Source organism: Myotis yumanensis, unplaced genomic scaffold (assembly GCF_028538775.1).
Source record: "Myotis yumanensis isolate MYYU_CA2020_CCGP unplaced genomic scaffold, mMyoYum1.0.hap1 SCAF_7, whole genome shotgun sequence".
Taxonomy (NCBI): Eukaryota; Metazoa; Chordata; class Mammalia; order Chiroptera; family Vespertilionidae; genus Myotis; species Myotis yumanensis.
Window position 1 is genome coordinate 91604272 of NW_027223758.1, and position 243793 is coordinate 91848064.

At 46.1% G+C, this 243793-nt stretch overlaps 1 protein-coding gene and 1 non-coding gene across 4 annotated transcripts; both read left to right on the forward strand.

Annotated features, from left to right (window-relative positions):
- Positions 1–59975: 59975 nt before the first annotated feature.
- LOC139014718 (U6 spliceosomal RNA) lies at positions 59976–60081 on the forward strand. The gene has a single exon (XR_011472282.1). It is a non-coding gene; the product is annotated as a U6 spliceosomal RNA (small nuclear RNA).
- Positions 60082–66480: 6399 nt separating this feature from the next.
- Positions 66481–234801, forward strand: CHST9 (carbohydrate sulfotransferase 9). Of its 3 annotated transcripts, none has more exons than XM_070421241.1 (6): positions 66481–66559; positions 99402–99604; positions 154448–154486; positions 167728–167769; positions 208217–208254; positions 231665–234801. In XM_070421241.1, the coding sequence occupies exons 2-6, from the start codon at positions 99505–99507 to the stop codon at positions 232754–232756; spliced, it is 1311 nt and encodes a 436-aa protein (XP_070277342.1). In that variant the 5' UTR covers positions 66481–66559; positions 99402–99504; the 3' UTR covers positions 232757–234801. The 3 variants fall into 3 exon arrangements, with proteins under 3 accessions (XP_070277342.1, XP_070277343.1, XP_070277344.1); XM_070421242.1 differs by lacking the exon at positions 66481–66559 and adding an exon at positions 66815–66876; XM_070421243.1 differs by lacking the exons at positions 66481–66559; positions 99402–99604; positions 154448–154486; positions 167728–167769 and adding an exon at positions 167785–167879.
- The last annotated feature ends 8992 nt before the right edge of the window (positions 234802–243793 follow it).

Here is a 243793-nt window from a genome sequence, read left to right on the forward strand (position 1 = left end):
GTTCACAGGACTCCGCGTGCCCACGGCCACTCCGATGGCCCCGCACAAGAGTGAGAGGCCCTGGGGCTCAATGTTATCAGCTTCGTGGTAAATGACAAATCTCTGACTCCTGCCCTGAGGAGAAAGGAAACATTATCAACATAAAAAAATGCAATCACTGAGCAGCACGTTTTTCTGAAGGATCATCTGAGAGATGCTCCGTGGTTAGTGCTGCCAATGCAGCCAGTGCCCCCTTAGCGGAGAAGAGAAATGTTGTCACTTATTTGCTAAAAAACAATTAAGAAACTGATGCCACCTGTACTCTTTCAATGTAGTCAGGAGACCTCACTTATTTCTTTAATAAATCTAGGAGGTGATTAGATTGATGAATCTGAAAAACAGAACAAGTTCGCAAGACATTTTTAAGAAATGCTTTAAAAAGCAAGAAATTCTAATAATGATAATGGATTTGAGTTTTAGAATTTTAACCAAATCCTAATTCAACAAACAAAGACCGATTGCTAAGTCTGCAAGCAAGGAGCGTGGCGTTCCCTCTGTGGACCGCCCGCATCGCCTGGGAAGGGCCTTGCTGAGAACGCCTTTCCCTGAAGGGTCCCTCCCCAGCGTCTACACTTGGCTCCTTGGTGCTCTGGGTGGAGCACTGAGCCCTCCACTCTCACTTGCTTCATCAGGACTGACTCACATCCCTGGGGGATGTGGGAGAGGCTTTCCTTAGGACGCCTTCTTGGTGCTCTTCAGAAATAACAGGGGCTCCAACTCCATACAAAATGGCTCCTCCTGTCCAAAAAGCCAGGTTACTGTGTCCTAATGACTTCACTCCCGAAGCAAATGGAGTCTCCTGGTCTCTGGTTTGTTAATAAACAAGCGTGTTGCTTAGATTACGTGGCTCAAGGACATTTCTTTAAAAGGTTAAAAAAAAAGACAATGGACAGCCAAGAGTGAAGTTGGCCAGCCTGTCTCATTGGCCTGTGCAGTGGTCATTGGCTTGCCCCTCTGGGTTCCAGCTTCATGCCATGGCTGCACGTCCCAGGAGCAATAATTTCCTGAGCTTTGGCAATGTTTTCCTTCCATCTTTCTTTCTTTTAAGTTATATTTGTTACCGACTCACTGACACATTGAGTATCCTGTAAATTCCCAGCGATGGGACAATGTGATTTGTTTCAAGGGACATTGATTTACCAAAAAAAAAAAAAAAAAAGCCAGAGTTCATGTCTCTTCACATTTTGTGTTAGCAGGCAAACTAACATTATAAAACACACAGATCTCTAAATTCAAAACAATAAAGACTCTAGCTAATGGCCCATTTTACTAGATAAAAGTAAAAGATCTTTAAAAAAGAATCCTGTGGCCACACTGTAAAGTAACCTAGTATTTATAGGACTAAAGGTAATTCTGAGTGCTTAGATTAATGTTATAGCCTTGTCTGTGTTTTGTGCAGGGAGAAGGACTTATCTCTGAAATGTCAAAGTGGGAAGTAAACTTTCCCGAGTGAATTTCTTGTGTGATTGAGGGGACAAGCCAGCGTCCCATGCAGTAAATGATAGTGGTGAGCACTGGGATTTACTCAGCTCGGCTATATAACATACACCAACACCCTTTTATAAAAAACAGAGCTGAGAGGCAGCAAAATAGCTGTAATCAGCGTGTTCGGCTCCCTAAAGTCAAATCGCCATGAGACTGAAAGAGAAGTTTCTCTCTTCCAGCTCTGAAAAGAGCCAGGTTTGCCCTAAGGATCTTCTAGGAGGCAATGAATTCAGCTGTGGAAGGTAATTCTTGGCTGAGGTCAACTGAAAAATACCTTTTAAGTAAATGTGTCATTACTATAAAAACTGCATGCTTTCCCTGCCCTTCATGGCATTGAAACTCCCCCTCTGTGCCCCTTATATCCCCCCACGCATGGTCATCTCATAGTCCTTGCACTCAGTATTATAGTCGCTTAGTTACCTGTTGGTCTCTTCCATAGAGAGAAAGGGAGATCATTAAAGGTAGGAAATGGGCTTTGTTCATCTTTATTTCACCAGTTCAGGGCCCCTGGAAGGTCCCTATCAAATATTTATTGGGTGGATGGATGGATGGATGGATGGGTACTTTCATAGCAGCAGGTTGTAATGCACAACCAAAAAAAAAAAAATCTTCCCATGTCTTGGAGAATTAGGTAACTACCTCAAGAGTAAGGACTTGAAAATACTTCCGGTTGAACTCAGACATGTTGGTGCAATTAAATATTTCACCTGCTTCAGGTAGCAACGCAAAATATAATTAGATAGAAATAGAAGTATACATAAATTACACATAAGAATTTAATTTTTAAAATTTATTATTTTAAATATGTAAACTGTTAGAAAACAAAAAATGAATAACAGCAGGAAAGGAAAGAAAAAGCAAACCAGAAAGTATGTGGTGGTTCTGACTAACAGCAAGGCCCTCAGAATCTTTCCGGAATCAGATTTGTTCGGTACAGTTGAAGGGATATGAAAAAAGCAGCGGAAGGTGTAAACTCTTTATACTTCCATTTCAAATGGAAGGAAAAACCACCTCACTATTTTCCCTGGTGAAACATTACAGATGCAAGTTTTTTCAGTGGCTGCAGAAGCGCTGAGGGAATGTTCGCTACATGAAAGATGCTTTGAGAGTCAGGGGAGGGGAGAATACTGGGAGGTCGTGAAAGTGCCTTTTCGTTTTGACCACCGCACCAAAGACTGGGGCGCTGCAGTGTGGCCTGTTCGGGGTGAGCGCCCAGGCCCTGGGCCCTGAGGGGAAGAAAGGTGCGTGCACTTTGTCTTGCTGCCGTGAGTGATAAGAAGCGGCAGGCCCCCGTAGCTGTCCTGGAATAATTACGAAAAAGCTGATTAAGTTCAAAGTGAGTATGGAAATCTGTTCTTTTAAAAGTCTCTCATAACCTCTCTCGGGAGAGAGATAATTCTATCAAATTTGAATTAATCCATAGAAAACGGCAAGGCTATTGCCCACTATTATGTTCTATAGGTGAGATATGAATATTGCACAATTCTCCGACTTCACAGAAAAATAACTCAGAGCCAGATTACAGACGGGATTAATTGTAAACAATTCAAGTTGTGACAATCACCCCCAGAGAGGGGTTAATCAACTTCAAACGCATAACTTGACCTAACAATGATAATCTCACCACAGATACGTCTTTGGGGAGTGGGTTTTTAAAATGCAGGTCACACAATGATCCCTTCATAAATCCCATAAAACATTTTTTTAAATTACCCTCGCTGGTATCATTATAAAGTATAATCAGGCCCCAGTATTACCATCACTACTGAAGCTTAGAGTAGAATTAACTGTTCTTCATTTCAAGTCCAAAACGGGCTCTTTATCAGAAAACCTTCACTAACGCATTCTGAAAGGCCCCCTTTTCCACAGTTAAGCGCAGTAGTGTAGTTGGGGTGGAGTCACTCATTTGTTTTTGAATCTTCAGTTTTGAAACCATATATGTACCATACACACAGCCACGCTGCCAAACAAATGGAGTTTTCTGCATATTGGGAAACATTGTTCAAAACATGTATGGAAAAATGATAATAAAATAGCTTTGTATTTAATCCTATATAATCAAAGGCTAATATGCAAATTGTCCCCTCAACTGGAAGTTCAACTAGGGGGTGGAGCTGGCTGGCCAACCACCCGCAGCCCCTCCCCCTGGCTGGCCCGGCCCTATGGGCCCCAATCAGGGCTGGCCAGCCAGACCCCACCCATGCACGAATTCGTACACCTGGCCTCTAGTATAAAAATAATTGAAAAGGTTTAAACGTGTGTTTTTTTGTGGATATATATGGTAACATTTACCATCTTAGCCATTTTTAAGTATTCAGTCCAAGATGTTAATTAAGTACAACCACAGTGCCCATCACCAGAACCCTTTTTGTCCTTCGAAATAGAAAGTCTGTGTCTGTTGACTAGCAGCTCCTCATTCTCACCTTCCCCGGACCCTGGCCACAACCCTTCCCTTCTGTGTCCATAGTCTGACTTCTCCGGTACCTCATGTCAGTGGAGTAGTGCAGTATGTGTCCTTTGTGACTGGCTTGTTCCAGTTAGCATAGTGTCCTCAGGGTTCATCCATGTGGTAGCATAGGTCAGAATTTCCTTCCTTTTTGAGGCTGAGTACTGTTTTAATGCATGCATACACTTCATTTCATTCATTCATGTCATCATTGATGGACACTGCGTGCCTCCTTCTCTTTGTTGTGTTCAGTGCTGAAATGAACATGGGAACACAAATCTTTCTTTGAGACACTTTTTCGTGTTGGGGGGTATGTACCCAGAAGTGTGATTTCTGGGTTCTATAGTAATTCAATTCTACTTTCAATTTTTTGAGGGACCATCATACTGATTTCCATAATGGCTGCACCATTTTGCATTCCTACCAATAGTACATAGTTTCCAATTTCTCTCCATCCTCATCAACTTGTTATTTTCTGATGTTGTTGTTGTTTAAATATGAATTAAGTTTTTAACTATCAACTTTAAAACTAATGCTTCTAACTTAGGAAATTCTCAGCTATGATTTTTCCATGTCTAATGATACCTGCTGGGGATGAAATATGAGCTTTGTTTCTTTCAATGGGAGAAGATTGTTAAAGCTGAAGTTGAAAAATAAAATAAAATTTTTCTAACAATGATGGGCAACAGCCAAGCTCCCCCAATACCTGGCAGGATTCTTTATAAAAAGTATATGCTTAGGAAATAATTTTTTTTAAATAATGAGATAAAATGTTTTAACTTCCCACAGAGTTTTAAAATTCAAGGTGAATTTTATATTCATCAGAGGGAAGGACACACTTTTCAGGTCATTACTCCACTCTTACTTATCTGTCTAATGAGCACTGCCTTCCATGGCCATCTCTTTGGTTGTTGTGAGGATTAAATAAATAATTCGTGTAAAGCATTCAGAACTGCCCATTACACATTTAATAAACGTGAGCTGGGATCACTTTTATAATTATTTAAATACTGTAAAGAGAAATAAGCCAGAATTACTAAATACCTAACATTGCCTTTAGCAATATATTAAGCAGAGTATTGAGCATTGTCAAGTAAAAATAATAATCCCTACCCTTACAATACAGAAATGCAGTTGAATTTGAAAGGAAAGCACAAAATATGTAGTAAAGAACAATGCAAGATGGGACTAAACTACTTCCTTTTAAACTCCCTTCCCTTAGCACAGTGGTCGGCAAACTGCGGCCCCTTGAGCGTGGCTCTTCCACAAAATACCACGTGTGGGCACGCACGTACAGTGCCATTGAAACTTCGTGGCCACACTCAAGGGGCCAAAGAGCCGCGTGTGGCTCGCGAGCCGCGGTTTGCCGACCACGGCTTTAGCATAATGACTCCGTGTAATTCTTGTTCTCTTAGTGCCGCTCCCTACATTTTCTTCCACTCACATGACTGCTCACTGCAGCCCTCCCTCCAGCCTCCTCCTTTACCTGTCCTCTGCGTGGCGGAGCCTAGCTGTTCTCATGTCACCATCACGGGGCTGATCACAACCTCAGGGTCTCTCTTTCAATGTTGCTGATCCAACTACCCCATGAACAGAGGTACCAGCACCAGTTTCAGGGCAGAGTGAAATCTCAAGTGTCTCTAGTTGTTGTTGCTGCTGCTACCGGATACAATGCTGCCAAAATCTTCCAATTGTTCTCCCTTATCTGCAGAACGAACTCTAGAAACCTCAGTTTCTGGTCAAAAACCATTCACAATATGGCTTACAATTCGTATTTCAGCTTTACCTTCCTTACAAATGCTCTAAACCAGTGGTTCTCAACCTTCTGGACCTTTAAATACAGTTCCTCATGTTGTGACCCAACCATAAAATTATTTTCGTTGCCACTTCATCACTGTAATGTTGCTACTGTTATGAATCGTCATGTAAATATCTGATATGCAGGATGGTCTTAGGCGACCCCTGTGAAAGGGTCGTTCGACCGCCAAAGGGGTCGCGACCCACAGGTTGAGAACCGCTGCAACTAATACAATTAAGATACATATGATTACCCTTAAACAATGTCCTTCTTTATGCCACGCGCAGTTATCTAGCCTCTGACTGCCCTCGTCTCCGTCCCCACCTGTTGGGATCCTCTTCAGGTACCAAGATCCAGCTCAGACTCGGAGTCCTGCGCTCCAAGGACAGAGGTGCCTCTCTGCTCCGGCTCCCCCTCTGCGCCCGATCTCCGTCTAGTCTGAGGGACCCCGTTTCTAGGAACACATAAACAGGCCCGAGACGGCCCGTCCCTGACAGTGGCTTCACTGCCTTTGAGTTTCCAAAATAAATGAGTAAATAAATGAATGGCTGAGTGAACGAATGGATAAATGAATAAAAGTAAATGATTTTTAAAAAAATAGAATATACGAGTATAGAATATAAGAGAGTCCAGATGCAGGGAGTCATTCTGGAGACTGTGATATCATTATAAATATAAAATCCAATTTAAAACTGCCCTAGCAGACTGAATAAGTAAGCGACTTAGACTACCAAAAATATATTATGTTTTTCATGTTGAAATAGATGCCTCCCATGGCACATTTATTATCCTCGGCTCTCTGCACATTGCATTTCAGAAGCTAACGATACAGTGGCACGTTAGTCTGCTTGGGCTGGCAGAACCACATGCCATACACCGGTGGCTGAAACAGTAACTTTCATCACAGCCCTGGAGGCCGGAAATTCCAAGATCAAAGCCCTACAGAGATGAATCCCTGCGAAGGGGCTCCTCCCAGCATGCAGGCGACCACCTCCTGCTATGCCCTTACTGGAGGACAGCAAGCTCTCTGGTCTCCTCTTATACGGCAGGAGTCCAATCATAACCCTAACCCCGCCCTCATGAACCCATCAAATCCTCATCGCCACTCAAAGACCCCTCCTCCAGATATCCTCACATTCGGATGCTAGGGCTTCAACGTGAATTTGCGGGGGACACAATTCCATGCGTAGCAGCGGGGGCGAGGAGGAGATGTTTTACCTTTCAAACATATCTGTCCCACATTATATTAGTCATAAAGTCATTTGGTATATTACTAGAAAAATTCCAGAGAATTCCCAAACAAGCCACACTGCTTAAGTCAGTGGTTCTCAACCTGTGGGTCGCGACCCCTTTGGCGGTCGAACGACCCTTTCACAGGGGTCGCCGAAGACCATCCTGCATATCAGAGATTTACATTACGATTCATAACAGTAGCAACATTACAGTTATGAAGTAGCAACGAAAATAATTTTATGGTTGGGGGTCACAACATGAGGAACTGTTTTAAAGGGCCAAAAGGTTGAGAACCACTGGCTTAAGTATTTAAATTTTCATGACTTAACCCATCTAGCAGCGAGGGGTTGGGGTGGGGTGAGGTGCTATATATGATGCTATTATAAACATAAAATTATATAATCTACATAAGAATAATTTTTAACTCATTTATTCTATGCCTATTCAAGGCCCCCCTGGACACAGTCCCATATAAATTTTCCAGTCCTGTATTCCCTTAGAGTATATGTTCTCACCAAACCAGGCTGCTCTTGCATATCTGAACTCAACTTGCAGCCATTGTTATGTCAACAATCATGGGAGAGATGAAAAATATGTTCTTTAATTCCCTCAAACAAACAAAACCTCAAGGTTAGATTATTTCACCTACTAATTCTTTTAAATTCTTAAGTAGCAGAAAACCCTTATATTTTATGAACAGTTAACATCATTAAAAATCTTTTAAAAGACCAATTAATTTACTGACGCTAGCAAAACCAGAGACAAAAATATGTCAAGACCTTCTTAAAGTAAAAACATACAAAGGAACATTCTAAAAAATAGGTTAATTTTACTCTTTACATTACTGAAACAATAATGAAAATTAGTGTAATGCAATAGTTCATTTAAACCATGGCTCTCAAAGTCTGGTCTGTGCATCACATGTGTTAGAATCATGGCGGTAAAGGGGGTAGCTCTAAAAAATCCAATTCTCGGCCTCACCCAAACCTCTTGAGTCAGAATCTCCAGAAGTATAGCCAGAGACTCTGCATTTTAGCATTTGTTCTAATGATTTGTGTACAAACCAAAGTAAAAATACTTCATTGACATTATCTGTCACAGCCGCATAGCATTTGTATCAAGCAGGAACGCAAGAAATGACCAAGACAACCTAGTGATGTAAAGATTTACCTCCATGAAGCCCAGAAGAAAAACACCTACAGGGTATAGGCTGGCAATACAATCAGCACATATCCCTGTTTGGGAAAAAAAAATAGGAGGATGCACCCTGAAAGTAATGAAGAAAAACACCTGAAAGCATCATTTTTAAACAGAAAAGAACTAACATAAAAACATAAGCAGGCTTCTTAACAGAGAAACATTAGCCTCATTCTTATTAAGGTGCGAAGCAAAAATTTCAGAAACCTCCTGTATCACTTCACACAGTCCTGAAGTTCTCGTGTAGACATAAATACATGAGATAAAAAACAAAAAGAAATTTCATTGTTGGACAAGGAAAATACAATTATGATTATTTTCAGAAACTATTATTCCATACACTGAAAAGTCAAGAGAATATGCCCCCCCAAAATCCCAATTAAAGCAAGAATGTAATGTAGCTTTCAACCATTAAAAAAAGTCTATATGCCAAAAATAACCAGTTAGAATATTCATTTATTAATTCAATAAACATTCCCAGACTAGCAACAAAACCATTGAACAATTGAAAAATCATTGAAGAATATCTATATATACAAAAGCCTAAGCAACCTTTACAATTGGTCAACCAAACAACCAGTCATTATGATGCGAACTGACCAGCAGGGGGCAGACGCTCAATGCAGGAACTGCACCCTGGTGTTCAGTGCATTCCCACAGTCATCCTCCTGTGGCCATCCAACCTCGTGTGGTCCCTCCGCTTGGCTGGCCCCGATCGTCCCTGATCGCTGGCCAGGCCGAGGGACCCCGCCCCCCAATGCACGAATTCGTGCACCAGGCCTCTAGTAGTGAATATAAAAACAAAACAAAATTGATAGAACTAACAAAGGAAACTTTGGAGGAGAATGAAGTACATAAATCCCAGGGAAATCAGAGGAAGAAGGAAGGAGATGATGGCTAAGAGCATGTGCTGTGGAGCAGAGAGATGTCAGCCCACATCTGGGCTGGTGACCTTGAACTGATGTTTAACCTCCCTCAGCCGAAGAGTGCCCTGCTCAGCAAATTCCTGCCCACACTGCAAACGCCGCTATATTGCTCCAACCTGTCCTCGGTCTTGGACCATTTGGGTTGTTTATGGTGTTTTTGACAAATAAAGCTTTTAAATTTTTAATTAGCCAGATCTCTAAATCTTTTTTTTATGTGTTTGCCTTTTGGCATTGCTTTCCAACTCTCCCCTTGGAATCTGCTTCTGGCTCCCTTCCTGGGTGATTCTCTTTTGTCTGGGGTTAGAAATCTTTATTTGTCCGTTCACTTCTTCTCAAGGGAGGCTTTTCACGACCTTCTCTTCCAGGAGAGCTGTGTGTGCATCTGTCAAATTAAAAGACCCGCTCTTTCATATCGTGATGCCTGTGCGGGGAAGGTTTAGATTGAATCAGAAACCGAAAGATAAAAAAAATCCTGCTTTTAAAGGTAGTTTTCAATCTCAAAGTCTCTCTCTCTCTCTCTCTCTCTCTCTCTCTCTCTCTCTCTCTCTCTCACACACACACACACACACACACACACACACACACACAGGCTCATTTTCCTGGGTTTATTTTCTCATCTATTTCTGCCCTATCGGTATAGACGATGAGTTTTGTGAGACAGCTAAAACCATTTCAGAAGAAGACCAAATACAAGTGAAGCACGGTATCAGAACTCTCCACCTGGAGAGAAGCAAGAACAGCGCCAGCTCTAGTCTCGAGGGAGAAGGGAAAAGCTTCTTTTCCACGTAGCTGAGCATCAAGAGACACAGGAGCGCGCCCTGGGGAGGCCGTGCGTCCAGGGCTGCCAGGTGACGGTGCCACGCGCCTGTGTTGGCACCTCCTCTGACTCCCCACCCGCACCCTCCCTTTCACCAGCTTTCCGTCTTCTGGAGTTTGAGACAGATCTGCACCAAGTCACTTGAGTTGAAGTCCTTTTTGAGACAAACTTCTATGGCCTGTTTGACATTCATATTCAGTTTCTTATGCAAAACCATCACTTATTCACAGTGATTTAGTTCTGCTCCCTGTGGTGGAATTCCAGTTCTTCAGTCGCTTGTAGTCATCATGGCGTCATCGTTAGCCACGGTTCCCGTGTGTCCTGGTTACGGTCGGAGCTCGTTTACTAGGGAAGCCTGGCCCCTGCCGTCCAGGAGGGCAGTTGTCCAGCCTTTTGGGTGAGTTGGAACCAGCGCTGGGAGGGGTGCGGTTAGTGAGTGTCCCTGTGCACCCTGTTAGCGAAGGGGCTGGTGATGGTATGTGTGGCAGCACGTGGTGGTGGGGACACAGGGCGCGTTGGGCCTGCTCAGACCCGCTCAGGCCCTCAGAGCAGCCTGACAACCTGCGTGTCTCCAGGGAACAGAGGGAGGGAGGCAGGGAGAGCTCTGCCAAGCCCGCAGTCTGTTCCGGCCCGAGGGTCAGCTCAGCTCAGCAAGCTCTGCGGCCACGTCCACATGCATGGGCCCAGAGCACAGTTCGCGACACTGGCCAAACCTTTGTTCTCCCTGCACAGACCCTCAACCCTCCCCCTTCCTCATGGCTGATCTCTCGCAGCCAGTAACTCCTAGGGAGACCATGGGGCTGGTGGACAAGACTCTCAACTCCCCAGCTCCCTGGGCGGGAGGCGGACAGCTCTAGTTCAAGTCCCAGCCCTGCCGCTTACCGGCTCTGTGGCCTTGGTCACCTCACCCAACCTCTCTGGGCTGGTGTCTCCTTCATGGTGAGACTTAGAAGTGGTAGCACGGGGCCAGAGCTTGGCACGGGGTCTGGCCCATGAGCCCGGCACAGGGTCTGGCTAATGCATTCATCACCAGCAGCAGCGCCTGTCCTCCTCACCTGCCCCTCGGTTCCCCCGTCTATGATCCAGAATCAGGAAGAACACTGGCCTCCTGTGGTGGTTGTGAGGCTGAAGGAACAATTACAGAGAAAGCGCTTCAAAGAGCTCCCTGCTCATCATACACAATGCTCCCCACTTTCATTGTCATGATGCTGTCCTCTCCTGGTGTGTCATTTCCAGAACAACCTCAACAAGTTGCCAGAAACTCCAAAATGCAGATCCCAGAGAATGCGACCACCCTTCAAAGGCTGGCGTTGCCTGAGGATGAGCTTGCGTGTGGAAGGCAATACAGAATCTAATGTTTAGATGCTTTTGCTCAAAAATATTACCTCTGTCTGGAATGACTCTCTCATTCCTGTCCACCTGGTCAAGTCCTGCCTCAATTTAAACTTCGCTCAGGCCCCTCCTCCTCCATGAAGCCTGCCTCCATCTGGGGCAAAACTTGGTGTGTTTTTTCTTATCGTCAAAGAGCACCCCCCTCCTCCCGTACAGCAGGAATCCCAGTGGTTTGTAGTGATTGCTGACGTGGACACACCTTTTACCAGTGAGTCACTTGAGGTCAGGGGTTGTGTCTATTCAAATGGGTGCATCCAGATTTTTAATATGTGCTCAATCAATATTTGCTAATTGAATGAACAACTGCTTACTGTCAACATCCACATATTGTATTTTAGTGGAATTATTCATATTCTATCTGGACCATTTCCCCCTTTTGTAATCGAGACAACACGTGACCACTTCAGGGTGGGGGGTGGAGCTGGGCCCGTGCAGACCGTGGGAACCTTCTGAAGAGTTCCTTCTCCTCTCAGCATTGGCACTTTCTTTCCTGCTTTTTGAAGCACCATTTCCCTCTCTCACTGTGCGTCTCTATGTTGAATTTTCATTTACTGTGTTGATCCTCCCTGGTTTCTTAGTCAGTTCTCCCTGCCCTCAGTGGGCCTCTGAGGAGAAAATGCCACTGGGGCCTCCATTCTCCTGCGGGGCCTGCTCCAGGCTGGGCGCCTCCTCGGCCCAGAGCCCAGCAGTGGGACGCAGTGGGACACAGTGGGACGCAGTGGGACACAGTGGGATACAGGCCTCTTTAGATGGTCTCCAGGCAAGCACTCATGCTGGAGTCTGGGAAGAGGTAACTGGAAAGTGCTCAGCTCTCAGATTAAATATCTTCATCAAAAATTATCCCTCTCCAAAGTTCATTTCTCACACATCACAGCCAATTCCCATGGTATTTCCTCCCATTAAACTAAGGTAGTGGGGCCTGGTTAAGTGCTTAGATCTTTTGGGTAGTGATGACATTTTTATTTCTATATATACTAGAGGCCCGGTGCACGAATTCATGCACCAGTGGAGTCCCTTGGCCTGGCCTGCAGGACCCGGATGGAACTGGCTTTCCGACATGCTCCGAGGGAAGGACCCCACTGGTGCACAGTTGGGGCAGGGGAGGGATGCGTGAGGTTGGCCAGCTGGAGAGGGACCACGGGAGGGCTCCAGGGCATGTCCAGCCCTTCTCGCTCAGTCCCAATCGGCCAGACCCCAGCAGCAAGCTAACCTACCGGTCAGAGCATCTTCTCCCTGGTAGTTTGCGCACATCATAGCAACTGGTTGACCTGTTGACTGTCTGCCCCCTGGTGGTCAGTGCATGTCATAGTGAGTGGTTGAGAGGCCTTAGCATATCATTAGCATATTACGTGTTGATTGGTTGAATGGCTGACTGGTCGACTGGAAACTTAGCATATTAGGCTTTTATTATATTGGATAACAAATTTATAACATTGTTGTACTATTTTAAATAAATTTGTTCTCTTTCTAAGTGTCCAAACTATTGCAACATCCTCTTTGCAGGACCCCCATCATCAAGCCTGATAAACGGTCCAAAAGCTAAGGAGAGAAAGCTCTCACTTTCTGCTCTAAAACTTCAATAAACAAGTGTCAGCCATTACTTTAAAGGTTAGTCTGTACTGAGGAATCATCTCTACCTTCAACTGTGCTGAACACTGCGGTGCTGCTAAAGAAAATTTTAATGAAATAACTCTATTATAACAATAACAACAGAAAGATACCCAGAGTCGAGGGGCTATTCAGCTTGTTATAAGAAAAAATTAGTGCGTGGAAGAATAGTCACATAATACAACACAACCTCATTCAAAAGGATCAGCATGCGTTTCCTTTGGCCAAGTCAAGGGGTATAATCTCCTTGCTTTGTGAGAGCGATATGAGTAAAAATTAGTGAGGGAGATTCTAAAGGGGCTATGTTTACATTTTTATCTTTTTCATTTGGAGCTACTTATTTCACTGTTTTTACTCATTTAAATCAAGGTCTGCTATGAAAGATAATTTAATAGGAAGCATTATTCTGATTAAACTAGTGGGAAAAACACAAACTTCCTATTGTGTGCGTTGACAATAGCGGATATAACAAAAACACCATGTCCCCTCTGTGGAGGAGAGCTCACCTGCGTGAAAACAAACTAACAGCGAGGGAAAGAAGAGGCCCCTTGAGTGCAGACTTAGAAATCCAACTACAAAGTGATAACACTCGGAGTGTTTATGTCCCAGACTTCCTTCACTTCCTCTGCTTTTTCTCATTCTCAGTGGCTTTCCCACAATGCTCTACAGGGTGAAGCAGCCCAGTAATGATCTCATTTGTCGAGCTCTATTGTTGCCGATCCTTTTGATCCATGTTCTCCTCTCCTGAATGCTCAGTGCATTATTTTCATCTCTTTACATTTTCAGGTTTTTTGATGTGCTGCTTTAGAATTTCCACTAATTATTGCTTTTTATTTTGATTTTGTTCACTTGATTATTTTTCTCCCAGAATTAGAGTTTTTATATTTAGAATACCCCGAGTTTAAGGCTTTTTTGCACACAAAGCACAAACAGGAACCCTTAGGAGAAAATCTGGTGAAATAATAAATGTGTCCATGCAATGAAGCAGACGTGGATATGAATCCTCTCTTCATCTTTTGCCAGCAGGACAACAGGTACTTAACCCCCTGAGCTTCAGGTTCCCTGTCTTTAAAATGTAGGCAATAACACCTACATTGCAGAACTATGATGAGGATTATTGTCCACTACTTAGCACACAATAAATACTACCACTATTATTGGCATCATCAATATTACTATTATTATTTCTACTACTATTTCCTACGGTTGTGATGAAAAGTCTATGCTGATCTAAATGTGGAAGGTAAATCGCCATTCTTCCAGAAGGAGACAAAGAAAAGTCTTTTCACGTCCAAGGGTAGGAAAACGCACAAGCACTAACTCAAAGGAAAGACTGACATGTTTGACTTCATTAAAATTAAAAACTTTTTTACTAAGAAATTGAACTGAAAAGGTAGGATTTACAACTCTTGGTTTCTTTTAACTCTAAGAATAAGACATACAAAGTAATGGGAAATTTTGCAAAAGCCTTCACAAAAGAGGGTTTCCAAACAGTCAGATAAGCATATGACAAAGTGGTCAACTTCCTCGGTTACTTGGGCAACGCAGACTAAGCCACAATGAGGTACCACCACGCAACCACCAGAACGACAGAAATTCCATGTCTAACAGGAACACGTGTGCAGGACGAGGAGCAGCTGACAGGAGTGCAGATCAGGGCAACCACACTGGGGACTGGCAGAGCTCTCACCACGGGACATGCACGTCCTTGCTGGTCCAGAGATCTCTCTTCCACATGGGCTAACGTCAACGAAAATGTTCACGGTTGTGTTCGTTATCAGAGCCCCAGACTAGACACTCTACATGTCCGTTATCTCTCGCATTGGGTGAAATGAAGTGTGGTATATTTATAGGACAGATACCACTCAGAAATGAACATCAGTGAATCACTGCACACACCCCAACATGAGCTTGCATGTGGGGATCACAGGCATAATATTGGGCAAAAGAAGCCAGACGCAAAAGACTATAAACTGTATGGTTCCTTTTATAAACAGTGCAAACGAAGGTAAAACGAAGCCTGGTGTTTGAAGTAGAACAGTGGTTACCTCTGGGCGGGGCGGGGATGGAGACGAAGGGACATAAAATATTCTATTGCTTGACCGGGTCATGGTCACACAGACAGGTTCGGTTTGTGGTAGTTCCAATGAACACCCTGGATGTGTGCGCTTTTTTATAAACTTGCTCTATTTCAATAAACAAGTTTACTATTTAAAAATAAGTCATTCCCTTATTGAAGAAAAACTGTTTTCAGTTTTGTTTTGTTTTGTTTTGTTTTGTCAAGCGGGTTGATTCATCAAGATTTCTTCTCAAAGATAGGTTATATTATATTTTGAGAGAAATGAGAGTAAATGCAATTGTGAAACTGAAAATTGAACTAACCTCCATCACTTTGTAAAAATAAACATTTCGTTGGTTGGTTTTACCAAATTCTTCAAGTCTCCGAGGAGCAGAGACACCTTGATGATGCAGCCCCAGCCCTGGGGAGACATGAATTTTTACCAACTAATCACCGTTCGAGGCAGCATCTCATTCCTTTAAAACATCAATAAACCGTTTGACACCTTCCGGAACACAGAATCAGTAGTGTAGGGTCTTTTAATGATGCATTTGACTCACTTGCATTTTAGAGGCATAAAGTCTTATTAATTAAGGGACGTGTAGGAACACATTAGAAAAGCCATTTAAAAACCCCTGCAGGGTGAGCTGCGGTCTGTTTTTGAGGATATTGCTCATTAATTTACCCAGGGTCCTCATAGACACATCTGGGATAGAAATTTATTTCGAAGATTAGTGCCCGGCCATTATTTGCTTTCTCTAAAAAGCTAATGTGTTTTCTTCCATGTAAATCAGGTGACTGCTTGCATCCTTCCTTCGACCATCAGAATAAGTGGAACCAAAAGGACTTGTTTTGTTTGCATTCCACTTGCTGAACTGTCCACTACTTTCTATTCATCTTCCTAATTTTAGATGCTTGACTTCATTTTTGTTTCATTGTTTATGTTTGTAAGTTACCTCCTATATGGAAACAAGAGGATAAGAAAACATAGTTCCAGACAAAATAAATATATAAACATTTTTGTTATTCACATTTGGTGCGAAAGATTTTTTTAAAAAATGTGTTGTTGTTTAATAGAAAATTCTGTGTAATAAGTACCCTCCTATACAAGACAATAACATGGCAAAGAGCAAATAAGTGAGACAGACTAAAATCCAGAAGTTCAGAAAATGGACCCTGCACAGTGCCCTGAAGTTGGTGAAGAAAAGGAGAAATTTGACCCAGGAGCTAAAGGGTTTCTATGAAGCAGATAAACAAGAAAGACTTAATGTGACACTTTTGCAAGAGATACTCACACTTTAAGCTCATCTCTGATTACTGAATGAAAAATATGAAATACTTTAGCCATGTTAACAAAATGTACGTTAAAATTTTAGGAAACAGCTTAGCATGTAGTAAAATGTAAATAACTGTTAGCTACTATTAAAACTATGATGGCCCTGGAGGGTAGCTCAGTTGGTTGGAGTGTTGTCCTGTACACCAAAGGGTTACAGGTTCCATTCCCAGGCACATACCTGGGTTTCGGTTTGATCCCTGATCAGGGACATGTACGAGAGACAACTGATCGATATTTCTCTTCCTTTCTCTCTCTCTCCTTCTCCCTTCCTCTCTCTCTCTAAAACTAATAAAAACATCCCCGGTAAGGATTTTTAAAGACTATGACAATTATAACTATTATCATCATCAATAATCCAATGGGAAACGTATTTTGTGTTAAGATAACCATCCTATTGCAACTAAATTCTCTGTGCATGTATAGTTACTTGTTCCCCCAATGGGTAAGCCCAGGCCGAAAATATGTTTTGTCTTTGTCTCTCACAACTGCAGTAGTTCAGAGCTGGCAATCGCAATATTATTGTTCAATACACTGGAGCTTAAGGTGGAAAAATGATTAAAAACCTTGAATCAAACCTATACCGATATAATCTAGTGATCTTGAGTAAGCACATCATCTAAAATTAGACCATTAACTTTAATCTGTAGGTTTGTACGATAATTACACATGATCACACAAACAAAAGATTTGTTCATGTATATTTAAGGTGTTAATGAAAGGATGGGAAGGCCATTGGCCAGCGCCTCGTCGTTAGGTGCCAAACAGTGCGTACATGCTTAGCCCAGGGAGATAAACTGTTGAACACGTGGAGAAGCTAATAACACGGTCCCAGGTGAGGCCCGATCTTTTCTGCAGAGTTTAATGATTCACCACTTGATGGCAACATTCCTGCTGCTGGAACTTTGGTAATTCCTGGCATGACTCGCCGATGGCTCTTACAAAGGCACCTTTCCTTTTGACCCATTCATGGATCCTGTCACCCTCAGTTTTGCTGCTTAGCCTGTGGACTTCACCAGTTGATGGCTTCCTGAAAGCTGACATAAGTCCTCTGGGCTTTATTCATTCAACAGACACTCACTGAGCACTTCATGTGCTTCTGCTGCCACTCTGCCCGAGACTGTGGCTCCATTGTTCTCAGCCAGAACCCCAGCTCCCCTCTCAGAAAGGACGGACTGAGGCAGGTTGAGCTGAGGGGATCCCAAAGGAAAGCCGCCCGAAGCAGCCCCCAGCGGAGGCCATGCTCCTAGCTGGCTCCCCTGCCCCCCTCCTCCCCTCTCCCTCGGAAAGCGCTCAGCAAGTAAGTCCTTGAGCGAGATTCCCCACTCAGGCTCTTCTTCCAGGACAAGCACAGCCCTCTCTTCAATGCCCTGCGTGCACGCACCTGGCTTAGACTGTTTGTTCTTGATGTCACAGATGAGGAAAGGGCCTCTGAGGAGGGGAGTTTGTCTAAAGTTACCCCCTACACATGGCGCAGCCGCTATTTGCATCCAGACTTGTAGGATTTCTAAGACCACGCTCTTAACCGATGCACCAGTCTCTCCTCATGTTAAAAAGTACTGAACACGTTTATAGTCTTCATCTTAGAAGAGCCGCTCCTTTCCTGGCTTGAGGGGCTCCGAGGTGAGTAAAAGACTGGGCTTCCTTTTTATGGCTCAGTTCACGCATGGTTAGAGTGGGAGACTCATTAACTGTTAGAGCCCCAGTCCTCCTGTGGGATGATATGCCCTCAGGCCCGAGGGTGTTCCTGAATCTCGGTTAGAGAGCTCATATACTCTCTGGCTCTCCAGGGAGGAGAGGGAACCTGACCTGAAGTATTAGCTTCCGTTTTGAGAAGTAGGAGGAGGATAACATGGGAGATCGCTTTCAAAAACCTCCCGCCGTGACCAAGCAAAGCAAACAAGCAGCAGTAATTGTGTCAGCATCTGACTCTACAATCAACTTCACTTAATTATTTTAATAAGAACTTGAAAGGGTAGCACACCGCACCTAGACCCCTGGCTGTGGAGATAGAGCCGCTCAGGTCGCAGCCTTTCTGATGAGTCCACGGGAATGAGCCCAGGCTGTCTAGGTGTTTGGGGTTGATGAATATATTCATTTTATCTAAAGAGAATTGCAGTCCACGTTTGTTTTAGTGAAAAGTTGTGTTTTATCTGTGCCTTTAAAGCAGAGATAGGCCTGTAAACATTCTCGTGTCTCCTTGGGGAGGCTTTGTTTTAATTGAAATGCCACCAAGAAATATAACTTCTTTAGATAGGAGGTTATTTCGTTGGTGGTGGTGTTATTTTTTTTATCATTTATGATTTGGTGAATATTTGTAGCGTTCTGTTTAATAGAATTGTTGAGGTATTGCGGAACAGAAAATAAAAATCAAGACCAATATGGAGATTCCCCATTTTTAAGGTCAATTTATTTTTTAGGAAAGTATTTTTTTAGCAGTAGTGATTTTCCAGAATTTTCTAGATATTTTAGATTTTCTTGATGGACAATTGATAGTTTTTCAATGAGCCATAGCACAAACCTATGAGACCAAACATGGATGTAGTGTATAGAGTCACAGTGGGGGAGAGGACAGCTTGATTTCAGGCAAAGGTAATATTAAAACAGCCAACTTGCCCAAACAGCTGGGAAATCCAGAGTCAGACTTTCTTATCTCCCTTCCCTCTACCTCCCAGTCCCACTACTCACTCCTGGAGTCACTGCCCCTGAGAGCCACAGCCCAGCACCAATGTCTTCCTTTCTCTGCTGGTTACGAGGCCTTCCAAACGCCCATCAGCGAAACCTAAAAACCCCAGCCACAGACAATAAGATGTGAAAATATCAAAACGTGACCTTTTTTTGGCTCAGAAATCCTGATGATTGAATGGAAAGGCAAAGAATCAAGTCAGAGCTGTGCACAACTTGGACTTGTGGACTCAGCGCCCCGTCATGCACACCGTGTGGGACGGTGGAGGAGGATAGATGGGGAAGGACACACACTGCACTGCCTGACCTGGGACGGCCCGTTGGGAGCTTACATGCCCGAGCAGACGCCTGCCTCACATTGGCCCTCGTAATTTTTTTCTTTTTTTTTTGAACAGCACCTCCCTTCTCCGGAAGCCGAATCCGTGTCAATTACTGGTAACTGACACCAACAAGCATCTCCCCCCAAATGACTTTTGAACCCGTTTGGCGTCTCAGGGGCCCCATCACTGACTGGCGGTGCTCTCTAGCCACGCTCCCCACACCCTGTGAACCCCAGGTTTCTCCTCCATCAGAAACCGCCGTAGAGACCCAAGTGAGAGAATAGGGCGAGCGAGCCCAGCACAGCGCTGGGCAGACCGCGCAGCTTCTGCGTGTCCTCTCTGCCTCACCCGAGTGTTTGCTTCCCGTCCTCACACCTCCGGGGTTAGTTTGATCAGAACGCCTTCTCCTTTCATGTCTGTCCTTACTGAACACGTCAGAGTTTGATGGAAGTGCGTGAGGGGAAGTTTACTGTGCCTCAGACAGCAAGCAAGCCCGGGCACCTGGTGGGGAGAGGGGAGGGGCCCTCGGAGGACATCTCATCCTTTATTTTAAACTTTTTGGGGGCTAGATAAAGAAAGGAAATGCATCCTTCCCAGTCCCTTCCTGCTAAACAAAAACAAAAACAGAACCTGCTCTCAGAATCTAACATCTGGGCCCTTCATTAATACCACTTCTCAGTGACACGTGGATTTTACGAGTTTCTCTGAGCAATCTGGTAAGGAGTCATCATTTGAAATGTCATCTTTCTTTCAGAATATCGGTCCTTCTAATTCACTTTAGATGCATAACCTGTTTATCCCTGGAGACTGGCTGCAATTGGACAGCCCCTGATTAAACTCTGTAACTCCGGCACTGACTCCATTCCCTGGCATGTCTTCGTTTCCCATGGTTTTTAGGTCAATTGTATTATAAAAGAGCACTTCTCTCAGATGATCACTTCTGAGATCTGGAGTCTCTAGAAAACCATGGATATGTGTAGTTACACTGAAGGGCCTCCATCCGGGTTCTGAAATTATTAATTCTTCCTTCAGAATCTGAGCCTCACACCGTGCTTTAAACGTGACCTCCAACATGGCTCCAGGAATATTACAGAAAGTTGGAGCAGGTCATTCTATTCCAAAACGGAATCAAAATAGCAAGTGTGACCCGTGTCCTTATAGCAGCTCTGGTTCTGGAGGAACACCTGCTCACTTCGCCCCGAGAGGCTGAGAAAGGGCTCGGTTTCTGCCCCACCGCCCCTCCTCCCATCACCATCCCCTGGGGAGCAAACCACTGCCCCTGTGATACAGCGTCAGATAAACTCAGCATTCGACAACTCATTTCAGCTTAGAAATGTCTTCTTCAAAACTCCTACCCCTTGGGAGGTTTGCTAAGTTGCTCCTTCTATCTTGCTTTCCAAGAACCCAGTTTTCTGCAGATTCTTTGACAGCACTCACATCATGTTGCAAATTCACTCAGTAACGTTCACATGTCATGGAGGAAGCGCCAGCAAAACAAGCAAAGTGCCGTCACTTACTGTCATTACAGTTAAACATCCATGGAGTGGAAGGGGGAAATCATTGTGTCCAGTCCAGGGGGACGCTGAGCTCAGAGAGACGCTGCAATAACGGGTCACAGTCAAGGTCAGGGGGAACAGTCTCTTCCCTTGGGAACAACTGCATGGACATAAATTGAGTGCTGTGTTTTTTTTTCAGCTAGAAAATGAACTTGAAGAAACCTGGGCATTTTATTGTTTCCTTACAGCGCTAATGACAGCATAAGGACCCTAGGAAATAAACATTGGGGGAGAATACAGCAGTTCTGACTTTTTTGAGGTTTAAAACATGTTATTTTGTGGGAGACTCTAAGTAGAGAATTATCTTGGGGTGGATGATGTTTTATTGTCAACAAGACCCTGAGTTAAACAGGGTGCCCGGGTCTTGGCCGCTGCCACCACCTGACAAAGTGGGACACCAAGTGGCACCCATGGGTGGGAACTTCCCTCGGTGCAGGGGAAGTGCCTCTCCAAAACGTAAGCCCTGGAAGTGCCACAGGGGAACGTGAGCAGAAAAATGAAAGGGTCCTCAGGGGGAAAAGATACTGAAATATTGGTCTAAACTCAAGGTAAACAGAATACCAAAGATCAGTTCAACCCTTGCGAGCAGTACCAGTAACACACAGTCTAACGTGGAGCAGAACTCTAACACAGAGTCTGCGTTGTTGCCTCTTAGCTCTATCTGCTCTGGCTACCAATAAGACAGCTCCGTTTGTTCACTCAGCCAGTCAGCGTGGATTTATGTCCAGCTTCACGCTAGGCATCACACATGCAGTAATAAACAAGAAAAAAATACCACAGTGACAGAAATAGAGACACGAGGCTGGCTGTGAATGCCACATTGGGGATAAATACAGAAGGCTGTGCTAGGTCAGAGGAGTACGAGCCTAGGTCTGGGAGGTCAGAATGTTTTCTCAAAGAAAAATCAGTGAAGACTCCAAGCCCATAGAAACACATGTAAAGGTCCAAGAGACCCAGAGAAGGAAAGAGAGACATCGGAGAGAAATATGCTAGAACCAGAACTTTGTGTTTGAGGAGAGAGAATGCAGAAGAAAAGGCAGGAGAAACAACAGTGGCAGAGTAGCTTGGAATTCTTTAATTGTAAGTCTCAGAAACCAAATTTTATATACACATGTATATACACACTTATAACTATATATATATATATATATATATATATATATATATATGTCTATGTGTATGTCTGTGCCTATGCTATACCTATATGAATATTTATATCTACGTCTACATCTATATCTATAAACCATATGATGCAGTTTGCACTGTGGCAGGAGCATGGCTGACTTTAGAAGCAAAAGGGGAGAAGGCAAAGACGAGCTGTCCGGTGATGGAGCCACCACACACGCCCTGCCTGGTAGCCATTAGTGTCAGCAACTCACCCTCAACTCAGGAGTTGTCAGCAGTGATGGGAGAGGGGTGTTAGATGAAATAAATATATATTGAACACCTACTACGTACTAAATCGTGCACATACTCTTCCCTACATGATTACGGGTAACTGAATTGAAAAAGTTCCTGCCCGCCACTGTTTTTAAACCACCTCCTCTCACTCAAAAACAAGAAAAAATAATAAACAGATCCCTTGCCAAACCCATGGATGCTGTCTCAGTCCCGAGGGCCTGTCAGGAAGGTTCCACACAGTCTGGCCTCTCTGCCCCATCCACCGAGGACATTTGTAATTCTGACAGGATGTCCGTCTTTCAGAACATCCACAGGAGGTTGTCAGCCTTAAAAAATGGTGCCCCGCATGGAAGGGGAGAGTCGTTAATGTGCTTGTTTCCATGGACCAAAGTTCAAGGAAAAGCTCTGGCCTCTTCCCCAAACACCATTGGCAACTGCGGTGATGTAATTCGTGCTGGCTCCTCTTGTCTTCAAGAACATTTCTCTTCCTTGGAAAGCTCTTTAGTGAACGCTCCCTGGATTGATTAATTCCTCTTTCTCCTGGCAATTGTGTTTGCATTGGTGTAATTCAACTAGATGACATATGTTAAGCATCTATATTCATGCTTATTACATAGTAGATGTTCAATTGACAAGAGCAAATGTTAAACTTGTGTAATTGGTATCACTTGTTTAGACACATCTTGGAGCTCATTGGGCTCTAAGATGTGTCATAAATGTTGGAGATTTATAATCTCTGCCAATGTCGAGTCTGTAGAGGTTAATCAGCATCCTTCCTCCCAAGCCTTTCCTGAAACAGTGCATGATGGGAACCTATATGCATCTATTTCGCAGGCATTGATCCCGGCGCTGGTTCAATGCCATACCAGTGATTGTGCTAAAATTTTCTTTTCACCTGGAAGGAGTCAGGAAAGGAATAGTTATTTCCCTAAATGATTTTGTAAACAGTTATTTGTTTTATCCTTATAATAAAAATATGATTTGAGCCCTAACTGGTTTGGCTCAGTGGATAGAGCATCAGCCTGTGGACTGAAGGGTCCGGCGTTCAATTCCGGTCAAGGGCACATGCCCAGATTGTGGGCTCAATCCCCAGTGTGGGGCATGCAGGAGGCAGCTGATCAATGATTCTCTCTCATCATCGATGTTTCTCTCTCTCTCTGTCCCTCTCCCTTCCTCTCTGAAATCAATAAAAATATATAAAAACAAAGAATAAAAAATATGGTATGATCATAGTTTAACATAAATCTTGTCATTTCCATTGACAGGAGCTTTTATCAATATAAAAATAATAGAATATTACCATTAAAAATATAGAAAACCTGAAACATTAAAATCTGGAAGTACAATTGCACCATATCTCTTCCCTTTGAGGCTTTAGCGCACGTCCGCCTCCCAGGCCCCGAGCTTAGGAGAGAAGAGTGGAGGCCCCGGGACACTTCGAGTCCTGCCTTTCCAGCAGAGCCTGAGAAGCGGACCTGTGAGGGTAGGTACCCTGCAGCCATTAACGCCGTGCGCGGGCCGGGTTCACAGTGGCTTCCTTCTGTTGTCACACAAGGCATTCGTTTGTGACTGGGAGCCCGCACCAACATTGAGTTCTGTTAAGTTTGGCTTAACAACGTGCAAACCTCATCAAAACTCCACAATACAGCCAACAGTAGTTAACCTGACGAAGAGGATGATTCTAATTTGCGGTGCAGCTTCTATAAAAATATATAAATAAAACATCCCTTTTAAAAATAGTAAGGAAATAATGAATGATATTTGTTTTAGCAAAACTCAGACATACAAAGAATTAACAGAGTACATGATATTCATAGCTCCAAAATAACAATTCTTTGCAGATATTAAATGGTAGATGATTTAAACATATTTTATTTTATTTTTTTCAAAGTTACATGTGTTTTATAAAAAAATGTTGAATTTATCTTTATTCTTGGAAGTATTTTAAAAGAATTTTTATGCTCCATTTGCACTTCTTCCTAGTTAAATGCATTTAATTTATGTGAATGTCATGCATCAAGACTTGTAGCAATTCTGCAAGTTATTAGCTTTTTACTTTAACATGTGTTACTATTTAGTGACACGTTTGTGAATTTGTCAACCTATAAACTCAGAAAGTTTCCTTCTGAGACATTTGAATGCCTGCTATTTGGCTTCTGTTACAGGGAGTGTGATAACATGAGCTCCTGGTTTTCTTAGATCATTGATGAGATGCCCTAGGATCTTAATTCTTGCTAATATCAACTAATCTCTGATACAACTGATTTCATTAAACCTCATTTTTGCTTAATGTCTCAGAACCTATGGATGACATTAGTAAGGACTTACAGTGTCCTCTTATTATAGACTAGAAGCCCATTGCACGAAGATTCGCACAATAGGCCTTCCTTCCCCTGGCTGCTGGCACCGGTTTTCCTCTGGCACCTGGGACCCAGGCCTTTGGTCCGGCCACAGCAAGGCTTGGCTTCTCCACTACGGCCACAGCAAAGCCAAGCCTCTTCAGTCTTCAGTCTTTGCTCCAAGCCTGCGATGCAAATTAACCGCCATCTTTGTTGGGTTAATTTGCATAGTCACTCTGATTGGCTTGTGGGCGTAATGGAGTGATACCAATTTGCATGTTTCTCTTTTATTAGTGTAGATATTCTATTATAATCCCATTTAAGATAATTGGCTTTCAAACATGTAAGTTTTCCCCGTCTGGGATACATCTACCTCACCACATGCTCTCTAGCACTGAGTAATATAGTGCTGTACCTAGATGTACTGACTTTGAAATTAGAGTTTGGGTCTAAATCCTGATTCTGCCACTTATTCTGTAGGACTTTAGACAATTTTCTAAAACTCTCTATTAATGTTTTTTTCATCTGTAAAATCCTATACTAGTATAATAAAAGCCTAATATGCTAAGTGTCCAGTCATCTGGTTGGCTGTTCAACCAATCAAAGCATTATATGCTAATGATATGCAAAGGCTGCTCAACTGCTCACTATGACGTGCACTGACCACCAGGGCGCAGATGCTCTGACCAGTAGGTTAGCTTGATGCTGGAGTCCGGCTGAACAGGACTGAGTGAGACAGGCCAGACATGCTATAGAGCCCTCCTGTAGTCTGTCCCCGGCTGGCCAACCTCTTGTGTCCCTCCCCAGCCCTGATTGTGCACCAGTAGGGTCCCTCAGCCTGGCTTGCACCTTCTAGCAATCCAGCACCCCTCGGGGGATGTCAGAGAGCTGTTTTCAGCCTGGTCCTTCAGGCCAGGCCGAGGGACCCCACTGGTGCACAAATTCATGCACTGGGCCTCTAGTGGGAATAATGATACTCCATACCTCACAGCACTGTTAGGGAGATGAAGTGATTAAGATATCAAAGGGTTTAGAACCACTTCAATAGATATTAAATGCTCAGTGATTGTCATCATTGTAGGAACTGAGTGCTTTTATAGACTAAAGGAATGAGTAAGAATTTTAATTTATATATAAGTAAAGGCCCAATGCATGAAATTTGTTCAAGAGTAGGCCTTCCTTTCCCTGGCTGTCAGCACTAGCTTCCCTCTGGCACCTGGGACCCGGGCTTCCCTCACAGCCCCAGCTTCGTCCAGAAGGTCATCCGGAAGGACAGAAGGACGGAAGGACATCGCTCTAATTAGCATATTATGCTTTTATCATTATAGATGCCTAGAAAAAAGGTTGCTGTTACAATACTTTTGGTAACATCTGGTCATCATTTTATGACAGTTTTACACTATAGCTCCCTGACTTTGTTAACGCAGTGGACATGCCTCATCTCCCCAGGTTGCTGCTGAGGGTGGAGTTCCTGCAAAATCCCGAGAAAAGGAATTTCCTGAGACTCACACGGGAGGAGGAGATGCAGTAGAAATCTTTATTTCCATGTAATCACACCCCTGGGTTTCCAAAGTCGCATTTCCCTCAGTCCCGTCATGGAAAAAGTGCAGCTGGGATTTCAGTGGGGCTAACACCAGAGCCAGCGTTCGCGTTTCCTCTCCAGGTTGGAGCTGGGTCCAGGCCAGCATCAGGCGAGCTGCAGCCCATCAGGCCATTGTGTGTAGGGTCCGCCTGGCCATGGGCCACACTAGCGAATGCGAGAGCCAAGAAAGTTCCCCTGAGTGACAAGAGTCCCAAGGGCGCGAGCTTGAGCTTCTTTGTTCAGGGGATCATGTATTCCAGATCTTTCCATGCTTGCAGTGACCACGCCCATTTTGGGCACCCATCCCTGTCCCCAGATGTGATTGACAGGCAGATACCTTTTCCATGTCACCCAGTTGTACTGAGCAGGTGTCTATCTTTTCTTTGTTGGACCCCTTCCCACCCCGGGGAGTGCCAAGTTGCAGGTTCCTGGTGAAGTTGCCCGAATGACCTGCCTAGAATGTCTGTTTTCCCCTTTATTTCTCTCTTGCTATTAAAAACTACTTAATTACAACAGTATCAACTTGACATTGCAGAACGTGATATTTTACTGATGACTTCTGCCTGTGGGTTTTAGAATTCTGAGATTAAAAGGGCCCTGCAGAAATTCATCCTTTGTATTACAAAGGTATTATTAGTAGAAAGGAAAAAGTCCCTGTGCTGGCATGCAATTAAAAATCCTTTAAGAGATGCATGGGTCAGACGGGTCACAACATAATTTCAGTGTCAGTTTCCGAGATCAGATTCAACCCGTCAATTTTATAAATGAGGAAACAGAACCAGAAAGATGAAATAGCTCACCCCACGTCACTCAGCTGGTTCCTGAGAGAAGTGGGCCATCGTTGATTAAGAACTTTTTATGACTCACAGGGTGACCTCCAGCAAATTATTCAACCTCCGAGCCCCATGGTCCTCCTTGGCATAATGAGGAAAACCTACCAATGTGGTTGTGGGAAAGATGAGAATAATATGCCGTATGGGCAACATACAGGCAAGATTTCATGTGGCCTTGTGCCCGCCCGAGGCCCAGGGAGAAGTGGAGGACCCCTCGGCAAAGAGAAGAAGTGAGTGTAGATGATCATCATGCAGAAAAGAAATGCTGCAAGCCGTCAGCAGAAGAGGGGGTGGCGGGGTACATCCTCAAGTTGGCACCCACCAGAAACGAGGCTCTCACATTTTTCAGCAGACATTGACTGAGCACTTGCTACTGATGCTGGGTACTGTTCTAGGTGCTGACAATACAGCAGAGAGCAAAGCAAAAATTCTCCCCTATGGAGCTTGCATTCTGCTGAGGGGGAGATGGACCAGAAGCGAGTAAATGAGAAAAGCAGACCGTGTTAAATTAAGTGTTCTGGGGAGCCCGGCCGGCGTGGCTCAGTGGTTGAGCATCGAACTATGAACCAGGAGGTCATGGTTCGATTCCCAGTCAGGGCACGTGCCTGGGTTGCAGTCTCGGTCCCCGGTGTGGAGTGTGCAGGAGGCAGTCAATCAATAATTCTCTCTCATGCCCTGACTGGTTTGGCTCAGTGGATGGAGTGTCGGCCTGTCAACTGAGGGGTCCCGGGTTCAATTCCGGTCAGGGGCATGTGCCTTGGTTGCGGGCACATCCCGGGTGGCGGGTGTGCGGGAGGCAAATGATCGATGTTTCTCTCTCATCGATGTTTCTGACTCTCTATTCCTCTCTCTTCCCCTCTGTAAAAAAATCAATAAAATATATTTTTAAAAAAATAATTCTCTCTCACCATTCATGTTTATATCTCTCTCTCCCTTTCTGTTCCTCACTGAAACATATATATAATTTTAAAAGTGTTCTGGGGAAAACAAGGCATAGAAAGGGAGCCAGGAGTTACTGTGTCTGGGAACGAGGGTGAGATGGATTTTAAACCAGATGGTCAAGGAAGACAAGGTTCCTTGAGCAAACCCCTTCAGCAGCCATTGTTTTGCTAGGGAGGGAAAACATCTCTTTCAGAAAGATGTACAAACTCCCTGCTTCCAGTGTATTTAGAGTTTTATCTACAGGATATTTATCACAGATTTATTTTATGACAGCAAGAACATAGAAATAAAATGAATTCCCAAATGCAGAGTTTGTTCATTAAAATCTGGATTGAGAAAAGTTACCAAACATTTTCAAATTGTGTGTTGCAGAAGAAAATTTAAAAACAGGAATATGTGCTGCCTCGTTTTAAAAACATACATGCCACATGTTCTTGATTTCTTCAGTATATTTTCCTCAAATCAGCAAAAAATGCAATGGCAGTCCATAGTTGATAGTATTACTATCAGAGAGATGTGATTTACTTTTTTAATCTTTTCTTATCTCCCTACATTTTATACTAAAAACAAATATTGCTTTTATAAAAATTAAAATAATTAAATTGAAAAGATCCAGAAAGTAGAATTCTTCCAGATGCCTTCCTGAGACAGAGAAGGGATGTTTATCCAAGGTAAGGATGACATAGTTTGAAGAGCGAACATGGTATACGAGGAACCAAAATTATTTTCACAGACCAGGACAAGGACCAAGGACATCAACATGAACTTTATTAAAAATAAATGTGAAGTCTCCACTTGGGCTTTTAATGAATCAATTAAAGTGTGACAGGGCTGGGGGCCGTGTGACAGGAGCTCGCGCAAAGAGGGACCCGAGAGGGTGGGTGACAGAAGCTCAGCATGAGCTCCTGGTGTGGCTCGGCTGCTTGGACGCTGATGAATTTTCCATCATTAATGTGCTCCCGGCGCCAGTGCAGGGAAAACACTGTCCCTCTGTGCTTTCCTTGGCCAGATAAGGTGGGGCCCAGACCATGCGAGCAACCTCCCTGCATCTTGCTTATCTCCTTCCCAGCACTCGTCACACTTGCAACTGGTGAACCTATGCACTCGCCTGCTTAGTCGCTGCTATCTCTGCGGTTCCATAAGCTCCCAGAAGGCAGCGATTGTGTTGTGTGGTTTACTATTTATCTCCAGTGTCTAATGCAGGCCTGCGCACAGACTCACACACACACACACACTCACACACACACACTCACACACACGCACACACATACACACATGCACACAAACACACTCACACACATACCCACACACTCACACTCATAATCACACACACAAACAGTCACACACACTCACACACATACACACACTCACACTCGCACACATACACACACATTCACACATTAACACACACTTACACTCACATACACACACTCACACTCACATACACAAATTGCAGCTTGCTACTTTGAATATTATCAGCTCCAGTAACCTCAGGTATTTATTCTTTTTAACAACACATATCATGGCTCTATGTGCCCAGCATGAGTCTAAATCCTTCGGAGAGATATTGATTCATCAATCTTCGTTACAACCATGGGAGGCAGGTAGATGAGAAGGCTGAGATGCAGAGAGGTTAAATGATCCGAGATGGTAGGTGGCAGATGGCAGAGCTGAACCCTGAACCCAGGCGTTCTGCCTTCTGCTGACATTCAAAAGGAAACTGAGCAGCTGCCCTGCGTGCAGGAGGTTGATGGGGAAAGGGGCCTCGGCAGCATCAGACTGAAGTGTGAGTCAGGCTGAAGTCAAACAAACAAAAACGGTTGATCAGATGGTTTTCCTTCCGATTCAGAAAAACGGGAAGCAGTGATGGAAATGAATGAAGTCCCCTGTGTTCAGTAGGACCCTGCATCCTGATTGACCAGGGCAGTGCCAGTTATGTCTGTTGTAGCGACACAGTCGCCCCTTGCAGCCTCCAGAAAGTAAATGCTGTCCCGCCGAACCTTGATTTTAGCCTGACAGTAACACGATTATTCACAGCGCCCTCTTTCTCAAAAATGTTCCAATCTGAACAATCAGCTACATGGTCACCAAGTTTATGACTTAAAAGATTTCACATTCTTAGCACATTTATTTTATAAAAGTCCTTTGTAGTTGCTAGTTATTATACTGTCCCCCTTTCTTTAGCCTAAAAAAAACAACAACATAGACTTGTTCTAAAACCCACAAGTGAGTGGCAGAGCTGCGACTTGAACCCAGATCACCTGATTCCAGCTCTGTCTGCTCTTCTCAGCCTACCCTGCTGGGTAATGCCACTTGCTCTGTATTGTTACAGAGCGAAGAGCTAGGACAAAGGTGTGGGACTCCCTAAAAATAGCATCACCCCCACATTCAGGGCCACATGTGATGTGCTTATATGTTTAAAAACAACCGGGACAAATGAGCTGAGCTGGCCTGGTCCATCAGAACTCTGACCACTAGGAACCGCCCAGGCCCAGGACTGAAGGGCATGGGCCCGGGTTGTATCAGGGGACCTCCTGCACCAGCAGGTACCTGAGCGCTTACCTGTGCGCCTCTCAGAACGTGGGACAGAGATTTCTGGTGGGAAATAGGCCAGACAATGGTTTCTGGCATGACATGGACAGCACATTCAAAATCACTGACCGCCTAATGAGACCTTCGGGTTCCCTTTTCAATTATAGTTGTAATCCTTCTATTACTGCCTACGGAAAAGCCTCCAAGTCGTGCTAATATCCCTTTAATACTATTCAAACACGCTAACCCCCCTTTCAACCCAGAGGGCAGTGGGTTTTGAATCTTCAGAGGCAGTAATATCCATTGAACTGGACCTGAACTGATCCCGACTTTGGATTTCCTGTTATAGCAATGGACATTTTTCTTTCAAACTAAATCTAAGTAAATGAGTGAGTCAACTGAAATAAAAATACACCCACTTACATTAAAAGGTAGAGGAGGAAGAAACACGGCCCCCAACGATGCCTATACACATCCTCCTCAGAACGTTTATGGCCTGGCCTGGTGAAAGAGGTCTTGCCGATGGGGGTAAGGTGAAAGAGCTTGAGAGGAGGGCATTACCCTGGATTGTCTGAGCGGGTCCAACCGAGTCACATGAGGCCTTAAAAGCAGAAACTTCGCTCAGCGTGGTCAGAAAGTGACAGGAGGACAGGAGCAGGGGCCAAGAGAGGCAGGATTGCTGCTTGGAAGGCGGAGAAAGGCAGGCCACGCGCCTAGGAGTGTGGGTGGCCCTGAAAGATGGAAAATGCAAGGCAATGGCGTGGCCCCTGGAGCCTCCAGAAAGTGAACACAGTCCTGCCCAACCTTGATGTTAGCCTATTAGACCATGTCCAACGTTCAACCTACAGAACTAAAGGACAACACATGTGTATTGTTTAAGCCACCAAGTGTATGGTAACTGTTCACAGCAAGAATAGAGAACTACTAAAGAAGGTCACGAGGACAGGCAAAAATTGTGAGAATGGTGGTTAAACGAATCAAGTTTAGAAGACAATTTTTCTAGATGACTTATACTGTCCCTTCCAATTCTGAGATGCTCTGATAACATTCCTTCACCTGTCAGATTTCTGTTCCTCCCAACAGCTAACTGGGTGCTTTAAAAAAACATTCCAAAAAGTAATTTAAGAACAGCTAGAATTATTCATGCTGAACGTGACCTTGATTGGGAAAACTAGTTTGTTTTTCAGGGATGCAGTGTTGGGAATGTATGTAGGACAGCCTTCCTTACAATCACATCATCTTCACGTGATTCCCTTGATGTCCAGAGTTATCCATTTATCCCAGATTAGTGAGTTTGATTATCCACATATCACAATATTTTTCTTAAAAAAAACACTGGATACTCGCAATTTATTGATTAATCTGAGGAATTTTCTACTACACTTGAGGTGAAAAGCAATCAAAGCATCCCCAAAATAAAGGTTGAATTCCATGGCATATGGTCAGCCACTGTTCTACTGCAGGAGAAAATGATTAGCTTTAACCAGCCTATTTGTTCCAGTTGTTTTGTTTTTGCCATTTTGAGAAGTCACAGCCTGCAAACTCCTGTGAGATGACATGAATACCTGACACATCTGGCTTGGGCAACTAGTGACCCCTCACCACTCATTATGTTCTCCTTGGCCTTGATTGCACAGGTTGAGGTACATGAAAATGTCTTCAGGAGAGAAATAAGGGTTAATCAAAGACAGAGGGAGATGTGTGGGCTCCATATGGTGAGATTGATTACACGTTCCACGTACTCTGTAGACCAATAAAGCTGGCCATGCCTGTAGCCAGTGAAGGCATAATCAGAACCATGACAAGACAGCTCGTCATCTCATAATGTTAGTCAAATGCTATTTGGCCAATCTGTTTCCAGCAACTAATGGGGCCAATCGATGTCAACTAATCTTAACTCTAAAGAAGGGCATAGTCTAGAATTGGGGGGAGGTGGTTGTTAAATGTGTCCCCTTCCTTAGGTTGAATTCATTTATCTTGAAGGAATTTGTTTTAATGCTAATGCCACTGAAACAGCCAGGAGCAGATTGGAAATGGCAGGCTGTAGTTTATTGTGTCTGTGGAGGAGTGAATGGCGTGGGGTCTCCAAACATGCCTGTCGTCAAACAGTCAGAAAAGTCTGACAGGACACCTCTCTGAGCCACGGCCTGCAGTGTATGAAAGTGCCTTAATGCACTCGCATGCCACAGATTGGAATAGCATGGAGATCTGACCTTTTCCCCTGAAAAACAAACCTTAATGTCATCAATTCCCCCTTAGTTTTAAGATACTCCTTTAGTCAAGAGTGATTTGACTATGGATGAGCCCTGATCCATATTATCAGGGAGAATATATTCAGGCTCTTTAACAACTGAACTGTTCATGTGAGATAAAGCTAAAATTTTGAGTTATTGTGCTTTCACCACTGAGAATATTATTTCTCTTATTTTTTAAATTGTGTTATTCCTGACATAAGAATTTCTTTGAAGACATTGGTTTTGTTTTAGTGTCAAGCTAATATTATTAGAATCCTGGGAACGAGTGAATCATTGATTAGTTGGTTAGTAATATGGATTAATTGCAGCAATATTATGGATTCATTTCTTCTGAACTCTTTTAAATAAATTGAACTTTGTAAAATACGTTTTATATCCATTGTTTCCTCCTATCATATCCCCAATTCTAGATAGAAATGAAAGAAACCTGATAACAATCACATAATACTGTCCCATTTTCACTCAGTTTAAGTGGTATCATAACATGAGACATTTCATTCCCTGGAATCTGAAGCTTACTGTCTAGACTGCCGTGGTCGGCAAACTGCGGCTCGCAAGCCACATGCGGCTCTTTGGCCCCTTGAGTGTGGCTCTTCCTAAGCCTTAGGAATACCCTAATGAAGTTAATAACAATGTACCTACCTATATAGTTTAAGTTTAAAAAATTTGGCTCTCAAAATAAATTTCAATTGTTGTACTGTTGATATTTGGCTCTGTTGACTAATGAGGTTGCCGACCACTGGTAGAGTTATAAGATAGCCTACACCTCACTTCTTCCCCCCCGCCCCCTCCGCCCGTCACCAAAACAACTGCTTCCACGAGGGAGACTGTACTAGCTGCCATGGGAAAAGCTTATCCAATTCTATTTTTTCTTTAAACATAATTGTTGAGGTACTGACTAGACTCAAGGAACCCTTTAGACTAATTTCTAATTACACAGATCATGTAGCTGCCTCAATCATCAAGTTTTTTTAATAGACAATACGTTAATACCCAAACACACATTATTATTTGACATTCTATTTACATCGTTTTGAAGTTTAATACTCAAAGCATTTTCCAGGAAAAAAAAAAATTAGAGTTCTCAGTAATAGAACCCAAAGGGATAGAGAGTTAGAAACATTGAAGAGAGAGAAACATCGATCAGCTGCCTCCTGCATACCCACTACTGGAGATGTGCCCGCAACCAAGGTACATGCCCTTGACTGGAATCGAACCTGGGATCCTTCAGTCCACAGGCTGAAGCTCTATCCACTAAGCCAAACCGGTTAGGGCTCTCGGTAATTTTTTTTTTGATGTTACTATATAATTCCTATCAGCCTTAGAAATATGTATTTACACTATTTTTTAGTAGAAAACAATAATTCTGTTTTCAGTGGAGATAAAATAATGGATACCGGTTACATTTGTAGCTATTAGCAATGTTCTAAAAAGGAAATAAATAAACTCACAGCTACCTCCAAGACAGCATATTATTAGTTCTTAATACTGTACTTAACTTAGTTTGCTCACCAACATTGATGTGTCGGTGCTGCTGTTATGACTGGTTCCAGGTGGCTGTCTGCCTTACAGAAATGTACAACTAAACTGGTTCAGACAAAGACAATACTTGCCAGGGAGCTTTCCGTGCCACTTGGAGACAATCCTTTCTTTCCCTCGTTGGCAGCTAATTTATGAGGGCGCGCAGAATATTTTGACTTTGGAGTTTCTGTGTTCTGTTGTAGAGTCCTTCCTGCATCTGTGTCATGGTCTTATTAGCACCACCTCCAGTGGACGGACCAGACATCCTCAAATGATTTAGACGTTAAAGGGACATTATTGCCTTACATTGGGTTCTGATAGAATTATTCCCCCAGAAACTATAATTTGTAAATCTTAATATATAAATTTCTGGTAATATTATTAGCCAGTTATACAATATAGACTTATTAATATTTACTGATTAGCAATAAAAATAAATGTATTCATCTAATTTTCTGAACATTTGCCTTATTTATTTTGTCTTGCACTCAGAACCTTTTTATATTACTATGTCGTTTTTCTATTTAACACAATCAATTAGAAAATACTAAGTGTAGTTATTTTTTAAAATATGTTTTTATTGATTTCAGAGAGGAAGGGAGAGGGAAAGAGAGAAACACTGATGAGAGAGAAACTTCAATAGGCTGCCTCCTGCGCGCCCCACACTGGGGACCGAGCCTACAATCTGGGCATGTGCCCTGACCTGGAATCAACCAGTGACCTCCTGGTGCATGGGACAATGCTTGACCACTGAGCCACACCGGCCCAGGCATTATAGTTATTTTTTTTCATGGAGTTACTCATTTTTGTATAATAGTACTTATATTTTTGAAAACTAATTTAGAGCTCACTTCTAAAGATTATTGTAGGTCGGGAGATGGCAAACATGGCCCCCGGGGCACATTCAGCTGCTGCCTGCTTTGTACATAATGTGTCACCGGAACACAGTCACAGCCATGTATCTGTGTGCGGTCTGTGTCTGTGCTGCCACGGAAGAGTTGAGTAACTGTGACACAGACCACATGGACCTAAAGCTAAAAGTATTTATTATCTGGTCTTTTGCAGAAAAAGTTTGCCAACTCCTGCTATAGACTATTAAAATTTCAGGAGTTTTGAAAAATCTTTAGTAACTCAGCAAATTATTTCCCTGGTTATCGAACAGTAACAGTTATACCTCCAGAGAAGGTAACTCATATTCAAATGTTTGCTTAATCCAACACGATGCCATAAAAATAAAATGTGGTAAACATCGAGGAATTTGGAAAATGCCACAATTATTTGTCAAACTTGGATTTTCTGAAAACCACTTTTTGATATCTCAGGCAGATTATTTGATAACTATAATTCTTTTTTCTTTTTCACAATGTGATTATGAAACTATCAGACAGCAGAGTATTGTAATTGACACTTAGGCAATCATGTGTGACCTAAACACATAACAATGATACATAAAATACAAAGAGAAAGTTGATTTACACAATCAGACTCAAAAAGAAGATAACATTGCCAAGGACTAGAAATAAAACAGAAACAAAAATGCAAGACTCGTTCATAATAAAACTGATTATCAAACTAATATCAAGGAAAAGCTATTTAATAAAATGAAGGTTAAACTTCAGAAGTATTCCATTAAGAATCAAGAAGAAAACTATTTCTCTTATATTCATTTCCATTAAACATTGTAATAGATTTCTGAAACAATAAAATAAATGAAGAAAAAGAAATAAATTAAAATATTGAAAAAAGGTACAGTTTGGTTTTCAAAAGGCAATTGTTTGCAAGGAAACCCCATAGAAATTAAAAAAATAAATAAATACTAATAGAATCTATAAGTTAATTCACCAAAATTGTTAGAAACAAAATCAGCATACAATAAAGTTCCTGTTCCATTAGAATACTTGACCAGTCAATCAATTATAGCAACAAAAACTTAAAAAACTTAGAAATAAACCTAATAATAAGGATACGAGAACTTTTTTGAGAAAATTACGAAACAGTAAAACAAAAGAAAATCTGGAAATATATTACATACTAAGGGATATGAGTTTTAAATATGTGATTTCATCCAAATTAATTTCTACTTTCAAGGCAATTTCAACCAAAATTTCCACATCGTCTTTTGCAAACTGGACAATCTATAATAAACTTAATAGGGAAGAGTACATGACCAAGAATAAAAATTTTAAAAAATGTCATGTTTTAAAAAGAAGACAGAGAGCAGGAGTGTGTGGTGTAAGAAGTGGGAGGGAGGCTTTCCCTTTAAATGGGAAAGGTATATTATACAGCTCGAGTAAACTGGATTGTGGGGTATTGACAGAGAAACGGATAAAGCAATGGGATGGACAGAGAGTCCACCCGTGCAAGGAGACTTAAAACATGAGAGAACCGGCATTACAGATCACTGAGGGGAGGGATAAGCTATTCAATAAACATTGGTGGCACAATTGTTGATCCACATGAAAAATATAATTAGATTTCTGCCTCACATTATGTGAAATATATGTATATTCAAGTTTATTAAAGCCCTAAATATGAAAAGTAAACTTTTAAACTTCAAAATTCACAAAAATGTTAACAAAAGAGAATATTTTATGATTTCAGGGTAAGAAAGAGTTTCTTAAGTAATTAGACAAAAAATCACAACCATAAAGAAAAAAAGATTGATAAATTTGACTAAATTATAGGGGGAAAAAGACTATTCAAAAAGTTACCATAAATGAAGTGAAAACAAAACAAAATCAAACAAGCAAGTCACAGATCTGAAAAGGGTATTTGTAAGACTCATACCAACAAACAATTGATCCCAAAATATATTAATCAAACCAAACAAAATTTTTACACACCACTCGAAAAAAAGACCAACAATCTAGTAAAAAATTCAACATAGAATATGAACAGAAAATTCTCAGAAATGGAAATCTAAGTACCTAGTAAACTTAGAAAAAGAGTTTCAATCTAATTAGAAACTAGAAACAGGCAAGCTAAAACAAGGGATTGTATCATACCAACCAAATTGGGAAAAATTTTAAAGTCTGATAATACCAAGGGTTGGTGAGGGTTAACGCAATGAAAATTCTTACCCACAACTAGTAGGGGCATAAGCGGGGACAATCACTTTGGAGAGCAATTTTGCAATGTCCATTCAACTGCTAAATACATAATCCAGAAAAATTCAGATAGAAGTAAACAAGATTTATACAATACTGTTCACTGAATCGAGAGTAAAAATGGCGGCAGAGTAAGTGGATGCTGCACAGATAGGATCCAAGGACCAAACTGGAACTACAACTAAAATACAGAAAAAAAATCCTGAATAATCAATGGAGGTCTCTCCAGAGAGGACCCTGATACCCGAGGACAGAAAGTGGAGACAGGTAGAAGGGGTGGAAGTGAGAAAGGGCTGGCCAGGCGCCCACAGACAGCAACTGAAGTCCCAGAGAGATATCTCAGCCATGGGGGGTTGCCCCTGAGAACTCTGGGTCTAATCCCCAAGCTGGGCCCCCCAGAAGAGAGCACCAAAACTGAGAAGAATACCCACATAACATCTGGCTGTGAAAAGGGGTTGCTGTCTGCCAGGGAGAGGCGGCTGGAAATTCAGGCACCCTCCTAAAGGGCCAACACACAAAATTCCCTGTTGAGCCACCTACCTTGTGCTCTGGCAGAGGGAGGGCAGAGTGGACTGGAGCTGTATGAGCAGAAGCCAGTGTTGGGGGCTCTGGGCTAAGAGCTCAGAAGGCAAACACCCCAGTTTCCAGTGCTGAGTCATTCCCTCATGCTGTGGAGGTCAGCTTTCTCACGCAGCATTAGCTATACAGGCAGCTTTGCCTGGGGGAAAGACAGCTGACCCATTGGAAAACACCTTGCTCTGTGGTGTGGAGTTTCTGAGGCCCAATAAGAGACTGAGAAAAACAATGAGCCTCCAGGCAGAAGCAATTATCCCACCTTGTTGAAAAAAACTTGCCACACCTGTTGGATGATTACCCTCAGACAATCCAAGAGGAATTCTATCAGTCTGTAGGCAGAGGCAGTACAGTGGGGCCTTGACTTACAAGTTTAATTCATTCTGAGACTGAGCTCGTTAAGGAGCTCGTTAAGGAGCTCGTTAGCTCAAATTACTCTATCAACTCATTGCAAAAAATTGGCCGAGAGACAGCTGGTATCTCAAAAAACTTGTTAGTTGGGACACTCGTAAGTCAAGGCCCCACTGTATCTGGAGGCTTTGAGTCTTTGCCTAATCTAATTAGTCGGAAACAGCATTTGACACTGTCCTGCACTAGAGTTTGAGAGGTGTAGCAGATCTGCCTAATACATAGTCACAAACCCAAACAGAAAGCCAAAATGAGGAGACAAAGAAATAACCCACAAATGAGAGAACAAGGGAATTCTCCAGAAAAGAGATAAATGAAGTGGAGATAAGAAATTTATCTGAATCATTGTTTATAAGAGCAAAAGAATTGAAAATGATCCAAATACTCCATCAACCAGAAAATAAGTAGTGGTACTCCCACAATGAAGTATTTATTATATAAATAAATTAATAAAAGCATGTCTAAATCTCAATAATGAGGAAAAAATGAGTTACATAACATAACAATATGTGCAGTGTAACATTAACATAAAGTTTGAAAAGTATAAAAAAGATAAATATTACTTACGGGCATTATTGAAAGTGTAGTAGTAATGACATGAAAGCATGCCTGGAAATGAAAAATACAAATGCAGAATGGCAGCTACTCTGAGGAGACAGGGAGTCCAGCAAGGGTTCTCAGGTAGCATCAATGACATTTCAAATGCTTATCATTTTTAATCTTCAAGAAATTATTATAATAAACATGAATTCAGTGTTTATTATATGCCAGGCACTTCCCTAAGTTCTTTACATGTATTAATATGTTTAACCTTGTAAATCTATTAGAGATATTATTATACTAATTTTACATTTGGGAAAATGGAAGCAAAGAGAGGTTAAGAAACTTACCCAAAACTATACAGCAAGGAGCTTACTAGGTAACAGAACAGGGACTGCATCTAAGGACTGTCACATGAAGTCTGTAGCCTTACCCCCCATTCTTACAGGCCTGCTAGCCTGTGAATATGGGAAGATGCTGATATTTCATAGAGCTGGAGGACATGATGCTTTTAAAGAATGATATTATACTGTATAACTTTATTACATCACTAGAGGCCCTGTGCACGGATTCATGCACCAGTGGGGTCCCTTGGCCTGGCCTGGGGGGATTGGGCCGAAACTGGCTCTCCAACATCCCCTGAGGGGTCCCGGATTGCAAGAGGGTGCAGGCCAGGCTGAGGGACCCTACCAGTGCACGATCAGGGCTGGGGAGGGACCTTGGGAGGGCTCCAGGGTGTCTCCGGCCCATCTCGCCCAGTCCCAATTGGCTGGACCTCAGCAGCAAGCTAACCTACAAGAGTGTGTGCCCCCTGGTGGTCAGTGTGCATCATAGCAACTGGTTGAAGAGTCAAAAGGTCAGACACTTAGCATATTAGGCTTTTATTATATAGGATATAGATTTTAGTTTGAAAAAAGTATATGAATACTTTAAAAGAATCGTATTTATAAGAATAAGGCTTTCCAATCATTCAATTCCAATAACTTTTATCTAATAATAACATCGTAATAATGACAATAAATGATTTTCAACCTTCCCTTGCTTCACAAGCCTTCTTTTACTTTTGTCTTCCAAGTATTCTTAAGCAGGATTCCTTAACAATGAGACTCTCAGCCCAACTATGAGAAACCAAACGTGGCTATTATTCCTTCCTAAAGGGAAGCCATCATGCTATTTAGTATTTATAGCAACTTAATCACAGCCATGGTGCCCGGAGTTCCCTGCAGGGATGTACAGAGCGGCTGTGAGGGGCTTCTGTGCTTGGGGAATTACAGACACACTCACTAACGGAAACAGCAAGAGAAGGAAGTTGCCCAGATAACTGGAGTTTGAAGAAGCGATCCTTCCCTAAATCAGAGTCTATTGCGCTGTACTCGTGGGCTCTGAAAACAACCAGGATGTGAATTCTGTCCTGTTGTCCTGCGATCTCTGTGGAGACAGACAGACAGTGCCCGCATTGTTGTCAGGAGTCTGAGCCTTGCAGCGTGGGAATGAGCTGGCCCGGAAAGGCATGGGAGAGGAGCAGCCGGTCCCTAAGGCTGGGGGGGCAGGGGGGGACCAGGCCCCCAAACAGGAATGAATCAAGTTTGCCTCCATGTCGGCCATGTCTTCTCCTCATAAGCCAAAGGTATCTTCTAGAACAAAGAACCTTTTTCTAGATTAACCATTGATGTTTTTTGTATCCAAGGAACATAGTTTTATTCTTGATCCCTAAAACCAATTCCATTGTCCGACATTCTAGCCTCAAACCCCAAAGAATAAAGCAGCTAAGTTGAGAAGTGGTAGTGCCAAGGTGGGGGAGGGGGGGGGAGGGGAGAAGGGGAGGCCCCAAGCGTTGCGGAGTCTGTTGGTTTTCTGCTGCCCGCAATTGTATGCACCAGGGTGATTTTTTAAAATATATTTTTTATTTTAAAATATATTTTTATTGATTTCAGAGAGGAAGAGAAAGGGAGAGAGAGACACACATTGATTGGCTGCCTCCTGCACGCCACACACTGGAGATTGAGCTGAAACCCGGGCATGTGCCCTGACCAGGAATCAAACCGTGACCTCCTGGTTCATAGGTTGACGCTCAACCACGGAGCCACACTGGCTGGGCCTACCAGAGTGACTTTGACCAGGAATTCTGTCCTCTGTGATTAGGGGACTTGACAGGGGAAATGACTGCAAAGCAAGTGCTGCAGCAGCTCTTCCTGCAAAGCTAACGAGAGGCAGGGCCCGAGGTGAACGGACCGTGGTGTCTGCTTCCTGCCGGGAGGAGAAGAGCCCCTTACCTTTCCCTCTGCTGGGCCTCCTGTGCTTGGGGAGCAGAATAAACGTGACCCGCTTTCAATCGATGCCATTGAACTAATGCCAAACTGAACAGCATGATTGTGAAGACCCGCATGGGCGGGCTACTGGGCGTGGTCACTGTTGTCTTGGTATTAATTAAGAATACTCGCTTCTTGAAATTTCTATGTAAAGTGCAAGTCAAAGCAACTTTAGAATGCCTTATGGTTTTTATCGGTATGTCAAATGCAATCTCCACAAAAATATGAAGACTTCACTGTAAATGCCAGAGGTCCAGCCTCGGTCCCCTCTTCCCACCAGCCTGCCATCCCTCTGGGCTGCTCAGCACATGTGAAACCACCACAGCATGTTTCCATATCCCACCCTCCATACAACACAGGCATTTTATTTATTTTTTAAAATATATTTTATTGATTTTTTACAGACAGGAAGGGAGAGGGATAGAGAGTTAGAAACATCAATGAGAGAGAAACATCGATCAGCTGCCTCCTGCACACCTCCTACTGGGGATGTGCCGGCAACCAACGTACATGTCCTTGACCGGAATCGAACCTGGGACCCTTCAGTCCTCAGGCTGACGCTCTATCCATTGAGCCAAACCAGTTAGGGCAACACAGGCATATTAAACAATCATCACTAAACACATGTATTTCTCACATGAACCAAAACATGGACTCACTAAACTAAAATGATCCACCTCGGTTTGTGTCATGCTCTCACTGTGGGACATGTCAGACCTGCAAGCTCACTTGGCATTGGGACGCCGCTGGCCCTGCTTCTGTGAATCCTCTCTGGGCGACCGAGTGTTCCGGGGCCGCTGTTTGAAGGCAGGCACATCTAGAGCAAAACGGGGAAGCGTCACAGGCTGGAGACGGGATGCTGAACTGCATGCAGCCCAGGGCCCGGCAGGGCACCCCCAGGACTGATTACTGGTCTGATAGAGACTGCTGGGGAGAGGAGTTTTTGTTTAAAATTGCTGCCATGTGGTGATGTTTAAAAAAAAAAAAAAAAAAAGCAAGCCAACTTTTGGTCAGTTTTATGATTAGTTTTAAACTGATTCACCTCCAGCCAATTCACCTCACTATCGCCAGCAGGTGGGTGTGCGGCTTGTGCGGCTTCCCCTGCCCCACCTCGGGAGCCTCCACCCTCCTGCAGAGAAAGCCTAGAGCCTGGAGGCCTGGGACCCTGGGCTGGAGCGGCCTGAGGCCCTGGGCTGGAGCGGCCTGAGGCCCTGGGCTGGGGCCCTGGGCTGGGGTGTCCTGGGGCCCTGGGCTGGGTGTCCTGGGGCCCTGGGCTGGAGCGGCCTGAGGCCCTGGGCTGGGGCCCTGGGCTGGGGTATCCTGAGGCCCTGGGCTGGGGCGCCCTGGGGCCCTGGGCTGAGGCTTCCTGAGACCCTGTGCTGGGGCGGCCTGGGGCCCTGGGCTGGAGCGGCCTGGGGCCCTGGGCTGAGGCTTCCTGAGACCCTGTGCTGGGGCAGCCTGGGGCCCTGTGCTGGGGCGGCCTGGGCCCTGGGCCTGGAGACTCCTGACTGGCCGAGTCTCCATCACCTCAGCCTCCACCCTCTCCTCACTCCCAACTTTCTACCGGAATCACTTGCCTTGTGGGGAAGTCACCCCCAAACTGACCCTTTGGGGGTGAAGAGGTAGAAACTGCGTTCATCATACCAAGCCAGGTGAGGAGAGAAACCCGTAATGAGGGTGGAAGGATTATGGGTAAGATCGTTGCTCTAGAAAATAAATGGCTAGGATTGAGGTCTTGTTAAAGAATATGCTTTTCGCCCGGCAGACATGGCTCAGTGGTATGAGCTAGAGCAGCGGTTCTCAACCTATGGGTCGCGACCCCTTTGGTGGTCGAATGACCCTTTCACAGGGGTCGCCTAAGACCATCCTGCATATCAGATATTTACATTACGATTCATAACAGTAGCAACATTACAGTTATGAAGTAGCAACGAAAATAATTTTATGGTTGGGTCACAACATGAGGAACTGTATTTAAAGGGCCAGAAGGTTCTAGGGGGTCATGGTTCGATTCCCAGTCAGGGCACATGCCCGGGTGCAGGCTCAATCCCCAGTGTGGGGCGTGCAGGAGGCAGCTGATCAAGGATTCTCTCTCATCATTGATGTTTCTATCTCTCTGCCTCTCCCTTCCTCTCTGAAATCAGTAAATATATATATATATATATATATATATTTTAAATAATATGCTTTTCTTCTCTCCAGGAATGACTGAAGTCATTGGAGAGTTTGACAATTTAAAGGAGATGGAAACAGTGCTGCATGGGAAAGGGACTCGCATGCACTGAGCATTCACTGCTATCACAGGACTCTACCTCCTTTAATCCTTTAGGCGTCATTTCTATTCTATAGCACAAATGGTTTCACATGGTGGGTGGTGATGGGCAGGCTAAATGGCCATCTCAGATGGTGATTACGGAAAATTGCATTTATTTAAGGGGAGTGGCTGGGAGACAGGATATCCCAGGAGAAGGGCTGCATGGCACTGCCAAGGGGTCACGGGGTCGAGGCTGACAGGCCCAGGATCTGGGGTTCCGTCCTTCTCTGCAGTCACTGCGGGAAACCTGTCTTCCGTGGGCCTGGGGCTGAGCTGGGCTTGGGAAGCGGGTGGAAGGCAGGCATGCGCTCAGGTGCCTCCAGGACAGTTTCCAGTCCTTGTGTGGCCTGCCTCCTGGTGTCCAGCGAGCTTCTCCTGGTCCCTGTCCTCCTGTGGCAGGAAGCTTACACGTGGCCGTGAAGGGTTGCATTGCCCTACAGACCTGACGGTTTTGAAGATGAGAAGAGGGCATTCCCACACAGAGCTGGGGTGAGCAGTATGGCAAGATCAGCTTCGGTTAAGGGTTTGTTGTGTGTTAGGCACTGAGAGACTTGCTTTGCAAAAAGCCTTGAAAACTATATATATAAAAGGCTAATATGCAAAGTGTCCCCTCAGGAGTCCGACCTGGAAACCGAGAGTTCGATCACTTTACTGACCACCAGGGGGAGGCATGGAACATGGCAGGCAACCAGTGGTGGAGGCGTGTGCTGAGGGAGCGAGGGAAGGAGGAGGCGGGGAATCGGATAGGCCCTGAGTGCTGCCAGGCCTTTAATATATTAGAATTGTCAGAGTCCAGAGGATGCAGCTCAGCTCGGAGTTGATAACACTCAAACTTCGCTCACCCACGTTCACATACAGTAAGCTAGTCAGATTCAAACCCCAGACTCTCTCCCTCCATAAAATCTGCCTAATTTACTGCCATATGTTTTTTTCCCGGTGGAAGTAACTACTGGCTGAAGGCACGAAAAATAAATCAGGCCAGACCTAAGGAAAGTCCGGTTGAGTCCGAAATACATTCCATAAACCCTGTGTCCTGATTCTAAGGACTGGTGTCCACGGGGAAGTGGGGTGCACGCTGGCTGCAGACCAATGCCCTTGCTGTGCTAGCTCGGCACACACAGGGGACAGGCAGGCCCGTTCAGAGGAGAAAGGATGACGTGGACAAATTGACAAGAACCCACGCAGTCACCACATCCGTGCTTCCGTTTGGCACTTCTTTAAACCGGTAAGGAAGGTGAGTCAACACTTCTAGAAAATAGCCTCAATCTGTAAAGTAGTCGGTGACATTTTGAAATTGTCAGTGGCATTTTTATGCTAAAGAAATGTCCAAAGAAAAGATTAAAATAATGTAGTTGCTGCTGTACATAAACAATTGATAAGATCCTCAGAGAAAACAATTCTATTTTTAGAGGATAAGTATAGAAATATTACTTAGAAACAACAGAAGCCCATTTGGGGCAGGTCTGTTCTGACAGATCATGTAATAGTTTTGCAGTAAGTCACCTATGAGAGTCCTAGCATTTTGGACACCACCAGTAAAAAATACTTCAGTTAGTAACGCTGGCAGATAAGGGAGATAGTCAATAATCTATAATAATAAAAGCATAATATGCTAATTAGATCGGACAGCCGAACACCCTTCCGGACATCCTTCCAGATGAACTTCTGGATGAAGCCAGGGCTGTGAGGGCCAAGCCCCTTGCACAGATTTCATGCATTGGGCCTCCAGTATTGTAATAACTGTGTATCGTGTCAAATGGGCACTAGATCATTGGGGTGATCACTTCATATAAGTGTCTAATCACTATGCTGTACACTTGAAACTGATGTACTACTGTATGTCAACTATAATTGAAAATTTTAAGAATATTTTTTAAAAACCTATTTCTTCATCAGTATCTGATTTTGAGTTGAACGGTAACAAAGAATCCTTCGCTATTTTGTCATTGCCAAAGAATTATTTTTCATAAACTTTTCAATTCCAGAGGTTTTTCTTTATGACACTGTTGACATCATTGTCAAAAATCTATCAAAAATCATGTGGCAAATGGAAATCATAACTGCATTTTCCTTAATTTAGACAAATCACCCTCACTATGCCCACTTTTGTTGGGAAAGGAAATTAATTTCTTATACTCTCCTCAGGCTAAAACGCTTGTCTATAGCACGCACATCAAAACCTTTCTCTTTCCACCTGCAAGATTGATTAATCTATGGGATAAAAAAATGTAAATCCTGGGGAATCTTGTCATGTTTATGGTCTGCAGAAGATGAATTCAAGCAGGATTTCAATATCGCTTGGGCCTCTGGCCCCGAAATAATATAACCATGTCGCCTGGGAAAGCCTGTGGGAACATGCTGTGCTGAATAGTTTACAGATTCATAAAAAGTATTGATCAAGCTTTGTCTCCTCTAGTTCTAAATAGAGTATTAGAGGATTTTATTTTGTAGACTATCTCGGCCCAATAATGCTAAGCATGGCAATGAACACACACATGAAAATCAAATACAAACAAGAAACACAAAAGCATCTGGCTTTGCCTTTAACTCAGCCATCATCAGGTTAATGGTGCAGTCATGTATAGCGTCTCCTTTTAATTAAATAATTCGCTCCTCTCTGATGCACAGCTTTCTGCTTGGCCACGCTGGCTGTTTGGAGAAGCTGAGCTGGTAGGCAATGCCACCAGGAAATAATTTGTCCAGCTTCAACAAGAATCTAAATAGCACCCACCCGCTTCCCTTCTGCTTATAATCTCCTGTCCATTTCCCTAAAATTTGCTGGTGCATTGGGTATTAAAATATTGACAGTTTCAACATGACAATGATAACCTGGACTACGTTTCTTTTCCTGTTAAATGTGAAAGGTAAGAGAGAGCTTTTTCAAGATTCCTCCGATTCCATAGTCTCATCGTAAGAACTTTCGCTGGTATTCGTATGGTGCAGACACCTGGCATTTGAACGTCCCATGGGAGGGCGTATAGTTGTATTTCTACTTCCCTTTCTGCCGACGTAGGCAAATTGGATCAGGTGTAGGTCAGACTGCCGAGTTACTCACAGAGTTCCGTGGCTGTTTGTGGCTTCCCTTAAAATGTAGCCACTAGCAGCGGACACACACACAAATTCCCATGGGTATTTCCAGCACTCCTAGAACACGTGCAACATGGAAAGAATGCCATCTCCTGCCTCCAGGAGGGGCTCTGAAGGGACAGTGGGAATGGGGCTCAAGGCCTAAAGCAGTGATGGCGAACCTTTTGAGCTCGGCGTGTCAGCATTTTGAAAAACCCTAACTTAACTCTGGTGCCGTGTCACATATAGAAATTTTTTGATATTTGCAACCATAGTAAAACAAAGACTTATATTTTTGATATTTATTTCATATATTTAAATGCCATTTAACAAAGAAAAATCAACCAAAAAAATGAGTTCGCGTGTCACCTCTGACACACGTGTCATAGGTTCGCCATCACTGGCCTAGTGGGTCCAACAACCTCCTTCAATCTGGTGGTCACTCTGGAACTTTGGTTTATTCTACCCACTTGTTTAAAATTTCTCTGGTTTAATAGTTAGGAGTTGTTTGTATTTAGTTATTAATATTATTAGTCAAGTTTCTGGGAAGTACAGACTCTTAAATTTGATTTAGAAGCCACAGGCTTTTCAACAGATTCGGATTTCTCTGGGACTTACTCAGAGATGGACAGTGACTTTTGTTTCATCCATCATATAACTTCATGACTAGGACATGCTAAGCCACTCATGGGGATGCACCTCACTCTGGTGTGATTGCCCACATCAGCTAAAGGGAAGGTGAAAAAGGGGACATGTTGTTACGGTATTTGGATGTCTTTTGGTGATTACAGTGATTTAATAGTAACTTTAATGCAAAGATTAACTTACATGTTTTTCTGGTATGTTTTCTTTTTATAGTTGAGTAATTCCACACTGCTACAAATAACCTCTACCTGACCAGTAGCTCCTCCTTTTACATCTGTAATAATAAAAGTGTACTATGCTAATTATACCAGCCATCCTTCCAGATGACCTTCCGGATGAAGCTCGGGCTGGGAGGGAAGCTGGTGCCAGCAGCTGGGGAAAGAAAGCCTACTCTTGCATGAATTTCATGCATCGGGCCTCTAGTATCCAAGTAAATCACTATTTTATTGCTTAAATTAGAAAATAGAGAAAATTGGTATTTGGTAGATAAAGCAGATAAATGAGAAAAATAAATTAATACATATGCATAAAAATTGAACCTTAAATATATAAATAAAATAATGAAAATTAGAATATAAAACCAAAATATTCATTTTAAACAGGATTTTGCAATTGATTATTCTACTTAATCACAAAAATAGCGATGTAAGCTATATAGGTGCATTTAAAATGCTGAATATACCACATTGAGAACAGTGTTTATTTCACCATATAAGGATATCTTATTCCCTCCTGAAAGTGGAAAAGAATTCTAATTTAAAACAGTTGCATTGGGTAAATTGGAAGATAAACAGTTAAGAATATTTCAGCTTCTATCTTCAGAGGAGAAAGATCTGTGGAATGCTGAAGAATTGGTCAATACCATTCAATGGATCATCAGAATCCAGAGGCATTTGTTCTGATGCTTTGTAGACACGCCAGCCTTTGTCGGTCAGCACACTTTTGTCAATAAATAGATTGCGATGAAAAGCAGAGGCAGAGTGAGTGAGGGCCGGAGCTGGTTCACTGTCTTTTTTCTGGCTTCACTCGGGCTTCACTTTCATTGTTCCGAAGGGCATGTCCTTCCCTGACCTTCCCCGGTTCAGCTGTTTCGTTCCTATAAGGCACATGGCCGCCTGTGACTTGTCTTACAATCCTGCAGTCGTTCTTTCAAGTTGGAGAGAGAGAGAGAGAGAGAGAGAGAGAGAGATTGATTTTCCAAGACACTACATGGGGATTATATAAACTAGTTCTATATATTTGGTATAGGGATCAATCTTTGGAAGCAATAGGTAAAATATTGAGTTAGGTATTTTGTGTTTTGTTTTGATTTCTATATCTTTTTACCTCTACATGTTTTTCTTCCTCTCTCCAAAACAGTTTCATTGAGTTGAGAAAACCTATAAGAGAAATTGGAGAAATAAGTTTTTCCTTGGAAATAGCCTCATGAGTCCTATTGAATATTAATAGTATAAAAGAATTTAGCTTCTTAAGGAAACAAACCATTCACTCCTACACTCTTAGGATTGGTGTGAGATTTCTTACTCATCGTGTAGAGAAACATGTTCCATTTTAGGAAGTAAAGGTGTTTTGGGGGTGTGCCGGGCTCTCAGAACACCTGAAGAATGTGGTAAGAATCAAGACACAGGGTCACTGATGAACTAGTATAGATATTTCCTGAATGCTTACTCTGTGCCCAGCCCATGTCTCTGACAGCTCTCTCTGAGACAGTCAGCCAAGTTCTCCTTTTCAGAGTACAGAGCTAAAGCTTTATCTAATAGCACTCTTTCTGTTAAACCAGGCTACTTTCCTAAAGAAGGAGAACTTCAGCATATGCAGGGGGGTGGACACAATACCGCAGACCCACCCAGGGACAACGCCTCCTTCAGGCGCCATTCTGCCACAAGGGCACTAGGATATCTGTCCTCTCTCTGCACCTCTGTCTGCCTTGCAAATGGTGGCTGGGCTCCCTGAGGCCAAACAGCACTGCCTTACAAGAGACATTTGCTGGAAACTTTATGAACACACGAAAAGGAATTGCTGTTAGAAATTCAGCTCACACTGAGGACCGCTTAATTCACTCTCCACTAAACTATGCAGAAAGCAGAGCCAGGGTTTGGAAGGCGGCAGCGAGATGCCTCCAGAACAGGGCACAGGTTCTCAATGGAGGGTGAGGACTGTGGGAACCAGTTTACCTCGTATCCACGGGGTACCCTTCATTCATGACGAGGATGAATCGGTAGCTTAATCAGTGATGTTAATCTGGACAAAAGATGAGTCTGTAAAAGAAAGTGGTATACATAGAATCCAGGGGGAAATTATAATGGTGACGGGTGAAGAGAGAGGAGAGAGGAGGTCTACAAATGTGCAGCCAAATCTTTCCTAAGGGACCAGGAAAGGGCCATCCTGCTAAGCCCAGGAGCGTGATTCAGGGGCTTTGTCGGGTGGATGTGTTTGTTCCAGATGGAGACGTCCAGCCCCCAGCACGGTCTGGCGTGGCCAGCCACAGGGAGAGTCAGGATGTAAACCAGCCACTTGCTTCTTCCCATAGTTACTGTCAACCCTCTGAAGACAGGACGCATTACCTTGTACGCGCTCCTAGCTGTCTTACTCTGAGCAGCTATATTTCTTATTGAAAATAAATACAGTGGCATTTGAGTTTTCATAAGTATATCATCTTACCCTTCTGGATGTACTAAAGAACATAGAATTTCAGTGTGCAAACTCAAGATTAGTACAACTCTCATGGTCATTGCAAATGATGCCATTCTGAAAGGTGCAGTGTGATTTTATATAGTGAGTTGATGTATTTTGTGTGTATATGTATATGTACATATATCACACATATTACGTATATTAAATTACAATGTTATAATATAATCAGAGGCCCGATGCACAAAATTCATGCAAGGGCCTTGGCCCTCGCAGCCGTAGCAGCTTTGTCTGAAAGGTCATCTGGAAGGATATCCGGAAGGACGTCCAGAAGGTCATTCAGCTGTCTGGTCTAATTAGCATATTGCACTTTTATTATTATAGATGAATATTATGTTATAATATGTATGCGATATATAATATATTCATATATATATGGAGAGAAAGAGAGAGCGAGAGACACCCTGTATGTCTGTCTTTCTTTGGTGCTGAGCCATCGGTCTGTACCTCACTCTGTGCCTCTCATCACTCCTCCTCCTGATCTGCCAGACACTCGGGGTTTTGCTCAAAGCCTTTCTTTCCACCACCCCTCCCGCCACAGCCTGCCGAAGTGCGCTTTCGATAAAAAGGAAGCAAAACTGATCGTCCCAGCCCAGTTTAAGGTTCAGAGAAACTTTGCCAGAAGAGCTAAGCAAGCAGTATGACAGCTGGAGGTCAGGGACATGGCTGAGGGGACCAGCCACCTGCGCAGAGAGAGGAACCTGCTGGATGGAGAGCTGCAGCCTTGATGTTGCTGGCATGGAAGCTGCAGATCTAAGGGAAGAACGAGTCCACGCTGGCATTGCACCAGTGAGGCTGTGCGGACTGAAGAGCCTAGTTCCCAGGCTGCCCACGGAGCGGCCGCCGGATGGCTTTTGCCGCTGCTCGAGATCAAAGTGACTCTGCTCAACATCCTCAATCATCTGAAGCGCTAACGTGTGGACGGGAAAGGTCCACATCTTAAACATCTGTGTTCCCATAGGCTCCAACTTTCTCCTGAGCATTCTCTGCTTCAAAGCCTGGACCTCGGGGAGGTCAGCTCCCGTCCAAAGCGTAGTCTACAGAGGCCTGCAGCATCTTAGGACTTCAGAGGCCGCCCTGAGCGCCGCCCTGAGTGCCCGCACCCCCGCAGAGAGAACCACTGTTGGTTTCCTGTTCTCTTCTCCACTCTTGCCCACTGCTTTGACGTCTGTGTTCTTTGGTCAGTGTTTTGATCATGTAAACTCTCAAAAACACAATCAGTCTGGAACAATTTAGGATGAAAAGGACAATCAACTACCTTCGCCATTCAAATATTTGCTGTCTGTGGATTTGCTGTCTGTGGGAAGCAGAATCCTCGGAGCTCACAGGATTCCCAGCCCCTGGTACACACACCATGCCTCAGTCATTCGGTGACACACTAGTGAGGTGCTGCTGGAAGAGGAGCTTGCACGTGGAGTTAGCTCCCAAACCAGGTGCTGGAGACAGAGGGGTCACAGACAAGGAATGTGTGTGGCCTCTAACATCCGAGTGGGGTCCCCAGTTGTCTCCCTCAAAGGAAATGGGGACTCGGTCCTAGAACCACAGGGAACGGGATTCTGCTTAGGGAAGAGGACTCTGAGCTCCAGTTGGGAATGTGGCCTGGACCACCCTCACATCAGCCTGTGGATGCTGAGCAGAGAACCAGGGAGGCCAGGCCAGGACTCTCACCTATAGAAGGTCAGCTAGGCAGGGGGTATTGCACTCTGCTGCTCAGTGTGTGGTGAGCTGTTACATGGTAATACAATATTATCCAACTACTTCTTATCTATTGATTTATGCTGCAGGTTCTATAGAGTTTGCCTTCCGGTTCACTTCCTAAAGCTATTGCCAGGAATATAAGTTCAGAATTGAATTCTACATACAAAGGAGGGTTTGGGGGTTAAAATATAAGAAGCATATATATCTGAGTCCAACGTATTTCCATAGAAGGCCTTATCGTACATATACTGATTTCTAAGGATAATTTTTAAAGGTCTTATCCAAATCATAACCTTATCTAGTCAGCAGATATAAAATATAAACCATTTTTTAATTTGTTAAATGTATAAAAGTCTTCTATCACTTTTTATTCCTTTTCCAGTTTCCTAAGATCATGTCCTAAATCAACTATTTTCACCATATATGGTCCATTGGGTCTATACTGGTATATTTGGTGTATATTTGAGAATTTTTAAGCTGTATGTTTTCTTTCCTAAAATATATAATATAATGTCTATAATTCTGTATTAAATGTATATTTGAGGTTGCAATTATCAACATAGAAAGAAGTCAGAGATACGTTAATTTGGTAATAACATTATTTATTGTTGAAACTACTAATTCAATGGGGAATATTTTCGATAATAATGTAGGTGAGAGCATACATACATAAGGGAAAATTGATATTACGAAGAATTAATACAATAGTGAGCTGGTACTCCCAAGATATAACTATTTAAGACATAAATATTCATGGATGAAACAGGAAAAAATAATGTCAAGAAAAATAAATGTTTTTTTTTCTACAAGTGCACAAAATAATAAATGTTCTCAACTGTGGATTGTGATAGTAAAAAAAATAGAAAGAATAATGTCATCAGGGACCCAAAATGTTATCCACTGATTAAACCTCTTTGGGGACCCAGGCGCACGCAAAGATGCCTGGGAATGAGCTTGAGGAAGAGAAAATGTGGACGAAAGGATGCTACTCGCCTGCAAACACTGGACATTAAACCTGAAAGGAAGCCATGCATCACTCCATGCCGCTACCACGGAAGTGATAACGGGCACTCACAGAGGCTCATTATAACTTCATCTTCCAGAACGCCCCCGGGAGACCATCTGCTCCCTTTGGGACCTAAGGCTGATCAATAACTTAATGAGGTAAATTTGTGTAGTCGAAATAAATGTATGACCCAGTCCAATTTAACTGGTTTTTAAAGGTCTTTACTGCTGTTCTGTCCTAAATATCTTTAAATATTTTATGTCCTTAAATACCTCTTTCTATCAAAAGTATTTGTGATGATATTTTGTGTTGCTAGTAACTCTTTTGAGTATTTTGGGAACTAGGGCAGTTTTTTGAAGTCATCTAGATTCACACTCTCAGTGATTTAGTAAATGCCATCCAAGGTCCTAAAAAGAAAACTCTTCGTGCTAAGCATAGCGTTTCACTGACCAAAATAATGTGATATCTTACTCATAGTTCAATGCACACTGAGCTGCCTAAAAAAAACAGAAAAAGGAAGCATTTAGGTGCTAAGGATCATAAAAATAGCACTTGCAAGAATTTTTAATTTGTAAAAAAGAACAGTTCATGGGGACCCTTTAAATCCATTACTGGAATACCATACCTGCCACAAGGAACTGTTATAAGTTACTTTTCTAAGTATTAAGTTATATGATTTTATTTTTGCTAAAGATTAGCATTTACCTGCATGATAAAGTGAAGTTGAAAAGCATATAATAGAACTATATTATCATTAAAGGTATATATATATATATATATATATATATATATATATATTTACACATACACACTGAGTGGCCAGATTATTATGACCACCCCATCAGTACAATGAAGTGAATTAGTTATGCAAATAATAATAATAATAAAACCTTGAGAGTATTTGCTTAGGAAGTTTTCAATATTCAGTATTTTTGGAAGTGTCAATGAAATATTGATAGGGTGGTCATAATAATCTGACCAGTTATAATAATCTGGCCACTCAGTGTAATATATATATGTACATATATATATATACTAGAGGCCTGGTGCACAAATTCCTGCACCAGTGGGGTCCCTCGGCCTGGCCTGCAGGATCGGCCCGAAACCAGCTCTCTGACATTCCCCAAGGGGTCCCGGATTGCGAGAGGGCACAGGCCAGGCTGAGGGACCCCACCGGTGCATGATTGGGATATGGGAGGGACGAGGGAGGGACGCAGGAGGGCTCCAGGGTGTGTCTGGCCAGTCTCACCCGATCAGCTGGACCCCAGCAGCAAGCTAACCTACTGGTCAGAGTGTCTGCCACCTGGTGGTCAGTGCACATCATAGCAAGCGGTTGAGCAGCCTTAGCATATCATTAGCATGTTATGCTTTGATTGGTTGAACGGATGACCAGACAATAGCATATTAGGCTTTCATTATGTAGGATTTAATCCTCACTCGAGGATATTTTTCCATTGATTTTTAGAGAGAGTAAGAGGGGGAAGAGACAGAGAGAGAAACATTGATGTGAGAGAGACACATCGATTGGTTGCCTTCTGCACGCATCCTGACCAGGGCCTGGGCTGGGAAGGAGCCTGCAACTGCAGTATGTGTCCTTGACTGGAATCGAACCTGGGATCCTTCAGTTGCAGGCCTACACTCTATCCACTGAGCCAAACTGGCTAGGGCCAGGTATATTATTTTTAAGAGGCAGCTGATTAATTGTCCAAGCAAATGTTTATTTTAGGCAAACATGGACAGACCTAGTCCAAATCATTATAATGTCTACAGCACTGGTCTTTCATGAAATCTCTAACAGTGACTATTTCAGCAATAATAAAAATGCTTGACTGAAATTTTTGAAGGGTTATAACAAGTTCAAAGTTCAACTGTGTGTTGATAAGCAGAGCTCTATACATTCTGAGGTTCGGTTTGATATATAACAGTACCTGAGTTGCCACTGGCGAGTTTCCCATAGATTACATCTCTCTATTCTGTACGCTTCTTGCCAGTCCTACGCTGAGGCATTTATTCAGGCCACGCTCGTCTTCTGCCTAGATTAATGCAACGGCCCCCCCTCTCTCTTCTCTGCCTCCAGCCCTGGGAACTTTCCACACTGCGGCCAGCGTGAACTCTCTGAATTGTTATTACTTGCTTACTCCCGCATTCTCCTCATTGCTTTTGGAATAAAGATTAGATCCCTTAAAGCAACATACAAGACCCCTAACATCTGCAACTTCACGTTACTCACGCCGCTGTATTTTATGCTCTTGCCACATTGAGCCACTTCCTGTTCTACAAACATGCCACGCTCTCTCCTACCCCTGGATCTCCTCAGATAAATGGAATTTTTTATGACAAAAAAATATCCCCTTTTCTCCTTTCCAATCTTCAAATTTGAATGTAACTGTCACTTCTAGAAGTTTTGTTTTTTCTGCCCAACCACGGTCCCAAGGTTAAGTGACTTGCCCGTCTCTTTCCCTAACGTTGCTTATGGCTGGACTCTGTTTTCTTTTCATTTATTTACTAGAGTCCCGGTGCACGATATTCGTGCACTGGGGGTGGAGGGTCCCTCAGCCCAGCCCGCGCCCTCTCGCAGTCTGGGACCCCTCAGGGGATGTCCGCCTGCTGGCCTCCCCATGGGGAGTGGGCCTAAGCCGCAGTCGGACATCCTTAGTGCTGCCACTGAGGCGGGCCGCTGCACTGGCCAGCCGTTAGCCCCACCTAAACTCCACCAGGGCAGGGTGGGGAAGGCAACATTTGGATGTGGACGGACCCACAAGTGATCTAATATTATGAGAGCTCGAAAACAACAATGTTGAAACAATGCCACCAAGACTGGGAACTGTTGTGTGTGTGTGTGTGTGTGTGTGTGTGTGTAGGTGGAGGGGGGGACATTCTGAATAAATGGAGAGAAACATTCCTTAAAACTAGATGGGAACAGGTCTTGTAATCAGAGACTTTCAACAAAATTAAAATAATTTGACCTTCAATGAAAGGTTAAAATTACTTTGCCTCATATGTGCCTTTTCTACCATTTTTGTAATCTGATCTAAACACCACTTGGTAATGTATGTTACTCCATCACTCTTAAAGTCAGATTCCTTGAAATGATTACTATGCCCTTACACTTTGGGGGAAAAGGGGTCTCTAGGTATAGCAAACTTTATTTAAAAAGTACAAGAAACTAGGGATGTTGAGTAGGGTAGTTCAAAGGGAGTAGACTATCGGATTCTGAGTCTGGGTTGCAAGAAAACTGTGAGATTCAAGGTTGTGTGAGGCTCAGTGAGTTTCAATCTGCACAGATAAAAATTTGAATATCTTTCTTTTAATTTTCAGGGTTGTTTTTTTTTTTTACTTACACCCTGTTTTGGACTGTACAGTGTTCCCTCCCAAATTCATATGTCGCAGCCCTAACCATTACGGCTGCAGAATGTCACTGCATAAGGTCTGTAAGGGTGTGATTAAGTTACAATGAGGTCATCAGGATGGGCCATCATCCAAGAGGATTGGTGTCCTTTAAGAAGAGATTAGGACACAGACAGATGCATGGGGAAGTGATGTGAAGACGTAGTGAGAAGGTCAAGGAGAGAGAGGCCTTATAGGAAACCAACCCTGCCTCACCTTGATCTTGGACTTCCGGCCTCTGGAATTGTGGGAAAATAAGCATCTGTTGCTTCTGCCATCGGTTGGTGGTACTTTGTCATGGCAGCTCTAACTAAATCACCCTCAATCATAATTCTTGCAATTTTTAGCGGACAAATTTCCTACATCCCTCTAGGATGCATTTTCTCGCATGAATTATGTCACCTCTAAGGGTTTTGGACAGCCCGCCAGTTTGTAACATGATTAGAACAACAGCAAAATAGTGAAAACGGATCTCAAATACCAGGAATGCTGCCAGCATTCTTCAGGCAGTGAGCGAGGGCCTGCTGTTTCCTGTCATCAGAGAGCCTGTGGGATCCAGTTTGTGGGTGTGCAGTTCCAACTGGGTACGTTTCTTTAACAAACACTAAAACCCAGCAAGTCTCTGAGTTGCTGTTGTTTTTGGGTGGAAAAGTCCAAAGAGATGGACGATTTCAGTGGGAATGCCACTGGTAAAAATGTAAGGAGAACTCAAGAAAGCTTCCCTCTTCAGATCACTTCAGCCAAATGAAAGGTTCATTCATAACCACATTCAAAATCTCTCCAGAAATAAGTATACGACCGACCCTAAATCTAATCAGACATCTACCGGGTGAGTTATGATTTTCACTAAAAATGTAGGCTAGAAGCAAAAATAATTGACTTGCTACATTGTGTGTGTGTGTGTGTGTGTGTGTGTGTGTGTGTGTGTGTGTGATGCAGACATAAGGGGTCCTTATATTATGATTAACAAACTAATCATTTCCACACATCTGGAACAAGGCACACATGGAGAATATTCCTAAAGGAGAAATTATTCTGTTTCAAAAGATGTTTCAAACCATGAAATGATAACACAACCTCTATATTAACTCATGATTGGTGATGTATATTCACTATCAACAAACAGCAATCTGAGGCCCTCTACTCTCAGCCCTGCTGTGGCTTCCCAGTGCACATAAAAGACTGGGAATGCCTTTCCGTGTCCCACCAGCCCTCTGGGAACTGCCATTTCCTACTCACTAGCCTCCGCTCATAAGGTCTCACCGTGCCGCTATCCATTTGGCTTCCTTGCTAGTCCCCAAATACACCAAACTCTCACCTCAGGGTCTTTGCACATGCTGTTCCCTTGCCTTTGGCCTTAGTTTATTCCTTCCCATCTATAAAGACGCAACTCTGACATCACCTCCTTTCCTGGACTATCTCATGTCTGTTTCCCCCTATTAACTCTCATGTGACCCTAGCTATGTCCTCTAGAGACACTCTGAGTCTTCACTTACCATGTAGATGTAGCTTTCATACTTGTTCAGTGTCCTTTTCCTGCTGGAGCACAAGTGGATGTAACTGGTATCGTACAAGAAGGCAAATAACTTGTTTTTCTTGTTTACAGGTCAATCTCTAGAGGCAACTGTGCAGATGGAGATGCTCAATAGATACTCAATGAATAAATAAACGATAGGATTTCCATATATACATATATGCAGTATTATAGAACCCTTCCTGCTTTCAATCTTAGCCCATTTTCTTGACAATATTTTTGTTTTTTCAAAACTTGGAGACACACTAGATTATTTGGTCTTTTTTGGGGTCTTATTTTAAGTTTCATTTTACTCCATCAAATGAATAAATCATGCTTGCCTGCCATATGCCAGGCACCGTACTAGGCACCTGATATGACTCTGTACTCTTCCTCCCAATCCTCTCTCCATTTTCCGTAGTTCTCTGAGATCATGGAAGAACAACCGATACAAACATTCTTGGGATTTGTGTGCCCTCAACACTTTCATCTGAAGCTGGAGATAGAAACGCTGCGCCTGCAGACCTGTCATTCTGTTGGTGCTGCGGGTCCGTTTTCATTATTTTAGGTTCCTACCAGCCCCTTGTACTATCCAGTGGATACACGCCATAAAGGATTGCACCACGACCCGGGTAGCCCTCTGTCTTATTGTCCTGCGTCCAAGAAATACATGGCCAGGAGGAGAAGCTGGGGGAGGCGTTCTTCTCAGGCAGGAACAATTTCCATTTGAAAACGGACGTTTAAAGGAGGTCAGTTCCACCTGCTAATGTGACAGGTGACCTGACGCCTATGAAGAATGCACTGGTCCTGTCTCCAGGCTCTCACATTCCAGAAAAGCAGGCAGGAATGGCAAACTGGCCTTTGACTTCCCCCGCACGAGGCTGTGTCCTTGCTCATGAGGTGACGCTTGCTACTCTCTGCTCACCCTTCAAGCTGCAGCCGTAAACGTGTTCACCGCCTACGGTAATGCGTTATGGTCAAGTTAAAACCACTTAATTGCACTTCATCCAAAGGGTGATTTGAAAGTTTGCTCATAACTAGGGAGTGTCTATTGAACATTCCAACTGTGTGTGTTCATTCCGGGCATTTACCACATTACAATAAAGCCATTAAGTGGGACATGTGTGTTCCCATATTCCTTCTAAAGCCTTCACTCTCCTTCCTGCTTCTTCATTACATGGACACGCATGTCCCTTTCCTCTCCCGGGAAAGTCCCCGGGCAGCGGGAGGACAGACGTCTCCTGTGTTGGGGGAGATTTTTGCACGTCTAGCCCAGAGGTGCAGACAGCGCTCAGAGGATGGCAGACTGGCATTTCACCGCTCTGCTCGTGGTGGTGGTTGGGAAAGGAGAGACGGGGAGTTCTGCCGTTGCAGGGTTTGCATCTGTGTATGTGATTTAGCGCTTCATGCAGCGCGGTCAAATGTGTCTGCAGAATACAGCTGAACATCGAGGTGCAGATTCATGGTCACTCCCATCAAAATGCAAAATAAAGCATAAAAGCGCCGGCTCTGATGCTGTGGAGGCATCTGACCTGGTCCCTCAGCATTGACAGATGGCACTGAATCAGTGACGATGCTACAGAGTTCCTCTTCGCTGGAGAACTTTCCAGTGTAATCCTGGGATGGCGACGGTAAGAATTCAAGGGCTCAGCACAGTGGCCAGAACATAAACGTGAACCAGGAGACCAGGGGGGAGACGAAGCAGGTACGAGATCTTGAGGGAACAGCGAGATCATGTCGTGGAGGTGTTTTTACGGTTCCGACAATTCAATGCTTAAATCTGATTCTCCGTGAACTTCACTATGCCAGCTGTGGGAGGGAGTTGCATGAGGATGCGTCCCTTCTTAGAGAGTTTATTCTTGGGGTCACCATATGCTGAGAAGTGTTTTGAGAGTGGAATTTAGCAAGAGCTCATGTCCAGGCCTTGCCAACTTTCACCACAGCACCTAAGAGTCAAGTCCCTTTCAGCACTATGAGAAATAGTGTATTTTCCCTTGAACATGGTCTCTCAGGGTTTAGCTCTCACACTTGTGAATGCTCACAAACACAACAGCAAGAACATGAATATTTAGTAAATATGGATTTCTTTCCTTTCCTCTCAGTACTAGGAGAGAATTTTTAACTCATTTTTTAATGCAAACAGGGAAAGACTTCAAAATTAGAGCAAATCCCCAAATAGCGTTTAGAATAAGTGTGTGTTGATATAGATTCAGAAAAGTAATTAACTAAGAAAATACGAATCTAATGGTAGGAAGCAGAAGGGGTTCTGTGTTCAGCTCTTTTGAGTATCAACTTTAGGAAATAATATTGGTAATACATTGCTGCTACGATAAATTTTATGAGGCTAACAAATATAAGATTTCTTGAAGTTTACATTAATTTTTCATCTTCTACATTCGTTTTCAAAAATCATGACTTAGTGCTCACTGCGGCAGCACACAAACTAAAACTGGAACGACACAGAGAAGGTTAGCATGGTCCCTGCGGAGGATGACATGCAAATTCGTGAAGCGTTCCTCATTTAAAAAAAATAATAATTATTTACCTTCATTTAAAAAAAAAAAATCCTGCTGTTAACAGTACATTTAACTTTGACTAAACAGTCAGCAAGAAGTCCTCAAACAGGTGAGGGCAGCCACGGAGGCCTGTATCCCTCGGGGCAGCACTGATGTTAGGTTTGGCGAGGGGAACCTCATTTCACAGACACTCCCACTGCCGGGCGAGGAAATGTCTCCCTGTGTGGGAGAGTGGATTAGAATTCCTCTCCGCCCGGAAATGCCATATTTTACCTTAGGATACATCATTGACATTCTCTCTTTATGTCATCACACCTCTTAGAGCTTGCTTGCTCTTTCTCTCTTTCAATCTCTCTCTCTCTCTCTCTCTCTCTCTCTCTCTCTCTCTCTCTCTCACACACACACACACACACACACTGAAAAGGAAGCTGTTTTGATTTTTCTTTTACTCCCAGCAAATCATTCCCTTTTCCTGTAGGCTTATAATTCTAAATTAATGATACGTGATTCAAATTCATGCATTAGTTAGCACCTTATTAATTTTTGTATCCAAGGTACCAACACAGGGTGCCCAAACTGACGAGCTAGCCATGCTTGGTGAATTAATTAGTGACATATTTGCAAGGCAGGCTCCATATTTCATCCCCACACTGTGGGAACTTACAGTAGGAAAGGCCTCTCATCAATTCAGGCCACTGCAAATTGTGTTTTGATTTTGACTTAGGGTCTTCAAGTCATCCATCAATATCTTGCTCATCCATGTAAAAAAACAAAAACTGAACCCACTTCAGGAAATAAAAATGTATGTGTCCAAATATTAGTTTAGAGGGAAGGATTGTATTTTTTTGGTAAAGGTAAACTCTTCCCATAGGACTTTCCCCATTACATATGTAAAACATAATTTCTTTATACAGAAAACATTTCTATTTCCACATTTTATGGGTTTCCAATTTAGGTATTTGTACATATAAACATTGTTTTATAACATTTTATTGCTTAAGACTTAAAAGGAACTATTTAAAAAGGTTTTGTATTTTATTATTTTGAAAGGAAATTCATACTTGCTTTGTTTAAGAAATTACATACACAACTTCCCTAGTGACTTTGATCTTCCTAAAATAACTGCAAGTACTTTTATTCAATCAGCCAATCAATGCATATTTATTGACCTGCTCTGTTGACCAAGGCTATTCAATACTGACTGTTCTAATTTATTTGATCTTGAATCATTGCTTTATTTGGGCAGCAGATTCATAATAATGGCAACACATTTCATTTTATTTTTATTTCTTTACCAGAGGCCAGTGCACGAAATTCATGCACGGGGAAGGGGGGGGGGGTGTCCCTCAGCCCAGCCTGCACCCTCTCCAATCTGGGACCCCTCGGGGGATGTCTGACTGCTGGTTTAGGCCCGATGTGGAATTGTCAGACATCCCTCTCACAATCCGGGACTGCTGGCTCCCAATAGCTCGCCTGCCTGCATGCCTGATTGCCCCTAACCACTTCTGCCAGCCAGCCTGATCACCCCTCACCTCTCCCCTGCCAGCCTGATCAATGACTAACTGCTCTCCTACCGGCCTGGTCGCCTCCAACTGCCCTCCCCTACTGGCCTGGTTGCCCCTAACTGCCCTCCCCTGCTGGCCTGATCATCCACAACTGGCCTCCCCTGCCGGCCATCTTGTGGCTGTGGGCGCCGCCATCTTTGAGGGTGTGACAGTTAATTAGCATATTCCCTTCTTATTGGCTGTGAGTGCTGCCATCTTTGCAACAGCATGAGGGTAAATTAGCATATTTCCTCTTTATTTGATAGGATAATTATCTTTTAGTTTTTCTGTTGACCAATATTATCTTTTCATACAATTTAAAGTTATTAAATCTTTAGAAATTATAATTAGTCTTCATTTACTATTAATCCAATATTATTTTGAATACTTAATTTGTGCTTTAGTTATATATATCTGGTCTTTATTGGTTTTCTTAATTTTTAAGAAATAATCTCTCCCCTAAAAAAACAAGTGTTGCCAAAACCGGTTTGGCTCAGTGGATAGAGCGTCGGCCTGCGGACTGAAAGGTCCCAGGTTCGATTCCGGTCAAGGGCATGTACCTGGGTTGCGGGCACATCCCCAGTGGGGGATGTGCAGGAGGCAGCTGATCGATGTTTCTCTCTCATCGATGTTTCTGACTCTCTATCTCTCTCCCTTCCTCTCTGTAAAAAATCAATAAAATATATATTAAAAAATAAAATAAAATAAAATTTAAAAAAAAAAAAAAACAAAAAAAAACAACAAGTGTTACAGACTAGAGCTCACAAAGCCAAATGTTTTTTCTTTATTTCTCCATAACACCATAATTTTGGTCTACCTCAAATTGAATAATTTGCTGTAACCGGTTTGGCTCAGTGGATAGAGCATCAGCCTGAGGACTGAAAGGTCCCAGGTTCGATTCCGGTCAAGGGCATGTACCTTGGTTGCGGGCACATCCCCAGTGGGGGGTGTGCAGGAGGCAGCTGATCGATGTTTCTCTCTCATCGATGTTTCTAATTCTCTATCCCTTTCCCTTTCTCTCTGTAAAAAAATCAATAAAAAATATATTTTAAAAAAAAAGAACAAATTGAATAATTTGCTACACTGTGTTTGGCGTAGCAGGAGTAAGTAATTATGCTTGGAGACCCCTCCTAGCCTGTAAGGTTTTAATGCTCTACCCTTGGCCCTATTTAAATAATTCCTGATACTAAAATGATAAGGAGTTTCCTTCGTAAATTTCAGAGAGGAAGTTCTACTTGATACATCAGCACATTCTGTGTCCTGTAGAGCATCTTCAGACGCCCAGTTCCGCCTTGTTCTAGTCTGCTCTCGGTTTGGCTTTGAATTTCTCCGACTGAGGAAAGTGCCACAGCGGCCTCTCCTTTTTATTAGAATTCATTTTGGATGTCACGAGGCAGATACCTGGATATGTGTAGCTGAGTAATCATCCAAATGCTTAAGCAAAACAGGGGATCTTGACCAGATGTCATTGGAGGGTTGAAGGGTCCTCAGGGCCCATCTGGGTCAATGACCTCCAGCACCACAGCTGATAACCCTGAGCCCAGGGAGGGAAGGCTGGCCCACCTTCTCGGACCCAAATCCCATTCTCCAGGACTCCTTCCATTTCACCTTGCTAGCTTACGCTTTTAAAACCCCATTTTAGACCTCTCTTTCCCTAAGAGTTGTTTATTTTATTATTATTTTTTTAAATATATTTTTCTTGATTTCAGAGTGGGAAGGAGAGGGAGAGAGAGAGAAACATCAATGATGAGAGAGAATCATTGATTGGCTGCCTCCTGCAAACCCCACATTGGGGGTTGAACCCACAAACCGGGCATGTGCCCTGATGGGAAATCGAACCGTGACCTCCTGGTTCATAGGTCGACGCTCAACCACTGAGCCACGCCGGCTGGCCTAAAAGTTGCTTATTTTTATTGTTCCCCCAGCAAAGTCCACAGTAAGTGGCTCTGTCATCTATTACCAGGGGCTTGCCATTCTCCTCTTCTGCTTCAGTGCTCTCTTGCTCATGAATCGACATAAATCGTGTTCTTTCCTTATTTTTATTGTTTTACTCCTGCCCCATAGAATAAGAGAAAGAAACATTAAGGGGAAGCCGCTGTAGCTATTGGACTATATCCTCTACTGACGCCTATAAAATCCTTTCTTTCCAGGTAAATATATCTTTACTTCTCCTCAACAAAATAGCTGGAGCCATAAATATGGCGGCTTAGAGAAATCTACCACCCCCATGTGGCCTTGTACATTGCGCTTAATGCATTCCTGCTGAGCTATTATTTGGGCCATTCATAAAGCCACGTCATCACTGAGAACCTCCTGGTGAAAGATGAGCACAAACCCAAACAGAGCAGGAGCCCTCTCCTCAGAGTGCTGTGCTCACACCTTAAAGGAGCTTTTCTTGCCCGGCCCGTGTGGCTCAGTGGTTGAGCATCGACCCATGAACCAGGAGATCACAGTTCGACTCCCAGTCAGGGCACGTGCCCGGGTGGTGGGCTCGATCCCCCGTGTGGGGCGTGCAGGAGGCAGCCAGTCCATGATCCTTTCTCATCACTGATGTTTCTTTCTATCTCCCTCTCCCTTCCCTTCCTCTCTGGAACCAAAAATATATATATATATATTTAAAAGGAGCTTTTCTTGTACATACAGATACTAGGAAGATCTCCTTCCTTACTCTTTCCCTCCTCCTCTACCCCTATCTTCCTCATACACACTTTTCACCAAATGTGAGCAGCCCCCTGGGCTCATTCTTTATCTTATTAGTTACATTTTCGAAGTCAAGTTTAACTGCATGTCTGAAGCGGAGCCCAGTGCTATTTGCAGAGATGGCGAGCTCTCCCCTCCACAAAGGAACTCTTCCTCTCAAATGTACCTTGAGATCCGATGCCGAAACTTCTTTTATGACCGTAATTGTTAAGAACCTACACATTAAAGGATCAATGATCCATACGCTTCACACTTGCCAGAAAAACAGTCAATGGTTAAGCATTTTAAGGAATTCAAAGAACTAGACAAAATTAATCGACTGGAGAGTTTAGAAACATGCTGTGAACCAATGTTTAGAAACAATTCACTGTGTCAAAATTAAATCGGCTTAACTACAAAATTTACAAAAGCGGTATTTTCACTTAACCATACAACTCCCAGCTCGATGCAGTCAGAAGATGTATCTTATCCTGAAGCTTGCTACCCATCTTTAGGCGATTCTTTGGTCTTTTGTTCATCAGCTTTGGATAGTAACAACATTCAACTTCCTCCGTCATTGAAAATATTTTAATGGCTTTGGACAGAGGTTTGCAAGTGGAAGACAGTTCACAGTTCTGTCGGATTGGCTCTGACAGATGAATGGAACACACTCTAAAGACTAGAAAACCCTACAGTAGACTGGCAGGGGGCAGCCGCACACCCATCAGGCAAGCGCAGAGTTGACCTCATCATATCCAGTTTCCCCCATTTGCCACAAAAACCTTAAGAATTTAGTATTTCTAGAGTTTTAATGATAGTCTCGCTCAACTCCTTTTTTTTTTTTCACAAATGAGAATGCACAGACCACAAAAGTGGTGCGCCTTGCAGCAGCCAAGGCAGTGGTCAGCAAACTTCGGCTCAGCAAACCTCGGCTCTCGAGCCACATGCGGCTCTTTGGCCCCTTGAGTGTGGCTCTTCCACAAAATACCGACTTCTGCTCATGGGCCACAAAGTTTCAATCGCACTGTACGTGCGTGCCCACACGTGGTATTTTGTGGAAGAGCCACACTCAAGGGGCCGAAGAGCCGCATGTGGCTCGAGAGCCGCGGTTTGCCAACCACAGGTTAGAGCACAGATCCCAGGAGCCCTCTGGGGCGCCTGCCCTGCTCTGGCGGGATGAACCGTCACTGCTCCAGGAGGTCAGAGAACATGGGATGGGATGGCGCCCAGGGACCAAACCAATGGCGACTGGGTGGTACTGGTGAACTCAGTCAACAAGCACGCCTGCTAAGTACACCTCGGAGACGAGACAGGCCTTGCTTCTCCAGGAGTCCAGCTGCGGGAGGGGAGGTTGATTCTGATGATGGACGGAGACCTCGCAGCATCGAGGAGACACTGCGTTACATGTTAACAACAAACCGGCAGACATACACGTTACAAATAAAACTCTTATAACAAAAAATCAAACGGGCTCTGTTTAAAGACACCAGAATCGGGCGAGCAAGTCCTCTGATGGTGTTTGTTCCCTGCACATCTCACTGCCACCAGGTGAGTTACTCCTGAGCCATTCGTAAGAACAAGACCTACTGAGCAGGTGGGAAATTGGTAACATCTGATTGAAAAGGAAAAAACATCTTCTAATGTAGAAAGGAGGTAGGTGTCACCACTTAAATATATTTCTTTAAGTTTTTCTTTCCTAATTCATAGAAGCTGCGTGCGTGCTAAGTGCGCAATCCAGGATACGCTCCTTTCACTTGCCCTCCTTGGTCACACGTTTGCTAGCAGAAGGCTTGGAACTAATTTTTAAATCTCGATGAAATGTTTCCTTTCATGATAAAAACGTCTAACTTTTTTCCATCCTGATCTTGGTCTTTGCAAAGCCCTTTCCACACTGCCCACCGCAGCTTGTTGGCCTCGGACATGCAGGCCTGGGAGGCCTGGAGCCTGGGATGCCGTGGCCCCTTGGGTCCCAGCCCGCCCCGGGCACGGATTTCCAGGGGCGCGTGGCTGCTTTTCTAATCCCGCCTCTGTCTGTAAAGGGAAACACGGCTGGGATCGGGGGTCGGGGTTCGCCACAACCGCCCAACCCCGACGTGCCCGCAGGTGCTTCCTGCACACCTGGGCGCGGTCCGCCGGCGCGGGGAGGGCAGGGAGGGGGAGGAGAGGGGCGGGGAAGGGGCGGGGAGGTAGGGCAGGAGCGGGAGGAGGACCCCTGCTTAGCTGAGTCCGCGGCACCGGGTCCGAGGGAGCGCGAGCTGCCCCAGGTGAGCGGGAAGCAGGAGGAGAACGCAAGGCGCGGGGAGGGGGCGCGGTGGCCGGGCCGGAGGCGCAGGAGCTGAGCCGCGGGAGGCGGAGCTGCGGGCGGGGAGCGGGGCGAGCGTCCGCGGAGCACAGGCGGCGCCGCAGCCCAGCCCGGCCCGGCCCAGCCCCGCTCCCCGCGCCCGCTCCCCGCCGCTCATCCCCGCGCCGCTCCTTCCCCCGGAGTCGGCGGAGTTTGCGCGCCGCGCGGGCAAGTTTCCTGCGGCAGCGCCGCGCCGGGAGGGCAGCCTCGGGGCCTCGCCCGTTCCCGGCCGCCCGCCAGGTAAGCGCACTTGGGCCGGGCATGTTCGGGGGAGTTGGGGGGGGGGGGGGGTTCGAGACCTGAGGGGCCGCGATTGCGGGGCGCCGCGCGACCCCCGCGAGCGATCGGAGCGGTGGGGGGGGGGGGGGGGGGGGGGAGCGCATCCTCACCTTCGCAGGTGCCGGGCCTCCGGGCCGCGGGGGCACCTTCCTCCGCCTCCGCCCGCGCCCCGCGCCCCGCCCGCCGGTCTCGGAGCCTCTTCACTTGCAGGCATTTCCCCGGACGTGCGGGGCGGGCGCGGGGTGAGGGCGCGGAGCCGGTGAGCGGGCGGGGGAGGCGCACCGGCGCCTGAACCTGTGGCTCCCGCGCGGGTCCCGGGCGCGGCGGGCACCTGGGCCCGGGATTGCGGGGCAGCCGCGCGGGGCGCGGGGCGCGGGGGACCCCAAGGCGCGGTCTGAGTTGCGGAAGCCGGTCGATCAGGTCTCCGGCGTGTGCGGCAGGAAGAAGGGCATTTCCGCCGGGCGCCCCGCGGGGCTCCAACTCCGGACCTGGCTGTGGCCCCTGCACCGCGGGAGGGAAATCGGGGACCCGGAGCCCAAGTTCAGGTTGGAGTGGGGGTGGTGGGTGGACTGCCTAGGCCTTGGGCGCGGGAGCCGCTGCCGCCTTCACTCTCCCACGCTGCCTGCTCCCTCGCCCGTGGGACGCCCCGCGGGGCAGGCGCTCCTGCTCCAGGGCGAGGGCGGGAGGTGCGGTGGCTGATGCGGGGAGCGGCTTCCAGCCCCGCTCACAGATGCGAGTGCGCCACCCGTCCTGCAGGGTCCCGGGGCTGAGAAAGGGGGCGAGTGAAGCCTGCAGGTTAGCGAGTGTTTGTGGGACCCCCCCCCCCCACCCCATTAGCGTTATCAGAACCAAACCAACCCCCTGCGGCTGTTTAACAGGGCGGCCAGCCGCCTCGTTATGGTTCTTACGGTGATTCCCACGCGCCCAAAGCTGCGGTTCCACTCCTCTGCTCCCGGCACGTGCCCAGGTGTCCGGCTCCATCCCCAGGCGGGAAGGCCACAGGCGCCACTGATGGGCTTCCTCACATCCCCCCCTCCCTCCCTCTCTCTCTCCCTCTCTCTTTCTTTCCTATCTCGCAAGTCAATTAAAAAAAAAAAATTTCGGGAGAGGATTAAAACAAAACTATAAAATGGAATGTATTTACCAATGCTTATTTTCCTTCACTTTACCCTCCAACGTGTCACTAACCTCCACATAACTGTATCTGCGCTGTCACTACCCCCGGGTGTAAGGAGGGGGCTTCTCTTAGGCTCACGTGGACACACTGAAGCGCAGAGTGACCGTGTTAATATGTATGTGATCCTGACTCGCTAGCCGGCACCTGCCAGTTCAGCACATGACCATCACCCGTGCGCCTGTCTGTGCGTTAGGGATAAGGAGATGTTACTGTTCTTCATGGGCAAGGGGACCCTGCACGACCAGATTTCATTGTTTCTGCTCACAGGGCTTTTAAGGACTTCGGCCTCTGTGAATCTAATACTCAGCACATCCTGATGGGGTGGCTCAGTGGGCTGAGCGCCGTCCATGCACCAAGAGGTCACCCGTTCTGTTCCCAATCAGGGCACATGCCCAGGTTGTGGGCTTGATCCCCAGTAGGGGATGTGCAGTGGGCAGCCGATCGGATGTTTCTCTCTCACATGGATGCTTCTCTCTCTCTCTCCTTCCCTTCATCTCTGTCTAAAACATCAATAAAAACATTAAAAAACATAGACAGAACAAAATTACAATTCTACACGAGACATTAAAAAAGAACCCCACACCTAGACACTCAGAGTTGGCTGGTTATTGGGGCAAAAGTAAAGCCCTCTCATCACACAGGTCACATTTGGTGGGACATAGTCCAGAAGAAATAGCCGGCGTCGAAGGCCTTGAGGAACCGAGAACTTTCCTCTCGCCTTACTTGGGCTTCATCTCCTCCACTGCATTAGCATCTTCCAGAAAACAAGCGCCTTGCGGATAGATGCTGCTTGGTACTGACACACACCGTATTATTTTTAATACAGAGGCTTGGTGACAGGCCAAAGACATCAGTGTTTTAAATCATTACCAGCCATCTGTTCCCTCCCACTCACTCCAAGTGCAATGCTTTATTTCCAGGTAGCACAGCATACATCCTCCTTTCACGCGTGTCCGTGAGCATCCCAGAGGCTCTAATGCCATCTGATGTTGACCCAGGTTCGGCTTATCACACCCGGGAGCTCCTATCTCTTTCTTTTCAATGAGAGGAGAATCGAACAAGTTTTAAAGCCTTTGGCCAGGGCAGGGGTGGGGTCCAGGGAGAGCTGGTTGCTTTCCCTCCAGGTGTTTGTTACTGAGAGGAGCTGAGAGCTGGCCCCGCTGCATGTCCTCCTGGGCATCCTCCCCTTTCTTTCTGGTCTGGGGGCACCATTTGGTGCTCTGGAGCAGTGCATTACATAGCCCTGTCCCCCCAGAAAACCAGTGTGGTTTCCAGGAAAGGGGAATATCTTCCCAGCGATAATTTACAAAATAGACCAATTTAATATTGCAAAACCCCAAGTGAAGTGGACCTAAGACAGACACATTGTCCGCATAGAAATACTGGGTATAAACACACAGGCTATTTTGCACAGGCTATGAACACACTGTCTAAAGAGCATTCTTTATTTTCGTGGTTGGGAATCCGGGCGAGTTCATATACAATCAGCAGGTAGGTCCACACCTTTTATTTGGTTCAAGTCATCATTCAGGCAGGATTCCAGGAATCGGTCCCACCCCATCGTGGCATGCTTCCCCCTTTAGGAAGGTTCTGGAAGCTGCGATGTCAGGCTATCTCTGTTACTCAGAACTAAGTTGCATAATAAATGAGTTGTTCCTTCACTGCAGCGGGAGGTTGGGAAAGCCTTTCACTCAAATCTGGATGTAACGTCCCTCAGCACATTCCGGGTCCTGAACCGGGAGGCATGAGCAGGCTGGCTCGCTTTGCGCACGGCCCGTATGTATTTGAAGACCGTCAAGGACAAAACTCTGCCCACCTCCCCCTCTCTGCTGCTCCGCGCTATCCTGCCTCGTCTTGAAAGTATAAGATCCCCCCCCCTCCACACTTGCTACCAAGATAGTGTGGAAAAGAATGAACCCAAACTAGAGAAGATTGTGAAAGTACAGTTGCCTTTAAAAATATGGCCTCACTTAAACCTTGGGAAATGCACAGGGCCGCGTTCCATGTTATTCTTCTCACTAAAAATGAAGTATTGAGGGAAGGAGTCGCACCACGCAGAGTGCGCACTCTGAATCATGCATGCTAATGAGAGGAAAGGGGGCGACCATCGCCCCAAATCGCGGCTACTTAACGAGCCATTTGTGTTTGTCTTTGGAATGTATTACACGTTCGGTTTAAAATAGATTTTCATGGTTGCGGTGGGCAAGTTGCCTCTCTAATTATTTTGTTTTGTTTAGGTTAATTTTTAAATGAGCTTACATACCTCAAACACCAAAAGTGATTTACGGGGTGGCGGAGAGGGTAGGCGGCCTGCCCAGAAGCGAGCGGGGTGGCAGAAGTCAGCCAGCCTGGGTGACAGCTGTGTCGTAGGTTGTATATAAGCTCGGGAAGATAACCAGGGCTTAATTGTGTATCTATATCATGAGTATGTGTTAAGAATTAGACAGGCTTCCAGAAAAATAGTCCTTCCATCCACCTATGAGGAATCCAATCCCAGTTTACATGTTCTGGGTGATTAATGTTTTAAAACCACAATCCTGCAGGCCACATAGGGCGATTCTGATTTATAAATCTTACTAACTGAATTTTTAAAAATATTTCTTAATTGATTTCAGAAAGGAAAGGAGAGGGAGAGAGAGATAGAAACAGCAATGAAAAGAGAGAATCATCCATTGGCTGCCTCCTGCACGCCCGCCACTGGGGACCAAGCCCACAACCCGGGCCTGTGCCCTGACCCCCTGACCGGGAATAGAACCTGGACCTTCTGGTTCATAGGTTCATGCTCAACCACTGAGCCACACCAGCCAAATTCAATGGAATTTTTAAGTGAGGTTTTCCCTAAAGCAGACACAGGGGCAGGTGTGCAGGTGGCATTCATAAGCCTTCTACACGTGCTTGCCGAAGAGGAGGCAGCAGGACGCCAGCAGCACGAGGGAGCTGGTCTGTCTGCTCTCCGCCCTGATGCGCCAGGCAGAGCACATTCCCATGGCCCCAAAGAGAAGCTCTCGGACCCACTGTGCGTGGGCCGGGTTCGATCAGAGGTGAAGTTCAGCAGGACCGCCAATTTAGCAGATTTCCACTGTGTTTCTCTAAAGCTCCAGGGCCAACTCGGCGGTGGATGAAAGAGCTGCTTGAGCAAGAAGTTGACTCAGTCGCCTGGCTGGTAGGCGCCTTGCTTGCAGTCAGCCTTCGTTTGTGTGCAGATTCTGTTGAAACGTTAGTTTTGTGAACTATTAGGAAGAATTTAGTGCACAAGGGTAGAGCTGCCAAAAATATACGATTGGAAAAGCAGATAAGGTCCTTTTTATACAAGAATTCAAAGCAAAAAAGTAAGACTGCGACTTCCAGCGCAGTGAGCAGCATGGTAATGGGAAGTAGACGCTGCCTTCAGAATGGTGACTGCCCCGTAATAAATGTGCTCATTACTCCCGCGTACGGGCAGTTCTTTCTTCAGGACCTTTATATATACATATGGGGCATGGCATTTTTTAAAGACTTGACAAAGCCACGTATTTTAAAAAGACATATTGTGTTTGGAATAATTGAGACCCACAGGATATATTTTATATACATTTATTAGAAGGTTCCGTTTCATCTGATCAGTGCCAAAGTCTTAGAGTCAGAATTATGCATGTTGTGAGGGAGCTGGAAAAGACCTTCAGAGTCATTGATTCCAGCGCCCTCATTTTACAGTTAAGGGAAAGGGGGGGGAGCAGTGATGACAGTGAGCTGTGAGGGTCCCAGTGGTCACAGTGAGCTGTGAGGGCCCCAGTGGTCACAGTGAGCTGTGAGGGTCCAGTGGTCACAGTGAGCTGTGAGGACCCCAGTGGTCACAGTGAGCTGTGAGGACCCCAGTGGTCACAGTGAGGGCCCCAGTGGTGAGAGTGAGCTGTGAGGGTCCCAGTGGTCACAGTGAGCTGTGAGGGCCCCAGTGAGCTGTGAGGGTCCCAGTGGTCACAGTTAGCTGTGAGGGTCCCAGTGGTCACAGTGAGCTGTGAGGGTCCCAGTGAGCTGTGAGGGCCCCAGTGATGACAGTGAGCTGTGAGGGTCCCAGTGATGACAGTGAGCTGTGAGGGCCCCAGTGGTCACAGTGAGCTGTGAGTGTCCCAGTGATCACAGTGAGCTGTGAGGGCCCCAGTGGTGACAGTGAGCTGTGAGGGCTCCAGTGGTCACAGTGAGCTGTGAGGGCCCCAGTGGTCACAGTGAGCCGTGAGGGTCCCAGTGGTCACAGTGAGCGTGAGGGCCCCAGTGGTCACAGTGAGCCGTGAGGCCCCCAGTGGTCACAGTGAGCTGTGAGGGTCCCAGTGGTCACTGAGCTATGAGGGTCCCAGTGGTCACTGAGCTGTGAGGGTCCCAGTGATCACAGTGAGCTGTGAGGGTCCCAGTGGTCACTGAGCTGTGAGGGTCCCAGTGGTCACAGTGAGGGCCCCAGTGGTCACAGTGAGCTGTGAGGGTCCCAGTGGTGGGGAGGCGCGGAGAAGGAACTAGAAGCTGCTCTCCTGACCCTTCACCCAGCTCCCTTGTAGCAAGCGGGGTAGTTAGGTGGGGAATTAACTCTTTCTGCCTCTGTCATTCACGGAACACTCACCATGGACCAAACTGAGGTCCTTAGCTGTGTCCTCTTTAAAAAAAAAATTATTGTTGACACTATTGCAGATGTCCCCCATCCTATCCCCCTTTATCCACCTCCACCCAGCCCCTGCCCCCTCCCTTGGCCCTCACCACACTATTGTCTGCATCCATGGCCTATGCATGTATGTTCTTTAGCAAATCCCTTCACCTTCCTTTATCCTGTGTCCCCTCCCGCCTCCCCTCTGACATTTGTCAGTCTGTTCCATGTATCTCTGCCTCTGGTTTTATTTTGTTCATCAGGTCATTTTGTTCATTAGATCCCACACAGTAGTGAGGTCATAAGGTACTTGTCTTTCTCTGACTGGCTTATTCACTTAGTGTAATAATTTCCAGGTCTATCCATGCTGTCGCAAAGGGTGAGAGTCCCTTCTTTTTTACAGCTGCATAGTGTCCCATCGTGTAAATGCACCACAGCTTTTATAGCCACTCATCTACTGAGGGGCACCAGGGCTGCTTCCAGATCTTGGCGGTTATAAATAACACTGCTCTGAACTAGGGGTGCAGATATTCTTACTGGTGGGTGTTTTGGGATCCTTGGGATATATTCCCAGAAGGGGGATTGCTGGGTCATAAGGCGGTTCCATTTTCAATTGTTTGAGGCAACTCCACAGTGCTTTCTACAGTTACTGCACCAGCCTGCATTCCCACCAGCAGTGCACGAGGGTCCCTTTTTTTCCACGTCCTCGCCAGCACTTGTTGTTTGTTAGGTATTCATAGTAACCGTCTGACAGGTGTGAGTAATACCTCACTGTAGTTTTAATTTCCATTTCTGTTAGCGACTTTGAGCATTTTTTCATATGTCTAATAGCCATCTGTATGTCTTCTTTGAAGTGTTTATTCAGGTCTTCTGCCCATTTTTTAATTGGATTGTTTGTCTTCCTGGAGTTGAGTTACATAAGTTATTTATGTATTTTGGGTATTAAACCTTTATCAAGTGAATCATTGGCAAATATGTTCTCCCATCCAGTGGGGTCCCTTTTTGTTTTGTTGACGGTTTCTTTTGCTGTGCAGAAGCTTTTTATTTTGATGTGGTCCCATTTGTTTAATTTTTCCTGTGTTTCCCTTGCCCTCGGAGACATATAGGTGAAAATATTGTTCCAACAGATGTTGTTCCTGAGATTTTACTGCCTATGTTTTCTTCTAGGGTTTTGATGGTTTCATGACTTACATTTAAGTCATTTGTTCATTTTGAGTTTATTCTGTGTATGGTGGAAGTTGGTGGTCTAGTTGTTTTTTGTTTTTTTTTGCATGCACTTGACCAGTTTTCATTTTTTTTAGTAACAAATATTTTTGTTACTCTCTTAGTACCCTGAAATGTGATCTATTTGTAATGTCGTTACTGAGTATGTCAGTAATGAGAAGGAACAATAAAAGTAATTTGCAATAAAATGTGATTTCCCTACACTAATGGGTGGGGATGACGTCACTGGAACACATAAAGAAGTCAGCAATTTGCCTGTATATATAATAAATACATTTTAATTTATTTAACATAAAACAATCAGAAGACATTCCATACAAGAAGTACAGACAAATGAAGAACAAAGGTAGACTAAAAGTAGTGTTCAGATCATTATAATCCAGACTTAATCGTATGCAACAGGAAGAAGGAGACAATGGTAATTGCTGTAGGGAAATATGCCAGGTCAAACTGTAGACTGTTGGGGTGGAGAAAATGTGGTGGTATGATATTTTGCAAATGAGAGGGTGCAAACTGTTAACCTACTTCCCCCGAAATTCCAAAACTACTTTCTGGGACATTACCACTTCAAGGGACTCTGCAGGCAGCTCCCAGCGCATCGGTCATAAGAGGTAAAGCTTTGCCCAAATGAGAATCATTGATTGAGGGCTGATATTGCCTTTACATTTTCCCAGTAATATTGTAGTATTGATTCTAGAGTTAGGAGACAGACTACACAAAATGATGGAATTTTTCACCACAGCAGCCTTATTGTAGATCGCTGGGCTCTTGGTAGAGCGTCTTATAAAATGCTTAATTATGATTCTGTACCAGGTTTAGTTTGGTTTATGTTGATGGGACATTTGGAGAAATGTTTCAATAAACAGGGAACGCGCCCCCCCGCCCCCCACCTCCTCACTCAAAGCCAACCGCACTCCCTCCTCCAGAAACCAGGACACATCTGAGACCTTCTCAGAATGTTCTCCAGGGGGTGGTCTGGCCCTGCTGAGAGCTGTCAGGCGACATAGACAACATTTGTGTGATGGCCTGGGTTCGTTTCCATGCCCCTGCCACCTGTTCACTTCTTCCCAGGGGGACCATCCCCTCGTTCACTGGTCTCCTGCCTCCAGTGTCCAGCAAGCTCAAGTTCGTGTCTGACTTTCTCTCTCACTGTCGCCTTTGCAAACATTTACCTCTTCTGGTCCTTCTGTCCCAGAATCTATGTTTGTCCTTCTGTCCCAGAACCTATGTTCTGTCACTACGAGTGGTGACAAATGAATATACAAGCTGGCTAACCTTTTAGTTCTCCCGGACCTTAACCTTGCTTTAATACTCATCTTTAGAAAACTTAGAAGGCTTTCATATAGAGAGATATATGCATTCACACACATGTATGTGTGCACAGGTATATGCACATATATGTGCACGTTATATCTGTGTATGTACAGGTACACACACACATCATTTCAGGTTCTGAAAAAACAGGAAAAGAGATGTAATATTTGAGATTTTACTTTTCATGCACTTGAAACAGGCTTATGCAGATAATGGCACTGGTCAGATACTGGAAGTAGCACCTGCTACAATGCTGTAAAGTATGCTCTCAGAAGAGGCCAAAATCTGCAACCAACCTAAATAAACTGTTGTACTAGAATTTTTTTGTTTTATTTCAAGTAGATGTGTCCTGTGCTTGCAAATAGGAGTTGTTAGGGGCAGAGCAGAGTTATAGACACCCCTGCCATCTTCCTGTATTTAGTCTACGCACTATCGACCCACTGAAAGCACACCAACATCTTCGCAAAATGCGTGGTATTGGCAGAGGGATCGCAGGGGTTTGAAGATTATCCATACACACAACCTACAGACAGTGTGGGCCCCCGCATGCAAGGAGGAATTGAGAGCAAAACTAATTTTTTTTATTTCTAATGTACCTTCTGGGCCATAACATGAGACCTGCTCTTAGAATTAAGAGTTTATATGAAATGTCCTTTCAGTATTGGCTACATCATGCATCTTGAATTTACCAAATTACAAGGAAGATATTTTTTTTTCTTAGATTACTTCCCCACTCCCTGTCCATGTTAGATGCCTTTTGTAACATGGTGTCTTACTCTTTTTAAAGAAAGAAGCTTTTTAATGTAAACCTTTAACAGTTAAAATTGAAGTTATTGTAGAGAAAAGATTGAAGTTATTGTGTGTGTGCGCGTGTGTGTGCGTGTGTGCGCGCATGTGAGTGTGTGCGCGTGCATGTGCGCACGTGTGTGCGTGTGCGTGTGTGAGTGTGTGCGCGCGCGTGTGAGTATGTGCGCGTGCATGTGCGCACATGTGTGCGTGTGCGTGTGTGAGTGTGTGCGCGTGTGTGAGTATGTGCGCGTGCATGTGCGCACGTGTGTGTGTGTGTGCGTGTGAATAACCAGTTGCTTTCGCACAACCACAGAAGGGCATGTTTTACGCAGTCAAGCGGGCAGCTTTTCCTACACAAGGGGCTGCAGCGATTGTACACGACGCAATGTGAACTGTGCTTATTTTGCAGCATATTGTTCATTCTTCCTGCGAGCTTCTCAGTCCATTGAATGGTCTGGCACTCAACCCCAGGCTGACCTTGAACCTTACTCGGTAGACTTTTGTTACGGTTTCTAATCAGTGTCTCGCGGTGCGGTGGGGACTGAGAGACGATGAAATTGAGGTGACTGGATGGCGGAGGTGATAAGGAAAATCAGGAGCTTCTTGCATTTGAGCCACACAAAGACCTACCGAGGCGGCGAGATTTCATTGGAATGTCTGCCTTTGCTTGTTATGCTTCCTCTCCTTCTGTGGAATAAAGGCTGTGGAAGGACAGCACTCCTTCCTCTTGAGCTGCTAACTCTTGGGGACGAGAGGAAGCCCTCCTGTCAGAATGAACAGGTGCGGGACATGCCAGCACTGGGCTCATGGTGCCGCCTTTCACATCCTCCTTCCACACCGCCCTGCGCTGAAAGCTAACACGCTCCAGAATGGAGCTCAGAAAAGGGAACGTCCACCCAGCGGATGTCCTGAAAGACATTTTGGAAGCCTTTACTAAATCTGTGTGAAATGGGAAAACAAAATACGGCAGCATGGTCAATCCAAACGAAGAACGCAATGCTTTCCATTCATTTCCAAAGCAAGAAGCTCACTTTAGCTTGTAGTCATTTCTATTGTTTTCTTCTTTATCACGGAGGGAATTAGAGCTGTGACCTGTAGTTACAGGTTACTTTAAGCAAATACAGTCTGTGAGGATTTAGGTAAAATGATGGTGTTCGTTAAAAAAAAATTCAAAATTGAAATAGAAACACAATTTTTTAGAAGCATATGTCTAAATAAATTTTATTTTCCTGCAGCATTCTTAAACATTAGATTAGAATGCAGGTAATTTATTTCCCCCCAAAAAATCCATTTTCTCAGTGTATTCAAATATGCTTAGGTGTTAGTAATATCACTGGGCTAAAACAGTAAATATCAACATCCTTTTACCTGTAATAGATGTACTGTATTTTCAATTAGGAAATTTTACTGTCAGGGAATGAGATTTTACTCCTGTGACAGGCTGGCTTTCAGCTATACGCCCTGGTCCATCTTACTGGTATTAATGGCTGGAGCCCAAGTTGTGCTGATTCTTAAGTATTTTACTTTTCTTTTATTTTTTGTTTTTTTTCTTGAGTATTTTAAATAGTAATCCTATACCTACATTATCACCTTTGTGATCTGGCTTTCTTCCAGTGGCATTGACTCACCTTGCTCCTTCCCGTCCCACGCCTGTAACATACATCCCCAAACACTGCCTAGCTAACGTTTAGTTAACACTTAAAATACCTACCCAAATCTCTCTTTCTCAAATGAGCCATCTCTCCCCTTAAGACTGAGCCAAATACCCCTCTAATACACATATCCACACATATATCCCTGTGTGCATAAACATATCCATATATGTGCTCAGATCACTCATTGCAAAGAGTTGCAAAGAGTTGTAAATTCACATTTATTTGTCTAATCTTTTTAATTAACCACTAAACTAGGGCCCCTTCTAATTTCAATGATCCTCATATTCCTAGAAAATACTGCAGTGTCTACTTAGTGTGGGAGTGTAATAGTGTTTGTTGAAATGCACATTGACTAAACGCCCCCATCTTTAGCCCCGTGTGTGCACATGCATACATATATACTACACACACACACACACACACACATGCCCTCACATTCTAATTTAAATAAATAAAAGAAACTCCGAAGCTGTGAGACCCTGACTGCTTCTTTCTTGTGACCTCCCCAAATATCACTCTCCCCTTTCTTCCAGTTCTCCTTCCGACCAGTGACTCAGCAGAGGGGATTTGAGTAGAACTCCATTTGCTTAGAAAGTGAGGCAGGTCTACTAAATTTCTTTCTTGTTTTAGCTTATCTTTATTGTTGTATTACATATGTCCCTCTTTTTCCCCATCTACCCCTCCACCCTGCTCCCGCCCCCTCCTCAGCCCTTCACCAGGCCTTCTTCACAGTATTTACTCTAATATGTGAAATCCCTTCCTAATAGTAAGAATGTTTAAAAGCTTTACTTCTCGGGGGTTTGTGCTGTGCTGTTTGTACACATTTTGGCATTAGACAGTAATCTAAAAAAGAAGAAAATCATCTGAAGGTTACCTATCCATCTGGTCTCCATATGGAGAGCAGAGAGATGAAAGAGAACAAGGTTTAAAATAAGAATAAATATATGAAACTGCAAGAGTAACATAAAAGTCCATGCTATAAGTTAACAGTTCATATTTTTAAGAATTGTACAAAGGCGTCAAACTATGTCTAAAATTGTTAAGGCTCAGCCGGTGTGGCTCAGTGGTTGAGCATCGACCTAAGAACCAGGAGATTACAGTTTGATTCCCAGTCAAGGCACAGGCCTGAGTTGCGGGCTCCATCCTCAGTAGGGGCCATGCAGAGGCAGTCCATCAATGATTTTCTCTCATCATTGATGTTTCTCTCTCTCTTTCTCTCTCTCTCTCTCTCTCTCTCTCTCTCTCTCTCTCTCTCTCTCCCCCCTCCTCTCTGAAATCAATAAAAATATATTTAAAATAATAATAATAAATAAAATCGTTCACAGATCTACCATACCGACAAGCACTTACTATGTTCTAGGTACTATTCTAGTATTTGTGCCTACATCCAATTGCTTCATTAACGTGAGTTGAGTTAATCTTTTGCTCATTGAAAGCCCTCCTGCTTCGTTTAGTTTACGGGAGAGCCTGGTAACCCTGGAATTCAAACCGATGGAGCGCATCAGAAGCAAATAAAAGCCAGGTTTCAGGCACACCATTGGCCACATTTGGGATCACTTGAACATAACAAGAACTAATGTATCTAATGGATTAGAGCTAATTGACAGAAAAGGTCTCTGTGACCCCACAGAGTGTGTGTAATGTGCAGATAAGAGTGGGCAGAAGGAAAAGCTCTGTTTCACTGAAGAATATAAGCTATAAAATTACAGAAAATCATAGAATTATAAAGTAACTTTTTTGCAAGTACTATTATAAGAATAATCAAAAGATGATCCACCATTAGGTGAATGGTTTATGGAGATATGATACTCACACTATCTCTACATGTCACCCCACAGAGAGCTTGCTAATTGCAGAAAGGGGAAAGGACCTTTGCAGGAAGCGATATGGCAGACACTAGCTCAACCCAGCAATAACACATCACCAGCAGTGGGACAAACTCATGTCATGTCTTGGTATGATACACGCATGAAGTAGACACACAATCACCACCGAAGTTATTTTGTCAAAAATGTTTCTCCTGAGTCTAATCATGAAGAAATAATCAGGAACAAGTTTTCTTCTCCCAAGTAAATCCTATAATCCTATGAAAAGAAAAAAATAAATTGTACTTAATCTTCAGCTTCTATATTGGGACAAATGTTGTTTTAATATGGGAAAAAAATGGCAAATTATTATGGGGAGAGAGCTGGTTCTTTAAAAGTCTTGATTATCTTCAAGCAAATGTAGTAATGGCTTTAGGGCTTACACCACTGGCCTGCTCCACGCCCGCCCCAAGCTACTCAGATGAGTATCAACAGGAAGACCATGGGTACCCATATTCCTGAGAGACTTTTGAGACGTGAGTGGACTGAGTGGGATTGAGTTTTGTAATTTTATTAAACGTTTCATCTATATTTATTTCATATTTTTTAAAGTTCTAAGAACATGAACAAGATAAGTTAAAAGTTACTTGAATTTAACAGTAGGAAATGTGGACTTCCATCTAGAATTTGGCTTTAGCAGAGAACAGCTATAAGGAAAATTTGTGGAGGTAATTATTAGCCAGAAGCTATTTGTACTCTAAGTTTATTGAATATGCATATATGATAATAAGACTTTACATGAATAGAAAACCTTTTGATAATAAATCCATGTAAGGGAGTGTGCCTTGGGAAATAATTCTAGATGTTTAAGAATATTCCCTACACTCAGAATGTAAAACTCTAGACCCCATTATGTCATTATTTTTCATTCATGGTGTTTAGGTCATGTTACCTCAACTCCCAGAAAAGAGAAGTAAAACAAACAATGGAAATGGTGTTGTCTATTTGTCCACACATTCAAAACACTGCAGTCACCAAAGGAACAGCAAAGGAGACATGGGAACCTGTCACCAAAATGAGCTAAAGTGCACTCCTGATCATAGCCATCAGAGACAAATCAACACCTAGTCACTCCCAGAGAAATCCTCCTGTCATTTGCGTATTGGAACTGCTGACTCACTGGTTTTTGTTTCTGTGGCATCTACTCGCTTTCTTAGGAAAAGCACTTTCGTAGTCAAATCAAACATAGAGGAGTTGCATTCTCTGTATGAACCCTATGCATTTATAACACTTCACGGAACTGTGCATACCCCCAAGGTAATTTTACTATATGTCCACAAAATAAAATGGGGGACCCTTCCAATTCCCTTTCCTCGTTTTTAGATTTCTATCACATTATTTCATATTTCATATTTCATATTTTTGTCTTTGAATGGCATCTGTGCTCAAACTCGTTCTCTCATTACTGTGTTCATTCTTGGGTTTATTCTGGTTCCCTTTGGGGTAGCTGGATTTCATCATGAATCCTTTTATTCTAGGAAGGCCCGTGTGGGTCATTCTTCATGAAGTTGTGCTTGCCCAATCCTTATCCACTCCAGCCCATCACCACCAGGCTCTCCCCTGGCCTGGGACCGATGCCTCTGGTCCATAAGCCATCTTCTGAGTTTCTCTCTGTGCTTGCAGGGGCGGCAGTGTGGGTGGTGGGAACTGGCATAGTGAGCGGCCTGTAGCTCCAGTGTAGGCGTGGCCTAATACCCTGTCACCAACCGTGTTCACTTTGCCCTCAAGTGTAGACATTCAAGTCCCTATGTGTTGTGGTTTAGCAGTCATGGCTTTTTCTCATTGTCTCCCATAGCAGATCATGCCCTAGCTAAAAAAGAATAGTAGGTGGTGTGTACTTTCTCTAGCCCTACCTTCCCAAGTCATTCTGACTTTCAACATTCCCTTAGCCTACTTATGCCCTAGATGGCACTGTCCCAATCTAATGTTTGCTGGACAGCCTTTTTGGGCATTTTATATTATTTTTAGGAATATATATATATATATATAAATATCTCCACCTCCAGGTGTGAGAGAGTGTGTGTGTCAATTCTCATTCTTTGTTTCCATCTAGATTTACAGAATTTAGCAAGTACACTTTACAGCTAGGGATTTGAAGTTGTGGTACTGTTCTTGTTTAATTGAAAATAAAAGTAATTTTCTTTCCCTTTCTATTTTTTTAATAGAGCAACTTTAGGCTCACAGAAATATTGAGCAGAGATTTCCCATATACCTCCTGCCCGCCTCCCAGCCCCTCCACAGCCTCCCTCATTATCAACTCCCCCTACCTGAGTGGTGCATTTGGTACAATCGATGAGTCTACACTGACACCTGAAGTCCATAGTTTACACGATGGTTCACTCTTGCTGCTTGTAGTCTATGCATTTGTGCAGCTTTATAATAACATGTGTGCACTCTTACAGTATCATGCAGGGTGATTTCACTGCACTACAAATCCTGTGCACTCCACCTATTCATACCTCCCTCCCCCTTAGCCCCTGGAAATCATTGATCTTTTTATTGTCTCTACACCTTTGGCTGTTCAACAATGTTGTAGAGTTGAAATCCTACAGTAGGTAGCCTTTTCAGATGGACTTCTCTTGCTTAGTAACACGAATTTAAGGGTTCTTTTCATGTCTTTTCATGGCTTGATAGTTCATGCCTTTTCTGCACTCAATAGTGCTCCAGTGTCTGGGTGGCCCACAGTTTATTTAACCTTTCACCTTTCGCCTCCTGAAGGACATCGAGGTTGCTTCCAAGTTTTGGCATTTGTGAAAAAACACGCTTTAAACAATCATGGGCAGGATTTTTGTAGACATAAGCTTTCACCTCCTTTTGGGTAAATATCAAGGAGTGTGACTTCTGTCACACTTGTATGGTAAGGGCATGCTTAGTTGTGTAAGAAACTGCCAAACTGTCTTCTGAAATGATGGTACCATTTTGTATTCCTGCCAGTCTGTGATTCATTTTGAGTTAACTTTTGTATAGGTTTTAGGTGTAGGGTGTTTTTTATTTTTTTTTAATTCTGCATGTGGATGTCCAGTTAGTCCAGTCTTGTTTGTTGAAAGATGATCTTTGCTCCATTGTATTTCCTCTGCTCCTTTGTCAAAGGGCACAGCTTTTTGCTTCTTCCAGGCCAGTAGGAGAGCATCTCTAACTTCAAGGAGGCCTGGACCCTCTTGTAAAGAGATCACTCCATTAGGTCACGCACACCCAGCTTGCTCTATTTTATTTATCTTTTTCATTGCATACAACATGATGATTTGATATCTGTTTACATTGTGAAATGATTAACACAATCAGGTTAATTAACACATTCATCACCTCACAAAGTTACCTTTAGAGTGTGTGTGTGTGTGTGTGTGTGTGTGTGTAGTGAGAATGCTTAAGATCTACTGTCTTAGCAAATTTCAAGAATATAATAAAGTGTTATTAACTATAGTCACCATGCTGTATATTACAGCTTCAGAACTTACTCATCTTATAACTGAAGGTTTGTACCCTTTGCCAGCAACTCCCCATTTACCCAACCCTGTTGCCCCTGGTAACCACGTTCTACGCTCTGTTTCTATGAGTTCAACTTTTTTTTTTTTTAGATTCCACATATAAGTGAAATCATACAGTGTTTGGCTTTCTCTGTCTAGCTTATTTCACTTCGCATAATATCCTCCAGGTTTATCTATGTTGTTGCAAATGCCAGGATTTCTTTCTTTCTCATGGCTGAAATAATCTCTTTTAATTCACTCAAAGGCAACCAATTAAGGACATTAATTCTGTAAAATTTCTTTACCTTTTTCATAGTCTACTCATTAGAAGTAAATGACAGGCTTCATCCACACTCCAGGGAAGGGACTACACAGGGCTGGGCCTTTCAGGATTCATCTTAGAATTCTGTCCGCCGCAGAGAGCTTGAGTTGCATATTTAATACTCTGATGCCTCTGCTTGGTTTTGTCATAAATATCGGAAATTCACCACGATCGAAACTGAGCTCTTGGTCTTCTGCTTTGAAGATTTCCTCCATCCCATGTCATCTCAGAAGTTAATTTCAAGTTCTTTCACTTATTTCCATCTCTACTGCCATTCCCTTGACCCACGCCATCATCATATCCGCATGTGCAGCCTACAACAGCCTCCCTCCTTGTCGTCTTCTTCATTTCTGAATCCATTCCTCAAGCAGCTGCAAGAGGGATCTACTCCTTTCTCTGCACTGATTAGAACCATTCAGTAGCTATTTGCTGCCCATGAAATGTTTCCGGAAGGACCTGGTGGGACCTTGCCTCACTTTCCAAGCTCATCTTAGACCACTTCCCTTTCACTCAGTCAGCTCTAGCCATGCTGATGTCTTCACCTCCTAGACCAGCGGTTCTCAACCTGTGGGTCGCAACCCCTTTGTTGGTCGAACGACCCTTTCACAGGGGTCGCCTAAGACCATCCTGCATATCAGATATTTACATGACGATTCATCACAGTAGCAACATTACAGTTATGAAGTAGCAACGAAAATAATTTTATGCTTGGGGGTCACAACATGAGGAACTGTATTTAAAGGGCCAGAAGGTTGAGAACCACTGCCCTAGAGCATGCGGAGCCCTTTTCCCTTTCCGAGTGTGAGGCACTCTGTGGCCATCGCTCCCTTTACCACAGCTTCGCACTTGGCTAGATCTTTCCTGTTGTTCAGGTCTCGGCTTCAACATCATCTCTTCAAAGATGCCTTCTCTAACGAATATGTCTGAAGAAGCCCTGCTGGTTCTGTAACCAATATTCTCTGCCTGGCCCCTTGTTGTTAGCACTTGTCACACTTCGTGATCATGTTTAATTTTCTCTAAGTTGTTTTCTTGCTTTTTCCCGGCTCACTTTTGTGTCCCAGCACCTAAAATAAACAATGCCTGTCAAATAACATCATCAGCACACATTTGATGAATGACTAAGATGTTGTTAGTATCATATGGGCTTTTTAAAAATATATATTTTTTATTGATTTCAGAGAGGAAGGGAGACGGGGAGAGAGAAAGAAACATCATTGATTCGCTGCCTCCAGTATGCCCTCCTATATGGGGATGGAGCCCACAATCCGGGCATGTGGCCTGACCAGGAATCGAACCATGACCTCCTGGTTCCTAGGTTACTGCTCAACTACTGAGCCACACAGACTGTTCAAAAAACATGGTGTCTTTTTAAGCAAAGGGAAAACATTTAATGAACAACATTTTTAAAAAGCTCAATCAGGCAGTATTATTTGTATTGAATTTAAGATATTATCTGGAAATAAGTCATTTATTCAGGAGTCTTTTTTCATTTATTCAAAAGATATTTATATGCCGTCATTCTGTCTAAAGTACTGTGTTTGGCCCTAACCGGTTTGGCTCAGTGGATAGAGCATCGGCCTGCGGACTGAAAGGTCCCAGATTTGATTCCGGTCAAGGACATGTACCTTGGTTGCGGGCACATCTCCACTAGGAGGTGTGCAGGAGGCAGCTGATCTATGTTTCTCTCTCATCGATGTTTCTAGCTCTCTATCCCTCTCCCTTCCTCTCTCTGTAAAAAAAATCAGTAAAATATATTAAAGTACTATGTTTGGCATGAGGGTACCATGAATATCACTTCCAAGACGATTCCTAAAGAGCAAACAAGGGCCAGCTTGAGGTTTGGGGAGGAACTGAAAAAGAAAGAAGGGAATTTCTGTTCATGTGCCCAGATTCGAAAGGGAATACGGTTCATTTCTACCAATTCATTAGTTCCGCTGCCTTGAGGGTAAAGTTTGAGGTAGAGGTATAAGTGATGAGAGGCGAACAAGAGCCATCTCAGGAAGGGGCTTGTTTATCATCATAGGAAATGTGGTCCAGTCAAGAAGAGTGAGGCATGGTGGAACATACAAGTGGAAAAGTCCTCCAGGCCTTTAGAAATATGAGACAGCGCTGGTGAGTGATGGGAACTAGAACATGGGTTACATTTTTAAATGTTCAAAAGTGAGGTCATTTCATGGGGGACTGAGCAGAGAAGAGAAAGTCAGACTCCGAGGGGAGAAAGAGAAATGGGAGAAGCTGTTAAAGGTTGACCAAGCAGAGAGCACCACAGGAGCCAGGGATGGGAGCCCTTTCAGAATGGTCAGCAGCCCTGGCAGGAAGGGGTCAGGAGCTCAATAAGGCAAACTTCACAATGGCAAGAAGGAAATAACCACAGAAAAGGAAGTTCCCTGTTCTTGCCTGGAGGACCACAGGACAGCTCATCAGACATGCCCGTGCCCACTTTGTGATACCTTAGTTACAGATAAATGATGTAATGATGTCAGTGTAGGGAAATAGAATGTTTTCTTAAGACAAATAGCACTTTATAGCCTTCTTAGGGGATCGGTTTACTTAGCTCTGACTTTTGGTAACTAGGAAAAAGAGTAAATTAGCTCATTTTGAGCATCTTTGAATAGATTTCATAATTTTGGCATCCCTCTGGGTAGGTTTCATGCGGGCGTGAGCAGTCCACTGAAGGTTAGTGGGAAGAATGGAGTTTGGAACCAGGCAAAACCGAGTTTGGAGAGTTTGGATTCTGGCTCTTCCTGTCCTGAGTCATGCGAACTTCCATCTTTTGGTGTTTGTTGACCCTGTGCCTAAATAGTAGCCACAGTTTGGAACTTGATATTTTCGTTTCTATACATGTACTGATTTTCCACCATAAAAGAAGAGAATTTAGTCCTTTTCCTTCCTTATCTTACCACACACATATGTCCTTGTCATTGCCAACCCTCCAACCCTCCCACAACAGTGATAGCATCTTGTTTAGATGCATGGTCAGTGTTTCATAATCATGGCAGTACAGATGCCATCCACAGCGTGGCCGTGCCGTTTCAGTTACTTCTTCCTTTCCTGAATTTTCTATTTTCCCTGAAGTTAATAGCATCGTGCTCTTTCATTTGCTTGATGTTCTGGGTTGTGTTCACGGACTCAGGCAAACTTCATCATTGTCTGGATATCCTCTCTGGACGCTTAGACGAATCAGCCAGCCAACAGTTTTATCTTTCTAAAAAGTTTCTCCCAAGCCTCTGTCCTCTAGCCTGAACTGCTTGCCCTCGAAACCTGTTCGACAGGTTCATCCTTCACTACCATCCAGAAATTCCTCTTGTCGCCTCCCCTGCTGGACTGTTGTTTTCTATATCTTATTTCTTCCCCCTTCTCTTACTCCCTTGCTTTGCCAGGACCTCCGGTAGCTTTCTGGGAGGTAAATTTTTTTTTGAGAACTTATCTGAAAATGCTTATTCTACCCACACCCTTGGTTGAGACCTGGGTAGAATATAATAGAGTTTTAAGTGATGTTAGTAATTCAAGTGACTATAATGATTTTACTTGAGAATATTGAAGTCATTCTTGTTCCATGGCCTTATTTTAGATTCCAGGATTGCTACTGACAAGTCTGATGTCATTCTGGTACTTGATCCTCTAGATAGGTTCCAGTTGTTTCTCTCTGACAACAGCTGGAATCTTTTCTCCATTGCTAGTGTTCTGAGATGGCAATATGATGTCCCTTTATTTCCTAGCCAATGTGCTAAGTACTCAGTGACCCCTTTAAAGATGGAAATCATGTCCCTCAGCTCCCTGAAATTTTTCTGAAATCACATCACTAATGGTTTTCTCCCTTTTGCTTTCTCAGTTCTGTCTGCCAGAAATGTCTATTATTCAGATTTTGAATCTCCTCGATGAATTCTATGTCTTGGCTTTTTTTTTCTTGTCCAATTTTCCATCTCTGTCCTTTTTCTCTACCTTCCGAGAAGTCTCCTTATCTTCTAGCTCTTTTTTCTTTCCTCTCTGACTTTTTTTTATTAAACACTAGAGGCCCAGTGCACGGATTTGTGCACCAGTGGGGTCCCTTGGCCTGGCCTGCCAGGATTGGGCTGAAACCGGCTCTCCGACATCTCCCGAGGGGTCTTGGATTGCAAGAGGGTGACAAACCCTGGAATCAGGCTCCCTCCTCTCTGATTCCGGGTGTGTCACCCAAGAACCGCAACTGCCAAGTCACTGCAGCTCGGCAGCTCCTGCATTGATCATCTGCTCCCTGGTGGTCAGTGTGTGTCACAGGTACTGGCTGGTCAGCCAGTGGCTTAGGCTTTTATATATATAGACTAGAGGCCCGGTGCACAAAAATTTGTGCACTCGGGGGGAAAGGGGCGGGGTCCCTCAGCCCGGCCTGTGCCCTCTCACAGTCTGGGACCCTTCGGGAGATAACAACCTGCTGGCTTAGGCCTGCTCCTGGGTGGCAGAGGGCAGGCCCAATCCCTAGGTGCAGCCCCTGGTCAGGCTCAGAGCAGGGCCGATTGGGGAGTTGGGGCGCCGCCCCCTGTCATGCACAGAGCAGGGCGGATTGGGAGGTTGCGATGCCATCCTCAGTCACGCTCAGGGTAGGGCTGATTGGGGGGTTGGGGCACCGCCCCCTATCACACTCAAGGCAGGGTTGATGGGGAGGTTGCGGCGCCACCCCCTGTGACGCACAGAGCAGGGCCAATCAGGGGGTTGGGGTGCTGCCCCCTGTCACGCACAGAGCAGGGCCCATCAGGGGGGTTGGGGCTCTGTACCCTGTCACGCACAGAGCAGGGCCAATCAGGGGGTTGGGGAGCTCTCCCCTGTCATGCACAGAGCAGGGCCAATCAGGGGGTTGAGGAGCTCCCCCCTGTCACTCACAGAGTAAGGCCGATAGGGGAGTTAGGGCACCGCCCCCTGTCACACACACAGCAGGGCGGATCAGGGGGTTGGGGCCACCCTCTATCACCCACAGAGCAGGGCCGATCAGGGGGTTGGGGCGCCGCCACTGTCACACTCAGGGCAGGGCCGATGGGGAGGTTATGGCTCTACCCCATCACACACAGAGCAGGGCCCGTGTGTGTGGGGGGGGCGGGGTTGGGGTGCCGCACCCTGTCACACACAGAGCCGCAGGGTGATCAGGGGGTTTGGGCGCTGCCCCCTGTCACGCTGATCCGGTGCCAGGAGGCCTCGTGGCTCCGCTGATCCCGGTGCTGGGAGGCATATTACCCTTTTACTATATAGGATAGAGGCCTGGGGGCCGGCTGGTTTGCAATGAAGGGTGTCCTGGATCAGGGTGGGGGTCCCCACTGGGGTGCCTGGCCAGCCTGGATGAGGGGATGATGGCTGTTTGCAGCTGGTCACACACCCTTCAGGGTGGGGGTCCCCACTGGGGTGCCTGGCCAGTCTGGCTGAGGAGCTGAGGGCTGCTTTCAGGTTGGCAGTTGACTGAAGCTCCCAACCGCTCCTTTTTTTCTTTTTTATTCTGGGCCAGCTTTAGCTCTGGCTCTAGCTCTGAGGCTTCCGCTGCTGAAAGCAGGTATCTGGTTTGTTTGCGTTCTATAATCGAAACAATGTATAACTCCAGCTCTGAGATCCCGGCCGGCTGAAAGCTGGTTTCTGGGGTTTTGTTTAGCTTCTATATTTGTTACAATGTTTCTTAGAGTTGCAGCTCAGAGGCTGGCAAGTCAGGCGGGGAAAGTTGGAGTCTGCAGTCACTGGAGCAAGCAAGCCTCATGTTCGCTTCCAGCTGCCTGGCTGCCGGCTGCCATCTTGGCTGACAGTTAATTTGCATAAGGATATGCTGATTAGCCAATGGGAAGGGTAGCGGTCATACACTCATTACCATGTTTCTCTTTTATTAGTGTAGATAGGGTTCCAGCCTGCTGTGATGGAACCTGTTTTCTCTCTTATCTCTCTAAGGATATAAAGTATGGTTCTCTTGAACTTTTTCTTTGTTTAGTTATTTTCCCTTTTTGTTTTCTGCCCTGCTTCTCTCTGGCCATCTATTGGGTCCTCGCTTGCCTCACCTTTTCTGGAGGAACGAGGGTACCCTTCCTGGGCTCTACAGCACACAGGAGCTTGTGTCTTGTTGGCATCTATGGAAACGCTTTCATTTCAGCATTTCATGACCTTCAGCTTTTAGATTAGTCATAACTCCTCTGCCTGCATGTCATCTTCTAAAACTTTATTATTCTCTCAGTCTCTTGTAATCATCTCTCCTCTTCCCTTCTCTATATTTTTGTAAATATATATATATATATATATATATATATGTATATGTATTTGTTTCTTTATTTTAGAGGAATTTGAAGAGGGGAATGCATGAGTTCCATCTGACTTCATTTAACTAGAAATCCTCTTCATGGATTAGTTAATTAAATCAATTGAAATTAGCCAGTACCATAATAGCATTAAAACTATCACTATTTATAATTGTGTAGACTCCTTGAGGTTTCACAATATTTTTTTTTTACATCTTTTGTTGTACTTCCTGCTTTTATAGGGAATGTTGATATTCAGGGTTAGGTATTGTTCCTGCTTTCCTTTCTTGCCAGCATTTCAAGCTTCCAAATAGATCTCTACTTATTTCAGTAACTACCGGAGGCAGTTACTCTGATATTGTAATATGAGCACTGTCTTTGTGGTGTGTTCTTTGAAAATGCCCTCAGAGCTTACTGTATGGTTCTTCTGTCAGTGGATATTTTTGCAGATTTGTTTTATTTTTCTTTTTAAACCAAGATTTGTAGGTTAGCACCTTTGCCATTTCAGTTTGTCTTATTTTTCTATTAAATGTGCACAGGCTACGCACAAACGGGCTAGAGTGTGAAACAAGAGGAGAGACAGGGAGCGCCGGGGAGGATTGAGTACATATTTGCATGCGATTGCTCAAAGCAAGCCATGCGTGCTTGGCTCACCAACACCACTGTCGGTAAGGCACACATCACATAGGATATATACTAGTACACAGTTCTGGTGTCTTGTAGGGTTTCCTGTCAGCCATAGAGTGTTACTATTCCATGGAAAGTAGTATTACCCTTTCTATAAGAGACATACAACAGCAGCACATCAGATGTCTAGACAACAGATAATGAGGGAGAAAAACCAATCTTCCTTATAGGTATCGACTGCCTAGTTAATCATTAACAAAAATTACTACCCAACATGTCTGGTATAAGGAAGCCGACACTCTATAAATATAATACCTTTACAAGGATTTCATGATTACTGTGATAAGCAGAAGAGGGAATTTAGCAATAAAGTAATATATAGGTGACAACATGTAAAAGACACTTTATCGATGTAACAACCAGTAACAATAGTACTAATAAAACAACCTATGTTTTATTGTCTCACCATAAAAATACTGATTTGGAAATCTATTTAGACAATTTGTCGAACATCGATCAGTGACAGCCCACCTGGCACTAATATTCTATCTTGGGTTCTTAATTGCATTTTCTTTGTGACATGTTTCCTGCTGCACAATCCATTGCTTCCAATTTTGTAGGAAGGGTATTCTGTCTCGCTGTTGTGGGACAGACGGAAGCCCCAGAGGCTCCAACCTGTGACCTGCTTCACCCCCCCCACTCTTTCTGGGGACACACTCAGGTGTAGCCATTATTTTAATGGTGCTGATCCTCACAACACTACCCCCTCTTTCAGTCATGCTGGGGTCATTGTATCTACTCCTGAGCCCTGCATTTAAAGAAAAGCATGAACACATGTGAATGCGTCTGGAGGGAGGTGATTAAATTGACTGAGTTTTCTAAGCCAGGTCCCAGAAGAAATGGCTGAAGGAGTTTTGTATATTTATGTTTCCTGGAGTAAAAAACAAAAAAGGATTAAGGACCACTGTCTTCAATAATTGGAAAACCTGTTATGTAAATGAGAGAACAGATTTGTTATGAATTGTTCCAGAAGGCTCTTCTAGAACCAACCTGTGCAGGTTATGAAGAGATATACTCAGACAGTCTCTGAAGAAGAAAAGACTTGAAACCTTGCTCATTTGCCTACAGTGCCTGGCACAGGGCCTGGGTCACATTCTGGCTTAATGGATGTTTATTGATTGGATTGACTTGGCTTGAATTGAAAGAATAAACCTCTCACAGTAAAAATAGACTGTGGTTTGAAGTAAAACTGGCCGATCTGTCAACAAATACTTATTGATGAACTACCTACTGTCCTACAGCTGGTCATCTGGAATATAAAGATATTGACATTTTAATAGTGTAGAGCCCTTCTGTGGGCCAAGCATTCTTCTAAATATTGTTTATGTAGTAACGAATCTCCCAGCACCCTCACATGATAGGTATTTTTTTATCCCCAGTTTGGATGCGAGGAGACTGAGGCACGCACAGGTGACATAATAAGCCGTGTCACAAAACCAGTTAGTTGTCAAGCTGTGATTTGAAGCCATGCCCTTGGGCTCCAGGGTCTTTATGCTTAAGCAAAGTATAGAACATATTAGCATAGTAGGCATGTCAATGGTATAGAATTTGGGTAAAGTACCTACATCCTTAGTGTCACTACCATAAGCTGCCTCCAGTAATGAAAGACAAGAGGATGTGCATACACAAAGGACGGACAGATTGTTGAACTGGAGTATGATCCGGTCCCATCTCTGCTCTGAGGATTGGCCGCCCCATGGCTGTCCTTTCTCTCCCTGATGCCTCTGGTCTTCCTTTCAGTCCGGTCTTCAAGCCTCGTGACCCTCCCCAAATGCAAACCTGACCACGCCACTCCCTTCCGACCTGCCTGTGGTTTCCCAGTGTGCACCAGACAGGTAGAGTCAGATCAGGCTGATGCCAGGGCGCTCTGTGGTCTGCCACCACCGGCCCTCTCACCTCATTGCTCACTGAGCTCTGCTTCAGACCCTGTGGTTCTGCGAGCCGGTCCTGTGGATGGTCCACTGGGGAAGATGGCAGTATTACTGTGGGAACTGAATTAAACAATCAATATGAAACGCTTACACAGCGCCCAGAATGTAATAACTGCTCAGTAAACGTTATGATTACTTCATTTATTTCTGATTATCCTGCCAAAATTGCTGCACCCCAAATATATCACATTCCTTAGCTCTCTTACTATCCTTATAATTGCTTTGTAATAGATTGAAAAATAAAGGAAACTTATTGGCTTTTCGAAATTACAAATTCAGAGGCAGAGGCGTGCAGAAGGATCCAGGGGGAGCCTTTCCTCTTGCTTCTCGGATTCCTCCGCTGTGTCCCCTTCTTGCTGCCTTGGGTTTTAGGCGGGCCTTTCTAGGGCAGCCCGCAGCTTCCAGCAGCAGAGTGAACTGTGTGCTTTCTCATTCACAGTCCCTGGGAGAGAAAATATCCTTCCCAGGACCAAAGCTCCGGGTTTTGTTCTGATTCGATCACCTTTGAAGCAGTCCCTGTCGCCAGAGGAGCCTGGGCCACCTGGTGTGGTGGGTGGATGGTGATCCCCGGTTAGACATGTCCGAGTCTCACTCCTGGGACCTGTGGGCCTCGCTGGACAAAGGGTCCCTGCTGATGCAATCAAGTTGAGGATCTAGAGATAAACTCGTCCTGGATTATAGGAGTGGCCCTACGTCCAGTGACAAGTGTCCTTATGAACACGCAGAGCAGAGGGCTCTGTGAGGCTGGGAACAGATCAGGGGCCTTCACTGGGGCTGGAGGTGGGACAGGCTGTTGAGAACTGTGTGGCTTCCTCAGAGAGGAGTAGCACAGATATCAGGGAGGCAGACGGCGCAGCCTCCACCTGCATAGCCTTTCATCCCACTTCCTGCTTGTAACCTAGAGATTTCAGTTCATCCCAATCATGGGCTGGCAGCCGCCCATTAGGCAGCACTTCCGAGGTTACAGTGTTAATTACTACAACAACGAAAACTCGGTTATTCCATTATACTTGTTAGACCCCTTGCTTCATACGACATAATCTCTGCTGATAACTTCTTCGAGTCATCTTAGACGTGAGGATGCAACTTACCATTTTCTTGTATCGCCATGGCTTGTCCCAGGACTCCAAAAAGGACTCCCTCTGTCTTCCTAGGGCCCTTGAATAAAACAGAATTCATGTTGGATACCGACATGTTACTCAGTGTGGTCCTGGTGACTCCCGACTGGTGGCTAATGCATGTTACAGATTCTTGTAATTGCTTCAACAGGAGTAAACTCAACGGTATTGTATCATCCACATGCAACACATTGGAATCTTTTAACAATTTAAAATTGTAGAATGTGCAGCAGGTAACAGTGAGGGGTGAGATGAGCAATCCATTGAACAATAATCTCTATGGGTGTTTCTTTTCCTTTCTCTAATACAAACAAGTGTTTGCAGAGGGCCTTTGCTTTTAGTCTTATGCGGTCTTCAAAGATCTATTTTTGTTCTTCTTTAATGACTCCACCTTGAACACTGAGAGTTTAAAACTTTTTCTAAAACAAAGATTATAAGGGCAAAGCCGTGTCTTGTTAAAATTTTTAAATTATAATTAACTTTTCATTATAACAGCTGAAAGGAGAAGGTACCTGTTCAATAAATTATACAGGAAATCAGAGCAACAGTATGTGTAAGGAAACACCTATAAATTAGTGTCTGGCAAAGGAATGTGGCTTTCTCTTCTGTTCGGTAAACTACGTCTACTGTTGAGCTGTTACAGGAATAGAACATGGGACACTCACTGTACGTGAGAAACCATGTGGAAAATATTTGAAAAGATCAGCATTATTCTTCCCTGTTCATAGCAATATGACAAACTCTCTTTTCTTAAATGTTCCTTTGTAATAGTATTGTACGATATTAGTTTTCTTTGCTGCCACAGCAAATCATAGCAAATGCAGTGGCTTTAACAGCTCAAATGTATTCTCTTACACTTCTATGAGTCAGAAGTCTGACACAGGCTAAAATCAAGGTATCCACAGATCCTCATTCTTTCTTTCTTTTTTAAAATATATTTTTGATTTCAGAGAGGAAGGGAGAGGGAGCTAGAAACATCAATGATGAGAGAGAACCATGGATCGGCTGCCTCCCATACGCCTCCTACTGGGGATCGAGCCAGCAACCTGGGCTGGGCCCTGACCAGGAATTGAACCATGACCTCCTGGTTCATAGGTCAAAGCTCAACCACTGAGCCACGCCGGCTGGGCAGCAGGTCCTCATTCTTTCTCGTGGGCTCCAGGTAGGCTCTGTCTTGTCTTTTCGAGCTGCTGGAGGCACCTGCAGTCCTTGGCTGCTGGTTCCCTTTCTCTGTCTCCATCAGCTCCAGAGCCAACAAGAGCAAATCCTTCTCAGGTCACGTCCCTCTGACCCCTGTGGCGTGCCTCTGCCCCTTTTCAGGACCCTCGTAGTTCATTGGGGTCACCCAGGTAATTCAGAATAATCTCCCATGTCAGCTGATTAGCGAAACCGTCATTCCATCTGCAGCTCTAATTCCCCGTTGCCATGGGCAGGAACATAGTCACAGGCCCCAATGGTTAAGAGACTATTGTCAAGTTTCTGGTCTTAATAAAGTGTCGTTGATTATGTAAAAGGTTGGCACTGGAGGAAGCTGGGCTAAGGGTACACAGGGACGCTGTGCTATTTTTTCAACTCTTCTTAGGTGAGTCTAAAATAATTTCAAAATAAAAATTTATACATTTAAAAAACGTTTAAAAAACATTTGCATTTTTTGAGGATTAGGTGAAAATATGTAGACATTGCTTATCAAATTTTAGGAATTGTTCTATAATAAAATAGTTCAAAATAGGGTTATTTAACTTCTAAAAATAATAAAAACAATAATGTAATAAATAGTAAATAAAGGTCATATTCCTTAGTCAATTAAAAGTAATTCAGTCAAGATTTATTGTCTTATGGTTATTACACATTTTATAATAACTAAGTAAGATCTAGGTTTTTTCCTTTTAAATAAAACACTGCCCATAATTGACTAAATATCATTAGACTAAATATCATTAAATATCCCAATTTAATTTCGTTATGATTGATAGAAACTACACATTTTTAAAATATTTATGTGCCCACAACACCTACCAAATAAAAATCCAACTACTTAATAGAGTTGGATCATAGCTATCCAGATGGAATAGATACCTTATAATGTACACAAAAACAAATTCCAGGTAGATTTCAGCGCTAAATATGGAAAGCATAACTTTAACGTTTTGGAAGGAAGAATAATTTTATTATTTGAAGGAGAGAATGTTATCTTAGAAAATTCATAGAGAACACAAGCTGAGCGCGACACCACCCATCCCTGCTCTGTAGGACGGAGGTCAGGGCCTGTGCTGCCTAAAGGGCCCCTGATCATCGGCTTTGAGTTGGTTTTGCTCAGTGGGAGTCACTGACAGGAAATCTAAGGACAGAGGAAATTGAGGATGGGATGGTGATTCTCTGGTTCGTTGACATCCGGCTACAGCAGGTGTCAGTGTCCCTGGGCAATGGCTACAGCTCCTATCAGCCATGCTTCTCCTTCCAGCCCCTTCTCACGCTCCAGGCTTAGCTTCCTACTTCCTGCCTTCACTTCTAGGAGTGGTTGCTGTCACTTACGCTTGGGGACTGCTCTGTCCCTTGTTGGTTTCCCCAAATCCTGGTCACGTCTTTGCAAATTGTCCCAAACAATTTCATGAGTTTGAGTCTATCACATGTTTTTGTCCAAGACTCTAGCTGGTAAATCAAGGTCCATCCGTGTTCTCCCAGATGGCAAGATTTCCTTCTTTCTCATGGCTGAATCATATTCTCTTCTCTCTAAATAGATTGATAGATAGGTACGTAGATAGAGAGAGAGACAAACCACAACTTCTTTATCCATTTATCTGTCAATAATATCTGACACTTAGGTTGTTTCCCTGCCTTGGCTACTATAAATAACGCTACTATGAACACGGGGTCCAGATCTCTTCAACAGAGTGTTTTTGTTTCTTTCAGATAAATTCCCAGAAGTGGAATTGCTGGATGATGTGGTAGTTGTATTTTTAATTCTTTGAGGACCCTTCATCCTGTTTTCATAGCGGCTGCACCAACTTACCTTCCCACAAACAGCGTACAAGTGTTCCCTTTTCTCCACATCCTCTCCAGCATTGGTTATTTCCTGACTTTCTGGTAATAGCCATTTTGACAGGCATGAGGTAATAGCTCATTGTGGTTTTGATTTGCATTTCCTTGAGGATTGGTGATGTTGCCCATCTCAAAAATAATAATTGTTAAAGTGTTGGGAAACATAACAAAGTAGAACAGTTGTTTTTATATTTCTTCCTGTAACTGTTGGGGATAAATCAATAGGATATGCAAGTAACAACAAATACGTATTTTTTTTAATGAAGTCATGCAGACCCTTTTTTTCAGTATTTTAATAGTTCATAGTTCTCAATTTGGAGGTTGGGACTAAGGATTTTCAAGTACACCTAGAATATTGATTGCCTTATTAATTATCAGAGCTCTAAATTCAGTTCAGCACAGGACACTGAACACCTCTTGGATTCAAGGGATTGTACTTATGAGCAGGGAGAGGAAGGAGCTGTACAAAACACAGGAAGCCTAAATGTACATCTAATGCTTGAACATAAAGTAGCATTATTCTGAGTCATCCCATCTCCGATCGTCTGCACTTTCCCGCAGGCTGGGAGGTGGATGTACACTCCCCCATAGGTGTGTTTTCCCCTCACAGGTGACCTTCAGCTTTGCCTAAAGCAATACTGCTGCTCTTGCTGCCTCACCTTTGTTTAATGAGAGCCATTGCCTTCCTAATGCCAAGGTCGGGTTAATGGTCTGAGAGGGGAGAAAATCTAAGGGATCCCTCCGTTTCACACCAGACTGCCTTCCTGCCTTGTGCTTTTCATCCCTCATCCTCCTCCCATCTGCCGTGATAACAATTGGGGGGTTTCTGCCTTCTTGCCCAGGAGGCTATGTCGGGGTGGCAACATCTCCTGCAGGAAGGGCAAGTTCTTCCTTCTTTTCCAGCATCCTAGGTAACACTGTCCCTCTGCAACGCACCCCCCGCCCCCCCAGGACTGCTTTCAGCTTTCACACCCACCCTTCCCCCAGGTCTGTGCTCTGTGCTGATTTACATGTTTTCTTTTACTCTCCCTCTTCTGGGGTAAGTGTTAATTATGTAGACAGATTGTAAAAGGCTCTTTCTTCTTGTAAACAGCTATTTTTTCCTTAGTAGTGGGTTTTGTTTAACTGGCTTCCTCCTGCCTGAGTCTTCCTGCGCCCAGGGATTAGCTGGTCATTGTTTAACTTTAGCATCAAGAGGAGAGGGGCCCGCTCCATCCACAGTTCCCCTTGAGCGAACCAGTCTTGGAAGCTCAAATCGCACCTGTCCCTCAGGAACTGCCTCTCGCCCCATGAGCTCGGAAAGCCCGTCATGTGTTAGTTTAGAGTCACTCTAAGAGCAAAATATCGCCTATCAAACCAACTGTATTTTTTTCTTCTACCTATTTACAAACTTCCTCTACTGCCCGTATCAAGAAATGCTTGCAGCTGTCGAAAGCACTTGTGGAAATGTGAGCCATGGCCCCTTGCTCGGGGAACTCGGAGTGGATTCCAGAAAGCTCCTGGGGTGATGGCGACAGCCACTGCTCCTGGGCCCTCCCGTGTAATCCTTAAAATATCACGGAAATGTACTTGCGATGTGACTTCCTTTGTTGGTGAATTTGGTTTTTTCTAATCAGGAGGTGGCTCTCGGACATTCCCTTCCCCTTCTGACCTCAGACGTTACCTTTGGGGGCCAGCGTTGGTGTGAAACTTGGTTTTGTCACGAATAGCTATTACCCTGCCACCAGCCTAGCCGTTCCCCACAGGAGTTTTTGGCTTTGCCTGACACCTCCCCGGTGCCTCTTTCGAAGCCTAAGTCAGTGTTCCCCCGGGAGCTTTGGAGGGTGGTTGAAGGGGTGGGGGGAGAAAGAGAGAGAATGTTACACCCAGCAGCGTGCGTCCTGTTGTGTCTTCCCACTGAGGGAACACAGGCGTCTCATCTGAGAGGGGGTGTGGCCTTGCCAAGCAGCAGCACCCTGGGCCTCAGCAGGCATTAGAGACAAGGCCATGACCTTGGCCTCATTAAGCAGGAGAACTGGTGAGCTCGTATTTGCTTGGCAGTTGATGGGGCTTCTTAACTCAGGTTTCAGTGAAGGTTCCTAAACAAGCTGATCTCTTATGCAAGATGGTGTGTGTGTTTGTTGTTTCTAAGGAGATGTTTACATTTTCATTAGATTCTCAAAAGTAGGTACAACTTCTTTTTTAAAGTTAAGATTACACTCAATGAAATTGTTCTAAAATAAAGTCATTTCAGTATTTCTTTAAGTAAAGCAAGCCTTTATTCCTGAGACAGATGTCTGTAACCTGAGGTAGATTCTGTGCTCTCATGTTATTATGGGAGACATCCCTGAACTCTGACCTTTTATTTCTTTAAATATGTTTTTATTGATTTTAGAGAGAGGAAGGGAGAAGGAGAGAGAGATAGAAACATCAATGAGGAGAGAGAATCATTGATCAGCTGCCTCCTGCACACCCCACACTGGGGATCGAGCCCACAACCAGGACATGTGCCCTGACCGGGGATAGAACCGTGACCTCCTGGTTCATAGGTCGACACTCAACCACTGAACCACACTGGCCAGGCTGACCTTTTAATATTTATCACTTTATGCCCTTAAGTGATATTAAATGTACCCTGTACGCCTTAGAAATCTATTACTTTTGCATGAGAGGGAAACGACCATTGACTATCCATTTCTGAACTTCATATATCCATAAGACGTGAAGGGTTTTCCCTTTATTCCGTGGCCTGTCTTTGGAAACGCAATTCATTCATAATCGATGTAGGTGTCAGGCGGCCCGAACCCTGCGTTCCTCTCCCAGTAGAAGAGGCCTACGTCTGGCCACGCTGCCCCACTAAGCGCCGTGTGCTCCTCATTAGCTGGGGGCAGTCCAGTCCCGGGTAAGGCAGCGGCAGACAATGGAGCAGGGCCCACTGGAGCCATCTGCCAGCTCCTCCTGTCTCCAGCGCATAGACATCTCCTAAGTCTTCAGCATTGACACCGGCACAGTTATAGCATATTTGGCAAGAAGTGTCGCCACCGGAGTAAAATGTGGATGCTTCAACATTCCAGGTTACTTCAGGAACGAGCGCTCAGGAGAAGAAGACGGACTGCGGCTCAGTGCAAGCACCATGCGGGGCGCAGCGAGGAGGAGGAGCGCCGCCATCTGAGGGCCATGCGTCCCCAGGGGGTCTTCCTCTCGGTGCTGATGTTCGGGGTGGCAGGGCTGCTCCTCTTCATGTACCTGCAGGTCGGGATCGAAGAGCAGCACGCAGGTAAGGCGGGTGCTGGCCCGTGGGAATCAGTGCCATGGCCCCCTCCATGGGCTGCGATGGAGACAGGCATGGGAAAGCCATCACGGGGCTGAGAACAGCAGACATGAGAGAGCTGAGTCCCCTCGCTCAGGAAAGAAAGGGGGTGCACAGGTCTGCGGCCTTTGCTTGGTGGCTGGGGACACTGGACTTTTTGTTACCCAGGTGGGAGCCACAGCGGCCCGGCAGCCCGGCCAGGACGGCACACAGGGAACTTGTCTGCACAGATGGGTCGCTTTTATCCCACCTGTGTGTGTCTGCTGAGCTTTGGGCACAAGCCAAACAGGAGCTGAATTGCAGCAAACTCTCTCTCTCTGTCTCTCTCTCTCTCTCTCTCTCTCTCTCAGTTTCCTCTAATTTTTGTGTTGATACTCAACATTGATGTAGAAATTCTTTAATCCCTCTACTTTAAAGCAGGGTTTGGCAAACCTTTTTTGCAAATGAATGCTTAGAAAATATTTTAAGCTTTATAAGCCACACCGTCTGTATCATAACCACTTAACTCTGCCAGCGTATCAGGAAAGCAGCCCTAGCTTATATGTACACAAATGGACCAGGTTGTTGTGTTCTGATAAAACTTACTTACAAAAGTAGGTGATGGACCGGATTTGGTCCAAAAGCAGTAGTTGGCTGGTTCCCGCTATACTTATATTTTCATCATTTAGTTTGTAATTACTGCACTTTGGAGCACCCAGTTGCTTTAGAGTGGATACGTTAATAATGATAATAGGAAATGGAGTGTGCTTATAATGATGAAAGGAAATGTTTTAGAGCATGATAGATATATACATATACACAGGTGTTGTGAAATTCAGTTGTTTTTCCATTAGCATAAATAGATGATGGCTTATGATCGTTAAGGGAAATACAGTAAAAACAGAAGAACAATTTCTTGTTTCCAATTGTAAAAATTATTCTGGATTTAATGCCATTAAGAATCTACTCTGAAAGATAATTCAATATTGAATCACTCATATAATCATTTTAAAAGTGGTTTCTATTTTTAAATGTCGTTCCTTGGTTAATTCTCAGGATTTATTTAATTTATATAGTAACCCTTGGGGAAAGAGGTTGCATATGACTTCCTAGAGAATATGTAACGTGTTGCCAAAAGTGATTCTTAATTCCCATTACAATTTACATAAACTATAATATCATCTGTTTCCTATACTACTACAATAATTGATCATGATAACTTATAGTATGTAATGAAACCATCTGTGATGAAGTATATAGGCTAATTCCTTCTGTAGTACAACTTCTAGCATAGATCTCACATAGTCAGCCTTCAGTGGGTGTCTGTTGAATGAGTAAATAAAAGAATGAATGACTAGATTTAACACTTCCGGCAACACGTAGACTAGAATGCGCAGAGGAGAAAAAACTTAAGAGATCTCATTATTGGGAGGTTGGCTAATGTCATAGTCTCATGACACATTTCACCAGAAAAGTATCACAACAGGTCTCCCATCTGCAAAAGATAATATATTCCTATAGACAGACTAATGGAGAAGTGCTATGATTTAGTCACGTCAGTGAGAAACGACGTGGTATCTGAAGAAACAGTCAAGCCATACTCTGCATATAATGCCGTTTACAAAATGAGTTTGTTCACAAGCATCAGTAGCTACCATTTATTGAAAGCTTAATAAGTGCTGAATACTTACATACATTTTCTCTAACCCTAACGATATGTGAATGGGTTTGATATTCTACATGTATAGCCGAGGAAACGGAGGTTCAGGCAGAACTTACCCAGGGCCTCACATGTGTAGGGAGATCTGCACCTGGCTTGGTTTGTGCTGTTTCGGAGCCCATGACTCTACCCCCCACCGGGCTTCTGGGAGGGGAAAAGGTGAATCATGTTACCCCTAGACCAGCAGGCGCCAACCGGTGGTCCGTGAGGTCCAAAAGGTTGGCGACCGCTGCCCTAGACTACAAATACAAGCAACTGAGACCCAGAAACTTCAAGTGATTTGCTCAAAGCCAAGAGTTTTCAAAGTGTGACCCACGCTCTGATTTTACTCCTTCTTAGGAGCCTTGAAAGAGCCTCACCAAGAAAGTAGATGAGATAAACATATAACAGATGCCCAAGTATTTTTTTTAAATATATTTTATTGATTTCAGAGAGGAAGGGAGAGGGAGAGGGAGAGAGAAACATCAATGATGAGAGAGAATCATTGATAGGCTGCCTCTTGCACGCCCCCCACTGGGGATCAGGCCCACAACCCAGGCATGTGCCCTGACCAGGAATCGAACCGTGACCTCCTGGTTCATAGGTTGATGCTCAACCACTGAGCCACACTGGCCAGGCTAAATGCCCAAGTATGAGTGCAGATGGTTTTAAATCGCTGACTTGGTACCCTCACATCATTCACAAGTTCACAGATTTGTAACCTCTTCGGAAAGTTGGATTCTTAATTGAGTTCATCATTTTTCCAAGTTGGGAAATTATTTTCCCTGGTCAAGATGGGCTGGTAAAACATTTGCCATTTATTCTCTTCATCTTTATTCGTAATTTGCTAGAAGTACTTTCTCTGATTCTCGATGTCTGTTAAATGAATTACCTGCTATTTCACAGTCTACTCATGACGGTGAGTATAAACTTTAGGACAGGATTCCTTTAGATGATTGTTTTACTGAAGAAACATTTTATTTTTCTCCAAGAAGACTTCCAGGTAGAGTTCTGCCCTCAACCAGGCTAGCACCTGGGTGGTGATTCTGTTGTTTTCCAGGTAGATAGGTGCACGTGTGTTTTACATGTTTTTCAAATAACATTGGGAGCATCAAACATCGCTAAAGGCAGTCTCTCTTTTCAATCAGAAGATATTCGATTGGGGGCTTTGATGTGAAGTTAAAAATTAGAAAATCTATCCTTCGGTCACTTTATAAATGTCACTTAAAGAATGGAAGATGGCTTGGTTTTGGGTCCTGAGACCTTATGTGAGTTGCACAGATTAAAAAATCTGAAATGGATTTGATTTCTTATCCATATCAGTTGAATATGAGAACTCGTAAGTTCTTTTCATATGTTTTATTTGAGGCCTTTAAAATCTAATAAGATATGGATTATTTTCTATACTGTCCTAGTTTTTCTGGGTTCTTCTGTTAAAATAAAATGCTTCAGAATTACAAAAAAACTTAAATATGCTCTGATATGCTAATACAAAAATATTATGAATACACAAGACTTTTGGAGGTGAAGAGGAAAAATGTACGACAGAGAAATTAAATTCTATCCAATTATACAGCAGAGAGTTCCATAATAACAGCCATTTTTCAGTACCGTCATCAATTAATCTATGCATTTCTTCGTGCTAATTTTCAGTATGTGATGTATTATTATGAATTTCATTTTGTACCATTTTTTCTAGTTGTTAAGCGTACAAGTGTTATATTCAGAGGAATCTTGAAAATCTCACCTCCGCTTTCCGCTGTGTGACCCTAGACAAGTTGGCGTCTCTGAGCCTCAGTCTCCTCCTCTGTGAAATGGGAACAGTCAGCTTGCACACAGGGTGCAGTGAGGATCAAGGAGACAGAGCCCACAAAGCTCGCCACAGTGTCAGGCGCACAGCAGCCCAGGGCCTGTGAGCTGCGCTGGCCGTCCTGGCGGGGCGCGGAGCAGCATGGCCTTTTCCTGAGTTTTTCAGCTAAAATCTCAGGAAAACGCCGGCCGGCGGGGCCCAGTGACTGAGTGTCCACCTAGGAACCAAGAGGTCTCCGTTCGATTCCCGGTCAGGGCACATGCCTGGGTTGTGGGCTCCATCCCCAATGGGGGGGCATGCAGGAGGCAGCCGATCAATGATTCTCTCTCATCATTGATGTTTCTCTCTCTCTTCTCCTCTTCCTTCCTCTCTGAAACCAATGAAAATATATATTTAAACAATTTTCAGAAAACAATCCCAAGCCTGGGCCTTAGCTGATTAAGAAAAACATAAAAGGCTCCGGCCCGGCCCCAGCTGTGAGTTGGGAGGATCTAACCGGCCATTGTCCACAGAGTGGCAGCGGAAGGGGGTGACAGGACGGGGTGCAGAGAGCAGAGCTGGGCCCGAGGGATCTCATGTCCACACAAGCTGCCCAAGGCCAGGGTATCCATTCATGCAACCACGCTTTTTAAAGACTTACAGACCCGAGGTGCCAAAACTGTGGAGAATACGGAGGCCTGAGGGAGGGCAGGGCGGAACCCCTGTCCTCAAGGCCACTGCGGCCTCGTGGGCTGGAAGATGGTCTTCAGCCCCGGCCAAGACGTTGGTACAAAAAGCCAGTCCACGGTGGCAGAAGGGAGCCAGCCTCCATCAGGAGGCGAGATAATGAGTCGGAACCTGGAGCAAGAGCCCAATCAGGTTTTAGTGAGGAAAATGCTGACCAGATAGCAGCTTTGGGAGGAGGACTGCGGGGAGGGAGGGGGCGGGGAGGGGGCGCAGAGGACCAGCTGGGAGCGGAACAGGGGTATCTATGGGGCAGGGGGGGATGAGGAGGGCCAACTCAGGGTAAACCCCAAGCCTGGTCTTTCTCCGCCCACACCCCACCCCCAGCTGCTGTTAAATAGAAGAAACAGCAGGAGGTGTGGCACGTGCTGTTCTGTATGCGCTTAAGACAGGGGCAAGACTCCATCAGAGGAGAGCAGTGATGGCGAACCTTTGGAGCTCGGCGTGTCAGCATTTTGAAAAACCCTAACTTAACTCTGGTGCCGTATCACGTATAGAAATTTTTTGATATTTGCAACCATAGTAAAACAAAGACTTATATTTTTGATATTTATTGTATATATTTAAATGCTATTTAACAAAGAAAAAACAACCCAAAAAATGAGTTCGCGTGTCATAGGTTCGCCATCACTGGACTAGAGTCAGAGTCTCAGCTCTAGAGAAGGTCAAGATTGTCTGGCATAACACCTGTTCTTTACAATGTAGATCCAGTTACATCACTCCCCTGTTTAAAGCTTCTAAATGCTCAGAATGGAGTTGCTGAATCATATGGTAGTCACATGATAGTTGTATTTTTAATTTGTTGATCTCCATACTGTTTTCCATAGCAGCTGCGCCAATTTTCATTCCCACCAACGGTGAGAAAGGGTTTCCTTTTCTCCAAGTCCTTGCCAACACTTACTTCTAGTCTTCTCGATTGTAGCCATTGTAACAGGTGGGAAATGACATCACATTGTGGTTTCTGATTTGCATTCTCCTGATGATGAATGATGTAGAACATTGTAATGTACCTGTTTGCCGTCTGTATGTCTTCTTTGAGAGAATAACTATCTAGATTTTTCTGTTTATTATTTAATTTGTTTTTTTTTACTATTGAGCTGTATAAATTCTTTATGTATTTTGGATATTAGCCCCTTATGAGGTATATGGTTTACAAATATTTTTCCCTTTCAATAGGTGGCCTTTTCAATTTGGTGATGGTGTCACTTGCTGTGCAGAATGTTTTTAGTTTGATGTGATCTCACTTGGGTTTGTTGTTGTTGTTTTTTGTTGCTGTTGCTTTTGCTGTCAGATTCAAAAAGTTATCACTAAGACCGACATCAAACAGCTTACAACCTGTTTGCTTCTAGGAGTTTTATGGTTTCAGGTCTTACACTCAAGTTGTTAGTTCATTTTGAGTAGTTTTTGTGTAAGGTGTGAGATAACGGTCCAGTTTCCTTCTTCTGCTTATGGCTGTACAATTTTCCCGACACCATTTATTGATGAGACTACCCTTTCTCCATTGCATATTCTTGGCTACTTTGTCATAAATGAACTGACCATATATGTGTGGGTTTATTTCTAAGCTCTATTCTGTCCCATTGATCTGTGTGTCTGTTTTTATGCCAGTAACCTTGTTTTAATTGCTATAGCTTTGTAAGTTTGAAATCAGTGAGTGTGATGCCTCCAGCATTGTTCTTTCTCAAGATGCTTTGCCATAACCAATAACTTTTTCACTTTACTGGATATATGTTTATCTTAAACATCAACTTGTCTGACATTTCTTTCATATCTCTGACTGGACCTTTTTTTTATGATTTCTATGAGTTCTTTCTGATATACACTAAATACATACTAATTTGTGAATTTAATTTAGGACTCAGCATTAGCATCCAACATCAATTATTTAGTTATGAGTTATCGGAGATAGAATCATGTAGCTATAGTTCCATCTCTTCAAAACTCATTGTCACCAATCCAGGCTCTATAAGACCCTGATCCTGAACATACTTGGCCTAGGAATGTGTTCTTTCTGGTCAGAGATATAAACTTCCCGGAGATCAGGGTTCTGTTTAAATCCTCCATGCTATTAGCCAAAGCAGAATTTTAATTTTTCCTTTTGCAGAATCACAGTAAACATCAGTCGGCTCAGGTTACATGTTAACCTTCCTGTGTGAAAGGAAGTAGCTACCTGGTTCTGACTTCAGCCAAAGTAAAGCCACCTCGTGGCTTTTTCTCGGACAGTTGGTTCGGGACTTCCCAAGCAACCATCCTCGTGCTTCGCTATTTCAAAGGAGATTTTGTCTTGCTCCTTTCAGACTATATGTATTGCACGGCATATGGAGTTGTGCTTCTAGACTGGATTGTTGTCATTCTTTCCTCTTGAGCCTCTGCGATAAGAAAGTGTGTTCCTTCCCCTCAGATCAGGCTGTTCATTCTGGCTGTGATGTTGCTGCATTGAAATTCTGTTTCCTTCCAGGGAACCGTTGTCTGAGCTGGAGCTAAGCCACCTGTGCGTGGACGGGCATGATGCCACGGTCAGCCACATACTCGGGAATGTAAAATCGCTCTTCTTTTAAAAGTCACTAATTTTGGTCACTTCCTCTAATTTTGATGAGGGCAGCAAGGATTATTTTAGTCAAATGAACACGTGCTCCCGCTACCCACTTCTGGATGCCAACATATCCCACCTTCCTTTTTTAAAAAAACACATATTTTTATTGATTTCAGAGAGGACGGGAGAGGGAGAGAGAGATAGAAATGATGAGAGAGAATCATAGATCGGCTGCCTCCTGCACGCCCCACACTGGGGATGGAGCCCACAGAGCATGTGCCCTGACCCGGGATTGAATCGTGACCTTCTTGCTTTATAGGTCATAGGCCGGCCAGTCTCTCACCTTCTTTTTATTGGTTTCCCATCTCAGGGCCTTTGAGTTAGCTGTTCTCTCTTCCCAGGTGCTCCGTGGCTGGCTTCTCTGCATCCTCAGGATGCAACTCAAGATCCCACGTAAAGTAGATAAGATACCCCTGATGTTTTCTCTCCCGGCACCTGTCCCATTGTTTCTTAACAGTTACTTCCGGGCACTGATTTCTATTCATAATCATTCTTTTTATTTACATACGGCTCACCTCTCTCAATAGAACATGCGCTTTCTGAGGGCAGGGGACTTGCATGTTGGTCACTACTATGGCTCCAGCTGCCCCCACACTTCCAGGTCTTGATTTCAGTGGTCACTTCACTGTGTGTCCCCAGTGTCCTCCAAAAGGAGTAAGAATGGGTACGAAAGGGGGGGATGGGTGTTACAGACAATGCAGGCTGGGGTTGCAAAGGGCGGGTGCCTCCAGGACTCCATTGTTTCGGCAACAAGGTTGTTCCTCTTTCCATGATGAGAGGCAGTTCTCGGATAAGGAGACTGGACCGCATTTCGAGGTTAATTCCCAGGTCCCGGGCCATACAACTCCCAGCCAGGTCAGAATGTGCTTTCTTGAATCAGAACAAAACAATCACGTTAACAGAGCAGGATTCCTATTTCCTGTAGCTCTAGCTCGTCCCCACGACTCTAGCTCTCCCTCCCGCCCCTCACGAAAGGTCTTCCTCGAGGCCAGGAAGGTGTCCCCCGGGGAGGCTTCGTCTCCCTTGGCGATGCTTCGATGCTTCGTTTCTAACGGAGGCAGGATCATTGTTTCATGGCCGCGTTAGGAAAAGTTGAGAACGGAATGTGGAGTTCCATCAAATGGCCTTTGGAGGCCCTTTACCATGTTACATTCCCAGTGGCTGTCACTGTGTGTCTGAAGGAGATATTAGCAAATAAACAAAGACACTCACAGAGGCGCTCTGATCTAGAGATAGCATTTGGTGGTGGAAAGCACTGAGCCTGTTTTGTGTCCTTGAACAAGTGGATTGTTCTCCCCAGATTCTAGCTTCTTTCCTCTTCTGATTGCCATACGCGCTTCCTTGTTCTCATCTAACCACCCTCCTAAGTTTTTGACCTTTACCGCCACATTCCTGTGCATGGCTCTATAATTTTTAACACTTATCTATAGTCCTTTTTTTATATTTTTAGCCCCAAATAAAAAGTTGTCTATCTGCATATACCCTTTGCAACTTGCTTTTTCATTCAACATTCAGTGTTTGAGATTTATTTATATGTTGATACATGTAGCTCTAATTATATATTGATTAGAGTTCTAATTGGAGCTGCACATATCAATACGTATCAATCACCTAACTGCTCTATAATATTTTATTATGTGAATATGCTGCAATTTATTTGTCCAGTTGATGTGTATTAAAATTGCTTCTAATTTTCTGCTGTCACACACATCTTTGTTTACATGTTTGAGAGTTTCCATCAGGGGTCAAGTTGCATGTTCTTTAAAATAAACATCCGCTTCAAGATTCTGTGATTCCATATTATATCTTCTCCTCTGCTCCCACAAGTCAAAATTAGGACTTGTTAAACACTACATGGTGAGGGCCTGGCAAGGGTAGGTGGGGGGTGGGGGCTCAATGGGGGGTGGAAGGGGGACAAAGGGGATATCTGTAATACTTTCAACAATAAAGATAAATTTTTTAAAAAGCACTACAAATATTTAATGAAAATCCTGGGAAAAAATGGATACAGAAAAATGAATTTGGGTGTACGGATTTCCCTTCAGATTTATGGATGGAAAGATACAAATATAGAACATGGACCCTTGGAACCTGCTCTCCAGTGTTTCTTGCTTCATTGGCATGCCAGTGGCGTAGCTCGCAGTTCATTGAGAACCGATTAAAATAATTGCCAAGTCGTTTGTGTGGACTGTGCGTGTGAGTGTAACGACCTCCCCCACTAAATAATTCACATAGACAGCATGGTGACTCCTGTTAGCGAGTATCGATCCACATGTCATACCACCTAGTCCCAACTTTCTAATTTTTCTAATAAAATAAACTCTTCCAAATCCAAGGCATCATCTAGTCCCAGCTGACTCCTTTTACAAAGAGCAACTGAGAGGCTTGCATTGGCAGAGCCAATGCTTAACAAAACCGGCAGCAAAACACGAGATAACTGCCCTTTCTCCCCACAAGACTCCTCCCTTCCCCTTCAGATACAAGAGGATTTAGGACACTCTTGAATGGCTGGTTTGTTTCCTAAGGCAGCTGGAAGGAACCCTTTCGTAACCCCGTTGAGAAGTCTAGCGGCCAGATGCATCACCAGGAACAAAGATATGGCTTCTGTCCTCCCGCCGAGAAATCTGTGCCGGGAAGGATTTGCTGTTGAGGCAGCCCCGACTTCTAAAGGAAGTTCATCAGCTCAGAACCCAGGTCTCTGGGAACAACTTCCTCTGTGATTTTCTTTTCAAACAAATCTGTAAAGAGTAAAGCAAGCAACTAGGAGGTTTGATGGGAAATTTCATAGGATCCAGTTCATCACAGATTAAAGGGAAATAAACTTGGAAAAAAATGGATTTTTTTTTTAAATAAAAGAAGAACCTTAGTTTTCATGAAATGTTTGCTCTGTTATGTTGACCCAAGTCAAAGATTACCAAAAATTATATTTTTATACACAGGATTGAAAGTAGGTATTTTTTGTACTAATCCAGTAACAGGATTAACCACTAGCCTCCCCTTCACTATTCTCAACCCTTGAGTCTGTCTCTCACGCGAGTCAGTCTGGGTTGTAAACATTTGCTTTTGTGTCTGTCTTCCCAACGGGCAGCCCCCTGAGGGTCAGGACCACAGCACCTGGAACACAGGAGGCCCCAGTAAAGAGTTCAATGAAAAGAAATGGGGGAGACAGGCCGGAGAGGGGAGTCCCTGACTGTTTATCCAGGATTCACAATGTTTGTGAGCCTTGTAGTCTAGATTTTCATTTTGCGTCTTCTGGAGAGTTAAACAGCTTTTGGGTTACTGATCATCCTAAACAGTCACATAGGGTTTTATGTATAACCCAGAAATTATTTAATTAATGTGTATCATATTCATGGAGTTCTATCTTCCCAGTAATTAGAATAACTGTATACACTGGCCAGTCTCCCCCCACTTTCCTGGGTTCAGGGTGTTGGGGAAAATGTACTCTTTTGTAGTCACTTAATCGATTTGGAATATTCCTGTGGGGACGGTCTCCGCAGGTCATGAAGAAACCTCATAGACTGTTTCACAAAGTGTTACATTTCAAGTATCATTCCTCCAGCCCCATCTGGCCGTCTGTTTTTATATCTGGCGACTGTGGCCTGTGATAGAAAATCACACAGCACAGATTGGTGCCGGGATAACTGGATGGGCTCCTACTGTTGCCTGGCAGTCTATGTTCCCAATTGATCTTTCTCTCCCCTGTTTTCCAGAGAGGCCATTTCTGGTGTCATTTCCTCCTCAGTGCCCCAAGCACATCTGCTCCCCACTGTCTCTGCAGATCAGCTCTCCCCAAAGGAAACTCTCGGAGCTTCCTTCTAACAACTACAGACCTACCTACTTCCACCCCACATCTCGCTCTTCTCTCAGCTACTACTTCATCCTCTTCTCCCTTCTATTCCTCCTCCTCCCACTCATATTCTGCTTCCCAAGGGGTCTTCTTCAGTGATGCTTCCCATCTTCTGTTTCTTCTCTTGTATCTTCACCTCTTTCTCTATCACTTGCGTGTGTCTGTATTTATATGGCTCAATCTCACCTAAGAATAACAAAACTCAAACATCCAGACCTGTCAACCATAGTTTCCTCTTCCCCCAACCTATCCATTTCCTCCCCTTTGTCTTCTTAAAAGAACTTTGTGTACCCCTGGCCGGTTTTGTTCAATGGTTAGAGTGTCGGCCCATGGACCAAAGGGGTCCTGGTTTCGATTCTGGTTAAGGTGGACATATACCTCGGTTGCAGGCTTGATGCCCCGCCCTGGTCAAGCAGGTATTGGAGACAACCAATTGATGTGTCTCTCTCACATAGATGTCTGTCTGTCTGTCTGTCTCTCTCTCTATCTCTCCCCCCTCTTTCCACTCTCTCTAAAAATCAATGGAGAAATATCCTTGGGTGAGGATTAATAACAACAACAATAACAAAACTTTGTGTAATCACCATCTCCACTTTATTACTGTCTACTCAACCTCCCTAACTTACTGCAGTCTGCCCCCCATCAACCACTGGTTTTGTTCCCACAATAACTTTCCCACTGTAAAATCCAGCAAGTCCTTCCCAGTCCTCACCTTAGCTCTCTGCAGCATTAGATACTACAAGCCTCTTGAAAACAAACAAACAAAAACCTTCCTTGATGTCTGGGAGGACAGACTGTCCAGTGTTTCTGCTCTTCTCCGCCTGCATCCTCAGTTCCCTCTGCAGGCTACTGTGCTTCCTCTTCTCACCCCTTAGATGTTGATGTCCTCAGAGTTCTACCCTCGAACCTCCTTTCTTCTCCCGCTACGAGCTTTCCCAGTGTGATCCCACCCATAGACACTTGATCCCTCACAGTTCCCTACAGTGCCATCTACTTCCTGGGAATCTGTATGCCCACCGAATGCCCCTCAGATCCCTTAAACTCAGTAAACACAAAGCTAAACTCATCATTTTTCTCCAGAGTCTATCTTGTTTCATTGCAGAGGCAGTTGACCCACTTAAAGATCTTGTTGCCATTTGATCCCTCCATTTTCATCTTCTCCCCCACCCCACAATGGTTCTCAGGGCAAACTTAAACTCCATCATTTGGCTGGAATGACCCTTTATGATAAGACCTCTGCTTAACTCTCCATTCTGGCCACATTGCTCATGTTGAACTAACCATCTGGTTATACTAAATTTCTACAGTTCCTTGAACTGACCATCAGGTCTCTCAACCCTACGCCTGTAGGTGTCTATAGAATGCATTTCTATGTCTGAAATGTTTAAGTTCCCCCTCACTGTGCTTCCTGTACTTGCCTGTTAAAGCACTGATGATGGTGAATTGGGAGTGTTTGTTAATATCATGTTTGCCACCCTCAACCCACCAGGCCACGAGATCGGTGAGGGTGGCACCTCACAGGCCATTTCATCATTGCATCTTCGGTGCCTAGTCCATGCTTCCATTGGCTGTGATAGGATTTTCCTAACTCAATTTGAAAATATGAAGCTAGAAGTCTTTGAAAAGAAATACAAGTATGCACCTTCTCTCTTAGGTGCGTATATGCCATCCACCCAACTTGCATAACCATGAGACTGATTTACATCAGTAAGAATCCACCATCCGATTTCATGGGAAGAAAAGTGCATGATGTACTCCATCGTGGTGACATTCCTTTACAAAACTTCTTTATCGTGCAGCATTTTAGTGATAGTGCAGTTAAATGTTAGTATACAGTGGGGCCTTGACTTACGAGTGTCCCGACTAACGAGTTTTTCGAGATACGAGCCCGAGCCGTCTCTCGGCCAATTTTTTGCTTTGAGTTTCGAGCTAAAATTCTGGTTACGAGCCAGCTTCAGATACCCCACTGCTAGTTGGCGCAGCGATCGTCACAGTGAACGCCACACAGCCAAGCATCACGTGTCTCATTCGTTCACTTTAAAATTTGACATATGAGTAATTTGAGTTACGAGCTCCGTCACAGAACAAATTAAACTCGTAAGTCAAGGCCCCACTGTAGTATAATTTTCTGGTTTACCTCTAGAATTAAAATTTTTAATTTATAGGTTAGTTAGTAAACTTCTTTCACTCCAAGTCCTCACTTCTCTTATTTTTCCATTTTACCTTCTGAAGTGTCTTTGTTTTTCAGAACATTTTAAACTCACTCGGGTAGTCCATCTGTGTGCCCCTCAGTGAAAACTTATTGTGCACAGTATCAGTGAATGTTAAAGGCCAATCAAGAAGAGTGTGGGGGCAGAGCTGACATCACTGACACCCCAGCTCCCATCTCAGGAAGTTTCCCATTAGTTCAGGCCCATCTCAGAGAAAGACAAACTACATCCTGCGCAGAGAGCATTTCCTGCCTTTCCAGTGACATTTAACTGTCACGTGGGTGGCTGCTGGCTACAGAATTAGCAAAGAACCTTAATGGAGAGAGAATTGGCCTCATTAATCTTTCAAAAATTGAGAAGGCCAGAAATGGGCATTAAAAATGGCTCAGAAGTTAGTATTCAGGAGCGAGTAAGACAGAGGTGAGCCATCCAGCCTCCGCGCTGTGGCTGTGCTCGTGGACATGCCTATACGTCCACTTCATCCAAATGCCTCGATGACCAACGCAGAACTCGGCGTGCTTCTTCTGCACCGTGTGCGGACAGGCACAGTGATGGTCACTTGCAGGCGAAAACCAATAGGCATAAATATTTACATATTTCATAGTCCCAGGAACAGCTTTCAGATGTCTTTTACAACTGATTTATTATGAATTATTAGTTCATATAAATTAGGCTCACACCACTTTGCATTTCTTATGAAATATACTTAAAAATAGAAATTATTTTTACTGTAGGATATTCTCCAGTGCTTTCTCCACGACCCATTGCATTGTAATTAGCCGAGAAAGGCATGACAAGTGACACCGAGAAAAATTCTCACTTTTAAAACTCTCTTCGGATGCAGAAAGCCAAAGAATGTGGACCAGCAGGAGGAGCAAGGACCGCAGCCAGCTCTGACATGCTCAATAAACCGATGTGGGTTTACTGAGCCGTATTTTAAGTTTGCTCAGGAGAGAGACAGATCCATAAAGCAATCAGGCTGCTGATGATCGCGCTGCCAGAATACACAGTAAACAATGAAATTGCCTCCGAATTCTGGACTCAGGATTTTATGATTGACACGAAGGGTCAGTGCCTGCATTTTAGATCCATCCCCAGCAGCGATTCCATAATCAGCAGAAATCAGAAGTCCGTTCACTGAACCACTGGCAGGAAGTTAGGCGGACACTCCCAGGTTGCTTTGGATCAAAGGTATGTCTGAAAGCCTAACGCCAACGAGAGAGATGGACCAGCCACCTGGAGTCCAAAAGGCGAGATGCTGTGTTGTCAGACAAGCTATGAAGAGTTATGCGCGGTCTAGACTAGATGGGGAAATGGGGATGTACTTCCATGGCAAACTCGTGCTAATGGAAACATTTCATAGGTTTTCGTTCTATTTCTCATTCTTCTGAAATGTTTTACATCAATTAGATTGAGCTGGTAATGGCAGGTGTGCATTCGAAAAAAAATGTTCACCAATTCTAATTCTGTGAAGGCAGTACCCATGGAAATGGAAATCGCATGAGTCTGTTTTAATTCGCAGCAGCAGGTCGGCAGCTTCCCCTGGGGCCTCTCACAGGGATGCTCTCTGCTGACAGTCGGTGAGTCGGGTCCTCCTTGGCTCCTGCCAAGGCGCCGAGTTAACGTGGCTGAGGTGGGATTCCCGGAGGCAGAGAGCCTTCCGCCCTGAAGCCGGTTCTGAGTAAGAAGAAAATGAGATCTCAGGTGTATGCTCAGCATCTGGGTGGAATCCTTAAATATTCATTTATTCAGTTTCTACTTTGGGGGCCCTTTGAGGTGTTATATTTTTGTGTATTTACCGTGAGTAGCACTGCCACGTGAATCATTATATTAACTTCAAACAATCGTGTTGCTGTTCTTTCCAGAAAGACTCCTTATAAGGCTCCTACAACTTTGTAGGGCATGCATCTATCCACATTGGTATTCTATGAATATTCATGAGTCACCGATGGCCAAGACTGCAGAGAGGAGAGAGCATCCCTGAAAATAGGGTTTGTAAGCATGTGGCGGGAGAGTGTCACATCTGCCTGGCCAGTCTGAGACGCGCAGGTCCGAGGGTTTCGGTGGTGGTGGTGGTGGTTTGCAAAGAGTAGTCTTGTGGCCAGACCCTGGCTGCCTTGCCAGATCCTAACAGATCACATTCAATGTCAGTGAATAAAAATGACCTCTTCTAGAGCCACAATATTTATGTCTGCTTTGGAGCAAGCTGCTCGCCAGCAATTCTGAGGATTAATAGTGTGTCCTGAGGAAATGAGTAAATCTTCCCTTGTTTTTGACATCTCTCCCCATTAACTCTTACCCTCTCCAGACTTCTCTCCTCTTTCCTTTTTCCTGTTTCTGAAGAATTAAGCTAAACTCAGGACACGCTATTCTGTCTTCATGGATTACAGACCATCTTATTCTACAAACGTAAATTTTTACTTAAAAACCCCCCACGTGATTCCAAAAGACTCCAGGGTGCTACTAAATACTCTAGCCTTTTTCAGGGTGACTGTGCATTGAGGAACTAGAAAGAACCAGAATTCCAGGAATTGCTGGACGCTGGCTCTGAACTGACGCTAATTCCAGGGGACCCAGAATATGGCTGTCATTGGGTGGCCCATGGAGCTGTTGGCTCAGGTCCGTCTCGCAACGAGTGGGTCACTTCTGAACCCATCTCCTGGCTACTTCCCCAACTCCAGGGCGCATAACTGGAATACCCATCCTCAGCCACTGGCAGAATCCCCACGCTGCGGCTCCCCGGAAACGCGTCCAAAAGAACCTTACCTGAGCTGTAAATCATTTCTAACCGCTGTATATATCAGAGGAGGAAATAATCATTGATTAGCACCAACAGAACTGCCACTAAGTCTCTGTGTGACGTTGGCCAAGGCCCTCGGCCCACCTAGATGTGTCTCCGACCTAAAACTCGGGGACGTGATAAGGGATGTTCGAGTTTCCTTTCTAAAATGCTGATATTTTCATTCACTTGCAACTCGTTACTTTCAGCATTTTTCCCCCTTGAGTAGTCAAACTGGAGATGTACTGGGTTCATATCTATTCCCTTTGCATTATATCCCGATAAAGGTAGCGTGGCTCTCTGCGTGCGTTAGTGATGGATTGTGCGATAAAAGCTGAAGTTTCCCCTACTCTTTTGCTTCCCCGAGCGTCAGATTCGCCTCCACCCCTTCTCTCCTGCAGCCGCCTCACCTCTTCATTCAGTTCTTACCAGCGTGACATGAAAAATGTGCATTAGTAAGTCTAACGGGTAATTGCATCAACGAGGGTGGGAGAAGATCTAAATTTCAAATTCAGATGAATTACCTCAGTCCTCACTACAACCAGCATCACTTAATGACTCTTTTCAACTTTGTTGTTGTTGTTGTGCTGCATAGACCAGGCTGATTTTCATTAAATTGTCATGCTCTTTGCAACTGCATTCCAGTTTGCATTCAAGGTAGCGTTGCATAGTTCTCACAATAGAACCCAAAGACTCTTGCAGAAGTTGTAGGAACAACATTTGGATTGTGGTTGTTTCCTTTAACAGAAAGTTCAGATCCACTCTCATCGGAGATCATCTCACCACAAGAGCAGAATTCCCGAGTTCAGATAGTAAGTCAGTTTTTAAGCATTTTGTGGTAACTGTGTCTGATTCATTCGCTTTAAGCACTTTGAGACGTTTGCTCTTCGGTACTTACAATATTAGAGCTGAAGCGGTGGCCAGCCTGCCTTCGTCGCTCGTCTACAACTCTTCACTCGCTTCTCCGGCTTCTTTGAGGGTGACACCCTCAGCCTCTCCTCACACACAACATCTCACCCCTGGGACAATCCACACTGACTGCACACACGTCAGGAAAGCACCCCAGCACCGTGCAGGACTCCGGGTTGTACGTGACAGGAAGCTGTTTCTAAGAGGTTACACCAGTGGTCAGCAAACCGCGGCTCGCGAGCCACATGTGGCTCTTTGGCCCCTTGAGTGTGGCTCTTCCACAAAATACCACGTGTGGGCGTTCATGTACAGTGCGATGGAAACTTCGTGGCCCATGTGCAGAAGTGGGTTTTCGGCCTGGGCGAGTCTATTTTGAAGAAGTGGCGTTAGAAGAAGTGGGGGCTGTCGGTCGGTTGGGCGACGGGAGATGCGGCGCAGGCAGCCGTGGGATACGCAGTGCGATTCATGCCGAGTTGAGTGAGCCAGTCAGTCAGCAGTCTCATGTGCAGTGGTTAGTGCTAGTCGCGTCTGCAAATCGTGCGTGGGTGACAAAAATACCTACTCAAAGCCTAAAGTTACCTGTATTTTTCCAACCAGCTGCAAATCCTACAGGTATTTTTGTCATCAATTTAAGAATTGTAATTATTTTGTGTTGGTGGCTTTATTATTATAAAATGAGGACGTTTTTAGCAAAGGCCAGCTTAGGAGTACCCTATTTAAGTTAATAACAATGTACCTACCTATATAGTTTAAGTTTAAAAAATTTGGCTCTCAAAAGAAATTTCAATCGTTGTACTGTTGATATTTGGCCTGTTGACTCATGAGTTTGGCGACCACTGGGTTACGCCAACGGATAAACATGCGAGACCTTCCACCAGGGACGTCTCAGCAGAGCCCAGCCCCGGGAGGTGCTCGCTGGTTTCGGAAATGGCTGGATCTGTCTTTCCAGCAGCAGCAGCATCCTCAGGACTGTCTCCAGCTCTGCTTCCGCTCTCGGCTTCGCTCTCCTCTGCACAGGGTGGTCCCCAGCAGGTGCCGGCATTGGGTGGCCCAGATGCCCGGGGAAGCCCAGGCTTTTCCACCCTCATGGAGAGCAACCGCAGGCCTCTGTCCCCGGGGCCCTGTCAGTTCCTGAAAAGGAGCCCTGCTTCATGCGGCCGCGGGATCCTCTGCTGACCTTCGTACCAGTCGCCGTGCCCATGAAAACAGCCTTCTGACCGGGCAGCCCCAGCGCAGACTGGCCCGTCTCCCAGGAAGCCGGTCTGGCGATGGACAGCCTCGGGCCAGCTGCAGGGGTGGGACTCGGGGAGGCAGAGCTGCAGAGGCAGGCGGGAAGCCCTGGCGGGTGAGTACCCATGTGCCACCTTCCCCCTGCGTGGCGGGGCTGCCCAGCTCTTAAAGGGGCTCCCAAAGTGCCCTCCGATCTCAGAGCCAGAGAGGAACGGGGTGTGGGAGTCCTGTCTTCAGGACAACCCTGAGTCCCCAAAGCCCTCGACCTTCAGTGGTTGTGACTCCTTCGGTGGTTGTGACTGACTCTTGTCCAAATATGTTACATGAAGCCAAGATTCTCTCCCTCACCCGGCTGGCATGGTTCAGGGGTTGAGCATCGACCTATGAACCAGGAGGTCAGGGTTCGATTTCCGGTCAGGGCACATGCCCGGGATGCGGGCTCCATCCCCAGTGTGGGCGTGCAGGAGGCAGCTGATCAATTCTTCTCTCTCATCATTAATGTTTCTCTCTCTCCTCCCCTCCTCTCTGAAATAAATAAAAATGTATTTTTTTAAATATTCTCTCCCTCTTTTTATACTCACAACAACCCCACCAGATGGGTACTATTATGATTCCTATTTTACAGTCGAGGAAACTGAGTCACAGAGTGGGCAAGCACCTTGGCCAGGGGCACACTGGGTTTTCCAGTCCTTTTTTATATTCCACTCACCTGAGAAGCTTCTTTTGAAAGAGTGGCTTCCTCTTTCCTCACATTTTTAATTGACACAGGTGAATGTAGTCGTCGGTTTGTGGATCAGTCATTTAGAAATCCTGGGTCCAGGGGGTTTATGGATTCTATCCAGAGGCAACTCTCATTGGCTCAGAGCCGGCGGTTTCTTCTAGAACTTGTGAAATGGTTGGGGGCTGAAAGACATCGTTTTTTTGGTTCCTGTGCATATATCTATATCAGGAAACTGGGGACATCCCAGGTCAGTGGCAGTTCTGGAAGCCTGCAGTTTCTAGATGGCCAAGGTCATTCTGATGAGCAAGCAGCGCCAGAGGCTCTGATGGCGAGAGCAAGAAGCAGAATGGTCAAGGGCAGAGGATCTTTGTTATGGGAGACACAATAGTAAAGAGCAAGAGAAAAAATGATTTGATATAATTTGTGGCAACCTGGTCATGAAACTCTGGTTCTATTATATAAGGAAAAGAACATTCTGGAAAGAGGCTAAGTGGTAGACACTCCAGTCTCTCCTTCAGTCACTGCTTTCTTTCACTATATCCAACATTCATTTCTTACATAGGCACCTATTTCCCCTGTCAGCTATAGTGAAAAAACATGTTTTATCTTTGGCTTAAAAACATTTCTACCAGTGTGAAATGTCAAACTTAAAACCTCAGTGTGATTCTCAATGCTACTTCTTCTGCTTGGAATAGTCTTGCCCATCTTAGCACTGAACTCCTTCTTACACTTCAGGTCTCAGGTTCAATGTCACCACCTCCAGGAGGCCTTCCCAGATCTACTCATCTCTATTAGGTTCCTCGGATCTGCTCGCTACAGCACCGTGTACCTTTCCTTCATTGCAGTTATCACATGATTTGCACTTGTTCATCTACTTGTGTTACTGTTTGGTGCTCTAGCATTGCCCTCCCACACTAAATTATAAATGTGTGGCCATATTGGATTATTTCGTGTTACATTCTCAGGATGCTGTACTGTGCCTGATGCCTACTAAATATTTGACAATTCTCTGTTGAATGCATGAAAAGGTAGGCTCCTTTAGGAAACCACTGATACTGGAATAAGTTCTTAAGGAGTCAGTCCCCTAACTGTAATTTCCCCCCAGAGAAAAATAAAGAGAGGCGAGGAGAAACTAGGAAAGGCTTCCAGGGCCAGCAGCAAACACTGATAAGGACGCAATTACCACCAGCAGCCTAAGTATGGGCAGAGCCTTGAGCTGTGGAAATAGGGAGGGAGCCACTGGGCAGGATCAAGACCCAGGCCGGTAGGTAGGGACACAGAGCTAATGGCAGGGAAGGGATGCAAGGTTTTGGGGAGTATTTTGCTGTTTCCTTTTTCACAAAATGTTCAACTGAAAAAGACTTTTCGTCATGCTATACAGTAGCCCACAAACAGTCCCCATGGCCCAGAAGCTCAGACTACTGGGCGCTCTTAACCTAAGCTCAGATTTTCTGAAGTCCAGTGGCTGTTCTATCTTTCCTTCTCATGTGACCCAATGACTTAGAAAACAAGAGCTCTCTGCATCTGCTCCTATCATATCAGCTCTGTGAGGTCAGAGGTGCACAGTTTTGATTGACACAGGTGAATGTAGTTGTCGGTTTGTGGATCAGTCATTTAGAAATCCTGGGTCCAGGGGGTTTATGGGTTCTATCCAGAGGCAACTCTCATTGGCCCAGAGCCGACGGTTTCTTCTAGAACTTGTGAAATGGTTGGGAGCTGAAAGACATCGTTTTTTTGGTTCCTGTGCGTATATCTATGTCAGGAAACTGCTAAACCCAAAGTGAGTGCATGTCACATAAATACCTACCAAACAGAATTCTTAATCAACTCCATTGAGTGTTAAACAGAAAACCTATCACCTAAGGATGTCGTAGCCATTGTCATAGTGGAGCCCAAGGCATTGCTTGTGGTGATTCTGGTGTAAACAACCCTCCTACACGTTGTAGAAAAGTGAAGCCCATGAAATTGTGTACAGGACATTATACTGGATAATACCTATTATGTGCTGTACATAGCACGTGATGTTGGTAATGAACTGTGTTTCCGGTTTATATATTTACTATACTATACTTTTTATTGTTATTTTTCATTTACTCTTTCTACTAAGAAAAGAGTTTTCTATAAAACAGTATGCTGTGTTAAAAAAAAGTATTAACATTTTCCTTACACTATGTAACGGCGGACCCAGGGGATCCTGCCATGAGCTAGTGGGTGGTGGTGGGAGGGAGAGCTCAAGAGGAGAGTGGCCTCTGAAACAGGGAGAAGCGCCCACTGGGAGACGTGAAATGCCTACTGTGGGAATGAACGATGCTCCTCCCTCCCCCATCCAACCCCCCCCACCCCCACCCCCCCAGACGTCCTCGGAGTCTCGGAGCAGCTGGGGCCACACTGTGACCATGAAGGAGCAGCCTCATCGTGACTCCCAGGTGGAGGTGGCCGGAGCAAGGAACTACCTGGAGGAAGTTGGGTCCATAATGACAGGGGGCCCCTTGGGACCTGAGCTTTCAGTCATGTGAGAAAGTAAATACCTTTAATGTTTCAGCCGGTTGGAGTTGGAAATGTCTGTTTATTGTAGCCCAGAGGATTAACTATCAGGAGCCCAAAGCCTATAACTAGAACAGAAAAATGGGGACTAGAAAACACACACCCATCCCATGCAAACAAGGGGAACTAGTGGACACACAGTGTCAAGCGACCGGAAGCAGTCAGACCCCAGATCTGACTAAGGAGGAGAAAGCGATGAGGCAAAGGCCAGAAGCCAATGAGCAAAACAAAACTTCCTTCTCAGGTGGCAGAAACCAAACCCAAACCCAAATCGAGGGGGTAGAGCTCTGGCGGGAAATTCTACAGTGAACATTTGCACTCTTGCAGGAGGATTTATTTTAATGTGTTTAAACCCTGAGGCACAGGCTCTGTCTGTCTCTTTCCATCGGCCTTCCCAGCCCCGGTAATAAATTACTCAACTCGGCTTCTACCTAAATAATGACAATTCGCCTTCCCCCCCATCTCCGCTCAGCCGGAGCTTCCCCTCCTGGCAATGGAGGAGACGTGGAGGCCTCACTTCTCTCAAAGGTGCCGAGGGCTCCGAGGCCGACAGTCCTGAACCATCGCCGTGATGAAGAGAAACATCGCATTGTCAGAGTCACCTAGGGAACCGGGCGCAGCCTTGAGCTGAAGAACAGAAGTTGTCAGAATCCATTTGAAAATTCAGTGGGAACTGCTGTCAGACCCATGACACGGCCACGGGGACTGATTCCCATGGGAAGCGATAGAAGTCAGGCGACGGGCATCACCCCGTTAGCGGCTGGCCCCGGAGGAGCCATGTGCACACAGGGACACGTGATCCCTCGGAGTGACCAGCTGTTATGGCTACAATGAGCCTGAGCCATTAGACAGGATCCAGGTCGCGGTGAGGCCGTCAAAGGCCCGGCACCCCCCTCAGCTGGGGCCACACGCCTGTGTGTCTCTGGGTTGGAGACAGCAGGTGTCCCACTGGGTATTTTGCTGTCAACATCGAAGGCAAAAATGAGCAACTTCTTAGCACAGTTTACAAGAACCTAGTTCCCTCAGAGCGTGAACAAATGCCACTTCCAGGGTGAGGTGGAGACAGCAAATTCCAGGCACAGACTGGCTATGCCCCTGGGTTTGTGGGAGAGAAACGGGTAATGGCACCTTCAAGAAAGGCAGCGAGACCCAGCGCCCAGGGGCCAGAGGCATCCCAGGAGGGGGTCGCATTCTCGATATTGCAGTATCATCCGCTTCCACATTCTCTGTTTATTTGGTGCATGAATCTTGCCGTGTAGTGGAATTTTCTAGAAACACTGTTGGCATCTTATTTTGAATACAACTCAAGACTTCTGACCTCCTCCTTACCCTTCGTGCCTGGAGAATGATCATGCCTGGCCATGTCCGTCACGGTGTGACGTCATAGTCCTGTGTAGTGAAGACTGTAGCAAGAGAGGAAGGATAATGGTTTTATAATAACAACAAACAAAAGTTTAAAAAATAGTTTAAAGCTAATGTGAAAAATAAACCTTCAGTTCCCTTGGCCCTGATAAAGACCAGAACTAAAATAATAAAGATGCTTTCTAGATCTCAATATTAAATGCAGTAGTAAGTATAATATCTTCTTATTAACAATGATTATTTCTGGTTAGTGGGATAATGGGTGGGTAAGGCATCATTTCTTCTACACCTCCTATGACTTCCCCGAATTATTCAGATACTTGTTGGCAAAAAGTGAAATAGCATTATCTTGAACAAGAAAAGTATTCTTTTCCTATTTCTATTCAGATGCATTTTCCCTTTCCCTTATCTGTCTTCCAATATCTGTAAATGCACAACCCAAACCCTCAGTCTCTTAAAGGAAATGCCTGTCTCTATCCTATAAAACTGTCAAAGTGGCACATCATTTGATTGTGACCCCTGCGATTTGAATATCCGCACTAGGAAGAGCTCATTTGCTTTTTAGTAAAATAATATGTTTGCATTATTTTATATTCAGTAATTACCTTAAACACTATGACTTCATTGACCATTTTAAAAAGTGACACCAGGGAGTTCTGTGTCTCAACACTGACCCCTCTTCCTGCGCTGGGAGGTGTCCTGGGCAGTAGCTCCCGCCATGGGCCACGGCCGTGCGGGGTGGCCGTGCGGGGTGGCCGTGTGGGGTGGCCGTGCGGGGTGGCCGTGCGGGGTGGCCGTGCGGGGAAACCTCACAGGAGGCGCCGGGATCAGAGTCCCGCGGGCGGCGAGTAGTCATCGGAGGCTTTCCCAGCGGCTGTGTAGGGTCGGTTAACCAACTGAGGACTCTGGGGACAGGCCGGGTAGGTGTCTGGGTGGGCCGACAGTTAATATCAGGACAGTTAATTTCAGAGAGCACTGCTCAGAGTACTGGGCGACTTCAGTCTCCCGGGAACTGGAGCAGCGGGCAGGGGCCCAAGAGAAAGGCACGCCCTGAGCAACAACATGGACATGAGATGTGCGAGCACGAGCACAACCGGACGCCGGTGGTGGGATCTGCGCATCAGCTCTGCGGGTCCCCGACTGTCCTCCCCCCCGGTCCCGGGGGGCTCATCAGGGAGAAGAGCTGCCCTTAGAGCGGACCTGGAGATGCTGTTCATCCCCGGAGGCGCACACTGAGTGACCGCAGGGGAGCCTGGCTGTCTGTGTGGGATTCCCTCGGAGATGACACACACGGGACCCGTCTCTCCTCCTCGCCAGAGCCGCGAGGACCGAGGCCACGGGCCGTGCTCACCCACAGCCATGCAGACACTGGGCTCGGAAGCACAGGTAGCTCATCTCAGCTCCACTTCTTTGCTGAGCTCTGCACGGAGACAGGAGACTCACAGCATCTGTTAGAGTTCCCTTATGTGACTCCAGAGAGCTCACTGACAACCCGGTGCACAAACGGTGGGACCTTAGAAAACACTCAAGTCTTCTGTGCTGCTTTTATGCAAAAACCCAGGGACAAGACGGTACCCCAGCAGCAACGCTCTGCGATGAACGGAAACGGGGCAGGTCGTAGCTGGGGGCCCTGAGCAGCCCTGTCTCTTCTCCAGGCGACCTGTATATGCTGTAAAGGTCGCCTTCCTAAAAAAGGCCCCCGTTAGCCCACTGGCTGAAACTCCAGCCACTCTCCATTGCCTATAAAATAGAACTCAAACTCATAGGCAAGTATGGAATACAATTCCAAGTGCAGCCGCTACTTGCCTTTCAAGATCACTCTACTAATCTCCCTCCTCCTACATTTCGTTCCCCATGGACCCCTCCTCCTCTTACCAACCACACCCCCCTCTGCCTTTCCTCCCTCTGGCGGCCTTTCCCCCAGGGACATGCTCCTTCTCCTCATGGCAGCTAGAAGGCGTCAGCCACCAGTTGTCCAGCTTTCTCTCCGAATACACACCCACCCACACACGCCCGCAGAGAACCTAGTGAGGTGTTTAAGTGTCACCAAAGTCTTGGGATTTCCCCCTTTGGAATAATGAGGAAAACCTAGGTGAGTAAAAAGGTTATTTTATGCAAATAGGATATTGATTAGGTAGGCAAACTTGTCAACTGCTGTAGATAATTGATAAATTGTTGCTGGTAGAATTTATCAAAATTAAAAAAGAAAAATTTTATATGATATTTTAGTGTTTTTACATAGGACTTGCATAGTAAAAGGAGTGTCATGTTGTATAAATAAGCAATGCTTTAAGGTAAGCTTTATTTCTACAGTGTTTTTTTTTTACCATTAGCCAGAAACCAAACTACAAATATTAAATGAATTTCCGTGCAGCACAGTTGGAAGTCAATTGTCACATATGCAGAATTTAGAAGGAGAAAAGTTTTAGCTTGCTAGTTATAAGTGTGTTTTCCTAAGGTTATCTATGAAGTCTCGGGGAACAAGAAGCTGTTGCTAAGACAGCAATTACAGCAAAATGGGAACAAATTGGTTGGGCCGGTAGGTGAATTTATCCAACTCCAATAATGACATTAACAAAACTAGAGGGCTGGTTTTTAACAAGAAGCTAATGATGAAGGTGAGGAACTAAGAAGAATGACCCTCAGTTAATGACTTTATCCACAGTTTAGGCTCCCCTAATTGTACACGTGGCATGGGGCCATCTTTGTCCTCGGAGGCAAACAAAACCAGTTGAAAAATACACCGTTCAGTCAATCAAGACTTTGGGTGGTAATGCCAACCAATTACTAAAAATAATGTGTGGCTGAGTGAGCTGGCTGTTTATGCATTGATTAATATTTCAGAAATCTATTTGAGTTTCTAGCTGCGCGAGTTGAATTTATCCTCTAGACATTCAATTTTCCCTTTTTTTAGTTTCATGAGCAAAACAAGTTGCTTATACTGAAGCAAAACATAAAATTTACAAAGTGAGTGGAATGCTAAAATTTGGAGATGTATTTTGGATAACTCATCTCAATTAAGGTTTTACAGTTTTTCTACATTTGAAAAAGTGTTTTATTCTTAGTACCTTAAAGTCTCATTCCACATTTAAATCGTCCACTCCGACGAGCACACAGAATCTGGACATACAGACCGTGTTGTGGGTGAGAGCGGAGGCCTAAAGAACATTTCTGGTCCAAATACTCAGACTGTGAAAGTTCCCGTAACTGCATGTGTAATGCCACATGGACCAGGTTTTGCACCACATAATATTCAAAAGAGTAGGTCAAAGAAATTAAAATCAAAATTCACTATTGAGTTGGTCTCTTGAAGACTATAAAAGAGGTGCTAATGCATTACTCATGGTTGATGGAAGTCAGTTTACAATCCTTTGTGCCAATGGACAAAAGTAGACTGAATCCCCAAATAGGGGAAATCACACTTATTGTTTCTTACAAGCTCTTTGTAAATACAGCCGTGTACTGTAAGTTACCCATACTTTTCCTTCCGTTGATTCAAAAGACGCTTAGAGTCACTGTAAATATAGACATCCATAAATTAGTACAGAAGTGTCAACATGCTAAGTAGATTGTTTAATTGGATTTTAAAATGATTACATATCTAAATAAAACGTGGTCATCTGTATATCTCCTAACATCATCTTGAGTATCGAACTTTGGGGAGCACTGGCCATGCCCCATGGCCCCATACACAGACAGACACAAGCCATGATGTGGGGAAAATTCTTCCATTAGTATGGATGATGCTTAAGCCCCCTTACAACTCAACATCTGTGCCTTTCAGCAAGGCTTCCTTCAATCGCCCTCAGGGAGCCACCTCTGATTTCCAGTTGGTCCCAAATTAATCAGCAAATAATTATAAAGAACCAACTATGTCGTGTGATTTCTAAAGAAGATAACTCCTGATCAGTAAAGATTTGGAAATTTGGAGCTATTCTGATTTGACATGAAGACTAAGAATACCACTTACGTCTAAGAATACCCACACCCAGGACAATTCTGCAATAACTCGTTGGAATATGTAGCTTCTCAGGCAGGTAATTCAAAGCTTTTGCTGTGGCAGTGAGAACCCCTGGGGGTCCTGGGAGCTGAGATGTCACTTACAGCGATTATCGCCTGTGTGATGGAAACACGGATATTTAATAAGAGGGTGTTTAAAGCCAGAAAAATAATTTAAGTTTTACCTCCACGGAAATGTTAGCTTCTCTCTATGGTACTCAAAAATAATTATGCATGTAAAACAAAATAATTTCTTGAATTCTCAGTACAGATCCTCCATTTCTCTGAAAAACTTAATTATGTTTTAGCTCTTTCTCCCAAATACTTTATCTAAAAATATTTTTTGAGTCACAAACTGTGTGAGATGGTTACTTGTTACACAGTGATGTACTTTAGATTTAACAATAATCTAGAGATTACTGTTTTCTAATTACTTGAAAGCCAAGAAAATCAATTATGTGTGGCTTTTCGGGGATTTAGCTTCCTGCATTAATAAATCACCAGAGATTCGGGCCTGTAGAACAAGAGTTTATCTGTGTCTGAGAACCGAGTTTTCCTCCGTTCTCCTGACAGTGTGCAAACTGTTCTTAAAAAAGCAGAATTAAAGCAAGTGATGCTCACAGAGGAAACTGTAACTGAGCTGGCCGATAAAGGTCAGCTGCATCAATCTCTGAACCACCAGTGGGAGACACAAAAATCAATGAGGGTGAGTCCTGGACTATCACACGAGTTGTGTGGTTTGGTTGCTGTGAAAGCCCCATAACTTCGGTCTGAATGACATGCCACGGTTTCTTCCTGTTTATTTTACCTGAAATTATTTAAAATCTAAAATTGCGGGAAAGATATTTGAGGCTGCCATATTGATTTCCTTATCATGTTATGGTTTCATATCTGTTGTCTGAGGAGTATACACGCCAGGAATTCCACTCGGGACTGAAATTCATTCCACTTAATTTCAGTTAAAAGCGTGTTCTATTGGCGTTCGTGTCAGACTTGAGAATCATGAGGAAATTTGCAAGGTGCATTGCTTTTCCTTCAGAATAACTCGTTTTCTAACTGTAAAAATGCAACGTTCAAAAACTCATCCCACTCATTATCCAATGCTTCTTCAATGCTAGGAAGTGAAGATTTGCACATGTTATATGTACTTTAAAGTTGTGAGTTAGTAAACTTTATGTTAATGGGAATCTAGCCCCAAAATATTTTATAATGTAAATTAACCTCCATATGTCACTGTAGTGGGTAGATTGCAGGTCTTTGAAGTAGAGAACCTGGATTTTAAATGTGCTGTAAAAAGTGTTTCCATCACTTCACCTTACTAGAGTGCAATCATCTCTTGTCTAAAAAGAAGGCAACATGGTGTATGGAGACAGTGATGGGCTCTAAACGCGGAAACAGAGGTGTGAGTCCTGTCTCAGCCCCTCTGGCTGGGTGACCTCTGGTGAGCCCCCTGACCTCTCTGGGCCTCCTTTTCCTCAGCGATCGTTTGGAGTTGTAGCTTAGACGTCATTGGGTTGCCATGCAGGTTCACTGAAATGTCAAAGTTCGAGCATTGTGTCTGGTCCATACTATTAACGTAAGACGACAGATCCCTTCTGCCCATTCCCTTATTCTGAATTCCCAGAAGTCCAATCTCTGGCATATTTAAAATGAGACATCCTCTGTCATTTCCACTGCTAACGTTACTATACACATCGATAGCAACAAAAAAATAACTATGCCCAGGGGGAGTTTGCTAAACCTATGAATCATTTCATCATAGGAACTGAGGACTCGGTCATGGGCCTTCCGGGGTCACCTTAATGCTGTCACTGGCAACAGGGTTCTAAATCTTTCTAATGCCAGTGCTCATTGTGAAGCTTGGACTATCAGAAGGGCCGTGTGTGTGTGTGTGTGTGTGTGTGTGTGAAATATGACAAACAAAAAACAAATGAAAGTAAATGATTTCCTTTGAATAAGATTTTCTCTTTTATTTAACAAGTAGTCAGTAACGGTGGCCCCTGCTCCACCCCCCACAGTGACTGATGTTTCAGTTCGATGAAGTGGTCTCAGAATTTGATTAGTAGTGTCCCCTCCCCCCAGTTTACTCTGTTAGAGCAAATAAGACTTTTTCACTATATTTGTACACACAAATAAAAGGGGGAGGAATAGTTTCCATAGCATCCTTTCATTCTCCCGGTGTGAAAATAAACCCCATTTCATATGCTCAACCTAAAATCTGCATGCTCCAATAGAAGCTTCCCTTTGATTCTGACTTAGCATGAAGGTAGAGTTAGGGCATTGGCTTTTTAAAAAAAGTTTCAAAAGCGTTATCTAATCTAATCATGCCACAGCCTCTTTGGTCAAAAGTATAAAAAACAAAAGAGAGAAAAAGAGGAAGGGGATCTTTGTGGACAGTGATATGGAATGTTTGCAAATATCATGAAGTTGGAAGCTGTGGAAAACTACCCAGACTAGTAACTGATGTTTTATTGTCCAATGAAATGATGACACGTTATGGCAAACAGTGACTAGGAGTCCCCTCTGTCCATCTCAGTGTGCAGAGGTTCTCCAGGGCCAGCGGGCAAGCTGCCTGCCCATGTCCTGGGCGCTCTGCAGGCGGATCCTCACCCGCGCCAGGCCTGGGAGTCCCTGCCTGGCCGCCCTCTCTGTTGCATGTTTCTAAACCTCTGCATCTCAAAGGTACGTTAAACGCACTAGCAGTTTGCGACAACAGCCCCTTCTAGTCCTGAGGAAGTCTCCCAGCTTATAGGCATTTTTAAAAAGTGACAGTAGCTGGAAGTCCAGTACAGATGGTTGTAAACTCAGTATGTTAGCAACATGGGGAATCGAATGGGTGAGAGAAGAAGGTGTGAATTATGGGTAAATGTTACTTAAATGTAAAGAAGATGTTTCTCAGTAGTCTGTGACCCTCTGTTTGCCCAGTAGACCTTCCTTCCCAACCTCTTCATGACGAAGATGTCTCTCCCGTGACCACATGTAAATTCTATCATGTTCCCACTTCTGTGGAGTCCCAAACGGTGCACAGTCATCTGCTAAGCCCTGGGGTGCATGTTCTGAGATGGTGGGGAAGTATCACTATTATAAAGGGAGCCTATAATGAAACATTCTACTCAAAGGGCATAAGTTGGTTACTAAACGCTTCCCAAGTCTTTGCCAATGAGTGTTTGTCCTTTTGAAGAGTGGACCAGTGGGAGGAATTGAAGAACTGAAGCGTCTCTCACATGATGGTCCTACAATACCTGGGACTGTGAGCAGATTGCTCATTAGTCCAAAGACCACTTGAGGCTCTCCCTGGGGCCAGCAGAGATATTGGGGGGCTCCCAGGTGCCCCTGCAAAGCCTCCTTTCACAAGCGCCATGCCTAAGGGACTGGCATGCACGTCAGCTTCCCTGAGAAGATGAGCTGCTAGTAAAATTATCTGGTTAGTGACTATTAGCTAAGAATATAATATTCTCATGGTTTAATCCCAAAGGTCATTGTGGAATAATGTCCCTAGCAATTTAGTGGGGTCTTGGATGGGAAGAGGAGTGACACAGGCATTTATGAAGAAATAGTCACTATGATTTATGGTTTTTCATATTGAAAATTTGTATAAATTTGCAAAGCAGGACCTACTGTGGACATTGATGTGAACTATGCCGAGTATTTCCTTGTGAAGAGAGGCACTCAGTGCATCCCATGAGGGGATGACTGGGTGCCTTGCTGCAGTGTTCAATCGGGAAAGCCAACTGCAAGGGTAAGAATACTCGACCGGAGGGCACAGAGCTCAGTAGAAAGGACTTTGCCAGCGTGTCCGCTAATGTTGGGTCCAGATGATCACTGAGCATGACAGATACTGGCAACAGGGCTAACAAGATGGAAACATGCTTTCTGACACTCTTTATCGTATTTTTCTCCTTTTCCTACCAGCTCCACGCTGACATGGCTGGTGTCAGTAAACACACATCTTTAGAACAGCCCTGGGGTAGAGCACAGAGGCCATTCCCAGAAAGCTGACGTAGCTACCCAGTCACTGCCCTGCGGTGTCAGTATTGCGTTATCACAGCCATGCAGGAGAAAGCGAGGGGCTCCCACCTTCTGTGTAGATTTGCTTTCAAAACAGTGGAACACCCACTCAGTAATCGTATATAATCAAAGCCTAATATGCAAGTTGACTGAATGGTGGAACGACCAGTCGCTATGATGCACACTGACCACCAGGGGGCAGACGCTCAATGGAGGAGCTGCCCCCCTGGTGGTCAGTGTGCTCCCACAGGGGTAGCATTGCTCAGCCAGAAGCCGGGCTCACAGCTGGCAAGTGCAGTGGTGGTGGCAGAAGCCTCTCCCCCCTCTGCTACAGGTGGGTGGTAAGGAGCAAGGGGTCCCAGACTGCGAGAGCCCCAGACTGCAAGAGGGATGTCTGACTGCCAGCTTAGGCCGATCCCCCCAAGCACACTGAATAGCTCTCTGACCGTGAGCAAATCATTTAACTAGTTTAATTCTTTGTTTCCTAAGCCAGCAGAGGGACATCCACCAAGGGGTCCCGGACTGCAAGAGGGTGCAGGCTGGGCTGAGGGATTCCCCCCGCGCCCCCCCCCCCCCCCCCCCAGTGCATGAATCTCGTGCACCAGGCCTCTAGTCTGTACATAAAAGCCACCCTGCTGTCCATGGATTGCTTTTGAAAGGTCCACTTTCTGTTGCATTTAAAGGTTTGAAAGTTTAGGAGACCAGCTCACTTAAGAGACCCCACATCCTGGTTAAACAAGAATATCCAGGCCTCATAGTCTGACACCTGCCCTTACTTTACAAAGACCCTCATGGAAACTCAGTAGGATCTTATTTTATTCACCTGAGGATTCAGTAAGTAAGACTTTGCAGTGTACACCTTTTATTCCATTTTAGACTTCTTCAGGCCTTACCATCAGGGAACAAGTCAAGGATTGCTGTATGGGGTGTTGTTTTGTTTGTTTGTTTATAAGTAACTTTTACCTTTATTAAAAGCACTATAGCCGAGACCGGTTTGGCTCAGTGGATGGAGCATTGGCCTGCGGACTCAAAGGTCCCAGGTTCGATTCCGGTCAAGGGCATGTACCTGGGTTGCGGGCACATCCCCAGTAGGAGATGTGCAGGAGGCGGCTCATCGATGTTTCTCTCTCATCGATGTTTCTGACTCTCTATCTCTCTCCCTTCCTCTCTGTAAAAAATCAATAAAATATAAAAAAGTGAAAAAAAAAATAAAACTTGTTAAAAAAAAATAAATAAAAAAAAAATAAAAGCACTATGTTTCAGAGTGTGGTTTAGTTTAATCTAAAGCACAGCAGCTTCAGAGTCTGGTAGACTAGGTTCAAATCCCAGCTCTGACACTGAATAGCTCTCTGACCGTGAGCAAATTATTTAACAAATTTAATTCTTCGTTTCCTTTTCTGTTAGAAAACCCTTTGACTACTGTTAGAATTCAATAAGATGAGACTTACCAGGTGCCCGGGCATAAAGAAAGCACTTGGTAAAAGGTAACTATTATACTTAGACTTTTCTTGGCTAGTTTTAGGGAATTCTCATTCAATGGGCTGAGAACCAGTTTCTCCGAGCTGTTTGACAAGGGCCAACACATCAAATTTTCAGTTAAAACAAAACAAAACGTACTTTAGCTGGTGTACAGGTGTGTGAACCCAGCTCCAGACAGGCTGCTGCAGCCGGAGGCCGGCGCTGAGGCGGGGGGAAGATCAGATAGAGCACAGGCAGGGCCGGGGGGGGGGGGAGGGGGCTACATGAAAAGACCGCAGGCAGAAGTCCCAGAGGTTCCGGCATCTGAATTCTGAAACATACCAGGTGGATATTAGCTAAACCCAAATGATAAGCCTGTGGGAAAAGAGGTAGAAAGATGTGGTGACACTAACACCTGGGAAAACTAGCAAATAGGTCACTTGACAAATTGATTTTTGGTGTCTTGACTTTGTGTACAGTAGTCATTTAGCAAGTGGACCTGCTTCGCTATGAAGCCTGTTTTTATAAATAGGGAAGAATCAGTATTTTAAGTTTATCTTATAAAAGTCACTGTTCAGAGGCCATCGAATCATGAGTTATGGACATCAACTTTGTTGTACAAAATAAATTCTTTGCCCAACCCATCATGTTCATGTGCTTGACCCTCCTTGTGAATGTGCCTTGAATAATTCATGACAAAAAAAAAAAATTTGGAACTGATGTTAAACACATTGCAGGCCAGTGGTTTCATTGCTAGCTTTACCCAGTGGCCAGATAAGTTTCTATTGAATGAGTACAGAAAATGTTTTACCTGATGTGAAAGGCACCCTCTAAAGTTAAATACCCATTGCATTTTGAAGTTATTTATTACATGTTCTTACAAGCTAATATCTTTTTAGAGTACGATACTTTGTAAAGCACTGCGTGCTGTGAAGCGAGAATTCTCGGGATCCGTCCACAATGTGTTAAATTTTAATGACACATGCTACGCTGCTTTTATCCATTCCAGATGTGCGGATCGGTGGTAAATAGAGCATATTGCATTACTGCTTGTCCCATCTCTATTTAAACACGGTTCTCGGGAGTGGGTGAACATGCAGATGAGCATAATCCTCAGATTAGATTCCTTGCCTTTCCCTGGAGCTGTCCTGACATACTGGTTCTGTAGTTCTCCAGGGGGTTTCATCCATGAGCCATGTTCGATGAATGAAAAACCTTTCTAGCATTTGACCCGGCACACGTACCAAAGAAGCATGATGTCTCGCTGCGAAAAACATCCCTTCCCTCAGAGGGGTGTGCAAATCTCTGCTTCCTGGCGGGATTGAATCCCCACAGATCGCACACGGCACAGAAAAATAAGCATTTGGAGGACAGTTTCTGGAGCGCGAGCGCCCTTGCAACCAGGCGTTTCAGAGCCCGGTGGGTTCCTCTCAGGCTGTCATCTCAGTCCCTCAGGCGGAAAGATGCCGGGTTGTCCTTCCTCTGTGTATTTATAAAAACTTCAAGTAAATGACGGTGCAAATCAGCTGTGCAAAGCTTTTGTAATTTTGGCTCAAAAGTTTTACTTAGAAATTGGCTTGCTTCCAGAAAGTCAATCATCCTGACTAGTGGGGTTCACCCATTCGTTCTACTTTTCAATTTTATTGTTATAAGTATCAAGGCGGGATGAGTGCCGCATTGAGGATGGGAGAGCGAGTTAAAAAGGTTCAGAGATCGCCCTACCTGGTTTGGGTCAGTGGATAGAGCATCGGCCTGCAGACTGAAGGGTTCCGGGTTCGATTCCGGTCAAGGGCACATGCCCAGGTTGTGGGTTCTATCTCCAGTGGGGGGCGGCCGATCCATGATTCTCTCTCAGCATTGATGTTTCTAGCTCTCTCTCCCTCCTGCTTCCTCTCTGAAATCAATCAACATATATTTTTTTTAAAAAAGATTCATGTACCAATCGGATGGCACAGCCACAGAAGGTGCTTGGAAAGATGGTGCCGGCCTCTGGAGGAGCTCGCGCTTACCTGGGGGTGGTAGAAACACAATCTGCACAATTTCCATACAGTATTCTCCTTTATGCAAATCAGTGCTGAATCTGAGACTTATCTGATCATAGGACAATTCATTGAAGTTAACCAATTGTCACTTTTTATGCTTAAATAGAAAACCTGAACATTTTGATGAACTTTTCAAATATCTATTACTATGACCATACTTCAGAAAACAACTTCTCATCATCTAAACCATTTCAACCCGACGAATGTCCTTGGTGTTGCATCTGTTCTGTGGGGGGCGTTACCGTATTTTTTGAGCTCCACTTTCACAGTACACTTGGGAGGCCTTTTGTCAGGGCTGCATTTCAGTAACCTGAGTGCCGGTTACCCCCAGGGGGGTATTCAGTCGGCCTGACCGATAAACACGGTGCAGGTGACTGACCACAGGATCAAATCTCAGCCGGGGACAGACAGCTCCTGTTTATATTTTTAATTAAGTGCAGGCTGCTGTCCTTTACTTGAACCCGAGCCGTATCACGTAGCCAGCATTTCAGCTGAGCCGCCTACCACGGTTTCCACGCAGCCTCGCTCTGCAAACAGACGGAGCATCCCAAGGCCGGTGGCCAGCCTCCGGCCTGCACGGCCTTGCAGCTCCGTTGCCACATGTTCTGCGTTCTGGGACCGTAGGTGAGCATCGGAGAACCTGGATGGAACATTAAGAAAAGAAATAACGCCGCATCTGAGTCTCACGCACGTGTGACCCTCTGGATTCTTGTACTCAGTGTGGAGAGCAGAGGTCAGCACCTAGGAGACACAAGGTGAAAGGGTGAAGCTCTGCGCTCAGAGACTGTGTCGTCGAGGAGGGAAGACAGATGTGCCCCTCAAACAACCATGATGCACAGCGGGCACGGCTCTGTGCCACCCACGCGGTCTTTGGTGGGGAAACAGTCATCTGAGTATTGCTTCCTCCTTCATGGGATGCCGATTGGGTTCTTTTAAAAGGGCCGTCCCCCTGGGCCTCTCTGAATATCCACCAACATTCTGTCCCTGGTTCTTTTCTCTTCTCTGTGTTTCTTCGTGACAACCTGTCCCTTCAGTTCACCCCTCTGGCTCATACTCTCACTCCTAAGGAGGCTGATTTCAAGCATGACCCCGATTTTTCCTCTAAATCCCACTTCATTTCCTGGGCATCCCGTTAGCCGTTGCCTTGAACTCTTTAGATTGGTGGAGCCCACAATAATGTCATGATCTTTCTCCGCCCAATCTGACAACTCGTGTTATTTCTGTTAGAGCCGTGACCGTCTTCCCATCACCCAGGCTGGAGCGTGGAGCTGCATCCTTGATTTCTCTCCAGGCCTTTATCCCAACTTGCCCCACTTTCCCCACATCGGGTAGCTGTAAAGGCCCTGGACCCCAGCTCCAGTATGCAGCTTACCTTCACCCTATGTGACATCCCCACTGTCCAACATTAGCCAGCGGGCACCGTGCCCTCTCGCCACAGCGCCTGCCCACATGAATTCACTCATGGAATATTTGCTGAGTGTCTGTCATATGCAAATCACCATAAGGTGCTGAATATAAAAAAAATGGAAAAAATAACTAGAGAACTCTTTCCAGTGAGAGATTCACATAATTAAACTATATTTCTTGGGGGGGAAAACAATGTGATAAGAGTCCTACCTCTACTTTGGGCATCAGGGGACATGTCTCAGAAGAAGTGATTCTTAAATAATGAAGATGAGTAGGAGTGAGCCAAGCACAGAGAAGGAAGTGGCATTTGAGGTGAGGGACAGATCGGGACAAAGCCATTGTCACCTTGTGGACCTGGGCAGATGGAGATGGTTCCGTCAGTGAGTGACTCATCTCTTCCTTCCCTGAACTCGCACAGGACCTGTGCCCCTGCCTTGTTTTGTGGTGATGGTGGCATTTGCCAGCTCCTGCCTAGCTTGTTGGTTTTAAAGGCAGAGACCATGCATCAGTTGTCTTAGAGTCGGGTCACTCTGGCACTTTTACTCCGTATGCCTTTGTGGTTGGCTAATATGTCCATATGGTAGTTCCTGGAGTCAGTGGCTATGTCACTGTACATGGCCAAGGAGACTTTGCAGATGATTAAGTTAAGGACCTTGCGATGGAGAGGTTATTCTGGATTTCCCGAATGCCCACTGTCATCCCGAGGATCTGCCTAAGAGGGGGCAGGAGGGGCACAGCCAGAGGAGATGTGGGGCCAGATCCAAAGTCTGGGCCATGTGATTTCTGACTTTGAAGATGAAGGAGGTTTCATGAGCCAGGGAGTGTGGGCAGCTGCCAGGAGCTGCAAAGGCCAGGAATGGATTCTGCAGAATCCTGCAGAAGCAATGTGACTCTGCCCACACATTTTAGACCTCAGAACCATGAAACAATACATGGAAATGTAAGCCACTGAGTTTGTGATAGTTTTACAGAAGCAACAGAAAACTAATCCTATACAATAAAACCCTAATGTGCTAAGTGTCCATTTGTCTGGTCATCCGTTTAACCAATCAAAGTGTAATATGCTAATGATATGCTAAGGCTGCTCAACACTCTCTAGGAGGTGCACTGACCATCAGGGAGCAGACTCTCCGACTGGTAGGTGAGCTTGCTTCTGGGGTCCGGCTGATCAGGACTGAGCAAGACGGGCCTGACATGCCCTGGAGCCCTCCCGCAGTCCCTCCCTGGCTGGCCAACCTCCCGCATCCCTCCCCGGCCCAATCGTGCACCCTCGATCTGGGATCCCTTGGCCTGGCCTGTGCCCTCTCGCAATTCGGGACCCCTTGGGGGATGTTGGAGAGCTGGTTTCGGCCCGATCCCCCAGGCCAGGCTGAGGGACCCCACTGGTGCACAAATTCGTGCACCGGGCCTCTAGTGTTTAATATTTGTAAATATGATAAAGATGCATGGCATGACTTTTTAAATTTTCTTCTATGTTAGCATGACAACTGTAGAATCATTTTTAAAATGTTTGTACAGGTAATCCTAAATGTGACAATCATTACATGTGGCTCATTTGATAAAACAAATGAAAATTTTTCAGTTATCAAAGAGCAATAAAAGCTCTAGCCGGTTTTGCTCAGTGGATAGAGCATCAACCTGTGGACTGAAGGGTCCTGGATTCAATTCTGGTCAAAGGTACATGTCAGGGTTGCAGGCTCCATCCCCAGTAGGGGGTGTGCAGGTGGCAGCCAATCAGTGACTCTCTCTCACCATTGATGTTTCGCTCCCTCTCTCCCTCCCCCTTCCTCTCTGAAATCAATTATATATATATATCTTTTAAAGTAATGAGAAATTCCAGACATTTGATAAAGCCACTTTCTTCAACTAATGAAATCCTTTATTTTGGGGTACAATTCCAATAAAATGTCTTTGGGTCTAGTTATTAGAAAATGAGAAATTTTACTGAAGTTCCCACAAAATACCACCCCACATTTGTCTTTAACCAGCTTTATCATTTGAGCACCATGTGCATTGCAAGCTTCTCAATATTTCCAAAGAGGAAAACCCATAAGCCATTTTGGTCAGCGCTGGCAGACAGTCAGGGTAACCGGGGTGCAGAGTGCGCACAGTGGGCGGCTGTGGTCTGCAGGGCCCTCGCACACATCCTCAGGCGTGGCCACGCAGAAGCCTACACAGACACCGGTCCAGGGACTGAGCCACCCAGAATGTAGCCCTAACCTTAAGCGACCTGTGCTGCTGCAAGAGTTGCAAATACAGTTGACCGTTGTTATTTGCGAATACGGATACTGTATTTGCAAATTCTCCTACTTGTTAAAATTTATTTGTAACCTCAAAATCAGAACTTTGACAAGTGAAAGTGGACATGCGCAGAGTGGGGAAAAGGTGTCCGTCCGTCCGTTCCCAGCTGAGGTGTGCGAAGGCCACGCTCTGCCTCCTCATTCCAGCTCTCCTGGAGATGGCCAGAGGATGGGGACCGGACCGCAGGGGGCGGTGCAGTGCAGAGAGCTCTGCACGGGGCAGTTGGGTTAAGTGTGAGTCCCCACTCTGGCCCCTGTGAGCAGGGCAGCTCTGGGGAAGTCACTGAACACTTCTGAGCCTTGGTTCCTTTTTTATAAAATGAAGAAAAGTAGAACCGATCACGTGAATTCTTTTTAAGGGTTTAAGATTATAATCTACGTGAGATTTATGTCCAGGGTGGGCAAAAGTAGGTTTACAGATATAATACAAATAAATAATACAATAATTTACAAATAATAATATAAGAAATAAACGGTTTCCAATACTCACGACTGTAAACCTACATTTGCCTACCCCTGGAAAACACACACACACACATACACATACACACACACATACACAAACACACACACACACACACACATACACATACACACACACACATACACACACATACACATACACACACACATACACATACACACACTTCCACTAGGATCAATGGTTCGGTGTTTGTTCATTCAATATTTGTGGTGACTCTATGGAACATAACTACCTCTAATCCCAAGAATCAACTCTGCCTTTTAATGTGAAATATGTTAGAGAGTGACTAGAGCTGGGATGATGCTACTTGGAAGATGCCCATCAGGAGCCTCAGTGAGAAATAGATGGTGGAGCTCCCCATGGGTTGGTGAGACGGGCCAGCTCATACCACCCATTAGCACCCGGGTTTTCTCTTGTAGGAACCATCATGGACAACATAATAACTCTTTCCATCATGTTGTATTTTTTCTGTCTTTTTATAAGCAAAATGTATTATTTGCTATTTATTTTAGCAAGTTACAAATTCTCCTACAGTATTACATTTTAGAGACGCATATAGATTTCATAGAGGTGTAATCATTTTATCACTCCCTACTTTTCCCAGAAAAGTTTATTTCTTTGTTGCAATAAAAATATTGAAACCAGGAAACCCGCCCCCCCGCAACATTTATGTAGTATCAAATGGATTTTATTGTTTTTAAGACTCATTCAACAAGGATTAATTAAGCACTATGCCGAGTACTGTGGTAGGAGGTTCAGATATAGAAGGTGACTTTTCTTCTCACCAAAGCTCTTATACCATTTTGGGGGAAATTAAGTGAGCATACAGAAAATAAAAAGTATATGATCAAATATATGGAATTATTTTTGCGTCTATATATTTAGTTGCTCACTTAAAGCATTCCAAGAAAATTTGAGAAATCTGCCAATCAGACTTTTAATAATTTGGGATTTTTATTTATATTCATTTATTTTTCTAATTAAAATTATAATGCTCTCGCTCTATCAATGTGATTGATTCTAAACATTGGTGTCAAAAAAAAAAAAAAAGGAAAAAGATACCACTGGTACCACCAACAACTGTAACAAAAATGGTTCCAGTCCCCACACAGAGTCAATAAACTCTAGCTCGGTCTGCTCAGTGAACCACATGAAGCTATAAGTTCGGAATTTCAGGCACCTTGTGAAAACATGGCATGAAAAACAGATGAACTGCGTCGTCGAGTAGAGTGAGACGTCCCTGGTCAATGCTGGCGGCGATGCTGTGTGTTACAGCCCCTGGAGTCCATCTGGCAGACCCCCTCCCTGAAGGGCTGACTGTGTGGTTCAGTGATTCGTTCCCCGCCCCTTCGCCTCCTCTCCCCTCACAGGGCAGGTAGCTCTCCTCTCCTTTTTCCTGGACGGAGAACTTGGTACCACATCTGAACTCAGTTTTCCTTCAAGCACCTCCTGGCCTGATGGTGGGTGAAGGAGTGATGCATAGGCTTCAATAGGAACATGAAGGACTCATCGCCTCAATAGGACGGCGTTTGCATGACCCGCAGGCCGTGCCGAGGAGGGCAAGGCGGCCTGTGTGCGAACTGCAGGCTGTCTGCTCTGGGCTTGTTCTCGCAACACAAACAGGAAGCTCCTGGCTTTACACGGGTCGGTGCTGGATGGCGGTGTTGGGGCTGCGTCTGCTCACTCTGAACGCCTTGGCATTTGGCTCTCGGTTGCCACACCGCCCACACCTCTCCCAGGTTCACTTACTGATCAGGGACCAGTGCCCCAAGCATCCTAGAGAGTTGATCTTTTGAAAATAATTTTTAAATGGAACCTTAGAGGCCTAGAAAAAGCTAAGCCTGCAAAGTGAACCAATCTCTCTCTCTCTCTCTCACACACACACACACACTTGTTTATTAAAAACAAGTTGGTCCTGCCCTAGCTGGTTTGGCTCAGTGGATAGAGGGTTGGCCTTCGGACTGAAGGGTCCCAGGTTTGATTCCGGTCAAGGGCACATGCCCGGGTTGTGGGCTCGAGCCCCAGTAGGGACATGCAGGAGGCAGCCGATCAGTGATTCCCTCTCATCATTGATGTTTCTATCTCTCTCTCCCTCTCCCTTCCTCTCTCTGATAACAATAAAAAAAATATTAAAAATTTTAAAAGTTGGTCCTTTAAATTAAAGTAAATGAGACAATTCCTGCTACTGCTTCTAGAATGGCCATATCAGAAAGAACCTAAATTTTCTAATTATGTCCTTGAACTAAACTCTCGGGAATCTAATCCTTTTCAAATAGAGTCTCTGGTCTTGAAATTTCACATTTACTGTAGATAAGGGAGCTGAGGACATGGTACAGGGGTAGGGACACGGTAAATTGTGTTACATGGCGCGACAGCCCCATGTGGCTCAGGTTTCAGCCGTGTGGATTTCACATCTTTACAGGACCTGAGTCCAGGGCATGCAGTTCACACATGTGTTAACCTTGTTTGATCTCAAGAAGTTTAACAATGTGCTCCTTGGATTCCGGCATTCATGACGATACTTTAGGTACCATAGGCATCCCTAAGTGTGGCAGACCTTTAAATATTTAGGCGTTTTGTAATTAACTTTAGTCGTTATCACACTGTACACTTGAGAGGAGCGAGTAGTTTTCATCTTTAATAAGAGACACAGAAGTTTTGCACGTGTGGGAATGTGTATGTGGAAGAGAGACTTCATTGTTAGTAACTGGTGCCTAGTACGTGAGAATTTTAAGTTTTGTTACACACAAGAAAGCACTCCGGGTCTGGTCTAATTTTACATGTTATCATGGCCCGGCAATCGATGTTCCTGTGAATTTTACCTACAAAAGGGCAAGTGAGGTGAGTCTGTAGGAATGTCAGACTCTTTGGAGTCAGGCAGAGTGTACTTTCTTAACATTGAAACGGAGGCTGAGTGAGAATGGATGATGCTTTTAGATAAAACCCCTTGGCGGCCTTGCGATTGGTTTATCCTTCCTTCTTCGGTGTCCTTCAGAGAATAAGGACGTGTGTGTGTGTGTGTGTGTGTGTCTGTGTCTGTGTCTGTGTATCTGTGTGTGTCTGTGTGTGTGTGTCTGTGTGTGTCTGTGTGTGTGTCTGCGTGTGTGTCTGCGTGTGTGTGTCTGTGTGTGTGTCTGTGTGTGTGTCGCTGTGTAAAGCCCTTTAGTATGTTGGCTCTCCAGTTGGACAAGTTTGTAAACTGAGTGCTGCAGACATGGGTCGCCAGCGGAGCTCCTGCAACCAGTGAGATGTGTCAGAAAAAACAAGAACAAAGACAAATGAAAACACCCCCAGAAGAGCTGCAAACTGCTGGTAAAAGAGGCAGTTTCTGCAGCAGTTGGGAGGCACTTGATTTTTACTGTCCATGATCTACAGCCGATACTTCCTGGCTTTTAAACATTAAAACAAAAGTAGAAAACCATGGTGGGGAGCATCTCCTTTAAAGCCTTCGTTTTATGACTCCTATTTGATGACTATGTTGTAGTTGTTAAATCTTCTATATTGCTGTGCTATATATAAATACATAAGATGTATAGCTATAGATGTTACATAGTGTTAAGATATTACATGGTATTACATATAATATATTATAGTTATACTAGAGGCCTGGTGCATGAAATTTATGCACGGGTAGGGTCTCTAGGCCTGGCCGGCAGTCGGGGCCGATTGGGGCCTTCTGACTGCCAGTGGTCAGCGCATGTCATGACAAGTGATTGAACTCCCTGTCAAACTCCCGAGGGGACACTTTGCATATTAGCCTTTTATATATATAGATAATTACATAAGTATATAAGATGTATATCTAAAAAGATGTTATATAGTGTTACATATAATATAGTTGTATAATTACAGACAAATTATATATTAGCATATTTTATTTCTCTCGTATTATGAATGACTCACTACACATTAAATCTTCTATTTTGATGTGCTCTCCTCCAACCTCAGCAATATATTAAAAACAGAGTTTAATAACTGTTGCCACGCCAGCCAGGAGCAAATCCCCATATCTGGTTCGTCCGAGTAAAACACCACCCTCAGGACACAAACCACCGTGGCCGAGACAGGCTGATGGCACGGCCAGTGCCCAGGCTCGGGGTGCCAGTCGGGCATTTGGACTCTTTTGTGGCCCTCGCCTTCCAGAGAAGGTCACACTTCGTCCGACAGATAAAGGTTGTCATGAGTAGAGTCCATTTCATTCCACTCTAAAGGCACACACACAACCTTCTGCTTCCCGGCTGTCTTCTATATGCTAATCTGTGATCAGTCCCTCTCATGAACTTAAAATCACTTTTATAGCTTTGTCTTTGTTTAAGAATGCATACCCGTCATTAAAGACTCCATCGGTTACTGAATAGAGAGGGTACATGTGGACTCTGATATTTGGAGTAAATAATAAAGAAGAAAATATAATAAATTTGAGAAAAGAGCCTTCGTGTGAGGCTAGAGACCCACTAACTCACAGTTTTCAAAATAACTTGTCTCTTGGGAGGAAGTTGCTTCTGTGCTTCACAAGTTGAGGATGTTTGTCTCGTAAGCTTTCACACGTTTGCCGTGGATGGTAAACAGCCATGCGCCACGTCCCAAAGTGCGAGGAGAACATGTGAATCCCTGTGCTCTATTCTTAGCTTTGTCGCCAGACATGCTACCTTCACATGTTCTGTAAGGTACAGAACGAGGCATTCTTTGGGGTTATGTAAGCAGCCAGTTCAGATAATTTTATGGGGGGAAACCTTACATATTTTGCACAACAAAGGAAAAGGAATAGAATTGACCCATTTCTAAAAGACTTCAGAGGACACTGCACAGTGACAGTAGGTCGCCCGCGTCCTGAGATGCCAGCGAGGAGGAAAGGCTCACCTGCCCCGCTTTGCCCACTTGGTGCCGGGACGGTGTTCATAAATAACGCCCTCGGTTTTTAATGTACAAAGGAATTGTAAATGATCCACTTACAAGTCAGTTTGATGGGATTGATGTATTTGTACTTATCCCCTCCAGTGAGCATTGCTAAGCATTCTGGGACAGGAAACTGGAGATGGCACCGGTACAGGGGACAGTCTGTTTCTCCATTTTATAAGAAATTAAACCGACATCACAGAAAAGCTGAAGGAGCATGTGTGGTAGACAGAGTGGTCTTTGGAAGTCCTGGGTTCAAATCCAGGGTTTAGCACTTACTGGGTAACCTTGGGCCTCTGTTCTTTCCTCATTTGCAAACTGTGGATAAAACGCCTCCCCCGCGTCCCCGTAGGCTGTTTTGAGAATTCAGCGAGGAGCTGGGTGCGCGCCATCATTCCCGTGCGTTCTCACAGGACTGCCCTTGTGTAACCGTGACCGCCCCGCCCTGTCAGCGCTGGGCCTGGGGCAAGAGAGCCGGTGTGGCCTCTTCTTTCTGTCTCCATCGCAATCTCTCCATCACAGCCCCTCAGGCCTCGTGAGGAGCCTCGTGTGCATGTGCTGGGACCAGTCCGTGCACATCCCGATGCCCCGGCATCCTTCAAGCACCTGAGTGGGGCACGAGTGCAGTCTGCTCCCGCCCCACGCCCGAGGTCTGATGTGGGAAGGAGGCCCCACACGTCTGCAGGGCCTCGGGGAAGTCTGGCCAGGAAGGCAGTGATGGTCCAGCCCAGCACGACTCTGTGGGCAAACACCTTGGTCCCTCTCACCATGTGGAAGCGATGTGCCTGGAGGAGGACGAGAGTGGACGCTCTGACGTGCAGCTGGCTGGGCAGTAGCCTCAACCCCACCATTCCTGGGGCAATCTTCAGAGCAATACTCCTTCTTACTTATTTAGCATAGAATATTTCATTAAATAATAATCTAGCACTAAAAGTTTTAATATAGAATAATGTTTTGGGTTGTAGAATATAGATGCTTTCAGCTGCAGGTAACTAAAACCTCTCACTTAAGAAAAAAGACTGGCTAAGCCATACCAAGACGTCCTGAAAGGGGTGGTTCCACGGTCCGTTCGTTCAGAGCCTCGATGGCATCAGCCCAGGGTACGCTCCCTTTGGTTTCCCTTGCAAGGCCTTGTTAGTTTTGTCCTTGTGTTCCAGGCCTTGTACCCAGTTGTGGCGTCTACTCAAAGCAAAGCAGGTGTTTTCTCCCATCTGTCTCTTTCTATTGGCATGGAAAACCTTTTAATGAAATTCTTCAATAGAATTCAACTCTGATGTCATTGGCCAGAGATGTCACACAACCACCTAAAGCGAGAGGAATGAGCCCATGATTAGCTTCCCTCCATCATGGTCCATCCATGTCCTGTGAGAGGAGGGCTGGGGGCCAGCACAGAACCAGAGAAGTGCCTGCAGGTAGGCACCCAGCTATGTCTGCATAGTCAATACAGTTAGAGAGTTGCCCCCTCCCCTGGGAATGGCAGGGCCTTCGTCTTGTGCAAATCTAAGCTGCCAGTAGCCAGAGTCAGTGGGGAGACTCTTCTCAGGGCTCCCCTCCCGCCCCGTCTTTCTGGGTAGGCAGGGTCAGAATGACGACCCTCTGCATTGCGTCAGCACCCGGCTTGCTTTTTCTGAAATCTGCGCCTCACACTGAACACCCATGAAAGATTCTCCCAGGAAATAGCCTCTCGCTTTCCGTGACCAGAGGATATTTCCTTCCCTGCCCTCCTGGGTGTCTCCTACTCTGTCTCTATTATTAGATAATGGCCCTCGGCTGGTCCCTGCAGGAGGCCACATCCATTGAAGAGTCTACAGACTTCTTCCAGCTCTTCCCTTGACTGTGAGTTCCTCGTGCACTCTTTTCGGTAGAGTTTCAGACATAAAGCGCCTAGCTTTCTGCCCATCATGTCACAGGGTGAATCTCTCCCTCACATAGAATGTACTAGATAATTAACTTTTCTGGTAAACTTAGGTCGCCAGCCAGGGCTGTGGAGGATGGCTTTATAAGATTACAACGTACGAAAACAGTAAATCAGTATCCACTGACCTAAGCACACTTCTCTCATGTTTTTCTTTCGGTCCCTGAAGTATGAGCTTCCCTGAATGTCTAAGGCCCAACCCTTTGACGCGGGTCAATGTGAAGGAAAAGATGAGTAGGATGGGGATTTTTTAAAGATGAAAAAGGGGAAACATGGGGCCTGCATGAAGGAAAACTGTGCTGACATCGCAAAGGATAAAATCAATCTCACCCCTGGCCTCCACCAGCTTTCTCCACAAGCGAATGAGCTGATGATTACAAGCGTCGGGGAGAGAGCCATGAATCGTGGTCCTTTTCTCCAGATGAAGAGCTGGACAGGACTGTGTGCCTGTTTCTCAGATAATTTGCTATTTAAAGTGAACACACTCTGACTTCACAAGCATGGGTTCTGATGGGACTCATGTCAGTACCTTTTTAATGGAACGTTGCCCCCCGTTGCCCTCATATAGGAAATTAACCCCAGGTAACAGTGAAGCTGTTAATTCAATATGGATTCTACTCATTTATCCTTTCAACGTAAACCTCTTTAGGGAAAGGAAGATAATTGTAAGTTATTTAGCAGAAATTGCTGTTGAATCTTTTCACTGTTCCCGTTCAGGGGGTTTCCATATAATTCTAGCCATAGATGATAACGTTTTAGAAGCCTGGATGAATATTTAAACGTTGTTTTAAATGGGTGCCCCATTTAAAGTTGCTAAATTCTAAGTCGCTAAATAACTGTCTCCACTTCACTCTTGATCGGTAACCTGGCCGTAGGAGAACATTGCGATACTTCCATAAAAACCAAAATGCATATTAACCTATGGTCCACTACACACCCATCACCGCACTCCTTATCATAACAGGGCTTACTCCTTTTATGAAAAGGAGTAGGTTTAGGTGCTAAAATGCTGGGTAATAGTACATGTGTGTAGCTATAGCTGAACAAATTCTCTTAGGGAAGGAGGGATCTAGATGAGCCCTAATTTAAGGGGGAAATGCTAATATATATTAGTATATGTTGAAAGATATTCCTATCAATAAATATTCTCACTATGGCAACAGAAAGGAGTTGTCTCTATTCTCTCTTGCTGGGTAACAACATGTGCAGACTTCACGGGATGAATAATCATTTCTCCTTCTTGCAGTTTGTGGGTTGGGGACTGGACAGGGTCCCGCTGAGCAGTTTGTCTCATGCACGCTCTCCGCTGCGGTGTCAGAGCCAGAGGGTCCCCTTCAGGAGAATGTCTGTGTTCACCTGCATCGGGAGCCTGGGTTGGGGCGGCTGGAACAGCTGGTGGCTGGTCACGGAAGGCGGAGGCAGCTCTCCACGTGGCCTCTCTACGTGGCCTCTCTTTGTGGCCTCCGTGTGTGGCCTGCTTGAGCTTCCTTGCAGCGTGGCGGTCTTAGCGTGGTCTGACTTCTTACATTGTGGCTGGCTTCTCTCTGAGCAAGTCTTAAAAGACCCAGGAAGTGGAAACGGTGTGATTCTAAAGCAGCCGTGGGCAAACTACGGCCTGCGGGCCGGATCCGGCCCGTTTGAAATGAATAAAACTAAAAAAAAAAAAGACCGTACCCTTTTATGTAATGATGTTTACTTTGAATTTATATTAGTTCACACAAACACTCCATCCATGCTTTTGTTCTGGCCTCCGGTCCAGTTTAAGAACCCATTGTGGCCCTCGAGTCAAAAAGTTTGCCCACCCCGGTTCTAAAGGCTCCTGAAAACTGGCTTTTCTAACATATTCTGGTAGTTAAGCAATGTACTGGGGCCTGGGCAGATTCAACAGGAAGGGAATGGGACCCCACTTCTTAACAAGTGAGTGAAGATATTATGAAAATATCCTGTATTTTATCAAATAACGTATTCCTGTTTTAAATATATATAATGAATATTCCAAAGGAGTTTAGAATATTATATCACTTAGAAGTAATTATTCACATCTAACTTACTAGAAAGGTTCTTATTTGAAGGAAAGTACAAATAAACACACACATCCTTACTTGGTCAGTAGCTGAAGCACAGCATTCCCATTTGCAGAAACATCTAAGACCTGGCGGGCACTTGTTGTTGCTGCTGCTGCTGTTTGTGGGATTTTTGTTGTTGTTGTTTTGGCCAATCTGGCTTCCGCCTCACAGGTCTTCCAAGAAACCTCTCTGCCAACCAGCGACAGCCTCAGGAGGGTCTGAACATCGAAGGGCTCCCACTGAGGTTTTACCTGCAGGCCAGTGTGGGAGTCTGCAAGGAGCAGGTGCTTGTCACATTAATTGTGAGCTTGTCGGGTGGCTCTACGTGGGGAGAAAGTCTCTACTTGAGAATTTCCAGGACATGAAGCTATTGCGTCTCCTGCTGATTTTACCGTCTTTTTGCAGAGGGTCAGCCCATGGAAAATCTCTGGGCATTCAGTTCTTCTCAGGCTCTCTACGCTCTGGTGGATGGCAGAGCCCCGGGCTGGGCAGCAGATGGAGGGTCGGCCCTGCCAAGGCAGATGGCTGACCGGGGAGGCTCAGATCTCTCCACATCGATACGTTTCTGAAGGGCCGGTTTCGGTATCTCAGTCCACATCATGTGGGGCTCACAGCATGCAGCGTGCTTGGATGGCTCTCTCTGCCTAAACAGCCCAACAACACATCCGCTGACCAAACAGAAATGATAGAAGGGCAGGTGGAGTTTCTCTACACTTGCAGGAGGGCAGCGTGTGTATACATACACAGGCGCACACATGAGGGAGAGAGTGAGAAAACAGCAGAGAGCAGAAAGGAACACGTAGTGAGAAGATAGACACTCTGCTTTGTCCCTAGTGTTGCATAGCTCTTAGGTACCTTAGTTAAGATAGGAAGTCAGCCCAGCTCCTTTCACTAGATCAAGTCCATGTTCCTTTCACGAGGTCAAGCTGTCTCCTGTGGGAAGAGATTGACTGAGATAACCTTGCATTGAGATGGATATTATCTATTTATATAAAAGGCTAATATGCAAAGTGTCCCCTTGGGAGTTCGATCACTTGCTATGATGTGTGCTGACCACCAGGTGGCAGCACAGAACATGGCATGCAACCAGCAGCAGTCATGGGGCGCTCAGGGAGTGAGGGAAGAGGAGGCAGGGAGAGCGGGGGGGGGGGGGGGGGGGGGGGCGGGGGGGGGGGCCACACAGTGGTGCGCAGGTGGCAAGGGAAGGAGGAGGTGGGGAGGTGGGGGAACCTGATCGGCCCTGATCGCCGGCCAGGCCTAGGGACCCTACCCATGCACAAATTTTGTGCACCAGGCCTCTAGTGTATTCATATGCCCTCATTACAGTTGATAAGCAGGGATCTTTGTGTTTACCCAACACAGCAATGATTTTTTAAGATATGGATAAAGGCATATTTTCCTCAAATTCACATTGCGAAAACTGCCTTTCTCATAAGTCTTGCATTAGAATAGCCACACATGGCCAGAAGGGTGGCCTGGGTTTGAGGTTGGTTCTGCAGGTCAACCAGCACTGCAACCCGTGACTCTGTCAGTAACAGGCATCTGAAGTGACACATCTTCGCGTCCCTTCCTCTGCAAGGAAACAGAATTAACACCTTACCGCCTCCTGCTTCTCCTAGTTGACCCTGAAGCATATACTCTTCCTGCGAGTTGTTTTTGAGTTTGACATGCGTCTTCATCCAATAATGCTTGTAACTGTTGGTCTTCAAACTTTTTTGGTTGACCTGGATGTTCTTTGTCTTTCACATCGAAATCATCACTTTTAAAACATTTAAACCAGCCTTCACAAGTATCTTGAGATGGAGCATGTTCACCATAGGCTTCCCAAACTATACGATAACTTTCAGCAGCACTTTTCTTCAAAATAATGAATTAAAACTTCCCACAAATGCTCCATTTTTGGCATGAAATTGCACATTTTTAAGCATAAAAATACCTATGATGTTTACGCCGTCAGAAAATTTGACATATGACGTTTTGAAGCTTGTTGTCAATACAACAAAATAGCATACACATCAAATCGCATATATATCAACATATGTGTAACTCCATCTATTGAAAAAATCCACATTAGTAACTGGTACACCTAGTAGAAGTACTACAGATCCTCATTGTCCAAATATATTGCCAGCATTTTTCCATTCAAATCTAGTTGAAACAAAAACGTTAAAAAATTCATGGGAGTTAGCATTCTATTATCTGGTAGTCATCACACACATACACACACACACACACACACACACGCACAGACCATGTCCTTTTTTTAAATAAGTAGCATGTGCACAGTAATTTTCCTTGTCATGATTCTAGGCCTTTTTATAGTGCATTTTCCCAAAGAAACATCGGACATAAATGAACATTCTCGGGTATCCTAGCAACGAAGGTGATTAATACTACCTCTCAGAGCAGGGCGAACACAATGCCTATGAGTGAACGCAGACACAGAATTGGCTGCTGAGGAGCTGGGAGTGCTGGGGGGGGCGGGGTGCTTGCTAGGGGTCTGTGACATCCTAGATGAAGCCAAGATGGAGGAGGGGGAGGGAGAGTATATTTTAGACACGACTGTATCTGAGTATAAAATGCAGTATATATACATATATCACATATGCATTTATGTAATGCAGGTGTATGTGTGTGTGTGTATATATATATATATATATATATACGCATATCCACACGGACACACATGTGTATACACACTATATATACTAGTACATGTACATATACACTGAGTGGCCAGATTATTATGACCACCTGACGTTTGTAGGCAAATTAACTATAATTTCGCGCTGAAGTTGCTAGAGGTCCAGATCATTATAAATAGGGAAGCAGATTATTTACCATGGCAGAAGTGATTTTTTTTTCTGAAGATATGGGTAAACAACGTGATTCAACAGCCTTTGAACATGGGAGATTATATATATATAAAATTTCCTTTTTATTAGAAGTTACTTAAGATACTGAGTTGTGCTCCTCATTACTGCTAAGCTATATCAGATCACCATCTGTGTGCCTGTGGTTTTAAAAGGTCAGAAGTAAAAGATCAGAAATACTCACTGTGATGAAGGAACTGCTGCCATACTGAAGCACTGAAATGCACTAGAAATTGATATAAACTTAACGTTTCTCCAGGGAACGATAGCAACCACCTCAAGTCTAAAACAGCTTTTAAAATAGCCAGGCTCCGCTTGTATCAATAAGTGGCCGTGAGCTGTGGGATGCTAATGTTCACTTGAAGACATTCTCTCCAAAGGGACGTTTTCCCTGCAGATTCCGTTTTCATGAGATTATGGTCCATTTTCAGTCTCGCAGGTTGAGTGCTGCAGCCAGGCTTAAACAGAAGTGGATTGCGAACTGTTCTTTAATGTTTCCTGTTTAAGGCAGGGTCTCTGCTGGAATGAAACGCCAGCAGGGCAAATGCACGTGCGTTACTGAACGCCTCGGCGATGCCGTCGCCCGCTTCTCCGCTAGGAAGCTCCCCAGGTTGTCGTTGGCACCTGGAGAGAGCTCTGTTTTGGTTGTGCCTGCTCAGTGGCAGCAGGACAGATTTACGTCCAGTTCTCCGGCGCCGTGAGGAGGGCTGGGACATGACAGAGCTCTGTGTCCTCCACCCCAGGCAGCTGCGTCCCGGGCCCCAGGAGGCATCGGAGACGGAGGGGTGTAGATACAGCCCTGGCCCCTAAGGAGGCAGCAGGCTAGTTGGGAGAGCAGGCCTGCATCTCATTATGAAGCAAACACTGGAGTTGGTGCCAAGACAAAGGCAGAGGAAAGGGCTGTGGGAGCGCAGAGGGGGGACGTTTGCCAGGCGTGGGAGGTAGGGAGGTGGCACAGCAAAGCGTCTGAGCTCAGCTCTGAAGGATGAGTCGGCTTTCGATGGGCAGGAACCACGTGGCGGGACAGTCCAGGAAGCCTGACGCCTGGGGCTGTGCTGTGTGGTGCCAGAGCGATGACAACAGGAGGAAGATAAGTCGTGGCCACATTTCCCAGTCACATGTTTTATATTATTAGAGAACGTGGGGTTTCTCTGTAGCAGAGGTCAGGGAAGGTGGGAACACCATCCCTACAGCCAGTGAACCCAGGGAGGAGCCTGTGGAAAGGAGCCCCCGGGAGAAATTCAAGTTCCTGACCTGGGACCCTGGCGGTGAGGCAGGAGGCCGCAGATCCACGAGGCCCTGCAGAGAGAGAAGGGACGGGTGTGAGGTCAGAGTAGCTGTGCAGGCTGAGGGAGGGGAGCTGATGGCTCTCAGGGTTCGTGACTGGGGGCCTGAGCAGACCGGAGGGTCGCTCTAAAGATGAGCAGTTGTGTGTGGGGGGGAGAGATAATGATGTAGGTTAAGGACATGTGTTGTAGGCAGAGGATACAGATGGGGATTTCCCTTCGACCTAAACATAGACAGAGCTCAGAGGTAGAGACCAAGGTCTCCAAGTCCTCTCTCTCTCCATGAAGGTGAACACGGAGCGAATGAGAGAGGAGAGAGATGCCACCACCACGCAGAGCAAGGTGAGGAGATGGCAGAAACCTAAGAGTCCTTCCTCTCCAGCTAAGCAGAGGGTCTCTCTGTCCCTTCATCACTTTCATATCTTCTTTATTAACCTAGTTTTTATTTTTCTAATTGGAAGTTCAGTGTATGTAACACAGAACAGAAATCTAAGTCGATCCCTATCCTTATGTATAACAGCATAACACACGTCATAAATCACATTTCTATCTTCCTCTCTAGCTACAGGGCCCTTTCCTGTAACACAGAGAATTGTTTAAGGTCTCGGTGGGGGGGGGAAACATAAAAAAACATTATCAGCGATGACTTGCAGCCTCCTTTCTGAACCAATGGACCCCAATATTTGGTATGAGTTTCCTCCATTTCTTGCGGCCCTTAGAACTCTTTATGGAATTATTTTCACGTGGAATTATCTAATCCTCACGACATTCCAGATAAGCAGGTCTGACCCCACATGACAGAGGAGAGAGTCGGGGAGACCCATCGATTTGACACAACGAGCATCATTGTAGTTGTATTGCGTTTGAGGGGTAAATTAACCCAATGAGTATCACCTGTTGCCATAACAATGTATCCCCAACTCAGCCGCTGGAGACCACGGTAGACATTTGCCATCGACACGGTTTCCGCAGAGAACTCGAGGTGGCCGACTGCAGGGCTCTGGGTCAGGGTCTCCCAGGTGCTCCAGGTCCACGGGAAGCCGACACTGCAGCCCTAGGAGGCTTGGGTGAGGCCGGGCCATGGGCGGCTCACGTGCCTGTCCCGTTGGTGCCCCTGGCAGGAGGCCTGCGTTCCTCCTCGGCCACAGGAGCCTCTCCATAGAGCTGCTGAGTGTCCTCACAACAGGGGGAGTGAGCCGGGAGAGCCAATGGGAGCCACGGTGGTATTTAAGGCCCTGCCTCCGAAGTCACCCTCCATCATCTGCAAGATCCTATCGGTTACACAAGCCAGTCTAATCCGTGTGGGAAGGCACTGCACAGGGACAGGAAGAAGGCCAGGAGGAGGGGAGAGGAGGACCATTGGGGTCTCCTAGGAGTCTGACACCCCCCCACCCATATTATTTATCTCCACCACATTCACTGTGTACTTTCAGGATTTATGACTCATTCTTATACAAGTTGACTCTCCAAAGAGATGTGTTGCTTTAAACATGTTATAATTCAGGACCTGATTAACATTTTTTTAAAATTCATGAAGCCCAGGCAGTGGTTGAGTGTCTATCCAGAAACCAGGAGATCACAGTTCAATTCCCGGTCAGGGCAAGTGCCCGGGTTTGCAGGCTCAATCCCCAGTAGGGGATGTGCAGGGGGCAGCTGATCAATGATTCCCTCGCATCATTGAAGTTTCTATCTCTCTCTCCCACTCCCTTCCTCTCTCTGAAATCAATAAAAAACATTTAAAATTCATGAAAATGATTGAGGCCTCTAGTAGACAAGAATGTAGAGTCCACTAGGAAGCAGTGCTTCCCAATTTAAAAAGCTTCCACGAGGAGGTGCCCGTCACACTGGGTAATGAATGACACCTTTACATGGACTATTCCTGCCGTTTGTCTGTTTGAATCATTGAAATAAATTGCATCCAACAAATCCTCTGGAAATCACCCCAGTGAGTAGAATGTACCATTTATCAAGATGCCAGTGAAGTGAAGTCTACACTGTTGGCAGCTGCACAAGATTGTACATTTTCCACCGTATATTTTAGGATTTTAAAACACATGAGGGGCTGGGAGAAAAACTTCCAGGGTGTATGCAGCTTCTGTGTGTTGCCCAAACTCTCAGTAACCAGCTCCACCTGGGGAATGTTGGCAGTGAGGCCGGAAGGGTGGCCCTGGCTCACCCAGGACAGAACCAGCTCTCGGCTCAGCAGTGGTGTTTGCACACCTCTGCCCTGGTGCAACGTTTCTTATCTAAGCCTGTGAGCAAGCCAGAGTGTCCCGTAGACTCGAAGAAACCTTGATTTTGCTCCTATTTAGCCATTGACCCATCTCACCATTTGCTGCTGTCAAATTTGATGAACGAGAAGCCATTTCCTGGGCCTCACCTTCCTCATCGCCCACTGCCCTTCAGGCGCTCACATCCTCCCCTGTGTCCTCTGCTCCGTCTCCTCTAAAGCTGCTCTCTCACAGTCTAGCAACAACCGCGTGAACATGGCAGCATCGGGTGCTATTGGTACCCCGCCCCATACTTCCTCAATCTTTCTTTGTGGTACACAACTATGCACTGTGTTGATCTCCATGGATCTCTGCTTCTGTCTTCTCATGGTCGTAAATCACAATCAAAAGCGGCATTTTTGTTCCCGCGGCCACTGTCCTCAGCGTAGCCTTCTGTGCTGCCTGCCTTGACATTCCCGTCCCTCGCCCCAGCTCAGCCACCTTCTCAAGATGGACTTGTTCTCATCTCTCACCCAAGCTCCCTGTCCTCATAGCACTTGACACTCAGTAAGTCCAGACCTGACCTTGTCATTCCCACGCTCCCATCACATTTTACCTTTCCCCTGATTGGCGTCACCAGCCCCCAAATCACCTAGATAACCATTCATCTCGGCCTTTCCTCCTCCCTGGCCTCCACGTTGTGTAAACCCCCACAAAGTCTGCCTTCCCTCTCGCATCCATCACTTCCCTCTTCTCCGTCCCCCTGCCGTCCTCGGCCTGTGCCTCGTGCCCAGCCTCTAGGAGAGCCCTCTTTCTGCGCAAAGCTACTCGTCCCCGAGTCCCGGGAGCCGGTTCAAAAGGGGACTCTTCCTCAAGCAGCCTTGGCCGGTCGCCTGTACTATTTCCTCTGCCAAGAATCAGTCCTTTCCCGTTTCACGTTCCCCAGTTCACACCTGTCTCTCCAGGTCCACATCAAGGGCCCCTCTCTCCTCCCTTTCCGAGCACTCCCCGGCTCAAAGGAATTGCTTTATCCTCTCGGATCGTTGAGCATCTGTACCTCTGGGGGCGCAGTTCACGTTCCTGTTGTATTGTCTGTCCTTTCTCTTCCCACGTAGGTTGTAAGAGGCCATGGTCTTATTTTATTCACATGTTTTTCCTCACAGTTAGTTCTATGGTTTGCAAGTTGTAGATTTACTGTTGGGGAAGTGACTCTTACCAACAAGATTTTGTAAAAACCCAACAGCATATGGGATGCAGACTCATAGTTTTCTACTTCCATAAATTTATTGGAGAGCCCTTTGCATCCCTTTCGACTGCGCCCAGTCATGTCTGGAAGCGAGCTGGATGCGGAGGAAGTAGGGGTTGAGTCTGGAAATTACTGTCACCTGGGCTTTTATCTGCGTTGCATCTTCCTCTCATGCCCCACACTGCAACTGACCTGCCGCTTCTCGTTTCAGGGAGAGTGGAGAAGAGAAGAGAACAAAAAGCCACATCAGGTAAGATTCTGACGAATTGGCTTCAGCTCTAGTTTCTGCTTTGATTTCCAATCACAAAAAAATCTCATTGCAGGTTAGTTTTCAAAGTAATAGCTTATTGTCCTTGGGTTGATTGATACTTAATGGATGAAAATAAATTAGTACATTTGGCTTTTGAACTTGCACACCAATCATTTCCTTTTCATTCTATCATTCTATTAAAAATGAAATATAATGTTATTTATTTTTTTCATGATTATCTATTAAAAGGTAAGTCTCGCAACCACCAATTTTAAAATATGAAGGTTGTGGTAGTTGACGACCACTTTACTTCCGCAAATACTACCTATGAATTTCAGCTCTCTTAAAGCCATGTATGTAGTTGATGTGTTTCAGGACAGTGTTAACTACTTAACTAAAAAGAATCTATTTTAAAGGAATTTTAAGAATTATTTTATTTCTAAATCCTAATACGTATACAGAAGTGAGTGGTGCCATTGCATGTAGTAGGGTGTCAAAATTTGCTAATACAAAAATAAGTTTTAAATTTCCATATTTTTATTACATGGCTTTGGGCTTAAAATCATGAGCTAGGATAGAGTTTCACTGACCCAGTAAATCTTTGCATAGGAGCAGTCTTCCAGGTCCCAATGCCCAGAAATTGCCAATAATCATAGAAAATTCTAGTTTGCCAAATATGCCTATGCCCACCTTTCTTCCCAAGTCTTCACCAACCTTATTCTACCATCTGTGAGAGCGGCCAAGATAAAGACACATTGCTCCACACCACCATCTTCTGTCAACTTCATTTTTTGTCTGGAAACAGATAAATATATGTGTTTCCAAACAGTCAGTGTAGTCCCCAAGAGAAGACAAAAATTGATATTAATCTACAAGTGTATAAACAGCCCAAGTCCCTGTCTCTTTTCTCCTTCCGAATCTTTGCATTCATATCAGACAACTGGTCAACTTACTACCTGCATAACTTTCCTCTTAAATATTATTGTGTACATTCCCTTTGTGTATCTTTTAAAGCCTGATCATGAATATAAAAACCAAACAGTGAAGGCAAGAAAGGGTCTGGTCTCCTCACCAATGTGGTAACTTCATTATTACATCTTCAGGGAAAATTATTTCTACTGTTTCTAAAATGCGCTTGCTATTGCTATGATCCTGTAGGTACACGCTTCTCTAATCAAAGAAGCTTTATAGTTCAGAAAAAGCACTAATTTGGCCAGTGTGAAGCCAGATGCCTCTTTAAGTTTCCTCCGTATCCTGGCTGCTTCTATCTGTATGGCCCAGGTGATGCAAAAGACTGGTGGAGACAGAGGCAGGCTATGACATCGGGCTATGCATATCCTTGTGATTTGGAAGAAATGATATTTATGACTATGTTGTTTATATGCTTTGAGAAAGACCCCTCTTTGGGTCAAGGAATTCTTGATATTAAAAAACAACACAGCATAAAATACAAAGAATAATTCTTAAAGAGAAAGGTGCTTCATAAATTATTGTTTAGAGAAACATATAATCGGAGCCTTACTAAGGTAGACTATTGAGACGCCATCTGTTAAATACAAATTGTTCCAATTTTTCCAAGAATAACACTTTCAAATCACCTTAAGCATTAAGTAAAGAGCAGTCCTAGCCCTAGCTGGTTTGGCTCAGTGGATAGACCGTCAGCCTGTGGAGTGAAAGGTCTCAGGTTCAATTCCTGTCAAGGGCATATGCCCGGGTTGAAGGCTTGATACCCAGTAGGGGGCATACAGGAGGCAACCGATCAGTAATTCTCATCACTGATGTTTCTATCTCTCTCTCTCTCTCTCTTCCTTCCTCTCTGAAATCAATAAAAATATATTTTAAAAAAAGAAGAGTCCTAGTGGACCAGAAAATAGAGTTATCAGTAGAGATGACAATGAGTATTTTAAAATGAAGTTGCATACTTTTCATTTCTGACATTATAGCATCCCTAAAGTTGGAGATATTTTATTCATTTACATAATTTGTAAGAAGTTACTGGTAACGAAGAACAATGTTATTTTTTGCCTCTACTCAAAAGGTGAGATTTATTATTGGAAATTCAGCAAATGGTGGAACATCTGCTTTGCACGCTCAGGCCCTTGCTGCTTGCTTTTTGACTGGCCTTTCGTTTCTTTGAAATGTTCTAAAACAGCAATAGCACCTCCATTTTCAGACAATTAACACACATTGAAGATGCAGTCATTCGGGTTAAAAAAAGTTAAATGGACAATGAATAAGTGCTTCCATCTGTGCGGGAATAGCATGTCCTCTTTCTTGGATGTTACTCATTCACTGAGTGCCAATTTCCAAATAGATGCAGATTTAGCATCATCTTTCTCTCTGCTATTACTATTTTTGTAGTGCTTTGACCGTGGTTCCTAAGCCTTATCAAAACCCCTAAAAAACAAATAAGAGAAGACCTCACTTACTATTCTGTTAATTATCAATGACCAACATTAAACATATGAAGTTAGCAGGCAGCTTATGTTGCAACAAATATATTTCAATAAACTACCGTTCTTGAAAAAGCTCATCATTTTGGACGGTCATGTTTTGTCATATTCTGCAGGTTTTGTTCTCACTTTGAGAACCATGATTCCAGTGAGAATCAAGCTTGAAAATGCATGTCATCCTAGCTTGCTCATAGCGTACAAAAGCTCTTGTCCCCAATAATACCGTGTTGCCTATTTGAAAATTGCTGAGAGTCTATTTTAAAAGTTATCACAAGAAAAAACCTGGGAGGTGATAGATGTTAACTAAGTGCTTGGAAATATTGAATCATTCTGTTATAAAGAAATGAAATTTGTTTAAAGTCAACATTTTAAAAATTAGAAAATGGAGGCGTTAAGTAGCTTGCCTGGGCCCCATATGCTGGCGGGGGGAGCCGTCAATGGGATCTGGGCCATGGCTGGCTGGAGCAGCCTGTAGTGTCTGGGGAGGTATCTGAAGAGAGCGCTCATGCACATCTCTTCCCACCTCGGCCTTCAGCGAGGTCACGTGGGTCGCTTCCAGGTGGCCCTGGTGTGAGGACTTACACCATGGAGATGAGCAAGCATTACAAACCAGGGCTGGTTGCTCGGTCGGTTGCTTGGTTGGTTCGTTGGTTCCCAGGGAGCCAGTGTTAAATATTGACACTGGATCTCCGTCTGTTTGACAGCAAAGCCCAGCATTTCCCACTGCCCTACATATATGACCTGGCCAAGGTCATGGTTAGCCAACAGGTAGCAGAGTTGAGACTGGAACCCAGACCCCTTGTCTACATCCAGCACAATCCAGGCCCCAGGGCTTGGGTGTGAGAATAAGTGAAATATCCTTTTCTCACACTCTGTGCCCAAATGGCCCAGGTTGGCATCAGCGAAGTCTCACATCCATTTTCTAGTTCTAAGCTGTCGACTTTCTGCTCCGGCCTCCCAGGCAATCCATCTCTGGCGTGTTGCTTTTTCAGGCAGCTTTCCTGAGACCTGGCTCTCTCGGCTATGCTAATGAATTCTCCTTACAAATACAACCAACTTTCTCCGGGTTTCCGGCTTCAGAACAATATTTTCTATTAAGTGAAGTAAAGTATCTTCAGTGTGTGTTCCCATCCACAGAACGGAAGACATACACACAGGCTGTACATTAAAAGAAGTCCCGGAGAGTTCATTTTTAAAAAAATTTGCCAGACAGTCAACTTTCTTCTAGAGAATGAGTAACAACACATCCGTGCCACATTATTTCAAAAATACTTTAAATCTCACTGTGTGACTGCATTTAAAACAGTGTGTTTATGCAAACTAAACAATTCAGAAAGGCTAAGCAGCTAATGTCGGAGAAATTGCCATGTGCCCCACGCATCTCCCTGCAGCCCCTCCACGTGGAATCCGGGTGCTGTCCTAGCACACAGAGCGGATTCATTTGCACTCAGTGGAGACCCAAAGCGTGGTGTCTGGAGGTGGACGGGGAAATACTACCTCAGCTGCATCGCAGTAGATTTCTCCGTAACGCAGTGCTCCCCGTTGTGTAACTGAAAATGAGATCCCTTTTCCGGGGTTGGCTCTTACACAACATACATGTGTCTCTTTCACCCAGGAGAGAAAGTGAAGACGAGTTTTATCATTGTGTCAGCCAAAAATTACTTCAGGCTTCACCTTAAATATTCTGTACAAAAAAAAAAGTCACAGGAATTCCCAATTAAAATGGCAAGTGACTCACATTAAAATGGACTTTCAGGCGCTACAGGATGGATCTTTATTAGGGCAGCACAGGCAAGGCAGTTCTCAACAAAACCGGCCTCCTGCTCACTTGAGTATGTTGTGGAAGTTGAAATAAGGGGCCTCCCGTGTGTGTATTTCAGTCAGGATAGCAGTCACTACACTTGTGTTCGACATGACGTGGGAAGGGAGCGTTCCAGGTAAATGCATATTTTGATTAGTTAAAGTGACACTTAGCTTAACAAAGGATTAAAATGCCCACAGAAATAGAATATAGGTGATCCTCGGGTTTTCTCATGAAAGGAGTCTTCGGTCGGACCTGATTTTCCCACGGAGAACACAATGACCATGCACTCCTAACCAAGGGACAGACGCCCAACTTCATTTTCCTTCATAGAAATGGCCACATGTTAATCAACGGTAACTGATAGACCTGTACCTGCGTAACTGGAAACTTTCTAAAGTGAATGGGAGTCATGTGAGCTGAGCAATGCAGTAATCAATCGTGTAAGTTGTCCTATTATTCCGCTGAAAATTCCCAGATAAGATTTGGACAGGCGAGGAGCCATGAGACTATCAGGAAACAAGAAACACCTGAAGGCTGCTCACCCCAGAAGGGAGGTGATGGCTTGAGTGGCAGCTGGAAGAACTCTGAAGAGGGCGGGACCTTAGTTGGAGAGGTAGAGAGAGCCGCCATATAGGGAAGACCAGACGTGCAGGACTCTTGCAGAAGCAGCTGAGTAGCTGATCAACTAATTCATATGGAGCAGCTCATGAGTAACCGTGAAGTACCACATTAATGACTCCTGACAGCAAATTCAGATTTTGTGCCACATGATCGTCCATGTCTCTGCTTCCATTTGAACTATTTGTAGGAGGAGAGGATCCTGACCAGGGCCCAAACCTTTGTTTGAACATCTCTGCCTCGGCTGAGTCTTCGCAGAATGCCTCTTGCATGCCGTCTCTCCTTGCTCACCTGCGTTTCCTATAAGTCTTCACTATGCCCTGTCTGTTAGCTTGACTGTAAATCTTTCATACATCTCCCTGCACAGAGACAGCCGGCATTTCTCAGTCCAGTGTGGTCCTTTTCTCCTTGAAAATATCCCTGAAATGCCATTCTGGCCAAGCCTTCCCTGAGAACATGAAGCTCTCTGTTTCACTGATGTTCAGAGACAACCAAAACGCTGCACTCAGACCCGACTTTACTTAACGCATCTTTCCTTGTTTTCCTTGGCCGTTTCTCCATGTAGGCTGCAGACTTCCCTTGCCATTTTAAAATGCTCACCCTGGAACATATAGATATGCAAACCTGAACTACATTCAATGTAATGTTTTTAATTGGCCCTCATACCTAGAAATGCACTACATCTTACTGGAGTAACATAGTTATCTTTCCTATGTGTTTTTATTTATTTTTTATTTTTTGCACTTCAGTGGTATTGAGTACTTTCACATTGTAGAACTACCATCATCACCAGCCATACCAGCTGGGTAGAGATTTGCTATACACTATTGTACACATACAGATTTCTTAAGAGGGTAGGTCTTGTATGAAGTGTTCTTACCACAGTATAATAAAATGTAAAACAAAGAAAATAGTCAACTTTTACCTAGCAGGAGGGATTGACTAGCTACTGGTATAATGAGACTAATAAGGGGACCAAAATGCCAGAACTGTTGGTCAGACCACCTGGGTGGCAATCCAGCACTTGGCAACTTTGTGACCTAAACGAGTTGAGGACCCTCCCTGAGCCACGCTCTCACCTGTAGACCAGGAGTGGTGGTGGCACTGAGCTGACCGGACTCAGGAACAAGTGAGTCATCATATGCCAGGGGCTTCGCTGCCATGCTGTTTCCTCCTCGGCTTCCCCTGCCTCCCGGGTGTGGCTCAGAAGACAATCTGAGAGATGCAGCATCAAGGCAAGGTCTTGGAGAAGGAATGGACTTCTTCAAACAGAAGGAAGAGAGCTGGCTACTCCAGGCTCAGGACTAGGAATGGATGTGGCCTGTGTGGGGGACTTCTCCCATTTGTATAGGAAAGTTCTGAGTTACCCAGGGGCCAGGGATCATTTTTGAGTGAGCACAGAATGTGGAGTTATACAGCACCTGCAATAGCCGGAAGCAATAGAGGGTTTGAGGGGAAGATTAGCATGGGCAAAGCAATTGTTAAAATAATTAACTTGGTTAATTAACATCATGATTAGGGAGACCATTTTGGAATACTGTAGGCTTTGATGTGCTAAGAACCTTAGCTGGGGAGTTGAAGGAAGAGGAGGAGGGGAGGGAAGAGGAAGGAAGAGGAAGAAGGAGGAGGGGGAGAAAGGGAAGAGGAAGAAGGAGGAGAAAGAGGAGGAGGAGGAGGAGGAGGAGGAGGAGGAGGAGGAGGAGGAGGAGGAGAAAGGGAAGAGAAAGAAGAAGGAGGAGGAAAAGAAATGGAAGGAAGGAAGGAAAGAAGGGAGGGAGGGAAGGAAGGAAGGAAGGAAGGAAGGAAGGAAGGAAGGAAGGAAGGAAGGAAGGAAGGAAAGAAGGGGAATGAGTATGAGATGGAAAGAAAGGATCAAAGGTGACTGTCTGGAACAGGTGCAGGGTGGGAGATGGGGGTGTCGGAGGAAGCCTGACTGCAGGAGTCTGTATAGTAGACACACATGAGCAAGTTCAGAGGGACAGGGGGTTGGGGAAGGATTGCGAGTTTCCTGCCGGCCTAGCTGCACTTGATTCAGCCATGGAAGTTGGGATTTGGAGAAGCAGAACTGAAGTCCAGGAAAGCTCAAAGCTAAGAACGTGCACATGTTAGGACTGAGTCAAGTATCAGTCAGAGGGAGAGCAATGAGAAAGAGTGGGATTCCTGAGGAGATGGTATGAGGAGAGTGAGCAGGGCAGCATTCCAGACAGTGAGGAGGGAAGGAGGTGACACCTATGACAGCACTTGGTGGGCAGGGTGGTTAAATGCAGCATAAACAGGGAAAGCGTGGGGACTGCATGGCCTGCTTTGCTTATGTATTTGTGCTGCCCCATTTCTTAGAACTGCAAAGCCAGAGAGACATCCAGACATTTTGTTTGCGTATTAATTAAGCACTTAATCCATTGCTTATAATATTGTTTCCAAATGAGATACTGATTCACATGAGGAGGCTTTAAATCTCAACCACGTTTAGAGCCAAATGATTGTGATAATTATTTTTAAGCCAGATCGGTTAAAATAAAAATAGCTATTTTTTAATGTAAAAAGTAAGGTCCCCTGTACCAGAATTCTGCAGTTTCGCATAATTTCATTGAAGGGCTAGCCAGTTCAGATCTCCCGTTTTTTATGAATTCCTTATGGAGTCATGGGAATCTTAACACCTTTCCAATTTTCTTCTTGAAGGAAGTAATTTGGAAAATGCCAAAGACAGAAACATGAAGAACATTTAGCATAAACCAAAATCATTAATACTTCATGGGGGTAAAAACACACACACAAATTCATTCCGAAGCATTTAAAAATGGCCACTATAAAGTCCTCTCTTCAAAAGGGTAGAAGTTCTTCAAAACTGGGGCTTAAATGGTTTTACTCAAAGGGCTTGGCAGAAGTAGAACCTGGGAAACCCAAGGATTAGAAGGAAGTGGATGTTGAGATTTGCATGACTTTGTTTTAATTGCTCTTTGGAGCTTTAGATTCCCACTAAGCTTCCCCCTCCACACCTGGCTCCTCCTGCCCCTACCTGGCTCCCCCTGCCCCCACCTGGCTCTCCCTGCCCCCACCTGGCTCCCCCTGCCCCCACCTGGCTCTCCCTGCCCCTACCTGGCTCCCCCTGCCCCCACCTGGCTCTCCCTGCCCCCACCTGGCTCCTCCTGCCCCTACCTGGCTCCCCCTGCCCCCACCTGGCTCTCCCTGCCCCTACCTGGCTCCCCCTGCCCCCACCTGGCTCTCCCTGCCCCCACCTGGCTCCTCCTGCCCCTACCTGGCTCCCCCTGCCCCCACCTGGCTCTCCCTGCCCCTACCTGGCTCCCCCTGCCCCCACCTGGCTCCCCCTGCCCCTACCTGGCTCCCCCTGCCCCCACCTGGCTCCCCCTGCCCCCACCTGGCTCCCCCTGCCCCCACCTGGCTCCCCCTGCCCCTACCTGGCTCCCCAGGGACCTTGGTCAGAGGGTTCCTTTGTTCTATTACTTGCCAGAGGGCTGTGGTGCCCTTTCAGGGTTTCTTCCATGTCAGAGTTGCAAAGCCCAGCTTTGAAAATAGGTGGCAGTATCAGCCGGCCCGATTTGTTTTAAACCAGTGAGGCCCAAGGTCAAGAAATACTTGGGATAACGTAAGAAAACCACCACGGTACAGGGTTCTCCTGCTTACAAACGTCTGGGACTATTTTTAGAATTCTTTATAAAGTATTACATAGAGTGTGACATATGTCTCCATTCCTCCCCATTGACCTCTCCCCGGCCACCCCCACCCCTCCCCCAGCACATGCCCTCACCCCTAGTGTCTGTGTCCGTTGGTTATGCTCACTGTTTTATCATGTCTGGCTTTCCTCTCTGTTCCTGTGCCCCCTTGCTGAGTGCTCCTGTGCTGTCTCCAGGCCCCTTCCTGGGTGGTAGGAGCCCACCTGGCCCTCCATGGTCATTGCTGTCCGAGGCTCATGGGATGGAGGGAAGGACTTCCGGAGAGCTAGATTTGGAAGCTGAATTCTGGAGCCAAATCTTAGTTTCAGCTCCAGTTTTGCAATCCTGGGCAAGAGACCTGAACTCAGCTCCTTCCTCTTTTTCTCTCCACTTAAAATTTTTTTTTAATTACCTAAACTTAGCTCCTTTCTCCTTTTCCCTCCATTAATTTTTTTTATCAAAGTAATGTGTCCATAAATTATCAAATACAGCAGAAGTTCTTTTAACTGGCTTCCTCTTAAGTGATTTCCCGGATTAAGCAACTTTCTCCCTTCCTTCGATATAACCTACTGACTGATGCTCACTCACCACAGGGCCTCACCTGCTGTCCCTCTAGCCCACCGGTGAACTTATGACCCCACCGGTGAACTTCTGACCCCCACCTGTGAACTTCTGACCCCCACCAGTGAACTTCTGACCCCACCGATGAACTTATGACCCCACTGATGAACTTATGACCCCCACCTGTGAACTTCTGACCCCACCTGTGAACTTCTGATCCCCCCTGTGAACTTCTGACCCCCCTGTGAACTTCTGACCCCCCCCGTGAACTTCTGACCCCCCCTATGAACTTCTGACCCCCCCTATGAACTTCTGACCCCCCCTGTGAACTTCTGACCCCCCCTATGAACTTCTGACCCCCCTGTGAACTTCTGACCCCCCCCTGTGAACTTCTGACCCCACCTGTGAACTTCTGGCCCCACCTGTGAACTTCTGGCCCCACCTGTGAACTTCTGACCCCACCTGTAAATTTCTGACCCCCCTATGAACTTCTGACCCCACCTGTAAATTTCTAACCCCGCCTATGCAGGTGTATGTGGGCCAAGAGTCTGTTTCCAAGCCCGCTGTGCCAATTGTACTTGTTCATATAGTTATTAGATTCCGTCATCAAGTATGTAAACCGATGACACACGGATGCATAAAAGCATTGCTATGCTATGATGTTATTTTGGAAAGACCTGACAAAGCTGAGTTACTGAAAATAAAGTGCTGCAGAAGTAGATGTTAAAAAATAATGGTAAAATATTAGGGAAAAATCTAAAAAGATTCTGCTTTGTGTCTTTAAGTCCTCAATCGACTTTAATGAAAGTGAAACTAGAAAACACAGATGATGATGATGATGGGTGGGGTCATATAAAAGGTGCAGGACTGGAACCCGTACTTACAGTTCGTGTGCAGGAACGGCCGGGCCCCAGGGGTTCTGCGGTGTGAAATTCCCTAAGGCTCCCACGAAGCGCTCGGCAACAGGCTGCTATTTCACACGGATTCCGTCCATGTAGGTGTTCTTGTTACTTATTTAAATTGTGCATCCAGGTAATTTTAGGACAAAAGAGAAAAGAAGGTGAGGTTGAACCAAATCAATATTTCAAAAGAAGATATTGGGGAAAACCTTTAAATCTGACAACCGAACATTAGACAACAAAGGACCTAAAACTTCACTGTGATCTTTTTTTTTTTTTTTTTTTTTTTTGCACCAGAAAACTTGTATGTAAAATTAAGGGGGTATTGATCATCCACTTTCTGAGCAGTTTAGCTCGGAGGGGAAACAGCACAGGGAATGTGACCCCGCTTCCATTTAACACCGAATGGCCGCATGGCTGCAGGAAGCGGTCCCGCCTTTCGCTAACGTTGTGTCCTCCGTGAGGTGAGAATGATGATCAGCAATTTATTATGTGGCCAGAAGAATTGCTTTGAGAGAAGTGCATTGTGGTCAGATCTGTGTTCTCTCGCCGGAGTGTGAGCTCTGCCTGCTTCAGTGTCTGTTCGTAAGGCCTGGGGCTCTCAGCCCCTCGGAAAGGACCGGAAAAGTGCTATTTTTTAAAAAATTGATTTCTTATTAGCGCTCTCTCCTACCTAGACCTACTCACTTCGTATGGCGCTTACGCCACGTTTCAACGGGTGAAATCCTCTTCCCGGCCCAAAACAGAAAGGACTCAGAATGCAAGAAGAAGAAAGATCGGTTTCGTTGCCATGTCTATGTCACGAACTTAAGCCTTTAATGCTGTACTCATTCGTGCGTGCATAATTAAGGGTGTGTACACTAGAGATGAGCTTTAAACTCTTACTTGTTTTAGGGGGTCTGGCCAAACCCAACGACTCTGCGTTATGTGAAACAAGCCCGCCTGCTGACAGTTCAAATCATTCCCATAGCTGACCCTGGAAGTCAACTCTTAGTTATTTAATATTTATCAGGTGGCGAGGAAGTCAGTCTCTACTGATTCTGCTGACAGAGCCCACATCCTAGGTAGTCATTACATTAAAAAATATTTGGAAGAGCAGTGATTGAGAAGGTGTAGTGAAAACCTTTAGAGCTATCCATGCGATTATTATTATTGGGAGGGTGGAGAGAGGATGGTTTTTTAGGGGGCAATTCATAAATATAAGAAGTAATGGTATTTACTTTCCTGTCTTTTTTTAAATATATTTTATTGATTTTCCATAGAGAGGAAGGGAAAGGGATAGAGAGTTAGAAACATTGATGAGAGAGAAACATTGATCAGCTGCCTCCTGCACACCTCCTACTGGGGATGTGCCTGCAACCAAGGTACATGCCCTTGACCGGAATCAAACCTGCAGGCCGACGCTCTATCCACTGAGCCAAACCAGTTAGGGCTACTTTCCTGTCTTTTTATAAGATCCTTAAAATTAATATTAATTCTTGAAGAGAAATGTGAAAATTTTTTTTTAAAATATATTTTATTGATTTTTTACAGAGAGGAAGGGAGAGAGATAGAGAGTTAGAAACATCGATGAGAGAGAAACATCGACCAGCTGCCTCCTGCACATCTCCCACTGGGGATGTGCCCGCAACCCAGGTACATGCCCTTGACCGGAATCGAACCCGGGACCCTTGAGTCCGCAGGCAGACGCTCTATCCACTGAGCCAAACCGGTTTTGGCGAGAAATGTTAAAATTTAACTCAATACATATGTATGCCTGACACTAGCTAGGTTTGGGAAATCGTAAAGGAGCATAAGATTGGGTCATTCCAGGTTCAGCAAGTTTGCTCTATAGAGAAGAAGACATGCATTCATCTAACTAATACACTTCGGTCTGCGATGTGTGGAGAGCCAGACCAGGGAAGAGCAGCGAGTCCCGAGTGTACACTTTTGATTCCCTCAAGGCAGGCTCCTGAGACCCTTGAGAAACTGGAAGATGGCACTTGCCGAAGGCAGGGTGGAGGGAAAGGGGGACTTGCTATCCAGTGGATGGAGTTTCAGTCTTGCAGGATGGAAAAGTGCTAGAGACCCGCGGTACAGCACTGTACTAATAGTTAACAGTACCGCATCCTGCATGTCAACACTGGTTCAGAGGGTAGATCTCATGTTTGCGTACTTACCACAATAAATTTTAAAAATTGGTAGATGGCCTCACACTCTTTTTATCTAAACCATCGCAGAAATGGGGGGAAAGCCTGTCCTGCCCACATTTTTAAGGAAATGACGTGATCATCGTAAGCCAGAGAGCTTAAAAGCAACCCCTGATGAGAACAGTTTCTCCTGTAATCACAAGCAACTTCCCAGACTCTCCTAAGAGATAAGGGAGCAGCTGCATTTGACCTTTTGAATAACTATTTTTTCCGTGTGAATTTAATTTCCTTCCATGGTTACCTATCAGATTACATAAGCAATGACAATATGCTGGATGAAATCAGTTTTGCATGGAGGAAGATTCTGGATGCTAGCCTCAACAATATTCTTACCACAAAGCCATGAAAGTGTAACCTTAATCACGCTACCGTTACACGGGCGGACAAGTGACTCGAGCATTACAGTCACATCAGAGCGGGTTGAAGCAGTGGATTCCCTATCAAGTTCCAACCCATGGGGCTCAGTTTACTGTAGGATGCATAGCTTATTGATGAGCTATACAAATGGCCTATGAATGCCTTCATTTAAAATGCAGGAATTACTAAACCAAGTGGAGCTGCTAAGACCTTATACCAGGAAACTAATGACAATACAATCCAAAATATCCTTGGATATATATTTTTAAATCATTCTAAAGATAGAATAAAATTTAACTTGCATAAGTATAAACTGGCATATTTTAACACAAGTGAAATTTAGTGAAGGAATGATTTAAAAAGCAAGTGCCAAGGCTGGCCAGCGTGGTTCAGTGGTTGATTGTTGACCTATGAACCAGGAAGTCATGGTTCGATTTTCAGTCAGGACACATGCCCAGGTTGTGGGCTCGATCCCCAGTCGGGAGCATTCAGGAGGCAGCCAATCAATGATTCTTTCTCATCATTGATGTTTCTCTCTCTCTCTCCCTCTCCCTTCCTCTCTGAAATCAAAAAACATATTATTAAAAAAGCATAATCAATGGTAGTACAGATGTCATATTATGTACAAAGTTATTTCAATGCCTTTGGATGTGATGCTAACATAGGAATTCCTTTTTCTTCTTTTCCAGGATGGGGGCCAGCAAATGACTTGCAGCCCGTGCCCAGAGCCCGTGAGTAAACTCTCCGTCACCTTTGAATCTTGGATCGCGGTAGATAGGAAAGCAACAACACAATATCTGAGCACCCACAGTGTCGCTTCTAAATGCCTGCTCTTACGATGGTAACTGTCAGCAGAAGGTGGCGTTGTTGGGGTGTGATGTCTCGGAGGGTAGGGCAGAGACGCCAGCAGACCATGATCCTTGCCCTCACGGAATTTACAGAGGAAACCGAAGGCTTCTAATTCAGATCCCAGTCATACCAGCTTAATGAATAAGTGATGTTCCTACTATTTAAAAGAGTTTACATTTTCCCTTTAAAAATATTTGACACTTCCCTGAAACATTGGGCTTTGTTTTTCAGAAATGTCTTCCTCTGAGAATACAGTAAAACCTTACTAATTCAGATATTGCTAATACGCAATTTTTAACCATTTGACCGAGACCACCGTGAAATTGACCTTTGACTTGTGTGCAAGGAATGAACTTGATCAGATAAATAGAGGCAGCATCTATAACTTAGTTACAGAGAGTAATTGTTTTCATGGCTTTCGCATATGGTCTTTAGGCAAAAAGGTTCAGCTATAAAATAAGAATCTATGTCATTAAGTAGATGTCTCCTTAGACAGACTTTATTGGCAGATCATAGTATTGAAAGTAATAAAACAGTGTTACTTTCAATAAATTCTGACTTCCATAATTCAGGCTAGCTTCTTTTTTTTCCCTACCTCCCCAAACTCATTATTCCTATCTAATCAAGTTTACGGCTGTGTTAATATGTGAACGTAGGCATTTATTAATAGGAGATCAATTCCTCTTATCCTATATTTTAAATTTACAAATATAAATTTTAATATTTTGGATGCTTATCTGTGACATTGATCACATAGATGACATAGAGTATTTACTTTTACAAGAAAAATTATATATCATTTCCCTTCCTTTTCCATGATTTTCACGTAGTAGATAATTTTTTCTTAATTTAAAACTCAATATTTTCACAAAGCAGGCAAGATAAATTCCCAGAATAATAATGAAGATTCATGATGAGAAAAAAATAACCCCAAATCAGATCATGCCCTCCTTGGGCATGTTGAAAAATTGGAACAGTAACTGAATTACTATTCACTCATTCATTCATTCAATAAACACTCAAGGGACATGCTTATTGCTTCAAGGTGTGTAGAGATAAATAAAATTCTCATCTCGTCTTTATTGTGCTGACAGCCCATAAGTTGAAACAGAGATGAAGACAAATATTTTTTTCATGTGATAAGTGATGTGTTATTCTTAGAAACAACCTGCTTTGGGAGCATAGAGAATATATCATTAAATCTGACTGGAAGAATTGGGGAAATATTCATTACAGGTATAACATTTGCGCTCATTCTTAAAGAATAAATACAATGTCTACAAGTAGAGAAAATACGAACAATATTTCAAGTCAGAATGAGCAAAAGTTTGGAGCTATGGCAGTTCCTGAATTGCTGAAGAAAAACAGGCATAATTAGTTGTAGAGCTGAGAGTGGGAGAGCTGTATATGGTATATATAAAGGTATATTGCTATGAAAATGCGCCCTTACTTAGCAATTAGAAACAATTCGAGCTCAGAGAATAATTTATTTGAAAGTCATCTCTAGACCATTGAAATGTGAAGAAATGGCAATAGATCATTCTCCCCTGGACAACTGAAAGAACTTTTAGGAACACAGAATAGAACCAACTCTCTGAGATAGGAGGAGAGGAGGGGTCAAAAAAGATAAATTTTGAGGGCAGATATAAAGACACTTCAGAGAGTTTACGTCTGAGCACTCGCTCCCATTTTCTTTATACTATACTGTTGTGTATGCATGGGATGTGGACTAGGAAGACACAAGTTTAAATCCCCGCTCAGCTACCCATAAATGATGTCACCTCACCTGACTATAGCTCAGTGTTATCTTCTGTAAAATGGAGGTGACAGTCACATTTAATTCTCAGGTTGGAGAACTGTGTAATGCATGTGAAAGCATGTTCGAAACTTTAAAGTGTTCTATGCTGAGAAGCTGCCTGGCATGGTGGCCAGAACGCAGAGTGAGTGAGCTCTTGTCCACTGAGGGGGGATAGCAGTCCATTCCTTGTATGCGCGACAAGGGTTATTAAAGATAAGGCATGTCTCCTGTATTCACATACAGGTGCTCTACAGATGGGAGCTGCTAGAATCAGTGGTTCTCAACCTTCCTAATGCCTCATGTGGTGGTAACCCCCAACCATAAAATTATTTTCGTTGCTACTTCATAACTGTAATTTCGCTACTGTTATGAATCGTAATGCAAATATCTGATATGCAGGATGTATTTTCATTGTTACAAATTGAACATAATTAAAGCATAGTGATTCATCACAAAAACAATATGTAATTATATATGTGTTTTCCGATGGTCTTAGGCGACCCCTGTGAAAGGGTCGTTCGACCCCAAAGGGGTCGAAACCCACAGGTTGAGAACCGCTGTGCTAGATGGTTTTCATCTGAACAGGAGCTTGTCTTGAGGAGGGAGAAAAACATCTCAGTGGGGAATGAAAGCAAGCCGGGACAAGGAAAGATGTGTTTATGCAGAGTTTAGAGCTTATTCTGAAACCAAGGCTTTGCATGTACAATCAGACCTGTGAGCTCCAGAGCAGCAACAGCGGATGATGCGATGGACCTAGAGCTGGGGAAGGTCAAAGAAAGGCTATGTTCCAGCAAAGGGTGCACACAGTCAAGGGCAGTGCCTTCCTACGTATTGGCAGCTGCAGCCGTGTGTGACTTTTCCCCCTTTTTAAATTAAAGGTATTGGGGTGACACTGATAAATATGGTCATGTAGATCCCGGGTGTGGGTTTCTGTGTTATAAGGTCTGTGCATTGCACCATGTGCCCGCCACCCAAAGTCAGATCCTCTCAGTCACCATCTGTGAGGACCCTCTTCACCTCCCACCCCCTTCCCTCTGGCAACCACCACGCTGCTGCTTGTGTTCATAAGTTTCCGCTTTATATCCCACATGTGAGTGAAACCAAATGGTTCTGAGCTTTTTCTGACAGACTTACCTCCCCCAGCATCCTGTTCTCAGGCCCATCCCTGTGGCTGCCAGTGGCGCTATTCCGTCCTCTGACATGGCTGAGCGGTGTTCCGTTTGCACATGGACCACGTCTTCTCCATCCCGTCCTCTATCGCGGGACGCGTGGCTGTTTCCATGTCTTGGCCACCTTTTCTCCACAGCCTCTCCAACACCTATTGTTGCCTTGTTGACAGGGGCCACTCGAACAGGTGTGAGGTGGTCTCCCATTGTAGTTTTGATTTGCCTTTCCCTCATTGCCAGCGAGGTTGGACATCTTTTCATATATCTGTTGGCTGTCCGTATGTCTCCTTGGGGGAGGTGTATTTTCAGGTCCTCTGCCCACTTTTTGATTGGGTAGTTTGTTTGTTTGGTGTTGAGTTTTATACGTTCTTTATATATTTTGGAAATTAAACCTTTGTCGGAGCTACTGTTTGCAAATGTCATCTCCCATCTGGTCGGCTGCCTCTTGATTTTGTTGTCAGTTTCTTTTGCTGTGCAGAAGCTTCTGAGTGTGATATAGTCCCATTCATTTAGTTCTGCCTTTACTTCCCTTGCCTGTGGAGTCAAGTTCATAACATGTTCTCTACAACCCAGGTCCATAGTTTGGTACTTACATTTTCTTCTATGTTACTTATTGTTCGGGGTCTTATATTTAGGTCTTTGGTCCATTTTGAATTCATGTTTGTACATGGGGACAAACTGCAATCCAGTTTCATTCGTTTGCACGTGGCTTTCCCAGCCCCAGTGGTTGAAGAGACTATCTTTACTCCACTGTGTGTTCCTGGCTCCTTTGTCAGAAATTATCTGCCCACATACATCCTGTGGGATTTTAAAGGAAGAGCCGCTCCTGGCCACACTCCCCGTGTCCTACCCGGTCAGTCACACACCTGCTCACACCCGGAGCTTTGCATGTTGTAAGTGTGTTCTCAGCAGTTCCTGGAAGAGACTGCTGGGTAGGTGGACCCAGGTCCTGTGCACATGGATCTCCAGGGAGGGAGGTGCACCTCGGGTTCATGAGGTTCATGAGCTCTGCAGGGGTCAGAGGTGTGGCTTCCGTTCCGTGCCCGTGGGGCTGCCAGTCCCCTGCCCATGCCAGGCGTGACTCAGGGCATTTTCCAGGGCTCACAGTGCCGGCTCCTCTGCGCCCGGCTTCTGGGGAAGGAGGAGGATTGAGAAGAAGGTAGTATGGGGTGAGACTCGAGGTCAGGGTTAGGTTCAGGTAAGAGTGGAAAGGGGAAGTCAGGCCTAAGGGTGTCACCGTACGTGTCCTGAGCGGCAGCCTGCCCTTGCCCGCGCCCAGGGACATGCGACGATGGACAGCAGCACACGCTTTCCTGTAAAGCGGGGACTGCCCGGGCCGGCGGGGAGAGAGTGAGAGACTGCTCTACAGCCTCCTGAGCTCAGGGGAGAATCCAGCCTTACAGATCTTACAGGAATCGATGAACATGGTGATATGAAAGATGCAGCATAAACCTTTCAATTCGTGGCCTAACCGTCTCAACTGAAAAGCCCTCGTGCTGTAAGATTGTTTAAAAAGGTGCTCTGCCAGCCGCGTCTACTCCCAGACAGACAGCGTATCCAAACAGCTTGCAAATTCTGCCCAAACTGACGCGGGCTGTCCCATCCGTGACAATAACTGCGGGAGTTGTTGGGATCTTTCCCTTCTGGGGGCGGGTGCACATCCTTCTCAGATGGCAACAATCAGCAGAGACACGGCAGCTCGCCGTGCACTTCGCTGTCCCTGTCCGTGTCTCCCTGGTCCCTGCGTTACAGGAACATGTTATTCTAACAGGCTGCTCTGGGAGTGTGTTCCCTTCCCGGGGAGGTGCAGGGCAATGGAGAGGGTCAAGGTTTCCAACCTTTGTCTCTTGTATTAAAGGGATCTGTCATTTCTGCTGTGGCTACACCCAAAAGTCAATTTCTTGGTCTCGTTCAAGTGCCCTCTGGAGTAACTCCGTGGTGATGAGACGGGATTCTTCTCGAAGGGCAACTGCCCCCCTTGCTGGTGTGTTGTGGTAATGACACTCATCTGTGGAAAATCCCCACTCAGGGTTGTTTGGGAATTTTTTTAAAATTCTTTATGTTTTTGAATTTCACAATAAATTGAGGTTTATGCTAATGAAATTGGATAAATTAATACTGCCGTCACACATTGTAAACCAGGTATGTTAAACTCAATAGAACCAGGATGTGTTTAATATTTCTTATGCCTAAAAAATAGGGAAATATTCTGAATAAGTTTCTTTAAAATAATAGAATCTCGATTTTTAGAATTGAGGTACAATTTATATATAATACAAGGCATAAATCTTATGTTCAAGCCAGTAAGTTTTGACAATTGTATATCCACCCAATATATGACAATTGTATAATGGCACCCAAAATAAGGTATTGTATCTCGGGCCGTAAATATTTCCCTCCTTGTCCTTTCCAGTTAATTCCAATCCATGACCCCACCACCTCCCTCCCAACTCCACATCTCCTTCCTGCCCCCCGACAACCACTGTCTTCATTCTGTCACCTCAGGTTTGTTTGGGCTATTATTGGGCTTCATCTGGAAAGGAATCATACAGCATACTTAAGGCCCGGTGCACAACATTCGTGCACTGTGTGTGTGGCGGGGGGGGGGGGGGGGGGGGGCCTCAGCCCAGCCTGCGCCCTCTTACAGTCCGGGACCCCTCAGCGGACATCCCCCGAGGGGTCCTTAGTGCTACCGCAGAAGCAGGAGAGGCTCCCGCCACCCCTGCTGCGCTCACCAGCCATGAGCCCAGCTTCTCGCTAAGTGGGAAGCACACTGACCACCAGAGGGCAGCTCCTGCATTGAGCGTCTGCCCCCTGGTGGCCAGTGTGCGTCATAGCAACTGGCCGTTCCACCGTTCGGTTGACTTGCACATTAGGGTTTTATTATATAGTGTACTTTGTAAGTGCTCCGCCCACTTACCATAATATATTTGAGATGGTCACATGTGACTGTCATATATTCCTTTTTTATTGTTGAGTAATACTCCATTGTATAACTAAACTGCAAATCGGCTATTATCCTGTTGTTGATATTTGTGTTGTTTCTACCTTGGGACTATCATGAGCAGGATTGCTCTGAAATTTTTTGAACAAGTCTCTCTGTGAATGTGTGTTTTCGTTCCTGTTGGATAAAGACCAGGGAGTGGAATTCTAGACCAGAAGGTACACGTTTAACTTGATAGGAAACTGCCCAGCAGTTCCCCAGCGATGCTGGGCGTCCCGGACGCTCCTCATCTTCCCCCACGGTGGGTAGGAGACGGGCCCTCCTGGGCCTCTCTCGGCAGGTCTCTGACGGCTGCCATGTTGATCACCTTCCCGTGCTCTTGCCATTTGTGCAGCCTCTTTGGAGTGATGTCAGGCCAGGGTTTTTCTTCATTTTCACTGGATGGCGTGTCTGTTGTTAATGGTCTGAGTTTATCTGACAGTCCACATTACAAGTGCTTTGTCAGATGCATGTGTTGTAAATATTTTCCCAGTTTGTGCTTTGATGATTAGTTTTATTTAAAGTTCTTTTTGATGAGCATAATTGTTTAACTTTGATAAAGAACGATACATTACTTTTCTCTTTTATGATCAGTGCTTCGGAGCATCCTAAGACATCTTCGTTTGCCGGGAGGTTGGGAAGATACTCTGCTATCCCTCAGAAAGCGGGGCTCACACCTTTTTCCGTTGGGAACAGCCATCAGCACAGCCTGCAGGCAGATGAGGGGTGTCTGTAAGGACGGCACCGAGCTGTGTCTGCAGTTTTATACGTGCGTGATTACTTGTTAATTTTCAAGTGTCTCCTTGATTTATCCTCCTGTATCTGAGAAGGAGAAAACAAGTTTAGATGTTTTCAGAATTGTCAGGACGGAAGCGGGGAGAAAGCGCACTGCGAGGCCTGACCGCCCTGCGCATGCTAATGGCTTAGGTAATGATCGTTATGGGCAAGTGATTGTACGGCATCAGTCGCTGTCCTTGAGCAACGACTTCCGTTCCAGGGATCCAGACCCTCTCTTTCTGTTCTTTATCCTCATCTTTACAGCAGGAGGATGATAGCAAACCATCAGGCCTCCCTAATGGCATCATTTGCTGCATGTATTGATCTCACCATATCAAAATGTTAGCATCTTATCTAGACGCAATATCTGTGCGTGTGTATAATAGTCCGTTCAGCTTGCCACGGGGATGCCTTCACAGCGCCCGGGGCTGGGGGGCTCTGGTCCCAAGTCTCCTTTGATTCCTCTTTATTGATTCAGGCTGTGCGGTGGGTCCTGGGCGTGAGTGGGGAACCCGCAGGCCAGGTACCGACTGCCAGGGGCTTGCTCCCTACAGAAGGAGACCCCGTCAAGGAAACAAACGCACTGTTTTAGTTTGTCACACGCTCTTCCTCACAGGGCGCTGCGCGCACAGCACAGGGGAGGCCTCTTTCCGGAAGGCCTGCCTGCGCGGTGGCATCTACCCAGGCGGGCAGAGAGGGGCTGGCTGTGGAGCAGGTGGGGGAAGAGCAGTCTGCCCAGGACAGCAGCACCGGTGACGGTGACGGGCTGAGGCCGGCAGAGCCGCTGTGGACCAGGCCAGGGTGGGAGGAACAGTGGCCGAGGGGAGCGTGCAGGGATCGGGTGAGGTAGGAGGGGGGTCGTGGCAAAGTGCCTGGGGCCCTCTCGGCCAGGGTCAGGGTGAAGGTGTTGGACACTGTCCTCTTCCACCGGCTTGAAGCCCACGCTCCCCACAGGAAGCAGGAGGCATTTTGAGCGGGAAGAGGGGGTAGTGGCCCTCGTTTTCCGGTCCTGAGGAGCAGCTCATCTCTCTCCGTGCTGACGGATGGCACGTGGCCTGGGATGACCGGTCCCTCACGGGTGCTCATCGAGCAGAATTCTCAAGGCAGGAGGTCCATGGGGCGGAGAGGGGAGCGCTGGCCAGCTGGGTGTGGACTTAGGACCCCCCTGGGCGACATGAGGTGCCTGTTGATGGACACACTGAGGACGCAGGGAGGAGACCAGGAGACTGATGATTAGGTTGAGGCAGAGTCTTGAAATTATGTCCAGGACTTGGGTTGAGACCTCGTGAGGGGCCGCACCTCCCACGTACACAGTCAGATTGTTCTCGGGCCGGCGATGTGGACAGGGCGGGGAGACCAGCAGCAGGTGATCCCTAAAGAGCACGAAGGAGTTTGTGTGAATTGCACAGAGTGGCAAAGGGAAAGAAGGCACGAAACCCAGAACTCTGTGCAGAGCCCAAACCAGTTGGTCAGGTTTGATGGTTAATTTTCCAGACCAGCCCAGTCTCCCGGGTACAGGAGCCCCTCCATGACCCTCTCTCTGTGTGACTTGAAGTTACTTCCGGTCATTAGGAAGCGTGAACCAAGTATGTTAGCGTGTCTCCCTCCCCACAGAGTCGTCAGGAGAGGCAGGTAGGTGAGCTGAGTGCAGGTCAGAGTCAGCATCCTCTCCCTGCCTCTGTGCCCCTCCCCCTGTCCGGTCAGCGGTGGTCCTTCCTCCTCAGATAAGCATCCTACCCCCACCACCACCACCACCTCTCAGTGAGCCAGGCATGGTGCCTATTCCAACAGGCTCACACCTTCTTCTCTGGTGACTACACTTGGGGAAATAAAAAGTATGTCTCCCCCACGTGGAGGGGACTGGAACCCTTTGAGAGAAAGATGTCAGGGTGACTAAATATGGGCGTCAACTGCCAGGATGGTGAGCTTGCAGAAGAGCCAGAATGCAAATGCTTACAACAATGTCAAGAAACTTTAATAATTTTTTTAACCTTTATGGTCAAGTTGGATATCTGCAACAATAAATAATACCTAGCTCGGGGAAGAGGCTGAAAGGGAAACAAATATTAATGACTAATTAACTTCATAAAAAGGAATCCAGAGACTGAATATAGAGACCAACAAGAGATGAAGGGCAGAGCCCTTGGTGACATACAATGAGGATCAATAAATAAATTTTTAAAATGGAAAAAGAAACACTAAAGTAATGGAGACAATTAGAACAGCAAGAAAGAACAGCAGCAGTGAAGATCAGGAGAATGTCGGGAATGTGTTGTTGATAGTGTTTACTGAAATTGCTAAACCTAAGGCTTAAAACAGGAAACTTCCCCCTGGTCTTTATCATGTGCAGGCAGAAAATATTTTTCAGTCCATCACTGTTCAATTTAATAATTCTTTTCAGGAAATGAACTGTGTTCCTACAGTTCTTGATTCACTGCTTTTGAAATCTAGAAGGAAATCTATAGAGAAGCTTGGTTGTTTCATAATAGAGCTGTGTGAGGGGCTCTTTTCAACAGTAAATATGTTTCTGTTGAGTTGGTGTGAAAACATTCATTTTAACACATCTGTGACTCTGGAAAAGGCTTGCCGTTTATGGCATGAGATATTTTTTTTTACACCTCCCAAGGCGAGATTGGGCTGGTGGCTATCACTGCGGGATTGGAACATAGAACTAATTTCCTCATCTGACTTTTAAATCAGTTTTTGTGTGTTCACTTAAATGGAAACGTTTTGATTATGAACACAAGGCCAAGATGAACTGGCACACTCCATTGACTTTAATGAAGTGCACATGTTTTTGTGCGCTTGTGAATGATGGCATGGTAGCACAGCTTTTGAATCTTATTATTTAATATTTCCTGCACTCACATTTTATTTATGACACTATTTACCACAACCAAAGCTTTTTAATTTTATTTAAAAAATTTCAACTTACAAATTTTATTTCACCAACTTTTCAAAGAGACTGACATTACCAATGGAGTGCCTGACCCATTTTTATTTTTTTAATATATTTTTATTGATTTCAGAGAGAAAGGGAGAGGGAGAGAATCATTGATCAGCTGCCTCCTGCATGCCCCACACTGGAGATCGAGCCCACAACCTGGGCTTTATCCCTGACTGGGAATCGAACCATGACCTCATGGTTCATAGGTAGACCCTCAACCACTGAGCCACACTGGCAAGGCATGACCCATGCTATATAATAAAAGGCTAATATGCAAATCAACTGAACGGCGGAATGACTGGTCACAATGATGCACACTGACCACCAGGGGGCAGACGCTCAACACAGGAGCTGCCCCCTGGTGGTCAGTGCACTCCTACAGGGGGAGTGCTGTGAGCGCAGCAGTGGTGGCAGGAGCCTCTCCCACCTCCGCAGCAGCACTAAGGATGTCCGGCTGCCGGCAGTTGGACATCCCCCGAGAGCTCCCAGACTGCAAGAGGGTGCAGGCTGGGCTGAGGGATCCCCCCCCCGCCCCCCCCCCTCCCCGCTCCGAATGCATGAATTTCATGTACTGGGCCTCTAAGCCTATATAATAAAGAGGTAATATGCAAATTGACCATCATGCCCTCACACAAAGATGGCCAACCCATGTCATCACATGATGGCCGCCACAAGATGGCTGGCAGGGGAGGGCAATCAGGCCTGCAGGGGAGGGCAGTTGGGGGACACCAGGCTGGCAGGGGAGGGCAGTTAGGGTGACTGGACTGGCAGGTGAGGGCAGTTGGGAGCGATCAGGCTGGCAGTGGGGGGCAATTGGGAGCGATCGGGCTGGCAGGGGAGGGCAGTTGAGGGCAATCAGGCCGGCAGGGGAACAGTTAGGCGTCGATCAGGCTGGTAGGGGAGTGGTTAGGGGGTGATCAGGCTGGCAGGCAGAAGCACTTAGGGGGGATCAGGCAGGCAGGCAGGTGAGCAATTAGGAGCCAGTGGTCCCGGATTGTGAGAGGGATGTCCGACTGCTGGTTTAGGCCCGATAAACTGGCAGTTGGACATCCCCCAAGGGGTCCCAGATTGGAGAAAGTGCAGGCTGGGCTGAGGGACACCCCCCCCCCCCTCCCAGTGCACAAATTTCATGCACTGGGACTCTAGTTTTTACATAAAAGCAAGAGTCGACAGCCAACATTTACTACATGTCTATTATTTGAAAGGCACCATTCTAGGAGATTAATTTTCAAGGAATAAAAAAATGATCAGGGTAATTATCACTTTAAGGTGAAATTAGTCTTCAGTGATCATAGTGGAATGCATATGCATTAAATACCAAAAAAAATGTGCTACTAATATATACAAAGGAGAAGAGCAACTAGGACCGTTCCGAATAATGATATTATTTGCCCAATACCTTGAGGAAGGCTCTTTGCTAATATTTTTAAACCACAGAATTCTTTTTAGAGTTAAGTCTTTGGTGGTGTTAGGAGAGTGAAATATGCTTAGATTCTTATAGATGTATTTAAATTTCATGTCATGAAGAGGTAATATGCAAATGGACCATCATGCCCTCACACAAGATGGCTGCCCCATGTCATCACAGGGCTTCAAGCTCAAGCTATGGTTTTCTTTCTTTATTATTTTTGTAAAATTTTTCACGCCAAACAAGGAATCAAGATATAAAAGCACATTTAAATTTATAACTGTTTACTCAATATTACTAGGGTAAACAATTTAATAATTTATGAATATGCTCATGTTGTGTGTTAAAGACCTTTGAGATGAATAGTGGATTCACATGTGAAACTTGCCCTGAAAATTAGCTACTGAACAAACTTGACAAGTGTTATGCACGCACATATGCATGGAGTGAGAAATTACCAATACTACTTTACTTGTTGCCATTGGATACATTGCATGGGTCAATTTAAAGACCTTATTAGTTGAATCATACAGTCTTTTCTTTCATAAATGGCAGAGCTTACGTGGACGTTACCATAAACTTCTGTTGTACCATTCCCTGCCCTTCCCACATCGGATGCTTAATAACCACCTGTTTCTGGATTAATTGCTTGACCACAGATAGGTACACATGGGTGAGAGACGGACGATGTGTAAGTCTATTCCGTTCTTTTCCCCACATCCGCCTTCCTCCTATGGCTTTGTGCTTGATCCCGGCTTCCTTTCTTTCCTGGATCATTACCAGCCTTTAAGCTCTGGAATCTGATTATATTGGGCTCGAGCCCTGGCCCAATGTAGGTCCGTGGGCAAGTTGTTTAACCTCTCCAAGCCTCAGTCCCCCTATAACATGATGATGTATCAGGAGCTGTGGGGTTTGGCTTCATTTTGCTGTGTTTTATGGATGTGTTGACCGTTCTATCATACATGTAGAGCAATGTTTAAAGATTCATGTGTTAAAGATGTTTCTACAAGTGCTACTTGCATGCCACATTGAGGACAGTTTTTTCAGTGAATGGATGTGTTGTAAATGAGAAATCCGAGGTTCAGAGGAATTACATGTCTTGTCCTCAGCCTCACAGGTAATAGGTGTGGCGTTGACATACACACCTGAGTTTGTGGGACCCCACCTCACCCTCTGACCATTCCACATGCCTGCTCTGTACTGGTGGGACTTAGGATCTGTCCAGGTGATTGTAAGAGAGTGTCTGTCTCAAGGGGCCCTTACAATTACTTCAAGTCAGGTAACATTCATACAAGGCTAAGAACGTATATTAATCAAGAGCACAAGGAGAGAGGGACTTCTTCCTCCCTCTGTTGCTAAAACAATAATAGTCTGAAAGAGGACAGTTGAAGTGAGAAAAACATTATCAACTATGAAAGCCAACCTCACTTAAGCCCCGGGGCTAAAAGCCAGGGATGCCAGCTTCTGCTTTCTGCTATCAAGTGTCATTTGTGATTATAGATAAATGTGTTTTATATGAAAAGGAAAAAATTATATCTCTCCAGATTTTTTACAGTGAAATTGATAACTGGGCATGATATGGTTACATTTAAGCAAAAATCCTCGCAACATCTAAGACATACAAGAAATATTCACAACATCTAAGACATACAAGCCTTCATAGGAATTTGAGATTAAAGAGTGATATAAAAGTATTGCATGGTTACTTTTGCTGGTTTAATTTAGAGCCTGTGCTTTCTGATTTCACCTCCAAGGCTGATGGTACTGAGTGTGTATTCCTGATGCCACCCACAGTGAGTCACCATGGATCTGGCATAACAAAGGGGAAGGGGGAACCGGAAGGAGATGAGCGGATGCTTGTTCACAACCCAGAAATGTGAAAGAGCTTCAGAGGTGGTATTTCAGAGGATACGTTGTGGTGGTTTTCTAACGTACTTGATGGTCCCCTGTCAACAGAGCTACCAAATAAGAAAAGCTCATTTAATTTGATTTTCCAACTCGTTACTCCTCGAAGCACAGACCAAGGGGAGGGTACCCTCACAGACTGCATGCCACATGTCAGAAACTTATTACCACACTCACCGGCATTATTTCACCCACTTTTTTCTGTAATATTTTAATTCTAAATGGAAGGAAGGGAAACTACTAGAACTAGATCTTACTTAGTTTATGATGACTTGGCAACCTCCATTCATCCACAGATCTGTGCTGTTACCCAGGGAATCTGAATGACAATTTCAGCGCACCCAGTGTTCCTGAAATAATGCCTGCAGAATGCCAAGCAAAGGAAAAGATGAGTGTGCAAACTCCCCCCCCCCCCCCCCCGCTCCCACCGTAGAGCTCATTCTATACCCTATTTCCAGAGGCCCAGGCCACATGCTAAGCCAGCTACACCATTGACATTTCTCATCCATGGAATGGAGTGCAGTCCAGGCTGGAGGAGAGATGACGTGTCTCTAAGATCTAAGATCCTTTTTGACATTCAAGACTTGAGATTCTCTGACGGAAATGGAGTCACATATAACACAGAGTGCAGCCAAATTTTAGGTAGAATCCAACAGAGCCTCCTTTCTCTCTTGATATTTAGAGCAAAAACCACCCTAAAATACGCAGGTGTGTTTCCGTGTGTAGCGAGAGGAGCGCAGGAAGCGAGGGCTAGAGCATTCGCAGGCGATTCCCTGGTTTCCCATTTGGAGTTTTGGTGTTTTTGAAAAAGGAAAGGAAGAAGCAAAACAAACATAAAACAAAAACAAAACAGCCACGAGCCTGCCACAACCCTGAGTTTCAAGATGGAAGGGCCGACCAGGAGCAGCACCAATGGCGGCTCCTCAGCTGCATGAGAAACCCCGTGCCTTGGAGGACTCAGAGCCTGCCAGGCTGCAGGAGTAGAGAGTAGAGAGCGAGGGGCAGAGAAAGGGCAGGGACGGAACTGGGTGGGAGGTGCCTCTTGGCCAAGGCAGGGACTTACTTCACTTTTTTTTTTTTTTGCAATTAATTTTCACTTTTTGCAATTACATGTTTTCCACTTGAAACTTCTGCTCAAAACACAGTTTCAAGGCTGAAAGGTTTACGTTGTGGGGAATTACAAATTATGCAAAGAACTACATTTCAGGTGACTGGTTTCAATATGCCATGTTTAAGAGGGACACGTATAAGTGGGGAGATGATGCTTTTATACCTGACATGCTTCCATTTCTGACTAATTGGCTGTCATTGCAAATACTTAAGGGGACCCATATGCCACTCAGAAATGATCCCTCTAGGGAGGTCTTCTGGCTAACCGTGTGGCATCCCCCCTCTGGTGGAATCGTATCCCCCACACCCCGTCTTCCACCCTCTCCTCCTCAGTGGAGGACCTCGTTTTACACTTCAGAGAAGTGAACACACCACCGGAGAGAACTGGCTCCAGCCTCTACCCCCGTCTGTCGGCCAGGTCTCCTCCTTCCCACCCTCTCCTCCGCCAGGCCCTCTGTTACAACGGAGGAGGTGGGCCCACGCTGTCCATGGTGGCTTCCCCGAGTCTGGATCCCAGCTCCTCTGTCCTCCCGTGGACTCCCTGAGTGGGCTCCTCGCTTTCTCTCCTGAATCTCCCACCTCGTCCCCTCTCTAAAGACCAGCCCTCGCTCCTGTGTGTCCTGCGCCCACTCCAGAAGCTCCCCCCTCTGCCTCATGAGGACAAATTGATAGAAGGTGGGATGCCCTGTCCCTGTGGTGGCCACATGTGTACGGGAAAGGGGAGCACTTAGAGCAAAGTCACGGGGAGAGATTCCACCTTGGACTTTGTCACTAGGGGGCACTGGGCATATGGGATCAGCATCGCAGAAAGCACTCTGCCAGCAGCAGTGCCTGCCGTGCCTGCCGAGGGAGAAAGGCTGAGAGTCAGGACCTCGTCCCATGGACCATTTTTAGGCGCCGAGTCGGTCTGCGAAGGAGCATGTGCAGTGGACACGGTTTTGAAGTTAGGAGTCCTGTCTTCTCTCTGCCTTTCCGCGCTGGAAGGAGGAGTGTGATGCTGAGGACAGAACCATAATAAAGAGAAAGCCCCTTCCATCGCTTTCCCGGGGCCTCCCGCTCCCTGTCCTGTGGCTTCCTTTCATCTTTCCCTCCGGCCGGCCCCGAGCCCAGCCCCTGAGCTCACAGGTGCTCGGTCTGGCTGTGCCGGCCTCACTTTCAGTTCATCCTTCCTCCCAGGCTGCCCCGTCGTGTTCTTCTGCTTCATTGCTGTTCCGTTTTCATTCGCTGTGAGGCTGAGCTCTAATTTGGTTTTTGTGAGTGTTTTGTGGGGTTTTCTTTCTCCTTTTCACATCCCCATGTTCTTCCGAAGCCCATGAAACGTGTTCCCAGGCTCTGTGGGTCCTGAACCGGATGGTGATAGACGAAGTGCTGCCTGAAGCCAGAGGGAACAGGTTCTCACACGGATCGGGTGACGGGAAGAAACATAAGAGCGAGAACCACATTCTCACACCCTATTCTCTCACAGGACACCAACGGGAAAAAACACACTTCCTGGTGTGTCAGGGCTGAAACCTCAGGTTGCAAAGCGAACGGTGTGGCCAAAAAGCTTGCTTTTGTCCACAGGACCCAACACCTGGCGTAACTGATTTTCCTTTCCAAAGTCACCATTTCTTCTGGTTGTCGTGGGAAGGAGTTGTAAGCGACATAAAAGGTGACGTGCCATCTCTAGGGGACATCAGACACCCCCCCGGCAAACACGGAGCCCTTCCTGTTGCCCGACCCCTGAGTGTGAAGGGGAGCCCCCCCCCCCCCCCCCCCCCCCGCCCCAGCACGCACCCCGCTGCGGAAAGTCCCCGCAGTGATAATTAAGAAAATAATTGCAAGTACAATTCACCGGCCCCGCGCGGTCCTGCCAGCCTGCTCCCTCCACTGACCTAGTTCGGGCGCTTCGGGCGCCCCTCCCAGGAGGGCGGCTGGGTCTGAGGAGTGAAATGATGGGCTGCCACTGGGAACCGGGGTTTGGTTCCTGTTCCCTGGGCTCCCCATGTGGTCACGGGAAAGCCTGCACGTCCTCCATGTTTCCGGCAGGAAGATGATTAGTGTAATTGTTATGTTGATTACTCCAGCGATTTGATTTCAATAAGCCACTCTCAGCACCCCACTCTGCCCTCGACCTTCAAATAAACTTTTTCCTCCCACAGCAACAAACGCTGCTTCGGATGCCAATTTTCACATCATTATTATTTCCAAATTAGTTGTAGCTCAATAATTTAAAGCTACTTGTTTAAAGCTAAATCGAGTCATAAGACATCCATCTCGTTATAACAAATAGATGAATTAATGTGCATGCCATGTTTTTTTTGGCTTAGTGAAAGATTTTGATTTTTCTACATTTTTGCCATTTGACTGCCCTCCCACTCGGCTCCACACCGCGGAGCGAACGTCATCACATGTTACATGTGCGCAGTCATTAATGGGCGATTCCTTAGCACTCCCAGGGAGACAGGATATTCGCTTTTGGTGCACACGGCCGATTATCACATCCCTGGATCGCACCCACTTTGTAGCTTCTGGGAACCCCGAGGTGGCCCCCGATCACAAAGAGCCAGGCTCGCAGCAGGAGCCCGTGGACAGACTCCCCTAATGAGGACTGGGACGTGCTGTGTGTACTGCGCGAACCACGGGGGAGCCAGCGCTTCAGCCAACAGAGCAGGCATTTCCCCAGGGCCATGCCCTCCTGGCAAGAGGTTTTGGAAGTTTGTGAGGACAGTTTGTTGTTGCCACAGAGATTGGAGGCCGCTGCCATATAGCGGAAGGGACCCAGCACTGCTAGGCACCCTGCAACACGCAGGCCAGTCCTGCCCACACAGAGCTACGTCCGGTTCCAGTGGCTTCCCGAAACCCTAGCGGACATTCCTGCCATCCCGGTTACAATTGGTGCCCTAGATTCTTACTCTACTTGAGATATAAACACAAAGAAATCCTTGCTGTCATTAGAGGCACTCAATTTTCCAGAAAGAATTACCATGTAAAGCAAAGAAAAATGCCTTTTTATTTTGTTCAGAATTTGACCGAGAATGATGCTCCATCCCCTGCCTCCTTACATCATCTGTTCACATGTCATGTCCTCTGGGGCAGTGATCTCACAGTGGGTGGCTCAGACCTAAAGGGCATGCAAGGTCATATGTTAAGGAAGAATATATTAGAATTTCCATTTATGCATATTTTTATCTTTTCAATGATCTCTTTTGGGGTGAAGTAAATTTTATGAAATTAAATATTCTACCACAGTGGCTTATGATTGATAGATGATAGGTAGATAGATAGGTAGATGATAGATAGATAGATAGATAGATAGATGATAGATAGATAGATAGATAATAGATAGATGATTGATAGATAGATAGATAGATAGATAGATGATAGATAGATAATAGATAGATGATTGATAGATAGATAGATAGATAGATAGATAGATAGATAGATAGATATAGATAGAACAAGTAAGTGACCAGGAAAGCTTAGTGTCACACCATGGAAAAGACTTTAAGAACACTTAAGCCATCAGTCGGACATCTCCCAAGGGCTCCTGGACTGCGAAAGGGCGCAGGCCAGGCTGAAGGATCCCCTCAACCCATGCATGAATGTCGTGCACTGGGCCTCCAGTATTTAACTATACTAATACTAACTCTGTGATATTTTGTAATAATACTTACGAAATCCCTGAAAGGTAGGTAATTTTTATCCTCTTGGTTACAATGTAGGAAGTTAGAGAAAAACAGTTTTCTCAACATATAGAAAATTATATCCTATATAATCCTATAGACTGAGTGGCCAGATTATTATGACCAGCCAGATTATTATGACAACCCCATCAGTACAATGAAGTGAATCGGTTATGCAAATAATAATAATAATAAAACCTTGAGAGTATTTGCTTAGGAAGTTTTCAATATTCAGTATTTTTGGAAGAGCCAATGAAGTACCGATGGGGTGGTCATAATAATCTGGCCACTCAGTATATATAAAAGGCCAATATGCAAATCGACCAAACAGTGGAACAACCGGTCGCTATGATGCGTACTGACCACCAGGGGGCAGATGCTCAATGCAGAAGCTGCCCCCTGGTGGTCAGTGTGCTCCCATAGGGGGAGCACTGCTCAGCCAGAAACTGGGCTCATGGCTGGAGAGCACAGTGGCGATGGCGGGAACCTCTCCTGCCTTAGCAGCAGCGCTAGGGATGTCAGACTGATGACTTAGGCCCACACAGGGAGTGGGCCTAAGCCATCCATTGGACATCCCCCAAGGGTTCCCAGGCTGCGAGAGGGTGCAGGCTGGGCTGCAGGAACCCCTGCCCCCCCCCCCCCCCCACCCTTAGTGCACAAATTTCATGCGCCAGGCCTCTAGTACTATAACAAAATCCTTTTACTTCTCTAACTTTCAGGTTTTCTTTATATAAATTTAAATTTTTTGCTGTGTTTAAATTTAAAATTAAATATTGAATTTGATTTTAGGAAACAGTTCATTATTTTTGGAAATGCATTTTTTTGAGACCCAAGTAAAGTCAGTTTCAATGATACAAATTAAAAACCTAATATCGTGCTTGGAACACAATTTTTGAGTGCACACTATATCCGTGGTGATATTTACGTTCAACAATGAATTATTGTGTGAGGGGCTAAATCCTGCCAGAACTGATTTGGAAAATCCAAAGTGGAATATTTTGAATACTATAGTTTAATATGAATTGAACAGGCAAATGGTATTTTTATTTTTTTTAAGTAATAAAATGTTTTAGTAAATTGTTAGACTATTTATTACCTGCTCTGTGGCTCTGAGCCATAAATCGGCGGCTATGCCTGCCTGACGTGTAAGCAAACACTGTTGTGTGTAAATGTGGTATCAGCATCTTCAGAGTGTGTTGCACAATCTCATCATCACGATCAGTTACTGCTCTTCTTCCCAAGAGAAGGACTGTCCATCCTAACTCCGTGGTGAAGAGCTGATTCTCATGATATTCTTCCAGGAGCTCCCGTTCTTTCAATGGGGTGATAGCCAGAACGACTGAGGCTGGGGGCGGGGGCTAGGGAATGGCCAGAGCCTGCAGCTACCAAGAGAAAACCCATTGGCACTGTGGGCAGCGCCCCCACTGTCCCCTCAGGGTAGAGCCTGACCCCCGAGGTCCTTCCCATGCATCCACCGTGACCATCAGGGACTGTCAGCGTTTATAGGAAATTCCTTCCCCTTTGATATGAGTGAAAGAGAGTAGGACATAATGTCACTCTGGATTTTTCATACTCTCCCTTTTTCATCTTTTCTCTTCTTTGTTCTCCTGTCCACTCATTAGTGATCCCATATTTTTTTAATATCTGTATCCTGTCTAAGCCAGTGCCAGACCCTGAGATTGCAGAAACAGGGACTTATTCCCTCAGAAGGGAAGACAGGTGTGCAAACCAGCCAGTGAGACTCGAGGCCACGTGTGTCCCAATCAAGGGCGTCACGCGGAACAATGGAGAGAGAGGGCAGGTAAGGTCTGCCCCATCGGGAAGCCTCCGCAGGTCGCCCAGGGCAGCACCTGGAACGACAAGAAGCTGATCTGCAGCGCTGACTCGGGTCGTGCCCTGAAGCAACGACTGGCTGTGCCTTCGCTGCTGGTGGCCGTGAGGACCGTTATGTGTTTCAGGCTTCCCGTCAACATGCGCCGTGGGTAGATGCCGTACTCACAGCCTCCCACGGCCACAGCAAAAATACAATTAAACTCAAAGCAACCACCATTCAGAACGACCTGAAATCTGTCGAACGGCAGTCCTACAAGAAGGACAGAAAGATGGAGCCTCGTCGAGCCCGGCGGGAGGGGCGGGTCTGCGGGTCATGTGATGGGAGCTTTGTTTACTCCAAAGCACTGGCCATCGAGGTGGGAGAATGACCACAGAGACCGCGCCTCCGAAGGCCATGCGCAGAGGCCAGCACGCAGGTCTGCAGACGGACACCTGCTCCTGCTGATGGACGGCCGGGCTGCACATGTCCCCCCCACAACGGACTTCCCGTCCTGCCCGCGTGCTCATCACAGGGGAACTAAGTGACCCCGTGACGATGGGTGCTGCCCCCCTTCCACCTCTGGGCGGGATGCTCCCTGCCGGGGTACATCGGGGGCCGCGGGCCGATTGGTGCCGGACACGCGTGGCTGCTTTTTTGAGTGGAATGAAGATGGGAATCTCACTGTGCAGAATGGGCATCCTCTGCTCGATCCTGAGCGAGGTCTTGTTTATAGGTTGGCATTTAGGTGTGGCGGTTGTGCCTGCTTATGTATGTTTATTATTTGGTCTTACACAAAGGAACTTTTAGCTGTATTTTATGGGTGTGTGAGTGTGTGTGTGTGTTTCCCCAAACCAAAAGTCCTATTTAACAATAGCCCTATTCTGCAACAAATTCTAATCTCCCAATTCACTCTTAATCTGGAAACTTAGCGGGGGCGGGTGGGGGGGGGGGGGGCAACATTCCACCTCAGCGCTGAGCATAAGAAAGAGAAAGCAGGAGCCCCTGTGGCCCTTCATCCGCTGCCATCAGCACCCCCGGACCCTCTCACACACCCAGCCACTCGCATCTGGGTGATGCTGACCAGCTGTGAGGACAGGCTGGGAGTGAAGAGCAGGCCCTACAGTCTTAGGATCACTTGACGCTCACAGATCCTTCCTGCCCCAGGATTGGGCCACGGAGATGCAGGCTTCTGTCTTGGCCAGGGGGTTGCTGTGAAGTAATTCCACGGCTCCTTCCCTTCCCTTTGCTCACTTCTGCCCTCGGTCAAATATTCATCATTCGCTGTTATAAATTATGAAGTCATTTTCCCCCAGGAAAGTGTGAACTTTCTGTTTTAACAGACTTATCCCTGGTAGGGCTGCTGGCCGCAGGCAGCGCTGCCGGAACGGAATCTGCATGTAGGAGCATAAACGCTGGGAGATCTCAGAGGCAGGAAACCGGGCGGGTAACAGAGCAGAAGCAGGTAGATGCAGACGGGAAAATCCATCCCTGGGAAGCTTTCTGACGCCGGCGTGTGAGTGGCTGAGTAACTGAACGTTACCGTAGGCACTGACCATTCATTCCGCCAGGATCTCCAGAGTGAAGAACTCCACTAACTCCGTAGTCTGCTCTGTCTCTTTGGCCGCCACCTTATGTTTGGTGCATAATAATTTTTGCCATGATTATCTTTATTCATGGATCAGTTTTTTAATATGTTTTTTATTAATTTCAGAGAGAGGAAGGGAGAGGGCAAGAGAGATAGAAACATTGATTGGCTGCCTCCTGCACTCACCAGCCAGGCATGGATTGATTTTATTATACAGTTGGATTAAACACTAGCTATTGCCTGGACGGTGTGGCTCAGTGGTTGAGCGCCGACCCATGAACCAGGAGGCCACAGTTCAAGTCCCAGTCAGAGCACATGCCTGCGTATTGGGCTGGATCCCCAGTGGGGGGTGTGCAGGAGGCAGCAATCAATGCTTCTCTCTCATCATTGATGTTTCTATCTCTCTTTCCTTTTCCCTTCCTCTCTGTGAAATCAACAAAACATATTGAAATCAAAAAAACCACTAGCTACTTGCAGTGGACACGAATGTATTAAGAACCTGTTATACTTCTAGGATGGGCGGTTATAAATGTTAGTAAGAATTGCCTCTTGCCTTAAAGAGCTCATAGTCTTGTCTGGAGAGAAGATGAAGAAAGCATCCTGAGACTATGGCAGAAGGTATATAGGAACACAGAGGACGTACGTACGCCTGACGGGGCAGAGGTGGGGGGACAGGGAGAAGGCTCCCTGGGAGAAGAAACTTCTGCTACCCTCATGAAGTTCTGGCGAGTGCTGGGACATAGCCCGGAAGTGGTGAGATAGATGCAACATCTTTCGGAGTAATTGGGGAATCCGTGTTAAAAGTCAAAAACATGTTTGCACCTAGAATTTTCCCCTTGAAACTTTACTCTCAAGTTATATTTAAGAAAGTTAAAAACATAAAATAAGTTTTTAAATGGAATGTTAATTGCATAGTTATTTACAGTAACAATATTGAAACCAGAAGTAGAGGCATTTTTAAGGAAGTTATAGTCTATTCACTCAAAGGACTACAGAGCAGCTACTCCTGATTTTTGAGAAGAATTTATCACAGCGTTCGGTGATTTATTCTACAAATAGGTGTTGAGCGGTCTATGCTGGACATTGGCCTGGGCTTCAGCTCCTACCTGAAGGGGCTCCAGGTAAAATGGGACCACAGTGACTCAGTTCACTCGCAGGAGGAGGGCGGTGGACTCTGCGGGGGCATAACCGTGCTATTGGAATGCAGGAGGGCCCAGGTCAATCAAAATAGCAGGACCCGTGGAGCCAGCAAAGGGTGATGGTGCAGGACTTGAGTTTTTGAATGACAAGAGGGAGAAAGGAAATGGATAGATAGAAAATTTCTCATTTTATAATGTTCTGAGGGAAATAGAAGCAGAAAATACATTGTAAATGCAGGTTAACCACAACTGTATAATACCAACCAACCAAAAAAAAAAAAAGGCGTAAAATAAATAGTGAAGAAATGAAGTGTCAGCCGTGGCCGTCTGGGGATAGAGCTCCTAAGGGTGATCTAAGGGTGATTCTGTCCTCACGTTTCCCTACAGCCCCACCCAAACATTCTCCTTGAACGTGCGTTGCTTTTATAATGAAAGAAAAAGATGCCAGCGGTTGTCAGAGGAGGATAAAGACAAAGGGCTCCCATTGTATAGGGTTACTATGTACAAATCCGAGTACACATGGTCGACCTCTCCAGCAGACCTGGATGGCGCGTTTCCAGGACCCAGCCCACAAAGGATGCCATCCTCAAGGAGGGAAGGCCCCCTTGTTCCCTGGCACACTGGCCTGATCCTGAAAACAAACAGAGAACTCAGAACACATACACCTGTGATGCCTACATGGGGCGCCTAGAAAGTTCTTACTGTCAGCCGCTGGCATGACTATGACTCAGTGGTTGAGCGTCGACCTATAAACCAGGAGGTCACGGTTTGATTCTGGTCAGGGCACATACCCGGATTGGGGGCTTGATCCCCAGTGTGGGGCGTGCGGGAGGCAGCCAGTCCATGATTCTCTGTCATCATTGATGTTTCTGTCCCTCTCCCTCTCCCTTCCTCTCTGACATCAATAAAGACGTATTTTAAAAGAAGAAGTTCTTACTGTCTAAGGTTCTGGCTCTCGGATTCACCCCACTGTGGAAAATCGCTCTGCTTAGCACTGAGCGAGGCACTGAGTCTGCCGCTTACTAAATGCCTCCGTGCCTTCAGTGTGTGTAACACTCCAGAACGTATGAGGCATTATCATCAAGTTTTTACTTTCCTTTCTCCTCAGCCCTGTGAGCTCACGAGGGCCCGTGCCATTTTTCTCCTCTTTTAACGGAAGAAAGTAACGCTTTAGATGACGTTTCCTGCCTCCAGTGACCAGGCTGGTGGGTGCTGGGAGCAACACTGGAACCCAGACTTCTTTCTGAACATGGTGCTTGTCCCTGGGCATCACGAATGCCCAGGGTGGGCAGACCCACACTCACAAGGGCAGAGGAAGTGGCTTATTTTTTTTAATTACTATAAAACAACAGTGTGTTTATTAATGTAGAAGTAGGCTCCATAATCAAGCCAGTAATATAATAATATATACTCATATTTACATACTTAAATACTGATAAAGTTTCATCATTACATGTATATGTCATTACTTTTTAAAATTATTTTAAATTTTATTGGGTGACATTAGTCAACATGAACACACAGGTCTCGTGTGGATTACTAATTTACAGCATCTGTATATGGGACCATGTGCCCACCACCCAGAGTCAGGTCTCCTGTCACCTCATATTAGGACCCCTTTCTTCCCCGACCCTCTCCCTCAGGCAACCCCCACACTGCTGTTTGTGTGCATAAGTTTCAGGTTCATATTCCACATAACAGTGAAATCATAGAGTTCTTAGCTTTCTCTGTTTGACTTACTTCACTTCGCATATAGTGTTCTCAAGGCCCATCCATGTTATTGCAAATGGTGCTGTTTCATCGTTTCTTATGGCCGTGCAGTACTGCACTGTGTACATGGACCACATCTTTATCCATCCTCCATCGTAGGGGCTTTGGCTGTTTCCAACTCTTGACCACCGTGAATAATGCTGCAATGAACATAGGGATGCATATATCTTTGCGTATAAATGATTTCGAGTTTTTCAGGTATGTACCCAGGAGAGAGATTGCTGGGTTGTATGGTAGCTCTATTTTTAATTTTTTGAGGAATCGCCAGACTGCTTTCCATAGTGGTTGTACTGTCTGCATTCCCACCAGCAGTGAATGAGGGTTCCCTTTTCTCCACAACCTCTCCAACATGTGTCATTGCTTGTCTTGTTGGTAATGGCCACTCTAACAGGTGTGAGGTGGTATCTCATTGTAGTTTTGATTTGCATTTCCCTGATTGCCGGTGAGGTTGAATATCTTTTCATATATCCATTGGCCGTGTCTATGTCTTCTTGGGAGAGGTGTATTTTCAGGTCCTCCGCCTTTTTAATCTGCACGGGTTCCAGCGTTTGGGAGCGTTCTAGTTCAGGATAAATATCCCTTACATTTTTGTTGGGGGCAAAGAACAAAAGGATTGTTAATACTCCGATTTAATACTTAATATCCTTAAGCAATCTAGTCTGAGGTAGAAAAAGCAACAAAGGAACTTATATGCACAGACAGTAGTGCCATAGGCCTGACGCTATGGGGGATGGAGGGGGGGGGTGGGGGGGGGGTGGGGGCAGGGTGGACGGGATCAATGGGGAGAAAGGGGACATCTATAAGACTTTCAGCAATAAAGATGAATTTTAAAAAATAATAAGGTGCTCATCCCAGAAAAATAAAAGCGACCACAAAAAATATGAACACAAAAATCAAAAAAGGGGTAAGAAACAGGGGTTAGTTAGGAAGTGCAGAAGGAAAACTTGGAGACAAAGAGATTCCTAACTAAACAGAGTAGAATAATTTCCTATGAATTTCTGTCTCACTCTGAGAAAGGTACATCGATATTCCATACTGAACATCATTTTACTTTGGAAAGGTGGAAAGGAAGGGAGGAGAGAATGTGAGAATCGTGAGAGCACGCCTTCCTCGCACGTGCTCACACCGCCCTCCTGCCCACATCTGAGAGGACTCCGCTGCTGAACACGAGGCTACCCCGCACTCCTGCTGAGAGAGGAACTTTTTAACTCACCAACCTGGCGCCTGTAATCATGCCTCAGGACTTCGGCTGTATAGACGGCCTGGGAAAGTTCTCCAGTGGCAGGTGGGACACGGCTCATCACCGCCACCGCGTGGCACCGCGTCGGTTCCGCTCATTGGAGTCCTCTCTGCTCGGCTGGGCGTCAAGGGGTCCCCGATCCAGTGAGACCCTCCTGTCCGTGTTCTTGTGCGGCGGGCGCGGTGTTGGTGAACAGCTGAGCGGTACACACAGGAGCACCCCCCTGAGGGAGGAGAAGGAAAACTAAGCTGATGTCTGCGTGGCCCTAGACCAGGGGGTCCTCAAACTACGGCCCGCGGGCCACATGCAAATACAAATATTGTATTTGTTCCCGTTTTGTTTTTTTACTTCAAAATAAGATATGTGCAGTGTGCATAGGAATTTGTTCATAGTTTTTTTTTAACTATAGTCCGGCCCTCCCACGGTCTGAGGGACAGTGAACTGGCCCCCTGTTTAAAAAGTTTGAGGACCCCTGCCCTAGACCCTCTAGACCAGCGGTTCTCAACCTTCCTCATGCCGCGACCCTTTAAGACAGTTCCTCATGTTGTGGTGACCCCCAACCATAAAATTATTTTCGTTGCTACTTCATCACTGTAATGTTGCTGCTGTTATGAATCGTCATGTAAATGTCTGATATGCTATGTGTTTTCCGATGGTCACGACCCACAGGTTGAGAACCGCTGCTCTAGACTATTGTCCAAGCTCATTCCTGCAATAGCGACTCCCCCGTGTTACTTGTGACCAGCTGTGCGGGCGGACGTGCTCCCTGATGGGGAGCAGCTTTAGGTCCATATTACTTTCTTTTTTTCCAAAATGACCTTTGGGAATGGCTTCCGATAACGTGACACTCCGGGCTTGGCGGTGAACGGTCACTCTCCGTTGAGACTCAGTGCGGACAGATGTGTTCTGCTGCCGCGGCCGTGCCTTCAGGACCCTCTGCTGCGCTTGACCCGGTCGTCTCTCTGACTCAGGCGTTTAGACAGCTTCCATCTGGATTTGGTTAACTTTTTTTTTGGTACAAATTAAATGGCTTTGTATATTCTCCAGTAACACATGTTCTGTAGAGATGATGACACTTTCCTTAGAAATGTAAGAAATGGAGTGGGAGATGCATGTTGGACTTCTCGTAAGATGACTCTGACTTTAGGCAGGTGCGTCTGGCCCGTGCCTGCCCTGCACACGTGGCGGGCATGGAGGGCACGCCCCCGGCACACGGCGTTCCCCAGGCCCTCACCCCCTCTCACCTTTCCCAACAAAGACCATTCCTTCTAAGGGGATGGGGGCGGGCAGGGGGGCTACTGGTTTGGCTCAGTGGATAGAGCGTTGGCCCGTAGACAGAAGGGTCGCAGGTGAAGGGCCCCGGTTCCATTCTGGTCAAGGGCACGTACCTCAGTTGCAGGCTCGATCTCTGGCCCTGGTCAGGGCACGTGCGGGAGGCAACCAATCAATGTGTCTCTCACATCGATGTTTCTCTCTCTCTCTGTCTTCCCCCCTCCCTTCCACTCTCTGAAAAATCAATGGGGAAATACCGTCGGGTGAGGATTAACCAGAGGTAAAAGCGGGGGTTATGAAGCCTCTGGCGCAGGCAGCCATGCCATGCGTGCGCACTGCCCAGGGCTGCGTGCCGGGCTATGCACGGAGGTGGGATCGCTTTTCTCTGCTGACCCAAGGGTGGTGCCCACGTCTCCTGCCCCGTCTTCCCCCTCACCAGCCCCGGGGGGTTCCCACGGGAGCTCTGCGTGGATTCTCACCTGCGGCTGCCGCTCTGCGCAGCCTCTACGGTGAGTCCCAGGCGCCTCCTCTTGTCCTAAAGCCCGTCCATGGTGAGCCGGCCCCCGAAGCCTGCAGAAGGCCATCTCCTCTCATGGCTGAGCAGCTGGGCGCTGACTGTGGACTCAGGGAGGGACCGCGGCCCTAACCCCTGCCTCCTCCGTCCTCGCCCCGCACTGCGCCTGGAGAGCCACGCTGCTCTGTTGCTTGGCACGTCGGGACCTGGGAAGGACCGGCCCGGCGTCGGAGGGAGCCGGGTTCCCATTCAGGGTCTGCCATTGACCAGTTACATGATTGCGGGTAATGGCTTGTCCTGGATGCAGGAGCCTTTGTCTGCACACAATGTGTTAACAGGATTAATCCCCGCAGCGTCAGTGAAGCAGCGTCCCGCCTGGACCCCACCCATGTCACTGAATGAGTGTCTTTGTACCCGCCTCCTCGGGGACAGCGCCAGGGCCCTGCAGCGTCTGATCCTGATTTCAAAGAAGGTGCCGCGGGCCGGGCCGCCGCCCGAAGAGGCCTGGGCGTGGAGCGGCCTCTTACAGTCCCAGCTGCTTCCGTTTGCCCTGAGGTCATCGGCCTCCCGATGAGCGTAGAGTCGGGGTGCCTGTTGGGACCCCTTCAAGCCTCCTCGCTGCTGGCAGGCACCTTGGAGGATGGCTCCCAGACCCTGGGTGCTTCCTGAGGCGGCGGGAACCCCTGCTCCCAGTCAGCATGGAAGCGTGTGGGGAACAACAGCCCCCCACTTTGCCTGGAGATGGACTAGAACCTGAGATGGAACGTGCGGCGCAGCACCCCTCAAGGACCAGGCTGAGCCTGCGCTCCTGGGACCACCGGCCCCCTCCCTGCCCTGCCCCAAGGCCTGGCTTCCCGGGAGGCACCTTGCTGAGACCTGCGCCCCAGAGAGCCCGACCTGACGCAGCAGAAGGCTTCTTCGGCCACGTGTGGTGGACAGGACACAGGCAATGTGTTGTCCAAAGACCCACGTCCCACGCTGTGCCACGTAATGAGGCTGTGGCCCCAGCGAGTTGCCCGAAGCTCAGAGCCTCTCCTCCTGTTTGCAAAGTGAACGTAATAATAATGCCGCTCTGCCTCCGAGGAGCTGTTGGGGAGACCAGATCCTGGCTTGTGGGAGGGCTTGAAAGCTGCCAGGCACCACACAAGCATTATGTAGTTACTTAAACACAGGCTCATTTTTTAACCTAAACAATGTTAACCTACGACAGAAGTTACTAGTAAGTTTTCTGCAGAAGCCAGCTCAACAGCAGTGGTGAGATTTAGAAAACACCCTCCCCAGCGCGGTCTCCCCCCACTTCCTCCTTCCCGCATTCCCAGTGCTTCTTCCATCTGAAAGTCTCCTCTTCCTGTCAGCAGCTCATCGGTGTCCAGAAAGTCGCTGAGGAAGGAGGAGGGGGCGCCACTAGCCGGGGTCTCGGGTGCTGACCACCTCCCACCTGGCGGGAGGGCACCGCCTGGTCCTAACCCCTGGTTGTCATGGTATCAGTCCCTCCTTTCTTTCCTTTCAAAATGTTCTAAAAGTTCAGAAAGGAAAGAGAACATTTCTCAGGACCGCTCTGCATTGTCATCGATCACAGTTCAAACCCCACGCTCTGCATTCCGTGATGTGCTCGTGAATTGATGGGCCACGCAAAACAGAGCTCATGAGACGTGTGGCCCAGACGGTGGCTTGGTTGGAAACATCACGACGCGTCTGAAGGTCAGAGCACGCGTGCAAAGTTTTCTTCCACGAGGGCCCCCGAGATTCCTGATAAGATTTTATGGCTAATGAGGATCTAGTTAGAGAGCTCAGCATGAGAGCGTTAGAAGACAGGAATAGTCAGGTACAAACAGTACGTGGCAAGCAGTCAGCACCAGGAATGCACGGGAGCCTAGTGCCTAGCCCTGGTGGAGGAAGCAGATGCACAGAGATCAGCCAATCAGAATTGGTGGAGGAAGCAGATGCACAGAGATCAGCCAATCAGAATTGGTGGAGGAAGCAGATGCACAGAGATCAGCCAATCAGAATTGGTAGAGAAAGCAGATGCACAGAGATCAGCCAATCAGAACTGGATAAGTGCCCGGCATCCTTGGAACGATGCTATCCAGTCTGGGGTCCAAAAAACACTCCGTGGTCCACAGTGACGCCTCCTTGAGTTTTTATGAGAAATTGAAATTCCCGGTACGTCCCCCCGGAGCCTCTTACCCACTGAGCTGTGCCTCATTAACTCTCCTGTCCTCTGGGACTCCTCTGCCCTCTGATGGCTCACGCCTCCATGCCTGTGTCAGGTCCCTAATCCTGCCAGGTGCTATTCTGGACCCTGAACAATCCACGTCGAACAAGACAGAGCCCGTCCCAGCTGACCAGCCGAGGAGCTTTCATTCCAGCGGATCAAAACGGGCCAGGAGCGAGGATTAAACTCGGGAGAAGGGCAGGTTGTAATTAGGAGCCCAGGAGGAAACACCCAGAGGGGTGGGACCACGCGGAGCCAGGCGAGCCCTCGCTCCCGCAGCTGCCTGGGCCCGGAGGCCTGGCCGACCTGCGGCGTTGGAGCTGGGACAGGAAGAGGGAGAGCTCTGAGGAAGGGAGGCTCAGCAAGGCTGGGAAGGACTTGACCCCGGTGACCCAGAAGAGGCCGGAGCGGCTGGGGTTTGTGAACAACGAGCAGGGTGTCCGAGGATGAAGGTGAGGAAGCCAGAGGTCGCCGTGGGGCCGTGGGAAGAACTGGCTTTCATTCTCAGTGACTCTCGGCTTTTGAAACTAAACCCGCGTTTTATGACACACACACCTGAAAGTGTATCTGAAATCAGAGCCAAGGCCAGGGCAAGTGCCATCAGCCTGTGTGAGCGCCACTGGCTCCCACCCGGCTCACTGCGGCAGCCCGCTCACCCTTCAAGACTTCTTTCTTCTCTGGCCAGCATGGCTCAGTGGTTGCACATCGACCTATGAACCAGGAGGTCACGGTTCAATTCCCGGCCAGGCCACATGCCCGGGTTGCGGGCCACCGCGGCTGGGCATGTAGGAGTCTATGTTCATAACTAGTTGGGCGTAGAGAAGGCTGGGTCCCTTATTTTGGCCACAAATGCGTAGGTTGTACAATCAGCTCCCTGGCCCTTTTTATGTTGTGATGAGGAAAAGAAATAAAATGAGTCATAAGAGAGGCTACATTTACACTTGAAGGTGCATAAACGTCTGACCACTATGTGGTACACCTGAAACTAATATTATCTGTCAGCTCTGATTGAAAAAAAATTTTAATTAAAGAAATAAAAATGTCCTAGGGATACGTGAAAACAGGTGGCCCCATGTAGTGGCACTTCCTATGGGCCAGGCACCGTGCTAATCACGATGCACGCATGTCCCTCGGCCTCCTGAAGGCCGCACGGGGAAGGATTATTCTGATAACCCGCGTTTTCAAAGAAGTCAAGGCTGGGAGGCGCTGAATAAGTGGTCGAGGTCACACAGCCCGGAACTGGGAGAGTTGGTACTGGAACCCCTGTCCGTCCGACACCGGGCCCCGCCCCTGATCACCACGCCTCGTGCTGCAGGATGGTCTGAAGTCTGCAGCTGAGGAGACACGTGGGGAGCTGTCCCACTTACTTTTTCATGCTTTTTGGAAGCACAGGCTGGACTCAGCGCCGGCGGCCTCGTGTCTGTGAAGCTTTTCCACTTGAACAGCTGGGGGAGCTTGTAGGCAGTTCATCGTCTCACTCTCTGCTTCACAGCACAGACCGAGGGCTCAGCAGGGAGCACCAGCCTCAGCTTCTCTGACTGGCCGAGTTCTAGAAGCTCTGAGAGATGCCTGCTGAGCGGAGGGTGTGGGTCCGGAGGAGGAGAGCTGGCCTCGCTCCGCGCCTGTGGGGTCCCGGGGAGGGCAGAGGAGGGTCATTTAAGGAACGCGCTGGCAAAATGGGATTTTCTCAAGCACGTGCGGGAAGTGCTGGGGCAGCAGAAGGCGCCCTGTGTGCAGGGCAGACAGGCTGGGGGTCGAGTCTGCCCTGGGAGGGAGGGGTTTGGGCCGTTTGTTCAGTGTCCTCAGTGCAGTGCAGTGCCTGGTGCTTAGAATGCCCTGTTTGCTGGGTAATTGAATGGGCAAGTTAAATGGCTATGAAAGCCCGGCCGGCATGGCTCCGGGGTTGAGGGTGGACCTATGAACTAGGAGGTCAGGGTTCAATTCCCAGTCAGAGCACAGGCCCGGGTTGCGGGCTTGCTCCCCAGTGTGAGGCGTGCAGGAGGCAGCCGATCCGTGATTCTCTCGTGTTTCTGCCTCTCTCTCCTTCTCTCTTCCTCTCTTTGAATTCAATAAAGACATTTTTAAGTAGCTGGGAGAGCCTCTATTTCTTCATCTAAGTCATGAGTGTGTCTCAGAAACATCAGCCTGAGTTCAAAACAAGCAGAAAAGCTTGATCATTGTGGGATCGGGTGTGGTTCTCAGGCTCCATCCATCTCCGGAAGAACTTCTAGAAGCCTCCAGAATGTGTCCTCCCTGACTCTGAACACAGTACCGCCTACCCCTGCCCCCTGCCACCTGCCAGTCGGCTCGCTGGTGTACCAGGCACCTGTGCAGGCATTTGCTGCAGCGGCCTTCACCCCAGCCCCCAGGTGTTGGGCCACCCATCCCGCCCCCAGGACTGCTGCTGTCCCCAGGCCAAAGCCCACGTGTATGAGTGCATGTCCCCGAGGAAACTGAGGCCACGCTCAGGCTGAAGTGAGTGGAAGGCTCTTTAGAAAGTCCTGCTTCCAAATGTGGGGGCAGAAGGAGAAGTCGGGCCACAGGAAGTACTGGTACCCCAGGGTAGTCCCTGGAGACGGGACCACCGGGCTGCAAAGACGGGGCAGCTGGGAAAGGGAACATTCTGGAGGGGCAAGTCTTCCTCTAAATGCTTCCTCCTCTGCATGTCTTCCCTGACACCAGGGCACCCAGCCTCCTCCCTCACTGTGCGGACTGCGCGCTGCCTCCCTCCGGACAGCCCCGAGGCCGGGGTTGTTCTGTGTGTCTGTCCGCCACACCGTGAGGAGGGACTGGCACATCCTTCCGTCTCCGCATCCCTGTGTCCAGCCCAAGGCCAGCGCCAGGCAGACGTTCAAAGGTGTGTCTGAAACGGCTGGACCCCTGGGTGAGCACAGGGTGCCTGTCCTGAGGTGCAGAGAAGAAAAGCCATTTTCTCCGCCTCCGCCGAGCCTTCTCGTCCAAAACAGAAATACCTTTCTCTTCAGATCGATGCAGTGCATGTGTCTAATAAAAAGGCTTTTAAAACACAGATGCGTCTAAATTGAAAGTGAATATTGCTCCTCTCCCACGGGGCCCTGCATACAACAAGGGTTCAAGGGCATCGCCTCTGACCTCTTTATTGCTCTATAAATACACGATCTTTTTAAAGCAGATTCGTTGTATGCAATGCTCTGAGAATACAACGAAGGTGTTGTTTAGATGGTGACATACGCATTGGCCTTGTTATTTTAATAGCTAGAGTCCTGCCTGTCTGAGCATGACAGTGAGAAAGCAGGGACCAAGAAGGGGTGGTGGCAGCTCAGAAGTTAGGACACGGGCTCGCCACCTCCCAGCTCTGTAACTGCCCTATAGTCACAGCCACCTTCCCTCCGCAGGCCCAGCTTCCACCTTCCCTCTCCAGGCCCCAGACTTTGTCATCTGCACAACGGGGACACCAGGAGCCCCATCTCAGCAAGGGGTGTGGGGGGCCAGATGAACAGTGCCCTGGGGGCCAGCATGCACCGCGGTGCTGTGAGTGCTCACTAACACTGGCCTCCCAATCCTTAGGTCCTCCCTTCATTGCCTAAAGTTATAACTAAGTAAACGCAAATGACAAATTAGGAAAAATAGTCACAAAATTAAAGACCGGCGCAAGTTAGTATTAATAAGAGAAAGAGAAATGCCCTGTCAGAAAGGAAGCCAGGGAAATGAACGGGAGAAAAAATATCAGTGCCCAGCAAACACATCGAGTGTCCATCCTCTCTAATAAAAACATGAAAGACAAAGCGATGGATTGCATAAACTGCATGGTTCCTAAAATACTGCCACCAATTTTTTTATTAATTTCGAGTGGACGGAGTGCTGGGAATTGGCTCATAGGAGGACCCGTAGCATGAATATCAGCCACCTGGTTGAACTCCGTAACCCATCGCTCCCAGGACCCTGTGCTGAGGAGGGGCCTGGGTGTGCTCCAAGTGTGCTCACAGGGACACTCCTCACAGGGCTGCCCAGGAGAAGGTCTCGTAATGGCAGCGAAGATTGTCAATAGCATATTATTTAAGTGAACAAAAAGCCTGTGAAACTTGTATTGTCTTTGAAAAAGTAAAACCGAAATCCCTGGAAGGGTGTGTCACCAAGGTTAACAGGTCTTATCTACAGGTAATTATAGTTGACCTCTTCCGTCTGGATTTTATAAATTTACAGTTTTTCGTATTTTAGATGTGACCAAAACTAGGCTTAAGAGAGAGTGACGGAGTGGGCAAGACCGAGAGGAGAGAGATCAGCAGCTTCCGTTCTTATTCGCACGGATCAGGTGGGTGGGCTTGGTGGGGGCGAGGATGGATGTGATGTGAGCGCTCCCTGAGGCACTCCGGCAGGATTGGCGTCATCGGCCTAAAACCCCGCCGGGCTGTGCTCTCTGTCTGCAGGGAAAGAAGAAGAAGGGTGGATTTTAAGATAGAAAACCATGTAACGATCCATGTACAAAACAGGTTAGGGCTTCTGGGTTTAAGTTCCTTGTTTAAATTATTCCTTTCCTAGAGGCCACCAGATTTGATCAGAGGTATCCATTTTCCAAGTGGAGGGGGGGAAAAAAATAAAAGATAATTATTGTCACCAAATGAAAAAGAAGAATCAACGCATTTCCCTGCTAAGTAAAAAATAAAATAAAATAAAATAAAAAATACACTGAACTTCAAACTCCAAAAACCTTGTTTTCACAAAAGCAAGCAGCTAGAAACCAACTGTGATGCAGATGACTATGGAAGAGTTTTCCTCTCATCTTAATGATGTGAGGTGAACAGCTGATCTAAAAAGAATTTGCTGTGGTGCTGCCATAGGTCTTGTTCAACTTTGTTATTTCTATGCTGTCCTAGGGGTTAAAAACACAAAACATAACAATTCCCACCACAAATTGGTTTTGTGACACTCCTTATGGGGTCCTCCTCCCTCCCCCACCCCGAGCCCCCCCGACAGGGAGCAGCAGTTAAAATACACTTAGGACCTCTGAAGTGTAAAGCAAGCAAGCAAGGGGCAAACATCCTCCAAAGGCCAAAATATATGCACAAGAGTATGGGGGATGGAATAAAACCATCAAAATCAGGAGTCTACCCGGTTGGTTTGTTCAGGAAAACATCTGGGATATTGATCCCGGGAATGGCACTGCATGGGGCCAGATGCTGCGGCTCACATCTGGCCTCTGATGCCACAGGCCCGCCCCGCGCCACACGGAGGCCCACTGATCACACCCAGAACCTTCCAGAAAGGCGCGGCCTTCACTCTTTCTCTCCACACATGTAATCTACACTCTCCAAACAAACTCCCCGGAGGTCTGTTTCCATCACGTGCAAAGAGCTGGGAGGCGGGCTAACAACGACAGCCCATTAACCATCCTGGCAGCTACTTCTGGCCTTGAGTGGGTGAGCGTGGACGTGGGGGAAAGAGGTCATTGAAAACACCCGTAGTGCTGTCTGTGTCGCCCTATTCCCAAAACGCTTCCTGAGACTAACCAGCTGTCCCCACTCAGTGTGGCTTTAAAAAAATTTTTTTAAATAAAATAAATCTTGCTTGAAATTGAAAGGAAACACAGCAGCCCATTTCAAAAGACTCCATTTGATTTAAAAAAGAAAGCTCATGTTTCTCACCACTTCCAAAGCTGAGGGCGGGGAAGGGATGGAGGAGGGAGGGGACGCTTACTTTTCATAACAGTGTGGCTCCTACTAAAGGCGACTTCCTGAGGTTCAGGGTCGACCCTGATTGACATGTCCCCGACTATTTCCAGTTTCCCTGACCAGGTACGAAGGCGTTGAGCCATCACTCAGGATAATTAGAAGCTGCAGTGCTCGGGATCTGCAAACTTAATGAGGAATTAATAAAATCAGTCGTTTTTAGACAGATCCTGGGTATAAAATAAAGGAAATAAATGTAATGCTAAAATGTTAGGTATATTGAAGAAAAATAATTGCTCTGACACTGACGGCGGCGAGGACGGCTTCATTGAGGACTGTAGCCATCACCAAGACCTATGCCATGGACTTCACCGCTTATGTTTTCATTTCCGCTGTCTCAAGAGTTAAGTACCTTTTGGCCTAACTGACTATACAGTTTACCCATGAATTCCTTGCAGCCCCCTGATTCCATGTTGTTCCATGTTTCGTGTGCTCATCACATTTCTTGCGCTGCACTGCTGTCCCTCCAGAGCACCCGGCATATCGCCCAGAACAGCCAGGTGTTGAAATAGCGGTCGATCAAAAGGGTGACCTCTTAATTTTTGGTGGGAATTTGTGGTGGGAATTGTTATGTTTTGTGTTTTTAACCCCTAGGACAGCATAGAAATAACAAAGTTGAACAAGACCTATGGCAGCACCACAGCAAATTCTTTTTAGATCAGCTGTTCACCTCACATCATTAAGATGAGAGGAAAACTCTTCCATAGTCATCTGCATCACAGTTGGTTTCTAGCTGCTTGCTTTTGTGAAAACAAGGTTTTTGGAGTTTGAAGTTCAGTGTATTTTTTATTTTATTTTATTTTTTACTTAGAGGTCGATCAAAGTCAAAGCATATCCAGGTTGGGGACAATCTGAAAATCCTTCTGCCTGAAGACAGCTGTGGAGACCTCGTCCATTCCTTTTTACTTCATCAATATTCTTGAGTGGTTCCAATTACATATTTAAGCTCACGAAATCTGAAAATTTAGTTGAATACCCCAAATAAAATTCTGAATTGTTTGACTCCAGATTATTAACTCAAATTATTTACTAGTAACTGTGATTGAGCCACGACTGTAGCCACCTCAGATGCTTTCTAGAATGAGCTAAGAAATAATTATCAATTTAACTTTTCAGCGTATAACCATAAAACTTATATAGGTACTGTTCTGCCTGTCTTTTGCACAGGTACGTGTGCATCCACACGTACATGCATGCTCACAACACACAACCCACACACAGACACACTCAATGCTCTTGAGCTACAGCTGTCTTTGAAAAATGAGTAACTGCAGCTCCAGGGGACAATGGTGAAGAATGAAGTCATCCATTGTGACGGCAGTGGTCACTGCTATTAGACTACTGTCCGTATTTAAAGTGAGGATTTGGCACCTGACCTTCCTCTGCAGTAGAGTTATAAACAATGACTACCAACTTTTTATATTTTTTTATTGATTTCAGAGAGGAAGAGAGAGAGAAAAACATCAAAGATGAGAGAGAATCATTGCTCGGCTGCCTCCTGCACGCCCCACACTGGGGAGCGAGCCTGCAACCCGGGCCTGTGCCCTGACCTGGAATTGAACCATGACCTCCTGGTGCACAGGCCGACGCTCAGCCATTGAGCCATACTGGCTGGGCTACTATGACTACCAATTTTTAAAATATTGAGATATTATGGGAGTAACTTATCTATGACACCTGTTCCGGATCGCTCTCCGTGGGGTTAAAAAGCAGTCGGGAGCATTCTTTGGGTTAAACTAGCAGGTAGCATGTCTGCTCTATACATACTAGTACATGTTCTCATTCTCTGTCTGTCATAGAAAGAGACTGACTCCAACCAGCAGTTTACGTCAAACTCATTTTCTGGACAAAGAAACTGAGGCCTGAAGAGAATGGGGTCTGCACAGACAGGGCTCCTGTGCTCTCTCCTCCTCCTCCTCCTCCTCCTCCGCCTCCTCCTCCGCCTCCTCCTCCTCCTCCTCCTCCTTCTCCTCCTCCGCCTCCTCCTCCTCCTCCTCCTCCTTCTCCTCCTCCTCCTCTTCCTCCTTCTCCTCCTCCTCCTCCTCCTTCTCCTCTTCCTCCTCCTCCTCCTCCTCAGTGTGGCGGCCTGTTGCCTCCATGGCACTAGGTTGGTTGGAGTAGGCATCGGGGGTTTGATGGATACGGCGATTTGCATCTCAAGGCAGCTCCCCCCAAACGCACTGCAGAGCCGAGGCCACTCCTCACAAGCCAGGCCCCTGCGGCTGACTCCAGCAGCTCATTGATGTCACTTCCTTCCTCAGTCAGCGAGTCAGTTTTCTTTAATTCTCAAGACCAGCTGTCCGTGCTGTCAACAGAAAGTTATTAAAATTCCTTTAAAGTGAGTAAAAATAGCCTCGCAGCAAATGCACTTGGAAACAGGAAGGAATCAGTATGCAAAGTCCACAAACCTCTGAGCGAAATCTCGTTGATTCAACCAGAGATTTCAAACCCCGTCTAGGCGAGATGCTGGAGAAAATAATTAGAAGATGCTAAGCCGCAGACTCCTTAATCTTTTATTAGCCGTGGCTCATGCCGTTCAGCTTCATCCCCTCACTGCCATTCCTCCTTTTCACCGGCGGTTGGAATAAATGTGGGGATGACTTAGGTGTTAAGTGGGATTCCCTCCTTTTTCTGGCGGCGGCCAGGGAACATGTACCTCTGCACCAGCTAGGACTCCCCATGAGCAAGCGGGAAAAGGGTCATTAGCAGCAACCATCACGACAGGGCCACAAGCAATTCTATGCGGATGTGTTTTAATTTATGAATGTTCAGAGCTCAAGGGAGGAGATGATGTTTCTCACGTTTAAATCGCTGTATCTCACAGCAATGGTCTGTCTGGCTCCGCGCCCCCCTGATCCTCAACCAGCACCCTGGCCTCAGCAACGAGGCGGGGGTGGGGGCGGGGGGGGGCTGTCTCTTCTCCATCAGCCCCTGCCCACCCTCAGTCCCCCAGCACGGCTCCTACCCTGTCCCTGAGTTGTATGCGACCTGGTACCTAAGTCCCTCCAAACACAGTTAGAGTCCCTGCCACTTCCATCCCCAACAGCCACCCGCCTCTTCTTGATGTGATGCCACGAATCCTGGACACCCTCTGACCTTTTCCCAAAAAACCTGTATCCAGCTTGTCTTATGGTCCCAAGTCCCAGCCCGGGTTTGCTCCCTGGGCCCCTGCTTGGAGCTGGCGTACTCAGGTTACGCCTGCCCTTGCTGCCCAGCTGGCCACCACCCAACCCTAATTGCACATACCGTGTAGTGTGATAAAAAAAGAACCCTATAGGGCCCTTGCTGTGTGGGTCAGCGGTTAGAGCATCGGCCCTTGCATCAAAGGGTCTTGGGTTCGATTCTCAGTCAAGGGCACGTACCTGGGTTGTGGGTTCCCTCCCTGGCCCCAGTCAGGGCACATGTGGGAGGCAACCAATTGATGTGTCTCACATCAGTGTTTCTGTCTCTCTCTCTTTCCCTCTCCTCCTTCCTCCCTCCCCTCCACTCTGTCTAAAAAAAAACAAAAAATCAATGGAAAAGTATCCTCGGATGAGGACTAACCAAAAAAAAAGAAGAAGAAGAAGAAGCCTATATGTGTGCTGTCGCTATGCTAAGAAACTTTGTTTTAGTAAATAGTTGTTTAAAGAAAGAAAATAGTGGAAATTTGGATAAATTCCTACTAAAAGGACAATTAGAATACTGCTGATCTTCGGGAAAAGTGTAAAACATGATGTTACAGGTTCTCTGGCATTAACTCTGGGTCCTGCGCTTCCGTTCCCGCAGCTTTGAGCACTGTTTGTGTTCCTCACACAGGCCTGGTTCCCACAGAGGTTGGATAGAACTGGGGGGAAGAAAGGCCTCGGGCACAGTCCCTGTCGCCAGGATGCTTTAAGATCAGCTGGGGGCTAATGCAGGAAGGGCATTCGGTGAGAGGCAGAAGCCATCAGGAGCCAGCCAGGCCCAATGAGGCCCTGTGATGACTTTCAGCCCATGAGCCCCTCCTTGTGCTGGGAGCGGAGCCAGAGCCGCTGACCTAGCCTGTGTGGTGGGCGGGGAGGTGGGCGGGGCTATAAAGGGCACCATGGGGGGGTGCTGTGATGGACAAGCTCCCAGACTTGCCTGGCCAGGGTCATATCCGGGCAGCGACCCTGTGCTGTCAATCATTCAGACCACACCCCCGGGCAGGGGGTGGAGGGGGCAGGGGGCCAGGGGCACACAGACAGGACCTGTCTGTATTACTTCTTATACCTGCATGTGACTGCACCATCATCTTCACTAAAGTTTTAAAAAGACAAGTTTAAAATGTATCTCAGCCTGGCCGGTGTGGTTCAGTGGTGGAGCGGCGACCCATGAACCAGGAGGTCACTGGTTTGACTCCTGGGCAGGGCACATGCCGGGTTTCTGGGCTCGACCCCCAGGAGGGGCCATGCCGGAGGCAGCCCATAGAGGTTTCTCTCTCATTATTGATGTTTCTATCTCTCTCTCCCTCTCCCTTCCTCTCTCGCTAAAAATCAATAAAATAATAACGTTTTTTTTAAAAAGTGCATCTCGCACCAAGATGTTCACAAGCAAGAAATAGCTGCAATGCCCCAAGAGGACTTCTTCCCTTCCTGCCGGTGGCCGGGCGCTCATCTGTGATTTCTAAGGGTTCTTTTCCTCTCATTTAAGACATACATGGCATCGGTCACTTTCAGACTATTTTCTCCCAAACTGGGGCCTGTTACCTTAGAGTCTTCATTATTTAGGCCCCTTTGGGATATCGACATGTTCCTCTGTCCTGGCCGGGACTCCATGTACAGAGCTGCTGGCTTGGACCTTAGTGGGTCACCAGCGATACTGCAGCAACAACACGTAGCAGCATCTGTACCGTCGTCACCGGCAACACAGCAGCTTTGAAAAGCAGCGTGTCTGCCACCTGCCCCTTACGGCCCCTCGTCTGGCCCTCGGGTTGCTGAGCGCCCGTGTCACACCTGAAAGGGTGTCACTGTTTGGGGACTGGGCCTGGGCCCTGTCGGACTTTTCCTTGGTCCCTTTCATCTCGCCGTTTCTCCGCCAGCGTGTGATGCGTTCCTGTGGCGTCGCCCCTCCGGCTCCCGTTCCGCCCTCTGCGATCTTACATCTCAGCCTGACGCGGTGGACTTTCGTTTGGCCTTTGTTTTGTTTTTCCCCCCTCTCCAACTATGGGAGCGATGGCACATGTTCACAGTATGACCCCAGTCCTTGCTCAGAGCGCCCAGGCTGCTGGCGGAGTTTTGGGTGAGAACAGAGCAAAAGCAGGGCTGCCTTCTAGGCACGTGGGCACCTGATGGTGACTTTCTGTTTCCTTCTCTTTCAGTGACAGGAGGAGACGCCCGGGAGCACGTCACCGAGCAGGTACTCCTCCCCCCTCCTAAACTGCCGCGTACGGTTTTGCTTTCCATGTTAATGACGAAGCCCTTGTAAGTACTTTCAAATACCAAAGGCGCTGCTGGGTGTTGGGAGTGAGCAGCGTGTGTGTTGTGGCCCCGAGGACATGTGCAGTGGGTGCCGTTGGCCCTCTGGGCTGCCATGTGCTTTCCTCGCCTCTCACCGCCTCACTCCCCTCCACGCGTCTCCCCAGGAGGGGCCCGGTGGACAGGGCCTCAGCCTGCTGATGTGCCACCCGGGCACGTCCCGACCGGGGCATGGATACCGGCCGCTGCAATGGATACTTTTATCTACCTCTCTCCTGGCTGAGGTGGCGCGCTGTGATCTTCCCAGGTTTGCATTCCCAGCCAGTTGAGCGCTGAGCCCCTGGTGGACAGGTACCGGCTGACTCGGTGCTGGGCTTTGGTTGCTGCCCAAGGTGGCCCCTGTCCTCCCGTGCGCATCCCTGTTTTCTGAGCCAGGCTTTTTACTAATTTCTGTGTTACATTTCCTGGAAGAAGGAGTCACTGTGTCTGACCATGGAAGGGGAGTGAGACACGCAGCCACACGTGCACACCAGACGCTGCCCTGCCCGCCCCCGCCTCCTCCCGGCCAGCCCAGCGCAGTGCCTCCCCACCCTCCTGGGCCGTAGCCTCGGGGCAGGCCTGGGCCTGGGGCAGACACGCTTGGGGGTCACTCACAGCCTCGAATCTCCGGGCCTGTGGGTGCTGTTCCCTCCGGCCTCACCTATCACCCACTCTTGTCGAGGAGACGTCTACCCTTTCACCAGGCACAGTCTCCTCCTCGGGGGCTTCAAAATGAGTCCCACCCGTGTCCCCACCGCCATTGCACCCAGCTTAGTTCCGCTTTAACTGAGCTGCGCCAGGTGCCCTGAACGCATGGAGCTTTAAACACTGTCGGCTCCTTGGGCTCAGGTACCGCAGACTCAGGAGGCGCAGCCGAGTGCTTAGGGTATCACTTTGCCTTTGAATATAAAGGTAGATGTTGACTCGAAGTCGCAGCCAACTTCATACTTGGAAATGCCGTCGTTGTGCAATGACAAATCCGTTAGCGAGTTCAGAAGTCCATTTGCCTTTGAGCTTCGTCTCTTTAGCATTGTGTTTCCAAATATTTGTATGTGCTCAAGTGGCTGGTAAGGCTGAACAACAGTGAAGGTTGTTGCTACCATTTTTGTTTATTTAAGTCCTTATAAAGAGAAGTCCTTAAGACTTCTTTTATTCTTTTATTAACTGGATTTCTTGGGGTGACATGGGTCAAGAGAATTATATTGGTTTCAGGTGTACAATTCTGTAACGCATCATCTGTACACTGTACTGTGTGTCCACCACCCCAAGTCAACTCTCCTTCCATCATCATTTACCCCCCACCCCTTTACCCTCTTGTACCTCCCTCCACCCCCTTTTCTCCCTGGTAATCACCATACTGTTGTCTGTGCCTAGGAGTTCTTTTTTGTTTACTTAAACCCTTCACCTTTTTCACCTGGTCCCTAAACACCCCCCTCCCACCCCTTGGATAGCTGGCAGTTGGTTCTCTGTATCTAAGAATCTGTTTCTATTGTGTTTTTATTTATTAGATTTCACATACAAGTGAAATCATAGGGTACTTGTCTTTCTCTGACGGGCTTATTTCACTTAGCTTAATGCTCTCCAGGTCCCTCCATGCTGTCATGAAGGGTAAGATTTCCTTATTTTTTATAGCTGCATAGTATTCCATGGTGTAGATGTACCACAGATTTTTTTATCCACTCATCTGATGGACACTTGGGCTGCTTCCCAATCTTGGCAATTGTAAATAATGACGCAATGAACATAGGGGGCACAGATATTCTTTAAAATTAGTGTTTTGGGTTTCTTCAGATATATTCCCAGAAGAGGGATCACTGGGTCAAATGGCAGTTCCATTTTTAACTTTTTGAGGACACTCCATACTGTCTTCCACAGTGGCTGCACCAGTCTGCATTCCCACCAGCAGTGCACGAGGGTTCCTTTTTCTCTGCATCCTCTCCAACAATTGTCGTTTGTTGATTTGTTGATGGTAGCCATCCTGACAGGTGTGAGGTGGTTTTAATTTGCATTTCTCTGATTATTGGTGATGTTGAGTACCTTTTCATCTGTCTATTGGCCATCTGTATGTCCTCTGTGAAGAAGTGTCTATTCAAGTCCTTTGCCCAGTTTTTAATTGGATTATTTGGTTTTTTGGTGTTGAATTTTATAGGGTCTTTCAAATTTGCAGTATTAACCTCTTATCAGATGCATCATTGACAAATATGTTCTCCCATTCAGTGGGTTATCTTTTCATTTTATTGATGGTTTACTTTGTTGTGTAAAAACATTTTATTTTGACGTAGTCCAATTTGTTTATTTTTTGATGTTATTTCCCTTGCCCAAAATAGTGCTACAAGAAACGCCTTTGTTTTCTTCCAGGATTTTTATGGTTTCAAGTCTAACATTTAAGTCTTTAATGCATTTGGAGTTTATTCTTGTGTGTAGTGTAAGAAGGTGGTCTAGTTTCTTTCTTTCTTTTTTTTTTTTTTTTGCACGTATCTTTCCATTTTTCCTAATACCATTTATTGAATAAACCCCTTGTATGTTTTTGCTTCCTTTGTCAAATATTAATTGACTATAAATGTGTGGATTTATTTCTGTACTCTATTCTGTTCCATTGATTTATGTCTGTTTAAATGCCAGTACCATGATGTTTTGATTACTGTAGACTTGTATTATAGTTTGATATGAGGTAGCATGATTCCTCTAACTTTAGTTCTTCTTTTTTAAGATTGCTGTGGCTATTTGGGGTCTTTTGTGGTTCCATGTAAATTTTTGGAATACTTGTTCTAGTTTTGTGAATGACACCATTAGTATCTTGATAGGAATTGTGTTGAATCTATAGATTGCTTTGGGTAATATGGACATTTTAAAGATGTTAATTCTTATCCATGAGCATGGTATATGCTTCCACTTATTTGTATCTTTTTCAATTTCTTTCATTAGTGTCTTATAATTATTTGAGTACAGGTCTTTTATACCCTTGGTTAAATTTATTTCTAGGTATGGCTTTATTTTGTAAGCACTTCTAAATGGGATTGTTTTCTTAGTTTCCCATTCTGGTAGTTCATTATTGGTGTATAAAAATGCAAATAATGACAGTTTTACTTCTTCCTTTCCAATTTGGATGCCTTTTATTTCTTCTTGTCCGACTGCTGTGGCTAGGACTTCTAGTACTATGTTGAATGAGAGTGGTGAAATCAGACATCCTGTCTTGATCCTGATCTTAAGGAAAATGCTTTTAGTGTTTGCCCATTGAGTATGATGTTGGCTGAGGGTTTGTCATATATGGCCTTTATTAATTGAAGTATGTTCCCTCTATTCACACCTTGCTGAGAGTGTTTGTCATAAGTGGTGCTAGGTTTGATCAAATGTCTCAGGGTATAGCAAGTCTAGCTGCCACCCACTGGGTGCTCACACACCATGTGGTGTGGTGGGGTCTCAGGGAGTCGTCAGGGCGAGGCCAGCAGAGTTTAGCAGCCCAAACAGGCCAAGATTTGGCCATGTGAAGGGAGGGTTCGGCACTGGTCTGGCATGCAAGGGGAAAATGTCCCTCATTCTAGAGCCACACAACTCAGCCTGTCCCACGTTCTGTTCTTCCCAGAGTTTGATCTTAGCAAGGCAAGGCCCTGGGAGCCGGGAGGATGGGGCTAGTGGATCCCCTGTGAGGGGGAGGTGCCTGTCAGATCTGAGGGAAAGGTTGGGGAGTGACTCCCTCCCCAGAGCCACACAACTCAGTCTGTTTGGGATTCTGCCCAGACCTCAGCAAGGAGGAGCCACCAGGAGTGGAGAGGTGAGGGCCACTAGGAGCTTGGAGAGTGGGGATAGTTTATCTCCCATGAGGGGGAGGTGCCAGACAGGGTCACGGGTAAGTGGGGGAATGGCCCCTTCAGCAAAGCCACACAACTCAGGACTGACACCCCCTGAGTCTGCCCAGACCTCTGCTCCCTGGCCCAGGCAGCTGACTTTTCCACCGGCCCAAGCTCTGCAGGGCGGGGCCACAGGGGGTCCAGAGGGCAGGGCTATTGCATTCCCCAGGCGATGCCATGTGGAGGGAAGACTCCACCCAAGGAAGATGGTGTCTGCAGTGGACCTGTTTTCTTTTGTTTTAAATATAGTTTTTATTGTTGAGAGTATTACAGATATCTCCCATCTCCCACCCCTTTCTCCCCTCCTCCCAGCCCCTACCCACCCCCCAGGTCTTCACTACCCTATAGCCCGTGCCCATGGGCTATGCCTATAAGTATCTAAGCTCTTTGGTTTATCTCTTCTCGTCCCCTCAACCCCACGAAAACCGAGGTATGTCAGTCTGCTCCATGCCTCCCTGCTTTGGGTTTTATTTTTTTGGTGGATTCATTTTGGTCTTTAGATTCCACAAATAAGTGAGATCATGTGATATTTGTCTTTCTCAGTTGGGCTTATTTCACTTAGCATAATATTTTCCATGGACCTGTTTTCTTAACAAGTTAAAGCTGTTGGTCAAGAAATATATTGAGGCCACTTCTTAGGGACTTATTTTCATTTCCTGTATTTGCCTTCTTTTTACATTTGGCTGAACTAGCGGACTGGTAGACACCAAAGTGGAACACCAAATATTTACTCATCATCTTAAGCATTGATTTGATGCCAGATAAAATCAGAATGGCTCCCAGTCCTGATAAGAGAGTGAAATTCTTTAGACTTTAACCTAAGAGGGAAGGGTTTTGAGGGTGTTAGTTACAACAGTCATTTTCAGAACCAATGGCTATGGTAGCCAATCGGCGTCTGCCCGCTGGTGTTTCCCATTCAGCGGTGGGATTTCTAGTCTTTGTTCTTTCAAGGAGGGGGTACTGATCACTCTGAGTGGTGCTCTGGCAACACAACTCCAAGAGCCATCTTGTACCTTCAACTTACCTACATTTTGGCAAAGAGCCAAGCAGTGAAGTTACTCCCCGCTCCCTTCTTTAAATCGTCTCCCACCAAAAGAATTTGGCTCCTAAGAAACATTTTTGAAAGCTCACTTTGGATAATCAATACAGCGCTCTTTATCAAATGGAATGTAAAATAGAGCCCTGTTGAGCGTTAATCTTGTCCCTAAATCCTTCCCACTAGGCACTATAGACTGTGTAATTAAATTGAAATTGAAAATTGAGTGTCCCTCCCTCCCCCATCTGCATTAGCCAAGCTAGGAGGTGCAACCAGTGTGAGAAAGCAGCTGGAGCGGAGAGAGCGCTCCAGCCCCCACCCCCACCTCCCCACCCCCCAACCCCGCCCATCAGCGGGCATGTCAGCCCCCAGCAACTTCCCAGCACCTGAGCTCTGAGAGCAACAACTGTTCTGAGTTCTCTGGAGGGAACACTGGACTCTTCTGTGGAACCGCTGGGGAATCAGGATGCTTTTTAAAGCAACTTGTTAGCGCAGCTTTTTATGGGAAGAGGACAAAAACGAGCAGCGAACACCCTTGGCAGCGCCCGTCCCAGAGTGGGGAGAGTGCGGACCGTTTCCTCCAGCTCCTCCCTGGCAGTGCCATCCTGCAACCAGGGCCCATCTGGAAAGTGTTCCTGGGGCGGGAAGTCTCCGGTAGGGCTTCTGAGTCATTTTCCCTCTGATGGGTTAAAGAGAGTCGCTTACATACTCCCAAAGACCCTTTCTAACCCAACTGAGCGCAGAACCTTTCAACCTCACTTTTGCAAACTGCTTCATTATACAGTGGGAGTGGGTGGGGCCAGGCCAGGGGATTAAAAAAACATCAGCTCTGCCCTTGAAACCAGAGCGAACAATCTGGGGTCCGTGCACACAGGGGGCCACCACTCGGCTGTGAAAAAGGAAATCCACCCCCCCCCCCCCCATGGCAGCGTGGATGGCCCTAGGACAGCGGTCGCCGACCCGACCGGTGGTCCACAGACAGCACCAGTGGTCCGTGAGGTCCGAAAGGCTGGCGACCGCTGCCCGAGAGGGCATTACGCTGAGTGAAATGAGCCAGTCAGAGAAAGACAAGGACCATAGGATTCACTTATATGTGGAATTGAATGAGCAAAATAAACTAACAAAACAGAGACAGACTCATAAATACAGAGAACAGACTGCCAGCTATTGGGGGAGGAGGGTGAAAAGGGTGGAAAAATTAAGACAGTTTCCTCTGAAATGGAATGGAGCTGAGGCAGAGTGCATTCCCCGGTGCGAGCAGCCCACCTCCCCGCCCCCCCCTCTCACCCCTCTTCTCTGGAGGCAGGAGGAGTAGGTGCATGTGGTTTCCAGTGATGCTTAGACCTGCATCCGAATCAGGAGAGTGAGGGAGAGAACCTGCCCTCCCAGGGCCCTGAGCGCTTCCCGTCATCCCAGCCTGGATGCTGGATGGAGGCAGCTGGGCCTCTGCCAGGGGGCCCCCTGCTTGAGTCCATGTTGCTCAGCCTCCTCCTGAAGGCCCCTCTCGGCAGGTGACCCGCAGGGAGAGCGGGGCCCCTTTAGCTCCAGGGCCAACAGCGGGCCTTGGGGACAGGCTGCAGACCCTGAGTGGCACAAGGGCCAGGTCTCAGGGATCTCTGACTTTAAAACTCTTAGTTAGACAGATGGCACGTGGGCCTCCATGCATTCTCCAGGCCTCACAGGGAGGGATGATCCTGTGTGGGCATCTGCAGCTTTAAAAACTCAGTGTGTGATTCTAATAAAACGCCCAGATTGAACCCACTTGTCTGTCGTCTTTACCCCAAACTTTAAACATGAAATCCGAGCCCCGTGATCTCATAATGTTCGGAGAGCGGGCTCCCTCCCTCCCCAGATTCACTTCCCACTTGGCTCCTTCCTGTCAAACTGCCGGGTCCCATCTAACACTGTCCACCAGCATATTCACCCTTTTCTCATCACCCTTCACAACATACACTCATATTCCCAGACATAACCCAAATACCACCTTTTCCATGAAATTTTCCTCCTCCTATAACCAAGAATAATCTTTCCTTCTTCTGTGCTCATATAGTTTTTCTACCTCTTTGCTATAAATTTGCATTTTCTACTCTATATTCTCATTTAGTTATATCCCTACTAGAGGTCCAGTGCACAAATTCATGCACTGGTGGGGTCCCTGAGCCTGGCCTGAGATCAGGGCCATTGGGGCCATCTCACCCAGTCTCGATCGGGGCCAATCAGGGCCGATCAGGGCCAGCCGGTGTGGGGGAGGATCACAGAAGGTTGGCCAGCCCGGGCTGCGGGAGGTTGGCTGTGGGAGTGCACTGACCACCATGGGGCAGCTCTTACGTTGAGCATCTGCCCCCTGGTGGTCAGTGAGCATCATAGCTACTGTTCAACTGGTCGTTCAGTTAGTGGTCATAATGGTCGCTTAGGCTTTTATATATAGATGATTTTGTAACTAGATAGGATCGTCCTAAAGGGAAGATATGGTGCTTGGTTCATTTCTGTGCCCACTGGGAACCCTTGCACATCATAAGCACCCAAGCAATTGCTGGTTGAGTGTAAATTCTTCAGCTCCCAAATTATTCCCTGGTGGCCCAAGGGCTGGGAGGGTGGACAGGCCGCTCCCTGCCACCTGGACTGCTCCAACCTGGTGTGTAGAAGGTAGAACCAGGTGTTGTCCTCTGCCCTCCAGGTCAGGAATTTATACCAAAACCAGAAGGAGCAAGCTAAGACCACACATCGTCTCTGTGAATAAGTCACAGGGTCAGGGAATGAAGGCATCGGAGGGAGGGAGACCACACCTTTATCACACCTGCGTTTCCACATTCCTATTACCCGTGCAGAGTCAAACCGTTTGCTTAGGTCAAGACGTGGCCACCTGACTTTTGTCTCGAATGTGCGTGTGGCAATGCCGCTCACTGCTGCCTTTTCAGAGTAGCGTGAACTTGAGAACTTCTAAATTTAAAGTGGGATTGCATCACCGTGCACTATTCTTATCAAAATGGCCTGCTTGCAGGAGGCCACTGTGACTTCCAGAGAGTTCCTCTCTGCAAGTTTAGCGTTCGAGCTAGTAACAGCCCCACCTCTCTAATTCTCTTTAAGGATTAGAAGCTGTGCTTTAAAAAAACCTATCCAGGGTATGAGTCTTCTTTTAAATGCTGGAAAGCAAGACCGAAAGGATCAAAAAGTGGTGACGCTGATGGTGATTAACAAGGGTAGTCTCTACTAAAGGTCAGATGGCTGCGCGTCTAGAAAGCACGTAGTTGTAAATGTCAAAGGCTCCCCTCCTTCATCGGAAGCCACGACAGCGAAAGTACGGTGGGAGGCTATCTGTGGCAGTAAACAGGAGGCTACAGTCTGTGGGAATAGATTGTCATGACAACAGGGGAGGAGAAGATGGCCCTCGGGTGTTTTAAATGCATGAACTCAAGAAGAAAATGATGGTTGGAATAAAGAAATTGTTTATTAGCAAAATGCAGGATCTATTAGCAAACACATTTGCAGATAATCCTCACTCAGAATGCTCCTGGATAATTAGGACCCATAATTGTGCTGATCACTCAGTGTCCTGTCACATTGATTTGTCACAACAGCCCCATGAGGGGACACGGTGTCATCTTTTTATACAGGTGGGAACTCGCCCATAAAAGGTTTAGTACAATTTTAGATCCTGCAGTGCTTAACACTGAATTAATAACAATAATGCCTAGCATGTTGATTAAGTGCTTAATGAGTTTTCTGCGTATAGGCACTAGGCCAGGGGTGGGCAACCCCTTGGCACGCATGCAAACATGGCACGCCAGTAACATTTGCTGGCACACGAAACCCTCTCTTATAATCTTCCATTTACAATTTTTTTCTTAATATCGACTTTTTATTTTTCAGATAAATTCAGTGTAGGTGCACCTTAGATAAATAAATAATTTTACATAACGTATACATTTAAAAAATATATTTTTCATCATCAGATACTGTGTTTTTGTCGCTCGAATGAATTTTATTATTTCTTCAAGGTTCTTCACATACGCACACCTTAAGAGATAGCAAGTAGGCGTAACATGTTCTCAAAAAATTAGGGTTGGCACGCGGAAGAATTTTGAGTCAGAGATTTTGCTGGTTTGGGCACGCACTCACAAAAAGGTTGCCCACCCCTGCACTAGGCTAACATTTGCATAATACCATCTCATTTAAACCTCACAGCAGCCACCTGGTGTGTTAGATACAACTCAAGGAGTCAACGTTGGTGAGTTAAGTTGCTCTCCTAAGACCACACACCAGAATGACAGGGCCATCCAACTCAGTGTGGAGGCACCAGCCACTCTCCTCTGAGGCTGTCGGTGTCGTTATTCAGGGGCACACAGCTGGGGTGGCGGAGCCCGGGGGTGCCTCTCCCGGAGACCCTTCCTCTTCACAACTGTGGTCTGCCTTGTTCTGGAAGTTCTACCAAGTCAAGGACCCTCCTGATGACGCCCGAATCAGCACCCCCACTGTTACCGCAATGCTGAGGCCACTGGTTATGAGACTCTAGGTACAGACATTTATGATGTGGTAGGTTTTGGTGTGGGTATTTTTGTGGGGGTTTTTCAAAGCATTTGTGTAATCAAGATGAGCGTGTACTCACTCTGGGTTCCTGTTGAGCATTAAATTACTTTTTAAATTAAGTAAGTGGAAAATCAAGTGAATCTGGTCTAAGAAAAAAACTGTTTGTCACCTGAAAAGGGATTAAAAACTGGGGTGGGGGGGGGGGGGGGAGGTAATGCATTGGGATAATCCACTGCCCACTGGCAAGTTTCCCGGGCGGAGCCAGGCGGAGCTAACAGGGACACAAGGCGAGAACTGAAGGAGGAACCTTTCTTCTCACCAACTGTACATGTCCTCTCGCTCTTTCATCTTCCAGAAAAAGTACCTGCTCCTAAAACTCTTTTATAAGTTCCTCACTCTTAGCAATAACAGTGTCCTTGTATATGTGCTCCTGTGAGAAAGCATGGGGTGCTGAGTCTCTGTGCTGAAACGTAGCTTCTACTAAAAAAAAAAAAAAAAAAAATAGTTAAGGAAGCATCGGGCAAGTGACTCTCCCACCTAAGGTGCATCCCCACCGGCCGGCGAAATCTGTCCCCTCGCTAGTCAGCCTGTGCCCCGATTTCCCCTCCCTCCTCGGAGATTTCCTAATTCCATTCCTCCCCACGTGGTAGCATCTGTTCCTGAAGGTGAGTCACTGGGTAAAATGAGCAAAACGGCCCCAGCATGGGGGGTTTTCTCAGCACAGAGCAGCAAACCTCAGCGGCTAAGTAGGACCAGCTACCGGAGCACAGTGAGTGAGACCCTTTAGCATTAACTCAAGTACCTCCTCCATGTCCCAAGGCTTTTGTTTTTTTTTACACCTTGAACTGAAGTTACGATCCAAATGGGCCAAAGAGCCCATATGTGATCACGTTTGAATATACATCCTAAATGCAGTGTTTTATTTATCACTCTTTTACCCGTGTTGTTCTTCCATCTCATGCTAGCAGAATGAATAAAAAAAACTCCAGGGAAAATTTGCATCTTTCTGAATCATGTGGAAGAGGCACCCGAGTCGTCATCATTTTGAATAAAAGTTGTTGTTGACAGTTTAAAAATTGTGTTTTAAGAAGTAGTGGCCAAGGGACTGGAAATATTTTTACCGTATGTTCCTGTCGTTACTTAGGTTAAGATAATTTTGGGGTAATGGTGCTAAATGACTGTTTCCTTTGTATTTACAAATCAAAACACTTTTTATTTAAAATCTCATCGGTTTGAATTTTACTCTTGCCAGCACATTTCTAAAAGCCCAAAAGGAAAAAAATAACAAGTGGTGGCTATCAACACGGGGCCGTCGTGCAGCTCCCAGGCTATGTACATGGCTCAACCCTCCCGGGGAGATACCCGGCCTGCCTGATGCTGCGTATAGACTGTGTGTGTCTGGTTTTGCTGAGGAAACGCTGCTTGATCCTCATCAGAATCTCAGGCGTGAAAGAAAGCGTGCTAGACAGTTTCCCTGCCTCTCACTAGAGAAAGCGGTCGCATGTCTCTCCTCTTATGCGTAAATTAAAACATCTTTACATAAACTTTCTTTTGTAAAGCAGCAGTTAACAGAGAACAAAGTTCTGCAAAGGAAAAGATACATAAACAAGTAGTGCAAACTCAGAGTATGGATCCCAGTAAAAGCTACGTTGTCGTTACTATCCTTAATGTGGAAAAGTTATTATCCCCAGAAATATTGCATTACATTCTGTGGTTGATCATCAAACAAGGGTGGAATAAACAAGAGTCTACAGCGTTGCCTCAGTGGTATGTGCCTTGCTCAAACTGTATGAAAAGGGAATATTTCCATCCTACCATTACTGGATAATTCAATTAGGCCGATGTTCTGTGGATGTAAAAACAATGTAATTTACTATGTTGAATGATTAGCCAATCAGATTTCTCTCATTTTCTAAGGCAATGGATTGACTAAAATGTGACCATAAACAAAATAGACTTTATTAGGCATAATCGACTTTGTAAACAAATGAAATTAATTCTCTGCCTGACCTACAGCTTTGAAAACGAAAGACCAAAATTGAACACATGCTTCCCATTTTGGTTCTGTTACTAAGATGACACTTAATATAAAAGTTACCATTTAACTTCCCCTCAAGTATTCCATTCTCCAGACTAAATGACTCTTAAAAATATGTTCATCAGCAGATGGGAGCCACTTATGGCCTCATAAACACCAAAGCAAGTGAAATGATCTCGGCAAAATGGAAAGATGACAAGAGCCTCATCTGGCTGTTTCCGAGATGATGAATGCGTCGCGCATTGGTTCACTGGTGCCATGAATACTGACAGGTCCGCACCCTTCTTCATCCGCGAGAAATACCAGGGCGACGAATGCCCGTGATGTATGTTTTCAATCCGTCAATAAGCCATTTCCACACATGCGCTGTGTTTACAGCTGTGCTAAGTGGGAGGGAGAGTATGGAAGGCAAAGCCAGCCAGGAGCCTGTTCGGAGGGGTTTCTGTCCTGGAAGAGTGGGCTAGCGTACCTTAAACTGCACAGACTAACAGACTGTTACGACGTGTTTAGCATCGACACAGTTTGGAGAAGTCAACAGGCCATGAGGATGGCCACGGAAGGGTCACCGAGGACTTCAGACGCCGGTTACTCAGATTTAATTCTGCAAGACAGAGAATGTGGTGGCACCGAAAGCCGGGAGTTGAGGAATGACCTCAGGAAAGTTAGCGTGGGCTTTTCTTTTTTTTTTTTTAAATATATTTTATTGAATTTTTTTACAGAGAGGAAGGGAGAGAGACAGAGAGTTAGAAACATCAATGAGAGAGAAACATTGATCAGCTGCCTCTTGCACACCCCCCACTGAGGATGTGCCCACAACCCAGGTACATGCCCCTGACCGGAATCGAACCTGGGACCCTTCAGTCCGCAGGCCGACGCTCTATCCACTGAGCCAAGCCGGTTAGGGCGCGCGGACTTTTCTTAAAGCCACATCCTGTACGTTCCTTTTTGTACTGTTTCCACTGGTACCAGCCACCAGTCTTTCCCTAGGCTACTCCAACTCCTACGTTGACTCTTACCAACCCCCAGTCCATTCTCTGCTTGGCCATCCGGGTGAGCTTTACAAAGTGTCAGTCACCGCATGTTGCCCCTGTAGAAAACCTCAGTGGCTTACATTGCGTCTCCGATAAAACCCGAAGTCCTTCCCAGGATCCCCACGATCTGGTGTCCCTACGAGAGAAGGGCCTTCCCTTGTCTCTGAATTCCTCTTGTATCGCTGGGCCCTTCTCACTCATGCGACAATCACACTGGCCCTCCCTCTGTCCCCGCCTCGGACCAGGCTCGTTCCCGGGCGAGGACCGTGGCGCTCACTGCCCTGCCTGCAATGCTTGGCTTCCTCCTTGTCATTCAGATCTCAGCTCAAGCAGCTCCTCCACAGATGGGCCTTCCCTGGACCCCTCCTTAAGGAAGTCTTTCCCACTCTCCCTGCCACTCCTGCTCTATCGCATCACTCGGTGGTAGTGTTCGCATCAGACTTTTCGCCATCAGAACCTTTCTTGTTCATTCATTTGTTCATTCATTTGGTCCTGATCTCCCTTCGTCCACAAGAACGTAAGGACCATGAGAACAGGACTCTTATCAGAGTGGTGTGCCCCTCTAGCCCCAGCGCCATTCAACAGTGCACCATGAGATGCTCAACAGTTACTTCTCAAAGGAACACATTGCTTCATTAATTCTGCTGGCGGGCTGTGCCAATAGGCTGGGCATGGAAAGGAGTGTCTAATGACATATTTATTCACGGCAGGAATGAACAGTTTGTGTGGATAGGTGAAAGGTGGAAGAGTCCGGTGTCTGTATATGGAAAATGAATGAGCAATCCAAGGCAGGGATTAACGCAAGATGCCCGGGCTGACTACAGAAAGGTGATGCTCTTGGCACGAATATGAAAGCCGTGATTAAAAGCTTCACTTAGTGAGGATACACTGCATGTTGGGCATTGTGTATTTATTGCATTTATTGTTCACGACTCCATTAGGTAGGCATCATTATCTCTATGTTACAGATGGGAAGTTGAGTCAGCTATCTCCAAGTGTTCAGGGAGGTATTCTATTCCAGTGAGTGACATTGATTATGTAGAAAAACACTGATGTGAGGTCGCCTGGCAGCTCAATTGGATAGTGGTAAAAATCTACTAAGTCTGGTCTTCAGAGTCACCTCCCTCCCATTTCACCAGTTGTTGGGCTGAATGTGGAATGTGTGTCTCACAGCCTCCCTTGGCACACGAGAGTTCTTCTGCAAATTGGTCTGAGCCCCTGTGGTCTGCCAATGTTGTCCTTCTCGTTCAGAAACCACGCAGGTCTGGCCATGGGCTGGAGATACCTTGAAGAAGACAGTGAACAGAAAAGTGATTGGTGAAGGGAGGAGATGAGGTTAGTGGGGCAGAATGATACCAGTCACCTTGGAGACGACCGTCTGAAGGGTAAGATAGCCCCTAGAAACTAACCAAAATGCAGGACACAGAATTTTGTTTTGCTTCCGTCTTTCTGGCCACCCATCTGATAAGTCGCTACCTAGAACACAGAAACCAGACTTTGCTAAGATTGAGTTCTCTACGAGGCCCCAGAGAGGCAATCCTGCTGATGAGTCTTGGAAGTTAGAAGATGCTGCGGCGACTCAGCACCCAGGTGTCCTCTTACTCATGACAGGAAATAGAAGCTCTTCCTCAGTGTATGAATCCCATGAAGATGGCATCTAGAGCTAGAGTCTCGGGGGTGAAAAGCCATGGGACCAGGTTTTCCAGCCGCTGGGTTTTATTGAGGTTGAAAGATACCTTCGCTTTCCTCCATTCATCCCAGGCACACAACTCACAAGTGCCCACATATTGTTATGTTTTTCCAGATTTTCAGACACTGAAATGCCAAATGTATAAAAGAAGTTTTCTTGAAAAGGCCAGCGTGGCTGAAGTCAAGACATCACCACTCCGTGGCCACCACGTCTGTCTACATGTGTTTCTGAGGGGCGTGCAGAGGCAGAAGAGAAATCAGGATGCCATGGCACTAGGAGCTTGTCGCCAGGCTGCATAGGAGCTGAGCACATGACCACCGTCTCCGTGTGGTTTATGCACACGACGAGAGAACCAGAGCCCAGGTGGTGTTCGCTCACACCCTGGTTTTCTGAGAGAAGAGCCCAGCGCCTCCTTGGCCGGGCTGAAGTGTTGGGTTTGTTCAGGAGAGCGAGCACCAGTTCTTGGCATCCACATTACAAAACTCAAACTGGGGAAGAGAAGCAACTGAAGGCTGGGTGTGCCCACTGCCCACCCCAACTTGGCTGACTCGGGCACATTGGGCACCTGAGGGTGGCTCAGTAGTCACGGGGAGCTCATCAAAAGGAAACACTTCTAGTTACAGATGTGCTAGCACTGAGAAGCAGACATGTGTCAAATGTGAAGAAACACACGGTTTTGGAGCCAGAAGAGCCCGGATTTTCATCCCAGCTGTCACTGTTGCCAGTTGTGCCATGAAACACACAGCAAGTTTCATGGAAACACGATCATCACCACCTGACACAGCTGGGGTGAGGATTAACTTGTTTGTGCAGCACCATCGATACTCATCCAAACCCACGCTCCCAGGTTACCCTCGGCCTGTGGCCTGCGTCCAGGAGCTGAACTTTAAACAGAACTGGAGCCCGGCAGGGGTCAAGACAGGCAAACTCACTGTCCTTGCCAACTGGTATGCATGCATCCCGCCTGGCTCCGGGAGCATGCCCTGGGCCTGGGAGTCTCAACAGACGGGTCACGAGTCACAGGGGAGGCAGGAGGCTTGTCCCGTTGGTCTGAGACCTGGGCTAGACGTGCAGGTGTCTCTGTGGTTGTCGCAGGTGAGGGGCGCTCAGACGCGTTCAGGTCCGTCTTGTTACAGTGTTGGCTGGAGGCTCACTGCTGGTGGCCCGCAGCTGAGGGAGGCCCTGAGAACCCCCGGCGTGGAACCCGGGGCTTCCTTTCTCCTGCTGGGCAGCCCCCCTCGGGTGGGGAGCAGGTGGAGTTATTAGAATCACATGTGATGTTATTTGTGAGCAAGGTGCACCGAGATGTGTTCGCTTCTTCCCAGGAGCAGCTTGCATAACTGCAGTGTGGAAAGGAGCTTCAGGGAGTGACGCTTGCCTGCTTGATGATATCTGGCCCTATAAATAGATTAGGTAGAATCCTGTCCATAAGTGTCTTGATAGGAGAGTCGGACATATTGAGATGTCAGCACCAGCCCGGCCGGTGTCGCTGCCGCTCTCCCAGTTGGCATTGCTGTTCCCCGGCCTCAGTAGCTTTGGAGTGTGGGTGGGGAAGGAGCGGTTCCCCGGGCAGCGGCTGCTTCCTGGGACTTGGGCTCTAGAAAGGAAGGAGCAGGCCCGGGGGCACCCCCTCCGCTCCCCCTCCCTTCCACCAGTTGCTCAGTTGCACTTACCAAGGCTGAGCTGCAGGTGGCAGATGATCTCTGTGATCCTCCCAGGTCCTGTAGACACTCATTCCATATCATCTCTGGGGACCGGGGTCCCACAGACACTATCAGGCTAAGGGGTCTAGACCAGCGCCGCTCAGACCTGGCCTTGCAAGGAAGGGGACCCACAGGAGAGTCCATGGTCATGGCCGAGATGCTTCTTAGTAGCCGTTTCAGTGGCATCTTAGCCCGGAAATGTCAGTGACATCTTGAGTCAAGTACAATCCTGTCAGGAGAAACAACCCCTGTGGAAACCCCAAAAGGCTTCATAATTTAGATTGATGAGATGACATTCTTTTTTTAAAAAAATGACAGATTTTATCGTAATGCATGAAGAGATGGGACCATGCAAACACCATTTGATCATCAATCAGTTCGCTCCGGCCCCTCAGGTGGTCACCCACTCTACCCGCCGGTCTGTGTTTTGCTGTTTCTGTCTCGCATTCTTCCTTTACATTCTCCCTCAGACTGAAATCCCCAAAGGAAACCCCTCTGAGTGGCTTCGGGATCCCCCCTTCCTAGCGCAGCACCCAGGTAACCCGGGCCGGCACCAGGGTGAGGGGCCTGCCCTAGACTGAGCGGCTGGGCCGGGCAGCCTGGGAAAGCTGAGCTGTCAGATATGCAGGCGACGAACGCCAGAGGGGCGTGTGTGTCACTCGAAGGCGCTGACACAGGCAAACCCGATCTGGGGCTGGCAGATGCTTAACCACATATCACCAATGGAATGTCCCCACCAGTGTCACCGCTGCTCTCACAGTTGGCATCGCGGATCTAGGGCTCCAGTAGCTCGGGACCAGGAGGCTGTCGGGGGGAAGGACCACGGGCTGAGACCTTCTATAATGCGTGGTTATTTGCCGAATAGACTTTCCCTCCAGGAATATCCGCTCCGTGGGGGCAAAGCCCACGTCTGCCGCATCCGCCACGCCTCCCTGGGCACCTGGCACAGCGCTTGCTTGTCGCGGGTGCTCCGTGGCTTTGAGGGCGAGAGCGGAGAGCCATCGAGTTCACTGTTGACGATCTGCGGAGGTTTCACAGGGGAGCGACACTCATGAGGGGCCCTGAAAACTAAGAACAGCAAGGCTCCCAGATTTATTGCCAAGTTGATGCCCATGCCACACGTTTTCCACTAGACTTCTTTGACTCCCGGGTTTTTATCTGCAGGCGCATCTCTCTCAACTAATGTTGCCACAATACCTACTCTTTAAAGGTATTGGTGGGAAGCAGTCGCTCCTGCCATGGTGTACAGTTTTTCTGTGGCTGAAGGGTCCCTCCAATGAGAACATTAAAGGTCAAAGTGAGCGGGGAAGCCGTCACTTTCCTTGCAGGGGTGCAGACTACGCGCTACGGTTGTTTCCAAGCGAGCGGACTCCTGGAGACGTGGGTGGTTTTCACGAGGAAGCGGCTTTTAGATCAGCCCGGGACACTTGGGACATCCCAAGGCAGGAGGAAACCATGGGCGGGGGTGGAGGTGGGGTGCCGAGAGCCCGATGGAAGCAAGTAGAGGACATGTCAGGACAGGAGCAGAACACAGGGTGGCAGGAGCCCCCGCGGGCACAGGCTGCAGGTGCCAGCGATGGAATCGGGACTTGAGTTTATATAGAGTCGAGCCAGTTCCAGATTTTCAGGGATGAAAAATAAAATGCTTTAGGAGACTAATTTGGTGTTCATTCTCTGGGAGGCTAATTAGAGGATACTAAAGAATATCCAATTAAGAAATAAATAAAAAGGATTTAAAAAAAAAAAAAAAAGCATGATGAGATGCAAATGAAGCAATTTACTTTCTTATTGTTGAAGCATCTCGCAGCTTTCGTGAGGGCGGCCGGAATGTAACAGAACCTTTTCAGAAATAGAACAGAGCACAGAGGGAGCCCCTTTGGGGAGAAACAGGATAAGTTTGCTTTATATATATAGACTAGAGGCCCGGTGCACAAAGAGATTCATGCAATAGGCCTTCCCTTCCCCTGGCTGCCGGCACCGGTTTTCCTCCGGCACCCGGGACCCAGGCCTTCTCTCCGGACGGAGCCTTCAGTCCTCGCTGCTCTGGACGGAGCCTTTAGTCTTTGCTCCGCCGCTTCGCCCCTACGTATGCAAATTAACCACCACCTTTGTTGGGCTAATTTGCATGCTCCCCTGATTGGCTGGTGAGCGTAGCAGAGGGATGGTTAATTTACATGTTTGTCTATTATTAGGTAAGATAAGCTTTAGAGACGATCAGAATGAAGTGCCCTGGAGGAAAATGGAGATGTAAGAATTTACTCTTTTTATGATTGCTGTTCTTACTGATATTACTATGACGGTGATGACGGAAACTCACTGGTATAAGCCTCAAATGTATTTATTTTTATTTTTTAACTTATCTTTATTGTTGAAAGTATTACAGATGTCCCCTTCTTCTCCATCCCACTGACTTCCTCCACCCAACACCTGCCCCCCGCCCCCCCGGCCTTTACCACACTGTCATCTGTGTCCATGGTTTATGCATACATGCATACAAGTTCTTTGTTAATCCTTCCTGCCCCCCTCCCCCGCCTTCCTTCTGAGATGAGTCAATCTGTTCCCTGCTTCCCTATGTCTGGATCCACTCCATTCATCCATTTATTTTGTTCATTAGATTCCACATATGAGTGAGATCATGTGATACTTGTTTTTCTCTGACTGGCTTATTTCACTTAACATAGTATTCTCCAAGTCCCGCCATGCTGTCTCAAAGGATAAGGAATCCTCCTTTTTTATAGCTGCATAGTATTCCATTGTGTAGATGTACCACAGCTTTTTTATCCACTCATCTACTGAGGGGCACTTAGGCTGTTTCCAAGTCTTAGCTATTATAAATTGCACTGCTGTGAACATAGGGGTGCATATATCCTTTCTGATTGGTGTTTGGGGTTTCTTAGGATATATTCCTAGAAGTAGGATCAGTGGGCCAAATGGAAGTTCCATTTTTAATTTTTTGAGGGGAAAAGTGTTATGATTACTGTGCTTACTGATATTACTATGATGGTGAGGGTGGAAACTCAGTGGTATAAGCCTCAAATTTAAAATCCCATTAACCTTGATTCTATTCATCCAGACTCCTCCATCTCGGAGAACCTCTGCTGTGATTGGAAGGCAGGTGGGTGGGGAGAGGTGTCACCACGGCCTAATAATGGTTGTTACACGGCGAGCGCTGACGGGATAAGCAGTTGCTATGAGAAGGTCTAATGGGCATCCAATAGGAAGCCTCATGGGTGTGGTTACTTTGCCCACATCTTGGTTTGCTCAGAGCGGAGGAAACTGACTCCTACTAAATAAGCCAACAGGAGACGGAAGTCTGAGTTAGGCGCAATGAACCTTTCTCTCCTGCAGTCCTCTCTCTAGCCCAAGCAGGCGTTAGAGAGTGGCCTGCGGGACAGGGTGCAGGGGACGGACAGATGGGAAGGGCATTTAATGATGGGACACCCCTGCCGCGGCTCACTGAGCCTGAGGCTGCTGACTGAGCAGTCACGGCCAACATCCCTGACGCCTCTCTCGCCTGGATGTCACAAGATGAGCTTTTCTTTGTTTTTTCTTTTCCTTTGCTCTACTCTAGCTCAGTGGTCCCCAAGTACCATTACTGCCTGGGGAACAGCTGGGGAGCTTGTCTAAATTAGAGCCGGGTGCCCGAGCCCCGAGATCCTGGTCGGGGTGCCCACAGCGAGGCCTGGGAGCCTGGCCTGAGGGAGAGCCTCCAGGGCTCCGAGGCAGCACAGAGCGACTGACCCAGGCTGGTTTGGCTGCAGGCGAGGTTCCAGCCACCGCGCCCACTTTCCCACCTCCACCCGGGCCTGTTATCTGCTTCCCTCCTGCCAAGGATTTGTTTGAACATAGATTTTCGGCACCTTAACAAGAATTGGTAAATTATTTCCCTGAGTTAATCTTGACCTTTTGATTAGCACTGTTGGTCTTTGACAAGGTCATACAATGATTGTGTGGAAGCCCATCGTTACATCACAATCACATTGACTCCTTCGCCAGCTGTTTATTGATCATCTTCTATGTGCCCGGCACTGTGCTAGGGACCAGAGAGCCAGCAGAGCACAAGAATGATAAGGCCTCTGTCGTCGTATTCTAGTGCAGAGAGGTGGGAGAGAGTGGGGAAAGGCAGCTTGGAAGTACATGAAATTATTTCACATTTCATAAGAGCTGAGGGGGCAGATCAGAGTTCTGTGGGAGCAAATCTCAGAGGGAACAGAATGTAGTCAAGGTGAGCTGGAAACACTTCCTTATCCAGGGGACTTTCTGAGACCAAAGGGGCCAGAGCCAGGCCTGCTGGCTGCTGCGAGCTGGGATGCCATCATGGAACGTGAACTGCGGAGCTGGAAGCAACAGTGAGCGGACGGTTAGACGGCGGCGGTTAGGGGATCGTGGGGGTGGCGCAGGCTCTGGCTGTGGCGCGGTCCCTGTGAAGCAGAGAGCACTGCTGTGAAAGGTGAGGTGGTCAAGGAACCAGGGTTTACTGGGGCTCAGAGTCACTGCCCAGGCTGATGAAAGTGGGGGTGAAGGCGCAAAATCTGAGTGAGGAGCCAAGGTCTTCAGAGCGTGAGGTGCAAGCGTCAAGGACAAAGGCAGATGCCAGTGTAAGGAGGGTCAAGGCTGGCCGGCAGGAAGCGTGTGCCTCACAGAAGCCGGAGGTTAGGCCGGAGGAGCCGTCCTGGAGGCAGCGGTTGAGTAGCAGGAAAGAGCCTCCTGTCTGCTGGCCTGAGGAACGAGGGGTTCGAGTAAGCGAGGTTCCGTCCACTGAGAAAGTGCCAGGGAGGCAGAGCCCGGGGGCCAGCCAGCTTTCACCTGGAGAACGCACCTCTGGGGAAGCAGACAGGCCGCAGGTCCTGCGGATGGAAGGGGAGGGTGATGACCCCAAGCAGAAGGCCCAGAGCGCACAGTGGGTGGTTGATTTTTTTGTCTTTGTTAGTCTTCAGGGCACATAAATTACGGTGGATGCTTATAATTACTATTAAAACAATAATAATAGCAGTTATTCTTTCTAGTTCTAGTAGCTGGAGCAATAGCAGAAATGTAGTGGCATTTTCATTGCAGGCCTGGGCTGAGTCCTGCCCAAGCCGTCTACCAATAGCCCCCTGATCTTCCAAACCTCAAGTCACAGTTTCTATTATCTGTGAACACGTGATGGCCCACGGGTCATTGGTCAGAGTAAAGAGGGATTCGGAGTGTTGACGTCATCCCGGCAGCCTCTGGGCAGAGAGCAGACGAATGGTTTTAGTTAAACATTCTGAAAGCTATGTTATGGGGTTCCCCGGGCTGGTGTGTGGGGATCAGGGGTTCCTCACATGAAGCTCAGCTAGTGGAAGGACCATGGTGCCTGGAGGTGGCTCCCACCCCCCGTGATTCATTCCTTAGCTCTTTGGCTCAATATGCTAGAAAACTCCTAACCGTCTTTGAACACTTAAGTCCATTCATTCTTTCATTTGTTCATTGAACAGATAGTCTAGAACAATGGTCGGCAAACTCATTAGTCAACACAGCCAAATATCAGCAGTACAACGACTGAAATTTCTTTTGAGAGCCAAATTTTTTAAACATAAACTATATAGGTAGGTATATTGTTATTAACTTAATCAGGGTACTCCTAAGCTGGCCTTTGCTAAAAACGTCCTCAATCTGATTGAGGTACGTTCTCTGAGGTCGACCCCTTCCAACTCTCCCATCCACACTCCTCTTGTATACTTGTTTCGTCTCTCTCCTTTTGTTCATCCTCTCTGTATGTCCAAACCATCGCAACATACCTTCCTCCATCCTCGACACTACATCTTCTTTCACTCCACAACGTTCCCTAAAATTAACTTAATAAACTTTACTTAAAGTTTTAAGTCAACTGCGCACTGTACATGCGCGCCCGCACGTGGTATTTTGTGGAAGAGCCACACTCAAGGGGCCAAAGAGCCGCATATGGCTAGCGAGCCACAGTTTGCCGACCACTGGTCTTGAGCAATTGCTATAGGTTATAGACCATTCTGGACACTTGAGGATACAATGGGAAATATTATATCTCTATCTCCCTATATATACACACATCTCCCCTGGGAAATTTTCCTCTACACTCCCCCCCAACACACACACACACACACACACACACACACACACACCTTTAGGCTGGTGAGCCCATTCATTATTGCCACAGCACATCGTTAACTCATTAATTTTTCTTTCCCAATAACTTGCTGACAACCCCATATGTGTATCTCCCCTTCAGTCTTCTCGTCTCCTCCTCAAGCGCTCTTTTCAAATCTAAGTGAGATCATGTTATGTTTCTGCTCTCCAAACGCGACCTAGTCTACCAGAGTAGAAGCCAAAGTCCTTATCCTTTCCGTCCCTATTGGAGGATACCGCCTTGTAGATCCCTCCTCCCATGTCTGTCTCTACCCAGTCACCGTGAAAGATGTAGGATGCAGTCAGATGAAGGGCAGATGGCAGATGGGCTGACTCATCCTACCAACCAGAGAACTAAGTTCTAATCCTGTTTTTGATACAGAGGAGGACATCAAGTCACCTTTTCTGGATTCCGTAGTCATTCTTCACTTGGGGAAGAGGGAAGGTCTCATACATGAATGAAATTGTATTCTAGTATGACTATAGTTCTTAAATTATTGTGATACATGAATTTATAAAAATAAAGCCTTTTCCGAGCTGGGGGGGAAATACTCTGTGTAAGTCCTTGGAAAACTGAAGTGGTTATCAGAACTTTATAATTAGCCTTGCTACAATTTTAAGTTTTACTTTATGACTTTAAACTGTTATTACAAAATTCCCCAAAACAACAACAAACATTTTCAACCAAATGCAACTACATTTTGTATCGACATTCAGGGGGACTAACTAAATCAATGCTGGAAAATAGCACATTCCACACGCTCTCAAGAGCCACTGACCTGCAGAATGATTGAACTACATTGTATTGTGTTACAGGCAAAGCTAAGATAAATATTCAGGGCCCTTTTCTTTCCATCTTGTGGATACCCTTTTGGGGGCATTTTGTACGGTTATATAATTGATAGCCATAGATGCAAGGATAGCACAAAAACAATAATAAACTTACTATGGACATAGATTCAAGTCAATAACTATGTTTTGATCCCAATAATTTTCAGATAATTGAGCATGAGAAAATCTATTAGTGTACGGTAACACATTAGAGCTAAATGAATAATAGCATATACGTAGCCTATATATATAATATGAAGTTTTGATTCAAAATGAATCATTTTGGATACCATTTTTTATTGTTATGTTTTCTGTGAAGAAGCTTACTACAATATGTACCTTTGGCATGCTTTGCTAAATTGTTCTACTAGCTTATGTGAGGTTCTCTCCCTGAAAGTATTTTAAAATAAATATGTCAGCTTTCTTATCACTATACCCACATTTGTGAATGTGCTTTCAATGTTTCTTCTCTATTTTAACAGAGCCCCAAGTTCCACATGCCTGAGGGTTCCAAGGAAAAAAAGGAAAATCCTCTACTTAACCCCGAGAGGTTTAGTAGGGTCTTAAGGGAGACCAGTCCCTCACAAGGAGAAGGTCACCCTTCGGGCAAGACCGCAGAGTCACCAACCATTAAGCTGATGGAAAAACATCAAGGAACGAAGACCCTTTCCAAGACGTTCAGAGGAATGAGTTGGCCACTGGACACTCGCCCCCTAAACAAAAGCTTAGTCAAGGACAACACATGGAGGGAGGCGGATGCAACCCAAGAGAAGCGCAGGTCTTTCCTGCAGGAGTTTTGCAGGAAATACGGTGGAGCGAGCCACCCTCAGTCGCATCTCTTTCACATGGTGTCCAGGATCTACGTGGAAGATAAACACAAAGTCTTATATTGTGAAGTGCCGAAGGCTGGCTGCTCCAACTGGAAGAGGATTCTGATGGTACTGAACGGATTGGCTCCCTCAGCCTACAACATCTCCCATGACGCCGTCCACTACGGGAAGCATTTGAGGAAGCTGGACAGCTTTGACCTAAAAGGGATACACACTCGTCTGAACACCTACACCAAAGCGGTGTTTGTTCGTGACCCCATGGAGAGGTTAGTGTCCGCCTTCAGGGACAAATTTGAACACCCCAATAGTTATTACCATCCGGTATTTGGGAAAGCGATTATAAAGAAATACCGGCCCAATGCCTGTGAAAAAGCCTTCAATAATGGCTCTGGAGTCAAATTCAAGGAGTTCGTTCACTATTTACTGGATTCGCACCGGCCGGTAGGAATGGACATTCACTGGGAGAAGGTCAGCAAGCTCTGCTACCCATGTCTGATCAACTACGATTTTGTCGGGAAATTTGAAACTTTGGAAGAAGATGCCAATTACTTCCTACAGCTGATCGGTGCCCCCAAGGAGCTGAAATTCCCCAACTTCAAGGACAGGCACTCTTCCGATGAAAGAACCAGCGCTCAGGTGGTGAGACAGTACTTAAAGGATCTGACCAGAACCGAGAGACAATTAATCTATGACTTCTATCACTTGGACTACTTGATGTTTAATTATACCACTCCGTTTCTGTAGTTTGCATTCATGTTCTAAAACACTGTATTTACTTCATGAGGACAGCCTTGAATCAGCTAACTGTAATTTTCCTATAATTCTCCGTAGGGGAGAGATTTAACTAAATGCAGTTGCCTTGATTTAATGAAGACTTTTACCAAATAGTATGACACCAATTGGCACAAAGTTATAGGAAAATTACCTCATAGAGACATGTGAACAACTCGAGTTACTCTAAAATGTTTGGGAAAGAGCTGCTTTTGCATTATGGATCAGATTATAGAAGCAATAACCCAGCCAGCTGCTCCATCCGCTGTAGCAGACCCCACCACGACAGGAAGAGGGATCTAAAATAGCATGAGTGGATGTCTCCATCCTGGATTGGTGGCATAACGTGCATGGATATGTTTCTAGCAGTCTGAGGCATATGAATCAAACCCTGGCTAGTTTTCTTATACCCTGGAAATCTTTCAATCAACTGCAATGACAAATTGATTTTGAAATGGCATTTGGGGCCTGGGCGTTTCACTTTAGATTGGGAGGCATTGTGTGATTTACAATATGAGAATGCAGCAGACACACCAGATGAGGCTCTGGCTTTCTATATTCAACAGCCAATAAAAAATGCACAACATGCTCAGATCAAAGCAACAAAAAAAAAAACCTTCCTCTTCCAGGGAAACAGAAGGGAATTAATTCCGTTTTCTCTGGAGTCTCTACGCAGAGACGAAATGAGCACAACCACTGGGGGCCTTTGCTTCTGAGGCAGGCGGTTGAGTTTAAGCCTCGGCAGATAGAAATGTGCTCCTAATTCTGGTTTAATTGGGGGGAGGGGGTGGTTGTTTCAGGATGGAAGACTCATCAAAAAACAAAAGCTGCCCCTCCGACTATAGACCTCAAACAATAAGGGAGTTTTATAAGAGCGTTATTGGAATCAAAGCATCATGTGCACAGCGTTGTATGTGGCATGAACTCTGTGAATAGCTTTGTTTTCGGCCTAATGTTTCAGCTTGCGAACGACTTCCCAAAAACGAATGCGCCACTTCAAAGATGGGTTATATTCTAGAGAGTAAACAGAACAGGCGCCCCTGGGAACATCTTAATAGGCTTTTGCATAAGCAAATTAAGGTACTTTTTAAAGTTTAAATATTCTGCCCTAACCAAGTCAGATACCAGTGCATTCACAGATTAAATCAGAGTCCGGAACATAAGACCATGTGTCACCCCCGTGAGCAGTCGTAATGCATTTTAGACATTTTTTTCCAAAGGACCCTGAAGTAGAAGGCACATTTGAGTGGGAAATTCATTTTAACTGGTCAGCTGTTACCCTGAGTTAAACCACATGTCATTCAAATCTCGCTTACATCATGTGGCTTTTCCCATGTCATTGCTTCCGTCAGTAAATACTCAGAAATGCCTTTCACAGAAAAGCAGGTGTTCGTATCTGAGTGTGATAGACCCACGTAGCTGCGATCGCCCGTTCCGTTCGGATCTCCGTGTCAGGGCCGAGCACTCATGAGCTGCTGCCGTCTCTGCACACACCTCCCCGCTGTGTCTCCCACCGTCAGCGGCACACCTTCCACACGGACTTTTCGCTCCCTGTCCACGCCATCCACTCCGGAGCTGTGCTCTCTCTGAGGGGTTCTACTCCAGAGTATGCTCATTTGTGTCATTGGAATTTCGCTGCACCACGTAGGGTGAGCTCTCTGATCAACAGGAAAAGCGAAAGGATGGTCCCCCGCTGGGACGTGCGTCCAGTTCCTCTCTTACCAGCGGATGCAGGCGCTCCCCCGTCCTTCCTTTTCGCTTCATTAATTTGTCCATTTCTTATACCCTCTTCGTACGAATATGAAATCTCTGTTGTCATTGGAATATGTCTTAGGGCTTAGATGCAGGAGGAGAGAAACGGTGTCTGTTTCATTCATTCTGCGCCGTTTCTAGCAAAGCGCTCATGAAAAGTCACTGGGACAGATGTCTGCTAAGTGCAAGGTCCCTCTCCAGCATCTCCCAGTGGGGAACGGGTGCATTTCTGCCCTGGGACTCTCAGACCTGCAGGACCAGCGGGTCTAAGGAGAAGGCCCTGGGCAGTGAGGGGGGACGGGGGCAGTGAGGGGGGGACTGGGGCGGTGAGGGGGGGGACTGGGGCAGTGAGGGGGGGACTGGGGCAGTGAGGGGGGAGTGGGGCGGTGAGGGGGGACTGGGGCGGTGAGGGGGGACTGGGGCAGTGAGGGGGGAGTGGGGCTGTGAGGGGGGAGTGGGGCAGTGAGGGGGGACTGGGGCAGTGAGGGGGGGAGTGGGGCAGTGAGGAGGGGGAGTGGGGCTGTGAGGGGGGAGTGGGGCAGTGAGGAGGGGGGAGTGGAGCAGTGAGGGGAGTGGGGCAGTGAGGGGGGGAGTGGGGCAGTGAGGAGGGGGGAGTGGGGCAGTGAGGGGGGAGTGGGGCAGTGAGGGGGGGCTGGGGCAGTGAGGGGGGGACTGGGGCAGTGAGGAGGGGGGAGTGGGGCAGTGAGGGGGGACTGGGGCAGTGAGGGGGGGGAGTGGGGCAGTGAGGAGGGGGGGACTGGGGCAGTGAGGAGGGGGGAGTGGGGCAGTGAGGGGGGACTGGGGCAGTGAGGGGGGGACTGGGGCAGTGAGGGGGGGGAGTGGGGCAGTGAGGAGGGGGGAGTGGGGCAGTGAGGGGGGACTGGGGGCGGTGAGGGGGGACGGGGGCAGTGAGGGGGAACGGGGTCGGTGAGGGGGGGCAGTGAGGGGGGACTGTGGCGGTGAGGGGGACTGGGGCAGTGAGGGGGGACGGGGGCAGTGAGGGGGGGGGACTGGGGCAGTGAGGGGGGGAGTGGGGCAGTGAGGGGGGAGTGGGGCGGTGAGGGGGGAGTGGGGCGGTGAGGGGGGACTGGGGTGGTGAGGGGGGCCCTGGCCAGGGCGGTGAGGGGGGTGATCTAAAGCACATGCCTTCTCTAGACCAGGAGTCCCACCTTGGCCTCGAGGACAGCTGGGGACACAGTAACCTTTTCCCTTTCGAAGACGATGTGTTTATTACTATTTGGGAAATAATGTTGAAAAAGTGCATGATTCTGGTTCATATACAGGCCATTTACTGGGGCTTACCAGGTATGGACACTGGCAAAATGCATACGTTCATTCAGTGTCTAAGCCTCATAACAGATGGAAGGTGGGCATTATGGCACCATCACGTTCTGAAGGAGGAAACAGGTCAGAGAGGTTAATGACAACCCCCGCAGCTGCCTGGCAAGGGCTCTGGCTCCAAAGCTGAGACCAGGCAGCACGTGGGTCAGATCTGGCCACAGGCATGTTTGGCCCCAGAGCCACCATTTTAAACCATTTGGAACTGTTTCTCCAGGACAGGGAGTGTCTGCTGCCGCCTGCTGCGTGCCCACCTGGCAGTCGCGGGCAGGCCTGAGGGGGCTCGCGGAGAGGATCGGAGCCCTGTGGGCGCCCGTGCCCTCGCCCAGCCCCGCCACTCGTTGCCTCGCCCGGTGGCCCCTACGCACCCCACCTCCTGCTCTGACCGGGTGCTCGTCCACCACCTGCTTCCAAGGAAAAGCGGTCCCTGGACGTTCTCCTTAAACAGATTGTGTTGTGCAGCCCGGGCGGCCGTCACAGGCTGGTCCCCTCCCCTCCCCCAGAGGCTGCTGGTCTTTGGGCTTATGCCCCGTGGAACCTACGAACATTTCCTTGTTCGAGGAAACCTCTTCGTGGCTCCTGTGCCTTCAACACGACTCTCGCTTTAAAGGTGTCCCTTCCCTCCCTCACCCCGGAAACCTGCCGAGTCCCCAGCTTCTCTGAGGACCTCCCTCTCCTGCTCACAGCGCTCCCCCGCCTCCTGCTGTCATCCTGGGCGACGTCAGGTTCCCACGGACAGGCCACTGTCCGCGTCTCAGGCTCTGTCCCCTCCTCCCATGAGCCCCCGGGAGCTGGAGGAGACAGGAACACGGCCATGGGAGCCGCAGCAATGACTCTTGTCCCCAAAGAGCAGAAAACCGGGGGCAAACTTGTAGGACTTTATTTTAGCCATTCATTTCCTCACAATATTTCCAACGTTTAAGAAAAATGTTCTTCCGAAATACTGTGAACTGAGATGTGCTCAGAACACGAGAGGAAATACCGGCTTAAAATGATTGGGATGATTGTCATTTTTTTTTTTTTTCTGATTTAGCTTATCAAGTCCTCAGAACGTAGTGCATGGACCCCCGGAATGACAGGCATCCAGATTTTTGTTAAAAACAAATTTCCGTACCGCACCCAAGATGTGCTGAGTCAGAACCTCTGTGAGGCTGCGGGAATGTTCTTTTCTGACCGTCTCCCGGGAGGAGTCTTCTGTCTGGCCAAGTCTGAGCACCCCTTATGTGTGTGTGACTTGTTTTGTCCTGGTCAATGACGAGTGATGAGAAGGCGGCCCACCTTCATGCTGTTGCTTTGTTGAAAAGTTAAAGACTCTCAGCTCAGAGCCGGGTCCCTGGGTGTGGGTCCCAGCGTCCGCTGGGACTTGGCCCAGAGCTGGGGCAGAAGCTTGGCCTCGGAGGTCCGCCAAGCGCAGGAACTGGAGCTGAAATGATGAAGGGAGCCATGGGGACCGCGCTGGGCACTGCCCAGACCTTCTGAGAATCTTCCAGATGAGAGGGGGAGTGGAAACTTTCCCCTTCTGAAACACAAAAGACTAAAGGCCATGTTGTGCCAAAGGCAGTTTTGGCAACTCCACTTCACAGTGGACAAAGTGAAGGCCAATAAAAAATAAAAGCCATTTTTCGAGTTGACTTGAAATGATGGAAAAGTGGGAAAGCTTTCCTATTTGGGTAATTAGTTTGAATGCAAGTGCCCCGAGAAATATTTTGCAATTTCGTTTAAGTGGTAAGAATGTGCATTATCTTGGACTTCAGGCAGAGGGTTGTCTGTTCCTGCCCGTCGGTTGAGTGGAGCGTCTGGCATTGCCAGCACTGCCCGTCCCTGATGCACACACAGCCCTTTCATCGGGCTCTGGGGGCAGGCCCACCGCGGCCCCCGGGTGTAGCCACAGAGCAGGGCCCTGGGCTACCCGGATACCCTCGGAAGAGGAGGCCTCCACCGTCTCTCTCATTTGTTTTTTCTCTCTTTTTTCCTTTAAAACTTTTAATTGTGGGAAAACACATAACATAAAACTTACCATCTCAACCATTTTAAGGGCGTGAAGTGCATTCTCCCTGTTGTGCAACCATCCGCCTTCAGGCCTCTTTTCAATCTGCGAAACTGAAACTCCATCCCCATTCAAGACTGACTCCATTCCCCTCCCCCGACCCTGGGAACCACCACCCTCCTTCCTCTCCCCTGAGTCTGACTCCTGGGGTGCCTCACGTGAGCAGGACCAGGAGGATCAGGTAGTATTTGTTCTTTTGAGACTTAGCATGGTGTCCTCCGGGTTCTTCCAGGCTGTAAGTGCGTCGGAATTCCCTTCCTCTCCAGGGCTGGGTAACGGTCACTGTACGTCTACTTTGATCCACTCTCCACACTTTGAAAATGAACATCCCACAGCATCACTGTGCTCCCAGCTTCTCGCCTGGCTTCAGGGCCCTCAATAATATTACGCTGACCTGATAGCACCAAATAACTGCATCAAACTCCTACGGTCCAGCCAAATTGAACTATATTCTTTGAAAACATTCTTGCTTTTCCCCCTATTTTGTTCCTATTACTGGTACTGCCCGGGTGCCCATTTCTCCTCTCTCTTAATTACCTCATCACGTGCCTTCTCCAACATAACACCATCCGCCTACCCCATGCCTCTTTCCTCCATCCCCTCCCTCCCCACCCCTGCCCTTGACCATCCCTCTCTCGGCTCCCTTCACCCAGTCCGCCTAGGAAACCCCTTCTGGTCTCCTTGCTTTAGCTACACCCCTAGGCTGGTGGTTCCCAGATCTCTTCCTCCAGCCCACACAAGGCTGTGGACTCGGCCTCAGATCTTCCGTGTCCCGCTGCACCGCTTCCCCCGGGTGTCGCGGTAGCACTCTCAACTCAACGTGACTAACGTGGAGCTCATCATCCAACCCCAACCTGCCTCCTCTTTGTCCGATGGCATCACCATCAGCTCCTCTGGCCCCCACGTTGGGAACCAAAGAGTCAAGCCAGACTTCTCCTGTGCCGACCCCCACACCCTGTGGAAGGCGCCCTGCCAGGAAGGGTGCTGGCTTCCCTTTAAATTCATGTCGACTGAACCCATGGTGAAGGCAGAGCCTTATCTTGGGGGCACATCTAACCAAGAGGTGGGAATGCCTCATTGACCTTCAGAGCCAGGTGCCAGCAAATGGGTTCTTCTCTAAATCTAGCCAAATGCCAGGAAGTCTCACTGAGGGTAAATAGAAGGGGGATGTGTGCGTTCTGGTGGCTTCCTCGTAAACAGTCACCATAGTCACCTCTGGGTGGGTCCGAATCGCATTCATTCCTGGTGCTTGATCAGATTGAGATAACCCATTTCCCAGCACCTGGCTCTGAAGGTCAATGAGGCATTACCACCTCTTGGTTAGATATCCCCCCAAGATAAGGCTCTGCCTTCATCATGGGTTCAATCGACATGAATTTAAAGGAAAGCCAGTGCCTTCCCTGACAGGGGGCCTTCCACACACCCATAGAAAAGCCTAACTTCACCACCTACATTTTTCTAATTTCCTCTCCCACCTACTCTGCTGCTCATCCAGCTCAACCCCTCACCCTCTCTTCCCTGAAACACTGCAACAGTTTCTAAGGGTTCTCCCACTCTCACTCCCTCAACACCCTTCTCCACACCTGGCCTTTCTCTACCTAAAGCTCTGTGACTCCCACCACCCCGGTCTGTTTCGCACACGCACGCAATGTCCTCCATGATCCCAGTCCTTCTCCAATCACGTTTTCTGCCAATTCCTGCCTCCCTGCTCACTCTAGAACAACCTGGAATGACGATTCCCTGACTTTGTGCAGTTTCCTGCCTCCTGCTGCTAACCCCCCATCTGTGCCCCCAACATCTCCTAATCCCTGAACTCACACCATGAGGCATTCCTTGCGTTGGTGGGGCTCGGATGAGACGCCTGCTCGGAGCACCACGTGTTCCTGAGAAGCAGCATGTACTATGGTGGCTAAGAGCTTGGTGCTTCTCCTAAGAACCGGGTTTGAATTCCATATTTTCCACTGTGGAACCTCCCCAATTTACTTAACTTCTCTGAGTACTGGTTTTGTCATCTCAAAAATTAGGATAGCAATACCTACCTTGTACGTTTATTGGGAGAAACAAATGGGAAAATGTTTGTAAAGTGGTTAGTAAGTGCTTAATAAATTATAACTATTGTTATTATCCCATTCGAGCTTATGTATATTTTCACCTTTACATTTATACTTTCTAATTATTTGTGTATGTGTCGGGCTGGCCTGGAAGACTGAATTCCTTGTCTTACTCATCTTTGTATCCCTAGAGAAGGCCCTGGTTAAATATCTGTGGAAGAAATAAATCCCACACGCTACCCAACGCTCATGTGGCACTGTGGCCTTCCCAAAGACACGTGCCGAGTGTATTATATATTATAAAATATGACACTTTGTCTTCACTTTTCTGTTAGACTCTAAGTTACCTGAGGGCAGAAACAATAAATGTACATCTAATGGAATTTCAGACTTTCAAGTATTGATCTTTTTAATAAGCTAATGGTTTAAAATAGCGGGCTTCTTAACCACAACATAGAAACAAATAACAAAAACCCGTGACCTCATTGACCTTCAGACTCTTTCTTCCCGTTAGCTATGCACCCTGACCAGACTGAGCTTTTTGTTTTGTTTTTTTAATTCTTTCCCAAGGATATGATTTTATTTATTTTAGAGAAAGTGGAAGGGAAAGAGGGAGAGAGAAAGAGAAACATTGATTTGGTTGCCTCCCACATACACCCCAACTGGGGATCAAACCTGCAACCTAGGTATGTGCCCTGACCAGGGCTCGAACCCACAACCATTTTGGCATGTGAGACGATGCTCCAATCAACTGAGCCACCCGGCCAGGGCCAGGCCAAGCTCTTATGTCCTCAAATAAGCTGCGCTTCTTCCTGCCTTGGAGCCTTTCTGTGGGCCATTCTACTGCCCCGTCGGTCTTCAGAAAGACCTTTCCCGACCCCAGCCCAGGGTCAGTCATTCTCCAAAGCTGCGTGTTCCCACTGGAAGTGAGAATGTCAGCAAACATGTGAAGCAACGGTGACGAACTGAATAGCACCTCAGTGAATGCTCTATGTCAAGGTCACGGCCTGAATGAAAGGGAAAGGACACTGAGGTCCAGATGGGGGTCACTTTGTTGGAAGATTCTGAGAGCTTGAACATCCAGGTTCACAGAAGCAGCCCCATTCTCCTTGCCAGAGGACAAGAACCTCGCCTGCCGTGCAGACCACACACCACATCCCTGAGGCAGGTGTGAGGCGATGCTTGTTTTCCTCACCATCACCCACCACTGCCCCTTATTACTTCCAAGCTGATCATCAGGGTCAGCACAGCCCAGCAGAAGAACTTCTGGAATAAAATAGTTTGTGTGTCAAAAGCATCCTAGGACCTCACCAATACATTTCAGCCCGAATCAGGGGAACACATGAGAGTGAAACCTGAGGGTGTTGGGTAGGTGGGGACAAGGGGAAGTATGAGGTTGGGTAGGGATCAATTTATCGACAGGGTAGTGGTACTTGCCCATGCTATTCTGGCAAAGAGCTCTCCTTATGGTTTTGATGGCTCCTTGAATCTTGGATATGATGGTGGCCTACAGAAGATGAAATGGAGCTGCCAGGGTGTTTTGGCACAGTGCTGAAGAAGGTTTCAAAGTCTCAGGATGGCCCTGGCTGGATGGCTCCATTGGTTGGAATGTTGTCCCATACACCAAAAGGTTGCAGGTTTGATTCCTGGTCAGAGCACATGCCTAAGTTGTGAGTTCAATGCCCTAGTCAGGGCACATACGGGAGGGAACTAATCACTCTCTTTCTTTCTCTCTCTCTCTCTCCCCCCCCCCCCGCTTAAAAATCAATAAACTTATCCTCAGGTGAGGGTTTAGAAAAGCCTCAGGATGTGTAGATGTTAGAATGGACTCTATGTTACACCCTGAAACCCACACAGGACTGTGCTAACCAGGACCCATCACAGAGCATCCCCTTCTCCAAGGCAACGTGGAATGCACTGGTGAGTGGAGGCCAGCAGTTGTGAGGAGTTCAGCAAATTTTTCTGGTCAGAACTGACAGTTGAAGATGCTGTGAAAGAATTAGGCTCCCTGAGCTCACCAGGACTGAGGGGGTTTGGGAATGGTAGAAGCCAGGCGTGCACTTAGCTTTCTGAGGTCAAGGAGATATGATTTCCATAATGGGCAACAAGGCTGGAGTGGCAAGCCGGGGCTTGATCTGCAGGGATCTATGGCAGTGACTAATAGATCATTTGTATTTGGGGTGAGACAGTGAGACGGCTAATCAGGGTGTTATGCGATCTACGTAATCAAAAAATTTGAGCACAAAAGAGTAGATGGAAAACCCTGTGCCTTGGTGGAAGAGCGTGGATGGTCACACAGTCTTAGGCCTGTGTAGGTTTACACAGAGCCCCTGGGTGGACATCATGTCCCCTTGAGGAGGGACCTTGAAAACTACCGTAAGAGTACACGGTGAATATCCCCCCAGATTTCCATAGAACTTGCTACCATTTGGTAGGGGAGCTGTAGACCATTCCAGGTCTGGAAGATACAGAGTCTGAACTGACACTGAGCCTGGGGACCCAAGACCACATCATGACCCTCTGGTTAGAGCTGAGACTTGTGGAGACCTGGTCATACATGAAATTCCCACCTGTGTCTTTTTTTCAGTCAGTCCCATGGGTTCACGAGCCTGCTCTGTGTTTCCTCTGTCTCTGCATTTGTAATTGGGAAACACATACTCAGAGAGGGCACGATTCTCACATTGGTCCACTTCCCTGTGGAGTCAGGGCCCTGGTGATAGGAAAAGACAAATGAAATCCCCTGAAACCGCTCAATCAGAAGCAACACTGCATCCCAGAAGTAGTGCTAGATTTGTCCTCAAAGACCTACAGGATGCAAGGGTGATGCTCTCCATTATAGCCCTGCTCAGGGGCTACTGTAATCTGAGCCACGTGACAGCGGGCCAGACCTGGGGTCTTTGCTGCAACAAATCGATGCAGCCTCTGACATCTGGCGTGCGGAGCTTGATCTCATGAAAGCCTTCTTCTCCTTCAACAGACAAAACCAACACGGGTCCCCTTCACACGGAAGCACAGACTCTTCACGCCTTGCTCCGGGGCGACGTTAATTCTGTTGCCTTCTGTTGTGCTGTGGTCCTCAGGGACCTGATGATCTTGACATTCCGCAGGTCATCACATGGGCTCTCGGAACTGATAACATCGGGTTAATTTCCCCTGAAGAACAGGAAACGCCATATACCGCTGATGTCCTAAGAGGATCCATGTGGGCGAGAGACTGGGAGACAGACCTCAGGGAATTGTGGGCTCGGCCCCATCAGTGAAGATCTGAAGGGCATGGCTCTTCACGGAGCTGAATCTACACTGGGCCCAGGCATTCGAGAAGCTGACAGAGACCAGCCTAGACACCTCGTTTGTCCTGTTACCTGTAAGTCAGACTAAATAAAATCCTCCTATAAAGGGCAATAGTCTATTTGTATATTTCATAGAAATGTTTGAAATAGTCTATTTGTACACTTCATATTCCTTAGAGCTGAAATTGAACTTAAGATGCTCTTTCCAAAAGTGAATCATCCTTTTTTTTCTCTGATTAATTAGTGGTACAAACTCAGAAAAAAAAAAAAAAACACAGCTACTGAGTTCCCTTAAGTGTAATTTATATTATTCTAACTTTGTTCGTACTGATTTACTTTTTGTATTTCCCCATTCCATTTAATTTAATTTTAAACGATTTCTCTAGCTCCTCCCCCTTTGTATCTGTGGATTCTGTAGGAGATAGGTGTATGAATAAGATCCTGTACCAAAGGTCACATAATTTAGAAGAGGAAAACACAAATATTAAAACACTCAGAGTGTGAGCAATGTTACACAGTAACTTAAAGCAAG

Bases quoted from the DNA above. Each gene is read 5' to 3' on its own strand.
- CHST9 (XM_070421241.1), top strand. From the start codon at position 99,505: ATGCGTCCCCAGGGGGTCTTCCTCTCGGTGCTGATGTTCGGGGTGGCA. The intron at 99,605-154,447 runs GTAAGGCGGGTG...TTCTCGTTTCAG, and splicing joins GATCGAAGAGCAGCACGCAG to GGAGAGTGGAGAAGAGAAGA. The intron at 167,770-208,216 runs GTGAGTAAACTC...CTTCTCTTTCAG, and splicing joins GCAGCCCGTGCCCAGAGCCC to TGACAGGAGGAGACGCCCGG.